This window comes from Myxine glutinosa, chromosome 1 (genome assembly GCF_964187855.1).
Source record: "Myxine glutinosa chromosome 1, kmMyxGlut1.1, whole genome shotgun sequence".
NCBI classification, from domain to species: domain Eukaryota; kingdom Metazoa; phylum Chordata; class Myxini; order Myxiniformes; family Myxinidae; genus Myxine; species Myxine glutinosa.
In genome coordinates, this window is record NC_136261.1 from 356,732,256 (window position 1) to 357,020,613 (window position 288,358).

General features: G+C 44.8%; 6 protein-coding genes across 20 annotated transcripts in view; 1 reads left to right on the forward strand and 5 right to left on the reverse strand.

Moving 5' to 3' along the window:
* The window catches only part of GTF2H4 (general transcription factor IIH subunit 4), a 52,562-nt gene extending 17,265 nt beyond the window's left edge, over nt 1-35,297 (reverse strand). The window contains exons 1-11 of one of the 2 annotated variants that reach the window (XM_068099249.2): nt 35,067-35,297; nt 32,754-32,858; nt 15,151-15,282; nt 14,825-14,921; nt 14,442-14,530; nt 13,629-13,737; nt 13,436-13,504; nt 13,255-13,338; nt 8,587-8,719; nt 7,865-7,995; nt 917-964 (exon numbers count right to left, since the gene is read on the reverse strand). In XM_068099249.2, coding sequence (XP_067955350.2) covers nt 917-964; nt 7,865-7,995; nt 8,587-8,719; nt 13,255-13,338; nt 13,436-13,504; nt 13,629-13,737; nt 14,442-14,530; nt 14,825-14,921; nt 15,151-15,282; nt 32,754-32,858; nt 35,067-35,218 — 1,149 coding nt within the window. In that variant the 5' untranslated portion in view covers nt 35,219-35,297. Of the gene's footprint in view, nt 1-916; nt 965-7,864; nt 7,996-8,586; nt 8,720-13,254; nt 13,339-13,435; nt 13,505-13,628; nt 13,738-14,441; nt 14,531-14,824; nt 14,922-15,088; nt 15,283-32,753; nt 32,859-35,066 lie in introns of both variants that reach the window. The other variant, XM_068099254.2, reaches the window with a different exon arrangement.
* A 20,065-nt stretch (nt 35,298-55,362) lies between these two features.
* POLN (DNA polymerase nu) lies at nt 55,363-149,983 on the reverse strand. The gene is made up of 24 exons (XM_068099144.2): nt 149,913-149,983; nt 120,138-120,261; nt 110,828-112,332; nt 109,419-109,567; nt 106,437-106,549; nt 105,853-105,974; nt 105,659-105,739; nt 105,375-105,435; nt 105,208-105,272; nt 105,009-105,092; nt 104,707-104,802; nt 99,915-99,971; nt 94,933-94,986; nt 88,656-88,721; nt 87,184-87,226; nt 86,895-86,972; nt 83,679-83,793; nt 83,477-83,559; nt 83,256-83,387; nt 82,995-83,105; nt 71,324-71,402; nt 69,204-69,271; nt 68,975-69,036; nt 55,363-56,205 (listed from the first exon to the last, which is right to left on the reverse strand). Exons 2-24 carry the CDS (start codon nt 120,235-120,237, stop codon nt 56,086-56,088), a joined length of 3,444 nt encoding a protein of 1,147 aa, XP_067955245.2. The 5' UTR covers nt 120,238-120,261; nt 149,913-149,983; the 3' UTR covers nt 55,363-56,085.
* On the reverse strand, nt 122,747-149,796 carry HAUS3 (HAUS augmin like complex subunit 3). Its single transcript, XM_068099165.2, has 6 exons — nt 148,660-149,796; nt 139,161-139,646; nt 138,688-138,981; nt 137,469-137,614; nt 124,645-124,879; nt 122,747-124,234 (listed from the first exon to the last, which is right to left on the reverse strand). Exons 1-6 carry the CDS (start codon nt 149,053-149,055, stop codon nt 123,956-123,958), a joined length of 1,836 nt encoding a protein of 611 aa, XP_067955266.2. The 5' UTR covers nt 149,056-149,796; the 3' UTR covers nt 122,747-123,955.
* Nucleotides 149,984-150,936: 953 nt separating the features above from the next.
* Nucleotides 150,937-178,697, forward strand: LOC144889505 (uncharacterized). The gene is made up of 2 exons (XM_078769965.1): nt 150,937-151,021; nt 176,973-178,697. The coding sequence occupies exon 2, from the start codon at nt 177,084-177,086 to the stop codon at nt 178,071-178,073; it is 990 nt and encodes a 329-aa protein (XP_078626091.1). The 5' UTR covers nt 150,937-151,021; nt 176,973-177,083; the 3' UTR covers nt 178,074-178,697.
* On the reverse strand, nt 157,208-195,865 carry LOC137413711 (proton channel OTOP2-like). Its single transcript, XM_068099150.2, has 7 exons — nt 195,790-195,865; nt 195,268-195,641; nt 188,299-188,435; nt 175,773-175,831; nt 175,555-175,673; nt 160,827-161,875; nt 157,208-157,684 (listed from the first exon to the last, which is right to left on the reverse strand). Exons 1-7 carry the CDS (start codon nt 195,813-195,815, stop codon nt 157,514-157,516), a joined length of 1,935 nt encoding a protein of 644 aa, XP_067955251.2. The 5' UTR covers nt 195,816-195,865; the 3' UTR covers nt 157,208-157,513.
* A 19,821-nt stretch (nt 195,866-215,686) lies between these two features.
* Nucleotides 215,687-288,358, reverse strand: part of ZFYVE28 (zinc finger FYVE-type containing 28) — a 129,647-nt gene continuing 56,975 nt past the window's right edge. For 7 of the 14 annotated variants that reach the window (XM_078769947.1, XM_078769948.1, XM_078769944.1 and 4 more), the window contains exons 8-16: nt 270,759-270,860; nt 268,742-269,108; nt 260,204-261,111; nt 257,430-257,585; nt 255,182-255,315; nt 238,421-238,588; nt 229,274-229,378; nt 227,185-227,288; nt 215,687-216,347 (exon numbers count right to left, since the gene is read on the reverse strand). In XM_078769947.1, the coding sequence (XP_078626073.1) occupies nt 216,216-216,347; nt 227,185-227,288; nt 229,274-229,378; nt 238,421-238,588; nt 255,182-255,315; nt 257,430-257,585; nt 260,204-261,111; nt 268,742-269,108; nt 270,759-270,860 (2,176 nt within the window). In that variant the 3' untranslated portion in view covers nt 215,687-216,215. The remainder of the gene's footprint in view (nt 216,348-227,184; nt 227,289-229,273; nt 229,379-238,420; nt 238,589-255,181; nt 255,316-257,429; nt 257,586-260,203; nt 261,112-268,741; nt 269,109-270,758; nt 270,861-288,358) is intronic. The other 7 variants (XM_078769954.1, XM_078769951.1, XM_078769955.1 and 4 more) reach the window with 1 other exon arrangement.

Below are 288,358 nucleotides of genomic sequence, written 5' to 3' on the forward strand. Positions count from 1 at the left end.
TTTTTGGTCCCCTTTTTGAAGCAATGTTTTACGGCCGGATGCCCTTCCTGCCGCCAACCCTTTTTGTCGCCTTTTACGACAAGCAGGGAATTACCAGTGAACTGGTACTCAATTAGCCGACCTCGGAAGGATGACAGGCTGAGTGAACCCCCCTGGCGTTAATTCAGCGATCGACCGGGATTCGAACCCAGGATCCTAGGATCCTAAGCTGGCACCCTAGCCGCTAGCCCAACACCAGGGTGTGTCTCGATACAATGATAAAATATAATCCTTCATTCCTCTTCTGTGAGAAACAATTGGTGAAATTAATCTAGCGATCCACGATCACTTGCAAAGTGTTAGGCTTGCCAGGTTCAGGTTGCCAAAGGACATCTCTCTTTACATAAGATTTAATGGTCAGTCGAAAACAGGCATGCAGCTGCAAATTCATCTCTGATGACTTGCACGTCTTCCTGGGAGTGGGCAACCAACCTCAGCAAACGATGGCATGGACAGGTTTCTTCAAGTCCATTAGATTTGTCATGCAGCCATACGTCTTAGGTTAAACAGCTTTCCATGAGTCCTGCATCAAATATGAATCCTGATGTCGAAGTTATGTGAAGCATTCAGCATGGATGGGAAATTGTGCATGGATGGGGATTGGGGGAGTGGTGAGGGGAGGGAGCGGGGGGAAACAAAAGAAATGAACGAGCGTACGAGTGACGCTGGCCAAACAAATGACGCATGTGATTATTCTACATCGACATGGTTAGCAAGATGAAACCCAACTGGAGAGGGTGTACAGCTGATGAGCATGTTTCTTCGGTGAACCTCGGCAGAGATTACATGGACACCAATCGACTGCTCAAAAATAATGCTCTTGGAACAAAGCATTCTGCAAGAGAGGGTGAGGAAAACGAGTAAAAATATCGCTTACCTGTTTTAACATTTCCGGGTGAGCATGTGTGCGGAGGAAGTGGATGATCTGGAATCAAAACAAAGAAGATTTTTTGAGAGGTTCCAAAATCAGCACGATGGATGAAGAACCGCACAGAAAGTAACAAGTTGCAAAAGGAAGAAAATGAAGAAAGACGATGAACAGAGGAATTCACTTATCATCACAAACATTATGTCCAATGAAACAAATTTTAAACATTTTGTTTTCAACATTGAGGTGGAGAACACGCATGTCATCGACTAAAGTTTAAACTTCCCAAAACGAAATGTTTAAACTTTTATTTGAAGGCGATACTTTAGTGACATTGGTTGATCAAAAAACTAACCATCAGCTTCATTTGAACCTATGTTGTTGATTCTGCAATGTGGAAGTGGCGGACAGTTTTCTTAGCCACTTTGTTGGGGGATACTTGACTGAAGGTGACAGGAATTTTAAAAAACAAAAAAAACATTCAGGGTGCCTGAGACAAATCGCTTACTCTTCGCAAATGACGCTGTGCAACTGTTAACGTCCAACGGTACCCACTACTGGCAGACGAGTCCTCCAGCTTAACGTCCATCCGATGAACGACGCATACACTGATAACTCGCCTTACATACAAAACACCAGGATGCAGGAATTTTTAGCTGGGTAAAGATTCACAACCAGGTAAAACAGCTCAAAGGTGAGTGTGCATACCTCTAAGTTATCCTGCCAACCAATTGCATTTGGTGCTGAAGCATTATTGCAAAATCACATGATATCAGGATCCTCTAGAATGATCCTTTAGAACCCTCTAGAATGATCCTTTAGAACCCTCTAGAATGATCCTTTAGAACCCTCTAGAATTATCCTTTAGAACCCTCTAGAATTATCCTTTAGAACCCTCTAGAATTATCCTTTAGAACCCTCTAGAATTATCCTTTAGAACCCTCTAGAATTATCCTTTAGAACCCTCTAGAATTATCCGTTAGAACCCTCTAGAATTATCCTTTAGAACCCTTTAGAATTATCCTTTAGAACCCTCTCGAATTATCCTTTAGAACCCTCTAGAATTATCCTTTAGAACCTTCTAGAATTATCCTTAAGAACCCTCGAGAATTATCCTTTAGAATTATCCTTTAGAACCCTCTAGAATTATCCTTTAGAACCCTCGAGAATTATCCTTTAGAACCCTCTAGAATTATCCTTTAGAACCCTCGAGAATTATCCTTTAGAACCCTCGAGAATTATCCTTTAGAACCCTCGAGAATTATCCTTTAGAACCCTCTAGAATTATCCTTTAGAACCCTCTAGAATTATCCTTTAGAACCCTCAATAATTATCCTTTAGAACCCTCTAGAATTATCCTTTAGAACCCTTTAGAATTATCCTTTAGAACCCTCTAGAATTATCCTTTAGAACCCTCTAGAATTATCCTTTAGAACCCACTAGAATTATCCTTTAGAACCCTCTAGAATTATCCTTTAGAACCCCCGAGAATTATCCTTTAGAACCCTCTAGAATTATCCTTTAGAACCCTCGAGAATTATCCTTTAGAACCCTCGAGAATTATCCTTTAGAACCCTCTAGAATTATCCTTTAGAACCCTCTAGAATTATCCTTTAGAACCCTCAAGAATTATCCTTTAGAACCCTCTAGAATTATCCTTTAGAACCCTTTAGAATTATCCTTTAGAACCCTCTAGAATTATCCTTTAGAACCCTCTAGAATTATCCTTTAGAACCCTTGAGAATTATCCTTTAGAACCCTCTAGAATTATCCTTTAGAACCCTCTAGAATTATCCTTTAGAACCCTCGAGAATTATCCTTTAGAACCCTCTAGAATTATCCTTTAGAACCCTCAAGAATTATCCTTTAAACACATCTAGAAATATCCTTTAGAACCCTCTAGAATTATCCTTTAGAACCCTCTAGAATTATCCTTTAGAACCCTCTAGAATTATCCTTTAGAACCCTCTAGAATTATCCTTTAGAACCCTCTAGAATTATCCTTTAGAACCCTCTAGAATTACACTTTAAAAGCCTCTAGCATTGCACTTTAAAACCCTCTAGAATTACATTTTAAAAGCCTCTAGAATTACACTTTAAAACCCTCTAGAATTACATTTTAAAAGCCTCTAGAATTACACTTTAAAAGCCTCTAGAATTACACTTTAAAAGCCTCTAGAATTGCACTTTAAAACCCTCTAGAATTACATTTTAGACCCCTGTAGAATTACCCTTTAAAAGCATCTCGAATTACACTTCAAAAGCCGCTAAAGTTACACTTTAAAACCCTCTATAATTACACTTTAAACCCCTCTATAATTACACTTTAAAAGCCTCTAGAATTGCACTTTAAAACCCTCTAGAATTACATTTTAGACCCCTGTAGAATTACCCTTTAAAAGCATCTCGAATTACACTTCAAAAGCCACTAAAATTACACTTTAAAACCCTCTAGAATTACACTTTAAACCCCTCTATAATTACATTTTTAAAGCCTCTAGCATTGCACTTTAAAACCCTCTAGAATTACACTTTAAACCCCTCTATAATTGCACTTTAAAACCCTCTAGAATTACATTTTAGACCCCTGTAGAATTACCCTTTAAAAGCATCTCGAATTACACTTCAAAAGCCACTAAAATTACACTTTAAACCCCTCTAGAATTACACTTTAAAACCCTCTAGAATTACACTTTAAACCCCTCTATAATTACATTTTAAAAGCCTCTAGCATTGCACTTTAAAACCCTCTAGAATTACACTTTAAACCCCTCTAGAATTACACTTTAAAAGCCTCTAGAATTACATTTTAGACCCCTGTAGAATTACCCTTTAAAAGCATCTCGAATTACACTTCAAAAGCCACTAAAATTACACTTTAGAACCCTCCATAATTACACTTTAAACCCCTCTAGAATTACATTTTAAAAGCCTCTAGAATTACTTTAAAAGCCTCTAGAATTACACTTTAAAACCCTCTAGAATTACACTTTAAAAGCCTCTAGCATTGCACTTTAAAACCCTCTAGAATTACATTTTAAAAGCCTCTAGAATTGCACTTTAAAACCCTCTAGAATTACATTTTAGACCCCTGTAGAATTACCCTTTAAAAGCATCTCGAATTACACTTCAAAAGCCGCTAAAGTTACACTTTAAAACCCTCTAGAATTACACTTTAAACCCCTCTATAATTACACTTTAAAAGCCTCCAGAATTACACTTTAAAAGCCTCTAGAATTACACTTTAGACTCCACTAGAATTACACTTTAGACTCCACTAGAATTACACTTTAGACTCCACTAGAATTACACTTTAGATACCTCTAGAATTACACTTCAGAACCCTCTAGAATTACACTTTAGAAACCTCTAGAATTACACTTTAAAAGCCTCTAGAATTACACTTTAGAACCCTCTATAATTACCTTTAGAACCCTCTAGAATTGCCATTAGAACCCTCTAGAATAACACTACAGTACCCTTTAGAATTCAACACTGTGGGTTAGAAAGGTTCTTCTTTTTCATTATTGATGGCTGGATGGAAGGAAGAGCATCGCCAAATATTGAAGCAGCTCCACTGATTAAAAATAACGAATTTACCAAGAGCAATTTGAAATGAAGGAAAGACTTGAGCAGTCACTTTGTACCGAGTTATCTTGAACTGGAAACTCCCATTGTGCATCAAAGTATGACCCTCAGAGAAACAACTTCAACAATAACAACAACAACAACAACAACAAAAAAGAGCAATCAGAGATTTCAGACCCTCGCCAGAACGTGTGGTTTTGTCCTTTACGCCCTCTGGGTCTTTTGGGGTCCTCTGGTTCTTCATGGTCCTCCGGGTCTTAATGGGTCTCAGATATGTAAAGATTAGGGTGAGTCTGAGGGGTCGTAAATGGTCTTAAGGTTCTGAAGTAATTGATATACGTACTGGTGTTTTGTGTGGCCAAACCAGCTGACCCAAATGCAATACCCTCTCTGGCGAAATACTCCTCTACAATACCCTCCTTTGAGCTCGGAAGCTGAAATGTGGGCACAATAGTGAGCATGTGCTTTGGCAAAAACGGTCATTTTTATTTTTTGATTAATCAATTAATTACTTGATTAATTTATCGATATAAGTAATTATTTATTTTCTTTCTCATCTGGGCAATATATCGGGCACCTTTTGAGCTAGGAAGCTGATATTTGGACATGACAATGACCAAGTGATTTGGCTGTAAAAGGATATTTTTGACATTTTTGATTTATTGATCAATCAATTATTCTATTTATTATTAAATTTTTCGATTAATCACTTAATTATTTTTGAAAAACTTAAATTCAGAAAACGGTGGTAGTTAGTTATGCTATTAGAAATTGATTAAGAAATTAATTATTTCACGATTTTTATTTATTTTAATTACACAATTAATCAATTACTGTATACCACTCCCTCTTAATTCAGCCTCCATGTGCTGCACTGCGGCATCGTCGAACGCTGAAGACGCCCAGGCAATGTCCCATCCTGGAGGACGTTATTTAAAAAAAATTTTGGCATTGAGCAGGAGTACTTTGAATGTAGCTCTACTTGTTTCTCTCTTTCTTTGTCCATCTGTCTAAGTAACTCCTGATGACTCCATCTTGCTCTTTACTTTCTCCGGATCCTTCTGATGACTCCAATGCAGTATTTGGTTTTCCGTTTGATTGCAATTGTACCACATCCTGATGCTGTGTGGACTGTGTTTCCCCACTGTGTGGACTGTTGCTGCATTTGAGACTTGGGAGTAACTGTTGAAATCTATCTATCCGGGTTCTTCCCGACATCTTTGTTCCTCTCACATTTCTTTCTACTTTTTCACACATTTCTTTATCTCTCTATAATGCAAGCAATCTCTGTGTGTGTCTGTGTGTATGTCTGTGACCGCTGTTTCTCAACAACCACTGGTCCGATCTAAGTGAAACTTTCCAGGTATATTGCTGGGGACCTGAGGATGTGCCTTTTCAAGGTTTGCTATTAATCGGACAAGTGGTTACCAAGTTATGGCCATTTATTTAGCAAACACATACGTTTTGTACGTGAACGAAGGAACCGCGAAGGACAAGAGCGAAGGAACGGCGAAGGACGAGAGCGAAGACCGAAGGAACGATGAAAGTTTTAATTTTTAATTTTTTTTGCACGTACGGTCAAGCTACAGCGAAGGAACCGCGTGTGTGTTTGTTGTTCTCTTCTCTTTGTGCTTTTCCTTGTGATGAAATTGCAAAATGGCAAAATATGTTGGCGCTAATTGAAGAATTGGCCATTACAACTAATTTGCGATTAATCGTAACTGCGATATGCGAACTTCCGGACAGTGAGGCCTTATTTTTGGTACGTACGTCAACGTACGTATGTCCACAAACTTACCTCCCCGCACATACGGGCATGCACTAGTTCATTCTAATTCTTGCTTTTTCTTCATTTCCCTCTTTCTTTATCTGTCTAAGGAGAAGAGAATTGTTGAATAATTTTTTTCTGCAAGGCTCACCTGGCTGCACCTGGATGCGTTTGAGGGTTGTGGAGAAGCGGCTGAAACCCAAATCCTATCCAGGTTCTTTCTTCTTGACGACTCCATCTTTGCTTATTCGGGTTCCTTCTGCCGACTCCAATGCAGGTCTTCCATTTGATGATGTGCATATATAATACATCGTGTTTAGAAAGCTTGGATAGATTGCAATTCTACTGGGCCATGAAGGAATGATCCTTTGGGACAGAAGGCTTGAAGCCTGGGGCCAAAACAAACTTTGGGCTGCAACCTATCGACGTTTGATGATACTTTTAACAATCGCTGTATTTTTACATTGAAGAGAAAACTTATAGGGAAGGCATGGCGATTGTTAATATGTCTTGGGCCTAACGGAGTAGGTGGAGTCAGATTCCAATTGTGGGTGGTGTCAGGCCAGCTGTCCAAACAATGGTTGTAATGAAACATACATACACATTGTGCGGTTCGGCTAATTATATATATAGATGACAATAGTGGACTAGGAATTAGGGCGAGCCATATCATCAGGATGGGGGGCATTATAATAGCAACGCCTTCTGCACAAAAGCTGTTGGCAGAGCCAGGAGAATGGATTGAAAGAAGATGGAAGAAAATTCTTCCAGCATTCAATTCTTATGTGGACATGGTTTTGGCTATTCCTCGAAAACTTCGCGAACAGCTAAGATTTCGCACCAGATCTGTCTTGTCTTCCCTTCTTGTTTTGTCTCTATGGTGTCAATCTTTTGTGTATCCAATCCCCATATCTACTCGATTCTGTTGTGTCCAATTTGTGAATTTGTCATGACGTCTGTCTAGCTCTCAGGCCTCAACGACATAGCGTCTAGGCATGAAGTCTATCATGCAATGTCTCTTTTCATCCTTCCTAACCCAACTTCTTACTTACTGGTTTCAATGTTTCCTCCCCTTCTTTCTCTCTCCCTCCCTTCTTTCCTGGTCATTTATCTCCTTGCCGATTATGCTGCCCTGCTACCCCACTGTCAATTTAACCTCGCTCTTGTAGAGTGAGAGAGTGGGAGAGTGGGGGAGTGGGAGAGTGGGAGAGTGGGGGAGTGAGAGAGTGGGGGAGTGGGAGAGTGGGGGAGTGGGGGAGTGGGAGAGTGGGAGAGTGGGAGAGTGGGGGAGTGGGGGAGTGGGAGAGTGGGAGAGTGGGGGAGTGGGGGAGTGGGAGAGTGGGGGAGTGGGGGAGTGGGGGAGTGGGGGAGTGAGAGAGAGAGAGAGAGAGAGAGACAGAGAGAGAGACAGAGAGAGAGACAGAGAGAGAGACAGAGAGAGAGACAGAGAGAGAGACAGAGAGAGAGACAGAGAGAGAGACAGAGAGAGAGACAGAGACAGAGACAGAGACAGAGACAGACAGAGACAGAGACAGAGACAGAGAGAGAGAGAGAGAGAGAGAGAGAGAGAGAAAATCATGATGCACAGAAAACAAACAAACCTGCTGAGCTGAGATGCCGCTGCTGACAGCTTGTTGAACGCTCTCTCGGGTGATCTGAGCAACCGCCATGTTCGGGAAACGATAAAGCATTTCACAGAACAGAGCAACCAACGCCAACTGCAACTCGGAGTCTGACCGGGAAATGCGGAAAGAAAAGATCGTGAGAGAACACAGGCAGGGAGAAGGATGTGGATGGAGCACAACAGGCATTTTAAGGCCATTTTCCCTGCTAGAGCGGGGGCTAGCCTTGCGGTCCCCATGACAATCTTCTTCATTTTGGGTGTAGCATAAGTGCACAAATAAATGGAAAGTGAGTGAAAGATAAATTTTAGGGTCAGAAACATTTGGATGAAGAAGAAGAACATTACAAGAGATGGACCCCACACAGAGTGGTTTCAATACCATTCGCCAATTTCTTGTCGCGGATTCACTTATGTAGCCCAGGATACATTCAGCGATTGCTTTTCATAGATCAGGGCAAGTGTGCAAAAGGTGCCGAAAAAGTTTACAGCCAAAGTATCAAGTAAACAATGGAGACCTTTGGCGTTGCAGCTGCTCGTCATCCACATTGTAAATATATTTTCTCATAAATGAAAAATGCACCGTTACAAAGTGCGATTTTGGTTAAACATAAGGTGTTTCCTCATTGGCACACGTGTTTTGTGTGCACAATGGGCCAAAAACTGAACACCCCTCGTGTGTAGTGGTTGGTTTTTATGTACCAGTGTAAGCGTATACACGGTGATTGGTTTCCACGACGATGAAACCATGGCAGCCAGATGTGCTGTTGCCATGGGCAACACCGGATGCCAGATTGATAACCAGACGAGTGGGGTAGTACCGCCGGGACTTGCGCTATAAAAAACAAACGGGCAGGAAATGAAAACTATCACATGTTCAGTTCTTTCTTTGGAAGGCAAAACAAAGGGAGTGGGGGGTGGGGGAAGGGGAAATAAAAAGAGGCTGAACATCACAATAATATGATGTTGATAAAACCAGGAAGACATTGGGATGGTAGGTGGAAAGGGGTCTAATTTGTGGCATCACTTTCTCACAAGCTTTCAAAATTTGTTGCAAAACAGGATGGAAAGAGTTCTCAGGAGACGGTTGTAAAGCCATCTACAACTCAGAGGGGAAATTCGGGAGCTGACCATGGTACTCGAGCATGTTGCCTACTTGTTATCGGCAGACACTCTGGGATGTTTATTGTGTACAATGGAGTTCACACCAGGTTATAAAAATCTTCATTTAAGGACAGCACACCTATGAAACGAGTTCCCTTACAAAGAACATTGATACAGGAGGCCGCAATTGCGGCCATCAAGCATGTGCAATGGTTGCGCGGTCCCTCGGATGTACGTTAAACTGGCGTCCCATCTGCCGACATTAGTCGGTGGATGTCAAATATCCCACGGTGTCCTTTGCAAAGCGTAGGTGAGCTATCGTCGGCACCATGAACAAATGGGGAGGGGGCACTGAATCAGCAGCACAGCCACACCTCCTAGCCATTGATGTGGCCCAGCAGCCTTGTGCTGCGTACGGAAAAAGATCTTGCCTCTAAAAGACAGAATGAGTAGATATGATGCTCTCACTAATCAAATCCAGATTCTGCCATTTTGTGCCAAGCACACATTCACAAACCTTTGTTTTTGTTCCAAATCAGGTGAAAAAAAACAAACAACCACTTGTTTAAAAGAAAGAATCAAAGCACATGCAAAATAAAAAATAAAGAACTAGAGCGGCACTCTTAAACACCGCAACGTCGACCGATATGCCTCCGCTCACATTACCACATCATTATACATACTTGTATCAAGTTTTATTTAAATCCCTTTAGCTGTTCTCAAGAATCACATTTTTACTTCACATGACCTTTGACCTCAAAATCTAATCAGTTCGTCTTTGCTTCATATGTACTTTCACCAGGTTTGGTCAAAATGCCATCACTGGTTTACAAGTTAGCGCAGTCACAGACGTTTGACCTAATGGGACCTCTGACTTTTGACCTCTTGACCCCATAATCGAATCTGTTTATCTTTACATCATTATACATACTTGTACCAAGTTTGACTTGGTTCTCTTCAGCTGTTCCAAGTTATCGCTGTCACAAAAACCTATTACAGACTTTGACCTTTGACCTCTTGACCCCAAAATCAAATCAGTTCACCTTTGCATCATAATACATACTTGTACTCAACTTTGGTCAAAATCCCATCACTGGTTCACAGGTTATCACAGTAACAGGATTTTTTACCTAACACAACCTCTGACCTTTGACCACTTGACACCAAAATCTCATCAGTTCATCTTTACATCATAGTACTGTTACGGATTCGTCACTTCCGTTGTTGTGGTTTTCATCCACTTGAAACATTTTTGGTTCCATGTACTATTATTGTTTTCAAAAGGTTTATTGTGTATGAACTGTTTTCAAAAGGTGGAAAAGTTAGTGTTAAAAAGAAACAGGAAACCGGATCGGGAACCGGACGACGACGAGGAAGAAGAGAAAAGAAGGCGGAGCGAGTGGAGTCGGACAAGAAGCATAGTTGCTTTGCGGTCTGGAGCGAACATTGGCGAGCAAGAGTCACGAGTGAACTTTTGGTTTCCCGGGAAAGGGATTCCTGCGACAGAGACGTTATCGCTGTGACAGATCAACCTGCGTGTCAGGTTTTGCGGTGGATTCTGAAGAGAATCATCGTCATCATCGTCGTGCCGTTGCGCCACGAGACCGGGCCGTCGGCCATTTTGACTCGCGCAGGACTTGCGCTTCGCTCAAGGTTTCGACTCGTTTCGACCATTTTCACCGCATTCAGACGTCGATATGGGGTGTGTGTGTGTGACGTGGCTTTTGAGTGGAAAGTCTGCGTGTCGCCGACTGTGAGCCTTGGAACGTCTATACCCGAGGGTGTGATTTCCCAGTCGCCTGGAGGGCGCCTTTGGATTTCCCAGTCGCCTGGAGGGCGCCTTTGCACAGCTTTGGCAGCCGGACTGTACCTGCAAACCCAACGGGATTCTGGTCTCGATTGGACATTGATCTGTCGATCGCTGGAGCGGATCGACTCTGGCTTGAAGCCGGGGATTAGACACATTGGGGATGTTCTTGTTTCACTCACTTGGAGCACAGCGAGTTATATATTGTTGTGGATTTGAGAATTGTTTCTTTTTGGTATTGTTGCAAGTGTAATGAATTGTTGTAAATATCACCCTCCGTAGTGTAAAAGGTCAAAGGTCGTCCTCTTAGTCCATATACATGCACGTAGCAAATCATATACCCTTCTAAATAGTTATCTCCTTATTCTATGTATACACAAAGAATTAAGTTAAGCACCCCTACACAACGAATTAAGGTAAGCACCCCCTAATATATATTCTTTGTGTATATGTATACATTGGCATATATTCTAAGGTATGTGAGATCAAATAATGATTGGTATGACATTAGCAATTATCCATTGATGAAATTGAGTGATCAAAGTGAAAAAAAGTGATTGGTTGAGTCAGTGATCCGATCACGTGGGTCCTACACACGTTATTGACGCAAAGATCGCTAGAGGTCTTCTCAGAACAACGACTGTACGTTAGAAAACATAAACGTCATCCACACTGTCCGTGATGGACCTATAGCTCCATACTTATATTGAGGTGAAAATATGCCTAAAATTCCCAAAAAATTTCACCTTAAATTATTCAGAATAAAATATTGAAACCGGCATGATTGTTATGTTTTTATGTGACCATAATATCACTTCTCCAGAAAATATAGCAATATCATGGGTATATTACACTGTTTTGACGACAACAAACTTGTAATGTGCGAGGTTGTAAAAAAACGGGGGGGGGGGGGGGTGCTTAACTTAATTCTTTGTGTATAGTTTAAGGCTGTGTTTCCCATTAGTTGACTCTGCATTGCATCAAATTTAAATAAGATAGATCCCCTTTCATATTCAAAAGCTTTCATTGCCAACTGCATTGGGCGGTTGTCTGCAATTGCCGCCATTGAGCATGTGCTCCGTCTCGGGGAAGAAGGGCGTTGCCCTCCCCTCGTCATGAGAAGGTGGAGCCCAGCGAGCCCCAACCAGCCAATCAGGGCTGGTGAGATACCATCACGGGCGTGGCGCGGCTTGATCGCGACGCGCCTTATAAAAGGGTGTGGGGAAGGATTGCGAGGAGAGATGCGTCAGAGAGAGAACCAGTCACGCAACGCCCCCACATCAGATGCGGCAGAGACAGCAGCTTGAACCAACGGAGCTTTGAATCCACCACGCAGCTTTGGAACCATCGCAGCTTTGAACGACCGCAGCTTCGGGGCTTTGATGGCAGTTTCGACCGTGGCCGCGAAGGAACGGCGGCTGCTGAACGCGCCGATCGAGAAAGGGCGGCGGCTGCTCACTCCCGGCCCGACCGTGCTCCGGTTCAAGCTGAACCTGCCTCTCCCCCCAGCCATCCACCTCCTGCCATTCCTGTCATCATCCCCCGTGTAAGTGTGCTTGTAGTCTGTTTTGTGTGTCTTGTCCTGGGTTAAGTAAGACTGTTTATAGGTAAGCTAATATTTGCACTGTGTCTCCTTACTCCTTTCTGTCTTTATTTTCGTATTCTTCCTCCTTCCTTGGTTTCTTTTGACTTGTAAATATTAGTAATAAATCATATTTGTTCTTCTTACTTTTGTCTTCTTCTTCTTCTTCTTCTTCTTCATGCTCGTCCGGTCGTCTTTGTGATTTCCCCCATTGAAAACCTGTGGCACGATTTGGCCAACGTACAAGAATCGGGTCTAGTTCTTGTTAATAGTTCGTGCCACGGTTGCTAAACCGCTCGGCAATTAACATCTGTCCGCGGACGCGAACGGGATTGCGCACCTGCCTTTCCGGAGGTAGCTGTGCAGCGTCAGGGACCACATCGGTCAGTCATAGACGAGGGGATTAATCCCTCCTCGATAAGGGGAACAGAGACCGACGTTGGGTTCCGTAACAATATTATAAAACTGATGGTACCATCATAGGATATTGATTGTACTTTTGATTCATATTATTGTTGTACTGTTATTCTTGTGTGATCTTAATACAATATTTGTTTGTGAGTAACAATTGGTGTGGCTTCCCCATTGATCTTTGACATACAGAATAACACATTTTTCTGCCGTGACTCCTCTCGGGGCTCGGAGGTATACCGTGACCAGGGGGTCGGGGAGGAGCGCGTAACAGTACATACTTTATCTAATTTTTATTTCAATTCCTTCAGCCGTTCTCAAGTTATCGCGGTAATGAAAACCTATCACGGACGGACAGCCGGATGGACAACTCGAAGACAATGCCTCTGGCGACTTCGTCGGCGGAGGCATAAAAACCAAACTCCAGAGAAGATGATGTTAAAGATAGAAACACAAAATAACATACCTTCCGCTGGAACACGAGACCAAGTTCCCGAAGATGTTGCAGGAATGCCAGGAGCGTGTCAGACATCCCTTCCACTGAGTAATCCTGCATCCAGGATCAAGGTTCACCGGGGTCAAGGTTAAAAACAGGAGCATTAGCTGCCAAGCGCGAGTGTGTAGTTCAAGTTCCATGAACTCAATACCTTGCCAAGAGTGGAGAAACTAAGCTGAAAAAGGAATGAAAGAATCTCCACCAAGTCCATCCCTCGGGCCTGATGGGAGAGCAGGAGTAAGGTGGGAGAATCAGAGATCAAAATGAAGAGAAATTAACAGTTCCCAAATATTTGAAGATTAAGATTGTGTAATGACAATTATCCAACACTGTTCCTCTCAGACCTCCGCGGAGCGCAGGTACTGGAGCATGAAGAGCCACAGCTGGGAAGATGTGTCAAGGAGCAGGAACTGGAAGCCCGCCGAGGTTATAGATGGCGGCAAACCTCCTTCCCTAGGAATAACAGTGTATACAGTACCCCTTTAACCAACCATTCGGTAGAAAGAATGACATGTTTAACAGTGTTATTTAATCATATCATGAAAGTTGAGCTGAGTTTCATCGATTATGGATTCATGGAACATTTATCCCAATGATGAAGTTTTGACTGTTTTCAACAAATTTAATGAAAGGTATTTTTAACTCGCAAAGAAAATCCTGGTAAAGTAGGAAATGAGGTATCAAAAAGAAAAAAAAAGTGTTATTTATTAAATGGTGCGATTCCCAACTTTACAAAAGATTTACTGCACATCTGTACTTGTAAAAGGAAAAAAAAAATCTCTGTGTTTGTATTGTATATGTTCTGTGCACGGCCACATCTTTTAAATTACAAACTCCAAACTAAAGATACAAATACATGAACTCTCCATGTAAATGGGTACCGTGTATCGCCACCTGGTGGTGGTAGAGGGTATTACAATTCCCTTTTTTACCTTGAGCAACGCTGAAGTTAAAGCACTCTTCACACGGGTAAATTAATTTTGGCAAACAAGATGACTAATTGGTCCATCAGCGAAGCGACGGTTAGGCTCCGCTAGTAACACGATAAAAGTAAAGCGTTCGAAACCTGGACGACGATTAATGTTTACGATAAATACTTGTTCTATAAAAGTGCAATGCAGAGATGTGAGACGTGATAAGTTGAGCGTGAGACGTGCCTGGACATGAGCCCCGCCCCCTCAAGGAGCTCTGCCACATCTGTGCTGACCTCTGACCCCGGAGACCCCACCATGAAATGCAGCACTACCTGAATGGTTGAGATATGAGGGGGTGGGGGGGGGGGGGGGTGGATTAATTACCTCGTACCAAGGCTTTAATGGCTCACACTACATTTACAATTTGCACACATGGGAGAGTTGGTAAGGGTGAGGAGGTTGGGAGTTGGTAGAAAGGAGATAGGAATAATGGGAGGAGAGGGACAGGTATGCAATGTATGATAAGTGGACTGTGGGGGTTAATAATTAGATGGCCCCTTTACCACTACAATGGTAACACATTGTAATGGGAAAATTAAAACATCAGAGTGTGTTTCTGGCCTTACTTCCCAACGCTCCATAGCATAAGTGTCCAGCGAAGTCACATCTCGGGCATGTCTATCGGGCCCAAGGTCACGCGTGTCATCCGACCAAGCTTGGCCCCTGGACAACCAGGAAATGCACGGTTTAGTAAAGCCTTATTGCAATGCTGAAATTAGGATCACAGGTGTGAAAGACAGAATTCTTCCTCTAATAAAGGGTCACCTATCATGTGAAAGGATAAAGCTGCCCACATTTCCATGTAGAGTTACGGCTTCCCCTAATATCACCTGCAACAGCTACTCCATCCGGTTGGCCCATGTAAGGTGGAGGTGTTTGGGGGTGGACAAACCCTCCGAGCAGAGCAGTTCGCAACTTCTCTCGGAACACGGGGTTGAGGATGTAGCCAGGAAGTCCTCCTGGAATGATGCTGTCTTGCCATAAACGGAGGTCACATAAAACTCGAACGGCATCAGAGTGTTCACTATAAACACACACGTGTAAAGGGAACAACACCACCAAGATAAAGTACTGTAGATTATTGAACTGGACATGGCGAGCATACAGCAAAAATGACACACCAAAGTTTCCAGGAAGTAGCAAGGCAACGTAACCCCACCTCGCAGCGAGTGAGATTAAATAATGCGATTTGATGATTTATTAAACTTCAAAATCTGGGATGAATTTCCAGTAAATATATTGTTACGGACACGGTTTTTGGATGTTATTTTACCGAGCGGTGGTGTATTTAACCGCGTCCGAACAGTTACTCCCCGATTAGAACCCGATTCCACCCGAACGTTGACTAATCGCGCTACAGATATTCAATTGGGAAACCTCTAAAGCGACCGAAAGAGAAGAAGAGAGAAGAAAGACAGAGTTTGGAGGAAGAACAGATTTATTATACACACACAAGCAATATTTTTAGAGCGACCAATATTATTTACAGCAATAGATGGAAAAGAGCAGTCACACAGTGCATTGTTAACTTATTCTATTTCATTTACTTAATCCCCAAGACAAACGAGTAGGACAGGACGTTCACACTCACACGGTGGATATTGCAGGCAGGTAATGGCTCGAGGTTGATTGCTTGAGAGGAAGGCAAGGTCGGAGGCAGCAGCTTTCAACCCCTCGCGGTTTTGGCGGGAAAACCTCCGTCGCGTATCCGCGGCCGTCACGCGCTGGCTCGGCACACCTGCTCCTCTTCCTGGGGTGGAGCCGTCTCCCTCCGTTCAGCGCGTCTCTCCAACGACAGGGGATATTGCAGGCAGGTAGGTAGGTAGGTAGGGCTTGCGGTGGATTGCGCTCCTCTTCCAGGTCATCCCCCAGCGTATCTCTCAAGGCCTCTCCTTAAAGCAGTTCCTTACATTCGCTTTTATCACCTCCGGCGGAATTAAGCCGCCGGCTCCGAGGGCACGCCTACCGGGTCACTCACCGCGGTGTTGATTGGCTGTTAGGGCCGGTTCACTCCTGCCCTCTTCTGACGAGGTGGAGACACGCCTTTCTTCTCCAACCTTACCTCGTGGCCAATGGTGGTTGAAGAGAAAAACCGACCAAAATGCGGAAGGCAAATGGAAGGGAGGTTTTGGGGAAATTGGAAGGGCCTACGCTTATTTTGTTTGATACAATGCAAAGTCAATCTAGTGGAAAACACATACTTAGCCTACATGGAATAAGGAAATACACTATTTAAAAGATATATCGTGACCTGCGTGTATGTTCTATGAAATTAATTAGGAGGACGGCTGCGACCATTATTTACATTACCAGGATGTTACCATACCAAAACCATACTCTTCACATCCGTTACCCTTCCTCCAAAATTGTTACACTCCTCAAAACCCGTTACACTTCTCAAAACCCGTTACACTTCTCAAAATCGTTACACTGCACCCTCCTTTCTTCAGGCACGTCCTCGGGCCTACTAGACTTAACTGAGTGTGACATGTAGGTGTAATTCCCTCTACAATTAACCTGACCCTGAGTGTGACAATTTTAAAACACAAATAAGTATGTCCCCCTATTGCATTGCATCCTGTCTAACAGACTCAAGCCCACAGCTAACCGAATTACGGAATTATTCTGAAACTATACATTTACGGTGGGGAGCATTATTTACAATGACGTGATTTCTTATTTACAACGCAACCCAGGACCTGTGTGTTTTTTCTTTTCTTTTTAGGGAACAAGAGAAAGAAATTCCTGTTGGGAGGGAGGAGACAGCACGCATTGCATCGATGCACCAGTACCAGTACCAATACCACCAAAGCACCCAAAAGCACCAAAAGCACCACAAGCACCACAAAGCACCACTCGGTGCGCAGTCACCATGGTTCATAATAAACACAACAAAACAACTGGTGGTGGTCTTCTCCTTGTCTGCTGGGCCGATGTTCTTCCTGACGTCTTCTGGCTTCATGCGGCCTATTTGGACATAATAAAAAGCACAACTTGTGTTCGTTTTTTATTATTATTTAGGGCCTCAGGGGCCAACTAAGGGTGGTCCACCTGTTTGGCATAGGTGCCACCTTACCGAGGTCCGCAAGCAAGATTCCCTGGCCACTATGACCGGTCTCCAACAGAGGTGCTCTGCCCCAGAACCTGGGGTCCATCAAGTGGTACTTGGCCGCCGAACAGCGGTCCATAAAGTGGTACATCAACGCAATGCGTGCTGGTTCTGGGAATCTCGGGCGCACAATGGCCACCTCACGCACGCTCCCCTCGGCACCCAATGGCGCACAGGTCATGTGGGAGACAAAAGAAAGACAATTGAGCGAGGGGTAAGGTCACAAGGGTACACGTCAAACAAGGCAATGCAAGGTGAAATGCGTACGGAGGGCGAAGTGAGAAAGCTCGTCCCTACCGTACGTCACCCCCCTGTCACCTACACTACCCTTGCTCTTACCCCATATTTACAAAATCTACCCATTTACAAATTCGTCACTACTGTCACGTCTTCCCCATATTTCCCTTATACCAAATTCGTCACCACAATCCCTCTACTTCAAAATTTGCCATCATCAAATTCATCATCAATCCTCATAAGGAGGCAGAGATGGAACATCAAAGCACAATGTCACACCCACGTCATGATGCGTCTCACAATCCAAACATTTGCATCATAAAAAATAATCAAAACATGGCATGGTGTGGAGTACCTGTCACCTCAGGTGAGTGGATGCAGATGGTGCGAGGAGATCCTTCATCCTAACTATCCTCTAAATGACTTTAACACACTTTACACTACCCGGGGTCTTTCCCTGCCAATCCATTGGCCAACTTACACTATGGGTTCTAATAACCAATTCCCATTGGCCAAACTGTGGTGCTCCTCAATTTTGGGGTCTCACTCCCCCGATTCATCTCCCGGTGCTCTAGCACAATTTCTGGGCTGCGACGTGTACCTCTCCCAACAGGTCTACCCACCTGCACACCTCCACCACTGTAGTTGCCACCCGAGCTTACCTAGCTCCTCACCCTAACCTAACTAACTGGGGACAGCCCCTCTCCTGGCTCTGTCACCCCTTGGTGCCCTCTGGCACTGGGCTACCCGGGTCCGTCCTCCGGATCCTCGGGCCCCATCCACACAACTACTACCGGCTCCCAGAGCCCACCTGCGGCCTCACCTGGCCGACATCCTTACAGTGGTGGAGTGCCCAAACCAACTACACACACTAACAGGCTACACGCCCAGCCATTTCCACAACACCAACGCACCCATCCACATACCATTCTGTCACCCGCACCACAGATGCCAATATCCAACTACAATTTACCTATACCCTCTACCTAACACTTACACTACCCGCCCCGGGTATCCGTGATGGGGGTCCACTCTTCCCCCATTCACACCTTCGCACCATCCACTCCACTCCACAATTTCCACCATACTCACTCCACGACCATCCATTCCAATACTCCATACCATTTATTCCATACACCTGTCTTTCATTCACCTGTCGTTGCACACCTGTGCAATCATACCTGGTGCCACCTGCACCCTCCTTTCTTCCTGGACCATTTGGTCAACACAACACGCAATCACCACTACTCCCTCATACACTGCTCCACACACCTGTTCAGTTGCACACCTGTGCAATCACACCTGTTCCATTCTCACCCGTTCAATCCTCACACACACGGCATCATCTCAGCTAACTTCTCCCCTCTGAAACTTGCGCTTCCCAGTCGTCCCTTTAAACTATTGCGCTCCCACGTCATTATAATCCACACTAATCTACCTGCGTCCCCACTACAGGTATCAGTCACTAACTAAACTTAACGTTACCTAATGTCATCTTCTAGATCCCTACACACCATATCCTAACCCACCCGGGCTAGTTTTCACTGCCATACACCCCATAATCTATTGCTCCTTTGCCCCCCCCTGTGAGGGATGGTGGATTTGCCATCCCACCACATCGGGGGTCTCTCACTACCAATTTCGCTCGTTCAAATCCAACAATTCAAAAATTTTCCATTTACTGCCAATTCTATTCACTTTTCTAAATTTTGTATCAAATCACTACTATCACTATCACCATCACCCGTCTACTTATTACATCCTCTCGGTGCGCCAATTCACATCTACAGCCCGGCTTCGTACAGCCGAGCAATGAATGCGGGCTCCTTTGTGTCCGCGGCTGGATACGTCCCGCACTCGGGGCAGGGACGGAGGCCCACCCGGGCCGAGACCCCACGCACCACCCCGGCGCGGAGCCATCCAATGTCCCGATCTCGACCCGCCGGCACGTCTCAATAGAAAGTGGTCGCCATGACGACCCCCCCCACCGAGCCGCCCGCTCCGCCCTGTGGAGCCCGGACGCGGCCGCCCCACGCGAGGCCCAGCGTGGATCGCGCACGGCGGTCCTTTCGAACCCGCCGTGGCTCGGATCTCCGCTGGTTCTCGCGGCACGCGAAGCCCGGCACGCACCGAGGGCCCGATCCGGCTAAAAGTCGACCTAACCTTTAACCCGGTTACCGTCGACGCTTCACCTGCAGGCCTACATGCATACGCTACCTCTTTCTTGCTCATACATGCAGCCGTTCCCATTCTCCTCGTACCTTTTCTTTCACACCTCGGTACACTCATTCCGCTCACCGACTTGGTCACACACCTGACCACCGAACACTTTGGCACACATTCGTTGCTCGCACACCTCACCAATACACCGCTTCGCGCCCCCTCCTCGGTCACCTCCTCTGTGACAATCACAGGTGTGCCCTCACCCGCACACCCAACCACGTGTCTCACTACCAATTCCAGCGTGCATTCCCACTCACGCTCTACCATTCCAGGTGTGCATCCTTCTATTCCATGTGTACATCCTCGCTCACCTGTCACAACCAGCTCACTCTCCTTGTCACTCTCACTACTCTCACCTCCACTCTCGGTCGCGCACTCACCCTTACTCTTGACAGCATGCGCTTTCCCCATGCACCCGTCCGTTACACACCTTTCTCGCGCATCCTCCCGCGCACACTTTTTCGTTACTTCCTCCGTAACACTCACCACACCGCGCTTCCCTGTGCTCCCTCGCACACGCGCTTCGACCGGCTCACTCCTGACGGCACACTCACTCCTCGGCGTGCACTTTTTCCTCACACACCCCATGGTCGGACATTCTCGCACACCTCTTTTTTCGCACACCTGTCCTGTCACACACCTCACCAACGGCCTTTCACGAACACCCGGATCCAAACCAATCCCCAAGCCGACTGAATCTCCCCTCACATCATGTACATTGCCACTCACCTCCGTACCTCGTCGCACCTCCCCTGCCACCTGCAAACTTTTTATTTGGTTAGTGAGCATCACATCATGATTTGAACACAGACCTTGTACATATTCCATTACCTCCTCCTTTATCTCCCTCTTAGTTTCTGTCCGTCCCTTCTTAATTTCACTCACCTCTTCTCCCACTTCCTCTAATTTTTGTTTAACCTCTTTTATTTCCCGGTGCGTCTCCTCAAGTTCGTCCTCTAAGGCTACCGTGACCGTTTCTACGTGCGTCCTTACCTCCCGGTCCTTCGTCTCCATTGCTTCTGTCACCTCTTCCACCCTCATTGTCAGTTCCTCCCGTACCATCTGACATTGCCTCTGCGTCGCTATTAATTCGTTTTTAATTTCTTTTTGTGTCGCCTTTAACCCTCCTAGTACCGCAGTGTTCTTTTGAACCTGCTCCACTAACTTAGTTTGTCCCTCTGTCAGCTGCTCCACCTCCTCCGTCAGATCTTCTATTCCCCCCTGTAACTTTGCCGTATTATTTCTCACCTCTTTCTCTATACGCTTTTCGCCTCGCTTTACCTCCTCGCGCAGCCCCGAGACCTCCTCACTCACCCCTCGTCGTATTTCCTCCATCTGGTTCCCCATCTGTTCGATTTCCCGGGCGGATTGTTCCCCTATTTCCCGCAATTTGTCCTCCATCCTATTTTCTAACCCCATTAACCCATTTTTCACCCCCTCTAACTGATTCTCTTGAGCGGCCATTCTGTTTTCTACCCCCATTAACCCATTTTTCACCCCTTCTATCCCATTGTCTAATCCCTCAAATTTCTTGTCTAACTCCTTAAAATTATTGTCTAATCCCTCACCGGTACCCCTCGCTTCGTCCCTCATTACCCCCATTTGGTTTCCCATTACCCCCAATTGCTCACTCTGAGCATCCATCCGGTTCCCCATTACCCCCATTTGGTTTCCCATCCTGTTTTCCATCCCTTTGAAATTATCGTCTGTTTTTACCATAAAGGCCATCATCTGTTTCATAAACAGGTTCCAATTCATTGGCATCTCGGGTTCGGCTACCGCGACCATGGGCGTGGCTAAATTTGGTGCCGCAACAACCATGTGCGCGAGGACGCCATCTTGTGCACCTGATACACCCTCAACCGCCTCCTCATTGCTCTCCTCCTCCCTTTCTTCCACATACATTTCCCCTGGTTCCTGGGTTACCCCTAACCCGTCTATCTCCCCCACCGACATCCGATCGCCTTGATTGTCCATGGCGCGATCTCAAAATTCGGGTTTTATAAAACAACACAATTTCGGCAGCTCGTAATTTTGACCAAAAATTTTTTTTTTAAACTTTGGGCCTAACAAATTTAGTCCCAGGTTCGAATCCAACTCCTCGACACCAATTGTTACGGACACGGTTTTTGGATGTTATTTTACCGAGCGGTGGTGTATTTAACCGCGTCCGAACAGTTACTCCCCGATTAGAACCCGATTCCACCCGAACGTTGACTAATCGCGCTACAGATATTCAATTGGGAAACCTCTAAAGCGACCGAAAGAGAAGAAGAGAGAAGAAAGACAGAGTTTGGAGGAAGAACAGATTTATTATACACACACAAGCAATATTTTTAGAGCGACCAATATTATTTACAGCAATAGATGGAAAAGAGCAGTCACACAGTGCATTGTTAACTTATTCTATTTCATTTACTTAATCCCCAAGACAAACGAGTAGGACAGGACGTTCACACTCACACGGTGGATATTGCAGGCAGGTAATGGCTCGAGGTTGATTGCTTGAGAGGAAGGCAAGGTCGGAGGCAGCAGCTTTCAACCCCTCGCGGTTTTGGCGGGAAAACCTCCGTCGCGTATCCGCGGCCGTCACGCGCTGGCTCGGCACACCTGCTCCTCTTCCTGGGGTGGAGCCGTCTCCCTCCGTTCAGCGCGTCTCTCCAACGACAGGGGATATTGCAGGCAGGTAGGTAGGTAGGTAGGGCTTGCGGTGGATTGCGCTCCTCTTCCAGGTCATCCCCCAGCGTATCTCTCAAGGCCTCTCCTTAAAGCAGTTCCTTACATTCGCTTTTATCACCTCCGGCGGAATTAAGCCGCCGGCTCCGAGGGCACGCCTACCGGGTCACTCACCGCGGTGTTGATTGGCTGTTAGGGCCGGTTCACTCCTGCCCTCTTCTGACGAGGTGGAGACACGCCTTTCTTCTCCAACCTTACCTCGTGGCCAATGGTGGTTGAAGAGAAAAACCGACCAAAATGCGGAAGGCAAATGGAAGGGAGGTTTTGGGGAAATTGGAAGGGCCTACGCTTATTTTGTTTGATACAATGCAAAGTCAATCTAGTGGAAAACACATACTTAGCCTACATGGAATAAGGAAATACACTATTTAAAAGATATATCGTGACCTGCGTGTATGTTCTATGAAATTAATTAGGAGGACGGCTGCGACCATTATTTACATTACCAGGATGTTACCATACCAAAACCATACTCTTCACATCCGTTACCCTTCCTCCAAAATTGTTACACTCCTCAAAACCCGTTACACTTCTCAAAACCCGTTACACTTCTCAAAATCGTTACAATATCTTGTTGACGAAGCCATATTGATTGCTATCACACATTTATCATACCCAGATTTAAATGATTATTTAACAGCACTTTCAGCACTCTTTTGAGATCATAATTTGAACAAGCCATCTGAGTTAATAAAAAAAAATAAAAAAAATAGATGCAGTTCTTTCCAAAAGATCCAGAAGAGGATTTCAGCGAATGCTAAAAAGGGAGTTGAAGGAATTTCATCAGCAGCTTCATCGACGGTCACATATCAGGTTTCCACTTGTAAAGACCTTCAATCCAAATAAAATAGTTTGCAAACAAAAGTGAACCTTTTCAACAGTGGCTCGGATTATTGAATGCTCAACCATTGTATATTTACCTCCACCACCAAAGTTGGACAGATGTTATGTTTTCACCCCATTGTCTGTTTGTTTGTCTGAGCAGGATATCTCAAAAAGTTATGGACAGATTCAGACGGAACATGGTGGACAGGTTGGGTGTGTGACAAGAACAAGCTGATTCGATTTTGTTGAAGATCCTGATACTAGAATCGAATTTTTTTTTTTTAAAGTGATTCTTCACCATTGAGAGATGAGGCCAAAAACGATATATAGCACGATATCTCAAAACGTTATGGATGGATTATGACAAACTTTGTAGAGGAGTTGGGTAGTTGACAAGAACAAGCCGATTAGATTTTGGTTCAGGTGCAGAGATATTACTTAAAATAACGAGATAAAAAGAAAAGGGACACAATCAGAATTTTTTTTGAAAAGATATGTTTTGGAGCATGAGGTCCCTGGCCCATTAACAGAAGAAAATTTTGGGGGGGTGGAGAGGCGGGGGAGAATAAGCCAGATAGTTGTGTTTTAAAACCAGACTATTTTCACTTCTGTTGTGCAAATGAGCTACTTCCATCGATTCGCATAACGTCACAGGTGCACAACTCATTAACCGACATGTACGTCTTAATTTCATCACAAGTTATTGTAGTGTTCAAGATGCCGATGTGCCAAGTTTTTAACTGTTCGAATCGTCGAGAAATTTGCCCACAGAACTCAGAAGTGTATGTTTTGCACCCCTGTCCCACAAAAAGATCGTCAACAATCGTGTGCTTTGTGATTGAAAAATCTAGGAACAACCAAATTCAACATCAAAACATGTGTTCATTTGTTATATCGTGTTATTTGCAAAGACTACTTCAAGCATCGGCGTTTGTATTTGTTCGACAGGCAATCACTAACTGGGAAACAAGCCTCGGTAATTGCTGAAACAAGATGCCGTACCGATACTTACTGGGCGAGAGTTACCTGGTGATTTAAAGCCAGGCCATGTGATCCAAGCTCAGAGCTAGTCCTCAAGTAGTTATCTATATTACTAGAATATTAGTAGGGCCTACCTGTCACTTTGCTGATGGACCAATTAGTCGTTCTGTTTGCCAAAAGTTGCTATATTGGTTCCATTGGCTGTCACCGTGCTGCTATTATTCAAGTATTATAGATAACTAGCTCTGAGCTTGGATCAAATGGGCCTGCCTTGGGTGTGCCTTCAAATAAACAAGCAAGTTTAGGTCTCGCGAGATCTCGGAGGTCTCCACGATCTCGGAGGTCTCCACGGTCCTTTGGAGGTCTCGCGAGATCTCGGAGATGGTGGGAGGGATTTTCGAAGCTCCACACGGTCTCCACGTTTTTCGAAGTTAAGTCTGTTCACAATTGTATTTTGTCGAAACTGTATTTATCTTTCGGTGTGTGAAGTTATTGTGTGCAACTTTGGTTGTTTCTCGGTGTTTATCTTTCATAAATTGATCGTCTGTCTGCCGTGTCGCGAGCAAGGCCTTTGCCGTGTCGCGAACGATTTGAAATCGAAGTTAAGTGATTGTTCCCATTTGTATTTTCGTTAAAACTGTATTTATTTATGGTGTTGTACGTATATTGTGTCCCGACGAAGATTTTTCGGTGCAAATCTTTCATACCTGTATTGAAAATCGTGTTAATTCGTGTCGTGTCTTGAGGCCTTGTACAGTGTGCACTGTACAACCTTGAGGCTTTGTTTTTCTCTCAGCGGTCCGTCGTTTGTGATCCAATAACTTTCGTTCTGTGTATTCCCAGTCTTTTCACCCATAGCCTACTTCCTTGTGTTAATCTCAACTCAAAAAAAAAAAAAAAAAAAAAAAAAAAAAAAAACATTTCCTTCTCTGTTCTCATTCGTTTATTCATTCTTATTCGTTCGTTCGTTCTTCGACCACGTGTTTCTCCCCCATTTCCCCAGATAGTTTTCACTCATTAACCTTCAATGTTTACACTTTCCCCTCAAGTTATGTATTCCGTCATATTTTATAACACCTTTTTCTTCTTCTTCTTTAAAAGGCTGCTTTCGACTTGCTCACCAAATCAATTCATCCCAAAAAAAATATCCATCTCCTATAGTGCCTTTTTTCTACATTCCCTAAACTCTCCTGCACTCCATCCTCCATCCAGCGTCCTTAAACGTATTTTTAACTCGAAGGTCACAAGAAACTCATTTTGCAATAAATGTTCGTTTCCCATAAATCGTACACTTTCAAAAATCCAATCTCACCCCTCCCCTCCAAATCTTCCCCATAACCCCTCCCCTCCAAATCTTCCCCATCACCCCTCCCCTCCAAATCTTCCCCATCACCCATCCCTTTCAAATCTCCCCCCTTGCCCCCTCCCTCCTAAACTACCCCCTCACCCCTCCCCGCCAAGACGCCCCCTCGCCCCTTCCCTCCTAGACTCCTGCCTCACCCCTCCCCTCCAAATCTCCCCCATATCCCATCCCTTTCAAATCCCTCCCCTTGTCCCTTCCCTCCCAAACTCCCCCCTCACCCCTCCCCTTCAAATCTCCCCACCCTCATTGCTTCTCAATTTCCCCCCTCTCACTCCCCCTCCTCAAAGCGTCCTCCCCGCTTCTTCCCCCTTCAAACTCTCACCTCCATCTCCCCCAACCTTCTGCCTCGCTCTTCCCCCTCCTCAAATAACACCTCATTGTGGCTCACCCAATCACCATCAAACCTTTTGTCCGCCCCATCCTTCCCTTTCTCCGAGCTATTCTGAAATCTCTGACACACCTTCAACAGCTCTCCCTACCTCTTCCACCTCTTCCACATCTTACCCTACCCCTCCTCCCCCCTGTTCTGTATCTGATGCTCCCCCTTCCTCTTCATTAACGGTATGGACCTCAAACATCCGGGGCCTTCGTTCAAACTTAACTGATCTCTCCATACAGGTTGCTTCTGTCAAACCAGACGTGATCTGCTTAACAGAAACTTTCCTCCTTTATGATGTCTCTGATTCCATAGTATCTCTCCCGGGCTACTCCCTCCTCCGGTATGATAGACCTGAGCCTCGTCCTGGAGGCGGGGTTGCTATCTTTATCAAAAACTCTCTTCCTCACTCGCCCTGCACTGCACTCTCTCCACCTCACCCCCAGGAATACCTCTGGCTACGGCTTCCCCTTCGCTCCCACCTCTTGTTCATATGTGTGTTGTACCGTCCACCAAACAGTGATGACTCCATCTACATCTCGCTGTCTGATGATATGGACCAACTTCTATCAACTCATCCCAACTCTCTCTTCCTCATATGTGGTGATTTCAACTGTCATCATGCCAGTTGGCTGGGTGTGGGTACCTCTCTCACCAGCCATGGCTCCTCAGCAAAGGACTTCTGCCACTCATTGGGACTGACACAATCTGTCAATTTCCCGACCCGGATCTCAGTCAACGGAACATCTTCTCTTCTGGACTTGGTTATGACTAACTTCCCTGAAAATGTCTGCTGCTCTTCTTCTGCTCCGATCGGATCATCTGATCATGTCCTTGTTAAAGTGGACATCTCTCTGACCATCCTCAGGAAGCCTGCTCAGCGTCGACGAGTCTGGCATTTCACTCAGGCCAACTGGCACGGTCTTCAAGCAGCCATCAATCATCTGGACTGGTCTCCCATCTCTACCACCTCTGACATCAACTCATCCTGGGAATTCTTCCAAAGTAAATTGCTCTCTCTCATGCACAGATTTATCCCATCTCGTCTTCAGTTGTCATACCCTTCCTCCCGTCCATGGTACACGGAATCTTGTGGTGAGGCTATTGCCCAGAAACAACTTGCCTTCGTCTCCTGGAAAGCAAATCCAATGGAAGGAAATCTCATTTCCTTTCACAAAGCCCGAAACAAGTGTGTGTCCACCCTCAAGAGAGCCAGGAAACAATATCTCTCCGTTCTCAAGACCGAACTCTCTTATCTGTCTCCCTCTTCCAAATCCTGGTGGCGTCTGGTCAAATCCGTTTCTGGTGTTTGTTCCCCCTCCATCCCCTCCCTTACCTCAAACGGCTACACAGCTGACTCCGCACGTGAAAAAGCTGAATGCCTCAACTCTGTGTTTGCCTCTAAATCTTGTGTTCCAAACCCATCCCTCTCTGTACCCACCATACCCAGTCGTACCCTGCTGCTCCTGGACTCCGTGTCCTTTCCTCCTGACAAGGTGGAAAAGTTTCTGTCAACCCTCGACTCTGATTCTGCAACTGGACCCGACGGCATCAGCCCACGGGTCCTAAAATCCTGCTCTGCTGCTCTATCTCACCCTCTCTTTTGCTCAAGGTCAACTGCCATCTGCTTGGAAATCAGCCAACATCACCGCTTTGCACAAAAAAGGTGCAAAAACAGATCCTAGCAACTACAGACCAATCAGCCTTCTCCCAATTATCAGCAAAGTCATGGAATCCATCATTGCTTCGGATATGAAATCTTTCCTCTTCTCCAATGGCTTGATCTCTGATCATCAATTTGGTTTCAGACCAGGTCACTCTACTCTGGACATGCTGCTTCTGCTGTCTCAACAATGGATGGAGGTCCTCAATGCCAAACAGGAAATTAGAGCTGTCTCCCTCGACATATCACGTGCCTTCGACACGGTCTGGCACCCCGCTCTGCTCACCAAACTCTCCTCCTTTGGTATCCATGGAAATCTCCACGCATGGCTGGCGGACTTCCTCTCTAGTCGTCGTCAACGTGTGGCCCTGAATGGGTTTCTCTCATCTCCTCTTCCTGTTCAGGCTGGAGTTCCCCAAGGCAGTGTTCTGGGCCCCGTGCTTTTTCTGGTCTTCATCAATGATCTCTCTGACTCTCTCGAAAATCCTCTCTATCTCTTTGCTGACGACTCCACTCTCTGCCGCTCCATTCCTCTTCCCTCAGATCGGCAGTCTGCTGCCTCCTCACTCTCTGAAGACCTGGACAAAATCACAGACTGGTCAAACAAGTGGAACATGTCTTTCAATCCTGACAAATCTCACACTCTTACTATGTCTCTCCGAAAAGATCGACTGGACAACCCTCCCATCTACTTTCTCAACAATCCTCTCCAAGAAGTTCTGTCGCTCAAGATTTTGGGTCTCACTATCTGCCATGATCTTTCTTGGGAAAACCACATTTCCAAGCTGGCCTCCAAAGCCAGTCGCCGACTGGGCATCCTCCGTCGTGCGAAGTCCTTCCTCGGCACACCTGAGCTCCTCACCACATACAAGGCTTTCATCCGCAGCTCAATGGAATACTGTTCTCCCCTATGGGCCGGTGATCCTGCCTCACACCTAGCTCGGCTTCACGCTGTTGAAACCAAAGCTTTCAGAATTATTGGAATCTCCCGCGATGAAGCTATCTCTGAGGGCCTTTCACTCACTCACCGCAGGCAGGTAGGTGGTCTTTCTGTCTTCTACCGACTCCTCTCCGGCCTTGCACCCCCAGCTCTCTCTGTGCTCTGTCCCCCAAATATTCCTACAGGTCGCACAAGATCTGCCAGCAACCCTCTGATGGTTAAACTGCCGAAATCTCGGCTCTCTGCTCACCTTCACTCTTTCATTCCTCTTTTCTCCCGCCTCTGGAACAAACTCCCTCACTCCCTTCAATCCCACTCCTCCCTCCAGGTCTTTAAAACAGCTGTTCACCACCATCTCTTATCTTCCCCCATCCAAAACCTTGATCTTTTCTACCCCCGCTAATTCACCCCAGATCCACCTTGTTTGAAATTCCAACTTCTTTCCTGGAAGTCCTGGCAGTGTCCATATGTTTTATACCTTCCCACCGCCCCCTTCCCATGCCCCCCCCCCCCCCCCAAAGCCCTCGCCCTCTCTCAGATCTCTCGATGTCTCCATGTCTCTCGGTCCCTGCTCTCAAATGTTGTGTTTGTGTCCTTCCCCCTCTCTCCCCATCTTGTCTACCGCTCCCGATGTTATATGTTTTATGTGTCGGTTTGTCTTTCTGTGTGATTAATGTTCGCTCTTTCACGAGCCTCGATCTTGTATACAAAAAAAAAAAAAAAAAAAAAAAAAAAAAAAAGTCTCGCCCGGTAAGCGTCAGTACGGCATCGTGTTTCAGCGATTTCCGAGGCTTGTTTCCCAGGCAGCGAACCTGTTGATCAGATACGAAAGCTGACGGCTTGATGTGGTCTTCGCTAACAACACAATATCTTGAATGAATATATGTTTTGATGGTGAATTTGGTTGTTCTGAGATTTTTCAACCACAAAGCACACAAAACGATCTTTTTGTGGGTCAGGGATGCACAAAACTACTTCTGAGTTCTGTGGGCAAATTTCTCGACGATTGGAACAGTTAAAAACTTGACACATCAGCATCTTGAACGCTGGAATAACTTGTGATGAAACACAGATGTACACGTCGGTCAATGATTTGTGAACCCGTGACGTCACGCGAATCGCCCGAAGTAGCTCATTTGCATAACGGCAGTGAAAATAGTCCGATTTTAAAATATGATTACCTGGCTTATTATTCTATCAAAACAAGACCGAAAGTCTAACAGCAGCATAGCCAGGCTTGTAAAATATTATAAACCACAAACACATATGATTAGCTTTTTAAGCAGTCGATAATGCCGTTTGTAACATTAAACAAAGAAATTTGGAAGAATCTAGACACCCATGAGGTAAGTTTTACTTACAGAACTGAGAGAAGATCTACTGTAATCTATATACCCCACAAGGGTTGGGTTAATAACAAGCTATCAAAAAACCAAGGCGAATTCCTTACTTCCATGGTTATTAGTACTGTACACCACTCATCATCGATTCATGAACCATACACTGCTTCAATCTTTACCTTCGCCACCAAAGGTGGATGGAGGTTATGTTTTCACCCCTGTCTGTTTGTCTGTCTGTTTGTTTGTTTGTGAACAAAATATTTCAAAAGGTTGTGGACAGATTCGGACGAAATTTGGCAGAGATGTAGCGTATGTCACAAGGACGAAATAATTAGATTTTGGTGAAGATCCGGATTCGGCTACTGGAATTTTTAAAAGTGATTCTTCATCACTGGGAGATAGGGCCAAAAACGATACATAGCAGGATATCTCAAAAAGTTGTGGATGGATATGGACAAAACTTGGTCTGACAAGGACAAATAGATTCGATTTTAGTGAAGATCTGAATATTGATTCGGATATGAGAATTTTTTTTTTTTAAAGTGATTCTTCACCATTGAGTGATATGGCCAACCAGGCGGAGGTATGCTCTCTACTGAGTGCCGTTCTAGTTACCCTCACCTGAGGATAGGGTATTGCATTTGGGTCCGTTTGTTTGTTTGTTTGTCCGCACAGAATAAATATGATTTTCTCTGCAACCGTTGGTCCGATTGACAGGAATTTTTCACCATAGGTGCAACTCCACCTGTAGAATTTTCCAATGATAATTATGACGTCATAGGTCACGTGCTTTGGCCGCCATCTTGGAGAAATCGAAAATATTTACACCTCCAAATCTATGAAAGCGCTGTATAGAAAAAATTGAAACATGGCTCATTGTAAAAAACTCTCCATCTGGAATAACATCTGTTGGTGATGTCATAGATGCCTCTATTATGATGTCATCATTTGACAAGTACAAAACTTCATCCGATAAGATGAAATTTCTTGAGCATAATCTAGGAATAAATTAGTGGAGGAAAAAAAATAATGATGTCATCGGTCATGTGGTTCGGCCGCCATATTTGTTTTAACACAAAAGCCTTAAAAACCACAGAAAATACATCCTGGTGAGGGTTTGCAACCTCCGGTTTCTTTTATTTTTTTGTATACTGAATCGAGGCTCGTGAAAGAGCTAACATTTATCAAACAAACAAATCAAACAAACAAGCAAACAAAGTATATAAAAAGGGGAGCGGTCGACAAGATGGGGAGAGAAGGGGACGAAGCACACAAACAACATTTGAGAGCAGGGACATCGGGAGATGTGTGGGAGGAAGCGTGGGCAGGGGGGGTGGGAGAAGTATAAAACACAAGGACACCAAGGACTTCCAGGACAGAAGTTGTTATTTCAAAAAAGTGGAATTGGGGTGAAATTATCGGGGGTAGAAAAGATGAAGGTTTTGGATGGGGGAAGATAAGAGATGGTGGTGAACAGCTGTTTTAAAGACCTGGAGGGTGGAGTGGATTTGAAGAGTGAGGGAGTTTGTTCCAGAGGCGGGAGAAAAGAGGAATGAAGGAGTGAAGATGAGCAGTCTTGATTTTGGATTGCTCTTTTTCATCTTGTTTAACTTTGTATTCGGGACATTGGGATTAAAGTGTTATGGTCATATTTACTATATTATTATTATTATTATTACCATTACGAAAACGATACAACTGAAACGATACACTACTGTATGAAGAAACCTGGGCTTAATTTGGCCGATGAAGCATGAAGGTGAGGCATAACGCCTAAGGCCTATACGTACCGTATTATTATTGCAAGAGCCGTAACACGGTTTTATGACATCTGGCTTTTGATATTTCACGGTCATTTTAACAATCGGTTTGTTTGTGTTTCACACTGAATGAAAAACGTGAAGGTAGAGCATGGCGATTGTGATATATGAAAGGTTTGACGATATGTTCGGCCGAAACGAAATTGGAATCAAAATGGTAGTGTGCGGAGTCAGCCGCTGTACCGCCGTAAAGACATCAGACGTAATCACATCACCCTGTCATGTGACCAGATCCTCAGCTCTGATTGGTATACATTCGAGATGAAATACATACATACATACATACATACGGATGGACAAACACTGTTCTAGACGGCTTTGCCCTGTGGGCTACGCCGTAAAAAAAATATTTTGTGCTAATGGGGCAGGGATATCATCCTCTAAAACATATCTCTTCAAAAAATTTCATGATTGTGTCCCTTTAAAAGTTCAGGTTACTTGACTGAAGACTTTAAAAAAGAAAAATCTGTTATGTTCTTCTTCTTCTTCTTTTTCCGTATGTAGCATATTACTGAGTAGCATCATTATGAAGGCGCGGCTGTGCCACCGATGTAGTGCCCCCTATAGGTTAGAGCAGGAATTTGAAATTTGTTCAGGATGTCGGCATTAGCTCACCTACTTTCACGAAGGACACTGTGGGATCTTTAACGTCCAACTAATGCTGGCAGACAGGAAGCCGAGACCAATAGGGTACGCTTGACATATTGTGCAACGGTCAGAATCTTTGCAGAAAATATTGGTGTGACACAAACGTACATGGTTCCAAAATCCAAAAGCGAACAACAAAGTCAAAAGCAAACAACTACATCTGCACAAGATAAATAGAGAGAAAAATGCTATTATCAAAAGATTAAAAGCAAACCACACTGAAATTGAACTCACCTGCGACTGTCGTTCTGCACCCACGTGGAAACCGCCGCCTGGGGGATCGGCTGTTCAAGGAACAGCAAACGCATGATGTAATTCTGGGCAAGAGGGGGCAGCTCTCTGCAAAATAAATAAATAAACACAAAATATCAGCCACAAAAACCTGCATCAACAAAAAAAAAAAAAAATTTTTGTGTACAAGATCGAGGCTCGTGAAAGAGCTACAAAGTCAAACCGACACATAAAACATATAATAAGGGGAGCAGTAGACAATATGGGGAGAGAGGGGGAAGGACACGAACACAACATTTGAGAGCAGGGACATCGGGAGATCTGTGGGAGGGAGAGGGCTTGGGGGAGGTGGGGAAGGTATAAAACACATGGACACTGCAAGGACTTCCAGGAAAGAAGTTGGAATTTCAAAAAAGTGGATCTGGGGTGAATTAGCGGGGGTAGAAAAGATCAAGGTTTTGGATGGAGGAAGATAAGAGATGGTGATTGTGAGAATGCACATGTGATTGTGATTGCGATTGTGAGGTGCACAGCTGTTTTAAAGACCTGGGGGGAGGAGTGGGATTGAAGAGAGTGAGGGAGTTTGTTCCAGAGGCGGGAGAAAAGGGGAATGAAAGAGTGAAGGTGAGCAGAGAGCCTTGATTTTGACAGTTTCACCATAAGAGGGTTGCAGGCAGATCTTGTGCGATCTGAAGGAATATTTGGGGGACAGAGCACAGAGAGAGCTGGGGGAGCAAGGCCGGAGAGGAGTCGGTAGAAGACGGAAAGACCACCAACCTGCCTGCGGTGAGTGAGTGAGAGGCCCTCGGAGTTAACTTCATCGCAGGACATCATTATTCATACTTGTACCAAATTTGATTTGAATCACTTCGGCTGTTCTCAAGGATGACATTTTTACCTGACATGACCTCTGACCTTTGACGCTGACATCTAATTAGTTCATCTTTTCATCATAATAGACATTATACAAAGGTTGGTCAAAATACCATCACTTGTTCATAAGTTAGCTCGGTTACAATTTTTTTACCGAAAGAGATCTTTGACCTATGACCCCAAAATCTAATCACTTCATCTTTGCACCTTTATATATTCCTGTACCAGGTTTGACTTGGTTCCCTTCAGCCATTGTCAAGTTGTTGCGGTAACGAAAACCCATTACAGACTCTGACCTTTGACCTATCGATGCTGAAATCTAATCATTCATCTTTACATCATAATTTATACATGCACAAAGTTTGGTCAAAATCCCATCACTGGTTCACGAGTTCGCTCGGTAACAATTTTTACTTAACGGAACCCCTGACCTTTGACTTTGTGACCCCAAAATCTAATCAGTTCATCTTTACATCATAATATATACTTATACAAAGTTTGACTTTGATCCCTTCAGCCGTTCTCAAGTTATAGTGGTAATGACGGAAAACAATTTGGTTTGCAGGTAGGTGTCTGTGCAGACTGTCCACTTGGTTTGCAGGTAGGTGTCTGTGCAGACTGTCCATTTGGTTTGCAGGTAGGCGTCTCTGCAGACTGTCCACTTGGTTTGCAGGTAGGTGTCTCTGTAGACTGTCCACTTGGTTTGCAGGTAGGTGTCTCTGCAGACTGTCCACTTGGTTTGCAGGTAGGTGTCTCTGCAGACTGTCCACTTGGTTTGCAGGTAGGTGTCTCTGCAGACTGTCCACTTGGTTTGCAGGTAGGTGTCTCTGCAGACTGTCCACCTGGTTTGCAGGTAGGTGTCTCTGTAGACTGTCCACTTGGTTTGCAGGTAGGTGTCTCTGCAGACTGTCCACTTGGTTTGCAGGTAGGTGTCTCTGCAGACTGTCCACTTGGTTTGCAGGTAGGTGTCTCTGCAGACTGTCCACCTGGTTTGCAGGTAGGTGTCTCTGCAGACTGTCCACTTGGTTTGCAGGTAGGTGTCTCTGCAGACTGTCCACTTGGTTTGCAGGTAGGTGTCTCTGCAGACTGTCCACTTGGTTTGCAAGTAGGTGTCTCTGCAGACTGTCCATTTGGTTTGCAGGTAGGTGTCTCTGCAGACTGTCCATTTGGTTTGCAGGTAGGTGTCTGTGCAGACTGTCCACTAGGTTTGCAGGTAGGTGTCTCTGCAGACAGTCCACTTCGCTTGTGGGTAGGTGTCTCTGTAGACCTGTGGCTGTAGACCGTCCACTTGGCTCTCATGTGCCAGACCATTTATGTTGGTGTGGTTTGCATAGATCTGAATCGTCTGCATGTTACACGTCGTCATTGATTAAAACATTCCCGACATTCAAACGGAAAGCGTGAAAGGAAATATTCCAACAAAACCTTCCCGACCGAAATCACCGGAAAACCGCGAGGCTTGTCGCCGGATGGCCAAACAACCGATTCAGCTGCTCGGGCTGAAGGGATTGCAAGAAACCATGCAGGTCTCGGTAGTCTAGGCCACCCTTTTGTAAGGCAGATCCACGGTTCCCCACAGCATTACTACTAGACATGCTTTACAATGGGGACAGGACAGGACCCAGGACAGCATAAATATTTTTCGTCTACTTCCTCTTCCTCTTCGTCAGTCTTGGCGTCATCCAATTCTGAATCCGGTGTTGCGATAAGATTGCTGATACTAGACGTAATATTATATATTAACTCAATATAAAAGGAAATTATAAATAGTAGAAACTATCCACGCAGAACTACAACTACTATGCACCTCAAAAAATAAAATGCAGTGCCCTCAAATCTGTTAATTTTTATGACCACAACTTCTTCTTCTTCTTTAATATGTGTTCCCCGTAACATTAATTTACTAAACATGCTTTATTGGTCGGTAAATGTTTAAAACAGCGAATGGTAATGATATCACACAATGTGCTGCCGTCATCATTTTACTAAACATGCACTGAAGCCGATCTTTGAGAAATAAATAGTACGGCAACAACCCAAAACAAACTGAACAGTCAGCATATACACCGCCCAAGACGCAAAATCAAGATTTGTGTTCAAAAAGCATGGCAGAATATTCATACACATTTTCAATTTCAGGTCATACCTTTAATGACAGAAAACTATTAAGTCGATGTGGTCGTAATTCAATTTAAACGTGGTATATTCCCCTTTTAGATTTATTTATTTTCCTCTGCAAGACCGAGGCTCATGGAACCAATGAATTGCCAGGAGGAGCTAGAGCGGGGCAGTTCTATTGGAACCAATAAGCAAGTGAATGAACGAAAAGGAAAGGAGAAGACAAGAGGGAAGGAATTAAAACTTACAAGTAAGGTGTTTGGGTTAGGAAAGGTTAACCCATAACAGAGGCCATTAACATGTCTGAATGGTAAGTAACAGACTTTGTGCTTCAGCATCATTGCGGGAGATTTCCCAGTATATTGCATTGTATTGTTGGGAGCTTTTGATTCCACAAAATCCACGAGACACATGTGATGCTGACTTCTGAGGTTCTGGCCCAATAGGGGAGAGCAGAACTCCATTAAGCTATGGATAAATGCCCTGTCTCTATATTGCGGGAGTCTGTGCATGGCTGGGTTATGTGGATGAGACGTTCAAGAGACTGGGCTGCTTTTAGTTGACCATGGAAATACATTAAAAAAAAAATCAGCGTATTCATTTTTTGGGGGTAAAAAAGGTGTGTGTGTGTGTGTGTGTGTGCGTGCGTGTGTGTGTGTGTATGTATATTTGTATGTGTGTGTGTGTGTGTGTGTGTGTGTGTGTGTGTGTGTGTGTGTGTGTGTATATATATTTATATATGTGTGTGTGTGTGTGTATTGTTGCGGCTCTCTCCGTCGGCCCTTTTTCCCCTTAAGAAGGAGGATTAATCCCCTTGTCTATGACTGACCGACGTGAGTCCTGAAGTCGCACAGCTCCCTCCAGGGAGGCAGGTGAGCAACCTCGTTCGAGACCGTGGACAAGATGTTATTTGCCGAGCGGATGGCAGCCCGCGGCTCGAACCATGAGCAGAAACTAGACCCGATTCTGAACGTTGACCAAATCGTGCCACAGGTATCCAATGGGGAAATCACTCAAACGAAACGGATGTAAAGGAAAGAAAGGCAAGGTAGGAAGAACAAATATAATTTATTACTACTATTTACACAATTAAAGGAACCAAGGAGAAGGAAAGATACGAAAATAAAGACAGAAGGATGGAAGGATCAGAAGACAGTGCAAATACTAACTTATCTAAACAGGCTTAACTTATACCCAGGGACAAGACACACAAAACAAACTCACATACACAAAAGGATGGAATGGCAGGAATGGTTTGGGACGGCAGAGGAGGGTCCAGGCAGATGGTAGGCGTCGAGGTCCGGCTCCAAGCGCGCGCTCCGATGCACGCTTTGGGGTCGAGGCGAAAACCCGGCAAACACAGCTCCGCTTCGAGCTGGCAGCGAGGAGCCGGCAGCTCCACGTATTCGGTTTCACACCGGCAGCTGTCTCACGCGTCCTCCGCCTCCTGCATCTCCGACGCTCTTTTCCTACTCCGCAGAATCTGCCTCTGGTCCAGCGCACCTCCCTCAAATCCCTCTCTCCGCTTCTCCTCAACTGGACTCTTACGCACTTCTTCAAAAAGGCTTGCACGGGCGTTTTTATAACGCGCTTTGAGATCAACCCGCGCCACGCCCGTGATGGTATCTCACCAGCCCTGATTGGCTGGTGGGGGCTCGCTGGCTCCACCTTCCGATGACGAAGGGGCGGGCAACGCCCTTGTTCGTGGGCTTGATCGCGTGCGTAATGGAGTTTGGGGTGAAGAAAACCGCCCAATGCACTGAGAGGATTGGGGGAGACTTGAAAAGGGATTCTATCTTATCTGATTCGGTGCAATGCAGAGTCAATTAATGGGAAACACAGCCTTAAACTAATACACATAATAAGGAAATAACTATTTAGAAGGGTATATGGTGGCCTGCGTGCATGTATATGGACTAACTAAGAGGACGACCTTTGACCTTTACACACAAAACGGAGATATTTACAAGAATTCATTACACTTACAGAGGGTGATATTTACAACAATTCTCAAATCCACAACACTGCACCCTCATCCTCCAAGGCACGTCCCGGGCCTATAAAACTTTACTTAGTGTGACACGTCGGTGTAATTCCCTCTACAATTAACCTAACCCTGAGTGCGACAATTTTAAAACACAAATAAGTATGTCCCTCTGCTGCATTGCACCCTATCTAACTGATTCATGCCCACAGGATAACCGAATTGCGGAATTGTCTTCAAACTAAACATGAACGGTGGGGAGCATTATTTACAAGTGACGCTGATTGTATTTACACTGTAACCCAGGACCTGCGATTGTTCCTTTTGGGGGGGGGGGGGGGGGGGGAGACAGCCTGCGCTGCATCGACGCACCAGCACCAATAAAGAGCACCATAAAGCACCAAAAAAACCACACCAGTCAGTGCACAGTCACCACAGTTCATAATAAAAATAAACAAACCCCTGTTGGTGTCTTGTTCTTCGGCTCCCTCTGCTGGCCAATGTTCTTGCAGATGTTGTCTTTCTTCGTCTTCTTGCTGGCGGCCTATTTGCAATAATAAAAAGCACAAAACGCGTCCACTTTTTATTTATGGCCCACAGGGGCCGACTAGGGGTGGTTCACCTGTGTGGCATAGGTGCCACGTCACCGAGGTCCGCAAGCAAGATCCTGGGCCATCGTGGCCGGTTCCAGCAGAGGGGCCATGCCCCAACCCGTGGGGTCCATGAGTGGTGCTCAGCCACAGACATGTGGTCCATAAATGGTGCGTCGATGCAAGCAGCTGGTTGCGGGGGTTCGGGCACACAATGGCGGACTCCCGCACGCTCCCCTCGGTGCCCAGAGAGCACGATCCATGGGTCGGGGAAGGAAGACAGAGAGGGCAGGTTAGCGAGGGGTAAGGTCACAAGGGTACACATCAATAAAGGCAATGCAAGGTGAGGTGCGTCTGGAGACTGAGCGGAGAAAAGCTCGTCCCTACCGTACGTCACCCCCCCTGTTACCTGTTCTACCCTTGCCCCTTACCCCCGTATTTACAACAATTCACACCCTTACCAATTCGTCACTACTGTCTCGTCTTCCCCATATTTCCCCTATACCAAATTCGTCACAATCCCATTAATTCAAAATTTGCCATCATCAATTCATCATCAATCCTCATAAGGAGGGAGAGATGGAACATCAACACAATGTCACACCCACGTCATGATGCGTCTCACAATCCAAACATTTGCACAAAAAACAACAACAACAAACCATGGCACGGTGTGGAGTTTTGTCACCCCAGGTGAGTGGATGTAGATGGTGCGAGGAGATTCCAATCCTATCTACCTTCTAAATGACATTAACACACTTTACACTACACGGGGTCTTTCCCTGCCAATCCATTGGCCATCTTACTCTATGCGGTTTTAAGAACCAAATTCCCATTGACCAAACTGTGGTGCTTCATCAATTTGGGGTCTCACTCCCCCGATTCAACTCCCTGTGCCTTTGCACAATTTCAGGACTGGGTCGTGTGGCTCTCCCAGCAGGTCTACCCACCTGCACACCTCCACCACTGCAGTTGCCTCCGAGCTTACCTGCTCCTTACCCTAACCTATCTAACTGGGGAAGGCCCTCTGGCGCTCTCCCCACTCGGTGCCCTCTCTGGCACTGGGCTACCCGGGTCCGTCCTTTGGATCCTCGGGCCCCGCCCCATCCACAACAACTCTACCGGCTCCCAGAGCCCACCTGCGGCCTCACCTGGCCGACATCCTAACAGTGGCAGAGTGCCCATTTAACTACACACACTAACAGGCCACACGCCCAGCCATTTCCACGTCACTAATGCACCCATCCAAACACCATTCTTCCACCACGCACCACAGATGCCAATATCCAACCACAATTTACCTACTCCCTCTACCTAACTCTTAAACTACCCTCCCCGGGTATTCGTGATAGGGGTCCACTCTCCCCCATTCACACCTTCGCACCATCGTCTCCACTCCACAGTTTCCACCATACTCACTCCACACCATCCATTCCATACTCCATATATTCCATATTCCATGTATTCCACACAACCATTCTCCATACACCTGTATTTGCACACCTGGTGCTTCCTGCACCCTCCTTCCTCCCAGGCTTCTTCAATCATTCCATACAATGCACAACCACAATTGTTCCTCATACACTGCTCCATACACTTCCACGCTCAATAGACACATCCTTCCCGAGCATTGCCCCGCAATTCCTCATTTGCTCGATATCAAGATTCACACACACACGGCATCATCTGATCTACCTGGTTTCCCTCTAACTTGGTGCTCCCCATCTTCCCTTTAAACTAAGCACATCCCACGTCAGTAACAACCATTCTAACCTCTCTATGTCCCCGACTACCTGTCCAATGTCGCTACTTAACTCTACCGTTACCTATGGTCATCTTCTCTAGATCCCTATCATTTTATCCTAACCCTCCCTCGGTGAGCTTACACTGCCATAAACCCCATAGCTAGTGCTCATGTGCCCTGCATATGTGAGGGATGGCAGAGTTGCCATCCCATCACATCGGGTATCTCCCACTATCAATTTGGCTCATCCAATTCCAACCAATGAAAAATTTTCCAATCACAAATTCCCTATCCCTACCAAATGTCCTTTAACTTGAGCCTCGGTGCGTCGTTACCTTCGCAAAGCATGCGGGTCGTTCGTTGCCGGCGGTTGGGTCCGTCCGGCATTCGGTGCAGGGAAGGAGGTTTACTCGGGCCGAGATTCCACGCACCATCTCGGCACGGAACCGTCCGATGCCCCAATTTCGGCCGGCCGGAACGCTGCAACCACAAGGGGTCGCGGTGTCGACCCTTCCTAGGTGTCCTCGAACCGGGCCGCCCGCTCCGCTTAGCGGAGCACGGATGCGACCGTGCAGAGTGAGGCCCAGTGTGGATCGCGTACGGCGGTTCTTTCGAAACCGCCGTGGTTACGATCCCCGCTGGTTCCCGCTGCACACAAAGCCCGGCACGAACCGGGGGCTCGCTTCGGATACAAGTCGATCTAACCGCTGCTCCGTTTCGCGTCGATGCTTCACTTGCATGCTCACACCACGCGTTCCGTTCCTTGCTCACACATCCAGCTGTCTCCATACTCTCCGTCATTGCACCTTCTCTTACACACCCCCCTGGTACACTCATAGACTTCGTCACACACCTGACCACCGCACACCTTGGCCCACACTCGTCGTTCGTACACCTCACCAACACACCTCTTCGTGCCCACTCCTCGGTCACACCCTCTGTGACAACCACGGGTGTGCACTCACCTGTACACCCAATCATGTGCCTCACTACCAACTCAAGTGTGCATTCCCACACACGCTCGACCATTCCAGGTGTGCATCCTTCCATTCCAGGTGTGCATCCTCTCTCACCTGCTACAACCAACCCGTGCTCCGTGTCACTCTCACTACTCTCACCACCACTCGGTCGCGCATTTACCCTTACTCTCGACAGCGCACTCTGTTATCATGCACCCGTCCGTTACACCCCTTTCTCGTGCATCCTCTTGTGCACACTCTCCCGTTACGTCCTCCGTAACACTCACCACAGGTGTGCACTCTTTCGTTACATCCCCTGTAACACTCCCCATCACGCGCTTCCATGTGCCCCCCCGCACCTGCGCCACGACCAACTCACTCTCAACAGCACACTCACTCCTCGGCGCACACTTTTTCCTCACACTCCCCATAGTCGGACATCCTCGCACACCTCCTCCTTCACACTCTGTACCTGTCGCACACCTTACCAGCGGTCTCTCACGAACACCCGGGTCTAAACCAACACCCAAGCCGACTGAATCTCCCCTCACACCATAGACATTTCCGAGTATATCGCCACTCACCTCGGCACCTCGTCGTCGCTCCTCCTCCGCCACCTGCAAACTCTTTATTTGGTTAGTAAGCACATCATCACGATTTGAGCACAGACCTTGCACCAATTCCATCACCTCCTCCTTTATCTCTCTCTTAGTTTCCCTCCGTCTCTTCTTAATTTCACTCACCTCCTCTTCCACATCCTCTAATTTTTGCTTCACCTCTTTCATTTCCCAGTGCGCCCCCTCCATTTCGTCCTCTAAGGCCACCTTGATCGTTTCTATGTGCGTCCTCACCTCCCGTTCTTTCGTCTCCATTGCCTCTGTCACCTCGTCCAAACTCTTTGTCAACCCCTCATGTACCATCTGACATTCCCTCTTCGTCGCTACCAGTTCCTTTTTTATTTCTTTCTGCGTCGCCTTCAACCCCCCGATTACCGCAGTGTTCTTTTCCACTTGCTCCACTAATTCCTTCTGTCCCACCGTCAGCTGTTCTACTCCTCTTGTCAGATCCTATATGCCCCCCTGTAACCTAGCCGTACTATTTCTCACCTTTTTCTCCATACGCTCCTCACCTCGCTTTACCTCCTCGCGTACTCCCGCGACCTCCTCGCCCACACCTCGTCTGATCTCCTCCCCCATTTCTCCCATCTCTTTGGTAGATGCTGCCCTCATCTGTTCCAAATCATTCCTCTGGGCATCCAATTTAGTTTCCAACCCGATTTTCACCTCCTCTATCTGATCTCCCATCTGTTTAATTTCCCGGGCGGATTGCTCCCCTATCTCCCTCAATTTGCCTTCCATTGTGTTTTCTAACCCCCCTAACCCATTCTTCACCCCCTCCATCTGGTTCTCCTGGGCAGCCATTCTATTTTCCAACCCTGTTAACCCCTCCTTCATTTCCCAAATTTGATTACCCATGTCCTCTAGTTGGCCCCCCAATTTACCTTCGAGCCCCCCGATTTGGCTTCCCATATCATTTCTCAATTCCCCGATTTGGTTTTCTAAACCCTCAAATTTATTGTCTAAACCCTCAAATTTGGCTTCTAGCCCCCCGATTTTGCCGTCGAGCCCCCAGATTTTGCCGTCGAACCCCCCGATTTGATTTTCTAATCGCTCCCCCATCCTTTGTTCTAGACTACCCAACCCGTCTCTCAATCCCCCGATTTGATTGCCCATATCATTCCTCAAATTGTTTAACCCATCTTCCATCTGGCCACCCATTTCTCTTCGCTCTCGGGTAGATTTATCACTTTGGGCATCCATTTTTGCCATCATTTGAATCATAAAGACTCGCATGTACTCTGGCATCTCGGGCTCGGCTGCCGCAACCACGTGCGAAGCGCCGCCATTTTGTGCACCTGATACCCCCGCAACCACATCCTCATTTCTCTCCTCCTCCATTATTACTCCCACCTCCTCCATGGGGTCCTGGGTCGCTTCTACCCCCCCCTTCTAACTCACCCACCAGCATCCGATCGCCTTGAGCATCCATGGCACGATTTTTTAAATTTGGATGTTATAAAATAAAATTTTGGGCCACTCGTAATTTGAGTGCGTTAAACGCACTTCAGGTCCGAATCCCGCTCCTGACACCAATTGTTGCGGATCTCTCCGTCGGCCCTTTTTCCCCTTAAGAAGGGGGGATTAATCCCCTTGTCTATGACTGACCGACGTGAGTCCTGAAGTCGCACAGCTCCCTCCAGGGAGGCAGGTGAGCAACCTCGTTCGAGACCATGGACAAGATGTTATTTGCCGAGCGGATGGCAGCCCGCGGCTCGAACCATTAGCAGAAACTAGACCCGATTCTGAACGTTGGCCAAATCGTGCCACAGGTATCCAATGGGGAAATCACTAAAACGAAACGGATGTAAAGGAAAGAAAGGCAAGGTAGGAAGAACAAATATAATTTATTACTACTATTTACACAATTAAAGGAACCAAGGAGAGGGAAAGATATGAAAATAAAGACAGAAGGATGGAAGGATCAGAAGACACAGTGCAAATACTAACTTATCTAAACAGGCTTAACTTATACTCAGGGACAAGACACACAAAACAAACTCACGTACACAAAAGGATGGAATGGCAGGAATGGTTTGGGACGGCAGAGGAGGGTCCAGGCAGATGGTAGGCGTCGAGGTCCGGCTCCAAGCGCGCGCTCCGATCCACGCTTTGGGGTCGAGGCGAAAACCCGGCAAACACAGCTCCGCTTCGGGCTGGCAGCGAGGAGCCGGCAGCTCCACGTATTCAGTTTCACACCGGCAGCTGTCTCACGCGTCCTCCGCCTCCTGCGTCTCTGACGCTCTTTTCCTACTCCGCAGAATCTGCCTCTGGTCCAGCGCACCTCCCTCAAATCCCTCTCTCCGCTTCTCCTCAACTGGACTCTTACGCACTTCTTCAAAAAGGCTTGCGCGGGCGCTTTTATAACGCGCTTTGAGATTAACCCGCGCCACGCCCGTGATGGTATCTCACCAGCCCTGATTGGCTGGTGGGGGCTCGCTGGCTCCACCTGACGATGACGAGGGGCGGGCAAAGCCCTTGTTCGTGGGCTTGACCGCGTGTGTAATAGAATTTGGGGTGAAGAAAACCGCCCAATGCACTGCGAGGATTGGGGGAGACTTGAAAAGGGATTCTATCTTATCTGATTCGGTGCAATGCAGAGTCAATGAATGGGAAACAGAGCCTTAAACTAATACACATAATAAGGAAATAACTATTTAGAAGGGTATATGGTGGCCTGCGTGCATGTATATGGACTAACTAAGAGGACGACCTTTGACCTTTACACACAAAACGGAGATATTTACAAGAATTCATTACACTTACAGAGGGTGATATTTACAACAATTCTCAAATCCACAACACTGCACCCTCATCCTCCAAGGCACGTCCCGGGCCTATAAAACTTTACTTAGTGTGACACGTCGGTGTAATTCCCTCTATAATTAACCTAACCCTGAGTGCGACAATTTTAAAACACAAATAAGTATGTCCCTCTGCTGCATTGCACCCTATCTAACTGATTCATGCCCACAGGATAACCGAATTGCGGAATTGTCTTCAAACTAAACATGAACGGTGGGGAGCATTATTTACAAGTGACGCTGATTGTATTTACACTGTAACCCAGGACCTGCGATTGTTCCTTTTGGGGGGGGGGGAGACAGCCTGCGCTGCATCGACGCACCAGCACCAATAAAGAGCACCATAAAAACCGCACCAGTCAGTGCACAGTCACCACAGTTCATTATAAAAATAAACAAACCCCTGTTGGTGTCTTGTTCTTCGGCTCCCTCTGCTGGCCAATGTTCTTCCAGATGTAGTCTTTCTTCGTCTTCTTGCTGGCGGCCTATTTGCAATAATAAAAAGCACAAAATGCGTCCACTTTTTATTTATGGCCCACAGGGGCCGACTAGGGGTGGTTCACCTGTGTGGCATAGGTGCCACGTCACCGAGGTCCGCAAGCAAGATCCTGGGCAAGCAAGAAATTGGGTAGTATTCTTTACAATCCAGTAATTGCTGATGATTTCATACGTGTGGCTTATGAATACGCAGAGTCCGAGGAACGACTCCTCAACCAAGTAGCTCTAATCTTGCGAAAGCAGCTGTTAAATGCTCCAAAAAAAGATGTACCAGAGAATCCAACATTGAATGATGTCAGAGACGGAGACACAATTCTACCCCAACCCGTGATGAACTTCTTCAAAGTTCTGCACACAGGCAACATATCTGACCAATGTGGAACACGGCTTAAACGTCACATTGATTCCACAAGTCAGGATGCATTGTTTGTTGTCCAAAGAGGCCGCGCAAAACCAGCAAAACATGTCACTCTGGGTATGGCTATAAGATCTATCACTGGTAGCAAGAAGCTTGTTCAAGTTCTGAATAGGTTTGGTCATTGTCTCAACTATTCTTGCTTGGAGGAACTCGAAACAGCAACCGCTGAAGCCATCCAAGAGAGAAAAGATGCTTGCCCTGAGAACACTTTGCCAGGCCTTCCAACCAGACTCGCCTTTGACAATTTTGATGAAATGACCCAAACGTTGTCGGGGAGCAACACACTTTAGGTATTTGAAGTAGTGATAAATGTAGGGATGTACTTACTTTTTCCACATGCGAAATTTGCATTCATGTTTATTTAAATTATACAATGGACTACAAAATGTAAATGTTTCATGATATTTGTTATATTATATCACCTTTATCTATCAATGTTGTTGAAATGAAGATCAAATAGCTGTATGTTGAAATATGTTGAAAAAGTCAAAACTTTACATGGGGTGTACTTACTTTTTCACATGACTGTAGAGCACAGTAGATCTTTGCTCAGTTCTGTAAGTAAAACTTCCCTCACGGATGTCGGGATTCCTCCAAATTTCTTTGTTTAGTGTTATAAACAGCATTAGCGACTGTTAAAAAAGCTAATCATATGTGTTTGTGGTTTATAATATTTTTACTTCTGGCGGAGGCCGTGGGCCGACGCTCCCATGGAAACGCCATGATAAGCTATTTATAAACGTTGATTCAATGTTTGTTCAAGGAGGAAAAAAAACCCTTGGGGAGGTGTGATATTAATATTGTTTTCTAATAACGTTAATATTATGCTATTATCGTTAGTTTTGTTATATGAAGTGGCCTTGGAAAAACGCCACGATAAGGCTAACTTAACATGGATATACACCTCAACACGCAACCCATTGACGGCAATGGCGGGGAAAACCCACTCGGGGGAGAAAATCCCCTTGGGGAGGGGGGGAAATGAATGCGCTACAACCTTCATTATGTAACCCTTCGTCATCCTGTGAAGTTTGGTTGAGATTGGATTTTTTTTTTTTTTTTTTTGTATACAAGATCGAGGCTCGTGAAAGAGCGAACATTAATCACACAGAAAGACAAACAGACACACAAAACAAATAACATCGGGAGCGGTAGACAAGATGGGGAGAGAGGGGGAAGGACACAAACACAACATTTGAGAGCAGGGACCGAGAGACATGGAGACATCGAGAGAACTGTGGGAGGGAGAGGGCTTTGGGGGGGAGGCATGGGAAGGGGGGGGGGGGGGGTGGGAGAGGTATAAAACATATGGACACTGCCAAGACTTCCAGGAAAGAAGTTGGAATTTCAAACAAGGTGGATCTGGGGTGAATTAGTGGGGGTAGAAAAGATCAAGGTTTTGGATGGGGGAAGATAAGAGATGGTGGTGAACAGCTGTTTTGAAGACCTGGAGGGAGGAGTGTGATTGAAGTGAGTGTGGGAGTTTGTTCCAGAGGCGGGAGAAAAGAGGAATGAAAGAGTGAAGGTGAGCAGAGAGCCGAGATTTCGGCAGTTTAACCATCAGAGGGTGGCTGGCAGATCTTGTGCGACCTGTAGGAATATTTGGGGGACAGAGCACAGAGAGAGCTGGGGGAGCAAGGCCGGAGAGGAGTCGGTAGAAGACAGAAAGACCACCTACCTGCCTGCGGTGAGTGAGTGAAAGGCCCTCAGAGATAGCTTCATCACAGGAGATTCCAATGATTCTGCAAGCTTTGGATTCAACAGCGTGAAGCCGAGCCAGGTGTGAGGCAGGAGCACCAGCCCATAGGGGAGAACAGTATTCCATTGAGCTGCGGATGAAAGCCTTGTATGTGGTGAGGAGCTCAGGTGTGCCTAGGAAGGACTTCGCACGACGGAGGATGCCCAGTCGGCGACTGGCTTTGGAGGCCAGCTTGGAAATGTGGTTTTCCCAAGAAAAGGACGGAATGTATTGGGGTAAAAAATTCATCAGACAGACGGACAGACACAAATGGTGTATTTTCGTGTGATAAAACGACGCAATGGATAGATCCGTCTGGAGGAATGCTATCGTTTGACGATGCCCAAGAAAAAAATGGTTGCAAAACGTTTGTTGCTTGTCATTGTTGTCATCGTCTTCGTAAATGTGCACTCTAATCTTGTCGCATCCGTGTTGTCTCACTGTTAGCGTGTCCTCCTCTCCTCTCTCCCCTCAATCTCTCACGATCTTCGACTCTATATTGAAGGCATAGTAGTGTAGGCTGCTATGTCTTAAAAATGGCTGTCGTGTTTTTTTTTTGTTAAAAGCAAAATTCCACTTGATTCCTTGTCTTTGGGGTGTCACATGTTCGAAAAAATAGGTTGTTAATTTTTTAAAACGGATTAAGGGTGTCAAATCCAAGATGGCCGCCAAAATATATAAATTCCATTAAAACTGGTATTCTGAACACAGTATGACGTCCAAATTAATGATAATACCCATAATATCAATACCAAGGAGTTCAAAAACAATTAATTTCAATATGGCAGTCAAATTCAAAATGGTGGAAAAATCCAAGATGGCCGCCACTTAAATAACCACAGTACAAAAACTTAATGTTCTTGATAACACAAATTGTGAATGATGGAAAAGGTCCATTTGGTGGTAATACCCGCACAAGCAATGCTTAGCCGTTGGGGAAATATGTTACTGATTCGTTGAAAACGGTGGATGGCAGCCATCTTGAATTTTAAAATGGCTGCCATTAGAAACACAGGCCGATCTTATTATTTGAGTGAGTGAAAACGTCTACATCCTCTACCAGTATTACAATATTGATTATAATCTTGACATTAATGTACAAAGCACTGTTTCTATTTTAGGTTACTATGCTGTCAACCATGTCCATCCCCAGATTTTGAAGTTCAGGACAGATTAGCAAGCAAAAAAGTTGTTAGCTGTACCATGGTAGGAGTCCTTACCCACTCAAGATATACCGTATCTGAACAAGCGTTTTGATAGTAGCCAGGTTAGTGAGTAGTATTGGAAAATGAACCAGAAACTTAAGCAACAAAACAAGAGAAACTGAATAGCAGAAAACAATTTGCATTGACTGGAAAGGCGGGGCAATGGTCCTTCAATGATCCTTTTTATACATCCACGGTATGTACTGATTCCTGTCATATTGTATTATATCTGTAGTGCATTAAACACTAGTTGTCCTATGTACACATTTGCTGTTATACTTGTAGGTTAGAACGCCCTAAACCCTGTTCCTCCCCTTCTCCGAAGTTTGAACAAGCATCTCGTATCAAAGTTGATAAGAAGCCACGGGTAGAAGCCCTGACGACAAGCACAAAACACAACGTAGTGGATTTATTGCCAGGTTAGTGGTGGATTGTTAAGTGTAGTTACAGTTATATGCAGCAACATTGGATACTTATTATGACGAGTTTGATTCTACATTGATAGTGTTACTGAAACAAATATCAAAAGCTGTTAATACATCAAATAGTGATATCTTTTTAAAATGGTGTCACTACAACTATCATGATGTATAACTCACTCTCCTTAATTTGAACCTATAGGTGAGGTTGATACCCATGATGGAAGCTCTTCCCCCCGACAAGAGGCCAAAATCCGTGGATTTCAAGCTGTGTTTTATTTGCCAGACTGGTGTTCGGCAAGCTGACTACAAAAGATATGTAGCAAAACCTGCATTAGATTCCATTCAGAATATCATTGACTCTGCTCAACTGCGATATGGATATGGAGACACAGACTATGCTGAACTGAATGCCCGTGTTCAGGACTTTTCTGCACAACAACTGATAAATGAGGGTGTTTCCTATCACAAGAGATGCTATGCAAATGTTACACACAAAGGTAACATTGATAAGGCAAAGACACGATTCAAAAAGGCAGCATTAGTGGGAGATGTTGCTGTCATACGACAGAAGAAGATAGGACGTCCTTCTTGTTCTGCAGCGGATTCTCCTTCGACGTCCGTGAGAGGTAGAAGAGAAAAATATACTGACAACATCAAATGTGTTCTGTGTGCTGAAGACACAAGAGTCAAGCTCCATGATGTTGCAACCAAGAATATGGGATCCCAGTTTATGGAAATTGGCCGAAACACAAATGATGTAAATCTGAAGGCAAGGCTAAGTAATGTTATTGCAGCAACTGATCCCCTAGCAGCAGTTGCTTATGATATCAGATATCATCTACCTTGCTTTGTAAAAGCAAAGAGGGACATTGCAAGAGCGAAGGAACCCAGATCAGCAAAAAATTTTGGCCAAGCCATATCTGACCTTGAGATACTTGAAGTAATAGCAAATGAACTGAAAACTAGAGAAACTGCTTTGAACATGAATGATATTCAAACAACTTACATCAACATATTAGAAGGAAACGGAGTGCCCTTAACTTCCAAACAAATGTACAAACCGTTCCTAAAGCAGCTGATTCTGGATAACATCCCTGATGTGCACTTCAACAGACCACCAGACAAGACTAAACCTGAACAAGTTCTTCCAACTAAAGTAAAAGAAGCAGCTCTGTCAACTGCCCTAGAGACAGAAGATCTCACAGGAGAATTGAAGATCCTGTTGAAAGCAGCCACAATAGTAAGACGAGATATTGCCAATTCACCCAACTGGAAGTTCCGTGGGACATTTCAAGACTATGAACCACCTCCACTGTTGTACACATTTTGCAAACATGCCATCCAGGGACCAAGACCAATTCAAACTGAAAGGAGGAGAACATCTGTAGATCAAAGTGCCTCCGTTTTAGCACAGCACTTTGTTCAAGCTTACAAATCTGACAGACAGGTGTCGTTTACACCAAAACACTTAGGGAGTGACTTCAGAAACCTCTGCGAAACTCCTCTTTCAGTGGGCTTGGCCTTAGACGTGCACAAGAATACAAGATCGAAGACCCTTGTATCAAAGTTGGAACAGCTTGACATTGGCATCAGTTATTCCAAAGTTATGGAAATTGAGACTGGCATCGCCAATACTGTCAGAAAGCAAATGGATTCAGTAGGTGGACTTTGCCTACCACCTTGGCTAGTTAAGGATACATTTGTTTGGTATGCCTTAGATAACATTGACTTTCTGGAAGCCACGCCTTGCGGTATGAACACGCTCCATGGAACAGCAATAGCTGTTTACCAGTCCACAGACCACAACAAGCCAGCAATGTTGCCCAAAGTCGAAATTGACCGTACATCAAGTTCTCAAACATTGGTTGATGCCGTAGAATGTGAGTATCTCACATGCAAGAAGCCGGAGATTATAAAGAAGAAGTTTCCGTGCAAGCTAAGCAGCTCTCATCCCATCACAGATATGAGCAAGAAGACCAATATGGCATGGATAATTGGCTGTTTAGATCTCGAGGAACATAGCGATGAAACGCAATCACAAACCACTTCGTCAGAAACACAACTCAGGGAAAGAGATGACGAACCTCAAGCACAAAACGAGACTCCAGAAACACATCTCCAGAAACATCAACTCGATACAGTTGAAGATCAAACACAAGCAACACAAGCAAAATCAAAGTCTCAAGGAACATGGGGTGCTTTTAACTCCCTGCTGTCTTCTTCAGCGAGCCGAACCAATGTCTCTTTAGTTCCACCACTGATACGATCACCACCTACAGACTACGGAACCCTTTATACTGGTCTGATGAGAGCACATAATATGACAACTCAGGTTCTTGGAAAAGACAAAATAACAGTGATGACACTTGATCTCCAACTCTATGATATGGCAATGAAACTATGGGTAGAAAGAGATGAAATGAAGAGGCAGTTCCTGTTTCGGCCTGGTGAGTTGCACGTAGTCTTCTGGGCATTGGCGGCATTAGGCAAATACGTGGAAGGAAGCGGCATTGACCAGGCTTGGGTCGAAGCTGGACTATATTCTCCAACAACCTTAACGCAAATCCTAAATGGAAAACATCTCTACAGGTCCCTAGAAGCACATACTGTAACATTGCTTGCTCGATACCATCTCTACTTTGACAGGTTCCTAACAAAAGCACCAGAAGAGAAAGTGTTCCTAAGTGAAGCGTCCATTGATTTGGAAAAAGCATATCAGAAAGATATCAGCATGAACACAGGCAACCGTCAAAACCTCAGAGATGCCGTCAGAGAAACCATGACCATGTTCGAATCTAGAGATATCCTCACAAAGTTGGGACAGTTTGAAAGCAATCCAGCACCAATTCAACACTACATCCGTAACTACTTGAGGCAGTTTGAAACTATCCTTCAGTATATTAGAGCTACCAGACAACGGGACCTACTGCTGCATATGGAAAGCACTGAAGCTCTTATCAAGTACTTCTTTGCTCACGACCACCTGAACTACGCACGTTTGCTCCCTTTGTACCTGTCAACAATGCAGCAAACAGAACAAGTTTTTCCAGATGTCTGGGCAGAACTCCTGAAAGGAAATTTCTGTGTGACGAAGGGGATTGCTGCATTCACTTCAATAGGTCCAGATCACGGAATTGAGCAGGAGAACCGCAAACTCAAGGTCATTGGAGGCATTACTGGAATAACCCAAATTGAGAGAGCTCTAGACCGTTTCTTCCTGATTGCACCTGACTTGTCTAATCTAGTAGAGGAGTTTCAAAGAGAATATGGCATGGAAGGTGCTGATACCAGAGACCAACACCACAAGATCACAGGGGGAAAGTCCACCCGAGTAATGAGAAATTCCGCTAGATTGACAGAGGTATTTGTTGTTCATGGAGACCCATTCGTAACCGATGAGAGTGACCTGTGTAACCTTCTTACCAAGAAAGTAATTGATGAAAAGGTAACAAAGGACATAGTAGACCGCGATGCCATCGGACAACAGTTGTTCCAGACATTTGTCAAAGAACGCCTTACAGAAGGAAAACTTTCAGTGTGGGATCCAATGAAGAGAAAGAACATAGGCACTTTCAAAAGTGCCAACACAGTGAAGAAAGTGAAAGCAGGTGACAAACTCATTAAAGTCAAAGAAGAACGAGGACTCCTACATAGGTTTATAGTAGCATCAAGAAGCCGTCCAGACCTTGATCTAAAGGACTGTATTGGGAAGTATGAATTTGGAATTGTTCCACGTGCCCTTTTCGCTTCGGATGGGTCACTTCTCCTAGCATATGACAAGGCTAAGGTCCTTCATCATCTTGAAGTGCTAGTTACCAAGGAGCAACCTAGCCCAACAGAAGCCACAAGCGATCCAGCTAATGCCATACCGAGTGTTTCTGGCGACCAAGTATTGAGTGAAAACTCCCAAACTGAAGTACCACCCCAAGCCGAGGCGCCTGAAGTACAAGAAGCGCAGCCTGAGCAAGAAGCTTCAACTGACATGTCCGACATGTCTGAGAAATTTAAAGTTGTAGTCATAGATGGCATGGCCCTCGTTAACTCCATCTCCAAGACAGACAAAATGAAAACATGCAGTGATTTTGCCACGTCATTTCTTGAAAAGCTTATCAGGATTGCAGCTAACTACGACGAAGTAAGACTGGTATTTGACAGAAACGTCGAAAGTTCTCTGAAAGAGCAAATGAGAAAAAAGAGAACAAAGGGAAACTCGACCTACTATCACGTCCAAGATAGTACACTGATCCAGAATATTTCCTTGAAGGACTTCCTTTCAAGTGTCAAAACCAAGGCAGAACTTGTAGAGTATTTAGCTGCAAAGACTCTGGAACACAGCAACAGCTCTGCCAACAAATTGAAGAAGTTCATGGTAACCTTCGGCACTGAGACAAAAGGCAATGTAAGTGTGCCTGATGAATTGGTAAAACACGGTCATGAAGAAGCGGATACGTTACTCTTGCTCCATGCCCTAACAGTTAACGGCGATGTAGAACTTGTAATAGACTCTCCAGATACCGATGTCTTCTTGCTGATGATCCACATGTATCCACAGCTACCTGCTGAGACATATTTCCTTACCGGAAAAGGAAAACTGAATAGGAAAATTGCAGTCAAACCTATCTTTGAAAAGTTAGGAGTTAACCGCGCCTCAGCTATTCTCGGGTTTCATTCTTTCACAGGATCAGATATGTGTGGCAGGTTCGCCGGCAGGACAAAGGACTGGTGTATGAAGGTGTTCATGTCCTGCGATGATATGATACTGGATTCACTTGCTTCACTTGGCAAATCTGCTGCTACACCCTCTCCAAACGCAATTGACCAACTGGAAAGGTTCGTTTGCTTGTTGTACAGATCCAAAACACACACCAAAGTAAATGCACTACGATGGTTCTTGTACTCAAATCGACAGGCCGAGGGAGAGAGTCTGCCTCCAACCTCTGGATCATTGACACCACACATTCTGCGAGCACATTATATTGCAATGATATGGATGCAGGCATGCGAAAGTCAACCGTCCCTTCCTTCTCCCACTGACTACGGATGGAAGTCAGAGGAAAATAGATTTCTTCCGGTGATGTGTTTGAACCCTCCAGCACCAGAGGCCGTGACTAAGCTGGTAAAATGTGGCTGCAAATCAGGATGCAAAGGAAACTCCTGTAGTTGCCGCAGCAATAAACTCCCATGCACAGAGGTCTGTAGCTGTTTGAACTACGGCTGTAACAACAATGAACAATCAGCTCAGAACATTGTGGGAGATGAACACGAGGACTTGTAAGGTAAAACGGATGATTGTGAGACAGGAATATTTAAATATGGTCAAACAGGAAATTACATTACGCTATCATTGTTATAGCAATGTGGACCTTTGTGTAAAACAGTGGTAGCCATATTGGATTTTCTCACTATTTCTCACTATGGCTGGCATCCACCGATTTCAACGAATCAGTAACATGTTTCCCCAACGGCCTAGCATTACTTATGTGGGCATTACCACCAAAATGGACCTATTTCATCATTCACAATTTGTGTTATCAAGAACATTAAGTTTTTGTACTGTGGTTATTTAAGAAGTGGCGGCCATCTTGGATTTTTCCACCATTTTGAATTTGACTGCCATAAAAAAAAATAACCACCTTTAGAGGCCATTTTTCCCCGCAAAGCGGGGGTTGGCCTTTTTCGAGAACCGTGGTTGTTGTTGTTTTTTGGTCCCCTTTTTGAAGCAATGTTTTACGGCCGGATGCCCTTCCTGACGCCAACCCTTTTTGCCGCCTTTAACGACAAACAGGGAAATGTTGAAATTGTTTCAGAATTAATGTTATGCAGAAGCCGTTATGCAGAAGCCATATTGAAATTAATTGTTTTTGAACTCCTTGGTATTGAAATTATGGGTATTATCATTAATTTGGACCTCATACTGTGTTCAGAATACCAGTTTTAATGGAATTTATATATTTTGGTGGCCATCTTGGATTTGACACCCTTAATCCGTTTTAAAAAATTAACAACCTATTTTTTCGAACATGTGACACCCCAAAGACAAGGAATCAAGTGGAATTTTGCTTTTAACAAAAAAAAAAACACGAAATGACATAACAGCCTACACTATAGGGGCAATACCCCTGGCGCTCACCTGGTAGAATAAACAGTATTCTACACTGACTAAAGGTGATGAAGGTTGTGGTGAAGTTTCATTGAAATTGTGTGTGTAGTTTCAGAGAAGAAAGCAAATATCTGTTTTGAGGGGTCAAACCTGGACCCACTTTGACCCCTCAATACCCTTTTAAACTTCGATTTTCTTTATGCCGTGAACGAACTTCGGTACATCACGGGTGATGAAGGTTGTGGTCAAGTTTCATCGAAATAGTGTGTGTAGTTTCAGAGAAAAAAAAAATCCTATTTTGGGGGGGTCAAACCTGGATCCACTTTGACCCCCGGTAGACACCTTAGACCCCGACTTTTTTAATGCCGTGAGCAAACTTAAGTCACAACATAACAAGTATAATTTGTGCTAAATTTGGTCGCAATCCCATCAGCGGTTTCGGAGTAGAAGTTTCATGTGTTTACGGACGGACGACGCACCATCGCATAAGCTCCCCTGAACTTAGTTCCAGGTGAGCTAAAAATAGTAGATTTTAATTGCAGTTCATTTTGGGTCACATGACCATATATTGTGTTTTTTTAATAATAAGCAAAACTTGGTAAAGCACAGCTATAACAATAAAGTAAAGGCAGCAACACAACGCATTCTTTGGAATCAGAAATGCAAACAGCAGCAGACAATAAAAGTTTCAAATACACAGAATATTCCAAAATCACAACGCACATTTGTGAACAAGATTTTTTTCTTTCTTTTTTTCTTTTTTTTTGTATACCATATGTAAGCTAGATAAATCAGTGAGGGATAAGGGATGGGGAAACATGCACAATCACTCCGCAATTTGAAATTGGAGCTTTCAACGAACCTTCTCATCGAAATGCATACCATACCATTCTACCGTGACACTAAACAATGGAGCAACATAAACACAAAAGGGGAGGAAAAAAAAGGAACAAAACAAATTTTCTTTAAACATGGAACAAGTAACACCAACGTACAACAATGGTACATACTTTCACAATGTTTGACAAAGCCTCTCTATTGTTTCAGGCCATCATTAAATCAATTTGAGTGGTGGAGCACACAGGTAAGTGGGTACCTTTAAATAAACCGTCCTTGTGTTATTTTCATCCATGGAGATTGAGGATTCCAGGATAAACTGTGATAATTATTGCAATTAGTATAATACTTACATCTATGGTTGGCAACATTTTTCTGCAGTCTGGCAATAGTCCATTACGGATAAAGGAATAGTTAGCCGCAACTCATTAAATGTCTGTGTTTGTCACATCCGAAGAGCTCGTTCGCTGCACCTGCAATGGTGCCTCCTCTTCACCTTCAAGGTGAGCCCAAGATTTCCCCCAGGAACTGTGAATGGGCAGTGGGACCTGTGCAGAGGAAGACAAGGAGGAAAATTTGGCTGTGGGGTCCATGCAACCTTTTACAAACCCACGTTTAACCTGGGCAGGGACGGATCCCTCCATCAATGAATATGCTCGGTCACCTGACTTTGATTACCACTTCAAAACTTGGACAGGTAAAGGTGATGCAGGGAAGAGAAGTTTTGGCTGGGCACAAAACACCGGGGGTGTTTTAATTATTTTGGGGGAGGGATGGGTGGAGAGGATTGTTGTTGATTGATGAACAAACACCAACAGCACATCATTAATTTCATTTGATGAGATGAGACCCTCTCATGGACATCACTTTGCGTGCAAATCTCCTCTTATTATAATGGAGCAAAGGTATATGGTTATGTATGCATATATATTTATGTCACCAAAACGTCTTCTTCTTCTTCAAATATATATAAAACCGAAAAACACGGTCCATGAAGCCATGAGGTGTTGAAGCCATATGACTACATATCTATTAATTACATACCATTTAAACGTCAGTTGCATCCTGTCTATTAATTACGTACACGTCTATTAATTACGTTGTTTTTTTTTTTTGTTTTTTTTTTTGTATACAGAATCGAGGCTCGTGAAAGAGCTAACATTTATTTCACAAACAAATCAAACAGACAAACAAAATATATAAAAAGAGGGAGCGGTGGACAAGATGGGGAGTAAAGGGGAAGCACACAAACACAACATTTGAGAGCAGGCACATCGGGAGATGTGTGGGAGGGAGAGGGCTTGGGGGGAGGAGGCGTGGGAAGGGGGGGGGGGGGGGGTTGCAGAAGTATAAAACACAAGGACTTCCAGGACAGAAGTTGGTATTTCAAAAAAGTGGATTTGGGGTGAAATTAGTGGGGGTAGAAAAGATCAAGGTTTTGGATGGGGGAAAAGGAGATTTTTTTTTGATTTTTTTTGTATACAAGTTCTAGGCTCGTGAAAGAGCTAACATTAATCACACAAAAAGTCAAACCGACACATAAAACACAAAATAAGGGGAGCGGTAGACAAGATGGGGAGAGAGGGGGAAGGACACAAACACAACATTTGAGAGCAGGGACATTATACAGGTATGAAAGATTAACATCGAGAATCTTCCGAGGGACACACAAGAGGTACACACACGTAAGATAAATACCGTTTCGACAAAAATACAATTGTGAACAATTACTTAACTTCGAGCGTGCGTGAAGATCGTGGACATCTTCGAAAAACCGTGACCTCCCCGACAAGATCTCGCAAGATCTCGCGAGATGTTGACGTTTTGGCCTATGTTGACCTCATAAATAGTTGGGGGTTTGAATTCAATGACCAGGTATGTAAATCCTTTTCAAATTTCAAGTTAATTGGATGAAAATTTAGGATTTTAGAAACTTGGCCTATGTTGACCTTTTGGCCTATGTTGACCTCAAAAATACTTGGTGGTTGAATTCAGTGACCAGATATGCAAATCTTCTTCACGTTTCAAGTCAATCGGATGAAAATTGAGGATTTTAAAAATTTGACAAAGTTGGTGACCTTTGGCCGATGTTGACCTATTGGGCTTTTGACCCCAAAAACAATGGTGAACAATGGAGATGGTGGTGAACAGCTGTTTTAAAGACCTGGAGGGAGGAGTGGGATTGAAGAGAGTGAGGGAGTTTGTTCCAGAGGCGGGAGAAAAGAGGAATGAAGGAGTGAAGGTGAGCAGAGAGTTGAAGGAACTGCGCTCCAACGCGAGTCGAAAGAATTGACGCGACCAAAGACGGAATTCGTCCGAGTTGCTTTATTGAAACAAAACAGCTCAGGTATTCTGACAAGCCCGTTTATCGGGCAGCAATATATATACACATTTATGTCGGGAAGTTTGCCCGGCAAAAGCTATACCGGGCATGCCCGGGTGTCAAGGGCGAGCCTTGGAAAGGCGAGTCTGGACCTGCCCGGGCGTGTTTGGCTGCGGCCTGGCAAGTCGAGGCTGGGCATGCCCGGACGCTCTGGGCGAGCCCTGGAAAGGCGATAGCGGGCATGCCCGGACGCTCTGGGCGAGCCCTGGAAAGGCGATAGCGGGCATGCCCGGACGCTCTGGGCGAGCCCTGGAAAGGCGAGAGCGGGCATGCCCGGGAAAGACGAGACTGGGCGTGCCCGGGAGGTTCGGGCATGCCCGGGAACAGTGAGTCCCGGGCATGCCCGGGAGAGGCGCGTCTGGCCGTGTTCTGGCCGGTGCAAGGCGATTGTGTGCATCCAGCGGTAACCGCTACAGAGTCTTGATTTTGGCAGTTTAACCATAAGAGGGTTGCAGGCAGATCTTGTGCGACCTGTAGGAATATTTGGGGGCCATAGCCCAGAGAGAGCTGGGGGGGCAAGGCCGGAAAGGAGTCGGTAGAAGACGAAAAGACCACCAACCTGCCTGCGGTGAGTGAGTGAAAGGCCCTTGGAGTTAGCTTCATCGCGGGAGATTCCAATGATTCTGAACGCTTTGGTTTCAACAGCGTGAAGACGAGCTAGGTGTGAGGCAGGAACACCAGTCCAGAGGGAAGAGCAGTATTCCATTGAGCTGCGGATGAAAGCCTTGCATGTGGTGAGGAGCTCAGGTGTGCCAAGGAAGGACTTCGCACGACGGAGGATGCCCAGTCGGCGACTGGCTTTGGAGGCCAGATTTGAAATGTGGTTTTCCCAGGAAAGATCATGGCAGATAGTGAGACCCAAAAGCTTGAGTGACAGAACTTCTTGGAGAGGATTATTCAGAAAGTGGATGGGAGGGTTGTCCAGTCGGTCTTTTCGGATAGACATCGTAAGAGTGTGAGATTTGTCAGGATTGAAAGACATGTTCCACTTGTTTGCCCAGTCTGTGATTTTGTCCAGGTCTGCAGAGAGTGAGGAGGCTGCAGACTGCTGATCTGAGGGATGAGGAATGGAGCGATCGAGAGTAGAGTCATCACCAAAGAGATAGAGAGGATTTTCAAGAGAGTCAGAGAGATCATTGATGAAGACCAGAAAAAGCACAGGGCCCAGAACACTGCCTTTGGGAACTCCAGCCTGAACAGGAAGAGGAGATGAGAGAAACCCATTCAGGGCCACACGTTGACTATGACTAGAGAGGAAGTCCGCCAGCCATGCGTGGAGATTTCCATGGATACCAAAGGAGGAGAGTTTGGTGAGCAGAGCGGGGTGCCAGACCGTATCGAAGGCACGTGATATGTCAATGGAGCACTATCTCTCCTCACTCAAGAATGAACTCTCAAACCTGTCTCCCTTCCTCCAAATCCTGGTGGCGTCTGGTCAAATCCGTTTCTGGTGTTTGTTCCCCTTCCATCCCCTCCCTTACCTCAAATGGCCACACAGTTGACATCGCACGTGACAAAGCCGAATGCCTCAACTCTGTGTTTGCCTCAAAATCTTTAGTCCCAAACCCATCTCTCTCTGTTCCCACCTTTCCCAGTCGAACCCAACTGCTCCTGGACTCTGTGTCCTTCTCTCCTGACAAGGTGGAGAAGTTTTTATCAAGCCTCGACTCTGATTCTGCAACTGGACCAAACGGCATCAGCCCACGGGTCCTAAAATCCTGCTCTGCCGCTCTATCTCACCCTCTCTCTGTTCTTTTCACCCTATCTTTTGCTCAAGGTCATCTGCCAGCATCCTGGAAATCAGCAAACATTACCGCTTTACACAAAAAGGTGCAAAAACAGATCCTTGCAACTACAGACCAATCAGCCTGCTCCCAATTATCAGCAAAGTCATGGAATCCATCATTGCTTCGGATATGAAATCTTTCCTCTTCTCCAATGGCTTGATCTCTGATCATAAATTTGGTTTCAGACCAGGTCACTCTACTCTGGACATGCTGCTTCTGCTGTCTCAACAATGGATGGAGGTCCTCAATGCCAAACAGGAAATCAGAGCTGTCTCCCTTGACATATCATGTGCCTTCGATACGGCCTGGCACCCAGCTCTGCTCACCAAACTCTCCTCCTATGGTATCCATGGAAATCTCCATGCATGGCTTGCGGACTTCCTCTCTGGTCGTAGTCAACGTGTGGCCCTGAATGGATTTCTCTCATCTCCCCTTCCTATTCAGGCTGGAGTTCCCCAAGGCAGTGTTCTGGGCCCTGTGCTTTTTCTGGTCTTTATCAATGATCTCTCCGACTCTCTGGAAAATCCTCTCTATCTCTTTGCCGATGACTCCACTCTCTGCCGCTCCATTCCTCTTCCCTCAGATCGGCAGTCTGCAGCCTCCTCACTCTCTGAAGACCTGGACAAAATCACAGACTGGTCAAACAAGTGGAACATGTCTTTCAATTCTGACAAATCTCACACTCTTACGATGTCTCTCCGAAAAGATCGACTGGACAACCCTCCCATCTACTTTCTCAACAATCCTCTCCAAGAAGTTCTGTCGCTCAAGCTTTTGGGTCTCTATCTGCCATGATCTTTCTTGGGAAAACCACATTTCCAAGCTGGCCTCCAAAGCCAGTCGCCGACTGGGCATCCTCCGTCGTGCGAAGTCCTTCCTAGGCACACCTGAGCTCCTCACCACATACAAGGCTTTCATCCGCAGCTCAATGGAATACTGTTCTCCCTTATGGGCCGGTGCTCCTGCCTCACACCTAGCTCGGCTTCACGCTGTTGAAACCAAAGCTTTCAGAATCATTGGAATCTCCTGCGATGAAGCTATCTCTGAGGGCCTTTCACTCACTCACCGCAGGCAGGTAGGTGGTCTTTCTGTCTTCTACCGACTCCTCTCCAGCCTTGCTCCCCCAGCTCTCTCTGTGCTCTGTCCCCCAAATATTCCTGCAGGTCGCACAAGATCTGCCAGCAACCCTCTGATGGTAAAACTGCCGAAATCTCGGCTCTCTGCTCACCTTCACTCTTTCATTCCTCTTTTCTCCCGCCTCTGGAACAAACTCCCACACTCCATTCAATCCCACTCCTCCCTCCAGGTCTTTAAAACAGCTGTTCACCACCATCTCTTATCTTCCCCCATCCAAAACCTTGATCTTTTCTACCCCCACTAATTCACCCCAGATCCACCTTGTTTGAAATTCCCACTTCTTTCCTGGAAGTCCTGGCAGTGTCCATATGTTTTATACCTCTCCCACCTCCCCTTCCCATGCCCCCCCCCCCCCCACAAAGCCCTCTCCCTCCCACAGATCTCTCGATGTCTCCATGTCTCTCGGTCCCTGCTCTCAAATGTTGTGTTTGTGTCCTTCCCCCTCTCTCCCCATCTTGTCTGCCGCTCCCGATGTTATATGTTTTATGTGTCGGTTTGTCTTTCTGTGTGATTAATGTTCGCTCTTTCACGAGCCTCGATCTTGTATACAAACAAACCAAAAAAAATAAATAATATGGAGACAGCTCTAATTTCCTGTTTGGCATTGAGGACCTCCATCCATTGTTGAGAAAGCAGAAGCAGCATGTCCAGAGTAGAGTGACCAGGTCTGAAACCAAATTGATGATCAGAGATCAAGGCATTGGAGAAGAGGAAAGATTTCATATCCGAAGCAATGATGGATTCCATGACTTTGCTGATAATTGGGAGAAGGCTGATTGGTCTGTAGTTGCTAGGATCTGTTTTTGCACCTTTTTTGTGCAAAGCGGTGATGTTGGCTGATTTCCAAGCAGATGGCAGATGACCTTGAGCAAAAGAGAGGGTGAAGAGAACAGAGAGAGGGAGTGAAAGAGCGGATGAACAGGATTTTAGGACCCATGGGCTGATGCCGTCAGGTCCAGTTGCAGAATCAGAGTCGAGGGTTGGCAGAAGCTTTTCCACCTTGTCAGGAGGAAAGGACACAGAGTCCAGGGGCAGCTGGGTACGACTGGGTACGGTGGGTACAGAGAGGGATGGGTTTGGGACACAAGATTTAGAGGCAAACACAGAGTTGAGGCATTCAGCTTTTTCACGTGCGGAGTCAGCCGTGTAGTCGTTTGAGGTGAGGGAGGGGATGGAGGGGGAACAAACACCAGAAACAGATTTGACCAGACGCCACCAGGATTTGGAAGAGGGAGACAGATAAGAGAGTTCGGTCTTGAGAACGGAGAGATATTGTTTCCTGGCTCTCTTGAGGGTGGACACACACTTGTTTCGGGCTTTGTGAAAGGAAATGAGATTTCCTTCCGTTGGATTTGCTTTCCAGGAGACGAAGGCAAGTTGTTTCTGGGCAATAGCCTCACCACAAGATTCCGTGTACCATGGACGGGAGGAAGGGTATGACAACTGAAGACGAGATGGGATAAATCTGTGCATGAGAGAGAGCAATTTACTTTGGAAGAATTCCCAGGATGAGTTGATGTCAGAGGCGGTAGAGATGGGAGACCAGTCCAGATGATTGATGGCTGCTTGAAGACCGTGCCAGTTGGCCTGAGTGAAATGCCAGACTCGTCGACGCTGAGGAGGCTCTCTGAGAATGGTCAGAGAGATGTCCACTTTAACAAGCACATGATCAGATGAGCCGATTGGAGCAGAAGAAGAGCAGCAGACATTTTCAGGGAAGTTAGTCATAACCAAGTCCAGAAGAGAAGATGCTCCGTTGACTGAGATCCGGGTCGGGAAATTGACAGATTGTGTCAGTCCCAGTGAGTCGCAGAAGTCCTTTGCTGAGGAGCCATGGCTGGTGAGAGAGGTACCCACACCCAGCCAACTGGCATGGTGACAATTGAAATCACCACATATGACGAAGAGAGAGTTGGGATGGGTAGATAGAAGTTGGTCCATATTATCAGACAGCGAGATGTAGATGGAGTCATCACTGTTTGGTGGACGGTACAACACACATATGAACAAAAGGTGGGAGCGAAGGGGAAGCCGTAGCCAAAGGTATTCCTGGGGGTGAGGTGGAGAGAGGGCAGTGCAGGGCGAGTGAGGAAGAGTTTTTTTAATAAAGATAGCAACCCCACCTCCAGGACGAGGCTCAGGTCTATCATTCCGGAGGAGAGAGTAACCTGGGAGAGATACCAAGGAATCAGAGACATCATGAAGGAGGAAAGTTTCTGTTGAGCAGATCACGTCTGGTTTGTCAGAAGCAACCTGTATGGAGAGAACAGTCAAGTTTGAGCGAAGGCCCCGGATGTTTGAGGTCTATACCGTTAATGAAGAGGAAGGGGGAGCATCGGATACAGAACAGGGGGGGGAAGGGTAGGGTAAGATGTGGAAGACGTCCCTGTTTGGTGGACGGTACAACACACATATGAACAAAAAGTGGGAGCGAAGGGGCAGCCGTAGCCAAAGGTATTCCTGGGGGTGAGGTGGAGAGAGGGCAGTGCAGGGCGAGTGAGGAAGAGTTTTTTAAATAAAGATAGCAACCCCACCTCCAGGACGAGGCTCAGGTCTGTCATACCGGAGGAGAGAGTAACCTGGGAGAGATACCAAGGAATCAGAGACATCGTGAAGGAGGAAAGTTTCTGTTAAGCAGATCACGTCTGGTTTGTCAGAAGCAACCTGTATGGAGAGATCAGTCAAGTTTGAGCAAAGGCCCCGGATGTTTGAGGTCCATACCGTTAATGAAGAGGAAGGGGGAGCATCGGATACAGAACAGGGGGGAGGAGGGGTAGGGTAAGATGTGGAAGAGGTGGAAGAGGTAGGGAGATCTGTTGAAGGTGTGTCAGAGATTTCAGAATAGCTTGGAGAAAGGGAAGAATGGGGCGGACAAAAGGTTTGATGGTGATTGGGTGAGGCACAGTGAGGTGTTTTTTGAGGAGGGGGAAGAGCGAGGCAGAAGGTTGGGGGAGATGAAGGTGAAAGTTGGAAGGGGGAAGAAGCGGGGAGGACGCTTTGAGGAGGAGGGGTGAGAGGGGATTCTAGGAGGGGGGGGGGGGGAGCGAGGAAGAGTCTCGGAGGGGAGGGGTGTGGGGGGAGTTTAGGAGGGAAGGGGCAAGGGGGGAGATTTGAAAGGGATGGGTGATGGGGAAGATTTGGAGGGGAGGGGCAAGGGCGAGGATTTGAAAGAGATGGGTGATGGGGAAGATTTGGAGGGGAGGGGCAAGGGGGTAGATTTGGAGGGGAGGGGTGATGGGGAGTTTTGGAGGGAAGGGGTGATGGGGAAGATTTGGAGGGGAGGGGCAAGGGGGAAGATTTGAAAGAGATGGGTGATGGGGAAGATTTGGAGGGGAAGGGCAAGGGTGAAGATTTGAAAGAGATGGGTGATGGGGAAGATTTGGAGGGGAGGGGCAAGGGGGTAGATTTGGAGGGGAGGGGTGATGGGGAAGTTTTGGAGGGGAGGGGTGATGGGGAAGTTTTGGAGGGAAGGGGTGATGGGGAAGATTTGGAGGGGAGGGGTGAGATTGGATTTTAGAAAGTGTACGATTAATGGGAAACGAACATTTATTGCAAAATGAGTTTCTTGTGACCTTCGAGTCAAAAATACGTTTGAGGACGCTGAAGGAGGGGTGGAGTGCAGGAGAGTTTCGGGAATGTAGAAAAGAGGAACTGTAAGAGATGGAATTTTTTTTTGGAATGAATAGATTTGGTGAGGAAGTCGAAAGCATCCTTTTATAGAAGAAGAAGAAGAAAAAGGTGTTATAATATACGACAGAATACAGTTCTTCAGGGGAAAGTTTAAACATTTTTAAATTGAGCAGTGAAAACTATCTGGGGAAATGGAAATGGGGGTGAAACACGTGATCGAAGAATGAACGAAGAAATAAGAACAACGAATAAGAACAGAGAAGGAATTTTTTTTTTTTTGAGTTGAGATTTTAAACAAAGAAGTATGGGGTGAAAGACTGGGACAAAAACAGAGAACGAAAGTAATTGCAGCACAATCGATGGACCGCTGAGAGAAAAACAAAGCCTCAAGGTCGGACACGGTAGCCTACTAGGTCTCAAAATACACGACACTAATTAACCGACGATTTTGTATACATGTATGAAAAATTAACACCGAGAATCTTACTAAAGACACAATATAGGTACACACACCGATAGATAGATACAGTTTCGACAAAAACACAATTGTGAAAAATTACTTAACTTCGAAAGCGTGGGCGCATGGACAGCTTCGAAAAGACGTGACCTCGCCGACCAATTCTGTTGGAATGATTCTGTTGGAATATACGTTTCGACCCTTTCGACTGCTGAGAGTCCTGAGTCCTTTGAAGGTCCTTTAAGTTCCCCAAGACACTTAAGACCACCAAGACCCATAGGACCCAACATAACGCGAAGACCCAAAAGACCTACTGTGATGGCTCACCAACTCTTCAAAAAAGACACCGTGGGATATTTAATGCCCACCGACTTTAACACACGATGATGCATCACCCTGCCTGTGAAACACCGGGATGACAGTTTGTAGCTCGGTCGAGATTCCAATCCAGGCTCGACGGCTTTGAGGTGAGTGTGCGTACCTCTCGGCTACCCTGTCAACCCATTTAAAGTATTGAACCTAGTGCAGTGCTGCCAATGGGTGCTGCATCCAGGAGCATGATGTCCTTCAGATGTGGCTGTAAAGACAGCTGCCCTATTTGCATTTAGGTTGTGAACGTTAAACATCTGACAGCATCTCTCATAAAAGAGTAGGCCATTGTAGGTGGTGCACTGGGTTGATGATGCTCAATTTTAATAGGATATGCATTAAATTAGGGCCTTAAGCTGAAGTGGTTGTCTGATTTCTATCAGCAGAAACAGTGTGTGGCCCTTGATGCATTGTCTCACATTTCCTTTTAGACTGGGGTTCCACAAGACAGTGTCTTATTCTTAATCTACAACAATGATCTGTCTGATTATCCTCAAACCAACTTTACTATTTTGTCGATGGCTCCACCCTGTGCAAAAGGCTCCATCACTCTTGTGAAAGCCTATAGCCTGGTGTTGGCTTAGCGGTTAGGGTGCTGGCTTGGGATCTGAGGATCCTGGGTTCGAATCCCGGCCAATCACTGAATTAACACCAGGGGGGTTGACTCAGCCTGTCATCCTTCTGAGGTCGGCAAATTGAGTACCAGTTCACTGGTAATTCCTTGTGTGTCGCAAGAGGCGACTAACAGGGTTGGCGGCAGGAAGGGCATCAGGCCATAAAACATTGCTTCTAAAAGGGAACCACAGTGCCTGAAAAAGGCCAACAAAGGCCAACCCCTGCTCTGCGGGGGGAAATGGCCTCGAAAGGTGGTTCTCTCTACTCTTGTGAAAGCCTGGAGAATGCTGAGCCTCTTTCATAAGACTTGGTTAAGATAAGCTACCAGTCAGCTAATAGGAATCTAGTAGCTCTAGTAGAGCAAGTGTTCAGCGCTGGTGGGTGAAGGGGGTTACAGTCAGCAATCAAATCCCTCACACTGTCTCTCCCCAGTGATTAACACTTCAACAGCAAAAGGAGAATTTCACAATCGGGGAAAAAAGGGAATAAATAAATGCAGATGGGCAACGAGTCTGGACTTGGAAGCATGAACAGGTGAGGATTCCTTGAGGAACTTGTGCATCGACAATCAAACAGTCCATTTTGTCTTGACTGCCACAAGAAGACATGCACTCCCAGGAATTCCTTGATCGCTTCAGCTGCTAAAACCGTTTGTGGGAGAATCATAATCCAAATTGGAATCAAAGGCTAGTGTGCAAGGCTTTCATGGAGAGTTCCATGGAGCATGGCTCCCCACTCTGGGCTGGTGCTCCTGTTCCCCTTCCTTCTTGAGGAGGTCAAAGGTGGTCACTTCTTGAGGTGGTCAAAGAGACCTGGGAACTCTGTTTCTTTTTCTGAAACCCACATATGGAGATAACACTAACACACACACACACACACACACACACACACACACACACACACACACACACACACACACACACACACACACACACACACACACACACACCAAATAAGTAAAACTCTCAAAACCCAGGCTTACTGTGCCTCTCCACTCTTTTCTCTAGTTTGTGGAGGTTTTAGAGGCTGTTCAAACCCACTCTTCCATCCAGACCTTCTCGTTGGCAGTACCCTACCATCTCATGTTATCGCTACCAGTGATTTATCCTATTCCCATTAACCCTACATAACCCAAACCCTCTTAACTTGCAGTTACTGTTTCCTCCTCTCATCTTTGTTCATTCTGTTGATTGTTGCATGCACCTGTTTCCCCACCTTCCTCGTCAGTTTATTGTCTTTTTCTCCCGTCATCTCACTCTTCCACGAGCCTCGATTTTGTATCCAATAAAAACGATACAAAGGTTTGTTCACACACTGTGGTCATCTATCTTCTATCTTCTTATCTTATCTTATGTATTTTATTTTATTTATTTATTATGTATATAAAAGAAAGTTTTTGTTTGTTTGTCTGCACGCGCTAATCTCCTGAACGGTGAAAGATAGGAGGAAACCTCCAATACAAAAAATGTCGGGACGGGCCCCGGGAAGGTTATAGGCTAGGTGGCGAGGCCGGTTGAAGCCGCTTCGGCCGGGCTGGGCCCATTTCACAATTAAAAGCTGAGCTGAATTATAGTAGTCAATCTTCTATGGCCACGAGTAAAAGCTGAATTATAGTAGTAAATTCATTCAAAAAGAACCAAAAATGTCGGGACAGGCCCCGAGAAGGTTATAGGCTAGGTGGTGAGGCTGGTCGAGGCCCACCTCGGCCGAGCTGGGCCCATTTCACAATTAAAAGCTGAGCTGAATTATAGTAGCAAATGCATTCAAAAAGAACCAAAAATGTCGGGATGGGCCCCGGGAAGGTTATAGGCTGGGTGGCGAGGCCGGTCGAGGCCGACCTCGGCCAGGCTGGGCCCATTTCGCAATTAAAAGCTGAGCTAAATTATAGTAGTCAATCTTCTACGGCCGCGAGTAAAAGCTGAATTAGCATAGTAGATTCATTCAAAAAGAACTGAAAATGACGCGACAGGCCCCGGGGAGGTTATATGCTAGGTGGCGAGGCCGGTCGACGCCGCATCGGCCGGGCTAGGCCCATTTCACAATTAAAAGCGGCGCTGAATTATAGTAGTCAATCTTCTACGGCCGCGAGTAAAAGCTGAATTATCATAGTAAATTCATTCAAAAAGAACCAAAAATGTCGGGACGGGCCCAGGGAAGGTTATAGGCTCGGTGGCGAGGCCGGTCGAGGCCGCATCGGTCGAGTTGGGCCCATTTCGCAATTAAAAACTGAGCTGAATTATAGTAGTCAATCTTCTACGGCGCGAGTAAAAGCTGAATTATAGTAGTAAATTCATTCAAAAATAACCCGGGCAACGCCGGGTGCTTTTAGCTAGTCTTACTATAATCACCAAATGTCTGTCCGTCTGTTCCCAGGTACCGCAAAAAAGGCTGAACCGATCGCAACGAAATTTTGGGTGGGTAATCCTGGGATGCCCTGCAGTAAAATAGGCTATATTATTTTTCCAACTTTCCATTTTTTCCAATTTTCCAGTTTTTCCAAACACGGTGATTAATATTTACCGATATGAACAGTGATGTGGCTTTTATTGAAATTCTACAAATACTGTTTAGATTTTGATGATTTGCGTGTGATATGATTTAACGGATGTTCATATGAATCGTTTAAAATAAAAAAAGCCTTCAATTTCTGATATTTTGCCTTTTCATTTGGGCCTCCCAATTGAAGCCCCGCCCATATGGCGGGTACTGTTGCTAGTAATGTGTAATGTTAAAATCTCTGCAGAGAAATCAAACCTGTTCAACCTGAGTTATGCGAGATAATGACTTTGTACATCGTGGAGTTTGTCAAACACAAGGAGGAATACGTTTAAGATACAACTTTTCGAAATCCCCGTTAAAATACACTTTGACGCAGTTAATCGTTCAACAAAATTTATCTTGCTGTGTAACAACACGAGTAAACGTAATAAAGGTTCAACCTTCAAACGGACGTTCCACATCTCCAGGTGTTGTAGTGATGTCATCATTGACGTCACGACTCCTGAGAAAGAATAGAGGAAGTTAGAGGACATGTGCTCCTGCTTGAGCAGTTTCTTTCCATCACAATCTCACAATTCTATATTTAGACGAGTTAAGTGAAACTGCCAAATAATAACAGTAATAAAAACAATGTATTATCTTTCCAATGATGCACATTTTTGAACACACCTTTCAGGTTTTGTATTTGAGAATCCTCCACCTCAAACAATAGTTCATCGTGTATTTGAGCAATCAGTCTGCAAAAGGACAGATTTAATCAAATAACGTTCTCGTTATATTCAGTTACATTTGTTTCAACCCTAGCTCATCATTCAGCTCAGACCATCAACCACTGTCAATCTGACTCAAAAAAACTTAACTGGAGGGACGTCGATGGTGCGCCATCGGGATAAACAAGATGGACACTACAAGGTCTTTCAGGAAAGAAAACGGAATTTGAAGGAGGTGGATTTGGGGTGGATTAACGGGGGTAGAAAAGATTTTGGTTGGGTTTTGGATGGGGGAAGATGGGGATGGTGGTGAACAGCTGTTTTGAAGACCTGGAGGGAGGAGTGGGATTGAAGAGAATGTGGGAGTTTGTTCCCCGGGTGTAGAACGGGTAACTCACCTAATGATAATAAATGTTTTCTATGGTTTGTTCTTGCTCAAAATGGATAGATGACAAAAACAGGCCGATTTAGATTTTGTAACGAAAAAGCCTGGCAGACTTATGCACTCTACCGAATGACAAGAACAAGTCTAGCAGGGTTATGCACTCTATCGAATGACAAGAGCAAGTCTAGCGGAGTTATGCACTCTATCGAATGACAAGAACAAGTCTAGCAGTGTTATGCACGCTACCGAATGAAAAGAGCAAGTCTCGCGGAGTTATGCACTCTATCGAATGACAAGAACAAGTCTAGCAGAGTTATGCGCTCTACCAAATGACAAGAACAAGTCCAGTAGACGTATGCGCTCTACCAAATGACAAGAACAAGTCTAGCAGAGTTATGCGCTCTACCGAATGACTAGAACAAGTCTAGCAGGGTTATGCACTCTACCGAATGACAAGAACAAGTCTGGCAGAGTTATGCGCTCTACCAAATGACAAGAACAAGTCTAGCAGAGTTATGCGCCCTATCGAATGACAAGAACAAGTCTAGCAGAGTTATGCGCTCTACCAAATGACAAGAACAAGTCCAGTAGAGGTATGTGCTCTATCGAATGACAAGAACAAGTCTAGCAGAGTTATGCGCTCTACCAAATGACAAGAACAAGTCCAGTAGACGTATGCGCTCTACCAAATGACAAGAACAAGTCTAGCAGAGTTATGCGCTCTACCGAATGACTAGAACAAGTCTAGCAGGGTTATGCACTCTACCGAATGACAAGAACAAGTCTGGCAGAGTTATGCGCTCTACCAAATGACAAGAACAAGTCCAGCAGAGTTATGCGCTCTCCCAAATGACAAGAACAAGTCTAGCAGAGTTATGCACTTTACCGAATGACAAGAACAAGTCCAGTAGAGGTATGTGCTCTACCGAATGACAAGAACAAGTCTAGCAGAGTTATGCGCTCTACCAAATGACAAGAACAAGTCCAGTAGAGGTATGTGCTCTACCGAATGACAAGAACAAGTCTAGCAGAGTTATGCGCTCTACCAAATGACAAGAACAAGTCCAGTAGAGGTATGCGCCCTATCGAATGACAAGAACAAGTCCAGTAGAGGTATGTGCTCTACCGAATGACAAGAACAAGTCCAGTCGAGGTATGTGCTCTACCGAATGACAAGAACAAGTCTAGCAGAGTTATGCGCTCTACCAAATGACAAGAACAAGTCCAGTAGAGGTATGCGCCCTATCGAATGACAAGAACAAGTCCAGTAGAGGTATGCGCCCTATCGAATGACAAGAACAAGTCCAGTAGAGGTATGCGCCCTACCAAATGCCGTTCTAGTTATTGCTGTTGCACTTCTTGTGTACTTCTTGCCAGTGAGAAAAAGATGCGATATTAGTTCGTACAAAACTTAATCAAAGACTTGCTTTTCTGTCATGGCTTTGGTAAATGTAATTACAGAGCAGTCTCATGTCACGACGACACGGCAGGCAATGGTAACATGCGAAATGAATCAATCACAGAAGGCCTTTTTAACAATAAATGGCAGGACAAATTAGCTCTTGGTTTAGCTGCTAGCTGTGTTGTTTTCTTGTGCACCCACAAATACAGCTGCATTGTACTCTGCTATTGATCATTGTGCCTTGTAACGCTCAAAGTGCTTGAAAGGTTTGAAAATCAGATCCGCATCCCACCTGGCGTTGAGTGAAGGGGTGACTTGGAGGGCCGAAAACACTCTCACCATCGCCAGTTTGCAAATATCAGCAGCTGATCCTGGAAGGCACAGAAATTCCAAATGCAATGTACATTTTTGGAGACAGCACAGATTCGTCAATTCAAGTGCACCCCTTTGTCTGGTCTTCCCTCTAATGAGAACAATTCACATAGTAAACTGGTAATTATAATCATGCTGTAACCATAGACCTAATCCATATGGTTTACCGATCTGCACCAACAACAACGTGATGTCAATTTAAATTGCCATTATTATCAGGTGCAGATTGTAGAGGGGACTGGCAGAATGGCCTGCCCTAGACTAGAGGTATGCACACTCAACTCTGAGGTGTCTAGCCTGGGTTTGAATCCCGACAGCTATAAACTGTCATCCCGGTGTTTCACAGGCAGGGTGATTCATCGATGTGTGTGCTGTCCATCGGATGGACGTTAAACTGGGCATCCCATCTTCCGGCATTCGTTGGTGGACATTAAAGATCTCCCACGGTGTCCTTCACAAAAAGTAGGCAAGCTATTTAGCTGTTTTAGAACAGCTGTTTAAAGACCTGGAGGGAGGAGTGGGATTGAAGAGAGTGAAGGAGTTTGTTCCAGAGGCGGGAGAAAAGAGGAATGAAGGAGTGAAGGTGAGCAGAGAGTCTTGATTTTGGCAGTTTAACCATAAGAGGGTTGCTGGCAGATCTTGTGTGTCCTGCAGGAATATTTTGGGGACAGAGCACAGACAGAGCAGGGGGAGCAAGGCCGGAGAGGAGTCGGTAGAAGACAGAAAGACCACCAACCTGCCTGCGGTGAGAGAGAGAAAACTTCAAGAATGAAACCTTCGGTGAAAGAAACCTTCAGTGTGTAGCCTTCAAGAATGTTTCTGTCTGCTTATTCAGACATGGACGACCACCGGGTTTAGACTTTGGAGGACGTCCTACTTTCTGTTTCTTCTGTGCTAAATCCTCTGGAGTTGCGTACTTCTGAGGGACAGCCTTCCCGAGGCGAAACGCCGCACTGCATTGCTGGTGATATATGGCATCAGCAGCTGGAAGGTCATGTACACGCATTAGTCTGGCACATACACGAGTAGCCCATTCATCATCTCTCACCTGACATTCGTTCTAAAAGAGTTTGTTGTGTGCGCCTTGTCACTACTGTGTGAACTTGAGTTCCATTTTTCCTTCTGTGTTCAGAAATGTGTGTTCCACAAAAGGGACAATCTGTTTTGAAGCTGAAAGGTTTTTCTGATGACTGGCGTTTACAACCAGCTGTGGTACTTGTATCACATGTGCTTCTGTTTGCTTTTGCTATACTTGAAGGATGACAATACACACGACGACATTCCTGGTGCACCGTTAACTGTTTGTCCCAGCTCTGATTCCTCTGTTGGCTGCATCTGTTAATAGCTTCTCTCTGAGAGCTCACCATTGCCGAATTGTTCACCGCAGAATACACATTTGCCATCCATCTTTAACCTCAGATCCTGTAAAGAGATATGATTGATTACACCACGAGAAATTGTGATGTGCAAAGACATTAATGGTGACATTAACGTAGATATGGACACCAAAATCTTGTTACCCTCGCCTCAGGAGAGGGTATTGCATTTGATGTCCGTTTGTTTGTTACTTGCTGGAAAAGATTCTTTGCACATCTAGCAGAGTCTTCTCTGCAACCATTGGAAAAGATTCCGGCAAGTATGTTGGTTGGTTGGTTTGTCTGTTTCTCTGTCTGTTTGTGTGTTTGTGCGCAGCACTACGTCTACACCGTTGCACATCTAATCGCCAAACTTTACACATATATTTGTCTTGCCCTGGAATAGACTGTGCCCAATTTTTAACTCTCTCGGCCCAAGGCCTCCATTATGACGTCATAATTCGAGAAGTACAAAACTTCATCCAATCAAGATGCAATTTATTTGAGCGCCGTCGGCATAAACTAGTGGAGGAAAAAAAAAATGATATCGTCATCGGTCACGTGGTTCGGCCGCCATCTTGGAAAAACCGAAAAACTTTGCACCTCTATATCTCCGAAAGTGCTGAATAGAAAAAATTGAGATGTGGCTCATTGTGAAGAACTCTCCATGGGGAATAAAATATGTTAATGATGATGTCATAGGTGCCTCCATTATGACGTCATAATTCGACAAGTACAAAACTTCATCCGATCAAGATGAAATTTCTTGAGCATAATCTAGGAATAAATTAGTTTAGAAAACGAATAATGATGACGTCATTGGTCACGTGGTTTGGCCGCCATCTTGTAAAAACCGAAAAACTTGATCCAAAATGGCCGATAAAAAAGTACATTCCGGCAAGTCCTCGGTCTCTGACCAATTTTTCATCTGTTTGTCTGTTTGTCCGCACAGAATAAATCTGATTTTCTCTGCAACCATTGGTCCGATTGACAGGAAATTTTCACCATAGGTGCAACTCCACCTGTACAATTTTTAATGATAATTATGACGTCATATGTCACGTGGTTCGGCCACCATCTTGGAAAAACCGAAAAACTTTGCACCTCTATATCTCCGAAAGCGCTGAATAGAAAAAATGGAGACATGGCACATTGTAAAGAACTCTCCATGGGGAATAAAATATGTTAATGATGATGTCATAGGTGCCTCCATTATGACGTCATAATTCGACAAGTACAAAACTTCATCCAATGAGCATGAAATTTCTTGAGCGCCATCTCGGCATAAACTGGTGGAGAAAAAAATATAATGATGACGTCATCGGTCAAGTGGTTCGGCCACAATATTTGTTTTAACACAAAAGCCTTAAAAACCACTGAAAATACATCCTGGTGAGGGTTTGCAATCTCTGATTGCTCTTTTTCTTGTTTCTCTCTGCAATAGTTAGGAAATATCATACAATTTATAATTTGATGACAAAAATGTCTTCAACATGACTTATGATAAAATCTAATCTAATGATGGACACTAAAATGAGGTTTCTATCCACACCAATGGCTGAGATGTGACCACATTATGCATTCAGCATTGGCCAATAAGGCCTCAAATGGGGGGAAAAGGAATAAAACGCATTTTTACAACTTTCCCAAGTTTCCCTGGACTGGGACTCTTTATATGTTGTTAGTGAGGCTCAACTAAGCCTGATGTTGGCTTATCGGTTAGGGTGCCAGCTTGGGATCTGAGGATCCTGGGTTCGAATCCTGGTCAATCGCTGAATTAACGCCAGGGGGGTTGACTCAGCCTGTCATCCTTCCGAGGTCGGCAAATTGAGTACCAGTTCACTGGTAATTCCCTGTGTGTCGCAAGAGGTGACTAACAGGGTTGGCGGCAGGAAGGGCATCCGGCCGAAAAACATTGCTTCAAAAAGGGGACCAGGGTGCCCAAAAAAGGCCAACCCCCACTCTGCAGGGAAAAAATGGCCTCTAAAGGTGGCTCAGTGGTGCTCAACTGCAAACAAATCAGGAAACATTTCTTCTGTACCAGTTTTGTCCCTGTGGAAATGTCAAATGCCTGGACCATAAATGTGTGGACCTCAAACATCTGAGGTCTCCGCACTGAGTTGACAGATCTCTCAATCCAGGCAGCTGCCAATAAACTGGACATCTGTTTAACAGAATCCTTCCTCCCACAGGATATTCCTGACTCTTTAGTTTCACTCCCTGGCTATTGCTCCTCAGGTTTGATTGAAATGGACCCCGTCCTGGCAGCAAAGTCGTGCTGTACATTAAGAATTCCATTTCTCACTGCGTGTACTGCTCTTACACCTCCCAAACCCCAGTAGTAAACTTGATGAAAACGACAGTTAAAAAAATTTGTACATCTTATTAATTTGTGTTCCCCATATTCTCAAAAGAGGTTTGATGAAGATTTTATGCCAAAAGCTCAAATGGTAAAAATGTTATGGCTTGGACAGACACACTGAAGCTCAATCTGTAATATAAAAGGAGCTCGGTCTCCGCGTGCCTGCGTCCAAGCATCCGTCCGTCTGCTCCTTCAACAATAGTCCAATTTATAGGGGATTTATACGCCAGACGTATGCTCGCCATCAATTATTTTATCAATCAGATGCTAGTCAATCTGCAAACAGTATGATATAATTGAGTAAGGTGGGGATAGTTTACCCGGTTTAAATTTACATTAAAACAAAAACTCTTCCTCCTAAATCTTCTTCTTCACTTGTGATAATGGTGAGTCTCAATCAATCTCATTTCTCATACTGATTAGATTCAGCAAACGCTTGCTATATTGTACATCGCACCTTTCCTATGCCATCCCCAGGCACTGCATAACGTCATTGCCGGGCACCGAAGGGGGCTCGGCAATGATGCACGCTGAAAGGGAGTACTCAGTTTTCACTTTGGTTGTTTGTTTTCTTGTTTGTTTGTTTGTTTGTTTGTTTGTCCATGCGATATTTCAGCCATCCTTTGAGCTAGGAAGCTGAAATTTCGGCACAATAGTGAGCAAGTCCTTTGTCAAAAACATTATTTTTTGTTTTTTGATTAATCAATTAATTGAGGAGTTATTTAATTATTAGCGATTAATTAAGTACTTATTTAATTAATCAAATTTCCTTTCTCTTCTGACCATTAACTCAGGCACCTTTTGAGTTAGGAAGCTGATATTTGGACATGCCAATGACCAGGTCATTTGGCTGCAAATGCTATTTTTGATTTATTAATTTATCAATTAATCGATTAATTATTTAATTATTTGATTAATGACAAAAAAAATTTTTTTTTTTAGTTACAGATTCTGATGAAATGGTGGTGGATTATGTGTTCTATGACCGAATTGATTAATAATTTAATTTTTTAATGACTATTATTTATTTATTTTCATTATTAATCATTTATTTATTTTCTTTCTCATTTGGCTAATATCTCAAGCACCTTTTGAGCTCGGAAGCTAATATTTGGACATGAGTGACCAAGTGGTGGCTATCAAGGATATTTTTGATTTATTGATTAATCAATTAATCAATTAATCGATTAATTATTTAATTATTCGATTAGTGACGAAAAAGAATTTTCTTTTTAAAGTTGCACATTCTGATGAAATGGTGGTGGTTTATGTGTTATATGACCGAATTGATTAATAATTTAATTTTTTAATGATTATTATTTATTTATTTTCATTATTAATCATTTATTTATTTTCTTTCTCATTTGGCCAATATCTCAGGCACCTTTTGAGCTGGGAAGCTAATATTTGGACATGACAGTGACCAAGTGATGTGGCTATCAAGGATATTTTTGATTTATTGATTAATCATTTAGTCAATTAATTATTTATTGATTCATCAATTAATTATTTAATTTTTTATTAATGACTTATATAATTAAATTTCTAAAAGATACATCTTCGGATGAAGCACTAGTGGTTTAGTTATGCGATTAGCCAATTGATTAAGAAAATATTTTGTGATAATCTTTTATTGATTTTAATTATACAATTAATCAATCAATTCTTGCACACCTCTCCCTCCCAATGCAGTCTATGAGCTGCACTGCGGTATTGCCAGGCACCTGAGGCGCCCTGGCAATGCCGCGCTGCAGGATATTTAATTATTTGGCATGGGGGTGGTGTACTTTGAATGTATCTGAACTTGTCTTGCTTTCTTGTTTGTTTGTTTGTTTGTCCGGGCGATATCTCAGCCATCCTTTGAGCTAGGAAGCTGAAACTTCGGCACAACAGTGAGGAAATCCTTTGTCAAACATGTTATTTTTTGTTTTTTGATTAATCAACTAATTGAGGAGTTATTTAATAATTAGCGATTAATTAAGTACTTATTTAATTAATCAAATTTCCTTTCTCTTCTGACCATTAACTCAGGCACCTTTTGAGTTAGGAAGCTGATATTTGGACATGCCAATGACCAGGTCCTTTGGCTGCAAAGGCTATTTTTGATTTATTAATTAATCAATTAATCAATTAATCGATTAATTATTTAATTATTCGATTAATCAGTGAAATTTTTTTTTTTTTAAGTTAGACATTCTGATGAATTGGTGGTGGTTTATGTGTTCTCTGACCGAATTGATTAATAATTTAATTTTTTAATGATTTTTATTTATTTATTTTCATTATTAATCATTTATTTATTTTCTTTCTCATTTGGCCAATATCTCAGGCACCTTTTGAGCTCGGAAGCTAATATTTGGACATGAGTGACCAAGTGATGTGGCTATCGAGGATATTTTTGATTTATTGATTAATCAATGAATCGATTAATTATTTAATTATTTGATTAATTACAAAAAAAAATAAAAATAAATCAGTTGCAGATTCTGATGAAATGGTGGTGGTTTATGTGTTCTGTGACCGAATTGATTAATAATTTAATTTTTTAATGATTATTATTTATTTATTTTCATTATTAATCATTTATTTATTTTCTTTCTCATTTGGCCAATATCTCAGGCACCTTTTGAGCTGGGAAGCTAATATTTGGACATGACAGTGACCAAGTGAAGTGGCTATCAAGGATATTTTTGATTTCATTAATCATTTAATCGATTAATTATTTATTGATTAATTGATTAATTATTTATTGATTAATCAATTAATTATTTAATTTATTATTAATGACTTATTTAATTACATTTCTAAAAGATACATCTTCGGATGAAGCACAAGTGGTTTAGTTATGCTATTAGCCAATTGATTAAGAAAATATTTTGTGATGATCTTTTATTGATTTTAATTATACAATTAATTGATCAATTAGCATACACCTCTCCCTCCCAATGCAGCCTCTATGAGCTGCACTGCGGTATTGCCAGGCGCCGGAGGCGCCCCGGCAATGCCGCGCTGTAGGATATTTAATTATTTGGCAAGGGGGCGGTGTACTTTGAATGTATCTATACTTGTCTTGTTTCCTTGTTTGTTTGTTTGTTTGTTTGTCCGGGCGATATCTCAGCCATCCTTTGAGCTAGGAAGCTGAAATTTCGGCACAATAGTGAGCAAGTCCTTTGTCAAAAACGTTATTTTTTGTTTTTTGATTAATCAATTAATTGAGGAGTTATTTAATTATTAGCGATTAATTAAGTACTTATTTAATTAATCAAATTTCCTTTCTCTTCTGACCATTAACTCAGGCACCTTTTGAGTGAGGAAGCTGATATTTGGACATGCCAATGACCAGGTGATTTGGCTGCAAAGGCTATTTTTGATTTATTAATTAATCAATTAATCAATTAATCGATTAATTATTTAATTATTCGATTAATGACGAATTTTTTTTTTTTTAAAGTTACAGATTCTGATGAAATGGTGGTGGTTTATGTGTTCTATGACCGAATTGATTAATAATTTAATTTTTTAATGATTATTATTTATTTATTTTCATTATTAAACATTTATTTATTTTCTTTCTCATTTGGCCAATATCTCAGGCACCTTTTGATCTCGGAGACTAATATTTGCACATGAGTGACCAAGTGATGTGGCTGTCAAGGATAATTTTGATTTATTGATTAATCAATTAATCGATTAATTATTTAATTATTCGATTAATTACTAAAAAAAATTAAAAAAACAATTACAGATTCTGATGAAAAGGATGGTGGTTTATGTGTTCTGTGACCGAATTGATTAATAATTTATTTTTTTAATGATTATTATTTATTTATTTTCATTATTAATCATTCATTTATTTTCTTTCGCATTTAACCAATATCTCAGGCACCTTTTGAGCTGGGAAGCTAATATTTGGACAGTGACCAAGTGATGTGGCTACAAAGGATATTTTTTATTTATTGATTAATCACTTAATCGATTCATTATTTATTGATTAATCAATTAATTATTTAATTTTTTGCATTAATGCCTTATTTTATTAAATTTCTAAAAGATACATCTTCGGACGAAGCACGAAGGTTTCGGACGAAGGTTTAGTTATGCTATTAGCCAATTGATTCAGAAAATATTTTATGATAATCTTTTCTTGATTTTATTTATGCAATTAATCAATCAATTATTGCGCAGCTCTCCCTCCGAATACAGTCTCTGTGAGCCGCATGGCGGTATTGCCGGGCGCCGGAGGCGCCCCGGCAATGCCATGCTGGAGGATATTTAATTATTTGGCATGGGGGCGGTGTACTTTGAATGCATCTGTACTTGTTCAATACTTTTTTTTTCCGACATTTCCATTTTATTCATATAACAGTAATATATCGCCCAATCAGACAGTATTTTTGATTATACACCGCCTTTTAAAGCATCATAAAGCAGGTTGCTCTACTTGTAACAAATGTTAGAAAGGGATCCGGAAAAAAAAAAAATCAGCTGATATTTCAATTTCTTATTCACATGCTTTTTGATGAAAATGAAATGATGAAAAATTCACATGATTTTAAGGGTGAAAGTTAATTTATTTTCTCTGAAAACCTGTCGGTAAAACACCATACCATCTATTTATTACATGAGCAAAAATGGCAGAATTTCCCTCTGCACTGTATTCTCCATACATGATGGGTGGCAGACTGATGCGATACATGCTATGACAACTCATATTATCTCGGTGTGTGTGTGTGTGTGTGTGTGTGTGTGTGTGTGTGTGTTCTGATTTACAGGCCACACCATCTGACCCACAGAGCTCTCAATTGGCATCAAGTGTGACCATTCCTCCAGGATGGTTTTGCACTTTCACTTTCCCTCACCCCAACACCTGCAAGCTTCCCACAACCCCACCCTTCCCATCCTCAACCCCAAACTCAGGTTCACCTGTGCAACCAGGTATTCCCCCACCCCCCTTCCACTTTCTACTCCCACAGACCGACCCTCCTCCTCCTCCTCCTCTCCTCCCTCTCCCACAATCCCTCCCACATCCCTCACCCCCACATACTCAGAATTTCACAGGCGTAGAACGGGTGACTCACCTAGTGATAAATAAATAAAGAAACATGGAAGCGATTAAAAAACGGTTTGTCTCGCAAATGACGTGCTGCGGTGGGGCCATTGAGGCTTTTCTCTGCAAAAGATTATTAATTATTGCTCCATATTCTCATAATATATTATTTGTCAACGACTTAAACTGATAATGTTTCCCATTTGCCAACGACGTTAAAACGATCAAATGTAAACAAGATACGACTTAAACTGACAATGTCTCCCATTTGCCAAAGACGTTAAAACGATAAAATGTAAACCGATACGACTTAAACTGATAATGTCTCCCATTTGCCAACGACGTTAAAACGATAAAATGTAAACCGATACGACTTAAACTGATAATGTCTCCCATTTGCCAACGACAATGAAACAATAAAATGTAAAACGATACGACTTAAACTGATAATGTCTCCCATTTGCCAACGACGTTAAAACGATAAAATGTAAACAAGATACGACTTAAACTGATAATGTCTCCCATTTGCCAACGACGTTAAAACGATAAAATGTAAACCGATACGACTTAAACTGATAATGTCTCCCATTTTCCAACGACGTTAAAACGATAAAATGCAAACCGATACGACTTAAACTGATAATGTCTCCCATTTGCCAACGACGTTAAAACGATAAAATGTAAACCGATACGACTTAAACTGATAATGTCTCCCATTTGCCAACGACGTTAAAACGATAAAATGTAAACCGATACGACTTAAACTGATAATGTCTCCTATTCGCCAACGACGTTAAAACGATAAAATGTAAACAAGATACGACTTAAACTGATAATGTCTCCCATTTGCCAACGACGTTAAAACGATAAAATGTAAACCAATACGACTTAAACTGATAATGTCTCCAATTTGCCAACGACATTAAAACGATAAAATGTAAACAAGATATGACTTAAACTGATAATGTCTCCCATTTGCCAACGACGTTAAAACGATAAAATGTAAACCGATACGATTTAACTGATAATGTCTCCCATTTGCCAACGACGATAAATCGATAAAATGTAAACCGATACGACTTAAACTGATAATGTCTCCCATTTGCCAACGACGATAAAACGATAAAATGTAAACAAGATACGACTTAAACTGATAATGTCTCCCATTTGCCAACGACGATAAAACGATAAAATGTAAACAAGATACGACTTAAACTGATAATGTCTCCCATTTGCCAATGACGTTAAAACGATAAAATGTAAACCGATACGACTTAAGCTGAAAATGTCTCCCATTTGCCAATGACGTTAAAACGATAAAATGTAAACCAATACGACTTAAACTGATAATGTCTCCCATTTGCCAAAGACGTTAAAACGATAAAATGTAAACTGATACGACTTAAAGTGATAATGTCTCCCATTTGCCAACGACGTTAAAACGATAAAATGTAAACCGATACGACTTAAACTGATAATGTCTCCCATTTGCCAATGACGATAAATCGATAAAATGTAAACCGATACGACTTAAACTGATAACATCTCCCATTTGCCAACGACGTTAAAACGATAAAATGTAAACCGATATGACTTAAACTGATAATGTCTCCCATTTGCCAACGATGTTAAAACGATAAAATGTAAACCAATACGACTTAAACTGGTAATGTCTCCCATTTGCCAATGAGGTTAAAACGATAAAATGTAAACCGATACGACTTAAACTGATAATGTCTCCCATTTGCCAACGACGTTAAAACGATAAAAAGGAAAACCGATACGACTTAAACTGATAATGTCTCCCATTTGCCAACGACGTTAAAACGATAAAATGTAAACCGATACGACTTAAACTGATAATGTCTCCCATTTGCCAACGACGTTAAAACGATAAAATGTAAACCGACACGACTTAAACTGATGATGTCTCCCATTTGCCAACGACGTTAAAACGATAAAATGTAAACCGATACGACTTAAACTGATCATTACTTGTACTTTGCAAATCAAGGCTCCTGCCTGCCTCACACACTCCTGCCTCACACCTTGCTCGGCTTCACGCTGTTGAGGCCAAAGCTTTCAGAATCATTGGAATCTCCTGCGATGTAGTCAACTCCGAGGGCCTTTCACTCACTCACCGCAGGCAGGTTGGTGGTCTTTCTGTCTTCTACCGACTCCTCTCCGGCCTTGCTCCCCCAGCTCTCTCTGTGCTCTGTCCCCCCAATATTCCTTCAGGTCGCACAAGATCTGCCTGCAACCCTCTTATGGTTAAACTGCCAAAGTCTAGGCTCTCTGCTCACCTTCACTCTTTCATTCCCCTTTTCTCCCGCCTCTGGAACAAACTCCCCCACTCCCTTCAATCCCACTCCTCCCTCCAGGTCTTTAAAACAGCTGTTCACCACCATCTCTTATCTTCCCCCATTGAAAACCTTGATCTTTTCTACCCCCGGTAATTCACCCCAGAGTCCTTGCAGTGTTCATATGTTTTATTCCTCTCCCACCTCCCCCCAAGTCCTCCCGATGTCCCTGCTCTCAAATGTTGTGTTTGTGTCCTACCCCCTCTCTCCCCATCTTGTCTGCCGCTCCCCTTGTTTTTTTGTGTGTGTTTGTGTGTGTGTGTTTTTTGTGTGTTTTGTGTGTCGGTTTGTCTTTTTGTGTGATTAATGTTAGCTCTTTCACGAGCCTCGATCTTGTATACAAAAAAAAAAGAAAAAAAAAAGGCACTAATATGCGGATAAAACGTTGCAGTACAAGTTTTTATAACTAAAAAGGTCACCATTTGCTGCATGTGAAAAGATTACTCATCGATACTTGGATCCCAAACCTTGCACAGTGAAGTTCACAGCCTGGCGCTCAGCCTGTGTGCGCAGCCGAAAGCTGGGGGAGTTGATTTGAGGCAGCCATCGCTTCCGCCCCAACAGAGAGATGGCGTAGCCTAAGAGCAATGTGTACAAACACCATAAGACAATCATGCAATTCGGGTCACCATTCCAGAGATTGAAGCATTATTAAATTGTATTTTTGGAGTAAACGACATTATTTCTTATCAACAGAAAAATGCTGAACAGATGTCAGCACAGGTTACCTGTGTTTCGGCAGCAATGGTTGATGCGCCGAGTGAACGCAGTAAGGCCTTGGAATCTTTTTCCGAATGCGGTCATCACATCGCAAGCTTCTTTACGTGTCACTCCCAATACTCGAGACAACCTCTCACACCCTGCCACACAAATTATATGGAATATGCAATGGGGACTGAGGGGAGAAGCAGATACAAATTGACCGAGAAAGTGAAAGGAAAACACTCACCGACCCCATATATGATTGAATAGACAATACGTTTGCCTCTTTCTCTCTCTGCCGGTGTCACTTCCAATTCCTGCTTCCCCAACCTCCATCCACACGGTAGTGAAAATACAAAGCACTACAACAACATACTCCAACCTGCATCATGGCTGGAGAGGTTAATATTTAAAAGCCGCAACGACAGAATTCTCAGACCATTTCCTACCACTTGGCTGCAAGGCTGACAAAAATATCTCCAGCGCATGAATCCTCAAAAACTCTTAAGAGTGCTGGGTCCTCAGATAGGTGAGCGAGAAGTCGAAGTTCCACATGAGAAAAGTCTGTATGCCGAAAGGAAGAGTTTGCCAAATGAAAAATTTTATCAACGAAACGGTTTTTAAACTTTGAAACAATAAGCAAGTTGAATGCCTCTTTCATATACAGTTATTGGCCAGTTATGGGCCAATTATCTATTCCAGTTTTGAACACCTGTAGTTATGTTACGAAGAAACAAAATCAAACAAAATATTTACAGGATATGTGTACATATTTCAAGGTTTTTGTGGTAAAAAATGTGGCCAATTATCTATTCCAGTTTTGAAGACCTGTAGTTATGTTACTAAGAAACAAAATCAAACAAAATATTTACAGGATATGTGTACATATTTCAAGGTTTTTGTGGTAAAAAATGTATTGAAGTCAGAAGAGTATGTACAACAAAAAAAACACAACAGGCATTTTAAGACCATTTTCCCTGCTAGAGCGGGGGTTAGCCTTGCGGTCCCCATGACAATCTTCTCCATTATGCCCAATTTTCTGCATCTCCCCTTGTTAACCCCCTTGCCCGCATTTCTTCTTCCACCATCTTTAGCCAAGTCTTTCTCGGTCTTCCCCGTCCTCTACTTCCTTCTACATTCATTTCCATCACTCTTCTCAACCAGTCACTTTCATCCTTCCTCAACACATGACCAAACCATCTCAACCTGTTTCTCTTCACAGCATCAATCACAGGCTCTATTCCCATCATCTTTCACAATTCATCATTTGTCTTCCTCTCTCTCAACGATACTCCGCACATCCGTCGAACCATTCGCATTTCCACCCTTTCCAGCCTTCGTTGCTTCTCTACGTTCATTACCCATGTCTCGCTCCCTTAAATCATAACACTTCTCACACATGCAGCATACACCTTTCCCTTCAGCTTCAACGACACTCTCCTCATCAGCACGCCACTCAGTTCCCGAAACTTCTTCCATGCACATCTCACTCCAGCAACCGTTGCCGATGAGTCTGATCCACCTTCTCCATTCAGGAGGGTGAGAGGTTTCAGGAGGGTCAGAAGTGTATGTGCATAGTTATGAATTTTGACGTGATTTTCAAACAGTGTGTGCATCCTTTTGCGATACGCCAAGACTATTTTCTGTCGCTTTACGACCATAATTTCTCCAAAGGCTGCTTTTGAATGCACTCTATCAGGTCTTGAATGCCCACTGTTTGAGTTGCATAAACCTTTCCCTTAAGAAAGCCCCACAAAAGAAATTGCACGGGGTGAGATCTGGCGAAAGAGGGGACCAGGGCATATTGGGTGAACCGCAACCTATCCACCGGTTGGGAAAAGTCTCGAGCCCAGTGGGAATGTGCGATTTCATGTAAAATTATATTTATTGGACATGATTTAGAAAGAAACACACCTTTCTGCATAAGGTCCCACAGTTGACAGTGCATGTCACAGCAGAAAATCTACCATGATGTCCAAGGATTGTCCGTAGAACTCCGAGATAGAATTGGGAAGAGGCATAGATCTGGGGAAGGGTTTAAAACCATTTCTAGAGTGTTGAAAGTTCCCAAGATCACAGTGAGCTCCATCATTAGGAAATCGAAATAATATGGAACTAACTAGACTCTTACTAGACCTGGCCATCCGACTAAACTGAGCAACCGGGCAAGAAAGGACCTTGATCAGTGAGGTGACCAAGAACCCAATGACCACTCTGACAGAATTACAGAGTTCCTTAGCTGAGATGGGAGAACCTGCCGGAAGGACAATACTCTCTGCAGCACTTTATGAATCTAGGCTTTACGGGAGAGTAACAAGATGGAAGCCACTCCTGAGGAAAAGTCATATGACAGCACGCCTGAAGTTTGTAAAAAGGCACATGAAAGACTCAGAGCATGAGGCTAAAGATTGTGTGGTTTGATGAGACAAATATTGAACTCTTTGGCCTGAATGCAAATAGCTACGTCTGGTGGAAACCGAGCACAGATCATCACCCATCTAACACCATCCCTCCCATGAAGCATGGTGATGACAGCATCATGTTATGGGGATGCCCTTTCAGCGGAAGGGACTGGGAGACTTGTAAGGACAGAGGGAACAATAAATGGAGCCAAATGCAGGCAAATCCTTGAGGAGAACCTGCTTCAGAGTGCAAAAGACCTCAGACTGCGGTGAATATTTACGTTCCAACAGGACAATGACCCAAGCATACAGCCAAAGCAACACTAGAATAGCTTCAGAATAAGAACGTGAAAGTCCTTGAATGGCCCAGCCAAAGCCCAAACTTGAATCCCATTGAGAATCTGGGGAAAGGCTTGAAGATTGCTGTTCACCGACGCTCCCCATCCAACTTGACACAGCTTGGACAAATCTGCAAGAAAGAATGGGAGAAACTCCCCAAATCCAGATGCGCAAAGCTGATACAGACACACTGCACTCAAGAAGACGCAAAGCTGTAATCGCTGCCAAAGGCGCTTCTACGAAGTATTGACTAAGGGTGCTGAATACTTGTGTAAATTAGATATTTCTGTATTTCATTTTCAAGAAATTTGTAAATATTTCTGAAAACATGTTTTCACTTTGTCATTATGGGATATTTTGTGTAGATCAGTGACAATTTTTTTTATATTTAATCCATTTATAATTTAGGCTGTAACACAACAAAATGTGAAAAAGTCAAGGGGTGTGAATACTTTCTGAAGGCGCTGTATTTATAGTCCGATGCAGAAGTCTTTGGCCCCTAAGAAAATAAACATTTTTTATTGTCACCTTGGCATATTTTGATAAATAAAGGGTGTTATAATAATCATATTTTATTAAAGAAACAGAAATTAATTTTGTTTTATAACATTAATGCAAGAAATTTCAATATATGGCATGATCACCTTTTTCATGCAAAACAACAGATATCTGTTTTGGAATGCTTTCTGCAATTTCTGGAGAAATTCCATTGGGAGGAGGTTGCTCCACGCATTCTGCAATGTTTCCCACAATCCATCTTTTGATTTTGTTTATTTTTCATTATTCTTATTTAACCAGCTTAGCATTAGCCGTGAAGAATTTGCTGTTATGGGACTCGACCTGTGCCTTGCTACCTCATTAAGTTGGAGATTCCACATATTATACATCATCCATTTGCTATACCGTCTTTCTCAATTTTCTTACCAGCACAAAGCAGAGATGATCCTGGTTTTGGAAGGAATGGAGCCCTTGCTTGTATGGTAACAACCTCACCATTTGACTCTAGAGAAAAAACAATGATGAAGAGAGATTAAAGGATAAAGCAGGGAAAGGGGAGGGATGAGGCGATGCCCAGGGTAAAGGACGAAAGAATATACAAGGTCAGAAGAGATGAGCAAAGAAAGGATAGAAAAGGAGACAAATGATGCAAACCAGCAGCCACTTGTTCCACACAAATTAATGACTGTAGCTTAATAGAACCCGAGTTACTTACCTCTTCTGAGAACCAGGGGTTGCTTTGGCACCGATTGGATGTTCTGTTTGGATTGAAGAGGAAATAATTGCGATGAATGTCGAAATCAACTGGATTGAAATCGAGTTTTCATTTATTTATTTTCTTACTACTGTGATATAATTCACGGTAGAGCTTGTACATCCATTACTTGTCAGACAAAGACATTATGAAACTTCAGTGTACTTTTACACGAATTACAAGGACATTAGTAGAAAACTGATAAATTGTTCTGGATATCATGGGTTCTGGATGTCATAGGCCGGATCTGGATATCATGGGTGATGGGTTCCGATGGGAATGTTAAACAGGCTGATGCAAACAATCTGACTGTTCGAGATCAAAGTGATACACATAAGGCCTAAAAGGAAAAGATTGAGGTCACATGTTAGGAGGATGTAAAAATAAGAATTTAACGAGAATGGCACTTGGTAGAGCGGATATCTCTGCCATGCTGAAGAGCGAACAGTTTACGTTTCGTATCCCACTGATAGGACGGATCTGGATCTGGACCAGAACCCAAATCTAATCGGCTTGCTCGTCACCGACCCAACTAATCCACCAAGTTTTGTCATAATCCGTCCACAAGTGTTTTAAATATCATGCCATATATTGTTTTTGGCCCTATTTCTCAATGGTGACGAATCACCTGAAAAATTTTAGTATCCGGATCCAGTTCTTCACCAACATCAAATCAATTAGTCATCACATACCAACCTGTCCACTCAGTTTCATCCAAATCCATCCATTACTTTTTGAGATATCCTGTTCACAGACAAACAAACAGCCAACAAACAAAGACGTTGTGCAGAGCACGATACTTACAAAGTCTCTAAAACAAATTTTAACTCAAAAATAATTGGTGGCTGAATTCAATGACCAAATATGCAAATCCTATTCAAATTTCAAGTAATTCGGATGAAAATTGAGGATTTTGTAAAGTGCACCGATGTTGTTGACCTTTGGCCTACGTTAACCTTTTACCCAATGTTGACCTCAAAAATAATTGGTAGTTGAATTCAATGACCAAATATGAAAATCCTCTTCAACTTTCAAATCAAGCGGATGAAAATTGAGGATTTTAGAAATTAGACAAATTTGTTGACCTTTGGCCGATGTTGACCTTTTGACCTCAAAATCAATAGGCTTCTTCCTTATGACCAACTCTACTTTTTGGTGAAGTTTCGTGAAGATTGGTTTGAAATTGTAACCTGTAGGCAGTTGACATACATACAAACAAGGAGACAAACAGACAGACAGATAGAATAACACACACGACCAAACAATATACTTGAACTTGAACAATGTTCGATTTTCGCAGGTAAAAAACAGACAAACTGGTGAAAACAGCCACCGTCCACCTTCAGTGACGGAGGTAAGTATCAGATCTGGTTACTCTGAGTTTTTGATATTTAACTTTTTGTGTCTTTGGGGCATACGTTTGAGTCACTCACTGGCTGTCTGGATGACAAACGTCCACTCACTGCCCCCATCTGTTCCCAGCTCGTAGAGAGGGAACCCTGGTAAACAACAAACCAAAAAAATACAATCATAAATGGACTATAACTTATGCACACGCAATTATCACTTATAAAGTGGGATGCAGGTGTTACAAACAACAATTTTGATCACGTGACTTTGATGTACTACATATAGATCACTTGGTACCAGCAAATATAGTGTTCTAAATTATTTAATGGTAGACCTATTCAATCTTCAATCCCATCAAGGACAACAGGACAGATGGCAGATTCAGAACGTCAATGACAATGCCTGACGAGTTTGGGTTCTTTGAAAGATACATCAGTTACTGCAACAAGCATAACTGCATATATATATATATATATATATATATATATATATATATATATATATATATATATATATATATATATATATATATATATATATATATATATATATGTATATCAACCTGATAAGAAACAGGAAAGACAATGATGTGGTAATGGATAGATTTGAAATCGTGGAGGAAAGATCTCAAGACAGCAGACTCAGGAAGACAGTTCCACCGGAAAGAGAAAATGGAAGGAATCAATGAAGGTTATTATTAGGTTTAGAAATTGGGAGTGTAACAAGGAAAAGGTTTCTGGTAGAACATGTGTGACCTTGGAGGGACAGGTGCTGAGCAGAAAGTTGAGAGGTCATGAGGAGTAAGACCTTCATCAGGTCAGTGTGCAAGGTCACCAATCAACCTACAGTGAGCAAAAACCTACACCTGAGAAGGTTTCCAATTATACGAATAGCCTTTGATTCCACATCTTCAATGGGGGAAAGATGGGAAACAGGAGCACCAGCCCTTCAATAGAATACGGTTATTGAAGACTTTCACAAAGGCCACACTGTACCTGCGTGACCGATCAATATGAATGGACCTATTTACTACCCAGGAATGGAGAAAGAAACATGAACGAGCACGGTGGGATAATTATAAGAAATAGTCATTTAGAGGTTTTGAAATTTCACTTGCGTTTTATTGCAACACTTGTAGAAAAGCCAATCAAAATCACAGGCGACACTTCTGTATTTTCACATTATTCAGCCTTGAAAACTCGGGGTAAAACCAATATTATATACAAAAACGTTCATTTATTACACAAATTTCTCATCCCTTTATTTGGGCAGTGCATAGGCCACAGACCGCTACCACAATCGCTCCCGAAAACTAGAACGGCACTCAGTAGAGAGAATACCTCCTCCTGGTGAACAGTTTACGTTTTCTATCTCAGAGTAGATCAGAAAATCACAATACAGAATCACATTTAATCAAAATCAATCACAGGAATATATACTGAAACGCAAAAGAAACTTACCACCTTTGAAACCTTTAAATATCAACAATAACACTGCGTGTAGTAAATGTGTGAACTTATTTGTGGACAATAGTGTCCTCACTGTCAGACAAAACGGTCACGGATGGTCACTTGAACCTTCAATGGTCACTTCATAGCACAGCTGTTGAACAGCCGTTTTGACTGTCAGTGATTAGCCAAGGGGTACGGGATAATTTTAATGAGCTGCACGTGATGTCTTGATATTGGCTTTAAAAAGGCCAGTGCAAAATGGGCATTTTGACCAAAAAATTTGACCATTTTGACCAACTTCAAAAAGACCGAAAACGCAAAAGAAACTTACCACCTTTGAAACCTTTAAATATCAACAATAACACTGCATGTAGTAAATGTGTGAACTTATTTGTGGACAATAGTGTCCTCACTGTCAGACAAAACGGTCACGGATGGTCACTTGAAACTTCAATGGTCACTTCATAGCACAGCTTTTGAACAGCCGTTTTGACTGTCAGTGATTAGCCAAGGGGTACGGGATGATTTTAATGAGCTGCACGTGATGTCTTGATATTGGCTTTAAAAGCCAGTGCAAAATGGGCATTTCAATCAACATGCCACGATTGTCAAGGGATCAACGGCAGCGTGCCCTGGGTATGCTGCAAGGCGGACTGAGCTACCGTGAGGTGGCACGTCGCCATGGCTGTTCACACCAGACGATATCGGCCCTGGTGGACAGAGACACCCTCCACAACTCTGCAGATGACAGACCTCGATCAGGGAGGCCAAGAGTCACCACTGCAAGGCAGGACAGGCAGATGCTCCGAAGTCACCTGCGGGATCGATTCCGTCCAGCATCCCGCACTGCGACAGAAACTCCGGGGCGTGCAAACCCACGGATCTCCAATGACACTGCACGAAGACGACTGCATGACTATGGCCTGACTGCCAGAAGACCATACAGAGGCCCCGTGATGACGGCTGCCCATCGCCGCAACCGACAGAGATGGTGCCAGCAGCATCAGCGGTGGACCTTGGCGCAGTGGAACGAGGTCGCTTTCAGCGATGAGTCAAGGTTCTGTGTGGACAGTCCTGATGGGCGTGAGCGTGTCTGGAGAAGAACTGGCGAGCGATATGCCGATTGTTGCGTGCGTCAAGCCAACAGGTGGGGTGGCCCAAGTGTGATGGTGTGGGCCGCCATATCAGGCCGGTACAGGACGCCACTGGTGGTTGTGGATGGGAATCTCAACGCCCAGCGGTATGTGGATAACATCCCGCGACCTCATCTGCTGCCATTCCTGCTAGACCACCCAGAACTGAGAACCTTTCAGCATGACAACGCTCGTCCCCATGCTGCTCGCTTTACCACTGCATTTCTCCAAGGCGAGAACATCAACACCATGCAGTGGCCTGCGCTCTCCCCTGACCTGAATCCCATAGAGCACCTGTGGGATGAGCTTGGGAGACGCGTAGTTGGCAGGGCCAGGACAAGGGCAGAGCTTCTTCAGACATTGAGGACTGAGTGGGACAGAATCCAGCAGCAATCCATCCAAAGACTGGTAGGCAGTATACGCCGATGATGCACTGCCTGTATCCAAAACAATGGTGGCCACACACGCTATTGAAAGGGGACTGACATTGCACCCTGTGCTGTTCTGTACTGTAGAACAAACTGATGAGATGGTGTATCTTGGTCAAAAACTTGACATGTCATCAATAAAATGCCAATGTTTCAATTAGCAATTGTTGGTTTGTTTTATTTTGAACTGTTACAATTTTATTACATTTCAAACAAGTGGTAAGTTTATTTTGCGTTTTCGGTCTTTTTGAAGTTGGTCAAAATGGTCAAAATGGTCAAATTTTTCGGTCAAAATGCCCATTTTGCACTGGCCTTTTTAAAGCCAATATCAAGACATCACGTGCAGCTCATTAAAATCATCCCGTACCCCTTGGCTAATCACTGACAGTCAAAACGGCTGTTCAACAGCTGTGCTATGAAGTGACCATTGAAGGTTCAAGTGACCATCCGTGACCGTTTTGTCTGACAACGAGGACACTATTGTCCACAAATAAGTTCACACATTTACTACACGCAGTGTTATTGTTGATATTTAAAGGTTTCAAAGGTGGTAAGTTTCTTTTGCGTTTTCGGTCTTTTGAAGTTGGTCAAAATGGTCAAATTTTTCGGTCAAAATGCCCATTTTGCACTGGCCTTTTTAAAGCCAATATCAAGACATCACGTGCAGCTCAGTAAAATCATCCCGTACCCCTTGGCTAATCACTGACAGTCAAAACGGCTGTTCAACAGCTGTGCTATGAAGTGACCATTGAAGGTTCAAGTGACCATCCGTGACCGTTTTGTCTGACAGTGAGGACACTATTGTCCACAAATAAGTTCACACATTTACTACACGCAGTGTTATTGTTGATATTTAAAGGTTTCAAAGGTGGTAAGTTTCTTTTGCGTTTCAGTATACATAGGTCCAGTCTTTCATACCCTGATCTACCCCCTCGTTTTTGGCCATATCACTCAATGGTGAAGAATCACTTAAAAATTCTACTAGCTGGATCCGGGTCTTCACCAAAATTGAATCAATTCGTCCTTGTCAGACACCCAACCGGTCCACCAAGTTTCGTCCAAATCCCTCCACAACTTTTTGAGATATCCTGCTATGTATCGTTTTTGGCCCGATCTCCCATTGGTGAAGAATCACTTCAAAATTCTACTAGCTGGATCCGGCTCCGGATCTTCACCAAAATCTAATCATTTCGTCGGCGTCACATACATACGTCAAAATACAGAATCATTTCTCTGCCAAATTTCGTCCGAATCCGTCCACAACTTTTTGAGATATTTTGTTCACAAACGGACAGACAGGGGTAAAAACATCACCTCCACCTTTGGTGGCGGAGGTAATAATAATAAAAATTCGTATTACATACATGTAGCAAAAACATGCCTACTGCTTATACAGTCACGTGAAAAAGTAAGTACACCCCATGTAAAGTTTTGACTTTTTCAACATATTTCAACATAGAGCTATTTGATCTTCATTTCAACAATATTGATAGATAAAGGTGATATAATATAACAAATATCATGAAACATTTACATTTTGTAGTCCATTGTATAATTCAAATAAACATAAATGCAAATTTAGCATGTGTAAAAAGTAAGTACACCCCTACATTTATCACTACTTCAAATACCTACAATTAGAATCACATGCACCAGCTCAGGTGCAAATGATTAGAACATTGTGAGAGAGGATCTTGGAGGAACATGTCTTATTTAAACCTCAGATATTTAGTTTGGTTTGCTCTTTGTTGTTGAAGTGTGTGGCATCACCATGCCTAGATCAAAAGAGCTCTCTGAGGCCTTCAGAAAGAAGGTTATAGATGCCTACAAGTCTGGGAAGGGATTTTAAAAGATCTCCAAACAATTTGAAATCAATCATTCGACTGTCCGGAAGATCATCTACAAGTGGAGAAGATTCCAAACAACTGCCAACTTGTTCAGGCCAGGCCGCCCCAGCAAGTTCAGCCCAAGCGCAGACCGCAATATACTGAAAGAAGTCTCGAAGAACCCCAGAATGTCATCACGGGACCAACAGGTAGCTCTTGCCACTGTTGATGTCAAAGTGCACGATTCTACCATGAGAAAGAGGCTGCACAAATTTGATCTACATGGGAGGTGTGCCAGGAGGAAACCTTTGTTGTCCAGAAAGAACATCAGGACAAGACTAAAATTTGCCAATGAACACCGAGGCAAAAACCAGCACTTCTGCAACAATGTGCTTTGGACAGATGAGTCAAAGGTAGAGCTATTTGGCCACAGTACCAGAAGACATGTTTGGTGAAAACCAAAGACAGCATTTGACCTCAAGAACCTGATACCAACTGTAAAGCATGGTGGTGGAAACAGTATGGTTTGGGGCAGCTTTGCTGCATCAGGGCCTGGGCAGCTCACCATCATAGAATCCACTATGAATTCTTCATTGTACCAGAGGGTGCTTGAGGATAATGTGAGGCCATCTGTCAGAAAGTTGAAGCTCAACCGAAGGTGGACCTTGCAACATGACAATGACCCTAAACATACCAGTAAATCCACCAAGGAATGGCTGAAAAGAAAGAAATGGAGGGTTCTGGAATGGCCAAGTCAAAGCCTGGATCTAAATCCCATCAAGATGTTGTGGGGGGATTTGAAACAAGCTGTGCATGCAAGAAACCCCTCAAACATCGCACAGCTGAAATAATTCTGCATGGAGGAGTGGGCGAAAATTTCTCCCAGTCGATGTCAGAGACCAGTAGACAGTTATAAGAAACGCCTACTTGAAGTTATTTCTGCCAAAGGGGGGCAATACCACCTATTAGAGCCAAGGGTGTACTTACTTTTTCCACATGCGAAATTTGCATTTATGTTTATTTAAATTATACAATGGATTACAAAATGTAAATTTTTCATATTTGTTACTGTATATTATATCACCTTTATCTGTCAATATTGTTGAAATGAAGATAAAATAGCTGTATGTTGAAATATGTTGAAAAAGTCAAAACTTTACATGGGGTGTACTTACTTTTTCACGTGACTGTATGTGCATACTGTATATAATACATTGTGGTAATATAGATCGGATCATTCCAATTTCACTGTGCCACGGGTTGACAGCAGAAGCCTGAGGTTACAATAAATGCCTTCACAAAATGGTGGACGCATGATTATTTTTCAGGTTACAATAAGTAGGTGGAGTCGAGCCTGCTGTCCAACCAATGGACAAAGGAAGTCCATCCACACATCCTTGGATACATAGTCCAAAACCGAACTGGCTTTTATCCATATTAGATTTCTATAAACGAGGCAAACAACAACAAACAAAAAATCATTCATTGCCAATTTAATAATAAATGTCGTACAGATTCTTACATTTTTCTCGTAAGCCAATATACCATCCACGTATGTAGATTTCATCTTCTGAGTCTAAAAATAAAAAGTACAATAAAATGTCACAGCAATGCGAGTGCGGATAATTTGTTCACAATGAAAAGCCATGAAAACGCGCTCGCGGCTCGTGGTAGAAATGTTTTTTGCGTATGTCCAGTTGCTTTGTGTGTGGCTGGTGGAAGATATGTTTTAGAACCGTCATGCTAGCGGCTCGTGGAAAAAAAAATTTGCGCCCGCGAAAAACCACAAAATGCGGTACCTGCGAATGTCGGGGTCCGACTGTATATGCATATATAAATTTTAGTTGTTTGCTTCAAGTTTAGTTCAAGTACAAAGCGGACACGGATGGGCGTTTCATTTTGAGATGCGTTCTATCTTGTATTGTTGTTACCCTGCGCTCGCGAAGCGAAAATCAGGGTTAAGCATTCAGGTGCGTACGTGTGCTGTATGCCGTACGTGTCTGCATTTTAAAAATTCATTTTCTCGGCAACCGTTAGTCCGATTGACATGAAATTTTCACCATAGGAGGGCCTCCTCCTGTGGAATATGTTAATGATTATTATGATGTCATAGGTCACGTGGTACAGGCGCCATCTTGGAAAAACTTTGCACCTCTATCTCTGAAACCACTCCATGGAAAAAATTCAGACGTGACTCATTGTCAACTACTCCCCATGGGGAATAAGATATGTTAATGATGATGTCATCGGTGCTTTCGTTATGACGTCATAATTCGACAAATACAACACATCCATCCGATCATTATTTTTAAAAAATTCAGCAACTGTTGGTCTGATGGACGCGAAATTTTCACCATAGGAGCGCCTCCTCCTTTAGAATATTTTAATGATAATCATGACGACATAGGTCATGTGGTACAGGCGCCATCTTGGAAAAACCAAAACAATGTTGCACCTCTGTATCTCCAAAACCGCTGCATGGAAAAAATTGAAACATGGCTCATTGTAAAGAACTCCATTGGGGAATAGGTGTTGTTAACGATGACGTCATTGGTGCCATAATTATGACGTCATAATTTGACAGTGATAACGCTTAGTCTGATCAGTTTTAAATGTATTGAGCATGATCTATGCAACAATTAGAGAATAAAAACTTATGATGTCATCGCTCACGTGGTCTGGCAGCCATATTGGGTCAAAGAAAAAAAAATGTTCAAAAACAGAAGAGTTGGCTCGCAACAAGTTGGTGCGCAGGGTAAGTATTCTATTAAAACCATGTAGTTTTATTCATGTGGGGGGGGGGGGGGGGGTGAGGGGGGAGGAGATTATCTTCGAATTTTTTGACTAGCATCTGACGAAGAAAATTTACAATGGCATGGATATCGAAGAAAGAAGGAAGAGTTAGCTACATTTTAAGCAGTTGAACATCACATTCTTTAATCATGATTTGGTATCTCTAGATCTGCTCTCAAATGTTGTAAACCGTATCCTACAGATCTTACATCTACTGCAAACATTGCTGACGATTCATTGGACCCAATACGTTGGTGATTGCTGGGGATCTGTTCTTGGTCCACTTTGATTTTTTTTCTTAAATTGCATCATCCTGGTACAACCTTACGGAATTTAAATACTGTATTAACTTTCACTCTTTACATGGATGAGACTCAGATCGACCTGTTCATTGAACCTAATGATGTGCTTTCTTCGGCAACTCCTGAATTCCTGTCTCATTGCAATTCAAACATGTCTCAGAACATTATCAAACCCAATACTGCTAAGACCGACATGGTGATCCTTTGCTTTTTATCCATTGTTAAAAAGATCCATCCTCGGACTGAAATACTTGGGAATCACCATCTGATGTCTGCTTCATTGAGTTTAAATGTATGTGTCACAATGTATCCAACATTTGCCTGTATTCCACGCCAAAACACAATCTGTAATGCTATTTTCTTCCGTCTTCACAATATTGCCCAAATTCACTCGACTAAATTCGAGAATTACTGAAACTCTGGTACCTGCTCTCACAATGCCATGCTTGGAATATTACATCTCAACTCTTCACAGTCTCAGCTGCTTCTCCTCTCAAGCCCTTACGACTCATTCAGCATATGGCTGCCAGGCTCGTAAACTATCACATCACCTAAGTTCTCCAAATACCCCCATCATCCTCAGTACAACAATGGACAAATTTTAAAATATTGGTGATAACTTTTAGAGCCAAAAGATAAATTGCTTCCTGCCTGCATCTCTGAGCTAATCACACCTTACACCCCTGCAAAAAAGCTGAGATCAAACACCCAGAAACTCCTGGTGTTCGTCGCAGGAAGAAGACTTTTGACGACCGAGTAATCTTCAATCCTCAACACTCTGTTTACTGCAAGATATTGTGTCCCTACCCCATCTCTCTCTGTACCCACCTTACCCAGGTGCTCCTGGACTCCATCATTCTCTCCCAACAGGTGAGGAGTTACTGTCAAACCTCGACTACGATTCTGCAACTGGACAAGACGGCATCAGCCCACAGGGCCTAAAATCCTGCTCTGCTGTTCTATCACACCCTCCCTCTGTTCTCTTCACCCTCTCTTTTGCTTTGCTGAAGGTCATCTGCAATTTGCTTGGAAATCAGCCAACATTACCGCTTTACACAAAAAAGGTGTAAAAACAGATCCTTGCAACTACAGACTAATCGCCCTGCTTCCAATTATCAGCAAAGTAATTGAATCCATCATTGCTTTGTATATCAAATCCTTCCTCTTCTCCAATGACTTGATCTCAGATCATCAATTTGGATTCAGACTAGGCCACTACTCTGGACAGACTACTTCTGCTGCCTCAACAATGGATGGAGGTCCTCAACGCCAGACAGGAAATCGGAGCCGTCTCCCTTGACATATCTCGTGCCTTCCATACGGTCTGGCACCCCGGTCTGCTCACCAAACTCTCCTCTTATGGTATCCATGGAAATCTCCACGCATGGCTCGTGGACTTCCTCTCTTGTTGTCGTCAACGTGTTGCTCCAAATGGAATTCTCTCACGTCCTCTTATTGTCCAGGGTGGAGTTCCTCAAGGCAGTGTTCTTGGCCCTGTGCTTTTTCTAATCTTCACCAATGATCTCTCCGACTCTCTCGAAAATCCTCTATATTTTTGCTGATGACTCCACCCTCCACATATCTCACTGTCTCTCCGAAAAGACCGCATGTAAAACCCTCCCATCTACTTTATCAATAATCCTCTTGAAGAAGTTCTGTCGCTCAAGCTTTTGAGTCTCACTATCTGCCATGATCTTTCCTGGGAAAGCCACATTTCCAAGCTGGCCTCCAAAGCCAGTCGGTGACTTAGGCATTCCCGGTTGTGCGAAGTCCTTCCTTGGCACAACTTAGCTAATTACCACTTGCAACGGTTTCATACACAGGTTTATGGAGTGCTGCTCTCCCCTTTGGGCTGGAGCTCCTCCCTCACACCAAACTCGGCTTCACGCTGTAGAAACCAACGCTTTCAGAATCATTGGTATCTCCCGTGATGAAGCCGATTCTGAGGGTCTTTCACTCCCTCACCGCAGGCAGGTTGGTGGTCTTTCTATCTTCTACCGACCCCTCTCCGGCACTGAACCCCCTGCTCTGTCTGTGCTCTGTCCCTCAAATATTCCTGCAGGACACACAAGATCTGCCAGCAACCCTCTTCTGGTGAAACTGCCAAAATCAAGACTCTGCTCACCTTCACTCTTTCTCTCCTCTTTTCTCCCGCCTCTGGAACAAACTCCCACACTCTCTTCAATGCCACTCCTCCCTCCAGGTCTTCAAAACGGCTGTTCACCACCATCTATCTTCTGGTAGAACATGACCCCCATACAAAACCTTGATCTTTTCTACCCGTGTTAATCCACCCCAAATCCACATCCTACAAATTCCATGTTTTCTTTCCTGAAATCCCAAGTAGTTTCCATCTTGTTTATCCTGTGTACGCCGCTCCCACCCTTTCTCTTCCACAGATCTCCTGATGTCCCTGTTCCCTTCTGTTGCTGTGCTTCCCTCACTCTCCCCTCCCTCTATGTTATATGTGTTAGCTCTTATATGATCCTTGACCAAGTATACAAAATAAAAGTATGCTCCTCAACCATGGAGCTCGCCCCCTTGCAAAATTCACAGGACCTCACCTATTACGGGATTTAAATATCTCTTAAAACCTCATCTAATTACAGTTGCTTTTTCTTAATTCATATTCTTCTTGAACCTTTTCTTTCTCTGTAAAGTGCTTTGACATTTCACTTCTTGTGGAAGGACCCGTGACCACATCACCCCCGTCCTTTACAAGCTTCACTGGCTCCCCATCCCCCAGAGAATCCAGTACAAAATCCTCCTCTTGACATACAAAGCCCTCCATAACCTGGCCCCATCCTACCTGGCTGACCTCCTCTCCAGACACACTCCCACCCGCAACCTCCGCTCTGCTGGTACAAACCTCCTGACCCCCTCCATCCGGACCAAATTCAGATCCTGGGGGGACAGGGCCTTCTCCATCGCTGCGCCCACCCTCTGGAACTCACTACCTCACACCATCAGAGACTCCTCCTCACTCACCACATTCAAAACATCACTAAAGACCCACCTGTTCAACACTGCATTCAACATTCAACCCACAGCATTTAACCCCTGACTATCTCTTCTCCTTCTCCCTCCTTTTGCTTTAAATATTTCCCTATTGATTCTTGTCTTTTTTGAAATTGTTGTTTTCATGTATTGTTATGCATTATGTTTGCCACTCTGTCAAAGCGCCTTTGGGCTTCTGGAAAAGCGCTATACAAAATAAATGAATTATTATTATTATTATTACTTCTAAATAAAATGCGCTGTACTGTATAAGTTGAGTGAGCGTGTGTGTGTGTGTGTGTGTGTGTGTGTGTGTGTGTGTGTGTGTGTGTGTGTGAGCGTGTGTGTGAGCGTGTGTGTGTGTGTGTGTGTGTGAGCGTGTGTGTGTGTGTGTGTGTGTGTGTGCTCGTACCTGTCTATACTGCAGAATGATTCCAGGTAAGGGATGTAAGTTCTGGAGCTGCAAAAGCTGCCATGACAACACTCACATCAATAACATTCAGGCAAAACCAAAGTCATAATTCATAACTTAACACTGAGCCTTGGAACCTTGGAATGAATGCCAAAGAAGCAACAAATACTTAATCAGTCGAAAATGATTCATGACTGGTTCTGCTTCATGATGCAATAGAAACTAGAATTCCATTCAGTAGAGAGAATACCTCCACCAGGCTGAACAGTTTACGTTTTGTATCCCATTGATGCGTCATATCTGCATCGTTACCTGAACCAAAATCTAATCGGAATGTTTGTCACTTAACCAACTCATCCACCAAGTTCATTCATAACTCGTTCATAACTTTTAAAAATATCATGTGAAATATCACTTTTCGCCCGATCTCCCAATGGTGAAGAATCACTTAAAAAATTAAACAATTCTCGTATCCGAATCCATATTCAGATCTTCACCAAAATCAAAGGGATGATTTTTTTTATTTTTTTTTGTATACAGAGCCAAGGCTCGTGTGAGATTTTTTTTTTTTTTTTTTTGTATACAGGGTCGAGGCTCGTGAAAGAGCTAACATTTATCAAACAAACAAATCAAACAAACAAGCAAACAAAGTATATAAAAAGGGGAGCGGTCGACAAGATGGGGAGAGAAGGGGACGAAGCACACAAACAACATTTGAGAGCAGGGACATCGGGAGATGTGTGGGAGGGAGAGGGCCTGGGGGGAGGCAGAATAGGTATAAAACGCAAGGACACCAAGGACTTCCAGGAAAAAAGTCAAAAGTCACCTCAAAAAAGTGGATTTGGGGTGAAATTAGCGGGGGTAGAAAAGATCAAGGTTTTGGATTGGGGAAGATAAGAGATGGTGGTGAACAGCCGTTTTAAAGACCTGGAGGGAGGAGTGGGATTGAAGAGTGAGGGAGTTTGTTCCAGAGGCAGGAGAAAAGAGGAATGAAGGAGTGAAGGTGAGCAGAGTCTTGATTTTGGCAGTTTAACCATAAGAGGGTTGCAGGCAGATCTTGTGCGACCTGTAGGAATATTTGGTGGACAGAGCCCAGAGAGAGCTGGGGGAGCAAGGCCGGAGAGGAGTTGGTAGAAGACGGAAAGACCACCAACCTGCCTGCGGTGAGTAAGTGAAAGGCCCTCGGAGATAGCGTCATCGCGGGAGATTCCAATGATTCTGAACGCTTTGGTTTCAACAGCGTGAAGACGAGCTAGGTGCGAGGCAGGAGCACCAGCCCAGAGGGGAGAGCAGTACTCCATTGAGCTGCGGATGAAAGCCTTGTATGTGGTGAGGAGCTCAGGTGTGCCAAGGAAGGACTTCGCACGATGGAGGATGCCCAGTCGGCGACTGGCTTTGGAGGCCAGCTTGGAAATGTTGTTTTCCCAGGAAAGATCATGGCAGATAGTGAGACCCATTGAACACATTAAACATGTGTTTAATGATATGATAACACATTAAACATTAATGATATGATATTGATATGAATTGATATGATATTGATATGAATATTGATTTGATATGAATGAATGATAACACATTAAACATGAAAACATGCACGGACACATAAAACATACAATTAGGGGAGTGGGACACAAGAGGGGGAGGGAGAGGAAAGCATACAAGCACAACAACAGTTGTGAACAAGGACGTCGGTAGATCTGTGGATGGGGGAGGGCTGAGTGGAGGCTGTGTGGGCCGAGGGGAGGGGCGAGGGCCGAAGGGAGGGCCGAGGGGAGGAGGTAAGGGTACACGGTATTAAACAAATGATTTTGGTTTTGATTTTGGTCTTATTTGGTCTTGTAACACACCCAACCTGTCCACCAAGTTTCGTCCAAATCCGTCCATAAATATTTCATGCCTCCGCCCCCGAAGGTGGCCGGAGGCATTCTATTATGTTTTGGGGTGATCCGTCTGCCCGAACGGGCTTAACCTCGTTTTTCTCAGCAACCACATGTCCAATTGAGACAAAACTTTCAGGGTAGGATTGGCACCCACGCAGAATGTTTTTATGATCATTGTGATGTCATAGGTCACGTGGCATGGCAGCCATCTTGGATTAAAAGCAAATAATTCAAAAATTACTCGGAAACCGCTCAATGGAAAAATTTGTAACTTGGCACATTGTCAAGTACTCCCAATGGGGAACACAATCATGATAATGATGACATCATAGGTGAAGTGGTATACCAGCCAAAAATGTTTTCATCTAATTCCTTATCCTAAAAATCTGAAATTGCATGCACATGATCTATGGCACATTTGTATTTAAATATTAGATTAATGACATCATCGGTCACATGGTTTGGCAGCCATATTGGATTTAACCTAAAACCTTAAAAAAACATCTTCTCCCAAACCACCAAATTGATTGACTTGAAACTATGTGTGTCATTGACTAGGCATGGCGATTAAAAGATGATCACGGAAACATCATTGGTCACATGGTGTGGCAGCCATATTGGATTGAAGGAAAATATTAAATAATTATATCTCTGAAACCGCTTACCCAATCGATGCGAAATTTAACAAACTAGGGCATGCCCGTACTATATCTATATCTAAAATTATATCCCCCCCCTCTATATACATGAAATGGTTTGGTCCAAAGCGAACGGCTTGCGAGTGGTGACAATCCCCCCCCTCTATTTACATGCAATGGTTTGGTCCAAAGCGAACGGCTTCCGGAGTTTGGTAAAGAAATCGCCATCGCGTGCACAAACGCGCAGGAAAGCGAATGAATCGCAAATTCGTTTTTATTAGTTGTAAAACATAGTTTAACGCCAACATAGTTTGCAAACGTGAAATAAATGAATACGCTCTCAAATGTGCCATCCGAGGCAGAGTGTGCCCGCCACGTTCGGCACACGCGATCGTTCGCTGCTCTCTGATTGGTTGAATCGTTTTTTGGACATAGCTCGGTAAGTAATTGTCCGATTAATATGAAACCTTGAAAAGGCACATCCTCGGGTCCCCAGCAATATACCTGGCAAGTGAAAAGTATATCGGACCCGTGGTTGTCGAGAAACAGCGGTCACAGACAGACAAACGTACAAACGTACAAACGTACAGAGATTACTGGAATTATAGATAGATAACATCCAACACGATTGTTGCTTATAGTTTGAAAATGATGATGTCGTAGGTCACGTGGTTTAGCAGCCACCTTGGATAGAAAAACGAACCTTACCCAAGCAACACGAAACTTCACGAATGTGATCCCGTACCCATACATATGCAGAGTATACATTTTTTGAGGTCATATGTCACGTGGTATGGCAGTCATATTAGCTTGAAAGCCGATGTTTAAATAAATCCCTTCTCTGACACCGCTTCAGCGGTCGATGTGAAACCTGTCATGGCTGGTGAAAATGTGACACTTGAAAACAGCTGAAGGGGTTTAAATCAAACTTGTTTATTTTTAGGACAACGAACGAGGGCATCCACCCGTTGTGGGACTATGCTGAGGCATATTGGCAACACAGTCGCATTGCTCTAGTTTTGAAATATCGTGCTATGTCAGTTTTAGACCCATCTCCCAATGTTTAACAATCACTTATAAATTAAATAATTCTCCTATACGAATCCATATTCAGATTTTCACCAAAATCACATATATTCATCCTTGTCACACACCCAACCTGTCCACCAAGTTTCATCCAAATCCAGCCATAACCTTTTTGAGATATCATGCTATGTGTCGGTTTTACCCCTATCTCCAAATGGTGAATTACTTAGAAAATTCTAATAGCCGTATCGATATCCGGATCTTCACCAAAATCGAATCATTTCGTCCTTGTTACATACACGACCTCTCCGCCAAATTTCGTCCAAATCCGTCCACAACCTTTTGAGATATCATGTTCACAAACAGACAGACAAACAGACAAATGAAAAATCGGTCAGAGACCGAGGAATTGCCGGAATGTATTTTTTTATCGGCCATTTTGGATCAAGTTTTTCGGTTTTTCCAAGATGGTGGCCAAACCACGTGATCGATGACGTCATCATTATTTGTTTTCTAAACTAATTTATTCCTAGATTATGCTCAAGAAATTTCATTTTCATCGGATGAACTTTTGTACTTGTCGAATTATGACGTCATAATGGAGGCACCTATGACAGTATGACATCATCATTAACATATTTTATTCCCCATGGAGAGTTATTTACAATGATCCATGTCTCAATGTTTTCTATTCAGCACTTTCGGAGATATAGAGTTGCAAAGTTTTTCGGTTTTTACAAGATGGCGGCCGAACCACGTGACTGATGACGTCATCATTATTTTTTTCTCCACCAGTTTATGCCGACATGGCGCTCAAGAAATTGCATCTTGATTGGATGAAGTTTTGTACTTGTCGAATTATCGAATTATGACGTCATAATGGAGGCGTTGGGCCGAGAGAGTTAAAAATTGGGCACAGTCTATTCCAGGGCAAGACAAGTATGTGTGTAAAGTATGGCGATTCTATATGCAATGGTGTAGACATAGTACTGTGCACAGACAGACAGACAGACAAACAGACAGGGATGAAAACATAACCTCCGCCACCGAAATGGATCCTGATAATCACCAAAATCGAACCAATTAGTCCTGTCACACACCCAACCTGTCCACCAAGTTTCAGCCTAATCCGTCCATAACGTTTTGAGATATCCTGCTCACAAACAGACAGACGACAAGCGGTGGATAAATAACCTCCATCCACCTTTGGTGGCATAGGTTAAAAAAAGAGACAATTTAATTCACCACAGCCTCCGATGTAGACTGCTGCTTGGTTATCCCAGTCTTTTGCAATTTTTTATTGGGACAGCGATCCTTCAGCTTAAGCTTGTTGAAAAGGATCTGTGTTGGGGATACAAAATGGATAAAGTAGATTCAAGGATAATGCATTGGAAATAAACTTTTTTCAAAAGACATATAGCATTTCAAAAACAAAACCTGTAGGTGGTAATAGCAGTGATGTGAATATCGAGGAATTATTTGAGAATTTTAAAATTCAAAATGGGACAGGAATCCTATGAATATGGAAAAGGTTGACAACTCCCTACCTCTCTGAGCTGTGCATTGCTCGTAAGAAGGAAGGGTTCACCTGCAGCCTGGTGGGCCTCACACTCCAGCTTATGCAAATTGAGCTACAAACAAAAGGGCAATTACATACATTTCATGAAGTTCATTTCAGCTCGATGATAAGAGCGCACAAAATTGCCAAAACTACTAGAAAGCAAACATCAAGCAGACTAAGCTTACGGAAAGGGCTCGAGAAGAATTGTTGAGACATTCTGTGTCCAAATGGAACCGGTATGTTTCCATTGCTACAAAGTAAAGCAAACAAACAAACATTTAATCAATAAATGATCGTAATTTGCTCAAAAGTTCTTTTTTTTTTTAAAGAAAAGGTATTTGTAAGAATTCACCAGCAAGGACCGGCGTAAGCTTCATCTCCATTTCACGAAACACAATCCACTGATTCTCCTTCTGCCATGACAGAGCAATCACTATGGAAACGGATGCTACTGAGAAAGAGCTCAACACACTTAATTTCATGGTTTGACGATCAGAATCTTATCTGGACCAATGATCAAGAAATGAAAGTGTGTACAGGTTGGGTGTATGACGAGGACAAATTGATTTGATTTTGATAAATATGTCGTTCAAAGAGATAATCTTGTTATCCGGTCATGAAACAACTTCCATTAACCTTCAACTTGTCAAGCAGGACTTGGCTCAACTGAGGCAAGTAGCTCAGGGCAGTGCAAGACCTCTTGGCTTGAGATAATCTCTGAAGAAGTAAAACGTAAAGGATAAACTCAAGTAATTAATATGTTGATGTTATTTCCAGTGATCAAGCGATGACAATTCAAAAAAAAAAAAAAGAATCCAAGTTTCCAACACCTTCAGGTCTGGCAAGACCTGTTCCAGATGGATGTTCAATAAGATCTCCAGTGTAGGTGCATGCAGGTTTGGGTCCAGAAGCAAAGAAGCCACCTCCGGATCCATGACTTCCCATCCTCGAGCTGCAATGAAATGTTATATAGAAGGCTGATAATATTTAAAGTTATTGCACAATTTGGGTGTCGTAATATCTGAAGAGAGCACTCAGGTGATTCCAGGAAACTAAATGGAGATGAAAAATTACTAGTTTTCAAAAAAAGATTTAGTAATTTAAATGGAGAAATTTTTTTTTTCAAAGAAACAGGAAAATAGTGACATCTTAATTACTGTAAAACCCCAACATTCGCGGTTTCAATATTCATGGATTCCGCATATTCACGGTTCATAAAATGTGACCTGCTTCTCCATTTTCAGCCCTGTGCTTCATGTATTCGCGGGCGCAAAAGTATCCCTCACTAGCCGCGCACATGACAGTTATAAAACCATCTTCCTGCCAGCCCAACATTCACGAATTCGACATTTTCCAGGAACATATCCCCCACGAATTGTTGGGGTTCTACAATATCTGGTGTTTTTGACCTCACCATCCCTCCAGGTGAGTGACAACTGAGGACATTGAAGGATAGTCCTCATGAGCTCCTGGGCATGGAAACATGAGACGCAGCCATCGTGGTGAAGGGTTTTAAGAAGCACCAGCCTGGAGGAGTAATAACAGGAGATGAAAAAGCAAATATATTTAAAATCAGTGTCGCACCTTGCCTCCCATGACAATTATCATACTCCCAGATACAGGTACCGAGGCTCAAGGAAGAGCAGAATGGTGGGAGGGAACCATGTATCAACAGACAAAAAGGAACAAGAGGAAAACAGTGGGATGACAAAACATGGATACATCATGCCACAAAGACAGGAATTGTAGAAAGCTGAGAACAGAGGATGTAGTATGTAGTCATCGAGGATGTAGTAAAGATCAGGAATACAAATAGGAAATGGCAGGGACTAAAAGGTGGTGGCAAGCAGGAAACTCTTATTGGCTTTCAGTTGATAAAATCCATTATTTAAAATCAGATCAACCTGGCAAATATTCTCTCCCACAAGTCATCGTTAATCTTTCATGTTGCACTAAAAACAAATCGGAAATTGGCTTTTATTTAACTGCGACATCTTCCATGTGCCTAATCCCACAAGAACTTACAACTAATTAAAGCTGAACTAGGTTAGATAGTCATGGCCAAAAATATTGGCACCCTTGCACTTTTTTCAAATAACTCACAATTTTCTCTAAAAAATAAGTTGAAATTGACAAACGTATTTTCTCTCCACAATTCTTTATTTCACTGTTAATATTACAGAACCTTTCTTTTTGATTGAGAACTTAATATATCCTTTTAAATAAGAAAATAAGAAAACATGGCATTGACAAAATTATGGACACCCTAGACTTAATATTTGGTAGCACAGTCTTTGGACAAAATAACTGCAGTCAAGCGCTTCCTAAAGCCATGAATGACCTTCCTACACCTCTCTACTGGCAGTTTGGCCCAATCTTCTCGTGCAAACTGCTCCAGTTCTCCCAGATTTGAAGGGTGCCTTTTCCAAACTGCTGTTTTCAGATCTCTCCACAGGTGTTCAGTGGGATTTAGATCTGGACTCATTGCTGGCCACTTCAGATCAGTCCAGCGTTTTTCCTTGAACCATTCCTGGGTGCTTTTTGAAGTGTGTTTGGAGTCATCGTCCTGCTGCAAGACCCATGACCTTCGACGGACACCCAGCTTTCTGACACTGTGTTGAACATTGCGCTCCAAAATGCCGTGGTAATCTCCTGATTTCATGATGCTGTGCACACATTCAAGGCACCCAGTGCCAGAGGCAGCATAGCAACCCCAAAACATCACTGAACCTCCTCCATGTTTGACTGTAGGGAAGGTGTTATTTTCTTTGAAGGCTTCATTTTGTTTTGTGTAAGCATAGAGATGATGTGCTTCACCAAAAGCTCTAATTTGGTCTCATCTGTCCACAGGACATTCTCCCAGAGAAGAACGTGTGTTTTGAAGAAATTTTGAAGAAGGAAGAAGGTGTGTTCACCTTGTTCAGGTGTGTTTTGGCAAACTCCAGTCGGGCATTCTTGTGTCTCTCTCTCAGCAGTGGGGCCTCCTGGGTCTCCTACCATAGAACCCCCTTTCACCGAGTTGGCGACGGATGGTGCAAGTTGAAACTGTCGTACCTTGTGTGTGAAAGTCAGCTTGAATCTGTTTGGCAGTTGATCGAGGTGCTTTCTCCACCATTCAAACGATCCTTCGCTGCAATCTTCAATCAAGTTTTCTCGTGCGGCCACGTCCAGGGAGGTTGGCTACTGTGTCATGGTCCATAAACTTCCTGATAACATTACGTACGGTGGACACAGGAACATCAATGTCTCTTTAGATGGACTTGTAGTAGTCCGTGGGCTGAGTAGGGTTTACATGCTCCCCCCCACAACTTAACTTCCCGGGTATGTCCATGTACCCCCCACCCTAGGGGTTAGGAAAAACCATGTTAACAGAAAAAAAAACTCATTCCCTCATAGTTTGACCTCTGGTGACCTCATTAGTGACCTCATTTGCATATAACACATATCATTGTAAAGTGTGTCCCAGGACAAACATTTTGAGGGGTCATATGCAACCATAGGATGACGAGGTAAAAAGTTATGGCCATTTGAATTTCGCCTACCCCTAATTTTCGGAAATCACTGACACAGGGGGGGTAACATCAAAATATGCGTGGGAGGTACCTTGGGAATGAGTTTTTTTCTGTTAACATGGTTTTTCCTAGCCCCTAGGGTGGGGGGTACATGGCAATACCCGGGAAGTTAAGTTGTGGGGGGGGGGGGGGGGAGGGTGCATGTAAACCCTACTCAGCCCACGGACTATAGCTTTGAGATTGCCGTGCTTGGCTACAATCTTGTGTCTGACCTCCTCAGACAATTCTCTGGTTTTCTTTCTTTTCTCCATGCTCATTTCGGTGACGCACAGTGACACAAAACAGCAGAATGACCCCTTTTCTCTATTCAAACTGGTTGAATGCGTGATTTTTTTTTATATTGCAGGCACCTGCAACTCACCATAGGTGAGTTCATTTCCAAAATAAAGGAGACTCGACTGCTAGAAATCTAATTATTTCTAACAACTTCTAAAAGGTGCCAATAATATTGTTGGGGCCATTTTATGATTTCTGTGTCGAATAAGCTAAGATTTTACAATTTTTTCAGCTTTTTTTGTTTTGTTCCACTGCAAACCAAAGAAATACATATGTGGATACCAAAATATTTTTTAATTTCAACAATTCTCTGGAAGAAATGGTGCATTATTTGAAAAAGGTGCATGGGTGCCAATATTTTTGGCCACGACTGTATGTGGATGGAAAACTTCCATGTAACGCAAGGAAACAAACTACAAGGATATCACACTGCATTGGAAAATAACTAGCAAAGAAAATAGAAACAATCTTGAGTTATACACACCATCCGAATCGCTAGCATTTGAGATTAGACAATGTTAACATAAATCAGAGGAAGAAGATTATACTTAGCAAATTCCAAGTCATCGTCATTTGTCTCGGCTTCTTTGGAAGGGTTTGGAAAGGGCAGGAAGTAAAAGCCAGATTGAGGTGTTGCAGTGGTGGTGAACTTCATCTGGATCAGCAGCATCACTCCAGAGAACGTCAGAGAGTTCCCCTGTATAAAATCGTGTACAATTTAGTGTTATTCTTTTTGAACTTTGACATTAACTTGTTGGTCATTTATGCTGTTTTACTTGACATCATTTTTGGTACTGCCAGATGGGATGACTTTAGATACTCATGACTGTCATTTCCCCAGACATAGTCACGAGTATTCAAAGTCCCACCATTTCAAGGTGTGTTTTTTGCCAAAAAAATTCCATGAAGGATTATTTTGATTGGTGGTATCAAATAGATTAGGGTTAAGTGTCACATTAACATGATGACCATTTTCATTCATGTGGAGAGCTTGTTTATACTGCATATTGCATATTGAAGTTATCCATAAGTGCTGAACTATTCCCTCCAATCAAAAAGTAACATCCACAGGTAGTAACTTCAGTACTGTACATCAATTCATCCTGTGGATTGGAAATGAGACACCTTTGTCCAAATAGTTTACATATGCTCATATTCTGTGTCATAGGTTCCTCATGTATTATGTAATCATGTAAGTCCGACCAGGATTCGAACCCAGGATCCGAGGATCCCAACACCGACCTCAAAAGGACGACAGGCTGAGTCGACCCCCTAGCATGAATTCAGCGATCGACCGGGATTTGAACGCAGGAACCTAGAATCCCAAGTCGGCACCCTAACCGCTAAGCCAACACCAGGTCTTAAAACGGCTGTCCACCACCATCTATTATCCTTCCCCATCCAAAACCTTGATCTTTTCTACCCCCGTTAATTCACCCCAGATCCACTTTTTTGAAATACCGACTTCTTTCCTGGAAGTCCTAGCAGTGTCCACGTGTTGTTTTTTTTAAACTCCACCACTCTCGCAAACCCACCTCCACCCCCTTCCCATGCCTCCTCCCCCCAAGCCCTTTCCCTCCCACAGATCTCCCGATGTCCCTGCTCTCCATCTTGTTCTCCCGTTCCCTTTATCATATGTTTTATGTCAGTTTGTCTTTTTTGTGATCAATGTTAGCTCTTACACAAGCCTCGACCTTGTATACAAAAAAAAAAGAAAAAAAAAAGTGTGTGTCTTAATTTAACCATCCACCTGCAACATCTTTTAAAAGCTCATCATTTGAGCTTCAATTGGGATGTTCCAGAATATCCCAGATTTTTATTATTTTCATTTAAATCAGCTGTCCAAAAATTCTGGTTGACTTACTCAACATACTTTGCAAAGCACAAGTGAATCATTGAATAGCAGATTATCATGAGGGTAGTTTGTGTGATTTTTGCTGTTGTCTTTCAACCACACCTGCTTGAATATGTTGTAGCAGGCCTCACTCTCCACCAGCGTTAGGCCCACAAATTCGGCTTTCTCCATCGTTGACAGCAGCACCAATCGCTCCGACGGATGCAAGGTGAAGACACTCTGATATTCCAAGCCACAGTTGGCATCTGAGAGTGGTCTGGATGTCTGCCCTACCCTGCCATCCTTGATGATCTGACAAGATCTTTCCTCAACTCGGCCTTCAGGTCTTGAATTGGCTGAATTTATCATTGGTCTGGTTTGCTGCCCTACCCTAACATCCTTTATAATCTGGCAGGGTCTTTCCTCAACTCTGCCTTCGGGTCTTGAATTGGCTGAATTTATCATTGGTCTGGTTTGCTGCCCCACCCTGCCATCCTTGATGGTCTGATAAGATCTTTCCTCAACTCGGCCTTTAGGTCTTGAATTGGCTGAATTTATCAGTGTTCCAGATAGCTGCCCTACCCTAACATCCTTTATAATCTGGCAGGGTCTTTTCTCAACTAGGCCTTCAGGTCTTGAATTGTCTGAATTCATCAGTGGTCCAGATAGATGCCCCACCCTGACATCCTCTATAATCTGGCAGGGTCTTTTCTCAACTAGGCCTTGAGGTCTTGAATTGGCTGAATTAATCAATGGTCCAGATAGATGCCCCACCCTGACATCCTCTATAATCTGGCAGGGTCTTTTCTCAACTAGGCCTTGAGATCTTGAATTGGCTGAATTAATCAGTGGTCCAGATAGATGCCCCACCCTGACATCCTCTATAATCTGGCAGGGTCTTTTCTCAACTAGGCCTTCAGGTCTTGAATTGTCTGAATTCATCAGTGGTCCAGATAGATGCCCCACCCTGACATCCTCTATAATCTGGCAGGGTCTTTTCTCAACTAGGCATTGAGGTCTTGAATTGGCTGAATTCATCAGTGGTCCAGATAGATGCCCCACCCTGACATCCTCTATAATCTGGCAGGGTCTTTTCTCAACTAAGCCTTGAGGTCTTGAATTGGCTGAATTTGTCAGTGCTATAGATGGCTGCCCTACCCTGACATCCTTGATGATCTGACAGTGTATTTTCTCAACTAAGCCTTGAGATCTTGCAATGGCTGAATTGATCAGTTTACTGGTTGTGGGCGTTGCTGCCCTGTGGTCCATCGATTTGGAAAATGGAAACCCTCTTGGTGTTGTGACAACAAAATTTGTAGGTCCAATAAAACTACAGCATGGTGATCCAAAATGGGGAAGTGCTTTGGCTTTATATGGTTCGGGTTGTACTGGTATTTTGTATGTAGGGTTCATGGTCAGAGGTTCCTTTAGTTGATGATCAGCAATAATGTGTATAGGATTATTTGGAGTCCTTTGAAAAGATTCATCTGAGATGTGGTCTATGTTGATGTTTTCCACAGTTTCATGTGGAGTGAATAACATTGGGACAATTGGAGAAAATTCTGCAGGCCCGGAAAGGAAAGGATCTCTAGGTCGAGTGATTTTAGGCTTTTTGGGTTGAGTTGGTCCTGGGGAGAGGGATAAAATGAAATAAAATTGCCATTTATTCATTAAATTAAATGAGGTTGCATTCAAATGAAGAACAAACAAGGTGAGAATATTTTTCATCCTTTTCCCCCTCCTTCAGACATTTTTTGTTACAACTTTGTACTTAGGATACCTGAGCATAAAGCTCATAATTCTAGGACCACAGGTACAAAATACGTCGATTTTCCCATGACGTTTTGGGGGTTAAGTCTTCGTCTGAGCAAAAGAACTCCGAAAACCCTCTTTTACTCCGACGAAGGGTTAATAGCCAAAACATCAGCTTCTTGCTTCCCAAGGCAGTTAGCATAACTCAATCAACAGTCTGTCCATTGTTGTACCTGTCAGCCAATGCAGATCGACACTAGCCTTCATGAGCAAGAATAATTATTCAGTGGTAAATGTTCTTCTGCAAGAGAAGCTTCTAGCAAAGCTAGTCATTTCCACAAATCCATCAATTTTGATATAATTGCATGACATCCAACCTGAAGATGGTTCATATTAAATAGCCATTCACATTGTAAAATAACTAGCTGTGCATTGACATAAATCTTACTATAATTCACCAAAAGTCTGTCTGTCCGTCTGTTCCCAGGTACCGCAAAAACGGCTGCACCAATCACAACGATAATTTGGGTGGGTAATCCTGGGACCCCCTGGAGTAAAATAGGCTATATTGTTTTTCCAATTTATCCAATTTTCCAAACACGATGGAATAATATTTACCGATATGAACAGTGATGTGGCTTTTATTGAAATTCTACAAATACTGTTTAGATTTTGATGATTTGCATGTGATATGATTTAACGGATGTTCATATAAATCGTTTAAAATTTTAAAAAAGCCTTCAATTTCTGATATTTTGCCTTTTCATTTGGGCCTCCCAATTGAAGCTCCACCCGTAGGGCGGGTACCGTTGCTTGTATAGAAAATAATGATTCCGCATTTGGCCAAAATAGCAAAATATTACTTAAACTAGAACGACACTCCGGAGAGCACATCGTCTCGGCTCGCACACTCATTCTGAACAAAAATACCATCGTTACCTGAACACGCTACCATTATGACCCACTGTTATTATAGCCCATATACCCGTGTCATCCATGCACCCAATTATGTCACATACAGTGGTGAGAAAAAGTGGGAACCCTTTATAATTTTCTGTATTTCTGCATAAATTTGACCTAAAATGTGATCAGATCTTCATCTATGTCCTAATAATAGATAGAGAACCTTATTAACCAAATAGCACACAAAATAATGTACTTTTTCATTTATTTATTGAGCAAAATGATCCAACATTCAATTTCTTTGTCGGAAAAAGTATGTGAACCTTTACATTCAGTAACTGGTGGCAACCCCCTTGAAGCAGCAGTAACATCAACCAAACGTTTCCTGTAACTCTTGATCAGTCCTGCACATCGGCTTGGAGGAATTTTGGCCCATTCCTCCTTCCAGAACTGCTGCTTCAACTCAGGTATATGTGGGCTTTCTTGCATAAACTTCTCGCTTCAGGTTTTGCCACATTTCAATTGGGTTAAGGTCTGGATTTTGACTTGGCCATTCCAAAGTGCAAAATAGCTTCTGCTTCAGCCATTCTGTTGTAGATTTAGTTGTGAGTTTAGGATCGTTGTCTTGCTGCATGACCCACTTTCTGTTAAGCTTCAGCTTGTGGATCGATTCCCTGACATTCTCCGAAAGAATTTGCTGGTACAATCCAGAATTCATGGTTCCATCAATGACGGCAGGCCGTCTGGGTCCTGAGGCAGCAAAGCAGCCCCAAACCATGACATTCCCACCACCTTGGTTCACAGTTGGGATGAGGTTCTTATATTGGAATGCAGCGTTTGGTTTTCGCCAAAAAGTTCCACTTTCGTCTCATATGTCCACAGAACATTCTTCCAATGACCTTCTAGATCATCCAGGTGGTCTTTCGCAAACTTTAGATGGGTGGCAATGTTCTTCTTGGAGAGCAGTGATGTGCTCCTTGCTATCCTCCCATGCACACTATTCCTGTTCAGTGTTTTCCTGATGGTGGACTCATGAACACTGACATTAGTCAATGCAAGAGAGGCCTGCAGATCCTAAAGACGTTACCTTGGGTTTTTTTGTGACCTCCTGGATTATTGTACACCTTGCTCTTGGAGCGATTTTCGTTGGACGACCGCTCCTGGAAAGAGTAACAATGGTGTTGAATTTTCTCCATTTATACACTATCTGCCTGACAGTGGATTGTTGGAGCGCAACACCTTTAGAAATAGTTTTGTAACCCTTTCCAGACCGATGAGCAACGACAACTCTTTTGTTCTGAGGTCTTCAGAAATCTCTGACATGAAATGCATGACATGAAAATGAAAAGCATGACACGCATCCACAATCTTGTGTGATGAAGACCAGACTCTGATGGTGACTGCCAAAGTTTATGTTCTTCATATAAAGCAGGGCCACCCAAACTCACTCCTGATGGTCATCCCATTGATTGAAACACCTAACTGTAATTACCCCCTTAATTGAGCTGATTCACCTGGAAGTTCACATACTTTTTCTGAACAAAGACATTTAAGGTTGGATCATTTTGCTCAATAAACAAATGAAAAAGTAGATTCTTTTTTGTGCGCTATTTGTTTAATCAGATGCTATTTATCTACTATTGGGAATTAGATGAAGATTTGATCACATTTAGGCAGAAATATAGAAATTTCTTAAGGGTTCACAATTTTTTTTTCTCACCACTGTACACCACTGTCGCTCCTTTATATGAACCTTTCCAGAGCATTATTTGGTTCCTCTTAAGAACACTAGGGTAGTGCAGCATGTACACAAGATTTTTTGAATGTTCCTTATTTTCAATTGTCTGGCATTTTCCAAAAGCCATTGAATGTACCTTCTTTTCTATTGTTTGGAATTTTCTTCAAGCTATGGAATGTCCCTTCTTTTCTATTGTTTGGCATTTTCTTCAAGCTATGGAATGTCCCTTCTTTTCTATTGTTTGGCATTTTCTTCAAGCTATGGAATGTCCCTTCTTTTCTGTAGTTTGCCACATAGCACATACCATATAAAGGAGCCTTTTATATGCCCCTGGCATTTCCCCCAAGAATGTCCTTCATTTTCTATGGTCACTGTAAGTGAACATAGAAAGTGGCCATCAGATGCCACAGATGAAAAAAAAATACAGACATACATCATTTTGTTTCACATCGTTTCACATACATCATTTAAATTACACTAATTAAAAACCAAGCTATTTCCCACAGGCTGTATGGGGGCCCTGCCCGATACGGAAAACCATCTCACATTGCTCATCATAAAATACGGTACCAATCAAATCCTATACAAATAAAAAAAATTGCTGCCATTCTTTTTGTGGCTCTTTCATTCTCTCGTCACGCACATTCATTCTATATTGATTACTACCGGAGTCTAAGTTTTTCTATGTCCAACTTTATGGGGTTTGCCCCTATGAGCCAAGCAAAAACTATGGCACTTAGGTGGAATTTGTTTTGAAAGCCAATAATTAGATGCACTGGCCGATGTATATTCCAAGTTTCAGCTAGTTTCAATGCATAGCCTTTGAGATATGAGCACCAACACATTTTGGGCGGATGGACGGACGAATAGAGACAGACAGACACAAACGTTGATTTGAGGGTTTTCTTCATAAAACTCAAGAATGCGGAAATGGACTTTGTTGAAATTTCGAACATATTACCTCGACGTACAAAGCATTTACTTCTGTAATTACCTCCGCCATCAAAGGTGGATGGAGGTTACGTTTTCACCCCTGTCTGTCCGTTTGTCTGTCTGTCCGTTTGTGAACAAAATATCTCAAAAGAGTTGTGGACGGATTCGGACGAAATTTAGCAGAGATGTAGCGTATTTCACAAGGACGAAATTATTAGATTTTGGTGAAGATTCGGATTCGGATCCGGCTATTAGAATTTTTTAAGCGATTCTTCACCATTGGGAGATCGGGCCAAAAACGATATAGCAGGATATCTCAAAAGGTTATGGATGGATTTGGACGAAACTTGTTGGACCAGTTGGGTGTCTGACAAGGACGATTCGATTTTGGTGAAGATCTGAATATGGATTCGGATATGATAATTATTTAATTTATTAAGTGATTCTTCACCATTGGGAGATGGGGCCAAAAACGATACATAGCAGGATATCTCAAAACGTTATGGATGGGTTTGGACGAAACTTGGTGGACAGGTTGTGTATGTGACAAGGAAGAATCGATTCAATTTTGGTGAATATCTGAATATGGATTCGGATATGATAATTTTTTAATTTATTAAGTGATTCTTCACCATTGGGAGATGGGGCCAAAAACGATACATAGCAGGATATCTCAAAAAGTTATGGATGGGTTTGGACGAAACTTGGTGGACAGGTTGTGTATGTGACAAGGAAGAATCGATTCAATTTTGGTGAAGATCCAGATCCGGATCCAGGTCGTAGAATTTTAAAAGTAATTCTTCACCATTGAGTGATATGGCCAACCAGGTGGAGGTATGCTCTCTACTGAGTGCCGTTATAGTTTGCAGCCGATTTCTTCCAGTAGAAAGCGAGAAGCGAATTTTCAGTCCCCGTGTTGAAGTTGCATACAGAGAAACCGTTCCATATAAAGGGAGGGACGCTTCGCGCTGCCCTTGATTTATCCGCAACTTTGATTATCCATTAATTGTTAGGATATTTAACGACCATATTTGTGCACAGCTAAATTCCGTCAATGAAGGTAAACTATATTTCTTATGGCTCGTCAATCATATGTATAGCCTGGTATTGGGTTCACAGTTAAGGTGGCTGACTTAAGATCTTAGCGTCTTTTGAGTTTGAGTCCTTGTTGTGCCGTTGAAATAACACCAAATGAGTTAATTCAGCCTGTCATCCTTCTGAGGTCAACAAAATTGATATCAACTTACTGATAACGGGCGCTGCATCAGTCTCACAGCCGCGCTTCCAGAAAATGATGCAACCAGCAGCCACGAGTTGCATACGAAACAACAACAATCATATGTATGAAGTTTCGCATTGATCTGTTAGGCGATTTCAGAGAAGAACAGTTGTGTTTTTCATTCAATCTAAGCTGACTGCCAAATCACGTGACCAATAGTTTGAGTTACCACCCTTGTATTCCCATCGGTCATTGGTGTTACACTTAATGTTTAGGATCCATTTGTTCAGCATTTTGAGAGATGATGTTTCTTAACGGTTTTATAAAGGTTTTACCTTCAATCCATAATGACTGCTAGACCATGTGACCTATGATGTTTAAATTTTCAAACTATATTCCCCATCGCTAGTTTAACATATGCATGCAGTTTCACATCGATCTGTTAAGCGGTTCTAGAGAAGAATTTTTTATGTTTTTATTTTCAATCCAATATGGCCAACAAACCACATGACCAATGTTATACATTTAATTCTTCTATCAAACCGGGTCGTAGCTCAGATATATGAAGTTTCAGATATTTCAGACAAGGATTTTGATTCAAACAATTATGGTTGCAATACCACTTCACCAATATGTCACAGTTATCACACAAAATACCACATGGGGAGTTTATGACATATGTTGGGTTTCGATTTTTTATGTTGAGCTGTTTCAGCGATGTCAATTTTTTTCCCTTTAATCCAATATGGTGTTTAATAATCCTTCAATCCAAGCCTGGTGTTGACTTAGCGGTTAGGGTGCCGGCTTGGGATCCTAGGATCCTGGGTTCGAATCCCAGTCGATCGCTGAATCAATGCCAGGGGGGTTAACTCAGCCTGTCATCCTTCTGAGGTCGGCAAATTGAATACCAGTTCACTGGTAATACCCTGTGTGTCGCAAGAGGTGACTAACAGGGTTGGCGGCAGGAAGAGCATCCGGCCATAAAACATCGCTTCAAAAAGGGCACCAAGGTGCCCAAAAAAAGGCCAACCCCTGCTCTGTGGGAAAAATGGCCTCTAAAGGTGGTTCTTTCTTCTTCTTCTAATCCAATATGGCTACCAAACCATGTGACCAATGGCATCAGACTCATCAATAAAATGCTCTCCATGGCGAGTCCCTCTTATGTTTAAAGTCGTGCGCATCAATTGGACAAGTGGTTGCAGAGAGAAAAAAAAATTAAAAGCAAAAATCTAAAGTCATGGACGCACAGATGCACGCGCACATTTCAATACTCTCGCAACATCTTCAGGGCAAGACTAATAAATGCATTATTCCCATATATTTTAACTTGTTCTCAAAGTAAAGTTTAATAACCGCACTTATTATCGAAGCATTTTTAAGGCCCAAATTGAAAGTGAAAATTTCGAAATGTCAAATTAAAGACCACTGCCTGTACTGTCTGTCACCTTATACAAGTGTTATGGGTGAGCAGCCTGGTTGAAAATGTGAAATGTGATTTGAATATTTGGTTTTCTGGAAGTTAAATGGGATGGAGTACTGTGCCAGCTGCAAATTAAGTGTAGAGTATTGGGATAGTTATAGGTTTATGGTAAACATGTGCAGAAAGAATAGCAAACCTAATTGGGGCTCAGAATAATACCTCTGCCACCCGGGAAAAAAAAAACATTTAAAAACATTTTGTCTGAAAATTTTTTTATAAGAAAGAAGAATAAAGAAAAAAACATTTAGGGATGGAATCCCCCCCCCAAAAAACAACTAAACAAGGTAGGAAGAAATGACAAGGAAGCAACGACACCACAATAAAACACCACAATCCTTTTACAGATTGCCATCACAACACCTTTTGACATTTTGTCATAGGTGGCAATAGTAACAATATGAAGATGTCTGTTAGAGGTCGTTTTTGACTTGTAGTGTGGGTTGGTGTAATTGTGTATTTCATTAGCTCCCGTTGGACTCCCGTTATTAGCTCCCATCTGCATCTGGGTTCAGGATATCAAAAGAGCAGCTATGTCTGCTCCTCTGTGTGATGCCACTGGGTCAGATAGGTTGAAAGTTATTTTAATAAAGGCCAGATGTCTCCAATTCTTTCAAATCTCTTAATTATGGTACCACTTGCCTTTCAGGTAGCGATACCTGTTGTTTCTGTTCAGATTATTAGCCCCTGTTGGACTGTCCAAAACGGGGGCTTATGGATTGGGTCTCATCCGGCCATCCGCAAACATATCTCAGAGATGTATGGACCGATTTTGTTCGTATTTGGCACAGACAACACATAATGGTATACATATGCGCATCATTTTGTTTTGCGATGCAATCAAAGATGGCCGACTGGTAGGCTGGTGGCCATTTTAGTTGTTAAAAAAAACAACCCAAAACCCCCCCAATATTGACAATGGCCTCAAACATCTCTCGGACACGCATTTACCGATCTTGTTCAAACTTGGCACAAAGACAACACATGAGAGTATACATATGCAGAATATTTTGTTTTGTAATCCGACCAAAGATGGCCGACTGACGGCCTTTAACTCCATCTGGCAAAATTACTAAAACCACAACTATAACATTTTATGTCTTTTTCTTCTTGTTTTTAGGGGAGATCGAGATGAGAAAAAAATTCTAGTATCCGGATCCAGATCTTTACCAAAATCTAATAAATTTGTCCTCGTCACACACCGAACCTGCCCACTAAGTTTTGTCCAAATCCGTCCTTAACCTTTTGAGATATCCTGCTCACAGACAGACAAAGAAGGATGAAAACACATCCTCTGACCACCTTCAGTGGTGGATGTAATAAGCATTTTCATCATCCACCGAAGTGTGGCTGCCAATGCATACATATTTCATTGAGACCACATTAATCTCATTCACATGTAGCTGCATACCACTTTGCTCTTCTTGAGCCTGCAACTTGTGCATGATCGAAAGGACTTGACGCCCTGCAGCTGAGAGTGGAGGAACAGAGAGCTGCTGCCAGGTTTCCATGGTCACTCAACACATTTACTAGGGCTGTGGGATTGGTTGGGAGGAGTGAAAGAAGAAGTGTTTGGCCGTAGTTGTTATAAAGACATTGTCCAGCGATATATAGTCTGAAAATTTAAGGGAAAAAAATAATTATAACCATAGTATATCACTTATAACATAGTATATAATTATAACCATAGTATAGACATAGTATCACATAGTATATCATCGTACATAGTATATAACCATAGTGTGCGCTGAGTGGGTTCATCAAAAATGTAGTGGTCTGAGAGGGTCATTAACCAGTGTGCCAGCTACATTCAAATGTAAGGTGTGCACAGAGGGAGCTGCAGATGGAGGAAATGTTGAGTTGGATCTTGGAGACGGCGTGAAGCTGGAAGGTGTGAAAACATTTTGCTACCTCGGAGACATGCTGAATGGAGAAGGTGGATCAGACTCGGCAACGGTTGCTCGAGTGAGATGTGCATGGAAGAAGTTTCGGGAACTGGGTGGCGTGCTGATGATGAGGAGAGTGTCGTTGAAGCTGAAGGGAAAGGTGTATGCTGCATGTGTGAGAAGTGTTATGATTTATGGGAGCGAGACATGGGTAATGAACGTAGAGCAGCAACGAAGGTTGAGAAGGGTGGAAATGCGAATGGTTCGGTGGATGTGTGGAGTATCGTTGAGAGAGAGGAAGACAAATGATGAATTGTGAAAGATGATGGGAATAGAGCCTGTGATTGATGCTGTGAAGAGAAACAGGTTGAGATGGTTTGGTCATGTGTTGAGGAAGGATGAAAGTGACTGGTTGAGAAGAGTGATGGAAATGAATGTAGAAGGAAGCAGAGGACGGGGAAGACCGAAAAAGACTTGGCTAAAGATGGTGGAAGAAGAAATGCGGGCAAGGGGGTTAACAAGGAGAGATGCAGAAAATAGGGCAAAACGGAGAAGATCGTCATGGGGACCGCAAGGCTAACCCCCGCTCTAGCAGGGAAAATGGCCTTTAAAATGCATGTTGTTGTTGTTGTATAGTATATCACTTAGGTGTTCACTGGTATTTTTGCAAAAAAAAAACCTTCAAACAAGTACAGACACATTCAAAGTACACCGCCCCCATGCCAAATAAATAAATATCCTCCAGCGTGGCATTGCCGGAGCGCCTTAGAGCGCCCGGTGATACCGCCGTGCAGCTCATAAGACTGTATTGGGACATCACTTGGTCACTGTCATGTCCAAATATCAGCTTCCTCGCTCAAAAGGTGCCTGAGATATTGTCCAGACAAGAAAGAAAAATAAATAAATGCTTAATAATGAAAAGAAATAAATAATAATCGTAAAATAATTAATCAATTGGCTAATAGAATACCTAAACCACCACTCATCCGCATCTGAACTTAGAAAAATTAAGTAACTCATTAATCGAATCATTAAATAATTGATTAATCAATAAATAAAAAATAGCCTTTGCAGCCAAATCACCTGGTCATTGGCTTGTCCAAATATCAGCTTCCTAACTCAAAAGGTGCCTGAGATAATGGCCAGAAGAGAAAGGAAATGTATAAGTACTTAATTAATCGCTAATAATTAAATAACTAATCAATTAATTGATTAATCAAAAAACAAAAAATACCGTTTTTGAGAAAGTACTTGCTCACTATTGTACCGAAATTTCGCCCGGACAAACAAACAAGAAAACAAACAACCAGAGTGAAAACTGAGTACTCCCTTTCAGCGTGCGTCACTGCCGAGCCCCCTTCGGTGCCCGGCAATGACGATTTGCAATGCCTGGAGATGGCATAGGAAAGGAGCGGTGTACAACAAACAACCAGAGTGAAAACAGAGTACTCCCTTTCAGCGCGAGTCATTGCTGGGCCCCCTTCGGTGCCCGGCGATGACGTCATGCAGCGGTGTACAATTATAAATGACAATGGCACTATTTCGTATGCAAGTGAAGTAGCCACGTCTCTGCTGCTGGTTCTTCATTAATCAGTCATGTTATAATCACACAACACATTAGAGCTGGACAAGAAGACTGTTCCATTAGTGTCTACAGTATTAAATTGACGTTTATCCTTTAACCGGATAAGCAGTCTACCCTCACAAATGGAAGAGTGTAGTCATGTAATATCTTGTGCTCACTAGTTTATTGCAATTAATATTATGTATCTTAATTTGTAGTGTGGGTTGGTGGGTTGGTGGGTGGGGAAGCGAGTTCTCATAGCAGGCATGATGCTAAAGGTTGAACTCTGAAAAACGCCTTGCAAATAATTTCATCAATTTCCATTTCGTTTGTGATATTACTGACATAGTTTGGAGATAAGAAAGCTAAATAAGTCAGGGATATTTGTCCAATAATAATGTAAAACGAAATCATCAAAATCAGTACAAACACAGACCAAATTGTTGTGCATTGGAAGTGATAATGGATTAAAGGAGAATTTTATTTAAAGTTTTTAAGGTTGGCAGTTACCGGTACTGTTTTTAGGAAGCTCAGCATAAGTACAAAAGTCAATTGTAGCAATGATACAAATGTATGTTGTAAAATATTTAATTCTGACGTTTGCCCGAGAGGGAAAAGACATAAACCTGTTCCACATGAAGACCATTTAAAACGACGAGGTAAAGATCAATGCATCTCATTGAACGGTACTGAGGGATGAGAACACTTTTTTTTTTCTTTTTTTTTGTATACAAAGTCAAGGCTCGTGTAAGAGCTAAATTCAGAAGCTAAAACCACTTATTAAAAGGTTATTGCTTTCAGTGTTTACAAAGTGTTCATAATACAATTTCATCATCGACAAAATGTGAGATGGCACAAGCATTCATCACGCACATTTCAAAAGGAACGCCAGAAGTTTTACTGTCGATAATTTCCAATTTCCATCAGGAAATAAAGCATTGTCCATTTTCTTGAAACTACTGGAAAAAGACAAAACTCCAACGCTCGGGATCCACTCAACCAATGCTCGGGATCCACTCAACCAATGCTCGGGATCCAATTATTACAATGATTTGATGGTCCAGTATCTCAACCAGAGATAAAAATCAATGCGGCACCTACTAAAAGTAAAACTCAAACTCCAAAGGGACAAGTTGTGGACAGCTCAAGCTAGGCCTGCCACCTTCCCTGTCCGATATTCATCGACAATCATCCAGTACTGTACATTGCGCCATTCAGGCTAGGTGCGTATTCGCAGGCTGGATCGGCGCGCCGGTGCGGACCAGCACACTCAGAGTTGCAGATCCATGGGAGAGGCCAATGACAACAGTTCACAGTCTTCATCTCCTTCGAAATATATTTCTCGTATAGAAGCACAACTCAACAACAAAAATACAATCAACTACTGTTTATATGAGTAATTTTATTTCGAACACAATTTCGGTTACATAAATAAATGCATTATTATTATTAATGTCCTGGATTGTCCCTGGAAAACAGGGAGTTTGAGGAATCCAGTGAATGTCACAAAGACCTGTCACTGCAAAATTCGATTTTCTTCTTTCTTCCACACCATGGGAGGGTGTCGCAGGCCAACAATACCATGATGCAAAGCAGGTAGAAACAGCAGAGCAGGGGAAACGAGTCTTAAAAAACCAAAACAGTACTTCAAACTTCAAACGCTCAACTCAAACTGGGTCTTCAAGACACCAGACTGCAGATGTACCCCTCCATGCCAACAATGGCGACATAACGTTTATAAAATATCATGAAACCTGTAAGACTCAAAACAACTGTTTGTCACACGTTTTTCCAAGCTTTTCCAGATGATCCAGCCACCTTGAATGGGAATGGAACACCAGCTTGTTGAACCACCTTTCCCTGTTCCAAGTCGCCCACAATGCGTGGAAGAAGGTCTGGCTGCAGGAGGAAGTGAACGTAGAGCTCACGTCTGGTACGGAGGTGCGGAGAGGCTGCTAGTCTTTGTTGCTGCGTCTTTATTTGACGGAACAGTTCAGAAACATGGGGAGCGAGCAATTGGAGCTTCTCTTCCAAATCCTGGATGGCATCATGTACAGTCTGGGGACAGTGGAATGCGATACAAGGTAAACCAGTGCAGAAAATAAATTGTAAAAAGTTTTTTCAACATGCAAAAATCCTTTAAAACATTGATCTAGCTTGTACAGAGATTACTTGCAATACATGGACATTTGGAGACATCAGCGTACATTTGCATAAATTGGCAGACAAACTAGAATGTCATTCGGAAAACCGCATTACCTCTGCCAGGCTAAACAATCCATGTTTTGTACCCACTGATAGGCCAAATCTACATCCGGACCTGAACCAAAAACTAATCGGATTGTCTTTGTCACCTGCCCAAATTATCCACAACTTTAAGATATCGTGCTATATATCGTTTCCCCCACCTCACCACACCAACCCCTTTTCACATAAGACTTTTGAGCAGAAGAGCAATTTCTACATACCTTTGGCGTAAGCAATGGAGGGCCATACTGAAAGCCTGCTGGTGTTGGGTACACAACTTTCTGAAGGGAATCACATGCTCCCACAACTTCAGAGAGCCTGTGCTGAGTACGACTCCTAATGTCTGCCAGCCGCAGTTCCAGTGAAACATTCTCCTCAAAGGTCTCCTCCACAAGCTTTTCCAGGCCACTGTAAGTAGGCACGAGCTCTTGAGCATTTCCAAGGAGTTGGTATAGTCTGTAAAACAGAAGACAGAACACAAAAGGAAGAAAGGTTGTTGGCATACAAATTGAGAAAGTGAAGGCAAAAAAGGGATAGTTAAGTGAAAAGGAATATATAAAACAGTATTAACTAGAAGGGGACTTGGTAGAGCACATACAGTTTACGCATAAAGTAGAGCCATGCAGCTCGTCAGAGTGCATACAGTAGAACCAGGTTTGGTAGAGCACATACAGTAGAGCCAGGCTCAACAGTTTACGTTTTGCATCCCACTGATAGGCCGGCTCTGCATCAGTACTTCAACCAAAATGTAATTAGCTTGTTCTTGTCATGGCAGATTTGTCATAATCCATCCACAACTTTTAGTATTGTTTTTGACCACATCTCTCAATGGTTAAGAACCACTTAACAAAAAAAATTAAAAAAACTAACGAGAACAGCACTCCGGAGAGAGCATCTTCTCGCCTCACCTTAAGCAGTTCTGGAGAAAAAGGTTTTTTTACGTTTTTATTTTCAAACCAATATGGCTGCCAGACCACGTGACCAATGATGTCATAAATTTTATTTTTCACACACACCGGGTTGTAGCTCAGATATACAGTCGTGGCCAAAATATTGGCACCCTTGTACTTTTTTCAAATAATGCACCATTTCTTCCAGAAAATTGTTGAAATGAAAAAATATTTTGGTATCCACATACGCATTTCTTTCGTTTGCAGTGGAACAAAAGAAAAAAAGCTGAAAAAATGAATAAATCCTAGCTTATTCCACACAGAAATCTTAAAATGGCCTAGACAATATTATTGGCACCTTTTAGAAGTTGTTAGAAATAATTAGATTTCAAGCAGGTTATTCTCCTTTACTTTGGAATTGAAATCACCTGTGGTCAGTTGCAGGTGTCTGCAATATAAAAATCACTCATTCAACCAGTTTGAATAGAGAAAAGGAGTCATTCTGCTGTTTTGTGTCACTGTGTGTACCACAATGAGCATGGAGAAAAGAAAGAAAACCAGAGAATTGTCTGAGGAGGTCAGACACAAGATTGTAGCCAAGCACGGACAATCTCAAAGCTACAAGTCCATCTCCAGAGACATTGATGTTCTTGTGTCCACCGTGCACAATGTTAACAGGAAGTTTAAGGCCCATGGCACTGTAGCCAACCTCCCTGGACGTGGCTGCAAGAGAAAACCTGCTCTAAGATTGCAGCGAAGGATTGTTCGAATGGTGGACAAAGCACCTCGATAAACTGCCAAACAGATTCAAGCTGACCTTCAGACACAAGGTATGACAGTTTCAACTTGCACCATCCGTCACCAACTCAATGAAAGGGGGTTCTATGTAGGAGACCCAGGAGGACCCCACTGCTGAGAAAGCGCGACTGGACTTTGCCAAAACACACCTGAACAAGCCAAAATCCTTCTGGGAGAATGTCTCGTGGACAGATGAGGCCAAATTAGAGCTTTTTGGTAAAGCACATCAACTCTTTGTTTACAGAAAACAAAATGAAGCCTTCAAAGAAAAGAACACCTTCCCGACAGTCAAACATGGAGGAGGTTCAGTGATGTTTTGGGGTTGCTGTGTTGCCTCTGGCACTGGGTACCTTGAATGTGTGCATGGCATCATGAAATCAGGAGATTACCAAGGCATTTTGGAGCGCAATGTTCAACCCAGTGTCAGAAGGCTGGGTCTCCGTCGAAGGTCATGGGTCTTGGAGCAGGACAATGACCTCAAACGCACTTCCAAAAGCACCCAGGAATGGTTCAAAACAAAACGCTGGACTGTTCTGAAGTGGCCAGCAATGAGTCCAGATCTAAATCCCATTGAACACCTGTGGAGAGATCTAAAAACAGCAGTTTGGAAAAGGCACCCTTCAAATCTGGGAGAACTGGAGCAGTTTGCACAAGAAGTGTGGGCCAAACTGCCAGTAGAGAGGTGGAGGAAGCTCATTCATGACTTTGGGAAGCGCTTGACTGCAGTTATTTTGTCCAAACGCTGCGCTACCAAATATTAAGTCGAGGGTGTCAATAATTTTGTCAATGCCATTTCTTTTTATTTCCCGATTTAAAAGGATATGTTAAGTTCTGAATCAAAAACAAAGGTTCTGTGATATTAACAGTGAAATAAAGAACTGTGGAGACTTATTTTTAGAGAATATTGTGTTATTTGAAAAAAGTGCATGGGTGCCAATATTTTTGGCCACGACTATGAATTTTCACATTTTTCGGATAAGGATTTTGATTATGGCTGGAATACCACTTTACCAATGATATCATCATTAACTATATACCCCAAGGGTAGTTGATGTACACCAAGTTTAATATTTTTTTTTGCTGAGTGGCTTTAGAGAAGGGGATGTCAAAATATTTTCGTTTAATCCAATATCGCTGCCATACCATGTGACCTATGACGTCAGAGTTAGCAATAAAATATTCTCCATGGAAAGTCCCTCCTACCTTTTAAAGTTTTGCATCGATCGGACAAGCAGTTGCAGAGAAAAAATAATTTTCAACTGAAAATATAGATGTGGACACGCATGCTACACACGTTACAATAGTCTCGCAACTCCTTCAGGATGGGACCAATTTAAAAAAAAAAAATCACATCTGGATCGGGATCTTCACCAAAATAAAAGCAATTCTTCCGTGTCACACACCCAACCTGTCCACCAAGTTTCGTCCAAATCCAGCCATAACGTTTTGAGATATTGTGCTATATATCGTTTTTGGCCTGATCTCTCAATGATGAAGAATCACTTCTAGTATCCGGATGTTCACCAAAATCTAATCTACTTGTCCTTGGTCACACACCTTTAGTAGTAATTATGGAAACAGAGGAAAATCTGGGTGTAAAATGCAAACAACATGCAATCGAATTGCATCTCTTGCGTACAAATCAAATATTCCATAGTACAGTCATGGAAACAGAGGAAAATCTGGGTGTAAAATGCAAACAACATGCAATCGAATTGCATCTCTTGCGTACAAATCAAATATTCCATAGTACAGTCATGTGTCGATATGGTAAACTATGAACGGTTGTCATGTAAGCAATCAGAAAGTGCCACACCTGAATAAGAACTAATAAAATATAGGTTTATATATCATTGTGTTGTGAATGTTCGGTAAATACTATGGCTCCGAGGAAGAAAATATCATAGGAAAAGCATATACTAATGAAGGCTACTCCGTGCAGCAGATTGTAGCTCGACTTCATGTTTCAGCAACGGCCGTATGGAAGACCCTGAGCAGGATACCCAAAACTGCAACTGTTGAAAAAAGAAGCGGTTGAGGAAAAAAGCCGAATCTCTCCAAAAGTGATGTTAAGTATTTTAGGGTATGTTCTCTACATGATAGACGACGATACAGTCGAGATATTGCGAACTACCGAGCTGAAAAGTATAGGCGTTGACATTTCTTCAAAAACAGTAAGATATACATTCGCACCAGATGGTCTCGGTGGATGTGTAGCTACCCGAAAAGCCTTGGTGAGGAGAGGCATCCAAACAAAAAGGATGAAATGGACAGCGAAAATTAAGCAGTGGAATGACAAACCATGGAAGAAGGTGATGTTTGAACTATTTAGAAATAGTCAACAGCAGTGCGTTTGAAAGTGGACCTGAGAACGGGATAACAATGTACAACAACTGCAGTGAAGCATGGGGGTGGATCAATACGAGTGTGGGGGCTCCATCTCAGCCAAGCATTTCAGAGATTTACATCAAATTTAAGGTAAACAGACTGCCAACAGGTACAGCCAGGTTCTGATCCATTCTCTCAGGAACACAACACATTAGATGGGGATTCGTCTTCCCCACATAACAATGACCCTAAACAGACAGCCGATGTGGTGAAAAACTATCTGGAATGTAAAACGTTTGATGGAACACTCCAAAATATGACTTCACCTGCACAAAGTCCTGATATGAACATAATTGAGGCGATATGGGGTTATATGGATAACTAGCAGAGTTACCCGGCGTTGCCTGGAAAATAAAAAGTCACGCAATTTAGTTTTGATATTCTGTTTATTATACCCTTCTGTTAACACCATATTCTTTGTGGGTTTTTTATAGTCAGAGGAAGCCACGCCCCTTGGGCACGCCCTGCTGCCACACCCCTAATCTAAATCTATTGCGCCCATGTTTTTTGTCGTGAAAAGCTACCCCCCATGCACCCCCTCCCTCTGTAAGTCACTTCCTTCGGCTGTCCATGAGGCACAACAGAGCAAACAGACGTTCACAAATAGGGTTATATAGATGAGAAAGTCAAAGATCAGTCAAACACATCGGATGATTTGTGAAAGTGCTACAGGATATTTTGACTGCCATTCCACAATGGCGAACCATATGGGACCATGAAAACAAGGTTTTGTGCTCCACATAAAGCAAAGAGCTCACAACCAAAGTACTTATGCATTTGTACAACGTATCCATTTCATTTTTGCATACCTTCTGTAATAATGCATTGTGTATATATTGTTGCGGTTTTGAGAGTGTACATATAACATCATTAAAGGTTAAAGGTTAAAGGTTTGCCCCCAGTTAGTCCACAAGCAACACGTAGGCCCATTTAGGATATTAGTTATGTCATAGTCTATGTGAGTATAAGGCCATTTCCCTAGTATCATCTGCGTTGCATAAAAGAAATAAGATAGGCCACGTTCATTTTGCCTCCACCCTCCGAATCTACCTCGTTGGGCAGAATCCATACCGCGCCCCATTTTGGCTATTGCACCACGCATTAGGATGCTCCCTGGTCAAATGACACGAGGTAGGCCTGAGAGAGGGAGGAGCACGGCGTCGAGGTTGAAGCGGGGGAGACAGCAGCGGTAAGAGCCATAACCAATCAGGACTCGTGGGGAAAGGGCGTGCTAGGAGGACTTGTTGGGAGAGCGCACTGTGAAAGGACTTGTTGGGAGAGCGCACTGTGAAAGGACTTGTTGGGAGAGCGCACTGTGAAAGGACTTGTTGGGAGAGCGCACTGTGAAAGGACTTGTTGGGAGAGCGCACTGTGAAAGGACTTGTTGGGAGAGTGCACTGTAAGAGGACCTGCACGATTCGTGCGTGAAGGAGGACTTACGCAACCGCGCTGGTATCAAGAGGACTGTGCTGAGAGGACTGGTTGAAGCAAAGGGCTGTGAGGACTTGCACGGTTTGCACTTTGTAAAGGACTTGTATTGGGAGCGCATACTAATTCGTATTGGGAGCGCATATAGCGCCGGTCCAGTTATTACGTACGCAGCCACGCCAGCGTAACCGCCAAGCCCAGCTTACCGTTCGCCCCGTAATTGTCCGATCCGCGCCAACGACCCGCGGGGAGTTTCTGCCGTCCTGACCATCTTCTTCGCGGTGCGATTCGGGGGCCCGGAGAACGAACTGCCTGGACGCCATCCCTGACCATCAACCTGACCATCTGCAATCCCCGTGTGAGTGTGAGTGTGAACGGGCCCGTGTCCTGGGATAAGTATAAGACTGTATAAGGCTGCACTGTGTGTTCTTCTTCTTCTCATTGTACATAGTGTAATAAACCAATCTGTTCTTCCTATCTTTCCTAATTCGACCGTATCAGTGTTTTCCTCCATTGGGTAAGCGTGGCACGATCAGAACCGCTCGGATCGGGTTTAGTCATTGTTAACGGCTCGGATCACGGTTCGCTACCACTCGGCGTTTCCACCTATAACCGCGATTCGAGCAAGGCTTATTTCCTTGCTTCCTGGGCAGCGTTGGTAATTAGGTATTAGTGATCAGTCCTATGACCCTACTCAACGCTGTCCGGAAGCGACGTCATAGCCCCGGATCCCGTCGGCGAGTCAAAGACAAGGGGACTAACCCCCCCCCCCCCCCCTTGGTAAGGGGAAAGGCCGACGCTGAGATCCGCAATAATTGGTGTCAGGAGTGGGATTGGACCCGAAGTTCGCCTAACGCATTCCAAATTACGAGCGGCTGAAATTTAATTAATAAAACCAAATTTAAATTCGTGCCATGGATAACCAAGATGGTCGGATGCCGGTGGGGGTACATGAGGAGGATGAGGAATTAGAACTAACCCAGGACCCCCGGAAAGGACAGTTGGCAATGGAGGAGAGAATTGATGAGGGTGCAGCAGTAGGGGTGGCAGGCGAGGAAAATGGTGGCGCCGCGCACATGGCTGCGGTAGCCGAGCCCGCGGTGCCAATGGACATGAACCTCTTTATGGCGCAAATGAGGGCCTTTATTGTCAGGTCGGGTGAAGCCACGGAAGAACTAAGTAACCAATTGAAAGTAGATGGGGACAAATCAAGCGCAGAAATGAAAGAATTGGAAAACAAAATGGGGGGCCAAATGAAGGAAATGGGGGGCCAAATGAAGGAAATTGGTGGACAGATGAAAGACGGGTTAAATAATTTGGAACATAAAATGGGGGGGCAATTGAGGGAAATGGGGGACAAATCTGCCCGGGAAATAAAACAGATGGGGGATAAATTAGAGGAGGTAAAAAACGGGCTGGAAAGCAAAATGGACGCCCAAAAGAACGAATTGGAACAAATGAGGGTGGCATCTAAGAGGGAAATAGAAGAAATGGGGGAGGACATAAGGCGCGGGTTGAGCGAAGAGGTCGCGGGGGTACGCGACGAGGTAAAGCAGTGCGAGGAGCGCGTGGAGAAGGAGGTGAGGAAGAGTACGGCTAGGTAACAGGGGGGTATAGAGGAGTTGACGTGGGAAGTAGAGAAGCTGACAGTGGGACAAAAAGAGTTAAAGGAACAAGTGGGTAAGAACACAGACATGATAGGGGGACTGAAATCAGCACAAAAAGAAATAAAAAAAGAACTGATAGCGACGAAGAAAGAATGTCAGATGGTACACGAGGGGCTGACAAAGAGGTTGGATGAGGTGGTAGAGACGTTGGGGGCGAGGGAACGAGAAGTCAGGACCCATAAAGAGACGACCAAGGTGGCCTGAGAAGAAGACATTGTGGGGGCGCACCGGGAAATAGAAGAGGTGAAACAAAAATTAGAGGAGGTAGAAGAAGGTGAGTGAAATTAAAAAGAGACGGCGGGAGACTAAAAATGAAATAAAGGAGGAGGTGATGGAATTTGTACAGGGTCTGTGTTCACATCGTGACGACGTGCTTGCTAACCAAATAAAGAGTTTGCAGGTGGCGGGGGAGAGGCGAAGAGGAAGAAGCGCCGAGGTGAGTGGCGATGATGTCGGAAATGTATATGGTGTGAGGGGAGGTTCGATGAGCTTGGGAGTGGGCATAGACCCGGGTGTTCATGAGAGGCCAATGGTAAGGTGTGCGACTGGTCCGGAGTGCGTGGAGAGAGAGTGTGCGCAGGGATGTCCGACCATGGGGAGTGCGAGAGGTGTTGGTGAGCCAGGGTGTGCGAGTATGGAGTGGGTAGCGGGTTGCGAAGAGGCAACCCAGGCATCGACACCGACAGGGGCAGTATTTAGAGGGACGAGGGACGCACGCGAGCCCCCAGGGAATAGTGTAGTATGGGGGCCCGAACGGTTCGGCCCCGCGTTAATTCCGCAGGGAGCGACGCACGGGGTCCGGCCTTCGGGCGGCCATAAGGTTCCACTCGCGCCGTATGATGGCAAGAGTGATTTGAGGGCGTACCTGGTGCAATTCGACCACGTGTGTAGGGGGAACGGTTGGAATCCGGACGAAGGTGGAGTACACCTTGTGGAGGCGCTGCGTGGCGGCGGAGGTTCTGACGGCCTTACCACCGGGTGCTATCACCCTGCCAGACCTCCGTGCGGCCTTAATTAATCGTTTTGGCATTGAACAGCAGAGTGAGCTTGTTAAAGCTCAGCTCGCAGTGCAAAAAAGAAAGCCCCAGGAGACCATCGGGGAGCTTGCGTATGACATTCGCCGCGCAGTAGGGATCGCACACGCAGACATGGCAGCGACCTCCCAGGAAAGCTTGGCGCTGGATCATTTCATTCAGGCCTTCCCGGACCCCGAGCTGCGGCAACAGCTCGCCATGTGGCGCCCGCGGACTTTGAGCCAGGCAGCCGACGCTGCGGCCCGTTGGGAAGCAGCGAGGCCCATGGCCCGGGGAAGCGACCGCCACGCAGTGGCGGTGCGACAGGTAGGGCCCATGAATGGTGGCGGCCCCCTGAGAGGGTCCGCCCCCGAAAGGGGCCCTGACCTGGAAAGCATGGTCCGAAGGCTGGTGGACCAGCGCCTGGCGGGATTTGGACCATGGCAGGCGGCTCCGGAGGTGGCACACAGTAGGCCACGGACAAATGCCCCAATAGGACTTACGGGGAGGTGGGGGGGCAATTGGAATTCCGGAGGCAGGCACCTTACCAGGTGAGGTGTTTTAATTGTAGCCGGCTGGGTCACCGTGCGTGGGAGTGTCGAGCCCCGTGCCGGTACAGACCCCGGCAGCCGGGACCATCAACTCCGCCTGGTACGAGTCGGACAAGCCGACCCCAGACACGGCCCGGGAAACTAATATGTGCCGAACATGCAGGGCCGTGTTCGGTAGTAGGGGTTTGGGAAGAGCCCTCATTGACGCGACAGGTCATCTATTGTGGCCAAATTGGTACTGGTAGTTTGACAATTCGGTGCAAAATTGCTGGCGTGGGGATCCCGTCGGCTCGTCAAAGACAAGGGGACTAACCCCCCCCCCCCCCCCCTTGGTAAGGGGAAAGGCTGACGCTGAGATCCGCATCAATATTATATACATCTCAGTTGCAATTACATCTTATTTAGACATTTTTGTGTTATGTTTTTTCCATAATGACTTCCAATACTGTATATATACACAAAGAATTAAGTTAAGCACCCCCCCCCGTTTTTGTACAACCTCGCACATTACAAGTTTGTTGTCGTCAAAACAGTGTAATATACCCATGATATTGCTATATTTTCTGGAGAAGTGATATTATGGTCACATAAAAACATAACAATCATGCCGTTTTCAATATTTTATTCTGAATAATTTAAGGTGAAATTTTTTGGGAATTTTAGGCATATTTTCACCTCAATTTAAGTATGGAGCTATAGGTCCATCACGGACAGTGTGGATGACGTTTATGTTTTCTAACGTACAGTCATTGTTCTGAGAAGACCTCTAGCGATCTTTGCGTCAATAACGTGTGTAGGACCCACGTGATCGGATCACTGACTCAACCCTACGTCTCATAGACCCTGTAAGCCGTCGTATGCGTTGCTGTGGCAGGTTGTTCCATTCCCGATGTAATGCACGTTCCAATTCATCCAGATTGGCTATTGGAGGGACCATCTTCGCAATTTGTCGTCCCAACATGTCCCAAACGTGCTCGAGGGGGTTCAACCTGCCACAGCAACGCATACGACGGCTTACAGGGTCTATGAGACGTAGGGTTGAGTCAGTGATCCGATCACGTGGGTCCTACACACGTTATTGACGCAAAGATCGCTAGAGGTCTTCTCAGAACAATGACTGTACGTTAGAAAACATAAACGTCATCCACACTGTCCGTGATGGACCTATAGCTCCATACTTAAATTGAGGTGAAAATATGCCTAAAATTCCCAAAAATTTTCACCTTAAATTATTCAGAATAAAATATTGAAAACGGCATGATTGTTATGTTTTTATGTGACCATAATATCACTTCTCCAGAAAATATAGCAATATCATGGGTATATTACACTGTTTTGACGACAACAAACTTGTAATGTGCGAGGTTGTAAAAAAACGGGGGGGGGTGCTTAACTTAATTCTTTGTGTATACATGGGCATGTTGAAAAGTAATGCTTCCGATTCTTTTTCTCCACAACAGGTAGATATTCAAATGAAACAAGGACAGATACTGAGATAATTCCTAATTCTACCATGGTGCATATTTATGTCAATAAAATCACCAATGCAGTCCACACATTCCTGCCAACGTTCATTAGGTTTTGCGATGCCGTCATGATAGAGCTGCGCGTCTTGCGAAGTTAACCAGCGCTTCACAGTACGGCCTCGACATCTTCATTTCTCCACGAAGGTTTCCTTAAGTTTGGGGAAAAGATGAAAATCTGATGGAGCCAAAGTCTTCGCTGATGATCCTTTGTGGCGATACTCCACTGACCATCCCTTATTCTTAGCATCATAATGATGCACCCAGCTCCCATCTCCAGTCTCCAGTCAGTCATCCCGACTCCCATCTCCAGTCAGTCATCCCGACTCCCATCTCCAGTCAGTCATCCCGACTCCCATCTCCAGTCAGTCATCCCGACTCCCATCTCCAGTCAGTCATCCCGACTCCCATCTCCAGTCAGTCATCCCGACTCCCATCTCCAGTCAGTCATCCCGACTCCCATCTCCAGTCAGTCATCCCGACTCCCATCTCCAGTCAGTCATCCCGACTCCCATCTCCAGTCAGTCATCCCGACTCCCATCTCCAGTCAGTCATCCCGACTCCCATCTCCAGTCAGTCATCCCGACTCCCATCTCCAGTCAGTCATCCCGACTCCCATCTCCAGTCAGTCATCCCGACTCCCATCTCCAGTCAGTCATCCCGACTCCCATCTCCAGTCAGTCATCCCGACTCCCATCTCCAGTCAGTCATCCCGACTCCCATCTCCAGTCAGTCATCCCGACTCCCATCTCCAGTCAGTCATCCCGACTCCCATCTCCAGTCAGTCATCCCGACTCCCATCTCCAGTCAGTCATCCCGACTCCCATCTCCAGTCAGTCATCCCGACTCCCATCTCCAGTCAGTCATCCCGACTCCCATCTCCAGTCAGTCATCCCGACTCCCATCTCCAGTCAGTCATCCCGACTCCCATCTCCAGTCAGTCATCCCGACTCCCATCTCCAGTCAGTCATCCCGACTCCCATCTCCAGTCAGTCATCCCGACTCCCATCTCCAGTCAGTCATCCCGACTCCCATCTCCAGTCAGTCATCCCGACTCCCATCTCCAGTCAGTCATCCCGACTCCCATCTCCAGTCAGTCATCCCGACTCCCATCTCCAGTCAGTCATCCCGACTCCCATCTCCAGTCAGTCATCCCGACTCCCATCTCCAGTCAGTCATCCCGACTCCCATCTCCAGTCAGTCATCCCGACTCCCATCTCCAGTCAGTCATCCCGACTCCCATCTCCAGTCAGTCATCCCGACTCCCATCTCCAGTCAGTCATCCCGACTCCCATCTCCAGTCAGTCATCCCGACTCCCATCTCCAGTCAGTCATCCCGACTCCCATCTCCAGTCAGTCATCCCGACTCCCATCTCCAGTCAGTCATCCCGACTCCCATCTCCAGTCAGTCATCCCGACTCCCATCTCCAGTCAGTCATCCCGACTCCCATCTCCAGTCAGTCATCCCGACTCCCATCTCCAGTCAGTCATCCCGACTCCCATCTCCAGTCAGTCATCCCGACTCCCATCTCCAGTCAGTCATCCCGACTCCCATCTCCAGTCAGTCATCCCGACTCCCATCTCCAGTCAGTCATCCCGACTCCCATCTCCAGTCAGTCATCCCGACTCCCATCTCCAGTCAGTCATCCCGACTCCCATCTCCAGTCAGTCATCCCGACTCCCATCTCCAGTCAGTCATCCCGACTCCCATCTCCAGTCAGTCATCCCGACTCCCATCTCCAGTCAGTCATCCCGACTCCCATCTCCAGTCAGTCATCCCGACTCCCATCTCCAGTCAGTCATCCCGACTCCCATCTCCAGTCAGTCATCCCGACTCCCATCTCCAGTCAGTCATCCCGACTCCCATCTCCAGTCAGTCATCCCGACTCCCATCTCCAGTCAGTCATCCCGACTCCCATCTCCAGTCAGTCATCCCGACTCCCATCTCCAGTCAGTCATCCCGACTCCCATCTCCAGTCAGTCATCCCGACTCCCATCTCCAGTCAGTCATCCCGACTCCCATCTCCAGTCAGTCATCCCGACTCCCATCTCCAGTCAGTCATCCCGACTCCCATCTCCAGTCAGTCATCCCGACTCCCATCTCCAGTCAGTCATCCCGACTCCCATCTCCAGTCAGTCATCCCGACTCCCATCTCCAGTCAGTCATCCCGACTCCCATCTCCAGTCAGTCATCCCGACTCCCATCTCCAGTCAGTCATCCCGACTCCCATCTCCAGTCAGTCATCCCGACTCCCATCTCCAGTCAGTCATCCCGACTCCCATCTCCAGTCAGTCATCCCGACTCCCATCTCCAGTCAGTCATCCCGACTCCCATCTCCAGTCAGTCATCCCGACTCCCATCTCCAGTCAGTCATCCCGACTCCCATCTCCAGTCAGTCATCCCGACTCCCATCTCCAGCGATTTACACTTCATATCACTAACGTCGTGCTGCCCTATGCCATCTTGACTATTGTAGCACTGAAGCATTTCATGTCAGAATCACAAAACTTTGCACCCAGTGGTGGGAAGAAGTAATATGTGGGATGACCTTAGTTTCATTCGAATATCTTTGCCCATTTTGGATAAAAAGAAAAGGAAGCATCACTTTTCAACGCACCCACGTATAATGAAGTCAGCAGAAAAATGTGAAACCCGAGAGGGGAAAACAAAAAGCAGGGAAAGAAGGAATCTGAAGTGGTGTGGGGGTAGGAGTGTGAGGGAATTGAAAGCCAAGCAAGAGTTATATGAAATACCAGGCTGAGGAAAAACCTACATTAACCTCTCACCGAGTCATGGTCGAGTCACTTGGTCCAATGAGATCGCTTTTGTCGTGATCACGCCATGCTGCCGAGCTGAACAGCGTTTGCAGTTGGGTGGAAAGAGTCTTCAGTACATGCAAAGAGTGTCCAACATTCTTCACGATCTGAACCAACTGGAAATATGGTAAAGATGAAAACTTTATGACTCTGGCACTTCGTGCTGGAGAGTATATTTTTGTGTTCAAAGTTCACAGAGTAAACACATTAGGAGGCGCCGGTGTACTTTTACATACCGCAAGACGAGGTGGTGCAACCGTTTCCATCTAGCTAGTTTCTGCTTAATTCTTTCCAAGAAACCCTCCCAATTTTTTTGTTCATATGCTTGCAATCCTAGAAATAACCCTAAATATTTAAACCCCTTTTTATTCCACTGCATTCCTCCTGGTAACACAGGCAGAGCTGAGGAAGGTGGACTGGGGCCCACCCATAAGGCAACACTTTTGTTCCAATTTACTTTTGCCGTGGAAGTGAGCTCAAACTGGGACAGACATCGAGAGACCTCACCCCCATCATTTTGGCTGGAAACAGCAACACAAATGTCATCCGCATAAGCTGAAATGACCATTTTGTAGTTTTTTGTTAAGGAGACTCCTTCCACTGAGTTGCGGAGCAAAGCTAGTAAAGGTTCGACCGAGTTAGTAAACCTGGTGTTGGCTTCGCGCGTTGGCACCAGTCGGGATGGTGCACTGACGCAACCTGGTGCGACTGTTGGCACATCAGCAGTCGGGATGGGAGTTAGGGTGCTGGCTTGGGATCCTAGGATCCTGGGTTCGAATCCCGGTCGATCGCTGAATTAACGCCAGGGGGGTCGACTCAGCCTGTCATCCTTCTGAGGTCGGCAAATTGAGTACCAGCTTGCTGGGATGAATGATCCCAGTGCGTACCCCGATTTAGAATAGGTACACCGTATCCCTGCGCAGGGTAAGAGCGTGACCAAGGGTTGGCGTCAGGAAGGACATCCGGCCATAAAAACATTGCCTCAAACAGGGAACCATGATTGTCATGGGGCCCGCAAGGCGAACCCTAGCTCGAGCGGGGAAAATGGCCTTAAAACGATCATTCATTCATTTTTTTTCAAGACGAGGCCCGGACGTCCAGGGGAAAAAAAAGTATCGACTTGTACAAAGAAAAATCGGTAAATCAGAAGGAGGTTAATAGAAACATTCCAAAAGCTCTGTTGCAATACCTGCTGATGGTGCTTTAGCTCTCCTTCAAATGCAGTCCTCAAATAGTCAAATCTTTCACTCTGCTCAGTAAGGTTATGGATGAGCCAATCATGATGATTGGACAATGCAGCCTGCCTGGAGAGCCTTCCCTCAAGCTCTTCACAAACAACCGGTGCGCAAACAGCTGGAGTAATGTCTTGGAACAACAGGGGCAAAGTGGACTCGCGCAACACATAAACCTCCGCTTTTGTCAAATCCAGGTCCTTCTGAACAGTTCCGAGCCGGGCACAAAGATCGCACAGGGGTCTCTTGTTCTGATGGTGCCAACGAGAACGTTCATATTTAATATCAGGTAATAACGTAAATAAAAGAGCAAAGACAATACATTTCAAAGTCATCATTGTCAATTGCAACCGAAATTGTGATTCGAGTTATCGGTCGCTCACCATCAAACCAATTGCGAATCGACAACCGCACGTTGTCAAAGACCTACCAGTATGCAAGCTTGCCGATTTGGACGTTTCTCTGCCCATGCCAATGCTGCCTTCAGTCCTTTCTCTCGGGAACGATTGACAGCCAGTTGCCAGCGAATGAGTGCAAACTCGGTGCCCAGTTGCACGCATTGTCGATGCCACTCCTTGCGATCTCGGGTCTCTACTGCTTCGTCGTCCTTCACTTCTGCCTTCAGCACGTACACGGCCAAGTCGCTCAACAAGCGTTCCTCTGCTGCAAGGTAACTCGTCAGATCCTGCCCAGAAAGGAATGGCCGTGCTCCGATAGAACCGCCTGCACCCTGGATGCCATCATGACAATAGAATTTTGATATGTCCGAAATGTGAGCAACAAGGTCGTCCAATGTCACATTGATTTCCCCATTCTCCGTTTCCAGGGCCTTGCGTGAAGCATTTAGCTGCTGGGTAACTATGACCTCCTGGTGCTGTAGGTTGGACAGTCGACGTGACATACTCCTGGTTCGATCCTTCGTAGAGGTAAACGGAAATTTGGAAGTTAAGCACCGGAATAGACAAGGTGAAAAACGAAAGTATCAGAAAACATAAAAGTCATACAGAGTAACATTTCCTCAACCACAGGTGAATGTAACACAAATCTCAGGCTTTGGCCTACAGTACCTTGTCCACAGGTTTACTGTGCTGTCCATAATAAACGGCTTAGCGTGACGTACATCATTATTTGCTATTTCACAATAAACCTCGTTGCTTTGCAAGTCATAGCAGGGCGCATTGGGAACAGGAAGGGCGATGAATCGAAGAAGAAGCTCGGTCAGGAAGAAAAGGTTTCGTATGAAAAAAGAATTCTGAAGTGGTATTTGTAGGTGGAGATGGAGTTGGTTCAGTGGAAAGGTGTTATCACGGTTGGGCAGAAAGAGAGAGGACATACAAGGATGTGAGTTAGCGAGGGTTGGAGTGGGGAGGCAGTAGGGGGAAGGGGAGGAGGGGCAATGAAGCATGCAGTCAGTTGGGTGAGGAGATGGTAGGGTGGCAGGGGGGGCAGCAGTGTTGAGAATTTTGAAAGCTGTGGATGTGAGAGCACAAATTGGGTGAAGAAAAGTGATGGAGAGATGTGGTAAAGGAGGAGGTCTAGGGATCATCACAGAGGGGAATTTTGACTCGACTGTATGGGGTTATGGCATTGCAACCAACCATCAAATTTGATAATCAATAGGCAACTGTGATAAAAAAAAAACCCAATGGCAAAGATGATAAAAAGATAAATTTTTACCCTAGCCGCCCGAATGCCAAATCTCAATCACGACAAATGATTTGCTACAATAACAAGGGGATGACGTGAGGGGAGGGGTGAGGGCGATGCAGTAACATTTCACCCCCTTTATACCCGTTTCACACTTGAAAACCTCGGAGGTATCTCGAAGGTAAATCTGATTCTACCCACCGCTAACTCCCAAAATTCGGAGCTTTCACACTAAAAGGAATTCATAGGGCCAATATCATGGGGTATTTTAACCCTGCTCAGGACCAGAGTTATTGTGGAGTTAACACTAGTACCACAGGGTATTAGAAGTCATGTGAACGAGTGGGTTTATTTAATTGCTGGGCAAGGGTTTATTTAATAGGGTGTGGTCAAAGGTCAAAAGTATTGTTTACTGGTGCTCGGTCGACATGTAGAATGTTGCTCGCCAAAGCCACGGACAATACAAGCGCAAAAACAATCGATAAACCTGAAATATCGCTCTAAATATTCTTAATCTTCGAAGCTGTCAACAGCGTCACCCACTCTGGTAGGTTCGCGTACTACTTCGTTGCAATATATGAAAATGAAAAAAAAAAAAAAAAAAAAAAAAAATTGGGAATGAGCACCATTTTTTATGTTGTGATTCATGCGGCCACTGTATAGCAAAGCATTGTGGGTCCAATTCGATTCATGTGAGGGTAATCACAAATGAAGTGTGAAAAGGCACTGAAATACCCCGCGGAAGCTCGTCCTGGATTAAGCAAACGACGGGTTAGCGAAACCGGTGTAAATAACCATGGGGTAAGAATTTCTTTACCCCGGGGTAAGTGCATCCCGGCCTGGGTAAGCAGTGTGTAGTGCAAAATGGGTATCAATTATCCATGGGAAGTCATTTGATCAAACAGATGACATTGGAAGTTGAGCAAACAAAGCAGATCTAGTTGATCTGTTTGTGGATTGCGAATCACTTGAAATCATGAATAGTGTGAAAAGCATCGAGTGTGTTTACTTTTTGAAATTTTACTTTTTTACTTTGGTTTGGGGGAAGTGAGGGAGTGAGATGAGTGGGGGAGAGGAGTCGAGTATCGAGGGTGAAAATGAGAACAAGAGGGGGAGGGGAGGAGGTGAGCGGTTATAGAGGTGAGTTGTGTGTGCGCACACAGGATGGAGACAGCAAGCTAGTGTAGTTGGTCCAACAAGTCAGCCAGGGCAGCGCTGCCGATTGATAACCTGAATGTCCCAAATTATTCAAGATGGTACTCGCTGTGCCAGGCGAGCAGCGGTTCAGAAGTGAGGTCAGGTTAAGTAGTTTGAATGTGGGATTAATGGGGGGGGGGGGGCAGAGAGGATAGGGGTCGAGGTGGTGAAGATTATGCAGAGGAGTAGGTTAGAAGTGTTGCATGTGCAACATGGAACGGAGAAAGTGCGAGGAGGATGGTAGGAGGATACAGGATGCAAGTGGGGATGGAAGAGGAGGAAAAGAAGAAGCTAATTGGCTTACACTATTAGGCAAGATGGCCTCGAGGTAAGCCCTCCAACCTGTGTTCTAATCCAGACCCAGCTAGAAGCAGTCATCATGGTATTTCACAAGCAGGGTGATTCATCAATGTGTGCCGTCCCTCGGATAGATGTTAAACTGGGGTCCAGTCTGCCAGCATTAGTTGGTGGACGTTAACGACCCCACGTTATCCGATGCGAAGAGTAGGCCAAATTACAAATTCCTGCCCTCAGTACTGCTGGGAAGGCAATGGCAAGCTACTCTATAACCCTTGCTCTGGAAACTCCTTTGGCAGCACCGATGCTCTGTTAAGGGTTCGGGTTAGGGTACATCGGAGAGCGAGACATTTGGCTAAGTTAGAAATATTAAAAAACAATTAAAGGAACATGGTGTTTCATTCTTATGACACTCAACCATCCCAATCCTCGATCCTCCTTTACCCCATTTAGCCCCATCCCAACCTCCTGACTTATAAATCTCAGCATTTCCTCGAGCCCTCCCATCGCACCTCTTTTCCTGTCCGTTCATTCCATTACTGGTTGTGTCCAAAAGCACAAAAGGTTTGTTCACTGAACCTCGTCTGTCTGACAGAGTTTGATATTTCATGTGCTTTTTCCTAATCTCCAACACCTTGACTTGTGCAGTACGTTGAAATATATGTAAATTCAAACCACTCCGATGAATACGAAACAAAAGGAGATTTTATCATTATTCATCTTCATCGATGCTTCTTCAACGGCCCCAATTATCCCCACCTTCTGGTGGGGTCAAGCGGGGAAGTCATTCACAGCCCAACTAGCCAGGCCGGACATTTTACTGAAGGTGAATTAGGCAGAGGTTTGTAAATTGTTCAACGCGTCGGAGATACTCCTCAAAGATAACTACCCTTCATCTTCAATGAGATACTCCTCAAAGATAACTAGCCTACTCTTCAATGAGATACTCCTCAAACATAACTAGCCTACTCTTCAATGAGATACTCCTCAAAGATAACTAGCCTACTCTTCAATGAGATACTCTTCAAAGATAACTCATCTACTCTTCAAAGATAACTCGACCACTCTGAGATACCCCTCAAAGATAACTAGCCTACTCTTCAATGAGATACTCTTCAAAGATAACTCGACCAATCTGAGATACTCTTCAAAGATAACTCGACCACTCTAACTGAGATACTCTTCAAAGATAACTCTACCACTCTAACTGAGATACTCCTCAAAGATAACTAGCCTACGCTTCAATGAGATACTTTTCAAAGATAACTCGACCACTCTAACTGAGATACTCTTCAAAGATAACTCGACCACTCCAACTGAGATACTCTTCAAAGATAACTCGACCACTCCAACTGAGATATTCTTCAAAGATAACTCGACCACTCTAACAGATACTCTTCAAAGATAACTAGCCTACTCTTCAATAAGATAATCTTCAAAGATAACTCGACCACTCTAACCGAGATACTCTTCAAAGATAACTCGACCACTCCAACTGAGATACACTTCAAAGATAACTCGACCACTCTAACTGAGATACTCTTCAAAGATAACTAGCCTACTCTTCAATGACATAATATTCAAAGATAACTCGACCACTCTAACTGAGATACTCTTCAAAGATGACTCGCCTACTTTTCAATGAGATAATCTTCAAAGATAACTCGCCTACTCTTCAAAGATAACTCGCCTACTATTCAACGATAACTCACCTACTCTTCAACGATAACTCGCCTACTCTTCAACGATAACTCGCCTACTCTTCAAAGATAACTCATCTATTCTTCAAAGATAACTCATCTACTATTCAAAGATAACTTACCTACTCTTCAAAGATAACTCGTCTACTCTTCAACAGATACTCTTCAAAGGTAACTCGTCTACTCTTCAAAAATAACTCATCTGCTCTTCAACTGAGATACTCTTCAAAGATAACTCATCTACTCTTCAACTGAGATACTCTTCAAAGCTAACTCGCCTACTCTTCAAAGATAACTCACCTACTCTTCAAAGAGAACTCGCCTACTCTTCAAAGATAACGTTTCTGGGATATTTAATACCCAACGCTCCCAATGCTGGCAGACAGCTACTCCAACCCAACGTCCTTACAACAAACGGCACACACCAATGTATCACCCTGCATATGAATCACCAGGATGGAAGTTTATACCTGGGTTGAGATTCAAACCCAAGCTAGACAGGTCAGAGGTGTGGGCACATACTGTACCTCTAATAGTATAATGTATCCTGCTAGCCAATCGGCCATAATCATAATAATTTATTAATAAAAGATGTTCGTGTGTGTATGTGTGTGTATGTGTGTGTAGTGTGTGTAGTGTGTGTAGTGTGTGTAGTGTGTGTAGTGTGTGTAGTGTGTGTAGTGTGTGTAGTGTGTGTAGTGTGTGTAGTGTGTGTAGTGTGTGTAGTGTTGCGGTTTTGAGAACCCCTCAGTTTGTAAATACTTGTAAATAATATTCCATCATTTAAAAGGTTAAAGGTCGCACCCATAGTTAGTCCATATGCAACACGTAGGACACCATAGGAACTTTAGTTATTTCCTTATGTGTTTCAGGTAAGGCCGTGTTCCCGATAGTTGAATCTGCGTTGCATCAATGAAATAAGAATAGGTCTCAATCCATTCTGGCCATTTTGCCAACCTCTCTCCCAATTCTATTACGCGCCTTCGCTTGCCAGCAGCGTTCGCTGCGTTGAGCTGAAGTTTGCTCAAACAAACGCCATTAACCACGCGGTCAAGCTCGAGGAAGAAGGGGGCGGAGCGCCGGGAACGAGGCGTAGCCCTGTCAACTCACCGTCAAGGGCTGAGCTGGTGAGCCCTCGCCAACCAACCAGGGCTGAGGTAAGCTCACTGGCGGGCGTGGTTTCGAAGTGCGCGCATTGATCTCAAAGCGCATTATATAAGCGCGTGCACAAAACCCTTTTACGGACTCGTTGGGAAAGGCGCTTGATGAACTTATTGATCGGGAGGCGCGCTTGTTTCAACGGACTGCGCCGGGGATTGCATTGTACTGACTGCGTGCAAGAAGAACTGCGTGAGGGTGCCCTTTGATACGAACTGCCTTGTTGAGACGAACATTACTAGAGAGAGAGAGAGAGAGAGAGAGAGAGAGAGAGAGAGAGAGAGAGAGCGCATTGGCATGCTATACGTCTATCCCGTGCGTAGCCTTCCAGTCACCCCCCCACCCCCCCCCCCCCGAGATACGTAAGGTCCGCTCGCGTCCGACGATACGCGCAAAGCTGCCTGCCGGGTTTTGCCCGCGGCACCGGAGCCTGGACTGGAGTGGACCGGCGCCAGATCCCATCGCCTGGACCATCTGCTTGGACCTTCCTCCCCTACCACTACAATCCCGTGAGGGTGTCTGTTCGTCCTGGGGTCGTAATAAGTTAAGACTGTATAGGTAAGCCTGCCCTGTGTCCTGCTTTTTCTTCTTCTCCTTGTACATCCTTTTGTTTCCTCTTAGTCAGGGCCCTTAGGGATATTTTGGTTCAAATTCTTCCAAAAGCATCAAATTTGGCGCAGATGTTGCCCATGCCATACTCTTTCGATTTTTGACGGGCGCCAAGGGCGGTATGATCCGGGGACCATACCGGTCCATCCCGCCATGTCACCTGACCTATGATGTCATAATTAGGATATGCATCCAATCACATGGCGTACTATAAGTGGTCAAAGTTCAAAATGAATCGATCAAAAAATGAAGGCAGGGATCCATTTTTAAGGTTTTCATAAAATCCAATATGGCCGCCAGATCACATGACCTATGACGTCATATTTATGACATGTATACAATCATGTATACATGAACCCGGTTCATGATCACATAAAAATTAAACACAAGGATATGGCATACAGTTCATAAAACATCAAAATCCGTACCTTTGTAATTAGACTGATGAACTGCATATGCCTGAAAATTAGGAAATAGACATGTAAATATTTCCTCTTATAACTTGTCAAAAATAAGGTCAGAGTTCGATTACCCAACCCAGAAACATAAAATGGTGAACCTCGCGTAAATCTTGACAAAAAACTCAAAAACCGACATGTTTGACTCAAAAATGACCTTTAAGATGACCTTGAGGGTTGACCTTGACCTCGAATCATGAAAATAACATCATAATTGGATTCCTCGACCTCTAAAACCCCTGAAAAGTGGTTTCATACATGATTCCAACCCTTTTGGTTATTTAACTGATTTTCCTCTAATCCGGGTGGCGGCCATTTAGTATTTCGCCAATATGGGCCCCCCGTGGGGGGGGGGGGCGCCCGTCTTGGCGCCCGTCAAAAATCGAAAGAGTATGGCATGGGCAACATCTGGGCCAAATTTGGTGCTTTTGGAAGAATTTGAACCAAACGGCCCCAAAATATCCCTAAGGGCCCTGACTATCTTTTCTTGTACATTTGTAATAAACCCACTCTTTGTTCTTCCCCTACTCTGGTTTCCTCTTATCCGATCGTTTCGGTCTTTTCTCGATTGAGTACCTGTGGCACGATTTGGAAACCGCTCAGGATCGGGTTAGTCTTTGTTAATGGCTCGGGCCGCGGATTGCTAACCGCTCGGCAATTTCCATCTTATCCGTGGTTCGAGCGGGAGTTATTTACCTGCTTTACGGTCGGTTTAGTAAGTAGGTATTTGGGACTTCATTGACCAATCACCCAAGCTAATTCCGACCGGAAGGAGCGTTATAGCTTCCAGGATTGTGGGACGGCCAGCTTAAAAGACAAGGGGACTTAACCCCCCCTTGATAAGGGGAGAGCCGACCCCCGAATCCGCAACAATATATCTGTATGTATATATGTATGTATATGTATATATGTATGTATATACAGTATATATATATATATATATACGTATATATATTTATATATATATATAATTATATATATATATATATATGTTAGTGAAGAAGAAGCATGACCTCGAGCTTTAGCAGTTCCTACTGTCATAGAATCATAAACCGTTATCCTTGGAAAGTTAATAGATTTACTCAAATTGAAAGAAAAATGCGTCTGTTTGAGCATAAAGATACCTGTTTGAAACAACACAACAGTAACCGAACAGTAAAAACACAATGTTGTAAAATATCCTTTTTATGTCCGTCGACCAAGTCGCCGGAGGCATTACGTTTTCGGGTTGTCTGTCCGACTGTCCATCCGTCCGTGATAAGTTATCGCGGCAACGAAAACCTAACGGCTGAAGGGATCTTAGTCAAACTTGGTACATCTATCTATAATTCCAGTAATCTCTGTCTGTACGTTTGTACGTTTGTACGTTTGTCTGTTTGTCTGTGACCGCTGTTTCTCGACAACTACCGGTCCGATATACTTGAAACTTGCCAGGTATATTGCTGGGGACCCGAGGATGTGCCTTTTCAAGGTTTGAAATTAATCGGACAAGTACTTACCGAGCTATGGCGATTTAGCCGTTCGCCGTTCGCTTTGCCGTTGCGAATGGACCAAACCATTCATGTAAATAGAGGGGGGGGGGGGGGTTCTGTGGTCGTTCGCTTTGGCTTTGCGAATGGACCAAACCATTCATGTAAATAGAGGGGGGGGGTTCTGTGGTCGTTCGCTTTGGCTTTGCGAATGGACCAAACCATTCATGTAAATAGAGGGGGGGGGGTTCTGTGGTCGTTGCGAATGGACCAAACCATTCACATCGAATCATCGAATCACATCGAATGGACCAAACCGTTCGCTTTGGACCAAACCATTGCATGTAAATAGAGGGGGGGGGGGTTCTGTGGTCGTTGCGAATGGACCAAACCATTCATGTAAATAGAGGGGGGGGGGGGGTTCTGTGGTCGTTACTGCCACGTGGTTTCAAAGTTTTTTTTTGTTGTTGTTGTTTGCACGCATGTTTTTTTGCACCCACGTATGGGCACGCCCTAGGATGTTTACACACACACACCCCTACACAAATTTTTTTTTTTTTTTTTTTTTGGCAAGGAACGGGCACCCACGTACGGGCACGTCCTAGCTTATATATAGTACGGGCATGCCCTAGTGTATGTATAATGAGGGAAAGATCAACCGATTAGATTTTGGGGTCACACGGTCAAAGTAATCTCGACAAGAGGTCATCTTAAATAAAAATGATGTTGCCACACCAACTCGTGAACCAGTGATAGGATTTTGAACAAACTTGGTATAAGTATTATGATGCAAAGATGAACCCATTAAATGTTGGCATCAAGAGGTCAAAGGTTAGAGATCATGTCAGGTGAAATTGTGACAAAGTGGGACCAGCTGAATAGATTTAAATCAAACTTTGCACAGGTGTGTATGACGATGTAAACATGAACTGATTAAATTTTGGGGTCAAGGTCAAAGGTCATGTGAAAATGTGGTAACGTGAGAACAGCTGAATGGATTTAAATCAAACTTGGTAGAAGTATTATAATGATGTAATAATGTGGGCGGAGGCATAGCAGTCGACGTCGTGACGTCAGAGTGTCGTTCTAATTTTCACTTATTTCACTTAATTTTACATCCTGATTGAGATTCACAGATAGACATGCAATATGTTTGTGACGTACAACATGCCGACTTTTGATTAGACCGAAGCAATGAGTAATAAATGGGCACGGCGAGTAATAATAATTCCATTATTCACATTAACATTTCTGATATTGAGACAAAATAAGCAAATATCCACCAATCGACGGAAGTCTGCCACATGTACACAAATCGTTTAAAAGGCTTCACTTCACCCATGGCATGATCAATGAGAAACATGTTTTTATGACGACAGAACACGCAAACCAACCTGCAGCATCTTCCGGCGGTGCACGTGCGATGCTCTTACATTCTCCAACCTTCTAATCTCCATCTCCAGATCGCGTAGCTCACGATCTGCTGCGTCGTCGTCGTCCACATCTCGCTCTTCGCGTACGCCCAGCGGACCGCTCGATAAAGCCTGGACGGCAATCTCCAGGACGGAACGTTCCAGCAGAGGCTTCCCGGAGCTCAAAAGCTTCTCCGTTTCTCGAAGCTCTTTCTCCGAGACGACGTTTTGCGGACCGAGATTGTCACAGAGCCACGAGAGAAACGCAGCGACAGAGGGTGAGTTAAACATCCAATCGAGATCCGATCCGCGGAGGCAATCCGCTTCGGGATAACCGATCCGGCAGAGCATCTGGACAAGCTGCTCTCCTGCGTTCATGGTTTTCCCAACTTCTGTCCTCTGAACAATGATCTGAAATCAGTTACTTGGGCGGAAATCAAAAATTTATCAGATACATTCCACTGAAATGGATAGGATATTGAAATGGGAAGTTGTCACACAGATTAGGACTCAAGGTCCTCAGGTCAGGATCCATTAATTAGCATAATTCTTACGTCATCGATGATATTGAGTTTTTCTTTGAGAAATAAATTTGAAGTTGAAAATTTGAAATTTTCAAACAAAATTGAAAATTTGAAGATTTTCTCATCGAGATAACATTTCGTCTTCTTCTTAATTGCCACCTTATTCCTAATTTCCTGTAGGTTGGACAGGGAAGGCTTGACCCAAGTCTTTCACGAACAGGCTGCCAAGGCCTGACGTCCGACAAAGGTTAGGGAAGGAATTTTGTAATTTCTTCAGGGTGCCGGCGATAGCTCGCCTACTCTTCACGAAGGACACCGTCACCGTGGGTTCTTTAACGTTCACCAATACTGGCAGACAGGACACCCAGCTTAACGTCCATCTGAGGGACGGCACACACATCGACGAATCGCTCAGCCCGTGATAGGCTACACCAGGACGGAGGTTTATTGCTGGGTCGAGATTAAAAACGTTTAACCTTACAATTACATAACGACAAATAACATGTCGGACGGGGTGTCAAGCCAGCTGTCCTGTATACATACAGTAACAGTACACAACAATGATGATTGATGACGTAAAATATATTTATATATTACGGGTTTGTTTTTGTTTTTTTGCAAGAACGTCTTTGATACATCTCCAACGTTTCATAAACATGGAAGAATGTGTCACTGAACGTCAACTCTCAAGCGATAACTATTCATACTCACACGGACACGTTGATCCCACAGCAAACGTTTCAAAATCAGCTCCCGCCTTGTCCTTGAGGTAGCGAATGACGTCATCGATCACGTCCGCAATATGTGAACGTCAAATGGAAATCATTCTTTATTTGAAGTTAAACATCCTGTCATAAAGATTATTCAAAGCGAATATAAAACACGAATGGATAATTTTAAATGAAAAAGAAGAGGAGACAATGAACCAGCATCTGAACAAACATACACCACTTAATGTATCCTTTCACTCACTATTTTTATCTCAGGGCGAGGTGGGTATTAACCACAGAGAAGTCTTCAAATTAAAATAAACACAATTATATTCGCTTGTATTTATATGAGGAATTAGATGCAAAAGAAAATTATAAAGAGTTCAAATCGATTCCGAAAACGGAAGTGAAATTTTTATATACAATCTTTTTATATTCATTTGGTCAATGAAAAAAAATCTTTGATCGTAGTGAATATATTAGTGCTTCAATTGTTTTCAACGAACAAAGAAATAAGAAAGAGGGAAAGAAAGAAAGCTTATGAAGGAAGCTTGGAAAGAAAGTAATAAATACGGAAAGAAGAAGAAGATGATAACACGGATGGGTAAGAAGAGGAAGAAGAAGGAAATGAAAAAATGTGCAACGATGGGCAGAAAAAACATGCACATAGAGAGGACAAGAATAAAATAAAAAAATGTTTTAAATCTTATACTCCCACCCTTTCCCAATTCCCTCCCATTACACCGCCAAAGCAGTAGGAAGAAATGAGAGAACAGGGGATTTCCTCCCCCCCCCCCCCCCCCCCCCCCCTGTAACGGAGGTTACCAAGTTTCTTGTGGAGCGCTCACCAAATGAGAAGTGACTCGCACTCAAGTAAAGCACTCCATTCGAAACCGTTGATAAAGAACGGCCGGGTTGGCTTTGCTACTTGGTAAATCACCACAGCCCTGAGTCCTCTAACATCTCAATATTGTGGTAGCGGTTGCACTCTCAGTCTCTCATGGACGCATGTACTGCGCTTCACACGTCTTCCTCCATCGATTACAGACAGATAGCAGCTGATCAGGAGATTTGTGAGCTAAGAGATTCATCTTGGTCATTGTCGTTTCGGTAAGTACCACTCTGTGGCGGTTACCTTTTGTGCAGGTAACCGCATGTGGCGGTTACCTTATGTGATTACCTTATTTGGGCATAATACACGTGCACGGGCCTGTTGGACTTGTGGTTGTGCGGCCGTGACGCACGCGCGGTCGCCGGAGCCACGCCCTCCGAAGAGGGCTTTTGGCTTTATATAAGCATGCTGACTTCCGTTCGAGTTTAGTGTGCTGGATCTTGCTGTTGTGTTACAATAAACCATCTTCGAACCCTACGAATGGCCTCGTTCTCTCGCCTTCCGCGACTCCTAAACTGGTGACCTCCGACTGCCCCCGAACGGATTCGGGGGCTGCGAACGAACACGGCAAGCGCGCCCTAGCCAGGGAAGCCACCTAAGCTGGTGACGCCGGCTTCTCGCGCACGGCTTCGGGCGCAGTTTCGAACGCGGTTTCGAAATGCCGGAGTTTCGGTAACGACGACGGCCATGACTATGCGGTTCGCGCACCGCGCTCGGCTCCTCCTCTACGACCAGAGGGGCGAACCTATTCCAAGACCCTCCGAAGGCACGGCTGCTTCGTCACCTTCGCGCGCACTGACGTTGGCGGAACGGCTGCTTCGTCACCTTCGCGCGCACTGACGTTGGCGGAACGGCTGCTTCGTCACCTTCGCGTGCACTGACGTTAGCGGCACGGCCGCTTCGTCACCTTCACGCGCACTGACGTTGGCGGAACGGCTGCTTCGTCACCTTCACGCGCATTGACGTTAGCGGCACGGCCGCTTCGTCACCTTCGCGCGCACTGACGCTGGCGGAACAGCTGCTTCGTCACCTTCGCGCGCACTGACGTTAGCGGCACGGCCGCTTCGTCACCTTCGCGCGCATTGACGTTAGCGGAACGGCTGCTTCGTCACCTTCGCACGCACTGACGTTGGCGGAACGGCTGCTTCGTCACCTTCGCGCGCACTGACGTTAGCGGCACGGCCGCTTCGTCACCTTCGCGCACACTGACGTTGGCGGAACGGCTGCTTCGTCACCTTCGCGCGCATTGACGTTGGCGGAACGGCTGCTTCGTCACCTTCGCGCGCACTGACGTTGGCGGAACGGCTGCTTCGTCACCTTCGCGCGCACTGACATTGGCGGAACGGCTGCTTCGTCACCTTCGCGCGCGCTGATGTTAGCGGAACGGCCGCTTCGTCACCCTCGCACACTGACGTTGGCGGAACGGCTGCTTCGTCACCTTCGTGCACTGACGTTAGCGGCACGGCCGCTTCGTCACCCTCGCGCAACTACACCTACAACCGCAACTACTTCTCCGACCCTGCATCCTCGGGAGGCCCGCGAGGGACCTCGGCAGCCTCCTCCGAGGCCTTGACCAGCCCCTCGGTTGGCTCACCCGCTTTTCGCGTGCACCGCTCGAGCCTTCTCGGCACTGCACCCGTGACCTGCAACCTCGGGAGGCCCGCGAGGAACCTCGGCAGCCTCCCCCGAGGACTTGCCCAGCCCCTCGGTCGCCTTGGCCTACGCATAGGCCCGTGGAGTGCATTCTGGGGGGACGTATGTGGCGGTTACCTTATGTGCAGGTAACCGCATGTGGCGGTTACCTTATGTGATTACCTTATTTGGGCATAATACACGTGCACGGGCCTGTTGGACTTGTGGTTGTGCGGACGTGACGCACGCGCGGTTGCCGGAGCCACGCCCTCCGAAGAGGGCTTTTGGCTTTATATAAGCATGCTGACTTCCGTTCGAGTTTAGTGTGCTGGATCTTGCTGTTACAATAAACCATCTTCGAACCCTACGAATGGCCTCGTTCTCTCGCCTTCCGCGACTCCTAAACCGGCATGGAATCTTCGATGCACGTTTCCTTTGGCCAGGTGTTAACAAGGATACCTTTTAGTAGTGGTCCATGCTAACGATTTCAGATTGAAGTTATGAGCAGAGTATGACAGGACAGATCCATTATTACTTACTTACAAAATCGAACATTTTTCAAGTATATTGGACGGTTGTGTTTGTTATTCTGTCTGTTTGTCACTCGCCTACAGATCATAATTCCAAACCGATTGTCATGAAACTTCACCAAGTTGTGGAGTTCATCACAATTGAGAAGCCTATTGATTTTGAGGTCATCTGTGTCATCTGGAGGTCAAATTTCTAAAATCGCTATTTTCATCCGATTGCCTTGAAAATTGAACAGCATTTTCACATTGAGTCACTAAATTGGGAAACCAACTATTTTTGAGGTCAAAGGTCAACTCAAGGTCAAACTTCCAAAATCATCCATTTTCATCCGATCGACTTGAAAATTCAATGGCAATTGCATAATGCCTCACTGAATTGGGAAACTAACTATATTTAAGGTCAAAAGGTCAAAGGTCAACTCAAGGTCAAACTTCCAAAATCATCAATTTTCATCTGAAAAATCATCGATTTTAATTTGATTGACCCGAGCTTTCATTAAGATAGTTAATTATAATCTTAATGAAATGGACAATTTGATGTATCCATGGCAACTTTTTATTTTGGGGAGGGGTGGATTTTGTAAGTATTGTGCTCTGCATGACGTCTTATTTATTTATTTATTTGCATGTTGAGTTGTTCATTGAGAGTTGCTTCCATATGTGGAATGTTTTGGGTGTTGAGTGTTAACATTCCAGTAAAGAGGAATTTCCCATTGCCTCAATTATTCAAGCACATTAACAATGATAATCCCACTATGAATTAGCAATATTGGTCACTGACTGACACCAATACAAAATTTTATTGTGGGCCTTCTAGCCTTCAGAGAGCTACAAACAGAACATCTCGTCGCCATTAGAGCATTTAAATTTCATCAATTGTAGTAATAAATGAATTGTCGCTCCCAGCTTGCCGGCTCGATGACAGAAGACACCATTTGCATTTTTGCCGTCAACACCCTACCCCGCTTCGAATCCCGTGCGGGCACGGGCAACTTGCTAGTTCATGAAATTCCAGTCTTGTGCTCATGGCTTTTGTGTGAGAACTTACCTTCAACAGGACATGTTAATAACACCAATCCATTGTTTTATTGCCAACTTCAGGTAGAACAATTTGAACCACTTAACTCCAATCTAAATGTGAATTGGCAAATGTGCTTTCAGCAAAGATTTTGCAATGTGCCAGTGTGAGGGAAGGAGTGACACACCAGGTCCCCAAGACATGGGGGTATGTAACGGGTGAGCCCGTGGTGAAGCAGTGAAAGCGAGTCAGAACCGGAACTAGGAAGTCAGCATGAGGGTATGGACGGATTTATGAAAGATTATATGCAGGAGTACAGAGAACAGAGAAAGAGAAAGAGAAACAACAACACAACAACAACATGCATTTTAAAGCCATTTTCCCTGCTAGAGCGGGGGTTAGCCTTGCGGTCCCCATGACAATCTTCTCCATTTTGCCCTATTTTCTGCATCTCTCCTTGTTAACCCCCTTGCCCGCATTTCTTCTTCCACCATCTTTAGCCAAGTCTTTCTCGGTCTTCCCCGTCCTCTACTTTCTTCTACATTCATTTCCATCATTCTTCTCAACCAGTCACTTTCATCCTTCCTCAACACATGACCAAACCATCTCAACCTCTTCCTCTTCACAGCATCAATCACAGGCAATATTCCCATCATCTTTCACAATTCATCATTTGTCTTCCTCTCTCTCAACGATACTCCGCACATCCGTCGAACCATTCGCATTTCCACCCTTTCCAGCCTTCGTTGCTTCTCTACATTCATTACCCATGTCTCGCTCCCTTAAATCATAACACTTCTCACACATGCAGCATACACCTTTCCCTTCAGCTTCAGCGACACTCTCCTCCTCATCAGCACGCCACTCAGTTCCCGAAACTTCTTCCATGCACATCTCACTCGAGCAACCGTTGCCGAGTCTGATCCACCTTCTCCATTCAGCATGTCTCCGAGGTAGCAAAATGTTTTCACACCTTCCAGCTTCACGCCGTCTCCAAGATCCAACTCAACATTTCCTCCATCTGCAGCTCCCTCTGTGCACACCTTACATTTGAATGTAGCTGCCACACTGGTAAATGACCCTCTCAGACCACTACATTTTTGATGAACCCACTCAGCGCACATTGTACATTGAATGGAGTTCACTCCGACACCCTTCCTGCACACAGCACACGGCCACTTCCCAGTTCTTTCCACCTCACCACATGCTTTACCACTTGCCATCACCTTCGTCTTTCCGATATTCACCTTCAGACCTTTTGTCTCCATACATTCCTTCCACTTGTTCATCTTTTCCTTCAGTCCATCCATACTTTCCGCAAAGAAAGAGAAAGAGAAAGAGAGAGAGAGAGAGGATAGGGGAATGAGGAAAGACCAGAGAGTGACATCAAAAGCGAGGAGAAGATGGGGAGGAAGGCAAAGGCTGGGAACCAGGAACCAGGATAGCAAGCTCAAGGCCTGACAGCAGCCAAGGCCAAGATGATTCGGGATTCAAACTCAGGCTAGACAGCTTGGAGGCTTAGTGTAGGGCCTAGGCTATCCTGCCTGGTATTTTAAAACCATGACAAGTCAGGAGACGACGAGGGTTCACGAGCGAGCGGTACCGTATTCAATGACAAAGGACGGACTATAACCGAAACAGCCCCGGACAGACCAGGCCCGGAAATATCAAAACGAAGGTTACTGACCTTGAAATGAGATATGTATTAGTATTAATATGTATCAGAAAATAATGTATAATCAGTTATGAGGTTAGTTAGCTACACAATACCGAAAATTCGGTGAAAATTGAAAAAAAATGAAAAAATGAAACATCGAGCTCCGTGGGGCTAGACACATGACATTGGCCTAACCAAATATCGAAACCCCTTTCAGATTCCACCAAACCCCTCGGAGAAGATGTAGCTTGAACTCGATTACCCCATAAAAAGACATCTTTTTGGGCGTGGCTCCGCCCACAATGGGCGCGATACGCCCACTCTAGGCAGGACACAACTAGATCATGATATCAACCTCCCACACAAGTTTCATCAAGATCGGATGATATCATCGGGTAGTTGTGCTGCAGACAGACAGACACACACACACACACACAGAGACAGACAGACACACACACATGACGAATATAGTGGTCACTTGATAACTCGTGAACCAAAAAGTCGTTTTACAATACATACTAGTAAACCCGCAACTTAAGACAGTGGCAGGAAGGGTCATGTTGTTATCCTCTCTGGGGTATATAGATTACTGTAGATCTAGGCTCGGGTCAGTTCGTCTGTGGGGGACATGATAAGCATATAATGCCTCAAGAACGTCAGGCTTCCTCCCTTTCAGTTTAGTATTAAACAGCAGTCGTGGCTTTTAAAAAAAGGAATCATACGCGTTTGTGGTTTATAATGTTTTGTTTTGTTTACTTCCGGCAGGGGTGCTCCCAAGAAACGGCACAATAAGGTATTTGCTCACATCAACACGGCGTTTGACGAAGGAGGATAAACCCCTTGGGGAGGGGGTATATTATTAGTATTAATATTGTTTTGCCTGGTGTTGGCTTAGCGGTTAGGGTGCCGGCTTGGGATCCTAGGATCCTGGGTTCGAATCCCGGTCGATCGCTGAATTAACGCCAGGGGGGTTGACAGCCTGTCATCCTTCTGAGGTCGGCAAATTGAGTACCAGCTTGCTGGGATGAATGATCATGGTGTGTACCCCGATTTAGAATAGGTACACCGTATCCCTGCGCATCATAAGAGGTGATTAAGGGTTGGCGTCAGGAAGGGCATCCGGCCATAAAAACATTGCCTCAAACAGGGAACCATGATTGTCATGGGGCCCGCAAGGCTAACCCCTGCTCTAGCGGGGAAAATGGCCTTAAAACGATCATTCATTCATTCATTCATTCAATAACATTAATATTATGGTATGATCATTCGTGTTGTTATTACTTTTGTTATTATAAACGGGCTTGGAAAAATGCCATGATAATCTCTTTTATATACCTTAACACCAATTTCGCAGAAGGTGGAAAACACCCATGTGGATAGGGGGGGGGGGGGGGGGGGAATTAAGTCACTACAACCTCCATCTTGTAACCCTCAGTCCTCCTGTGAAGTTTGGTTGAGACTGGATAATATAAGTAACTACAGAAAGTATCGTGGTCAGACAGACAGATATCAAATTGTGTATTTTTGTATGAATGAAATACAAATAATAACTCGTGCACACACAGACAACTTTTGCATTTATAACAACTTTAATCCTATACATCAGCATGGCGGGCCTGCGAGTCTAGTGCAGCAAGACTCCCAAAGGAAAACGACCTTCTTGCGGACAGTGTTGTCAGTACAGTACAGCGTCAAAAAAAATTATGGTATAAAAGGTCCCATAATAAAACAGCATAATATATAGGTAACTTAAAAAGTACTGCCAGTGTCTTGGAAAACAAAGGTGCGTTCAGGTAATACACATCATCATCATTATTATCATGCCAGTTGAAGTTAATTTGTACTCTGGCTCTTCTGACGAGCTTATTTGCATCTAAGATTTGCATAAAACTTCAAAAAACGCAGCGACTGAGTGCATCCGATAGAAGATGGAGAGAGGTACGGACAGGTTGCTCACAACCAGCCAAGTGGTGATGCCGTAAAAGAAAGCACCGTAACTGAAGATAAGGTGGAATGGCTCTCCAAACGCCAGCATGGTCCAGATCTAGGATCGGTAGAAATGACAGGGAAATAAAGAAATAAAAGAAAGGATGAACTTTTCACACCTCAAAAGACATCACACCAACTTATATACTGCATTACATATACATTACATTATATATTGTCGTGTGTCTGCCCTGTAGTGAACACCACAGGGCGACACAGATGACCAAACGAGCTTTAACTCCAAGGCGTTCAATCCAAAAATGACGGTATTCTTTACACGCGAGAGAAAGGAGGATGCCGAGCTTACCTGGATGGCTTCCCCCGACTTATTCGCACCTGGATAATTAATCAACTCAAACGACACAAAATTTACTGTACAAAAATACCGGCTTTATAAACGAAATGCTGGTAACAAAATAATGCACGGAAAAATAAAGTCCGGACTGGAGCGCCCCCATACAGACTCAAACGCAAACAAAGGGAAATAGAAAAGAACGAAAATAAATATGTGTTATTTATTGTGTGCACTTAGCTCCAAGTTGCTCTTAAACCTCGTAAGGAATTGCCAAAGATCGTCACAGGCCTCTACGTCCTTGCCCGCGAAACTGCTGGCTGCACTCCCCGTGGGCACGAAGTAGGCCTCGCCGCGCGGTTCGCTCACTCCTGGTTCCATGCGCGAAGCAAACAGGCCGCGTCCGCTCGGTCGCTCCAGCCGCGCTTGTCCTCACGATCTCGTTCACCAACACCAACACCAAAGCCAGAGGATGCGAGCCAGCCATGAGAAGACGAAGAAGAGCGATGTCGGGACACGACCATCTGTCGTCAAAGCCAGGACTCGATAGAGTGAGGGAAAGTCAAGAGGAAGGAACAGCCAAGAGGAGAAAATGTCGGGTAGAGCGTTCCTTTATACTCAAGGCTCTGACGTCATCTGTGCCTACTCCACCAATCCAATAATCCCATCTTAGCAGTCTTTGCGCCAATCAATCCCGGACCAATCACTGCTCTTCGGGCATGGGCCCACGGCCTGCCTGATTGATGTGTGCTCACCAGGTCGGTGTTATCCGCGGTAGTGCTCAATGTCCTGCTTCCCGTTGGTTTTTATTTAGGGTTATTAATGCACGATTTCCTGGCTAGGTGTGTGTGCTACATGTGTCATAAGGAACATAAAAAAAAATAACAGAGGCCATTACATACAGGGGATTTATTACCCATAATCCCTAACTAATTAACATAACCCCACCTCTCGTGATGGGAACGAATATACGAGCTTGCACGACATACGGTCTACCAGATCCCTACTTATGATACATGAGGTTATCTTCTTCTCCACGACAGTCGGAGCACACTACTTATGCAATTCTACCTGGACTAAGATAATCACTGCCTACCCCCCTACAAACGTAACAATATATACTTACCCTTAAGCCCGTAAAAGGGTAAAATGATATGGCGCCCGACTCGCTGAGTTTGCTTCTTTGTCATAGCTTCATGGAGAGGGCTAGACTCTATGCCAGGTTTGTTTGTTTATTTATTTATTACCTCTGCCACCAAAGGTGGATGGAGATTATGATTTCACCCCTGTCTGTCCGTTTGTCCTTTTGTCCGTTTGTTTGTTTGTTTGTGAACAAGATATCTGAAAAGGTTGTTGACAGATTCGGACGAAATTTGGCAGAGAAGTAGCATATGTGACAAGGACGAAATGCTTAGATTTTGGTGAAGATCCGGATCCGGATCCGGCTACTAGAATTTTTAAAAGTAATTCTTCACCATTGGGAGTTGGGGCCAAAAACAATACGTAGCAGGATATCTCAAAAAGTTATGGACGGATTTGGACGAAACTTTGTGGACTGGTTGTGTGTGTGACAAGGAAGAATCGATTCGATTTTGGTGAAGATCAGAATATGGATTCGGATATGAGAATTATTTAATTTTTACGTGATTCTTCACCATTGAGTGATATTGCCAACCAGGCGCAGGTGTGCTCTCTACTGAGTGCCGTTGTAGTTTTATACAAGAGGTTTGTGGAAGAGCTAGAACAAAGGACAGATCAGGACACAATATAACAAAGGGAACAGCAGGAGAAAGGGGAAACACCAATAGCATAGCGGAGGGAGAAGGTAGACGGAAACAGACAAACAAGCGATGTAGGTAAAGATCAGGGTTAGAGGAGAACGCAAGGGGTGGAAAAGGTGGATACGGGTGTCAGGGATGGTGGTTGTTTGGTGGTTGTTTAACGGGTGTCGAAAAGATCATGGTTTTGGATGGGGGACCTGTGATGATGATGTGCCGGTTTTGGATGGGGGCTTTTGGACCTGTGATGGTTTGTTGCAAAATAATCTTACGCGGCAATGGCGAGGTTTGTCTGTACGTGTCGCCTGTCGATGCATATAGGGGCCTCCTCCTGCCTCACTTATGGATGTAGAAGTTCCTTGTAATCTTGCTAGTCGACTGGTATAACACTTCAAGCGACTTCATTCATCGTTAAATGTGATATATTGCCGAACATATTGGACTTATTTGAGTTTTCAAAATGTGCGGTGGCCATCTTTGATTTCCCCAAAAATTACGAGCTTCAGGGGAAATATTCAGCTTGGCACTCAATGTGAAATCATTGAACACATATCAAACACGACTTGTGCCCAGTTTGGTGCTTCTACCACAAAACCCACAATTCTTTCACAAATCTGCCCCACTATTGTCCCCAGCATGGAATTTCTCCAAAGACAATTAATTGATTACTCGACTTGCTCAATTATAAATCCCAAATGCCTTATTCTTTATTATTTACAGGAGCGAGGCTCATGGAAAAGCAGGGTAGAACTAGCAGTGGGCCAAACATCAAGGGAGTGAGATCGCTGGCTTAGTGAAGGTTAATGGGAGTAATAAAGGGTCAGATGGGTCAGAGTTGGGGATGAGTCAGAGTTGGGGATGATCATGTTGAGAAGAGATGTTGTTGAGAAACACATGTTGAGAAATCATGGGTCAGGATTGGGGATGAGAAGAGATGGCGGTGCAAATCTTGCTTGAAGTCATGGAGGGAAGAGAGACAGAACAACCTCTGGAAAGTGGTTCCATAGACAGGAGAAGTGAGGAATAAAGAGGTGAGATGTGCATTGATCATTGAGGTGTGCATTCATATGTATTGATGGTTGATATGTGCGTCAATGTGTATTGATGGTTGAGGTGTGCAGACCACGCACCGACATGTTGCAGAAGAGCAGCAATGTGCAGATGTTCTTGAGAAGGCATCGAGCAGTACAAAGGGGATGGTTCTCGGAACTCGGACTGGACACCGCTTCTGGCGGCCGGGGAGGACTGACTATAGAGCAAGTCGCATCCAGATATCGCTTCGAGTTGTGCAAAACTTGGCTTGGGCCCATTCTTATGGTCGCTCCTTCTTGCAAGTTCATATCCGAGAAAGAATAGGATGCGTAGCTTCTTATACGTTCCTCATCAAAAAATCCATCATTCACCTTGCCCATGATTGTTGCTTCAATTACAGAAACAGAAACAGCCGGAACTTTGCTAACGATGTTGTTGTCTTCTCTACTACTGCCTGCACTACCGGCAGAAAACGACAGTGCCCAGTCTTGCTCGTCATTAGGCTGATAGGCTGAGATAAACCTCAAGGCCTGAACCAAAAAGACATTTTGGAAGATGTGCTGGAGTAAGTTGAAGAAGGCATACGCAAACTGGAGGTCGTGCAAGCGACGAGGTTCACCGGGTACTGGCAAGAGAATTGCCGCCACAGAGAGGAAGACCGAGAAGAAGAAGGAGCCCATCGAAGAACCGATAAGAACATCAATATCCACTCTTTGTGCGTTGTTTTTCTTTGGTACTAAACGTTGGCCTTTCGTTTGGAGATGTAGAAGAGAGATCCCAACAACGCAACAAGCACACATGAGCACAAGGAGAGCAATCTTGAAAGAGAAACCAAGCAAAATGGCCTGCTCCTTGTTCCCGCCTTTGCCAGCCTGAACTCGTGTCACCACCAAAATCAAAATGTTGGCGGTGAAGACTAAGGACCCTATCACAGAGCCGGTGATGACCCTACCGCCATTGCGTCTTACCCCAGATTCATGCGGTAATACATCATCATGGCAAGGTCGTTTTCCCACGTTCTTCCACATAACAAAAAGCATGACAGAACATATGAGGTTAAACTCGATGTTGAGTGGATGGAGATATTTCATTCCATCCTGGAAAACCGAGCAAAGGGTCGTCTTACAAGCACATGCTCCGCCAGGTTCTGAAAGAAAAATGGGATCAGGAGGACATTCAATCAAAACACCTGCACTCCCGGAAGCAAGTGGTTTTTAGCGGATTGATAATGTACAGGGTGATATGGACGAACGATTTACATCTATCTATAATAGAGCAGATGCGTATACACAAACACATACAGTGTATTAAGAAAGTATTCACACCCCTCGACTATTTTCACATTTTGTTGTGTTACAGCCTGAATTTAAAATGGATTAAACTGAGATTTTTTGGTCACTGATCTACACATAGTACAACAACAACAACAACAACAACAACAGGCATTTTAAGGCCATTTTCCCTGCTAGAGCGGGGGTTATCCTTGCGGGCCCCATGACAATCTTCTCCATTTTGCCCTATTTTCTGCATCTCCCCTTGTTAACCCCCTTGCCCGCATTTCTTCTTCGACCATCTTTAGCCAAGTCTTTCTCGGTCTTCCCCATCCTCTACTTCCTTCTACATTCATTTCCATCATTCTTCTCAACCAGTCACTTTCATCCTTCCTCAACACATGACCAAACCATCTCAACCTGTTCCTCTTCACAGCATAAATCACAGACTCTATTCCCATCGTCTTTCGCAATTCATCATTTGTCTTCCTCTCTCTCAACGATACTCCGCACATCCATCGAATCATTCGCATTTCCACCCTTTCCAGCCTTTGTTTTTGCTCTACGTTCATTACCCATGTCTCGCTCCCATAAATCATAACACTTCTCACACACGTAGCATACACCTTTCCCTTCAGCTTCAACAACAGTCCCCTCCTCATCAGCACGCCACTCAGTTCCCGAAACATCTTCCATGCACATCTCACTATAGCAACCGTTGCCGAGTCTGATCCACCTTCTCCATTCAGCATGTCTCCGAGGTAGCAAAATGTTTTCACACCTTCCAGCTTCATGCCGTCTCCAAGATCCAACTCAACATTTCCTCCATCTGCAGCTCCCTCTGTGCACACCTTACATTTGAATGTAGCTGCCACACTGGTTAATGACCCTCTCAGACCACTACAATACCCCATAATGGGGCAATAATAATACCCCATAATGACAAAGCAAAAACATGATTTTAGAAATTCTTACAATTTTATTGAAAATTAAATCCAGAAATATATAATGGACATAAGTATTCATCCCACTGAGTCAATACTTCATAAAAGAGCCTTTGGCAGCGATTACAGCTTCGTGTATGTCTGTATCAGCTTTGCACATCTGGATTTGGAGAGTTTCTCCCATTCTTCCTTGCAGATTTGCTCAAGCTCCGTCAAATTGGATGGGGAGTGTCGGTGAACAGCAATCTTCAAGTCTTTCCACAGATTCTCAATGGGATTCAAGTCTGGGCTTTGGCTGGGCCACTCAAGGACTTTAACCTTCTTGTTCTGAAGTCATCCAGTGTTGCTTTGGCTGTATGCTTGGGGTCATTGTCCTGTTGGAAAGTAAATCTTTGCCACAGTCTAAGGTCTTTTGCACTCTGAAGCAGGTTCTCCTCAACGATTTGCCTGTATTTGGCTGCAATCATTGTTCCCTCTATCCTTACAAGTCTCCCACTCCTTGCCACTGAAAAGCATCCCCATTGCATGATGCTGCCACCACAGTAACAAACTCAACCGCTTCATGATAGAGATGGTGTTAGATGGATGACTCTCAGTCTCAGATGACTTTCAGATGACTCTCATGGAGACTCTTAGTCTTTTACGTGCCTTTTTACAAACTCCAGGCGTGCTGTCTTGTGCCTTTTTCTCAGGAGTGGCTTCCGTCTGGCCACTTCCCCATAAAGCCTAGACTTGTGAAGTGCTGCAGAGACTGTTGCTCTTCTGGCAAGTTCTCCCATCTCAGCCAAGGAACTCTGTAGTTCTGTCAGTGGTCATTGTGTTCTTGGTCACCTCCCTGACCAAGGTCCTTCTTGCCCTGTTGCTCATTTTGGTCGGACGGCCAGCTCTAGTAAGAGTCTGGGTAGTTCCATATTCTAGCCATTTCCTAATGATGGAGCTCACTGTGCTCTTGGGAAATTACAACACTCTACAAATTGTTTTGTAACCTTCCTCAGATCTATGCCTCCTCACAATTCTATCTCAAAGAGTTTTACGGACAGTTCCTAGGACTTCATTGTGGAGTTTCTTCTCTGACATGCACTATCAACTATGGGACCTTATATGGAAAGGTGTGTTTCTTCCTATGTCATGTCCAATCAATTGAGTCCACAGGTGGACTCTATTCAAGTTGTAGAGATATCACAAGGATGCAAGATGATCAAAGGAAATTGGATGCACCTGAGCTCAATTTGGAATGTCATAGCAAAGGGGTTGAATACTTATTGACTCAAGACATTTCAGCTTTTCATTTTTAATTATTTTGCTAAAATTTCTAAAAAAGGAATTTCCACTTTGACATTATGGGCTATTATGTGTAGATCAGTGACAAAAAAATCTCAGTTTAATCAATTTTAAATTCAGGCTGTAATACAACAAAATGTGAAAAAAGTCAAGTGGTGTGAATACTTTCTGAAGGCACTTTGTACTGTATATATGGCAGAAATAGCACTACATTTGGTGGTAGCCGGTATTACAAATCATCTTCATTAATCCTCATAATTCAATGGAAACTTCTCAAAATTATATGTTGTGGTCAATAAATTTTCTTTCAAAAATGACAATATATATATCGTGTATTTCCAAGACTGTGTGTGCTGCAGCACATTGCCCACTGCAGGTGGGATGAGAAGGGGAGTGCCCACTAGTTTTAGTTAAATATTTTATTTAAGTGCTCGCTAGTTTTAAATAATTTAGCAAATAAAATTCCAATTTCAATAAAAACTTTTTTTAAACTTATCGTGGATTACTCTTCATGAAGGCCAGTACGGTTCTGCATTGGTGGAGAGGCATTAACTCCAGGTTTTTTCAACCAAAAGGCGGTACGAGTATGTAAACCACTGTGAGGTGTGAGGTGTGCTTGACGTTTCGAGCATTAGCCTTCCATCAGAAAGGACCATAGTGCAGGCAAGAATGTGCAGAAATGCAAAATTAAACTATTTATTGACTTCAGAATGAAACCTCTGCTTGCGTTTCTCATTCTTGCTCGTTTTTACTTATGTATTATTTTTTTCCAGCAGGTGGTGCACCAACATCTCGTGTTATCCCCCATTCTTCTTTCCTTCAATCTTTATTATCCCCCCATTAACCCTTTCTAACCCAACCTCTTTAATTGCAGGTTGCAGTGTTACCTTCCCTCCTCTACTCTCCTCTTTTCGCTCTCTATTCATTCCCTTGCTTAGTGTGTGTAGGAGTTGCCCTGCTGCCCTACTATCGATTCATGCCCTCCATCACTGTGTCCTTCCATGAGCCTCGATCTTCTAGACCAAATAATGAAATCATGATCAATTATTTTGTGTGCAATTTGTAATACTAGGGCATGCCCGTACTATATATATATCTAAAATTATATCCCCCCCCTCTATTTACATGAAATGGTTTGGTCCAAAGCGAACGGCTTGCGAGTACGGTGACAATCCCCCCCCTCTATTTACATGAAATGGTTTGGTCCAAAGCGAACGGCTTGCGGAGTTTGGTAAAGAAAAGAAATCGCCATAGCGTGCCCAAACGCGCAGGAAAGCGAAAGAATCGCAAATTTAAGGAAATGCCCGTACTTCCGTAAGGAAGAGAAAAAAAATGAAAAGGAAAAACATTCCAAACCGCGAGGGAAAACAACACGGCACGTCGACACAACAACGTGTCCTGTGATTGGCCGTACGTGGCTGCCAGTAGCTGCCCCCAAAAAAAAGCTTTCACCGTCCGGCGACTGAATTTAAGGGGAAAAATAAAACGCTCTTCGCTTAAAACAACGCCCTTCGCTCTGACTGAATTGGGACAATGTTTTTATGTTTTTAATTGAATTACTATCCGTAATGGCGCACGCTCTCACAGGAGCTCCGGAAGGTCGTATATCGCAGGAAAGCGAAATAATCGCAAATTAGTTTTAAAACATAGTTTAACGCCAACATAGCGCCAACATAGTTTGCCGACGGGAAATAAATGAATACGCTGTTACATATTTATGTGAATGTATGTGAATTACCATGCAGGTGTTTGCTTCCGTGTGTAGTATATTAAGTTGTTGTGTAGTTGTGGTGGTTGGAGGGTCAGGAGCCCTTCTGAAAGAGTGGCAGGAAACGGAAGCGGAAGTGACGGAAAGGGGGGAGAAAAGACACGAGTGAAAGGAAGGTTTCTTCTTCCTCGCCCCGCTCCGACAAAAGGTGGAAGCGACCTTGCGCTGCGTGGAAAACGCGCCGTTTCGAAACGTCTGGCGAGAGGAGTTACCTGGGCGGTAAATACCTTTTGACACGTCCAGTCACCGTGAGTTCGTGCACGAAACCAAGCGTCCGGGACAGTTTGCCCCGTCTACAAAGACGCGTACGGGTCCGCACGTTGGGCCTCGCTCGCGTCGGAAGCCGCGCTGGGTTTTGCCCCGTCTACAAAGACGCGTACGGGTCCGCACGTTGGGCCTCGCTCGCGTCGGAAGCCGCGCTGGGTTTTTGCCCATCTACAAGGACGCGTAAGGGTCGCACTTGGGGCCTCGCGCACGTTGGACGCCGCGCTGGGTTTGCCCCGTGGCTTGGCAAGGAGGTGCGCTGCAGCCGCGGCCCCAGTCCGAGACGGCACGTTTAGAGCACGTCCGCCCGGGGCTCGGGCAACCGCCCGTGTGCGGAGAGGAGAGACATTGACCACGGAGGGAGTCAGGAGTGGGGCTCACGTGAGGAATGTATTAGTATAAGATGGCCATCTTAGAGTTTGTGTAGATGAGTTCACATGGTTGTAATATTGATTGTGCCTGGTTGTGTATTGTTGAGTGCTCGGGGAAAATCTCCGTGGTTGTGTCTTTGAAAGTGTTTGGTATCATTACCATTGGAAATATATACTTGCACATCAGTTGTCTCCTGGGTGAAATTCCTATGGATTGCGTGGCGAATGCGCCTATATGATACTATTTGCTGGCGAAGGTCCTCTCACGGTCCGGGGGTCACCGAGACCTGGTATGCACTGAGGGGACCACGTAACAGAATTGGGGGCTCGTCCAAATTACGATTTGCGGTTTCGCAATTGGGTCTACGTCCGGGATCTAAAAGTGTATAAATAATAAAATAATAATATTTTTGGTAATTAAAATTTATTAATTAATTATTAATTGGTAATATTTTTTTTTGAGAAATTGGGGAAAGTCTTGGGGTGAAGGTTAACAGGTGTTAACGATAGGCACCATGGCGTTTGTGGCACAGAACTTTGGGGTAACCCCGAGTGAGGCACAGTTCCGAGCGTTGCTAAAGTCGGATCTCTTGAAATTGGCCAAACATTTTAACTTGGAGGTCCGAACTAATTTGAGGAAGGCAGAGTTGCAGGCCACGGTGATACAATCTATGGTGGGATTAGGAACATGGGACGAGTTAGCCTGGGAGTGGCTACCCGAAGAACCAGAAGACGTGGAGCTCCGGAAACTGGAGTTGCAATTACGGAGCCAGGAACGGATCAAAGAAGAAGAAAGGAAAGCAGAAAAGGAAAGAGCAGAAGAAGAAAGGAAAGCAGAAAAGGAAAGAGCAGAAGAAGAAAGGAAAGCAGAAAAGGAAAGAGCAGAAGAAGAAAGGAAAGCAGAAAAGGAAAGAGCAGAAGAAGAAAGGAAAGCAGAAAAGGAAAGAGCAGAAGAAGAAAGGAAAGCAGAGGAGAGGAGAGAAGAGAAACAAGCAGAAGAAAGGATGAAAACAAGGGAACTCGAAGCAGAGGAGAGAAAAGCGGAAAGGGAATTAAAGGAACGTGACATGGAGCTTCAGCGGGAAATCAAGTTCAAGGAGCTGGAGTTAATGAGAGAACGGGGAGAGGCACCACCCTTGCTGACGGGGTCGACACCTAACCAGAAAACCTGGGATGTGGGCAGACATGTGAGGCTGGTTCCACCGTTCAGTGAAAAGGAAGTCGCGAAATTCTTCCCACACTTTGAGAAAGTGGCTCGACAATTAAACTGGCCGGAGGAGGCCTGGACCATACTCGTACAAAGTGTGCTGGTGGGGAAAGCTCAGGAAATTTATTCGGCATTACCAATGGACCAATGTGCAGATTATGAGGTACTGAAGAAGCACATCCTCAAGGCCTATGAGTTGGTTCCGGAAGCTTACAGGCAAAAATTCAGGAATGCCAGGAAGAGGGAGAGTGAGACCCATGTGGAGTTTGCCAGAGTGAAAGAAAACATGTTTGATCGGTGGTGTGAGTCAAAAGGAGTCGGGAAAGACTTCGAGACATTGCGGGACTTGATCCTGGTGGAGGAATTCCAGCAGTGTGTCCACGAGGACATCAAAGTGTACCTGCAGGAAAAGAAGGTACCAAAGTTGTGGGACGCAGCCACCATGGCAGATGATTATGCCTTAACCCACCGAATAGGGGTCCACGAACCTAACTCCTCGCCTAGATCTCCGCAGGGGAGGTGGGGAACAGCAGGTGCGGAGAACGACCATACATGGCGGCGGCCTCGAGATGATTATGGGGACAACTATGATACCCCACCGGTTCGAAATCAGAGGGATGCGGGCCCAAGACAAACTTATAGTTCGGGGGGCCCGAGGCAGACCCCGAGTTTTTCCTCCGGGCCTACTTGCGCGTTTTGCAAAAAACCTGGACACTTGATGTCCAGTTGTTACCTCATGAAAAGGGACAACCCAGAGCGGAGTCCGACTATTACAACTCCGAATGCGATGGCTAGCGTAAGAAATCGCCATCAAGAGGGTTACCAACCATTTGTTTCCGAGGGGTTTGTGTCACTGGATGGAGCCTCGACTAACCGGAGACCGGTTAGGATATTGAGAGACACAGGGGCCCATCAATCTTTAATGCTTGAAGGCATTTTGCCATGGTCCGAGGAGACGGCAACGGGGGATAGTGTTCGTTTACAGGGGATCGGAGGCGGTGTTAGTGCTCCCCTTCAGGTCATCCAGTTGGAGTCCGATTTGGTGTCAGGACCGGTCACCGTCGGTTTACAAGCCACGTTTCCTGTAGAGGGTGTATCTGTGGTTCTCGGGAATGATTTGGCCGGGGGTCAAGTTTATGGTAACCTGAGGGTTGATAAAGAGCCCAGCAGGGAAAATAACACCACACCAGCTCGGGATGGTGACAAAAGTGCCAAGTTATTTGTAGGGGGACTGAACTTCAAAACAGAGGAAGAAGTTCTGACCTCTGTCTTCAACAGATATGGGCCGCTGGTGGAAGTGCGGTTGGTAAGAGACTGGGAAACGCAACAGTCAAGAGGGTTCGGCTTTGTCACGTTTGCCAGCACAAAAGACGCCAGAGAGGCAGAGAAGAATTGGAATGGCAAGGATTTGGAGGGTCGGACCATAACAGTAGGGAAGGCATTTCGTAGGCGTCGAGAGGTCTACAGGAGAGGACAACTGGGCGGTAGTTTTGGTGGTGGCCGCAGTCAATATTATTATGGAGGCTCCCTGAGTTACGGCCGCTCCCGAAGGAAGAATTGGCAAAGTAGTGGCCGAGAAGAAGACCGGTATTCAGGGGACTACAGGGACCAGTGGTCCCACCCTAATTATTAGGGACGTTCTGAGAAGTTGAAGCACTGAAGGCGGCGGAGCCGCCGAGCCAAGATTCCTACACGAATTAACCGTGAACGCCGTTCCTAAAGGCGTCCATGTAGTGAACTTTCCTGCACGGACTAACCGTGAACTCCACGTTCCTCAAGGCGCCCATGTAGAGAACTTTCCTGCACGGACTAACCGTGAACTCCGCGTTCCTAAAGGCATCCATGTAGTGAATACTCGGCTTGGCCTCCCGGAAAAGTACTATCGAGTGGCTTAACTGGCTTTATTTTTAAGTGATAACTGTGCCCGGGGGGAACTGATAATGTGGGGGGGTTGAGTTATCTGGTTTGTTTCTCCAAATTGGCCGGCAAAGAAAGTTTTCGCTGGGTTCAAACTTTCTTTCTTGAAGGGGGGGAGTGTTACATATTTATGTGAATGTATGTGAATTACCATGCAGGTGTTTGCTTCCGTGTGTAGTATATTAAGTTGTTGTGTAGTTGTTGTGGTTGGAGGGTCAGGAGCCCTTCTGAAAGAGTGGCAGGAAACGGAAGCGGAAGTGACGGAAAGGGGGGAGAAAAGACACGAGTGAAAGGAAGGTTTCTTCTTCCTCGCCCCGCTCCGACAAAAGGTGGAAGCGACCTTGCGCTGCGTGGAAAACGCGCCGTTTCGAAACGTCTGGCGAGAGGAGTTACCTGGGCGGTAAATACCTTTTGACACGTCCAGTCACCGTGAGTTCGTGCACGAAACCAAGCGTCCGGGACAGTTTGCCCCGTCTACAAAGACGCGTACGGGTCCGCACGTTGGGCCTCGCTCGCGTCGGAAGCCGCGCTGGGTTTTGCCCCGTCTACAAAGACGCGTACGGGTCCGCACGTTGGGCCTCGCTCGCGTCGGAAGCCGCGCTGGGTTTTTGCCCATCTACAAGGACGCGTAAGGGTCGCACTTGGGGCCTCGCGCACGTTGGACGCCGCGCTGGGTTTGCCCCGTGGCTTGGCAAGGAGGTGCGCTGCAGCCGCGGCCCCAGTCCGAGACGGCACGTTTAGAGCACGTCCGCCCGGGGCTCGGGCAACCGCCCGTGTGCGGAGAGGAGAGACATTGACCACGGAGGGAGTCAGGAGTGGGGCTCACGTGAGGAATGTATTAGTATAAGATGGCCATCTTAGAGTTTGTGTAGATGAGTTCACATGGTTGTAATATTGATTGTGCCTGGTTGTGTATTGTTGAGTGCTCGGGGAAAATCTCCGTGGTTGTGTCTTTGAAAGTGTTTGGTATCATTACCATTGGAAATATATACTTGCACATCAGTTGTCTCCTGGGTGAAATTCCTATGGATTGCGTGGCGAATGCGCCTATATGATACTATTTGCTGGCGAAGGTCCTCTCACGGTCCGGGGGTCACCGAGACCTGGTATGCACTGAGGGGACCACGTAACAACGCTCTCAAATGTGCCATCCGAGGCAGAGTGTGTTCGCCACGTTCGGCACACGTGATAGCTCGCTGCTCTCTGATTGGTTGAATCGTTTTTTGGACATAGCTCGGTAACTACTTCTGCGATTAATTTAAAACCTTGAAAAGGCACATCCTCGGGTCCCCAGCAATATACCTGGCAAGTTTAAAGTATATCGGACCCGTGGTTGTCGAGAAACAGCGGTCACAGACAAACACACACACAGACACACACACACACACACACACACAGAGATTGCTGGAATTATAGATAGACTAGGGCATGCCCGTACTATATATATGCCCGTACTATATATATATCTAAAATTATATCCCCCCCCTCTATTTACATGAAATGGTTTGGTCCATGAAATGTTTTGGTTCATTCGCATTTCGCAACGCCAAAGCGAACGGCGAACGCTTTACATGAAATGGTTTGGTCCATGAAATGTTTTGGTCCATTCGCAACGCCAAAGCGAACGGCGAACGGCTTGCGAGTACAGAACTGCTACCATCATCAAGTAGAAAGAGAAGAGAAAAAAAATGAAAAGGAAAAACATTCCAAACCGCGAGGGAAAACAACACGGCACGTCGACACAACAACGTGTCCTGTGATTGGCCGTACGTGGCTGCCAGTAGCTGCCCCCAAAAAAAAGCTTTCACCGTCCGGCGACTGAATTTAAGGGGAAAAATAAAACGCTCTTCGCTTAAAACAACGCCCTTCGCTCTGACTGAATTGGGACAATGTTTTTATGTTTTTAATTGAATTACTATCCGTAATGGCGCACGCTCTCACGGGAGCTCCGGAAGGTCGTATATCGCAGTTACGATGAATCGCAAATTAGTTTTTATTAGTTTTATAATTAGTTTTAAAACATAGTTTAACGGCAACATAGTTTGCCGACGGGAAATAAATGAATACGCTCTCAAATGTGCCATCCGAGGCAGAGTGTGTCCGCCACGTTCGGCACACGCGATAGCTCGCTGCTCTCTGATTGGTTGAATCGTTTTTTGGACATAGCTCGGTAAGTAATTGTCCGATTAATATGAAACCTTGAAAAGGCACATCCTCGGGTCCCCAGCAATATACCTGGCAAGTTTCAAGTATATCGGACCGGTAGTTGTCGAGAAACAGCGGTCACAGACATACAAACAAACAAACAAACGTACAAACAAACATACACACAGAGATTACTGGAATTATAGATAGATAGCTTGCTTATTATTTCAACAGTGTAAGCTTCGGGCAAAAACATCGCACCGAGGACTCGGTTGCAACCACATTCAATGAAATCACAATGAGTTTTGTAAAATATTGCTGTTGGTGCTGACTTTTGTTGGTTCTGACTTTTGTTGGTGCTGACTTTTGTTGGTGCTGACTTTTGTTGGTTCCTACTTTTGTTGGTGCTGATTTTTGTTGGTTCTGACCTTTGTTGGTTTGGACTTTTGTTGGTTTGCATTTTTGTTGGTGCCTACTTTTGTTGGTGCTGACCTTTGTTGGTTCTGAATTTTGTTGGGTCCTACTTTTGTTGGTGCTGACTTTTATTGGTTCTGACTTTTGTTGGTTCCTACTTTTGTTGGTGCTGACTTTTATTGGTTCTGACTTTTGTTGGTTCCTACTTTTGTTGGTGCTGACTTTTGTTGGTTCTGACCTTTGTTAGTTTGGACTTGTGTTGGTTCTGACTTTTGTTGGTTCCTACTTTTGTTGGTGCTGACCTTTGTTGGTTCTGAATTTTGTTGGGTCCTACTTTTGTTGGTTCTGACTTTTGTTGGTGCTGACCTTTGTTGATTCTGAATTTTGTTGGGTCCTACTTTTGTTGGTTCTGACTTTTGTTGGTTATGACTTGTTGGTGCTGACTTTTGTTGGTTCCTACTTTTGTTGGTGCTGACGTTTGTTGGTTCTGACTGTTGTTGGTTCTGACTTTTGTTGGTTTGGACTTTTGTTGGTTTGGATTTTTGTTGGTTCCTACTTTTGTTGGTGCTGACCTTTGTTGGTTCTAACTTTTGTTGGTTCCTACTTTTGTTGGTGCTGACCTTTGTTGGTTCTGACTTTAGTTGGTTCCTAATTTTGTTGGTTCTGACTTTTGTTGGTTCTGACTTTTGTTGGTTCTAACCTTTTTTGGTACCTAATTTTGTTGATGCTGACCCATTTCTGCAATATTCCTGCAGAAATGAAAACCACTACAGGGTGAATCTTGACAAACCACTTGCTACCATTTCACATGGTGTTTGTGCCCATCATCTTCCTACTACAACATCTTTAATGCTCCAATCATTCCCACTTTGTTGTGGTGTCAGCCAGAGAAAGGCTTTGGTTCAGGTTTTGTCACGAACTGGCTGACCAGTCCCTGAATGTGATTTTGGGCAGGAATTTGTAATTTGTTCAGGATGCTGGTGATAACTCACCCCTCTTTGTGAAACACATACCTGATAGACCAGATCTGGATATTTACCAAAATTGAATCAATTCGTCCCTTTCACACACCCAATCTGTCCACCAAGTTTCATCTGAATCTGTCCACACGTTTTTGAAATATCATTCTATATACTGTTTTAGGCTCTTCCTCTTAAAAGTTATACTAGCCGAATCCAAATCCTCTTCAAATTGAACCAATTTGGCATCGTCACGCACCCAACCTGTCGCCCAAATTTTGTCCGAATCCTTCCATGCTCACAGACAGACACACAAACAGGGGTGAAAACATAATTCCGTACAAAGATGGATGCAGGTAATGAAATGCTATTGTTTAGACTCATAGAGTTTAAAATCATCAGAGTTTAATTTAATTTTTAGCCGCGTCGCAAGACGCTGGTCATAGAGTGCCCTCTGCTGTTGTTCTTGTTCTTGTTCTTCTTCTTGTTCTCCTTGTTGTTCTTGCAGAGAAGACAAAACCTCAAAGCTCCACCCATTCTGGGAACCATAGCTCCACCCATTGTGGGAGAGGCTTCATATAAACAAATATCCACCATTTTATTAACTCGCATAGCTTTGAGGCCTGTTTTGTAGGCCCGTGGTGTCTTCCTCTCTCACACAGTTTTCTTTCAAATCAAATTCGATATATCATTTCATTTTTCACAGTCGCTAACATAGTTTTAGACTCGGTTGAAAAAAAACGGGAAGAAAATCCGATGAAAGTTGCCCTTTATAGAACGAAATGAATTCTCAAAGGCCTGTAACTTCAAGTCCATTGAGATATATTTTTTTTAAATCGCGGCATGGTCAGTCATACACCGCCCGAAATAAGAGACGGGAAAATGCCGAGATATATATATTTTGTTTAAATCGCGGCATGGTCAGTCATACACCGCCCGAAATAACAGACTGGAATATGCCGAGATATCTATCTATAATGCCAGTAATCTCTGTGTGTCTGTCTGTGACCGCTGTTTCTCGACAACCACGGGTCCGATATACTTGAAACTTGCCAGGTATATTGCTGGGGACCCGAGGATGTGCCTTTTCAAGGTTTCATATTAATCAGACAAGTAGTTAGCGAGCTATGTCCAAAAAACGATTCAACCAATCAGAGAGCAGCGAGCTATCACGTGTGCCGAACGTGGCGAACAGACTCTGCCTCGGACGGCACATTTGAGAGCGTATTCATTTATTTCACGTTGGCAAACTATGTTGGCGTTAAACTATGTTTTAAAACTAATTAAAACTAATTTGCGATTCTTTCGCTTTCCTGCGCGTTTGTGCACGCTATGGCGATTTCTTTACCAAACTCTGCAAGCCGTTCGCTTTGGACCAAACCATTTCATGTAAATAGAGGGGGGGGGATTGTCACCGTACTCGCAAGCCGTTCGCTTTGGACCAAACCATTTCATGTAAATAGAGGGGGGGGATTGTCACCGTACTCGCAAGCCGTTCGCTTTGGACCAAACCATTTCATGTAAATAGAGGGGGGGGATATAATTTTAGATATATATATAGTACGGGCATGCCCTAGTATTAAAAATTCGTCCATTTGATGACAATCGTCACGATGAAATATTTAATTTATACGTCGTCACAATAATGTGGAGAGAGGAGCATAGCTTCGTTCACGTGTCGCCACACATGGGAAATTGCCGAGATATATATTTTTTTTAATCGCGGCATGGTCAGTCATACACCGCCTGAAATAACAGACGGGAAAATGCCGAGATATATTAAAAATTCGTCCATTTGATGACAATCGTCACGATGAAATATTTAATTTATACATCGTCACAATAATGTGGAGAGAGGAGCATAGCTTCGTTCCCGTGTCGCCACACACGGGAAATTGCCGAGATATATATTTTTTTAAATCGCGGCATGGTCAGTCATACACCGCCTGGAATAACAGACGGGAAAATGCCGAGATATATTAAAAATTCGTCGCCACACACGGGAAATTGCCGAGATATATTTTCACTTTGCACAAAAATAATATCAAGTAATCGAATCAATAGGATTGTCCTGTGCCTATAACATCGACGTTATAGGCACAGCTGCATCTAGGCATTGTGTAACATCGACGCTGCTTTTGTTTTAATTAAAACTTTTTGTACTTGTTTTTGTTATGAGTAATTAAATGTAAATGGTTCAGTCTTGTTGGTGATACCCAATTGCGCTAGGTGCTGTATGATGCAATTAGTGCCTAAAAGATGGATTTTGCAAGTTGTGTATGTACCTGGACTTCGACGTTGCCGTAGCGGTGCAGCAACCTCATTTGCAGTGTGAAGAGACTCAGTCATAATGACATTCAGCCACAGCAAGATGCACGTCGCTAGCATGTGTGCAAGTCCAAATCTGTACATTCATACGGACACGATGCATACAAAGGCACAATGAGAATCATTCGGACCGTGTTCCAAGCATCGTGGTTGTCCCATCGTTTGGCATGCGCACCTGTGGATAATTTGATTGTTCTGGATGCAGGCTTTCCCATTTATGCAAAGGAAGATGACCTGCCAAAAGAAAATGCATTAAACGTATTTAATTCTTACATAAGCATGATGGAGGCATAAAGTAGTTATACAGTACCGTGAAACCCCGATATTCGCGGTTCCGACATTCGCTGTTCATACATTGTGGCCTGCTTCTACATTCACGGCCCTGTGCCCTGCCTATTCACGGTTTTTCGCGGGTGCAAAAAACGTATTTTCCATAAGCCGCCCGCATAACACAGTTCGAAAACAATCTTTCACCTCCCGCACAAATCATTTGACACCAGCTGTGGAAACCATTTGCACGAAATGCTCTCCTTACAGTTCTAATCTTTCACCACCCACGCATACTGGTTGGCTAGCAGTATGCGTGGTGTGGGAGTTGGCTACCAGTGTGGGAGTGCGGCATCTGTGAGCAGGCATTATGGCGTGAACAAGTCAACTCTGCAGTACATAAACAAGAAAAAGAGCAATCGGAGATTGCAAACCCTCGCCAGGATGTATTTTCAGTGGTTTTTAAGGCTTTTGTGTTAAAACAAATATGGCGGCAGAACCACGTGAGCGATGACGTCATCATTATTATTTTTTTCTCCACTGATTTATTCCTCGATTATGCTCAATAAATTTCATCTTGACCGGATGACGTTTTGTACTTGTCAAATTATGACGTCATAATGGAGGCACCGATGACATCATTATTCACAGATGTTATTCCACATGGAGAATGTAGTGAAATTGTATACAAGTTATAACCCAGATGTTATTACAACTACTGTCCACTATATGGCCACTATAAGATCTTGGTCCCAAAGTGCGGAGGGCAGTCCTGAGACATTTATCGTGTGCTATTCACGTGTATGCTTAGAATGGTAAGGGGAACTACATTGCATATTGCTTGCTTGTTTGCTTGGATGTCATACTCACTCTTGCTCGTATGATTGCAGAGTACTGATACTATGCTTGCTAATTTCCTTTCAGATACTGTTAGAGATTGATTCTGATTAAACTCAGCTTGGAGACACTGTTGTATATTCTGTTTACTTTGCAACACTTAATCAGAATCATCAGTAATCAGTTCGGCTTTTCTAATTTGCAGCTGCTCACTTTTGGAGGAGATCCTCAAGATTAATAACTTAATCAGTCTGGCTTTTCTCTCTTGCAGCTGCCCACTTTCGGAGGAGATCCTCAAGCTGCGGACGCTCCGAGTCAGCTCAGGCATTGGTTGAGTTTGCTGAATAGCTACCTACAAGCTCATGCCGACATCACGGATGAGATGAAGCGCGCTGTGCTCAATTCACATGTGATGCACATCATTCACGATTACATATCCCATTGTGCAACATTCGACGATGCAGTAAAGGAGCTGCGCACTATCTACATCTACACTCGATACCAGCTCGCTATGAGGAAACAGGATGCATCGGAATCTCTCAATCATTTCGTCCAAGAGCTACGTCGCCTGGGCAAGGAATGCGCTCACGAGATCCGAACGCACGAGGAGATGTGTGACGATCTCACGCGAGATGCGTTCATTTCTGGTATTTACTCCCCATCAATATGGCAGCGTTTGCTGGAATTGCCGACCCTGACGCTGAAAGGAGCTCACGATCTGGCCCTCATACTCCACCAAGCCCAAACTCAATCGGAAGCGTACGGACGCCCTTATGTTACAGCTGGTCTCACTGAGGAGAGACGCTTGGAGAACGACGCTGCTGTGGAGCGCCCTGCTGCTGATATTCCGTTGGAGTCGACGGAAGCCCTCGGAGCCGAAGGTACGAGTCTGGCGGCGACTGCCTTGGTCGGGGGTAACGCTAAGTGCTTCTTCTGTGGGAACAGGAATCATCCTCGCTCTGCATGCCCGGCACGAGAAGCGACATGCCATACATGTGCCCGGAGAGGACATTTTGCAAAAGTATGCCGCTCTTCACGAGGGCGGCGTTCCTTACCTATGCTGGCCGGCATTTCCTCAACGCGCGAGGCTCGCCCGGCACCCCTGGAGGTCCCGACGCAGCCCGGACCGCACGGCTTGTCCAGCGCCGTTGTTCCAGTACTGATTGAAGGACAGTCTGCGAACGTCCTTGTCGACACGGGATCGACTGAGAGCTACGTTGATATGAGCCTCGTCCGACGGCACGGATGGCCGATTCTGGGGACATCGCGCAGGATCTTCATGGCTTCACAAGCACTTTGGATGCGCACTAAGGGGGAATGTCATGTATCTTCCATAAAACCTTCTCAAAGTCAACGATATGGAAACCGGTGAAGCAGTTCAGAGAAACAGGCTGCGGGAAAGATAAAAAGCACATCCGCCAGCCAAGTGTTGTTACACCGGAGAAAGTGAATGAAGTGTGGGAAAGAATGGAGCAAACCTGAAGAAATCTCAGAGACATTTAGCACAACAAGCTCACAATTCATGTCACGTCTTTCTGTAACATTAGGCTACATTTACGCAAAATATTAGGTTTCTAACTGATATCGTTTTTAGTGTATGGGAATTACTTATGGGTCTCGAATGAAAAAAAAATCCACCTGTATAACCTGGACAGGTGGCAAAGCCATCGCAGGACAATGCCAAAGCAACCCTTATCCAGGAAATCCCAGAATTGGCCAGAATGGCCGATTTCTTTCAAAATATTTTACCTCCACCACTGCTATTACACAGGACAGCAGAGTTCAACATTCTCTCTGAAGGAAGGTGTCCTCATTGATTCAATCCTCTGCCTGTGAGCACCAGGGTGACAGTTTATAGTCGGGCCGGAAACGGAACCCAAACTAGACTGCTCGAAGGTGAGTACAGAATGTCTGACCTGCCCCTGCCTACTACTACGAGTATTACTACCTCCAATTATTGCTATACCTTCTTCACTTCTTGTGGGGTCAGTCAGAGAATGTTTTTGTGTATATCGTTATTTTGAAGTATGTACTACATGTAGGGTTATGAGTAAAAGAAGGAACAAATAAGGACAAGGGGAAACCGAATTGAGCGAGGATATATATATATATAATCGTTAGATTAAATAAGACGCGGACGTAGCTTCAGGACGTCGATCTTTAATTGTCGACAAGCTTTCGACCAACAAAGGTCTTCTTCTGAGTCAGCCCCAAGTTCAACGGAAGTTGTTGTAGCTTCTTCAGTTGAACTTCAACAGCAACTTCCGTTGAACTTGGGGCTGACTCAGAAGAAGACCTTTGTTGGTCGAAAGCTTGTCGACAATTAAAGATCGACGTCCTGAAGCTACGTCCGCGTCTTATTTAATCTAACGATTATATATTCAATACAAATGAGACGCCCTGCTCGTACTTTGGAGTTTCTACTATTTCTTACAGTTATATATATATATATATATATATATATATATATATATATATATATATATATATAGTTACGGATATCAGGGGTCGGCGCTCCCCTTATCAAGGGGGGGTTAATCCCCTTGTCTTGTTATCTGGCCGACCCGAGTCCTGGGGATTATACGCTCCTTCCGGTCGGTATTAGGTAGGGTGATTGGTCAATTTAGTCCCAAATACCTAATTACTAACCCGACCGTAAAGCAGGGAAATAACTCCCGCTCGAACCACGGATAAGATGGAAAATGCCGAGTGGAAAGCAATCCGCGATCCGAGCCGTTAACAATGAGACTAAACCCGATTCTGAGCGGTTCCTACTCGTGCCACGTTTAAACAATGATAGAAAGGACGGATGCGATCGGATGGAGAGGAAACCAGAAGGTAGGAAGAACAAAGATGGGTTTATTAACAAATATACAGAAAGAAGAGGAAACGAAAGGAATATACAAGATAGGAAGAGGAAGAAGCAGCACACAGGGCAGTCTTATAAAAGTCTTATCCTTAATACCCCAGACAAACATACACACTCACACGGGGACTGTAGCTGGTGGATGGTCAGGTAGAGGGTCCGGTGATGGGGTGCAGGCTCCAGTCGGCTCCAGTCCAGCGGGCGAAACCCGGCAGGCAGCTCCGCGCGCAGTTGGGCGCGAGCGGACAGTTTATATAACGGGGGAGGCTGGGACGCTGCGTACGAAATTCGTGCACACCTGTGCCAAACGCTCTCTCTCTCAAGTCCTCCTTTGATAAGGTGCGCTCTCCCAATTAGTTCTGTGATCAATGCAGTGCGCACGCAAGTCCCGTGGTGAAGGTGAGCTCTCTCCCGCAGTAAGTCCGAGTCCTCTCTCAAGAGCGCCGCTGAATAAGTCCCGTCAAAGGGCTTTGCGTTCGCGCTTATATATCTCGACCAGCAAAACGCTCCGCGAGCCAAACTGCCACGCCTGCCAGCGATGTTCCTTCAGCCCTGGTTGGCTGGTGAGGGCTTACCGGCCACGCCTTTGATGACGTGGCTACACCTTCTTCTCGGCGTTCCGCCCCCTTTCTCGGGCCTAACCGCATGGTTTATGGCGGCGCTTGAGCGAGCGCTAAGGCAGCGAACGCTGCTGGCAGAGGCGCGTAATGGCGTCGCTTGGAGAGGCAGGTTGGCAAAAATGGATGGAATGGGCCTACTCTTATTTAATTGACGCAACGCAGATTCAACTATTGGAAACACGGCCTTATCTAAAACACATACTAATGAAATAACTGAAGTCCTATGGTGGCCTACGTGTTGCTTGTGGACTAACTAGGGGTGCTACCTTTAACCTTTTAATAATGGGATATTTACAAGAGTTTATATACAAGTGTGGGTTCTCAAAACCGCAACACTGCACCCCCCCCCCCCTTTTTCTAGGCTCGTCCCGAGCCGAAGCAAAAGGGCTATCTTTTAAATTAATGTGACACTTAGGTGTGGTTACCCTCTACTTTTAACCTCACCCTGAGTGCGACAGTTTTAACACTAAATATGTCCCACCTGCTGCGTTGCATCCTACCTAACTGACTCATGCCCACGATTAACCAAATTACGGAATGGTCTTCGAACTAAACATTTAGCCGGTGGGGAGCATTATTTACAAGGCTCTACTAATTATTTACAAAACTGGCACCCAGGACCTGTCTTTTGTGGGAAAAGAGAAGATGTTTTGAGAAGAGGAAAATGCCATTGCAATGCACTGCTCCGATACACCATACCCGTATGCACCCATAAAATGCACCATAAAGCACCATAAAATGCACAAAAAGCACCATCCATGAAAATGCACAAAAAGCAGACATTTCAGAAATAATAAATGATGAATGATGTCTTCCTCTTGCGCTTGCTCTGCTGGGCCGATGTTTCTGGCTGTCTTCTTGCTTGATATTATTTCAATTAAAAGGGCACACACCGCGTCCGCTTTTTATTATTTATATGGCCAGCAGGGCCAACTCAGGTGGTCCACTGCTGGGCATAGATACCACTTTAAAACACAGTGGTCCGCAAGCCAGATACCGCTGGCAACAATGGTCGGTCCGAGCAGAGGGGCCAGGCCACAGAACGTGTGGTCCATAAGTGGTGCCAGGCCACAGAACGTGTGGTCCATAAGTGGTGCCAGGCCACAGAACGTGTGGTCCATAAGTGGTGCCAGGCCACAGAACGTGTGGTCCATATGGTGCATCAGTGCAGGCAGGAGGCAGCAAGGGTGCGGGCGCACAACTGCGGACACCTGCACACACCCCCTCGGGCACAAAAGAACATGGTCCATGAGTGGGGAAGGAAGACAAGGCAGATTAGCGGGGCAAGGGCGCAAGGGTACACATAACAACAAGGCAATGCAATATGAGGGGCGCGGGAGAGCGAGCCGAGAAAGCTCGTCCCTAGCCGTACGTCACCCCCCATATCACCTACTCTACCCTAGCCCCTACCCCGTATTTACACCATTTACAAATTCGTCGCTATCGTCTTGTCTCCCATATCTCCCCTAAACCGAATTCGTCCCCAATCCCTCCCAAGAAGGAAGGGATGGAATAACCTCAATGTCTCCCCCACGTCAAGATGCGTCTTTCATTCCAAACATTTGCAAAAACTGGTGTGGAGTTCTATCACCTTGGTGAGTGGATGCGGATGGTGCGAAGAGACTTTCATCCTAGCTATACTTCTAAATGATATTAACTCTTTACTCTACCCGGAGTCTTGCCCTGCCAATCCATTGGCCACTTTACACTATGTGGTTCTAGAAACCAATTCCCATTGCACATACTGTGGTGCGCTCCCAATTTTGGGGTCTGACTCCCCCGATTTTTCAATCTGTGCCCTCGCACAATTTCGGGGCTGGGTCGTGTGACTCTCCCAGCAGGTCCTACTTACCTGCGCATCTCCGCCACTGAACGTCGCCATCCGAGCTTGCCTAGCTCCTTCACCCTAACCTACCTGGGGAAGGCCCTCCCTGGCGCTTACCCCCTCCATGCCCTCTCTGGCATTGGGCTACCCGGGTCCTTCTTCTGGATCCTCGGGCCCCACGGAACTCTACTGAACTCTACCTGGCTCCCAGAGCCTACCTGCAGCCTCACCTGGCCGACAGACTACCAGTGGCGGAGTGCTCAACCAACTATATGCACTAACAGGCCACACGCCCAGCCATTCCACTTTACTCATGCACCCAATCAAACACTTCTTTCCACTACCTGCACCACAGATGTCAATATCCAACCAAATTTTCCTACTCCCTCTACCTACTTTTAAACTACCCACCCCGGGTACTCGTGAAGGGGTCCATCCTTCCCCCATCCACTCCTTCGCACCATGCACTCCACTCATTCCACACTCCATTTACTCCACACCATTTATTCCACACAACCATTCATTGTTCTCACTTGCACACCATGCAAGTAAATCACTCAATACAATGACACACATCCTCAATACTCCATTCATACACTTTTACACACACACACATCTTTCACGAGCATAGCCTCATTTGCTAACCAGCACTATAAGGACTTCCATACGCAATACCTCATTTCATCCGAAACTTAAAGCTCATACACACAGCATCATTTAAACTAACTACTCCCTTCTAATACTAGTGCTCCCCGTCATCCCTTATACTACGCACATCCCACGTCATTATCAACCAACTACTCTACTCTACGTCCCCACTACCTGAACAAAAGTCACTACTTACCTTAAATCTCAAGTCACCTATGGTCATCTCTAGAGCCCCAACGATTATCCTAACCCTCCCGGGCTAGTTTGCACCGCCAAACCCCATAAATCTATAGCTCATGTGTCCAAAGAGTAATGTGAATGGTACAACTACCATCCATCACTACTGCTATCATTACTTGTCCACTATCTCAAGCCTCTCGGGGGTGGAAATGCATTTTCACAGCTCGGCTTCGAAAAGCCGGCTGTGCGTGCGGATGGTCAGTCTCCTGTAGGTTGGGTCTGTCCGGCATTTTCGACTCTGGGGAGGAGGCATACTTGGTCCGAGGTTCAATGGTCCATCTGGGCGCGGAGCCTTTCGGTCTCCGGCCCGATGACCCAACCTCCCCCGGTCCGAGCACCACCCCCGACAGGGGGCGAAGGTCCGACCTGGCCTTTCTCCCCCGGAATCGTGCTGCTCGCCGCTACGACGCGGCACTGACCATACAGGGCGGAGCCCGGCCCGAATCGTGCATGGCGCTCCTTGCAGGAGCGATGCGGCAACGATTCCGGCCGGCCCCCGCAGCACACAAAGCGCACCACACCCCGAGAGCTCGCATCGGCTATACGTCGGCTTAACCGCTGCCCCGGTCAGCGTCGATGCTCCACTCGCATGCTCACACCATGCGTTCCGTTTCTTACTCGCACATCCAGGCGTCTCCATACACTCCATGCATTCCTCTCGCGCACTCTCCCCCGTTACGTACTCCGTAACCACCACGGGTGTGCATTCTGTGGCACACCCACTCAGCACACACCTACCCACGGGTGTGCAATCCCCTGTCGCACACCCAATCACGCGCTCCACTGTGCATCCCCGCACATTCACCACAATCAACTCAGGTGTGCATCATCGCACACGATTCTCATCCATCTCACTCTCCGTATCACTCTTCGTTCCACACTCTGTTTCACACTCCTCCCACTCACATTCCATCATACACTCACGCTTCGGCGCCATTCGCACACGCGCACCATTTCCATTCACACAGCACACCACGGACCTCCTACGAGCACCCGGGTTACGCCGGGATCCCAAGCGCGTGAAAAATCCTCTCGCGCCAAACCTTTTCGCGCCATACACCACCCTACTCACCTTTGGGATTCTTCTCTCCACACGCAGCTGCAAATCTTTATTTGGGTTAGGAAGTACAGCATCATGATGTAACCACAGACTTTGTACATATTCCATTTCTTCCTTCCGCGAATGCTTTTCTAAGTCCGCTGTCTCTTCCGCCCCAATTTCCACTATTGCTTCGCTTTTATTTCCTTTATTCAGCTCGGCGACCGCTGGCACTAATAAAATAAAATCTTTTAATTCGGCGGTCGTCGGCTTCTCTATACCCCGGGTCGCGATTTCTATACCCGTCCACGTAACCATGCCTTGCTCAGCCTCGCTTTCCCCGCGCTTCTCAAGCCGCGCTACCTCGTCGCGTACAAATACGACCTCCTCGCTCAACCTGCGGTCAATGTCTTTCTCCATCCGCTTTATCTCATACCTGGCTTCTCCCCTCGCTAACCCCTCATTAATTTCTCGGGCTTGGCCATTTACGTCCTCCAACTGGCCCCCTAATTTGCTTTCTAATCCTCCCAATTTGTTTTCTAATCCCCCAAATTCATTTTCTAACCCCCCAAATTTATTTTCTAACCCCCCAATTTTGCTGTCTAATCCCCCAATGTGACTTCCCAACTGCTCCCTCATTCTATTTTCCATTCCCTCACTATTGGCCCTCATTTCTCCCATCTCCTTACTCAATCCCCAAATTTGGCTTCCCATGTCATTTCTCAATCCGCCAATTTGGTTTCCCATTCGTTCCAATTGTTCTCCCACCTTGTCCATACTGTCGTTCTTTTTCTGCATTTCTGCCATGAATTGGGCCATGAAGGCTTGCATTTCGACCACCCCCATTTGCGCAGCGGGCGCGGCCCTCGTTGCCATGTGCGAGGCGCCGCCATTTTGTGCGCCTGCAACCCCCACTACCGCACCTTCATACCTTTCCTCCTCCATCTCCCACTTCTTCCCTGGGGTCCTGGGTTGCCTCTAACTCCTCTTCTATTTCCCCCACCGGCATCCGATCGCCTTGGTTATCCATGGCACGATTTAATTTAGATGTTGTAATAAAATTTCGGCCTCTCGAAATTTGGACCAAATTTTTTCAGATATATATAATTTGGTTCAGGTCCAAAGCCCACTCCCCGACACCAATTGTTACGGATCTCAGGGGTCGGCGCTCCGCTTATCAAGGGGGGGTTAATCCCCTTGTCTTGTTATCTGGCCGACCCGAGTCCTGGGGGTTATACACTCCTTCCGGTCGGTATTAGGTAGGGTGATTGGTCAATTTAGTCCCAAATACCTAATTACTAACCCGACCGTAAAGCAGGGAAATAACTCCCGCTCGAACCACGGATAAGATGGAAAATGCCGAGCGGATAGCGATCCGCGATCCGAGCCGTTAACAATGAGACTAAACCCGATTCTGAGCGGTTCCTACTTGTGCCACATTTAACCAATGATAGAAAGGACGGATGCGATCGGATGGAGAGGAAACCAGAAGGTAGGAAGAACAAAGATGGGTTTATTAACAAATATACAGAAAGAAGAGGAAACGAAAGGAACATACAAGATAGGAAGAGGAAGAAGCAGCAAACAGGGCAGTCTTATAACAGTCTTATCCTTAATACCCCAGACAAACATACACACTCACACGGGGATTGTAGCTGGTGGATGGTCAGGTAGAGGGTCCGGTGATGGGGTCCAGGCTCCAGTCGGCTCCAGTCCAGCGGGCGAAACCCGGCAGGCAGCCCCGCGTGCAGTTGGACGCGAGCGGACAGTTTATATAACGGGGGAGGCTGGGACGCTGTGTACGTAATTCGTGCACACTTGTGCCAAACGCTCTCTCTCTCAAGTCCTCCTTTGATAAGGTGTGCTCTCCCAATTAGTTCTGTGAATGCCGTGCGCACGCAAGTCCCGTGGTGAAGGTGAGCTCTCTCCCGCAGTAAGTCCGAGTCCTCTCTCAAGAGCGCCGCTGAATAAGTCCTGTCAAAGGGCTTTGCATTCGCGCTTATATATCTCGACCAGCAAAACGCTCCGCGAGCCAAACTGCCACGCCTGCCAGCGATGTTCCTTCAGCCCTGGTTGGCTGGTGAGGGCTTACCGGCCACGCCTTTGATAACTGGATGGCGTGGCCACACCTTCTTCTCGGCGTTCCGCCCCCTTTCTCGGGTCTAACCGCATGGTTTATGGCGGCGCTTGAGCGAGCGCTAAGGCAGCGAACGCTGTTGGCAGAGGCGTGTTATGGCGTCGCTTGGAGAGGCAGGTTGGCAAAAATGGATGGAATGGGCCTACTCTTATTTAATTGACGCAACGCAGATTCAACTATTGGAAACACGGCCTTATCTAAAACACATACTAATGAAATAACTGAAGTCCTATGGTGGCCTACGTGTTGCTTGTGGACTAACTAGGGGTGCTACCTTTAAACTTTTAATAATGGGATATTTACAAGAGTTTATATACAAGTGTGGGTTCTCAAAACCGCAACAATATATACACTACCAGTCAAAAGTTTTAGAACACCTCAAATTTTCCGGTTTTTATTGAAATTTACGCAGTTTACTGTCCAGTGATAACCTGAAATGGTACAAAGGTAAGCACTAAATTGCTCGAGGTTAAAAAAAGTTTAGATTAGCAAAAACAGGAAAATAATGTAAATTGCAGAGTTATATTGTAAAAAAAAAAAAAGGCCTTCTTCAGGGAACAAGTAATGGGTTAACAACTTTCAGCTGTTCTGCAGCAATGTAAGTAAATTAAGCCTTGACAGTTGATACAAACAATTCCTACAGGTGTCCCAACCTCTGCTGATTACTTGATTACAAACCCCCTGTCTGTATAAAAGCAGTATTGGAACAGACCTTTATTACACCCTCTGAAGCATTATTTGGACAATATTGCACTGCAGGAAGTAGTATATTGGAAACTGGAGGAAACTCTGACAGGAAGAGGTCTGGCAGACCCAAAGCCACAACAGAATCAGAAGACAAGTTTCTGAGAGTCAACAGCTTGTGTGATAGGCGGCTCACAGGACAACAGCTTCAAGCTCAGCTTAACACTGGTCGAAGTAAGCAAGTTTCAGTTTCAACTGTGAAGAGAAGACTTCGAGCTGCAGGTTTGACAGGTTGAGTGGCAGTAAGAAAGCCTTTCCTGAGATGGCAAAATAAGAAAAAGAGGCTTGCCTGGGCCAAGAAGCATCGCCAGTGGACTATTGAAGACTGGAAGAAGGTCTTATGGGCCGATAAATCAAAATTTGAAATCTTTGGTTCATCATGCAGGGTTTTTGTACGCCGTCGAGTAGGCGAAAGGATGGTTCCTCAGTGTGTGACACCAACTGTCAAACATGGAAGAAGAAGCGTGATGGTCTGGGGCTCTTTTGCTGGATCCAGAGTCGGCGAATTGCACAGAGTGACTGGCACCCTGAACCAAAAGGGCTACCACAGCATTTTGCAGCACAATGCAATACCCTCTGGTATGCGCCTGGTTGGTCAGGGGTTAATCCTACAGCAAGATAATGACCCTAAACACACCTCCAGGCTATGTCAAAACTACCTTCGAGGAAAAGAACAAGACGGTCGGCTTCAAATCATGGAATGATCAGCACTGTCTCCAGACTTAAACCCCATCGAGCTGGTTTGGGATGAACTTGACAGAAGGGTGAAAGCAAAGCAACCTACAAGTGCAACACATTTGTGGGAACTTCTGCAAGTGTTGGGAAAAACTTCCCGAACAATATTTGATTTCCATAGTAGAAAGAATGCCACGAGTGTGTTCGGCAGTTATATCTGCAAAAGGTGGCTACTTTGCTGAGTCAAAAATTTAAATTAAATTTTGTTAAACAAAATGATTCTATGATTTCTTTTTTTTTAGCTCCAATTGTTTATTTGTTCTATGCTTAATTTCAGAGTACATTGAGACATGAAACTGCGTAAATTTCAATAAAAACTGGAAAATTGAGGTTGAAGGAGCTGCGCTCCTGCTTGAGACGGACGAAGTGACGGACAAGACACAAACTCGTCCGAGAAGATGTTTATTGTATAATCAACTCGGGAACTCTGAAAACCCGTTTATCGGGTTCGCATACATATAATCCAAACCAAAAAGCATACGTCAGAACCAAAGCCACGCCTCTCAGGCGAGGCACGCTTTGGTGGTCATGTGACCGACAGGTGCAAGCAATTATAACCTCGGCGCCGCGGTTTGTCCGCCGGTTACGTCACCGGCTTGGGCAAGGAGATTATGTTGCTGGTCTCGAGCTTTGGGGGACCCATGGGTCGCTACAAGGTGTTCTAAAACTTTGACCGTTAGTGTATATATATATATATATATATATATATATATATATATATACATATGTATTTAGGGACTGACCAGCACAATGGTGAACGTCATCTGGACGAGGGCAAAGAGCAGACTGTGAGGCTTCAAGCAAGGCTGCCCAGAGGCGAACAATCCGGCAGTGAAAGCATCCAGAAGGACTGTAGCTGCCGCAAACAAGGCGATACTTCCTGTAAAGGAACAATGCATGGTCAGTTCACGTGTAAACACTGTTCCTTGGTTTCATTGATTAAATGAGCTATCAATTGAATGAAGGAATAAAGTGAAGCATGTATTGGTAAAGTAATTAATTATTTTTGTTTTCAGTACTAGTGATGTATAAGGCTTAGAACATTTCTACAGCTGGTAATCTACTCTCCCTACAAAAAAATGTTCTATAAAAATTCATTAGAAAATTTCGACACGACGTTCTATTGAACCTGTCCATTGAAATTCTATCGTACTTTAGGACCAAAGTTTATATATAGAACTGCTCCACAGAAAATTTCTATAGAAATTCTGTAAAAATTATATCGAAATAGAATCGAAAGTAAAAGTCGATAGTTCTACAGAATTTTATATACAATTTCGATGGAACGGTTCTATTGATCTTGGTCCTAAAGTACTATAGAATTTCTATACACAGGTTCCATAGAACATCTATAGAAATTTTCTAAAGGATTTCTATGGAACAGTTCTGTATAATTTGGTCCTAAAGTACTATATATAATTTGGTCCTAAAGTACGACATATAATTTCTATAGACAGGAACTGTAGAACATCTAACGAACATCTAACGAAAGGCTTTCATCCGCAGCTCTATGGAATACTGCTCTCCCCTCTGGTCTGGTGCTCCTGCCTCACACCGAGCTCGTCTTCACGCTGTTGAAACCAAAGCGTTCAGAATCATTGGAATCTCCCGCGATGAAGCTAACTCCAAGGGCCTTTCACTCACTCACCGCAGGCAGGTTGGTGGTCTTTCCGTCTTCTACCGACTCCTCTCTGGCCTTGCCCCCCCACCCTCCCCCCCAGCTCTCTCTGGGCTCTGTCCCCCAAATATTCCTACAGGTCGCACAAGATCTGCCTGCAACCCTCTTATGGTTAAACTGCCAAAATCAAGACTTTCTGCTCACCTTCACTCCTTCAATCCTCTTTTCTCCCGCCTCTGGAACAAACTCCCTCACTCTCTTCAATCCCACTCCACCCTCCAGGTCTTTAAAACAGCTGTTCACCACCATCTCTTATCCTCCCCCATCCAAAACCTTGATCTCTTCTACCCCCGCTAATTTCGGTCCCCTTGTGTTTTATACCTCTCCCCCCCCCCCCCCCCTTCCCACGCCTCCTCCCCCCAAGCCCTGTCCCTCCCACACTTCTCCCTGCTCTCAAATGTTGTGTTTGTGTGCTTCCCCTTCTCTCCCCATCTTGTCTTCCGCTCCCTCTTTTTATATATTTTGTTTGTCTGGTTGATTTGTTTATGAAATAAATGTTAGCTCTTTCACGAGCCTCGATTCAGTATACAAACAAACAAACAAACAAAAAAAACAAAAAAACTATATGGAACAACTGACCTCTCCTCAGAGCTCCATAGAATTCATTCGGTTCCATAAAAAATTATATTGAGTATTCAAACATCCCAGTATCGCCAAACCAACCAGCATAACCAAACCAACTAACATAACCAAACCAACGAGCATAACCAAACCAACTAACATAACCAAACCAACCATCATAACCAAGCCAACGAGCAAAACCAAACCAACATAACCAAACCAACCAGTATAACCAAACCAACTAGCATAACCAAACCAACCAGCATAACCAAACCAACCATCAAAACCAAACCAACTAGCATAACCAAACCAACTAACATAACCAAACCAACAAACATAACCAAACCAACCATCATATCCAAGCCAACGAGCATAACCAAACCAACTAACATAACCAAACCAACCAGTATAACCAAACCAACTAACATAACCAAACCCACCAGTAAAGCCAAACTAACTAGCATAACCAAGCCAAATAACATAACCAGACCAACCAGCATAACCAAACCAACCAGCATAACCAAACCAACTAACATAACCAAACCAACGAACATAACCAAACCAAGCAGTATAACCAAACCAACTAGCATAACCAAACCAACTAACATAACCAAACCAACTAACAGAACCAAACTAACGAGCATAACCAAACCAACGAACATAACCAAACCAACCAGCATAACCAAACCAACTAACATAACCAAACCAACGAGCATAACCAAACCAACTAACATAACCAAACCAACCATCATAACCAAGCCAACGAGCATAACCAAACCAACTAACATAACCAAGCCAACGAGCACAACCAAACCAACGAACATAACCAAACCAACGAGCATAACCAAAACCAACTAACATAACCAAAACAACGAGCATAACCAAACCAACTAACATAATCAAACCAACCATCATAACCAAGCCAACTAGCATAACCAAACCAACTAACATAACCAAACCAACTAACAGAACCAAACTAACGAGCATAACCAAACCAACGAACATAACCAAACCAACCAGCATAACCAAACCAACTAACATAACCAAACCAACGAGCATAACCAAACCAACTAACATAACCAAACCAACCATCATAACCAAGCCAACGAGCAAAACCAAACCAACATAACCAAACCAACCAGTATAACCAAACCAACTAGCATAACCAAACCAACCAGCATAACCAAACCAATCATCAAAACCAAACCAACTAGCATAACCAAACCAACTAACATAACCAAACCAACAAACATAACCAAACCAACCATCATATCCAAGCCAACGAGCATAACCAAACCAACTAACATAACCAAACCAACCAGTATAACCAAACCAACTAACATAACCAAACCCACCAGTAAAGCCAAACTAACTAGCATAACCAAGCCAAATAACATAACCAGACCAACCAGCATAACCAAACCAACCAGCATAACCAAACCAACTAACATAACCAAACCAACGAACATAACCAAACCAAGCAGTATAACCAAACCAACTAGCATAACCAAACCAACTAACATAACCAAACCAACTAACAGAACCAAACTAACGAGCATATCCAAACCAACGAACATAACCAAACCAACCAGCATAACCAAACCAACTAACATAACCAAACCAACGAGCATAACCAAACCAACTAACATAACCAAACCAACCATCATAACCAAGCCAACGAGCATAACCAAACCAACTAACATAACCAAGCCAACGAGCACAACCAAACCAACGAACATAACCAAACCAACGAGCATAACCAAAACCAACTAACATAACCAAAACAACGAGCATAACCAAACCAACTAACATAATCAAACCAACCATCATAACCAAGCCAACGAGCATAACCAAACCAACTAACATAACCAAACCAACCATCATAACCAAGCCAACGAGCATAACCAAACCAACTAACATAACCAAACCAACCAGTATAACCAAACCAACTAGCATAACCAAACCAACCAGCATAACCAAACCAACCATCATAACCAAACCAACGAGCATAACCAAACCAACTAACATAACCAAACCAACCATCATAACCAAGCCAACGAGCATAACCAAACCAACTAACATAACCAAACCAACCAGTATAACCAAACCAACTAGCATAACCAAACCAACCAGCATAACCAAACCAACCATCATAACCAAACCAACGAGCATAACCAAACCAACTAACATAACCAAACCAACAAACATAACCAAACCAACCATCATATCCAAGCCAACGAGCATAACCAAACCAACTAACATAACCAAACCAACCAGTATAACCAAACCAACTAGCATAACCAAACCAACCAGTATAACCAAACCAACTAACATAACCAAACCCACCAGTATAGCCAAACTAACTAGCATAACCAAACCAACGAACATAACCAAACCAACCAGCATAACCAAACCAACCAGCATAACCAAACCAACTAACATAACCAAACCAACGAACATAACCAAACCAAGCAGTATAACCAAACCAACGAGCATAACCAAACCAACTAACATAACCAAACCAACTAACAGAACCAAACTAACGAGCATAACCAAACCAACTAACATAACCAAATCAACCAGCATAACCAAACCAACTAACACAACCAAACCAACCAGCATAACCAAACCAACTAACATAACCAAACCAACCAGCATAACCAAACCAATTAACACAACCAAACCAATTAGCATAACCAAACCAACTAACATAACCAAACCAACTAACATAACCAAACCAAATAACATAACCAAACCAACTAACATAACCAAACCAACTAACATAACCAAACCAACCATCATAACCAAGCCAACGAGCATAACCAAACCAACTAACATAACCAAGCCAACGAGCATAACCAAACCAACGAACATAACCAAACCAACGAGCATAACCAAAACCAACTAACATAACCAAAACAACGAGCATAACCAAACCAACTAACATAACCAAACCAACCATCATAACCAAGCCAACGAGCATAACCAAACCAACCATCATAACCAAACCAACGAGCATAACCAAACCAACTAACATAACCAAACCAACCATCATAACCAAGCCAACGAGCATAACCAAACCAACGAACATAACCAAACCAACCAGTATAACCAAACCAACTGGCATAACCAAACCAACCAGCATAACCAAACCAACCATCATAACCAAACCAACGAGCATAACCAAACCAACTAACATAACCAAACCAAAAAACATAACCAATCCAACCATCATATCCAAGCCAACGAGCATAACCAAACCAACTAATATAACCAAACCAACCAGTATAACCAAACCAACTAGCATAACCAAACCAACCAGTATAACCAAACCAACGAACATAACCAAACCCACCAGTATAGCCAAACTAACTAGCATAACCAAACCAACGAACACAACCAAACCAACCAGCATAACCAAACCAACCAGCATAACCAAACCAACTAACATAACCAAACCAACGAACATAACCAAACCAAGCAATATAACCAAACCAACGAGCATAACCAAACCAACTAACATAACCAAACCAACTAACAGAACCAAACTAACGAGCATAACCAAACCAACGAACATAACCAAACCAACCAGCAAAACCAAACCAACTAACACAACCAAACCAACCAGCATAACCAAACCAACTAACACAACCAAACCAACCAGCATAACCAAACCAACTAACATAACCAAACCAACTAACATAACCAAACCAACCAGCAAAACCAAACCAACTAACACAACCAAACCAACCAGCATAACCAAACCAACTAACACAACCAAACCAACCAGCATAACCAAACCAACTAACATAACCAAACCAACTAACATAACCAAACCAACCAGCAAAACCAAACCAATCAACACAACCAAACCAATTAGCATAACCAAACCAACTAACATAACCAAACCAACGAGTGTAACCAAACCAACTAACATAACCAAATAACATAACCAAACCAACTAACAAAACCAAACCAACTAACATAACCAAACCAACCAGCATAACCAAACCAACTAACACAACCAAACCAACCAGCATAACCAAACCAACTAACATAACCAAACCAATCATCATAACCAAACCAACGAGCATATCCAAACCAATTAACATAACCAAACCAACCAGCATAACCAAACCAATTAACATAACCAAACCAATTAGCATAACCAAACCAACCAGAATAACCAAACCAACTAACAAAACAAACCAATCATCATAACCAAACCAACTATCATAACCAAACCAACCATCATAACCAAACCAACCATCATAAACAAACCAACCATCATAACCAAACCAACCATCATAACCAAACCAACTAACATAACCAACCCACCAGCATAACCAAACCAACCAGCATAACCAAACCAACCAGCATAACCAAATCAACCAGCATAACCAAACCAACTAACATAACCAAACCAACCAGCATAACCAAACCAATTAACATAACCAAACCAATTAGCATAACCAAACCAACCAGAATAACCAAACCAACTAACAAAACAAACCAATCATCATAACCAAACCAACCAGCATAACCAAACCAACCAGCATAACCAAACCAACTAGCATAACCAAACCAACCAGCATAACCAAACCAACTAACATAACCAAACCAACCAGCATAACCAAACCAACTAACATAACCAAACCAACTAACATAACCAAACCAAGCAGTATAACCAAACCAACTAGCATAACTAAACCAATTAACATCACCAAACCAATTAACATAACCAAACCAACCAGCATAACCAAACCAACTAACATAACCAAACCAAATAACATAACCAAACCAACTCACATAACCAAACCAACTAACATAACAAAACCAACCAGCATAACCAAACCAACTAACACAAGCAAACCACCCAGCATAACCAAACCAACTAACAACCAAACCAACCAGCGTCACCCTTGCAAATAATTGTTTGACAGCTCTGACCCTTCCTTTCTCAAGAGTATGAAACATTGATGACGAGGATGACGACCATGATGATGACAATCATGACGATGACGATCATGATGATGACAATGATAATCATGATGATGACGATGATGATGACGATCATGATGATGACAATGATAATAATCACGATGATGGTGATGACGATGACAATCGTGACGATGATGATGATGATGACGATCATGATGATGACAATCATGATGATGACAATGATAATCATGATGATGACGATGCCAATCGTGACGATGATGATGATGATGACGATCATGATGAAGACAATCATGATGATGACGACAATGATGACGATGATCGTCCGCATGTACAAGTACTGTGTGCATTGTGGTCCCAAAAAATTCGATATCAGTTGCTTTGTGCAAAACCCGTTAAAATTCATTTTTAAAACGTGAAATTGTACATGAACTCAGAAAACCTTCAATCTTTGACTCCAAAATGGCTTAGAGTCCCTTACCTTGTGAACCCAATGCCGCCCGAACCCACAAACCTTTGAGCCATTTGGCACCCGAATGCGCATCTCGCACTTCCTCGGCCCTCGTCCTTGTGACAATCGTGTATCCACCGACCCAAACGAGAGACACGACCATCGCAACGGTCAGAAAGACATTGACGAAGCCCGGCTCCATGGCGCGCCTCGAACCAAGACCCGGCTCAGCTGCGGTCATGAAAGCGCAACCAAGAAGGGTCAGGTTCATGAGGTAGAGCACCGACAGTAGCTGGCTGGCCCATGCAGAATCATGCCGAGAAGGTGCTCCACGGTTCGTCAACACCTGATCCCAGGTCCCCTCTTGTCGGTCATCTGCCATTTTCTCTCTCCACGCCGAACTCTTCTGAACCACTCGCAGTGACCCTTGGAGTGGCCTAATAATGGGAGCAAGGTCTTCAAATGTCACTAAAAGAGGAACTGACAGGTCAGGTCAGATTTTTGTCCAAGTTTAATAAGGAATAAAACGTTTATCTTCAGCATCAGGTGCCCTGACTCACCATCAGGACCAAACTGCGGACCTACCCATCTCTGTTGGTATGGAGGTCCATCTTCAAACTGCCATTTATATCCTCAAGCCAAGCAAGTAGGAGGAGGATTGGAAGGGCTGTGATAGGGAGGGTGTTTTAATGGAGAACATACAGCATGTCACGTTCGTCTGAACGCAGGATGTCAGGTGAAATTATTGTTCCGTAAACATAATTACAATATAATAGTTATTATTGCAAAGGTTGGGCGTGCCATCCTTCTTAGTTACACTATATTTGAGATGATTAATCAAATTGTTCTTGCTAGGGTCACTTTGTAACGAACAAAGGAAAAGGGACTTCAACTTAAAGGTCAACCATGATTTGTTGATTTCTCCGTTGTCTAGTCATTCCCTTGTCCTTGCTACAGATGTCATATCTCATGCCCAACCTTCTAATAGAATCCGTTCTAGGTATTCCTATACTCCATTAGGCCACCAATTAGACTCCATTGTGGTCTGGCAGGATAAGCTTAGTGATACGTGCATTTGAGGCGTCATAGTCTGCGCTTGAATGTCGACCAGCTGTAAAATGCCGTCCTGGTGGTTCCTAAAGTACAGGGGGCAAGTGACCTGGTATTTTTGGGTATACCTGCACAGCAGGTTGCACACCCCAATTTGCTAGCTCAGCATGTGGTTCCTGTCTGGTTAATGCAACCATGATGATGTCCAACATGATTTGTATAAAATGCAAGTATTTTCAATATATAAACAGACTTGGCATTTAATATGGAATATTTTTTTTGTGGGGGTGAGCTTACATTTCAAGATGACTTAGAACCAAAAGTTCATTGGAATTATGTTGAAATTATTCTAGATTTTGATAATGTGACCTTTAAAAGAAACAAAAACCACATTTGACATTTCGAAGCAAATAAATTGATCCTTGAAAGTGATGTAAACTGATATCGAACTCAATTCACGGACAGCACTGTGTTAAACTTCTGTACGTTTTCCAGAAGTATCTCTTTATTTTGCACATTAGCCAAATTTTTTTTCAACAAAACCAAAAGTTAAATTATGACTGGGATTACGGAGAGTTAAATTACAGTTCAGTACTTCGTGTAACCCCCACGAGCATTCAGGAGAGCATGTACACGTCGAGGCATGCTGTTCACGAGATTTGCCAAGGTTTGGACAGGAATCGCTTGCCATGCAGTGACAATAGCCTGCTGCAATTCACACACAGTGGTCGGCTGCTGGTCCAAGTTGTCGATTTGACGCGTTAATTCTGCCCACAAGTTCTCTATCGGATTCATATCCGGGGACATGGCAGGCCACTCCATATGCTCTACACCATGGTCAGCAAGAAAGTGTTGGATCATGCGAGCACGATGAGGCCGTGCATTGTCATCTTGGAAGACAAAGTTTCCTCGAAAGGCTGCATGAGCAAATGGGAGCAATGTTTCTTCCAGAATGGCCCTGTACTTGAACTGGTTCAGGTTTCCATTCAGAACAACCAGGTCAGTTTTGCCCCCTGCATGAAAAGCAGCCCAAACGGTCACCCCACCACCTCCAGCTTGAATTCTTGGCACTATACAATCTTCGTTGTGGGCTTCATGCACTTGTCTGCGCACTCGGACGCGGCCATCTTGACGATAGACCAGAAATCTAGACTCATCACTGAAGGGCACGTGATTCCAGTGTCCTGGCTGCCATTGACGGTGCTCTCTGGCCCACTGCAATCGGCGCTGGCTGTGTTTTCTGGTCAGGCGTGGCTTTCTCAGGGGAGGCCTGGCACGATAGCCTGCTTGAACCAGTCGTTGGTTGACTAGCCTTCTGGGTACAGGCACATTGGTCAGTTGCTGCCACTCAGCCCCGAGCCGATTAGCTGACTTGGTACGGCCATTGCAGACTAACCGGTGCAGCTGGCGATCATCTCTCCTCGTGGTTCTGTGTGGACGTCCTGGCCTCGGTATTGGAGTAGGGACACCCCTCTGAGCATTTCGTTTCAGGATCTTTGACACCTGACCTTGAGTGATGCCATACTGCCGAGCAATAGCACGCTGTTTCATGCCAGAATTTCGTAAAGCCACCACTCCATGACAAACAGCATTGTCAAGTTGACGGACCATCTCCAGAGGAGGCGGCAATAACTTTTGTAGACGTGCAGCAGTTGTTTTCCACTAATACAGAACGCAACAACCCTGATATACCCGATTGTGAAGCCATTCGTCAAATGTACCTGTCCCTACATTTTGTCACGCCACCTGCGATATAATCCTGATATTGACTTCTTGCTGCGAAAGACAATCAGTGACATGTTTCTTTCAACAAAGACATCACCGAAGGGTAAAAGAAACTCATGAGATATATATATTGAGTTCAGAAAGTAAACCCAAGTCAAGAAAAAAAAATATTCCATATTAAATGCCAAGTCTGTATATACAGTCACGTGAAAAAGTAAATACACCCCATGTGAAGTTTTGACTTTTTCAACATATTTTCAACATACAGCTATTTGATCTTCATTTCAACAATATTCATAGATAAAGGTGATATAATATAACAAATATCATGAAACATATACATTTTGTAGTCCATTGTATAATTTAAATAAACATAAATGCAAATTTCGCATGTGGAAAAAGTAAGTACACCCCTACATTTATCACTACTTCGAATACCTAAAATTAGAATCAGGTGCACCAGCTCAGGTGCAAATGATCAGAACATCGTCAGAGAGGATCTTGGAGAAACCTGTCTTATTTAAACCTCAGACATTTAGTTTGGTTGGCTCTTTGTTGTTGAAGTGTGCGGCATCACCATGCCGATATCAAAAGAGCTCTCTGAGGCCTTCAGAAAGAAGGTTATAGATGCCTACAAGTCTGGGAAGGGATTTAAAAAGATCTCCAAACAATTTGAAATCAATCATTCGGCTGTCTACAAGTGGAGATCATCTACAAGTGGAGAAGATTCCAAACAACTGCCAACTTGTTCAGGACAGGCCAACCCAGCAGGTTCAGCCCGAGAGCAGACCGCAAGATGCTGAAAGAAGTCTCTAAGAACCCCAGAATGTCATCACGGGACCTACAGGTAGCTCTTGCCACTGTTGATGTCAAAGTGCACGAGTCTACCATTAGAAAGAGGATGCACAAATTTGATCGACATGGGAGGTGTTCCAGGAGGAAACCGTTGCTGTCCAGAAAGAACGTCAGGGCAAGACTAAAGTTTGCCAATGAACACGTGGGCAAAGACCAGCACTTCTGGAACAATGTGGACCAGCACTTCTGGAACAATGTGGACCAGCACTTCTGGAACAATGTGCTCTGGACAGATGAGTCAAAGGTAGAGCTATTTGGCCACAGTACCAGAAGACATGTTTGGCGAAAACCAAAGACAGCATTTGACCACAAGAACCTGAAACCAACTGTAAAGCATGGTCGTGGAAATATTATGGTTTGGGGCAGCTTTGCTGCATCAGGGCCTGGGCAGCTCACCATCATAGAATCCACTATCAATTCTTCATTGTACCAGAGGGTGCTTGAGGATAATGTGAGGTCTCAGGATAATGTGAGGATAATGTGATGGCCATCTGTCGGAAAGTTGACGCTCAACCGAAGGTGGACCTTGCAACATGACAATGACCCTAAACATACCAGTAAATCCACCAAGGAATGGCTGAAAAGAAAGAAATGGAGGGTTCTGGAATGGCCAAGTCAAAGCCCGGATCTAAATCTCATCGAGATGTTGTGGGGGGATTTGAAACGAGCTGTGCATGCAAGAAACCCCTCAAACATCGCACAGCTGAAAGAATGCGGCATGGAGGAGTGGGCAAAAAATTTTCCCAGTCAATGTCAGAGACTGGTAGACAGTTATAAGAAACGCCGACTTGAGGTTGTTTCTGCCAAAGGGGGCAATACCACCTATTAGTAATTAGGGCCAAGGGTGTACTTACTTTTTCCACATGCGAAATTTGCATTTATGTTTATTTAAATTATACAATGGACAACAAAATGTAAATGTTTCATGATATTTGTTATATTATATCACCTTTATCTATCAATATTGTTGAAATGAAGATCAAATAGCTGTATGTTGAAAAAGTCAAAACTTTACATGGGGTGTACTTACTTTTTCACCTGACTGTATATACACTCCATGGCCAAAAGTATGCAGACATGCCTAATTAGTGGATTTGGCTGTTTCAGCTACACCCATTGGTGACAGGTGTATATATAATCAAGCACACAGCCATGCAATCTCCAAAGACAAACATTGGCAGTAGAATGGGCCGTACTGAAGAGCTCAGTGACTTTCAACGTGGCACTGTCATGGGATGCCACCTTTCCACCAAGGCAGTTCGTCAAATTTCTGCCCTGCTAGAGCTGCCCAGGTCAATTGTAAGTGCTGTTATTGTGAAGTGGAAACGTCTAGGAGCAACAACAGCTCAGCCGAGAAGTGGTACGCCACACAAGATCACAGAACGGGATCCCTGAGTGCTGAAGCGCGTAGTGCGTAAAAATCGTCTGTCCTTGGTTGCAACACTCACCACCGAGTTTCAAACTGCCTCTGAAAGCAATGTCAGCACAACAACTGTTCGTCGGGAGCTTCATGAAATGGGTTTCCATGGCCAAGCAGCCACACACAAGCCTAAGATCACCATGCGCAATGCCAAGCGTCGGCTGGAGTGGTGCAAAGCTTGCCGCCATTGGACTCAGGAACAGTGGAAACGTGTTCTCTGGAATGATGAATCACACTTCACCATCTGGCAGTCCGACGGACAAATTTGGGTTTGGTTGATGCCAGGAGAACGCGACCTGTCCGAATGCATAGTGCCAACTGGAAAGTTTGGTGGAGGAGGAATGATGGTCTGGGGCTGTTTTTCATGGTTCAGGCTAGGCCCTTTAGTTCCAGTGAAGGGAAATCTTAATGCTACAGCATACAATGACATTCTAGACGATCGTGTGCTTCCAACTTTGTGGCAACAGTTTGGGGAAGGCCCTTTCCTGTTTCAGCATGACAATGCCCCCGTGCACAAAGCGAAGTCCATACAGAAATGGTTTGTCGAGATCGGTGTGGAAGAACTTGATTGGCCTGCACAGAGCCCTGACCTCAACCCCATCGAGCACCTTTGGGATGAATTGGAATGCCGACTGCGAGCCAGGCCTAATCGCCCAACATCAGTGCCTGACCTCACGAATGCTCTTTTGGCTGAATGGAAGCAAATCCCGGCAGCAATGTTCGAACATCTAGTGGAAAGCTTTCCCAGAAGAGTAGAGGCTGTTATAGCAGCAAAGGGGGAGGGGGGGGGACCAACTCCATACTAATGCCCATGATTTTGGAATGAGATGTTCGATGAGCACATACGGTGTGATGCTCCGGTGTCCACATACTTTTGGCCATGTAGTATATATATTATACATACAGTATATATACATATATAAAGTAATTAAAATATTATTTAAAAATTAACTTTGTGTTTTATTTCATTCACGATTTCTAATAAAAAATCTTTGGGTAAATGCCTGGGGGGAGATAAAGTTAGTTTTTGTACACCTTAAGAAACCAGCGGGATTTGGACTCCGATTGGGGTAAAACACACCAACCGCTGGAGCATGATTGCTTTTTCACCTTTGGCCATTCACGAAACACCACGTCAGCACGAGAGGAGGTGTGAGGGAGGGTCCCTGTTAGTAGATATGTCCCTGTATGTCCCTGTTCGTTTGTGAGACCGTCGGAGATATATGGCTCCATCAAGGTAAATATGCTTGAAAGTTTTCACATATGAATTTGTTTTTCAGTGACAATAAATGGCGGATGATTGTTCAGTGAGCTAGCAGGATAGTTCAGAAGTACGCGCACTCACCTCCGAGCTCTCGAGCCTGGGTTTGAATCCCGACCGAGCTATATAAACTGTGATTCTGGTGTTTCACAGCACGCAGAGCGAGGCATCCATATGTGTCGTCCCTCGGATGGACGTTAAGTGGGCGTCCCATCTGCTGGCATTAGTTGGTGGATGTTAAACATCCCACCTGAGCAAGTTACAAATTTCTGCCTGGAAGGCAATGGCAAACCACCCGGCATAACTTACCACGAGACTGCCTGGATAGCACCAATGCTCTGTCAACAGTCTGGGATATTGATGATGATAACCTTTCACCTTCACATTTTAAATATCATACATTGAGGTTCAGGATCCTTTGGTTAGGAATAAGACTGGTGTGTGGTTTGGTTGAGGATTGATGATGATTATTATTATTATGTACACATTTGATGGGGCAGCCAGTTTTTAGGTTATTTCTCAGAAATAACCTCATAGACTGGGTCCGGTGTTCGGTCGGCCATCCATACACATTTAACTAAAACATCTTCTCCTCTCAAACTGCCCGACCGATATGGACCAAATTTGGTACGATGCATCAGGACAGGAATGCCTCATTGAGTTGACGAGTTGTGCTCCCCATCCAGATACGCCCCATATAAAGGTAAAAGGGTGATTTGTCCCAAATATTGGTATTTCATTAAAAAAAAATCTTCTTCTCAGAAACGACCAGACAGATCCAGACAGATTTTAGCTCTTTCAAGAGCCTCGATCTTGTATACAAAAAAAACAAATAAAAAAAAACTCCCCGAGGCATCGGGACCATAAGTTGTGCTCCCCATCCAGATACGCCCCATATAACGGAGGTAAAGGGATGATTTGTCCCAAATATTGGTATTTCTTTTTTTTTTATCTCAGAAAACGCCAGACAAATCCAGACCAAACTCTCCCCGAGGCATCGGGACCATACTCTAACCGTAAGTTGTGCTCGGCGTGGCCGTATCTCCCCTGGAAAGTGTTTGTTTGATTCTTATTCAATTTCATGGTCGATCCTGCTATCACTTGCTTGTTTAGCCTCAGGTTTCATAAGAAAAACATATTCCGTTTGTGCACCTGTCTGCTCGACGAGTCCTTCCTTGGACATTAATTGTGTGATTGCACTAATTGTGTTCGAGTATGGTTACATTGTATTTGATATACTTTTTATATTGAGAGTTTGCCTGTGCGAGTCGGATTTGAATGCAAGGAGCGCAGGATCGAAAATGTAAAAAGTGCAAGTGTGTTTTCAAATTATTTGTTATTTTAATTAAAAAAAAAAATTAGAACTCCGAGGCTTCCAAACAGTCCGAATCTTCTACCCACATGGCCCGATTCGTATGTTTTTCTGGGAAAATAGAGCCCAAATCCATCGTCACCAAGGAAAACAAGCGTTACGCCGAGGTCCCCCGTCGGTGAAGTGATGTGAGTTGACAAAGTGGAAGATCCAGGAAACATGGAAGAGTCGATAATATTTGCGAGTGCGTTGGAGACACACCCACACACCAGATTAGAACTTAGTAGTTCGTTTATTTTTCAAGATATTTCGCTCACATGGTTCAAACATATATGGTGGCGGCCATATTGGATTTTGACGTGGCGACCCAATTTTCAATAGCGTTCTCCCTTATGCCGAGATACACCCACACACCGGATTAGAAGTTAGTAGTTCATTTATTTTTCAAGATATTCCGCTCACAAAGTTCAGACATACATGGCGGCGGCCATCTTGGATTTTGACGTGTCGACCCAATTTTCAATAGCGTTCTTCCTTATCGTGCGGTGGCTTAGCAACTTTATTGTTACCAGCCGGACAAAAGTCCCAAATTTGGTATGGAGCTTCGTTTGGACCTATCAATTGATTTTAGCCTAGGAGCCATCCTGACCGTTTCAGATTTTCCAAGATGGCGGCCAAAATTCAAAATGCTGCCAGCAAAACTGAAATATCATATATCTCTGGCTGTAGAAGTCACAGATAGACAAATGAGGTATCAAATCAGGGGTTTTTGAGGTCAGTGAAACTGATTCAGGTAAAGGTACATTGCATATGTCACTTAATTTCAAGATGGCGTCCAAAATCCAACATGGCCGCCAAAAAAATTAAAATAATGATATGATATTCGTTCAAATGTGGCATCAGACCAGTATTTTTGCTGTGACTGACCTTATGATCTGGTAGAACATTTACACCGGCAAAGAGATATACAAAGGAGATTAGCCTTGCTACATTTGCACACTGTACAATCTCTTTTGCAGCCGCATTTGATAAATTCTCTGCAAGCACGAGAAGCTTCGGGAATTGTTGTCCAGACAGGTTCCCAAGATTCGGCGACTTTTTTCCAAGCATATCCAGCTGGACTTGGAAGTTTTTGTTGTGCTAACATGCTGGTAACCCAGATGCCAGCCTGGTGCACTGCCCTCTTTGTGTGCTGCAGAAGTGCATTCTGAGTAGGTGGAATTTTGTCTACAGCTTGACTCTTCTGGGAGAAGAGCTCCATACTTGCACTGTTTACATTGGTCAAATTGCTTGTTTTGTCATACACTATGATAACTAGTCGCTCGATCTTCTTAAATGTTTCAGATTCCAAATCAACATGCTCAAATGGATGTGTGGCCAGGTGTACGAAAACATTTGTGATTGCATCATATACATGCCATGCTTGCCAGAATGATTTCTTTCCCTTCCCTAGAAATGCTGACGTGGTATCACATTCTGAGAAGGCATGGAACATGGGTAGGGACCTTGATTTAGGTTCACCGAGGCATGCACAGATGGCATTGATACTTCAATGTGTGTAGTTCTTTCCCACACCGTAGGCTACCCATAGGTCTACATCTGAGTTAATATGTGAAAGATCATGAAACATGCCAGTAAGAACAACAACAATGTCTGTGTCCACGGTGCGCACTTGGACAATTATTGAACCATTCTCCAATGCATGCTTCACGTGAACCACGATCCTCGTGTCGGCCTCCTCCTGATTGCACATGGACATTTCGATCTCAGTTCCAATGCATATAACATTCTCTCCAGCTGTGATGTATACCGAACTGCCTGCGGGACAGTTGAACTCTGCCACCTTTGAGGAAAGAAATTCAAACAGTTCTTTCTTGTTGATAGGATCACGGAGGAAGTCATTCCAGTTTGTTGGCAGCTTGGTGTCACCAGATACCTTTCTGCGCATTCCTTTCCCTCGTTTTTCCCTGGTTGACTGCTTCAAACTGTTCGGTATGTATGTATCCCACACAAGGTCCAGTCGTTTGGTGGTCTTTAGCTGTCGTTCCAGGTAGGGAATGAACACATTGTCTGCATATTCGTGGAATGTTCTGACATGTGTTACAGGCAAGCAGTGCACAATCACAGCACCGTCCAGGACTTTGCAGTCAAATGATGCAGGTGGCTCTGTCTGGTTCGGCTCCTCGATGCATTGCAACAATTGAGATTTTGTACCTGGCAGGTTCAGCTTGCCAAAGTCAGACAGGGAAGGAGGATATGACTGAACCTCATGTGCGAAGAAGTCATTGATATCACCATCCCTATTTTCAAAGGAGATGTATAACTGTCCGAAGAGTGCCATATTGTTCTCAAGCACTTTTACTTTCTTGCCGTCCTTGGATTTAGCTTCGACTTTTGTCGAGAATAAGGGTAGCGAATTCTTTGACATCGGATTGTGTATGGAGCGAGTGCGATCCACAAGGACTGTTGTCACATAGTCCTGATACTTTTTTGTACCAATGTCTTCCAGTGTACGGATTGTATTCACTACGGTCTCACTCGTGCAGTTACGACTGTCAAGAGTTACTAACTCGGGAAAATCATCCAGGAAAGGATTGCCCATCTTTTGGATGACTTTAGATAGGCTATCAACCTGTTGCTGGAACGCTTTCTGTGCGGCGAGTCCCTGTTCATGGTGCTCGAAATTCGTAGGGTTTTCCGGGTCATCATCAAGAATATATTCATTCTCGAACTGCTTCATGAGTCTGGCGAGTTCTGGTCCAGAGGTCATCCAACGTTTGAAGGCGACTGGATTTTCAGTTAGTCCTACTGCACCACCGGAACCCTTCACAACTTTGTTTTCCTGCTCGTGCGCTTGATCAACGGGTATAGCAGAATATCTGTGGGTTTACTTCGAGATTACCCAGTGATGGCGAGCCTCAAATTCATCTCTGATTGGTTTCGGCAGAGATTTCATGTCTCTGATATGGACGGACAGCCACCTAGCATAGTTCACATGATCTAATGTGAAAAACAAAGGTACGAGCTCCTCCAGAACGCTAATGTACAGTGTGAAGTTCCTCTCCCGGTGGGCTCTTACAAATATGAGAATGAGGATCTCATATTGCGTAATCAAATCCCAGAACTTGAACGTGGGACAGTTTTTACACATTCTCTCATGCCAGTTATTAAAACTGTCGTTATCATTCGCACCGCTGGGATCCTGGTTGAATGCCTCGACGATAAGGTTCTTAAGGGTCAAAAGTGTAACTTGGTGAGCGTGTCTAGTTCTGGTCAGGTGAGCTGTTTTCAGGAATGAATCAGCAATTCCAGATGAGGCTACCTCAGCTTCAGTAAGGGCTGCTGTCCACCCGGAACCCTGTAACAAATCTCCAACAGTGTTCCATAAAGCCATCTCAATGTGCAATCCTCCCATCATAACCACATGCACTTTCTCTCCATACGTATCTGGCCATTTCCATTGTACGTACTTGGCGAGCGTAAACAACGGCTGATCAAATGTTGTGACTGGGATTTGTCCTGGGTTAAGGTACTCTGTTGTTTGCCTTTGGACATCCATGCCATGTTTAATCATTGCAGGTGTGGCTGACTTTTCATAAAACAGAGGAAGTAGTGCACATACAGCTGACGGCTCGGCTCTACTGTCACCTCTTGCTTAGAGGCATGATAGGCAGACCATGTAAGCGAATTATCCTTGCTCAGTTCCGTATCATTGACAAGTTGAAGACCATGTTCTATCCAGCCATATTCGTCACGTCTTGCATCTGGTAAAACAGATTTGATGGGTTGAACATTATTCTGTGGAACAGCAACATCAGTGGTCTTCAGCGAAACAGCAGGAACAGAGGCATAACTGTCTGGAAGCGAATGAGTCTGTGACCCAGATGGTGGTATAGCAACAGGCTGTCTAGTCACACCAGGTTCCCTCTCACTTGGGAATTGGAAAAGACTTATTCCCGTGCCGTGGAAAGATGTCTTTGACGTGGTTGAGCTCGGATTATGGTCGAGATTGTCAAGAGCTCCTACAGTGAAGAGACCTTTCCGAAGAATAGTCGGAGCTACTGCACCATCATCTTCAAACCTCTCGCATACAGCTGTGGCGAGCCAGTCTTCAAGCTGCATCACCCTGTCGTAGGAAACACTGATACCCATTGTATGTAACTGTTGGATGATTTTCTTGCTCCTAGTCAGCGCATGTATATTGAGGCCAATATAAATTGTTAGCGGAGGTTCACGGTCAAGAGTGTGCCGGACTTTCACAGGCGAATTAGGTTTCCTTTTCTTGACGTTGTAGATGATGTTTTGCCCAATAGTTAGGCACACTTGTGACTCATTACTCTCTTGGTCTTTCAGATTAGGACCATTGAGAATCATGGAGACGAGAAATTTCAGACGAGGGTAATGAGTTCTCCTGACAACCTGGTGGAAACTGGCCAGTGAATTTGAATCCTTCATGATGGAAGATATCTTTTCTAACGATGTTTGCCGCGCGTGCCAGAATCAGGGCATCTTCTGAAAAGTCACGCTTTTTCATAGCATCTTTTATCATGTCTTTCATTCCCTCTTTGAATATTAGAACGATGCCCCCGCATGAGCCCCGATGCCCCGCACGATGCCCCACATGAGCCCCGATGCCCCGCACGATGCCCCACATGAGCCCCATCATGTTGCACTTGTGCATCAGAAAATCGTTCAAGTAACTGTTCCTTCAATCTGGTTTTGTTGATAGTCCTTTTGATGCCCAACGCCTCAAGCCGATTCACGTACAGCGAGTGTAACTCGGATAATTTGAAGATGAAAGTCCCGGCATTAACAGACATTTCAATGTAACTGGTGAGTTCAACAAATGCTCTAGACTCATTCATTACGTCATCAATGTTTACTGTTGCATGGTGTAACTGTCTCATGTGATGCGATACCGATTTCTAAGGTTAGTCAAACATTTTAGATGATACTTCGCATCCATAGCTATGAGATCTCCACCAACAATCCTCGCAAGTAGTTGGGTATCTTGCAGTTCGTTGATCATAGCTCTTAGACTGGCATCCATATCATATGTTGAAACCAGATGGAGGTCACCTTCATCTGCGCCTTTCTCGCAAAACAAACATTGTCTAATCATGGTTATTGTCCGGCGCTTAATTTGTTGTCTACCATCGGGATTGGATTTCTTTCGCTTTCTTGCTCTTGCCAGTTTCTCATTGTTGAATTTTAAATGACACGATTTATGCCACAATGCAGAATTGTTCACAAGTTCGTCAACACTTTGATCACTCTCAAACTTCAGTTCAGTTGGGAGCTGATCAATCTCGCGGAAATGTTCGACATTACTCAAGAATGACTGGTAGGCAGATGTCTTATTATCAGCGTTTGGTCCTGGACTGAGAAGTGGACATTTTAACTGTTCATCTGTTTCTTGTTGGCAGATAATGCAGCGACTAAAGTCTACAGGTAGCTCCATGTTGATTTATCTGAAAAGACACAAATAGATAATTTCTGTTAATACTCTCATATCATCATTTTAACTAGCAATAGTACCCGTCTACGACGGATAGTACCCGTCATGCGTCATCAAAGCATGGTGTTTGTAAATAAACCATATGACCTGAGGGTGTGACGCGTATCCGGATCACCGAACCCCCGCAAAGTAACGTTACTTTCCCCGTACCCCCCGAATTAGGATAGAAATCGAAAAAAACGGCCCACATTGACACGGTCAAAAACGATATCTATAGGTGTGCAAAGTGTCAAGTTAATCCATCCTTCGATGCCTGAGCCTTAGGCGAACAAACTTTTGAAGTCCTTGCATTATAGTATGATTTTCCTTGGTGGCCATATTGGATTTTGGACGCCATCTTGAAAATAAGTGACATATGAAATGTACCTTTCCCTGAATCAGTTTCACTGACCTAAAAAACCCCTGATTTGATACCTCATTTGTCTATCTGTGACTTCTACAGCCAGAGATATATGATATTTCAGTTTTGCTGGCGGCATTTTGAATTTTGGCCGTCATCTTGGAAAATCTGAAACGGTCAGGATGGCTCCTAGGCTAAAATCAATTGATAGGTCCAAACGAAGCTCCATACCAAATTTGGGACTTTTGTCCGGCTTGTAACATTATGCCTAAAAATTGTTGCTAAGTCGTGTTGATAACTCGTGAACCAATAAAGAATTGTGGAGACCAAATACTTTTGTCAATTTCAACTTATTTTTAGAGAAAATTGTAAGTTATTTGAAAAAAGTGCAAGGGTGCCAATATTTTTGACCACGACTGTATTGTCCTGTATTGGTGACCATCTTTGATTTTGTCCTAAACATAAAAAGATATTCTCCAGTATTATTAAACCGATCGCCATGAAATTTGGCACAGCTTTAGCCAAACCATCAACAAACAAACCATTCAGCAACTGCAGTGTGATCGTGAAGTTTCTTCTCGAAAAATTTTGGAGGCTCGCTGCTAGTCTATGTTACATAATCAATAAAACACTAAAATCTGATAAAAAATAAGTTGCGAACTATATGTAGTTTGGCCTGCATTGCTGAATGGACCAGAAAAAGTAACATTACTTTTTTTTTTGTCCCCCGTCGCACCACGGAGCGAAAGGGGGACTATGGTTTTCCCCTCCGTCTGTGTGTGCGTCCGTGCGTGCGTGCATGCGTAAGCGAAGGACCGAATTCTAATCTGGTGTGTGGGTGTATCTAGGCACAAGCAAGAACGCTGTTTAAAATTGGGTCGCCACGTCAAAATCCAAGATGGTCGCCGCCATGTATGCCTGAATCTTGTGAGCAGAATATATTGAAAAATAAGCGAAGTACCAACTTCTAATCTGGTGTGTGGGTGTATCTCGGCATAAGGAAGAACGCTATTGAAAATTGGGTCGCCACGTCAAAATCCAAGATGGCCGCCACCATATATATGTCTGAACTTTGTGAGCGGAATATCTTGAAAAATAAACGAACTACTAACTTCTAATCTGGTGTGTGGGTGTATCTACGCATAAGGAAGAACGCTATTGAAAATTGGGTCGCCACGTCAAAATCCAACATGGCCGCCGCCATGTATGCCTGAACCTTGTGAGCGGAATATCTTGAAAAATAAGCGAAGTACCAACTTCTAATCTGGTGTGGGTGTATCAAGGCAGAAGGAAGAACGCTATTGAAAATTGGGTCGCCACGTCAAAATCCAAGATGGCCGCCACCATATATATGTCTGAACTTTGCGAGCGGAATATCTTGAAAAATAAACGAACTACTAACTTCTAATCTGGTGTGTGGGTGTATCTACGCATAAGGAAGAACGCTATTGAAAATTGGGTCGACACGTGAAAATCCAAGATGGCCGCCACCATATATATGTCTGAACTTTGTGAGCGGAATATCTTGAAAAATAAACGAACTACTAACTTCTAATCTGGTGTGTGGGTGTATCTACGCATAATATATGTTCGTCATGTGTGTGCGTCTGTCTGTGTGTGTGTCTGTCTGTCCACAGCATAACTACCCGATGATATCATCCAGTCTTGATGAAACTTGGGTGGGAGGTTGATATCATGATCTAGTTGTGTCCTGCGTAGAGTGGGCGTATTGCGCCCATTGTGGGCGGAGCCACGCCCGAAAAAGATGCATTTTTAGTGGGTAATCGATTTCAAGCTACATCTTCTCTGAGGGGTTTGGTGGAATCTGAAAACTCGGTATTTGGATAGGCCAATGTCATGTGTCTGGCCCCACAGAGCTCGATTTTTCATTTTCGCCCCAAGGTCAAGGTCACAAGGTCACAAAATTAAAAAAAAAAGTCGATTTTTGATGGTTTTATTACATTGTTCGCTTCCTGATAGGGTGAAATGTCGTACATGATCTTATATTATCACATACATCATGAAATACAAGTTTTCCAACAAATTTCAGAATCCTCGACCTTTGACCTTTGAAGGTCACAAAGGTCAAAGTTTCAAAGTTGTCAGAATCGAACCGAATTTTCGGTATTGTGTAGCTAACTAGTCTCATAACTGATTATACATTATTTTCTATCTCATTTAAAGGTCAGTATCCTTCGTTTTGACATTTCAAGGTCACAAAGGTCAAATTTTCAAAGTTGTCGGGATCGAACCGAATTTTCGGTATTGTGTAGCTAACTAACCTCATAACTGATTATACATTACTAGCTGAGGTATCCGGCTTCGCCCGGGTTGAATAAGAATAAGACAAATATATGATGAAAAGAACATGTATATTTTAGAGCAATATCACAGTACATTTCCTACATGATGTTTTTTCAATTTTCAATTTCTCAAAACCTCTGGGTATACAACATTTCTGGTTTTCTTACTTGGTGCCAAGACAAAGATTACTTGGTTTTCCAAACCCTCGCGCAGCCCAAGTACAGCTGGCCATGGGCAAACACTTGTTCTGTGAAGTTCAGGCCTACAACCTTCATTGATTGCCCCTGCGCCTTGTTGATGGACATAGCAAAACATAGACTGATGGGGAACCGAATCCTCTTGAAGGAGAATGGAAGGTCAGGTGGAATAAGTGGTATCCTTGGAATGAATACTTTCTCTCCTCTATTGTCCTGAGAGGACGGTTGCCTCTAGGTCTTAGGACATGCGGCATCATTTGCTGGATTGTCAATCGTGTTCCATTACACAGCTTTGGTGGATCAAGATTCCTTAGAAGCATGAATGGTGCTCCCACCTTGAGAATCAACCTGTGTGTTGGGAGTCCTTGAGGCTGACGACTGTTGAGAAACTCAGTTGGGAAGTTTACTGCTTGATCTTCATCTGTCACTTTGTCAAGAGAATCATAATTTCTTTCATGACCGGGCAGCGAATGTCATTATGTGCGGCTTTACGTCACTCCTACGGACGTGAAAAAATTTTTTTTCCTTAAAAATATATTTAAAATAAATAAAATAGTACATAAATTAACAATAAAAGAAGCTAAAAAACAATTTAAAAGTGTACGTACGCGCAACTGCTGGTTCTCATTCAAAACAGAGGCGACGTACAGTATTCCTTTACTGTGTCTGTGTTAGCCATGGGTCCGAAGAAGGATAATGCTAGTTTCGAAGCGTAATGTGGTTACGATGGAAGATAAGTTCAATCTGATTAAAAGGTATGAAAAAGGTGGAAAAGTGTCGGTGATAGCGAATAGACCTTATCGTGAATCGGAACCGCAATGCGTCATGGGATCGGAAAGGGGCAATAGCGCCGCCACAAACTACACCATGGAAGAGCTGACCACATTTGTAGAGCATAATGTCCCAAGAATGGTTGAGGACCAACAGCAAGCCTTTAATTCTATCCTGAAGAGTGTTGATGATGATGCTGGCAAGATATTCTTCCTCGATGCTCCTGGCGGGAGAGGAAAAACATTCCTCATTAATATCATCCTGGCCAAGGTTCATCAAAAGTCAGAAATTGCTCTGGCTGTGGCCTCAAGTGGAATTGCAGCTGGCCCGGTTTTTTTAACCATTGATATTAAAATAAAAAGTAGCCTATAACCACCGGGATTTTATGCTGATTCCGAATCTGTGTCTAAAACTTTTCTCCGATGTGTAGTTCTTGGGTTATAAGCGGACATCCAGACAGACAGACAGACAGACAGACACACACACACACACACACACACACACACACACACACACACACACACACACACACACACACACACACACACACACACACACAGACACACACAGACACTCCTCCTTTATTTATATAGATTTTCTATCTCATTTCAAGGTCAGTAACCTTCGTTTTGACATTTCCGGGCCTGGCCTATCCGGGCCTGTTTCGGTTACAGTCCGTCCTTTGTCATTGAATATCGCTTGCTCGTGAACCATCGTCGTCTCCTGACTTGTAACCTTTTAAATTTGAAAAAAAAAAAAAAGGCATTGCAAGAAGACAGGTTGCAAGAAGTCGTTGACAGGTTGCAAGATGTCGACGGGTTGCAAGATGTCGTCGACAGGCTGCAGATGCCGGGCCAGTGATGGAGCGGTACCTCCGCTTCAAGAGCAGGTTGGATGATGTTTTGCTCCAATACAAGGAGCTACACAGAAACCTGCAGCACTCAGCAAAACATCATTCTCCCCTCAAGGTCTTCAAGACAGCTGTTCACCACCATGTCAGTTCATCCCTCATTCAAAACCATAATCTTCTCCATACCCATTAAACCATCCCCACATCTAAAATATCCTGAGAATTTGCTTGGTCTTGTTTGTGAGACCCAATGGACCCCAAAATACCCCAAATACCCTTAAAGACACTGAAGACCAAAACACCCAAAAGACCAAAAAAAAACCCGAAGACAGAAAATGACCCCAAATACCAAACACCCTGAAAAATGAAAAGACCCAAAAGACCCTTAAAGGGGAACCCAAATGGGAAAAAGAAATTCTGAAAACCATTGACAATCATTAATCATAGTCTAATTTGAAGGGAATTTTTTTATTTTTGAATCACAAAGTGCCAAAAAAAAAGCCCTAGAGTGTCGATTTTTTCCAGATTGCCAGTGACATCACATTGTGAACTCACTGTGATCCTACCGGCGACAGTAAATAGAGACAGTGCATTCTGAGCTGCTCGGATTCCGATAATGATTGGGGATGTTGAGGGGACGTGTGGGTCAGTCGTGGCTATTGTTAGCTCGGGTGATGGTTGATGGGGGATTGTTGAGGGATGGTGTGGGGTGGTCGTGAGTATTGTTGCCGAGGGTGACGGTTGTAGGGGGATTGTGAGGGGATGGTGGAGGGTGGTCGTGAGTATTGTTAGTTAGGGTGATCGTTGATGGGGGATTGTGTGTGGATGATGTGGGGTGGTCGTGAGTATTGTTGGCTTGGGTGATGGTTGATGGTTTCTTTGTTTTGTTTTTTGGAAAATTTGAGATGCCTCAAAAACCAAGGCTACCTAAGTTGAACAGAGAGATGGTGCAGGGTGCTCGTGAGTATTGTTAGTTAGGGTAATAGTTGATGGGGGATTGTATGGCGATGGTGTGAGGTGGTCGTGAGTATTGTTGGCTCGGGTGATGGTTGATGATTACTTTGTTTTTTTTGGAAAATTGAGATGCCTCAAAAACCAAGGCCACCGAAGTTGAACAGAGAGATGGTGTGGGATGGTCGTGAGTATTGTTAGCTCGGGTGATGGTTGATAGGGGATTGTGAGAGGATGGTGGAGGGGAGTGTGGGGGGAAGGTGTGGGGTTCGCGTGGGTATTGCTATCTAGGGTGACCGTTGAAGGGGGATTTTGAGGAGATGGTGGAGGGAAGAGGGGCGAGGGTAGGTGTGGGGTTGTCATGGGTATTGTTAGCTAGGGTGACGGTTGAAGGGGGATTGTGGGGGGATGGTGTGGGGTGGTCGTGGGTATGGTTAGCTAGGGTGACGTTTGAAGGGGGGTTGTGAAGGGATGGTGGAAGGGGGATTGTGAAAGGATGGTGGAAGGGGGTGAAGAGGTGGGTGTGGGTTGGTCGTGGGTATTGTTAGCTAGGGTGATGGTTGATGTTTTTGTTTCTGGAAAATTTAGATGCCTCAAAAACTAAGGCCACCTAAGTTGAACAGAGAGCCAGCAATATTACCAAAGGAAAATCGGCAAGAAATCCAAGTCATAGCAGTTGTATCAGCAGGAAATATCCTCAATAAGAGATGGCAGAAAATGTGTTGTACGCTTGGAACAAGATCGCCCAAAGGGTCGCCCGTAGGGCGGGTACTCTGATAGTAATAATAATAATAATAATAATAATAATAATACTAATAATAAAAGTTCCCTTGCAAGGAACTTAAATGGAGGAGGAGGAGGAGGTCATTAGGCCTATCAAGCTTGCGCTATGATTTCCAAGCTATGGTTCTTTGTCTGTGCTCTATCCTTTATAAATGCTGAGCATCAAGCAAGGAAGCAGCAAATACCATAAATAAACATAGGGGCAATACCCCTGGGTGCTCACCTGGTAGAATAAAGCAGTATACTACACTGAATAAAGGTATTTTAAACTGTATCATGGCATTTTTAACCAAATTCAATGGTTTCTAAAAGACGGAGCAGCATGTACAATCATACTAACGTAATCATAAGACTTTAAACAAACAAACAAACAAAAAACTATTTTGGAGGGCAAACCCCTCACCCCCTCCCCCCCACCCCCCCAATAGACTATCTTAGAGTCTGATTTTTTTTAATGCCATGAACAAACTTTGGTACATGATGGGTGGTGAAGGTTGCAGTCAAGTTTCATAGTAATTATTTGTGTAGTTTCAGAGAAGAAAGCAAATAGTTATTTTGGGGGGGTCAAGTGTGGAACCACTTTGACCCTCACCCCCCCCCCCCCCCCCACCCATATTAACCCCCTTAGACTTCGATTTTAATAGTGCTGTGAACAAACTTTGGTACATCACGGGTGGTGAAGGTTGAGGTCAGGTTTAATCAAAAGTGTCTGTAGTTTCAGGGGAAAAAGCTCATTCCTATTTTGGGGGGTCAAACGTGGATCCACATTGACCCCCGGTCGACTGCCTTAGACCCAGATTTTCTTAGTGCCGTGAACAAACTTTAGTCACAACATAACAAATATAATTTGTGCCAAGTTTGGTCACAATCCCATCAGCGGTTTCGAGAAGTTGCAAGTGTTTACGGACTGACGACGCGCCATCGCATAAGCTCCCCTGAACGTCATTCTAGGTGAGCTAAAAAAAACGAAGTCTTTCTTATGACTCGACTCAAACAGCCGACCTCCTCGACTCCGAGAGGATGATCAAACGATTACACCACCAATAATATCAGGTCTTTCGAAGTGTGAACCATTCCTTTCTTATCACTGGGCGATTTGGTCCGATGTAAATTGAAGAAACACGAAAGGGCGTGTAAAAAATAAATAAAAAGGAAGTCGTATTTATTGTTTCATTCCAGAACCAACAGAATTATCAATTGCACCAAATATACAGTAAACAACCAGCCACATTATTTATTACATCGAGCCTTTCTTTCCGATGGCGTTTCAGTTGCATGTTCATCATCATAAGCAAATGAAGTCCGTCTCAGAAAAGAAAGGTGCAGGAGAAGAGGGTTTACCTTCGTCGCTTGTTTGCAACTTCCGATACTTTGTTAGTACAAAAGTTGATTTGCGAAATAAAAGTTTTAAGTTCAGTAGAGTTTTTGTACAATATCGGGTTGGGTCAAGACCCGTACACAGTGTTACAGCTCATAATAATTAAGGATATGGAGTACTTGAGGGAGCTGCTGGAATACTTGGCAGGAAATATGGCATGACGGGTTCTTGGCCTGCCGGCAAGCCAGCTCTACCGCCAGTACAATGTAGAATTAAAAGGAATCCAAATCCAGAAGATGAGGTGCATCTCACACTCTCCTCATCCACCCAAGAGCCCTCCCAACCGACTTCCTATCTCACGTAGTAGACTGCTCACTGCAGAACGGGGTGACGTGAAAGAGGAAGCAATGCGTACAGACACGCACTGGGCGGCTTTGCCCATAGCGAGGTAGAGGAGCGGAGTGCGGAGAACAGCGGGAGCAGAAAATCTGGAAGGATAAGGAGAGGGGTATGGGGAAGTCAGGTCTCTGTTGTGTGTAGTGTAAATGGCACATGCATAAAGTACATTTTGCTTTGTCCATTGTACAAGAAATAATGTAACATAATAATCTATATAATAATGCACTTGTTTGTCCATCCGTCCATGTGTAATGCTCCTTTCCAACCATTGGTTGAACAGCTAGCTGACTCCACTCACAATTGTAACATGCAAAATTATACAGCCGCCATATTAGTGCTATAGAAAACTACATACACTACATGGCCAAAAGTATGCGGACACCCCTTATAATTAATGGATTCGGCTGTTTCAGCCACACCCATTGCTGACAGGTGTTTCAAGAGAATCAAGCACAGCCATGCAATCTCCATAAGCAAACATTGGCAGTAGAATGGGCCGTACTGAAGAGCTCAGTGACTTTCAACGTGGCACCGTCATAGGATGCCACCTTTCCGACAAGTCAGTTGGTCAAATTTCTGCCCTGCTGGAGCTGCCCCGGTCTACTGTAAGTGCTGTTATTATGAAGTGGAAACGTCTTGGAGCAACAACAGCTCAGCCGCGAAGTGGTAGGCCACACAAGCTCACAGAACAGAACTGCCGAGTGCTGAAGCGCATAGCACGTAAAAATCGCCTGTCCTCGGTTGCAATAATCACTACCGAGTTCCAAACTGCCTCTGGAAGCAACGTCAGCACAACAACTGTTCGTCGGGAGCTTCATGAAATGGGTTTCCATGGCCGAGCAGCCGCACACAAGCCTAACATCACCATGCACAATGCCAAGCGTCGGCTGGAGTGGTGTAAAGCTCGCCACCATTGGACTCTGGAGAAGTGGAAACACGTTCTCTGGAGTGATGGATCATGCTTCACAATTTGTCAGTCCGACGGACAAATCTGGGTTTGGCGGAAGCCAGGGGAACGCTACCTGCCCGAATGCAGAGTGCCAACTGTAAAGTTTGGTGGAGGAGGAATAATGGTCTGGGGCTGTTTTTCATGGTTCGGACTAGGCCCCTCAGTTACAGTGAAGGGGATCTAAGCTAAGCTGGATCTAAGCTGAATTGAATTCGGGGAGGTCACGGTTTTTCGAAGCTGTCCACGATCTTCACGCACGCTCGAAGTTAAGTAATTGTTCACAATTGTATTTTTGTCGAAACTGTATTTATCTTACGTGTGTGTACCTATAGTGTGTCCCTCGGAGGATTCTCGATGTTAATCTTTCATACCTGTATAAAATAGTCGTGTATTTCGTGCTGCGTTATTTGCAGCCTAGTTCTTGAAGCTTCCTACCTCGAGGCTTTCTTTTCTCTCAGCGGTCGATTGTGGTCCTTCTACTCTCGTTCTATCAGTTTTTTCCCCAGTCTTTTCACCTCATACTTCCTCATTTAAAATCTTAACTCAAAAAAACCCCCAAAAAACAAAAACATTTCCTTCTTTGTTCTTTTCGTTTGTTCGTTCTTCGACCACATGTTTCACCGCCATTTCACCCCCATTTTCACCCCATTCCCCAGATAGTTTTCACTGTTCAATTTTAAAATGTTTAAGCTTCCCCGTGAACTTTTCCTTTTTGCCCTGTTCAAGTGACTCGTGGTTGTTCCTCTAAGGCCCTCTCCCCGTTGGTATTTTTGTGAATACAAGATTGTTCTTCACGGTTCTGTTTAAATATGTTTAAACTTTCCCCTGCAGTTTTATTCAGTGGTATATTACAACAAGCTGTTTTTCTTCCTATTTAAAAGGCTCTTTTCAATTTCCACTTCAAAAAAAAATTCAATCTCTTATAATTCTTCCTCACTACATGCTCTAAATTCACATTCATTCCACCCCTCCTGTATCGTTCTTAAACGGATCGCTAACTTGAAAATCACAATACACCCAATTTGTTATAAATGTTCGTCGTTCATTAATCATCCACTTTCTAAACTCCCCCTTGCCCCTCACCTCCAAATCTCCCCCCTTGCCCCTCCCCTCCGAAACTCCCCCCTCACCTCTCCCCTTCAAAACACCCCCCCCAACCCAACCCCTTCAAATCCCCCCCCAGTACCATCCCTCTCCAATTCCCCTCCCCCCTCCTCCTCAAAGCTGCCTCCTCCCCACTTCGTCTCCCTTCTATCTCATACCTCCACCTCCCGCAACCTTCTACTTTCCTCTGCCCCTCCCCTCAAACAACCCCTCACCCCATCACCATCAAACCTTTCGTCCTCCTCATCCTTCCCTTTCCTGTAACTCTTCTGTAATCTCTGACCCACTATCAACAGCTCTCCCTACCTCCCCCTCTCATCCTTCATCTGACCCTACCCCTCCCCTCCCCTGCACCCGATGCTCCCCCTCTCTCCTCATTAACGGTATGGGAATCAAACATCCGGGGCCTTCGCTCAAGCCTGATTGATCTCTCCATTCAGGTTGCTTCTGACAATCCAGACTTGTTCTGCTTAACAGAACCTTTCCTTCTTCAAGAGGTCTCCGATTCCTTAATATCTCTTCCTGGTTACTCCCTCCTCCGGTATGATAGACCTGAGCCTCGTCCTGGTGGTGGGGTTGCTATCTTTATCAAAAACTCTCTTCCTCACTCTCCTTGCACTGCCCTCTCTCCACCCCACCCCCAGGAGTACTTCTGGCTACGGCTTCCTCTCCGCTCCCACCTTTTGTTCATATGTGTTCTGTGCCGTCCTCCAAATAGTGATGACTCCATTTACATTTGGCTGTCTGACAACATGGATCAAATTCTATCAACTCATCCCAACTCTCTTCCTCATATGTGGCGACTTCAACTGTCATCATGCCAGCTGGATGGGTGTGGGTTCCTCTCTCACCAGCCATGGCACCTCAGCAAAGGACTTCTGCGACTCATTGGGACTGACACAATTTGTCAATTTCCCGACCTGGATCTCAGTCAATGGAGTACCTTCTCTTCTAGACTTGCTTGTGACAAACTTCCCTGCAAATGTCTGTTGCTGCTCTTCTTCTGCTCCAATCGGTTCTTCTAATCATGTGCTTGTTAAAGTGGACATCTCTCTGGCCATTCTCAGAGAGACTCCTCAGCGCCGACGAGTCTGGCATTTCACTCAGGCTGACTGGCACTGTCTGCAAGCAGCCATCAATCATCTGGACTGGTCTCCCATCTCTACTGCCTCTGACATAAATTCTTCCTGGGAATTCTTCCAAAGCAAACTGCTCTCTCTCATGCACAGATTTATCCCATCTCGTCTTCAGTTGTATTACCCTTCCTCCCGTCCATGGTACACTGAATCTGGTGGTGAGGCAGTTGCCCTGAAACAACTTGCCTTTGCCTCTTGGAAGGCAAGTCCAACTGAAGGCAATCTCAGTTCCTTCCACCAAGCTCGGAACAAGTGTGTGTCTACCCTCAGGAGTGCCAGGAAGCACTATCTCTCCACACTCAAGAATGAACTCCTAAACCTGTCTCCTTCCTCCAAATCCTGGTGGGGTCTGGTCAAACCCGTGTCTGGTGTTTGTTCCCCCTCCATCCCCTCTCTTACCTCAAATGGCTACACAGTTGACACCGCACGTGACAAAGCTGAATGCCTCAACTCTGTGTTTGCCTCAAAATATTGTGTCCCAAACCCATCTCTCTCTGTTCCCACCTTACCCAGTCGAAACCAACTGCTCCTGGACTCTGTGTCCTTCTCTCCTGACAAGGTGGAGAAGTTTTTGTCAAACCTTGACTCTGATTCTGCAACTGGACCAGACGGCATCAGCCCACGGGTCCTAAAATCCTGGTCTGCCACTCTATCTCACCCTCTCTCAGTGCTTTTCACCCTCTCTTTTGCTCAAGGTCATCTGCCAGCATCTTGGAAATCAGCAAACATTACCGCTTTACACAAAAAATGTGCAAAAACAGATCCTGACAACTACAGACCAATCAGCCTGCTCCCAATTATCAGCAAAGTCATGGAATCCATCATTGCTTCGGATATCAAATCCTTCCTCTTCTCTAATGGCTTGATCTCCGATCATCAATTTGAATTCAGACCAGGTCATTCTACTCTGAACATGGTCCTTCTGCTGTCTCAACAATGGATGGAGGTCTTCAATGCCAAACAGGAAATCAGAGCTGTCTCCCTTGACATATCACGTGCCTTCGATACGGTCTGGCACCAAGCTCTGCTCACCAAACTCTCCTCCTAAGATATCCATGGAAATCTCCACGCATGGCTTGCGGACTTCCTCTCTGGTCGTAGTCAACGTGTGGCCCTGAATGGATTTCTCTCATCTCCCCTTCCTCTTCTGGCTGGAGTTCCCCAAGGTAGTGTTCTGGGCCCTGTGTTTTTTCTGGTCTTCATCAATGATCTCTCCGACTCTCTGGAAAATCCTCTCTATCTCTTTGCTGATGACTCCACTCTCTGCCGCTCCATTCCTCATCCCTCAGATTGGTAGTCTGCAGCCTCCTCACTCTCTGCAGACCTCGACAAATATCACAGACTGGTCAAACAAGTGGAACATGTCTTTCAATCGTGACAAATCTCACACTCTTACTATGTCTCTCCGAAAAAACCGACTGGAAAACCCTCCCATCTACTTTCTCAACAATCCTCTCCAAGAACTTCTGTCGCTCAAGCTTTTGGGTCTCACTATCTGCCATGATCTTTCTTGGGAAAACCACATTTCCAAGCTGGCCTCCAAAGCCAGTCGCCGACTGGGCATCATCCATCGTGCGAAGTCCTTTCTGGGCACTTCTGAGCTCCTCACCACATACAAGGCTTTCATCCGCAGCTCAATGGAATACTGTTCCCCCCTCTGGGCCGGTGCTCCTGCCTCACACCTAGCTCGGCTTCATGCTGTTGAAACCAAAGCTTTCAGAATCATTGGAATCTCCTGCGATGTAGCTAACTCCGAGGGCCTTTCACTCACTCACCGCAGGCAGGTTGGTGGTCCTTCTGTCTTCTATTGACTCCTCTCCAACCTTGCTCCCCCAACTCTCTCTGTGCTCTGTCCCCCAAATATTCCTATAGGTCGCACAAGATCTGCCAGCAACCCTCTTATGGTTAAACTGCCAAAATCTAGGCTCTCTGCTCACCTTCACTCTTTCATTCCCCTTTTCTCCCGCCTCTGGAACAAACTCCCCCACTCCCTTCAATCCCACTCCTCCCCCCAGGTCTTTAAAACACCTGTTCACCACCATCTCTTGTCTTCCCCCATCCAAAACCTTGATCTTTTCGACCCCCGCTAATTCACCCCAGATACATATTTTTGAAATTCCAACTTCTTTCCTGGAAGTCCTTGCAGTGTCCATATGTTTTATACCTCTCCCACCTCCCCCAAAGCCCTCTCCCTCCCACATTTCTCTCGATGTCCCTGCTCTCAAATGTTGCGTTTGTGTCCTCTTCACCCTCTCTCCCCATCTTGTCTACGCCTCCCCTTATTTTGTGTTTTATGTGGCGGTTTGACTTTTTGTGTGATCAATGTTAGCTCTTTCACGAGCCTCAATCTTGTACACAAAAAAAAGAAAAAAAAGAAAAAAGAAATAACGCTACAGCATACAATGACATTCTAGACCATTGTGCGTTTCCAACTTTGTGGCAACAATTTGGGGAAGGCCCTTTCCTGTTTCGGCATTACAATGCCCCCGTGCACAAAGCGAAGTCCATACAGAAATGGTTTGTTGAGATCGGTGTGGAAAAACTTGACTGGCCTGCACAGACCCCTAACCTCAACCCCATCGAACACTTTTGGGATGAATTGGAATGGCGACTACGAGCCAGGCCTATTCGCCCAACATCAGTGCCTGGCCTCACTAATGCTCTTGTGGCTGAATGGAAGCAAATCCCCACAGCAATGTAAAATAACCAAAGTGACTGTTAAAAGGATCAGCACATATCAAAAGGTTGGAGCTAATAGGCGTCACGGGCTTTGTGCAAGCCATAAGACGTATAGACCTCAGGCTTCAGGCCTCTCGTGTCAACCTATGGGCAATTTGGAATTTGGAATATTGGAATTTGGAATATTGGAATTTATCTGAGCTATTTAACCATGATGTATTATATACCAACGGAAAAAAGTTCCTGTGCATCATTTACACCTATGTGAAATGAGAAATCAATATCAATATTTTGTGTTTGATAAACGTGAAATCGACATGAGAATGTCAACACATGTGCAAGATATGTCTCCAGAGGCTCGAAGACGGGTGCAGTCAAAATTCAGCTGACAGCTTAATATCTGGTGTGACCACCATTGCATTGACACGCGCTTGGCAACGGCGCCTCATTGAGGACACAAGATGGTCGAAGAAGGCTTGAGGGATGTCATTCTAGATCTAAATTAAGGCCTGCCGCAGTTGGGCCAACGTAGACAGCTGGTTTTGAAGACTGCACAATCGTCGTTCCATTTCATCCCACACATTTTCGATGGGAGAAAGATTAAGTGAAACAAGTGGCCAGGGGAGTATGGGAAAGTTCTGTTGTGCAATCAGCAACCGCCCGTGCGACGTGAGGGCACGATTTATCCTGTCGAAGTGTGATGCGACATCCATGAACCTGCATGAACAGGAGGACGTAAGGACAGAGAACTTCGTCATGGTACCAAATACCTGTCAAATTGCCGTTAATGATCTCCGTGCACAAAGCACGGATTAGGTGATGTGCGGTGATGCCACCTTAAACCATCAATCTTCCACCACTGAACAACGAACGTTGCACAACACATGCGTCAGCGTAACGTTCCCGTTGATAAACGCAACAACGTTCATCACGACTGTCGAAATGGAACCTTGACTCACCTGTAAAGGGTATAGTAGCCCATTCTAGTCTCCTGAACCTCAAACGTTGTCTATACCAAACTAGGCAGGTATGTTATGTTGATGCAGTGGCAACAAAATCAGACTCACTGCTGGTCGTCGTGGTCGGATGTCATGCTCGCGTAACCGATTCATGACAGTTCTGGCACCGATTGGTCACAAGACAGATGCTGTGAGCTGTCAAACTTGCTGTCTGGAACAAATTCCTAAGATGCACCAACCAGATATGGTTATCCTGCCAACGTGACGTCACACATGGTCACCAAGAATGTGGACGGTCTCTGATGTTGCCAGTTTGTTGATAATGTCTCCAGAGTGAATGTATGGAGTTCCAATGAACACCAAAACACCTAGCCACAATGTTTTGTGGCATTTCTGTCTCAAGGTGGAGAAGTTTCTGTCAAACCTCGACTCTGATTCTGCAACTGGACCAGAGGGAATCAGCCCACGGGTCCTAAAATCCTGCTCTGCCGTTCTTTCACACCCTCTCTCTATTCTCTTCACCCTCTCTTTTGCTCAAGGTCATCTGCCATCTGCTTGGAAATCAGCCAACATTACCGCTTTACACAAAAAAGGTGCAAAAACAGATCCTTGCAACTACAGACCAATCAGCCTGCTCCCAATTATCAGCAAAGTCATGGAATCCATCATTGCTTCGGATATCAAATTCTTCGTCTTCTCCAATGGCTTGATCTCTGATCATCAATTTGGTTTCAGACCAGGTCACTCTACTCTAGACATGCTGCTTCTGCTGTCTCAACAATGGATGGAGGTCCTCAATGCCAAACAGGAAATCAGAGCTGTCTCCCTTGACATATCACGTGCCTTCGATACAGTCTGGCACCCCGCTCTGCTCACCAAACTCTCCTCCTATAGTATCCATGGAAATCTCCTCACATGGCTTGCGGACTTCCTCTCTGGTCATATTAAACGTGTGGCCCTGAATGGATTTCTCTCATCTCCCCTTCCTGTTCAGGATGGAGTTCCCCAAGGCAGTGGTCTGGGCCCTGTGCTTTTTCTGGTCTTCATCAATGATCTCTCCGACTCGCTGGAAAATCCTCTCTATCTCTTTGCTGATGACTCCACTCTCTGCCGCACCATTCCTCATCCCTCAGATCGGCAGTCTGCAGCCTCCTCACTCTCTGCAGACCTGGACAAAATCACAGACTGGTCAAACAAGTGGAACATGTCTTTCAATCCTGACAAATCTCACACTCTTACGTTGTCTCTCCGAAAAGACCGCTGGACAACCCTCCCATCTACTTTCACAGCAATCCTCTCCAAGAAGTTCTGTCAATCTCTTGGGTCTCACAGTCTGCCATGATCTTTCCTGGGAAAAACACATTTCCAAGCTGGCCTCCAATGCCAGTCGCCGACTGGGCATTCTCCATCGAGTGAAGTCCTTTCTTGGCACACCGAGCTCCTCACCACAAACAAGGCTTTCATCCGCAGCTCAATGGAATACTGTTCTCCCCTCTGGGCCAGTGCTCCTGCCTCACACCTAGCCCAGCTTCACGCTGTTGAAACCAAAGCTTTCAGAATCATTGGAATCTCCCGCGATGAAGCCAAGTGCGAGGGCCTTTCACTCACTCAACGCAGGCAGGTAGGTGGTCTTTCTGTCTTCTACCGACTTCTGTCCAGCCTAGCTCCCCCCAGCTCCATCTGTGCTCTGTCCCCCAAATATTCCTACAGGTCGAGCAAGATCTGCCAGCAACCTTCTTCTGGTGAAATTTCCAAAATAAAGACTCTCTGCTCACCTTCACTCTTTCGTTCCTCTTTTCTCCTGCCTCTGGAACAAACTCCCTCACTCTCTTCAATCCCACTCCTCCCTCCAGGTCTTTAAAACAGCTGTTCAGCACCATCTCTTATCTTCCCCCATCCAAAACCTTGATCTTTTCTACCCCCGTTAATTCACCCCAGATCCACTTTTTTGAAATACCAACGTCTTTCCTGGAAGTCCTAGCAGTGTCCATGTGTTTTATACCTCTCCCACCTCCCCCCCCCCTTCCCATGCCTCTTCTTCGCAAGCCCTCTGCCTCCCACAGATCTCCCAATGTCCCTGTTCTCTGCTGTTGTACTTGTGTGCTTCCCTCTCTCTCCCCATCTTGTCTCCTGCTCCCTTTATTGTATGACGTCATAGAACATTAACGGCAAACGATTGCAGAGCAGTATGTTTTGTGTGTCAGTTTTTTTTGGTGATTAATGTTAGCTCTTACACGAGCCTCAATCTTGTATACAAAAAAAAAAAAGCATGCCAATATAACTTTTCGACGGTCATTTTCGGTAAGGTGTGGCATCACGTTTACGACGTTTGGACCTCAATAAAAATGTTTTTAAAACTGGGATGGTTCACCAAATCGTGCTGCATTGCAATTTGCTCAGTACAACGTGTAGCACTGTCACGTGACTCAGTACACTTGTCAGGCAATTTGTGCGTGGAGATTCAGATATTCACGGGCAAACTGGGGAACGTGTTAAGACAGGTTGATTGACCAATATATTGCTTGGGTACATGTCAGTATCATTTTGTGGAATTTTTACAGTGCACAGAACTCTTTTCCGTTAGTGTATATGCACATAAGCTGAGGGCATGTTTTTGCTTCAACCTCGGATTGTTTTTTTTTTTTTCATGAGCGATTGAGGCAGCGGTCTGTTGCCGATACTCCACCCAAATAACTGTGTGGCATTCTCTCAAGCAAGGACCTTTACCGTGGAGGTTCCGCATGTCCCTGTTAATCTTAATAATAATACGCTTGTCCATGTGTCTGTCTGGCTCTTTGTACCATTCTGTTCCACCCATTGGTTGGACAGTTCACCTGACTCCACCCACAATTTACACTTGGAAAAAAAAAAATCATACGGTCGCCATGTTGTTGCTTACTGCTATACGAAGTCAAAGACATCTTCGGAACTGTCATATTCACAATCAACATGCCGTCCCTACAAGTTTTCTCTACACTGTAAAACGACCAAAGCAACAGTTAAAAGGATGCTGGGCCTTGTGAAGATAGGCCTCAACAATCGAGGCAGTGGTCTGTTGCCTTATACACTACCCAAATAACTATGTAGCATTCTCTCAAGCAGGGCTGAAACTCAGGCCATGACATTATAAAGGGCTTTGTCCGAGGTCATTATTTACTTTTGACATTATGTATATATATGCATCAGGAAGAAGATAATCGGTTTTGGGTCGTGTATTGGCACAATTAACCTGCTCATGGTCACATGTCTTTTCTGCATATCTTGCGGGATTGTGAGTTGGACAGGCAAAAGTGACGGGTTGGGAGGTCATTTGAAGACTTTTAGTGAGGAGGGGGTTGACGCTTTAAGGTTGGGAGGTGGCGGGAGAGGACTTTGGGTTGGAAGGCGGGAGATCAGGACTTGGGGTTTGTGAGGAGGGGGAAGGGGAAGAGTCGAGGACTTGAAGTCGCATTTTACATTGTGCAGATTTTCCGCAGGTCCCTGCTAGTATAATATTATACAAGTTGCTGTTACAAGGAACTTCAAGACGAGAGGCTATTCGGCTCATCAAACCTGCACAGTGGTGGCAAACATATGGTTGTTTGTCCTTGCTCAAACCTTTATAAATGCTAGGCCACAAGCAAGGAAGCAGCATATACCATTTGTAGGTCTTTGGTATTATTCGGTCTGGGTTTGAACCGCTGACCTCACAGACTCAGAGCAAATGCTCCAACCATTACACCACTGAGTGTGATGAAGACTAATTATTGAGGTCTCACGTGAGGTGCAATGGGAATGGAGGCAACAATGCCAAACCAGTATTAAACCATCATGATATTTTCAAAGGTGTGCCAAGATGGCAAAGGTTTAGCGATCTTGATGGAAATTGGAGATGTGACAATACGCAAGGCCCACAGATGCTATGCCAGGAACATAAAGCTGACTGATAAAGAGCTTTGGTCAAGCTTATAGCCTTTTCCAATAAGCAGTGAGAAAAAGTCACTTGGAATTATACAGAGGTTAGGGAAAATTAAATAATTTGAGAAAAACCATAAGTATGTAAAACATAAAAAGGAATATTGTAATTGTCAGGGAATGAAAGCCAGGAAGCAAATGGTACCTTTCCACAGTTCCTGCAGTGGTGTTTACGCCTGATGACCGTGAATGGAGAACAGCAAGCTGCACACTCGTTGCACTCCTCGTCTGGAACCCACTCGGGTGGTACTGTGCACATAGCATAATGCATAGTCCTTTATTTCGGGTGAAACTTCACACAGACTTTGTTTTGTTTTGTACGTGATTAGCTGGTTTGATGGATCACTACACCAATAAGATTTGCAGAGGATTATACAAACTGGAAGAAAGACCCCACAGACCTCCTGGACCTCCCCAAGAAAGACCTCCTGGACAGAACACGATATAGATAGGAAGGCACGGATATAGGACCCGCAGTGGCCACGTCACTACCTGCATGGGTTAATCCCTGAACCCCACATAATCATCACGCAGAGCACTGTGCAGTAGCACAGTCAGGTTTTCATTATTGTATTGTCGCGTGATTCCCCTCGGTCAATACCGGAAAATCACGGATAGCAATCGAGCTTAATGAGGCGACGATCAATGGCGGATTTGACTGGGCAAGAACGGGGCAATATGCGCGGGGCAAGAACGAAAGAAGAAGAAGCAGCGAGATTTACCTCACGGTCCGCGCGCGCCAGCGTCTTCACCCTGTGGAAATTAACTCACGAACGAAAACGGAATTATGTACAAAATGAATATTTATTACACGGAAACCGATAACAAGGAACGTGTCGGTAAAAACTGAACCCCTCTAATGGAGCGCTCCCATACTGAATTCGACTACAGGACAAATGGAAAGGATAAATAAAGCAATCGTCGTGGTGCATGTGTGGTGCATGTGTGGTGCATCTTATCTTTCTGGTGGTGTAGCGTCCGTCAGGAATTGTCGGGCTTGAGCACCATCGTCCGACGCAGGCCTTCCCGTGCCTCTGTTCACCAGGCCTCGATGCGTCCTCGCTCGTGCTTCCCTAGGCCCACGTACGCCGCTGCCGGCAGGCCTTGCGTCCCTGTGCGATCGCCCGCGAGGTCACGTGCGTAAACGCCGGGCAAGAGGATCGTCGGCGCTCCAACGTCTCTCCAACGTCAACAAGCAAGGCAATCTCCGGATCGCAAGGGAAGAGGTCCAAACGGAGAGAAAGGAAAGGGTAGAAAGGGGGTCCAGGCAGGAAGGAAGCCAAAACGAGAAGAACGAAATGCCGGCGAGCGAGTCGTTTTATCGCTAGTCGTCTGATGTCAGCTCTCTCTCCCTGCCAATCAGTGCGTCGCTTCTTTGTGGTCTTTCGTGCCTTCCTCACGTCCCGGCGCTTCTCCTCCAATGAGTGCGTCGCTTGTTGGTAGTGTTTCGCACCCTCTGCACTGATTGGCCGAGCATCTCGCACCTTTGGTGTCCGTGTCATCGTTCGGGGGCCAATCAGTGTGGCACGTCCATCACCTTCCTTCCTCTCCAATCAGCGACCTGCTTCCCACTCGCCCCTCCCCGTTGTCAATCAGGAGTCCTTGAGGCGTGGCTATTGCCTGCCTGTTCAATGTTTGCTCATCATGCCGGCATTGTGCGCGGCCGCTTCCGGTCTGTTCGTCCGTAAGTCATTGTGGCGGCGGAGGAATTTAATTAATGTGGTGCTCTATTGGGCCTAGCTAATGTATGTGATATGTTGCCATAAGGGACACTGGAATGATCACAGAGGGGACGACACACCGGGGAATTAGCATAAACCCTAGAATTACTTAACATGCCCCATTCCTCGTAATGGGGATGAAGATACACCTTAATCCGACAAACCGGGCTAGACAGGTCCCTGACTTATGTACATCGAGACGATTCTTCTTCTTCGTGACATCGGAGCACCTACCTATGCAGATCTACCTAAATCTATATATCACCCTACCCCACCGACATAAGAGTATAGATGAATCAGTAGATGTAGGTTTGAGGCAAATTGTTAAATCCTTAATAATGTAACAAGAATACTGTACAACATAAAATTATACGACACAGACATTATCAAAATTGATAATGATTGTATAACTTTGTAAAGATGCGGGTAAGAAATATACGTATTGACTTCTAGGTTGTGGGATGACTTGGGCGGAACCATCCGAAAAAAGCTGGTTGTGCTATTCTACCGTACCTTCAAACTCTCCTGGTCGTTTCTTCGACACGGCATCAGTTGTAGAGATCAAGTCGTGGCACAGCGCACAGTCCTCAAGATAAATATCTTGCAATACTTCGTTGGCTGTATGCACACACAAACAGAACCGAGCAAAACAAATAAACAATAATGACAAATGAAAAAGTTCTCTTTTTTTGTCTCAAGTTTATCCAATTCATCAACTCCAAGGTAGATGCAACTATACTGACATCATGACTCTACTCAAACATGCTTTCTCTCCTTATTTTGAAATTTTCTCAGACTTGAACAGCAAGATCTTGGGATCCAAGCATAATGGAGGACGTTACTTTGCAGTAAGTAGATTGTGTAGTACCAGGGTTGGCTAACACCGATATCTTGTTTGCACATAGGCTACTGTCACAAGCGTGGGAAATTGGGGGGGGTAACCATGTGCAGAAATAAAATATCAAAGCTGATGACAAGATGTACAAAAGTTCAGTTGTATCTTCTACAGGTTCCGGAATGGCTATTCCAGCCGAACCTCAAAGCCTTAATCGAGCTCTCTCTCTCTCCTCAAACACACCGTTTCATGGCGCCATGGCGTACATTATACTCTGCAAACAAAAATGAAAATTTTAATAATAATGGCAGAAATTGAATAAAATGAAAATATTTTATTGGGATGCTTGATTCAGTTACCAACACCTTAGTGTGGTGCTGTAGTTTGCATATTACAATGACTCAAAGAGCGATACTAGCGATACCCATGCTGGGAGGGTCAAATAGTAGGAATAAACTAGAGCAATGCGACTGTGTCACCAATATGCCTCTGCATAGTCCCACAACGGGTAGATGCCCTCATTCATTTTCCTAAAAATAAACAAGTTTGATTTAAATCCCTTCAGCTGTTTTCGAGTACCACATTTTCACCAGCCACGACAGGTTTCACATCGATCGGTGAAGCAGTTTCTTTTAAATATCGGCTTTCAAGCTAATATATCTGCCATACCACATGACATAAGACCTTTAAAATGTACACTCTGCATATGTATGGGTAGGGGATCACGTTTGTGAAGTTTCGTGTTGATCGGATAAGGTTCGTTTTTCTATCCAAGATGGCTGCCAAATCACGTGACCCTACGACGTCATCATTTAAAAACTATATACAACAATGGTGTTAGATGATATTTGTAAAATGTTGTATTGATAGGGTAAGCGGTTTCAAAGATATAATTATTTAATATTTTCTTTCAATCTAATATGGCTGCCACACCATGTAACCAATGATGTTTTCGTGATCATCTTTTAATCGCTATGCCTAGTCAATGACACACGTAAAGTTTCGAGTCAATTGATTTTGTGGTTTGGGAGAAAATGTTTTTTCAAGGTTTTAGATTAAATCCAATATGGCTGCCAAACCATGTGACCAATGATGTCATAAATTTAATATTTCAATACAAATGGGTCAAAGATCATGTGCATGCAATTTCAGATTTTTAGGATAAGGAATTCGATTAAAACATTTTTGGCAGGTATACAACTTCACCTATGTCATCATTATCATGCTTTTGTTCCCCATTGGGAGTACTTCACAATGTGCCAAGTTTCAAATTTTTCCATTCAGTGGTTTCCGAGGAATATATTTTTAATTATTTGCGTTTAATCAATTATTTGCGTTTTTTGGCTGCTGATGAAATGATTTGCGTTTAATTTTGCGTTTAATTATTCACAGATGGCTGCCATATCACGTGACCTATGATGTCACAATTATCATAAAAACATTCTACATGGGTGTCACTCCTACCCTGAAAGTTTCATCTCAATTGGACATATGGTTGCTGAGAAAAACGAGGTTTAGCCCGTATGGACAACCCGAAAACATAATGCCTCCGGCCGGCCACCTTCGGGGACGGAGACATAAAAAAAAGAAAAGGGTTCTCTCGCCAACCTGCATTTGAAAGCGTGGAAAGCATGTCAAACCCCCTCAATATTTTTATTTTTCCATGAAAAAAATCGAAGCTCATGAAAGAGCGAGGTGACAGAGGGCAAAAAGGCAATGACAGGACTGGCACTGACACAAATGGACAGAACAAGAAAGTAACTAGAACGGTACTCGGTAGAGCGCTTACCTCCGCCAGGCTGAAAAGTTTACGTTTTGTATCCCACTGATAGGCTTGATCTGGATTCGGACCTGAACCAAAATCGAATCGGCTGGTTATTGTCACCGAACCAACTCGTCCACCAAGTTTAGTTATAACTTGTCCATAACTTTTTTTAAATATCATGTTATATATCGCTTTTCATCCGATCAATGGTGAAGAATCACTTAGAAATTAAATTACTCTCGTATCCGAATCCACATTCAGATCTTTACCAAAATCGAATCGATTAGTCTTTGTCAGACACCCAACCTGTCCATCAAGTTTAGTCCAAATCCGTCCACAACTTTTTGAGATATCCTGCTATGTATAGTTTTTGGCCCTATCTCCCAATGGCGAAGAATCACTTTAAAAATTCTAGTAGCCGGATCCGAATCTTCACCAAAATCTAATAATTTCGTCCTGGTCACATACGCTACCTCTCCGCCAAATTTCGTTCAAATCCGTCGACAACTTTGTTGAGACATCTTGTTCATAAACAAACAGACAAACATATTTTGAACCACCTTCAGTGGCGGACGTAACAAACAGACAGGGGTGAAAACATAACCTCCAGCCACCTTCGGTGGCGAAGGTAATAAACAAGCAGAAAAAAGAGGGGTGGGGACATAGTAATCTGCAAGTAACAGGGTGGGGTAAGTAGGGTTAGTAGAGGGAGAAAACATCGAAGGTTGAGAAGGGGAATAAAAGAGATTGTGGTGCACAGCTTGCTTGAAGCCCTAGAAGGACGAGTGCGATTGAACCACCTCCAAGAACATGTGAGGACAGTTCAAAAAACCGTAAAAAAGAACAAAAGATTTGAGGTGTGTAGCAAGCCTGGATTTTGGAAGTTTAACCTGGAAGGCTTTACTGGAAGAACGCATGCATCCTCGAGTTTTTGGATTGAGGATCGGAGGGCTGATAGAGCAGAAGGAGCTAGACAGGAGGTAAATATCAATGACCACTGATCTGTCTGTGCTGAAAACACAACAAGCCTTGTCCATCGGTCTCATCACAAGAGATGTCAATAATGTTTATAGCTTTGATTCCACAGAATTCAGGAGACCGATTTTATGCTGGTAAACCACCCCATAAGGGAGAACAGTACACCACTGAGCTACGGATAAAGGTTTTTCAGTGAATGACTGGGAATGCCGTTGGACATCAAGTCTGAGACTGGCTTTGGAGACCAGCTTTGCTACATGGTCAGCCCAGAAGAGGTCGTGGCTTACAGTGAGCTGGAGAAGTTTAAAAGAATGAACTGACCATGGATATAGATAGGTAGATTAGTTTGATGGTCCTTCTGGAGTGATAGGATGAGAATGTGAGATTTCACCATGACTGAAAGACTTGTTACATGTATCAGACTGGCATATAAACTATTCTAGTAGAGATGGATGCAGCTGCTGTCCGGCTGTGATAGGGGCACTACAGTGCCTTCAGAAAGTGTGCACACCCCTCGACTTTTTCACATTTTGTTGTGCTACAGCCTGAATTTGAAATGGATTAAATTTAATTTTTTTTTGTCACCGATCTACACAAAATACCCCATACTAAAGTGAAACCATGTTTTCATAAATTTCTACAAATTTATTGAAAATTAAGTACACAAATATCTAGTTTACAAAAGTATTCAGCCTTGCCTCCCTCCCCAAAAAAATCCCCCTCCCTCCCCGAGTCAATATGTAGAAGTGCCTTTGGCAGTGATTACAGAATCGAGTCTTCTTGGGTATGTCTGCATCAGCTTTACAAATCTGCATTTGGGGAGTTTCTCCCATTCTCCCTTGCAGATTTGCTCAAGCTCTGTCGAGTTGGATGGGGAGCGTCGGTGAACACCAACCTTCTAGTCTTTCCACAGATGCTCAATAGGATTCATGTCTGGGCTTTGGCTGAGCCACTCATTGACTTTCACGTTCTTGTTCTGAAGCCATTCCATTGCTGTTTTGTCTATATGCTTGGGGTCATTGTCCTGTTGGAAACGTAAATCCCTGCCACAGGTCTTTTGCACTCTGAAGCAGGTTCCCCTCAAGGATTTTCCTGTTTTTGGCTCCAATCATTGTTCCCTCTATCCTTACAAGTCTTCCAGTCCCTGCTGCTGAAAAGCATCCACATAAGATGATGCTGCCACCACCATGCTTCACGGTAGGGATAGTATTAGATGGATGATGAGCTGTGCTCGGTTTCTACCAGACGTAGCGCTTTGCATTCAGGACAGAGTTCAATTTTCATCTCATCATGCCACATAATATTTTGCCTCATGCTCTCAGAGTCTTTCATGTGCCTTTTAAAAACTCCAGGCGTACCGTCATGTGACATGTGCTGTCACCTTCCGTATTCTTTCCATTTCCGAATGATGGAGCCCACTGCACTATTGGGAACATTCAACACTCCATGAATTACTTCCCCGGATCTACACTACCGGTTAAAACTTTTAGAACACCTCAATTTTTCCAATTTTTATTGAAATTTAAGCAATTCAAGTCCAGTGAATAACCTGAAATGGTACAAAGGTAAGCAGTCTGCTCGAGGTTTAAAAAAAAGTTTAGGTTAGCAAAAACGGGAAAATAATGTAAATTGCACAGTTATATTGTAAAAAGGCCTTCTTCAGAGAACAAGTAATGGGTTAACAACTTACAACAGTTCTGCAGCAATGTAAGTAAATTAAGCCTTGAAAGTTGATGCAAACAATTCCTACAGGTGTCCCAACCTCTGCTGATTACTTGATTACAAACCCCCTGTCTGCATAAAAGCAGTATTGGAACAGACTGTTATAACACCCTCTGAAGCATTATTTTAACAATATTGCACTGCAGGAAGTAGTATATTGCTATTATAATGGCGAGAAAAAGGCAATTAACAAAGGAAGACAGACAGACCATTATAACCCTGAAAAGTGTCGGTCTTTCCTTTAGAGAAATTGCAAAGAAAGCCAAGGTGTCAGTGAGTACAGTTTCCTACACCATCAAAAGGCACTTGGAAACTGGAGGAAACTCTGACAGGAAGAGGTCTGGCAGACCCAAAGCCACAACAGAATCAGAAGACAAGTTTCTGAGAGTCAACAGCTTGTGTGATAGGTGGCTCACAGGACAACAGCTTCAAGCACAGCTTAACACTGGTCGAAGTAAGCAAGTCTCAGTTTCAACTGTGAAGAGAAGACTTCGAGCTGCAGGTTCGACAGGTCGAGTGGCAGTAAGAAAGCCATTGCTAAGATGGCAAAATAAGAAAAAGAGGCTTCCCTGGGCCATGAAGCACCGCCAGTGGACTACTGAAGACTGGAAGTAGGTCTTATGGACCGATGAATCAAAATTTGAAATCTTTGGTTCATCACGCAGGGTTTTTGTACGCCGTCGAGTAGGCGAAAGGATGGTTCCTCAGTGTGCGACACCAACTGTCAAACATGGAGGAGGAAGCATGATGGTCTGGGGCTCTTTTGCTGGATCCAGAGTCGGCGACTTGCACAGAGTGACTGGCACCCTGAACCAAAAGGGCTACCACAGCATTTTGCAGCACAATGCAATACCCTCTGGTATATGCCTAGTTGGTCAGGGGTTCATCCTACAGCAAGATAATGACCCTAAACACACCTCCAGGCTATGTCAAAACTACCTTCGAGGAAAAGAACAAGACGGTAGGCTTCAAATCATGGAATGACCAGCACAGTCTCCAGACTTAAACCCCATCGAGCTGGTTTGGGATGAACTGGACAGAAGGGTGAAAGCAAAGAAACCTACAAGTGCAACACATTTGTGGGAACTTCTGCAAGTGTTGGGAGGAACTTCCCGAACAATATTTGATTTCCATTGTAGAAAGAATGCCACGAGTGTGTTCAGCGGTTATATCTGCAAAAGGTGGCTACTTTGCTGAGTAAAAAAAAAAAAAAAAAACCTTTAGAGGCCATTTTTCCCCGCAAAGCGGGGGTTGGCCTTTTTCGGGGACTGTGGTTGTTGTTGTTTTTTGGTCCCCTTTTTGAAGCAATGTTTTACGGCCGGATGCCCTTCCTGCCGCCAACCCTTTTTGTCGCCTTTTTACGACAAGCAGGGAATTACCAGTGAACTGGTACTCAATTAGCCGACCTCGGAAGGATGACAGGCTGAGTCAACCCCCCTGGCGTTAATTCAGCGATCGACCGGGATTCGAACCCAGGATCCTTGGATCCTAAGCTGGCACCAGAGCCGCTAGCCCAACACCAGGCTGAGTGTCAAAAACTCAAGACTGAGTCAAAAATTTAAATTAAATTTTGTTAAACAAAATGATTCTATGATTTTTTTATTATCTCCAATTGTTTATTTGTTCTATGCTTAATTTCAGAGTACATTGAGACAATAAACTGCGTAAATTTCAATAAAAACTGGAAAAACTGAGGTGTTCTAAAACTTTTGACCGGTAGTGTGTGCTTTCTCACAATTCTATCTTGGAGTTCTTTGGACAGTTCATTGGACTTCATGGAGGAGTTTCTGCTCTAACATTCACTGTCAACTGTGGGACCTCATATACAGAGGTGTGTTTCTTTCTAAATCATGTCCAATCAATTGAATTGGCCACACGTGGACTCCAAGCAAGTTGCAGAGGCATCTCATGGATGATCACAGGAAATTGCATGCACATCAGCACAATTTGGAGTGTCACAGCAAAGGGGTTTAATAATTATTGACTCAAAACATTTCAGCTTTTCATTTTTAATTAATTTGTCAAAAATACTTTTTAAAAATCCACTTTGACGTTGTGGGTGGGGTATTATGTGTAGATCAGTGACAAAAATGTCAATTTATTCCATTTTAAATTCAGTAACGCAACAAAATGTGTTAAGTCAAGGGGTGTGAATACCTTTTGACAGGGAAAAGTCTGCAAAAAGGAAGGGGGTTTTCGACAGGTCGTTTATATTGATGAGGAACAAGACTGAGCCCAACTTACTGCCATGGGACACTCTAGCTTCCACTGGGAGAGAAAACAGGATTCCATCGATAGCAATGCTGGGAGAGAAGAGAGGATTCCATCGATAGCAATGCATGAACTGCACGAGTAGAGGAAATCAGAAAGCCAGGTGTGAAGATGGCCTTGTATGCCGCAGACAGTGAGCTTCGCATGCAGAGCAGAATGTCAGACTAGGTCACATGCCTGAGATATGTCCAGCGACATAGTCCTGACATCCTGTTTGAGATTCCAGGCCTCAATTTAGTTTGAGCTTGGACATGTCCCATTCTGAAAGATAGCCCTCAGTTCACAGGAGCTTTCAAATTGCTGGCCAAGAATCATTCAGGATACGAAGACAGCAGATGGTGGCAAGGTGCTAAGAGTTTCTGGCTTAGACTCATCTCCCAATGGACACTGGACCTAGGCATACTAAGTTGATCCAGCCTTTTCAGTGAAGAATACCTTGGAAGAACACACCATTATATGCAACGTTATTGTAGTTGGTGAAGGTCGACAAAAAAGGAGACCAGGGAAACAACGGAGACCAAATGAAGGAGATCAAAAGGAGGAGGCCAATGGGAGGATACCAAAGGGAGGATACCAAAGGGAGGAGACCAAAAGGAGGAGACCATTAATTGCATTTTCAAAATAAAACCTAAAATAAGGGGCACCTGCTCTACACAAGGGACAAAGAAAAAGAAAGTAACAGGAGTAGAGTCAGAATCCTGATAATAACTGAGAAGGCTTGAAATGAAGTTACTAACAGTAGCACATTGATCTAAGGCTCCAAGAAGAGCTTGTGCACTAATCACATGCACGACAGACATTAGTCGACATCAGTGTACTCTAATGTGAAATGCAAGGTCTTTCGTTAAAAAAACAAAAAACATAGGGGCAATACCCCTGGCGCTCACCTGGTGGAATAAACAGTATACTCCACTGACTAAAGGTATTTTAAAGCAATTAATTTTGTTGCTAGAAGACAGGGCAGCATGTAGAATCATACGAACATAATCATAAGACTTTAAACAAACAAAAACTATTTTGGGGGGCAACCCCCATAGACCCCTAAAGGGGCAGATTGTTTTTAATGCCGTGAACAAACTTTGGGACATCAAGGGTGATGAAGGTTGTGGTGAAGTTTCATCGAAATCATGTGTGTACTTTCAAAGAAGAAAGCAAATATCTATTTTGGGAGGTCAAACCTGGACCCACCTTGACCCGGATAGACCTAGACCCCCTATAAACCTGGACTTCGATTCGACCCCTTATACTTCGATGTTCTTAGTGCCGTGAACAAACTTCGGTACATCATGGGCGATGAAGGTTGTGGTCAAGTTTCATCGAAATAGTGTTTGTAGTTTCAGAGGAAAAAGCAAATATCTATTTTGGGGGAAGGGGGGGGGGGGGAAACCTATATCCACTTTGACCCCCAGTAGACCCCCTTAGACCCAGATGTTTTTAGTGCCGTGAACAAACTTTAGTCACAACATAACAAATATCATTTGTGCCAAATTTGGTCACAATCCCATCAGCAGTTTCGGAGAAGAAGTTGCAAGTGTTTACGGACTGATGGACGGATGACGAGCCGTCGCATAAGCTCCTCTGAACTTCATTCCAGGTGAGCTAAAATAAGGGGTGTGGGGAGGGGGCGGGCGGGGATTCCATGGTGTATAGGATTTGAACCTGGGTTCGGAGCATCATGAGAAAAAACTAAGATCCTGCATACTATGTATTTTTCCCACCATTTACCAACGTCCCTGTAATTCACATGTCAATACGGGACTTTTGAAATGAGGTATGACTGCCAATGAGGCCTTTCACGCATGCGCTGTGTGTACATTTTCAGCGACATGCTTCCGCTGGCACGGCACTTTTAGCCTGCCGTGTTTAGCACAAAATCTGTAAATTTCAACATTTAAACGAAAGAATGGCAATTTTAAGATGGTTAACTATAGTTGTTGTGTTCCTAGATGCAAATCGGACTCGTGAAAATACGAGAAAAATCTGTGGATGGGACAAGTCGAGTTCCTATCATTTCCTGTTAATAGAAATATGTTGACAAATTATGGTCTAAAAGCTTTAGTGGTTCCGTGCATCTTCTGGGTACAGATACCTTCAAACTGCTGAGCTCCAATGTTCCCTGAATGATGGCTGCTCCCTGCATCTTGCTCCTGCAGGTTATCAGGTACAGGTTCAGACTTGGTTGCAACAACCTCAAAAACAACCTTCAAGATGGTGCGAAGGTCACTGGCGTAGTTAGTCTGTAGCTGGTCTGCCACTCCTGGGGGTAGAAATGTGGTAATTGAACGAGAATGAGCGACACAAAATAAACAGTGAGGGCAGGGCATATGTTATGAGAACATCAAACAAGCTGGAGAGGATGTACAAGTGAAGACAGTAGGCTGAAAGAATGGCCAAGAGGTATGCATACTTCCTCCGAAGATGTCTAACCTGGGTTCTAATCTTGACCCAGCTGTCATCCCTGCAGAATGATTCATCAATGTCCCTCAGATTTATGTTAAACAGGCACCCCCTCTGACAGCATTCATTGGTGGACGTTAAAGATCAGAGTGGTCTTCGCGAAGAGTAGGCAAGCTACGGCTGGCACCATGGACAAATTCTAAATTCCTTCCCTAACCAGCAGAGGGCTTTGCATCAGAGGCACAGCCATGCCATCAGCCAATGATCCTACCCTGCAGCCTTGTGCTGCATACAAACGAAGAAGAAGAAGAAGTGAATATGGCATGTGAGGAGTACTCATAGTAGAGCATCCAAATGTGTGTCTAGAGGGAGGAGACAAGCTGGCGGAGATTGAGACAAAAAAAACCCCCCAATATAAAATAGATAAATAAAACATTTCATGTACACACAAGGGGGAAATAAATGGATTATAAAATACACCAACAATAAAATTAATAGTACATTATAATTATTATTGTTAAAAGGGGGGTCATGGTGGAAGTGTTTGCATCGCGGTCCCTGTAAGGTGGAGAAAAAAATTTTAACTTGCAAATTAAACGACTCACTCTGTGCTAAGATCATGCGGTCAGAAGTGGCAGCCAAGTAGAGACACAAAAAGGAAGAAGATTACGTTTGAAAAAGTTTTCTATTGATAATCTCCAAACATTTATGGATGTTCCAGCCGATCACAAGTCATATTATTATTGGGTTTTTTTCTTTTCTTTTTTTCTTTATGGGAGTGAGGATCATGGAAAAGCAAGGTATATCTGACAATTGGACAAACATAGAGGGAGTAAATGAACAGGAAAAGAGGAGAGCAGGAAACAAAGTAGCAAATAACATCATGGTTAGGTTAGGAAAGGGTAATAATAAAGGGTAATAATTTTACAGACCAATCAGCCTTCTCCCAATTATCAGCAAAGTCATGGAATCCATCATTGCTTCGGATATGAAATCTTTCCTCTTCTCCAATGGCTTGATCTCTGATCATCAATTTGGTTTCAGACCAGGTCACTCTACTCTGGACATGCTGCTTCTGCTGTCTCAACAATGGATGGAGGTCCTCAATGCCAAACAGTAAATTAGAGCTGTCTCCCTCGACATATCACGTGCCTTCGACACGGTCTGGCACCCCGCTCTGCTCACCAAACTCTCCTCCTTTGGTATCCATGGAAATCTCCACGCATGGCTGGCGGACTTCCTCTCTAGTCGTCGTCAACGTGTGGCCCTGAATGGGTTTCTCTCATCTCCTCTTCCTGTTCAGGCTGGAGTTCCCCAAGGCAGTGTTCTGGGCCCCGTGCTTTTTCTGGTCTTCATCAATGATCTCTCTGACTCTCTCGAAAATCCTCTCTATCTCTTTGCTGATGACTCCACTCTCTGCCGCTCCATTCCTCTTCCCTCAGATCGGCAGTCTGCTGCCTCCTCACTCTCTGAAGACCTGGACAAAATCACAGACTGGTCAAACAAGTGGAACATGTCTTTCAATCCTGACAAATCTCACACTCTTACTATGTCTCTCCGAAAAGATCGACTGGACAACCCTCCCATCTACTTTCTCAACAATCCTCTCCAAGAAGTTCTGTCGCTCAAGATTTTGGGTCTCACTATCTGCCATGATCTTTCTTGGGAAAACCACATTTCCAAGCTGGCCTCCAAAGCCAGTCGCCGACTGGGCATCCTCCGTTGTGCGAAGTCCTTCCTCGGCACACCTGAGCTCCTCACCACATACAAGGCTTTCATCCGCAGCTCAATGGAATACTGTTCTCCCCTATGGGCCGGTGCTCCTGCCTCACACCTAGCTCGGCTTCACACTGTTGAAACCAAAGCTTTCAGAATTATTGGAATCTCCCGCGATGAAGCTATCTCTGAGGGCCTTTCACTCACTCACCGCAGGCAGGTAGGTGGTCTTTCTGTCTTCTACCGACTCCTCTCCGGCCTTGCACCCCCAGCTCTCTCTGTGCTCTGTCCCCCAAATATTCCTACAGGTCGCACAAGATCTGCCAGCAACCCTCTGATGGTTAAACTGCCGAAATCTCGGCTCTCTGCTCACCTTCACTCTTTCATTCCTCTTTTCTCCCGCCTCTGGAACAAACTCCCTCACTCCCTTCAATCCCACTCCTCCCTCCAGGTCTTTAAAACAGCTGTTCACCACCATCTCTTATCTTCCCCCATCCAAAACCTTGATCTTTTCTACCCCCGCTAATTCACCCCAGATCCACCTTGTTTGAAATTCCAACTTCTTTCCTGGAAGTCCTGGCAGTGTCCATATGTTTTATACCTCTCCCACCGCCCCCTTCCCATGCCCCCCCCCCCAAAGCCCTCGCCCTCTCTCAGATCTCTCGATGTCTCCATGTCTCTCGGTCCCTGCTCTCAAATGTTGTGTTTGTGTCCTTCCCCCTCTCTCCCCATCTTGTCTACCGCTCCCGATGTTATATGTTTTATGTGTCGGTTTGTCTTTCTGTGTGATTAATGTTCGCTCTTTCACGAGCCTCGATCTTGTATACCAAAAAAAAAAAAAAAAAAAAAAAAACAATAAAAAAAAAAAAATAATAATAATAATGATGATGATGGGTCATAATTGGGGATGACAAGAGATGATGATGCACTGCTTGCTTGAAGCCCTGGAGGAAAGAGCGAGAAAGTCTCTGGAAGGTGGTTGCATAGACTGGAGAACAACAGGCATTTTAAGGCCATTTTCCCTGCAAGAGCGGGGGTTAGCCTTGCGGTCCCCATGACAAACTTCTCCATTTTGCCCTATTTTCTGCATCTCCCCTTGTTAACCCCCTTGCCCGCATTTCTTCTTCGACCATCTTTAGCCAAGTCTTTCTCGGTCTTCCCCGTCCTCTACTTCCTTCCACATTCATTTCCATCACTCTTCTCAACCAGTCACTTTCATCCTTCCTCAACACATGACCAAACCATCTCAAACTGTTTCTCTTCACAGCATCCATCACAGGCTCTATTCCCATCATCTTTCACAATTCATCATTTGGCTTCCTCTCTCTCAATGATACTCCACACATCCACCGAACCATTCGCATTTCCACCCTTTCCAGCCTTCGTTGCTGCTCTACATTCATTACCCATGTCTCGCTCCCATAAATCATAACACTTCTCACACATGCAGCATACACCTTTCCCTTCAGCTTCAACGATACTCCCATCCTCGTCAAAACGCCACTCAGTTCCCGAAACTTCTTCCATGCACATCTCACTCGAGCAACCGTTGCCGAGTCTGATCCACCTTCTCCATTCAGCATGTCTCCTAGGTAACAAAATGTTTTCACACCTTCCAGCTTCATGCCATCTCCAAGATCCAACTCAACATTTCCACCATCTGCAGCTCCTCTGTGCACACATTACACTTGAATGTAGCTGCCACACTGGTTAATGACGCTCTCAAACCATTACATTTTTGATGAACCCACTCAGCGCACATTGTACATTTAATGGAGTTCACTCCGACACCCTTCCTGCACATAGCACATGGCCACTTCCCAGTTCTTTCCACCTCACCACATGCTTTACCACTTGCCATCACCTTTGTTTTTCCGATATTCACCTTCAGACCTTGCGTCTCCATACATTCCTTCCACTTGTTCATCTTCTCCTTCAGTCCATCCATACTTTCTGCAATCCACACCAGATCATCTGCATACAACTCCCACGGTAAACCCTCCTTTACGTTCCGAGCCAGTACCTCCATCACAGCTACAAATAGTAGTGGACTTAGTACAGACCCCTGATGCACTCCCACCTTCACCTCAAACTCACCACTGTTCCCGTCCTTCGTCCTTACAGCTGTGCGTGCTCTTTTGTACATTGCCATCACTACTCTGATCAACCATACCTCCACTCCTAACTTCCTCAATGCCCATGTCACTACTTCACGTGGAACCCTATGGAATGCTTTCTCCAGATCAACAAACCCAAGAAACAACTTCTTCCTCTTCTCCATGTACTTCTCCTGCAACTGCCTCACAATAAAAAGCACGTCTGTCGTTCCTCTTCCTGGCATACATCCAAACTGCATTTCGACAATCTTCACTTTCTTCCTTATCCTCCTCTCCAACACCCTTTCAAATACCTTCATTCCATGCTCCAATAACTTTATCGCTCGATACGAGCCACAGTCCAGAGGGGTCACCTTTCCCCTTGTATAGAGGGTCGAGGGTAATCAGTTCCCAAACCACTGGAATGCGGCCTTCTTTCACCACCAGATTGCAGATCTCTGTCATTCTCTTCACACCCCAATTTCCCGCTGCCTTCAACATATCTCCCACAACTCCCGTCGGCCCTCCCACTTTTCTACTCTTCATTGCTTTTATCGCTTCCTCAACTTCCTTCTCGGTTATCTTCTCTGCCGGTCATAAAACTGGGTTACTCTCTATGTTGCCATCCCATTCATTCTCTGCATTCAACAGTATTTCCATATATCTCTTCCATCTTCCTTTAATTCCATCTGGGTCCACAACGATTTGTCCCACTTCATCCTTCAAGCAACTCATCCCCATCACATCACACCTCTCTTTCGCTATCTGCTTTGCAATCCTGAATACCGCTCTCTGACCCTCTTCCAAATCCAAGCGTTCTCCGAACATTTTCCTGCATGCCTCCTGCGCCTTTGCTACCTCTTTCTTTGCAGCCTTATAATTTTCATGCTCTTCCTTTTCTGCCCCCGTACCCTTCACCTTCTGCCATTCCTTGAACTTCTTCCTCTTCTCGTCAATCTTCTTTCCAACTTCATCATCCCACCACCATGTTTCCGAGTGCCTCGGTGGTCCTTTTGTCCATCCACATACCTCACCAACGGCTCCCAACAGACTATCTTTCATTGACATCCAACCACTTTCAAGCTGAAGCACATCATACTCTACCATACTCAGCCTCTCTTTTAATGCCTCCCTCACTATCTCCTCTTTCAACCTCCACACCTTCATTCTCGGTTGGTACTTCACCCGCCGAGCTCTCCTCGCACCTTTCAACCTTATGTCGCAGACAACCAAGTGGTGCTGTGAAACAGCCTCCTCCCCCGGGATCACCTTTGTGTCCCGGAGGTGCCCCCTATCTCGCCTACGCACCATCAGGTTGTCAACGGCTGTCGTCGACCCACCTGACGTGTATGTAACAAGCTTATTATCCTCTTTCTGGAACTGAGTATTACAAATCAACAAATCAGTTCCATCAGCAAAGTCCAAAATCCTTTCACCTTCTCCATTTCTCACACCATATCTGTAACCCCCATGAACTCCCTCAAAACCGTCCATACTCCCTCCCACATGTCCATTTAGGTCTCCTCCTACCACAACAACTTCCTTATCTTTCACGTTTTCCATCAGCTTCTCTATTGTACACCAGAACTTATCCTTCTCTTCATCGCTCCGACCAAACTGTGGAGCATATTCCAAGATGACGTTCACCAAGAGCTTTCCAATCATCATTTTCACCATCATCAACCTTTCACTCTCTCTCATCACACTCACCACACTGTCTACAAACTCCTCAGAAAACAGGACACCAACACCATTCACGCCCTCCGGGCACCCTTGCCACACCAACTTGTATTTCTGTCCCTGCCTACCCTTCACCATTCTCACACCACTTCCCTTCCATCTCGTCTCCTGCACACAACATATGTCCACTCTTCTTCTGACCAATACTTCCACCACTTCTCCTGATCTCCCTGTCATTGTCCCTACGTTCCATGTCCCAAACCTCAGAAACCGATCTCCACGTCGGGCATCAGACTTTTCGTCGTCATAAATGGAGTGATTTCCACCCTTGCTTCGATCGGGTTTCCCACCTTGAGTTTTGACGAGAGGGAGTGGGGTCCCCCACGGGGTACTCCGGGCTGTACCCTGCCCATATGTAGTTGTAATTGTCATCGTTCTCTTTTTGAGGCAATGTTTTTATGGCCGGATGCCCTTCCTGACGTCAACCCTTTTAGTCGCCTCTTACGACACGCAGGGATACGGTGTACCTATTCTAAACCGGGGTACACACCGGAAGAAGGAGACCACCGGAGAAGTGAGGAATAAAAGACGAGTTGTGCCTTCAGCCTGGATTTTGGAAGTTTAACCGGGAGGTGGTTCCTGGAAGAACGCGTGCCTCCTGGAGTTGCAGGAGAGGGTCAGAGGATTGAGAGAGAGCAGAAGGAGGAATATAAGAGAAGCGGCGGTCATAATAATAATAATGATAATTATTTAAGTAAATGGAAGTATTACATTTCAATGTAGATCCATTTTGAAGCAGAAGAGTAGAAATCTGCCTACTGGTTAATCTAGGGTGAGCAGAAACGGGGGAGGGCAGCAGATCGAGTGAAAGCGGGAAAGGTCCAATGAGAATTGAGATTGGGAGGAAGAGTTGTACAAGGAGACAGAGAGAGAGACAGAGAGAGACAGAGAGAGACAGAGACAGAGAGAGACAGAGACAGAGACAGAGACAGAGAGAGACAGAGACAGAGAGAGACAGAGACAGAGACAGAGAGAGACAGAGACAGAGAGAGACAGAGAGAGACAGAGACAGAGAGAGACAGAGACAGAGAGAGACAGAGACAGAGAGAGACAGAGACAGAGAGAGACAGAGACAGAGAGAGACAGAGAGAGAGAGAGAGACAGAGACAGAGAGAGAGACAGAGAGAGAGAGACAGAGAGAGAGACAGAGAGAGAGACAGAGAGAGAGACAGAGAGAGAGACAGAGAGAGAGAGACAGAGAGAGAGAGAGACAGAGAGAGAGAGAGACAGAGAGAGAGAGACAGAGAGAGAGACAGAGAGAGAAATATATATATTGTTGCGGATGTCGGCACCGGCCTTCTCCCCTTACCAAGGGGGGATTAGTCCCCTTGTCTTTGACTGACCGACGGGACCCAGGACCTATGACGTCCTTCCCGGACAGTGCGAAATAGGGTTTTAGGACTAAGAATTCGCTATTACCTAATTACTCGTGCTGCCCAGAAACGAGGAAATAAGCCCCTCATGAATCACGGGTGTTGGTGGATACGCCGAGCGGTAGCGAACCCGTGACCCGAGCCGTTATCAATGACTAGACCCCGATCCAAGCGGTTCTTAATCGTGCCACGCTTACCCAATGATGGAAATCACAGAGGCGGTCGAATTGGAAGAAAAGGAATAACAAGATTTATTTACATGATGTACAATGATCAGAACAAGAAGACACAGTGCAGCCTTAATCACAGTCTTAACTTATTTCCTGGACAAACGGGCCCGTTCACACTCACACACACTCACACGGGGTTTGCAGACGAACAGGTCAGCACGTCAAGGGATGGCGTCCGGGCAGCTTCTTACCTTCTTTTAAGTCGAGTCCTCTCCCTTCTCATAACTCCTCGTATGCATGCGAGTCCTCTCCCTTCTCATAACTCCTCGTATGCATGCGAGTCCGCTCCCTTCTCATAACTCCTCGTATGCATGCGAGACCTCTCCCTTCTCATAACTCCTCGTATGCATGCGAGTCCTCTCCCTTCTCATAACTCAGGTGGGGGCATCGCGCAAAGGGTTTTATTGCCACGCCCTTAGAACCCTCTGGAACTCACCAGACGTTCTTCACCACGCCCTATCACGCCATTCCCTTCGAGCCCTGGTTGGCTGGTGGCCCTTACCGCCATCGCCTCTGACGTGCTCCTTGACGCCGCCCCTCCTTGACCCCCGTGCTCCTCCCTCTTCTTCGGCCTACCTCGTGTTACCCGACTAGTTTCGAGCAAACAAAGGGCAGCGAATGCTGCTGGCAGCCAAAGCGTAACACACAGAGGGATCAGCCAAAATGGGGCGCGGGATCGATTATGCCCATCGGTGGAATTGGAGGGTGGCCGCAAAATGAAAGGACCTAAGCTCATTTATTTACACAACGCAGATGTTACTAGGGAAATGGCCTACTCTTACACATACTATAAACCACCTTTAGAGGCCATTTTTCCCCGCAAGCGGGGGTTGGCCTTTTTCGGGAACTGTGGTTGTTGTTGTTTTTCGGTCCCCTTTTTGAAGCAATGTTTTACGGCCGGATGCCCTTCCTGACGCCAACCCTTTTTGCCGCCTTTAACACAAGCAGGGAATTACCAGTGAACTGGTACTCAAATTTGCCGACCTCGGAAGGATGACAGGCTGAGTCAACCCCCCCTGGCGTTAATTCAGCGATTGACCGGGATTCGAACCCAGGATCCTAGGATCCTAAGCCGGCACCCTAGCCGCTAGCCCAACACCAGGGATCTTACACATACTATGACATAACTAATACTCTAAGTGGGCCTACGTGTTGCTTGTGGACTAACTATGGGGGGCAAACCTTTAGCCTTTAATGATGTCATATGTACAAATCTCAAAACCGTATCAATGCCCCCCTCCTTCGCCAGGCTCGTCCCAGAGCCGAACCCACACATGTGAGAACGACCGGTTTTGAGCAAGGTTCAGGACTACTTTTTAAATTCCGTATGACACTTAGGTGTGGTTCCCCTCTACATTTAATCTAACACCCTGTGTTTTACAACACTAGATATGTCCCACCTACTGCGTTGTGTACTAACTAACAGACTCACACCCACAGTTAACCGAATTGCGGAAATAATTCTCAAACTATACATAAAGCTGGTGGGGAGCATGTTATTTACAAGACTAACTAATTATTTACATCTCTATAACCCAGGACCTGTTCTTTTGTGGGAAAGAAATTTGGGAGGAGAGAAACACAATGCAATGCACCAATACACCAAAGAAAATGCACAAAAATGCACAATCACCATTAATGCACAAAATAAATGTTGGCTTTTGCTGCTTGGCTGCTGCTGGGCTGATGCTTCTTGCGTCTTCCTGCTTCGTCTTCGGTGTGCCATAATAAAACTTGAAGTCTTCTTTCCTGACACACCGGAATAAAAAATGCACAAACCGTGTCCGTTTTTATTTGCAGGGCCAATCTTATGTGGTCCATCTGCGTGACATTGACGCCACTTAAAGCCAGTGGTCCGTAGGGGCAAGGTAACGTTTGCAGCAAATGTCTGCTCAGCCAAGATGCCAGGCCACAGAACGTGTGGTCCATAAGGTGTATTCGTGCAGCAAAAGGCAGTAGGGTGCAGCTGCACATGTGTAGCAAAGTGCAGCCGCACAGCTCAGTGTTCCTGCACACTCCCCTAAAAAAAAAAGGGTCCTTGGTTGGGGAGGAAGAAAAGCAGAGTTAGCGGAGGAAAGGGCGCAAAAGTACACATAAACACAAGGCAATGCAACATGAGGGGCGCGGGTGAGCGAGCAGAGAAAGCTCGTCCCTAGCCGTCCCCCCATGTCAGCCTACACTACTCTTGCCCTTCCCTGTATTTACACTTTACAAATTCGTCACTATGTCTTGTCTCCCATATCCCCTCTAAACCAAATTCGCGGTCCAATCCCTCCCAAGAAGGAAGAGATGGAATAAACACAATGTCACTTTCCGTCGAGATGCGTCTCACCCACCGAAATCGTTTGCAAAACCTGGTGTGGAGTTCCGTCTCCCTTGTTGAGTCGATGCGGATGGTGTGAAGAGATTCGCATCCTAACTATACTCTAATAACATTAACTCTTAAACTACCCGGGGTCTTGCCCTGCCAATCAATTGGCCATCGTTACACTATAAACCACTGTTTAGAGGCCATTTTTCCCCGCAAAGCGGGGGTTGGCCTTTTCAGGGACCGTGGTAGTTGTTGTTTTTTGGTCCCCTCTTTGAAGCAATGTTTTACACTATGCGGTGTAAAATGTATGCGGTGTAAAATGTAAAATGTATGTTTTACTAAATGTATGCGGTCTTTTACCCTCGGTCCCCATCGTTACACTATGCGGTTCTAAAAACCAATTCCCATTGACCATCCTGTGGTGCCCTCCAAATTTGGGTCTCACTCCCCAATTTTTCAATACTGTGCCTTCGCACAATTTCGGGGCTGAGTCGTGTGGCTCCACTAGCAGGTCCAACTACCTGCGCACCTCCGCCACTGAAGTCGCCACCCGAGCTTACCTTGCTCCTTGCAACTACCCTAAATCGGGGAAGGCCCCCCCTTGCTCTCTCACCCCTCTGATGCCCTCTCTGGCATTGGGCTACCCGGGTCCTCTCCTCGGATCCTCGGGCCCCACTGAACACTACTCTGAACTCTAACTGGCTCCCAGAGCCTACCTGCGGCCTCACCTGGCCGACAGACTACCAGTGGTGGAGTGCCCAAATAACCATACGCACCAACAAAGCCCACACGCACACGCACCAACAAAGCCCACCCAGCCATTCCACAGACTCATGCACCCATCAAAGCACTTCACTGCTACTACCTGCACCACAGGTGTCAATATCCAACAATTTACCTAAACCCTCTACCTAACTTTAAACTACCCTCCCCGGGTATTCGTGAAGGGGTCCATCTTCCCCCATCCACTCCATCGCACCATGCACTCCACACCACTCATTCTACACAACTTACTCCCACCAAGCATTCCACACCAAATATTCCCCACTTGCACACCATGCAAGTCCATTCACTCAACACAAATTCCACTTATCCTCAATACACCACTTATACACTTTTACACACACACAGCATCATCTAACTAACTACTTCCCTCTAAAACTCGTGCTTTCCCGTCTTACCTTACACTAAGCACTTCCCTCGTCATTATCATCCATCTAATCTCTCTACGTCCCCTCTACCTGTACAGAAGTCACTACTTAAATCTCATGTCCCTATGGTTATTTACTAAATCCCTAACAATATCCTAGCCCGCCCTCGGCTAGTTTCGACTGCCACCCCATAATCTAGAGCTCATGTGCCCCCAGATGAATGGTAAAGGTACCATTCGCCAACACTATGGCTATTTGTCCACTAACTATGAGCCTCTCCGTGCGGCAATACATTTCCATCACAGCTCGGCTTCGAAAAGCCGAGCAATGCATGCGGGTGGTTGGTCTCCTGTTGGTTGGGTCCGTCCGGCATTTTCAATTCAGGGGAGGAGGCATGCTCGGGCCAAGGTTCCAGGCGCCATCTCTGCACGGAGACTTTCGGTCTCCAGCACGATGGCCCAACCTCCCCCGGTCGGAGCACCGTGCCCGCTAGGGGGCGAAGGTCCGACCTCTCCTACCCCCCCTCGAACCGTGCCGTTTGCCTCTTTCGCCACGGCCCGGCACCGACCATACAGGGCGGGGCCCGGCATGAATCGTGCACGGCGCTCCTTGCGAGACCGCCACGGCAACGATCCCCACCGGTCCCCGCAGCACACAAAGCAACCCGCGCACCGAGGGCTCGCGTCGGCTATTCGTCACGCTAAATGCTCCCCCAGTCCGCGTCGATGCCCGATTCGCATTCTCACACCGAGGCGCTCCAGCGCCTCCCATACACCCCCTGCATTCCGTTATTGCACTTTCTCTTGCATTCTCTTTTCTTGCACACTCAGGTGCAGACCACTCAGGCGCACTCACGCCGCTCGCATCCTCCATTTTCACACACTCCTCTGTTACACACTCCGTAACACACTTGGCCATCGCACACCCTCGCGTACACTCTCCCGTTACAACCACGGGTGTGCACTCTTTTGCTGCACACCCAATCACGTGCTCTGGTGTGCACTCCCGCACACTCTTCGGCCATCGCACACTCTGTGTCACACTCCGTTCCACACTCCATTTCACACTCTTCCCACATACACTCCGTCTTACACTCGCGCTCCGGCGCCGTTCGCACACGCGCGCCATTCACCTTCACACAGAGCACCACGGACCTTCCACGAGCGCCCGGGTGATGTCGCGATCCCAAGCGCGCGAAAAATCTTTTCGCGCCAAACACTTTCGCGCCACACACGCTCCTACTCACCTTTGGGATTCTCTTCTCCTGCAACCGCACCTGCAAACTTTCATGTGGGTTAGGCAGCACAACATCACGATGCGAACACGGACTTTGAGTACATTCCATTTCTTTTTCTGGCGCCTCAATTTCTAACTCTGCCGTCTCTTCAACCCCAATTTCAATTATGCTTATTTCTTTTTCTTTTTCCTCGTCAACCGCCGGTGCACATAAAATAAATTTTCCAATTCGGCAGCCGTCGGCCTTTTCATACCCCGTGTCGCGATTTCTACCCCAGTCAACTTGGCTGTGCTCTGCTCAAACTCGCTTTTCCCGCGTTTCTCACACCGCGCTACCCCGTCGCGTACCAATGCGACCTTCCCGCTCGACCTGCGCTCAATGTCCTCTCCCATTTTTTAAATTTGGCCACCCATTTTGTTTTCCAACCCTGTTAACCCGTCTTTCATTTCTTTCATTTCCCTGGTGGATTTGTCGCTCTGGGCGTCCAATTTGCTTTGCAATCGCTCACCGTGAGCTTTCATCTCGTCCTTTTGGGTGTCTATTCTTGCCATTCTTTGAATTAGGTACAATTCAATGTTGCACCCGGGTCGCACAGCGGGCTCGGCTGCCGCGGCCACGTGCGAGGCGCCGCCATTTTCTTCCCCTGATACCCCTACTGCTGCACCCTCATCAATGTTCTCCTCTTCTTCCCATTCTTCCCGGGGGTCCTGGGTTATCGATTCTAACTCCTCATCTATCTCCTCTCCTACCCCCACCGGCATCCGACCGTCTTGGCTATCCATGGCACGAATTAAATTTGGATTTTAATAATTACATTTCGGCCGCTCGTGATTTTGAGTGCATTAAGCGCACTTCGGGTCCAATCCCACTCCCCGACAACAATTGTTGCGGATCTCGGCGCCGGCCTTCTCCCCTTACCAAGGGGGGATTAGTCCCCTTGTCTTTGACTGACCGACGGGACCCGGGACCTATGACGTCCTTCCCGGACAGCGCGGAATAGGGTTTTAGGACTAAGAATTCGCTATTACATAATTACTTGTGCTGCCCAGAAACGAGGAAATAAGCCCCGCACGAATCACGGGTGTTGGTGGATACGCCGAGCGGTAGCGAACCCGTGACCCGAGCCGTTATCAATGACTAGAACCTGATCCAAGCGGTTCTTAATCGTGCCACGCTTACCCAATGATGGAAATCACAGAGGCGGTCGAATTGGAAGAAAAGGAATAACAAGATTTATTTACACGATGTACAATGATCAGAAGAAGAAGACAGTGCAGCCTTAATCACAGTCTTAACTTATTCCCTGGACAAATGGGCCCGTTCACACTCAGACACACTCACACGGGGTTTGCAGACGAACAGGTCAGCACGTCCAGGGATGGTGTCCGGGCAGCTCTCCCTCAGGTCCTCAGCTCGCACCACGAAGATGAATAGTAGAGACGGCAGAAGCTCTCCGCTTGTCGTTGGCGCACACGGGATAACACGGGGCGAACGGTAGGGGCTGGGCTCTGGCGGTTAATCACTCGCGTGGCTGCGTACGTAATAGTTCAATACAATCAAGGGCTTTCTCTCGTGCAAGTGCTCGCTGCAGTCCTTATAAAGCCTTCTTGTAAGTCGAGTCCTCTCACTTCTCATAACTCCTCGTATGCATGCGAGTCCTCTCCCTTCTCATAACTCCTCGTATGCATGCGAGTCCTCTCCCTTCTCATAACTCAGGTGGGGGCCTCGTGCAAAGGGTTTTATTGCCACGCCCTGAGAACCCTCTGGAACAGGGGTTCCCTAACTGGGGTGCATGAACCCCCAGGGGGTGCGTGAGTTCATCCCAGGGGGTTCGTGAGACGTTTCTGAAAGTCGAAACTAGAGTACTTTTTGTTGAAATAAAATCTGATATATCATATAATTTATATCAACATCATATATATATATATTTTTTTCACAGATTCAGACCGCAATCCGCAATTCGCAAATCCGCAATTCGCAAATCCGCAATTCGCAATCACAGATTCAGACCGCAATCCGCAATTCAGACCGCAATGTCTAAGAAGCGCAAATACGGTGATTTGTACATCAAGTGGGGGTTCATGAAGTTTGTGGAGAAGGATGGGACTGAACGTCCGCAATGCGTTCTGTGTTACAAAGTGCTGGCGGAGGCGTCGATGAAGCCATCGAAGCTAAAAGCCCACCTTTCCAGCACCCATCCGACTCATCAGAACGACTCTGAAGACGTGTTCCGAAGCAAGAAAGCTCGCTTCATGGCGAAGGGTAGCTTGACTCGGCACGGGTTCCAACCGTCGACGAAGCCTATCCTTGAAGCCTCCTACAAAGTAGCGCTCCTCATTGCAAAAGACAAAAAGGCTCATACGATTGGCGAAACGCTTGTAAAGCCCTGCGCCGTGGTGATGGCGAACTTGGTTTGCGGACCCGAGGAGGCCAAGAAACTCAAGAGTGTTCCCCTGTGCAACAACACCATCAAGCGCAGAATTGAAGACATGTCAAAGGATATTGTGGCTCAGGTCACACAAGAACTCCGGGAATCGAGCTGCCGTTTCAGCTTGCAACTCGACGAATCCACCGACGTAGCGAGCTGCAGTCAATTGCTGGTTTTTGCACGCTACTTGGCGGGATTTGCTGTGAAGGAAGAGTTCCTGTTCTGTTCTCCTCTCAAAACAACAACCAAATCGGTGGACATTATGAATATCATGAACCATTTCATGGAAGAAAACGGCATCAAGTGGACGAAGCTCGGATCGTTGTGTATGGATGGGGCCCCGGCGATGATGGGAAAGCGATCCGGGTTCGTTGCGCTGGTGAAAGACAAGTGCCCCGACGTCATCGTGACACACTGTGTGCTCCATCGCCATGCCCTTGCAACCAAGACGCTCCCCAAGGAGCTCGGTGATGTAATGGCTATCGTTGTCACAGCAGTGAACTTCATCCGTGCTCGGGCTCTCAACCACCGCCTCTTCCAGGTCTTCTGTGAAGACATCGGTGCTGCATACACTCATCTTCTGTACTACACCGAGGTGCGTTGGCTATCCCGGGGCCAAATCCTGAACCGCGTCCTCCAGCTGCGTCAGGAGATTGAAATTTTCCTGCGTGAGAAAGGCAACGACTTGGCGGACTACTTCGGCGACCCTGTCTTCGTCACGAGGCTTGCGTACATCAGTGACATTTTCGGGCACCTTAACGCTCTCAACATATCACTTCAAGGGAGCAGCCTCACGATCGTCGAAGCAGCGGAATGGATCAACTCGCTTCGATAAAAGCTGCGGCTTTGGAGCAACCGCGTGGAGAAGCGGTCATTCGTCAACTTCCCGGGGCTCGCTCAAATCCTCGCGGATGACGACGCTCAGAATGATTTCTGCTCCACGCTTGTCGTCGACATCAAGGGTCATCTGAAGTCTCTGTCTGACAGTTTTGATGGATACTTTCCGAATCTGTCGGTCGATCCGTGGATACAGGATCCTTTCACGATTCTAATTGACGACATCGACGACGACAACGAGCTCAAGGATGATCTGATCGAGCTGAAGGCCTCTGGCCGCCTGAAGATGCAGTTCTCCACCGTCACCAGTCCCTCGGAGTTTTGGGCAAGCAACTACGAGGCCTTCCCCAATCTAGCGGCGAAAGCGCTCCGAATGACACTGCCTTTCGTCACGACCTACCTCTGCGAAGCCGGGTTCTCCGCGTTGGTCGTCATGAAAACAAAGCTGCGGGCACGCCTTGACGTCGGCCCCGACATGAGGGTGGCCCTCTCCAAGACAGCTCCGAGGATCAAACGCCTCGGGGAGGAAAAACAGGAGCATCCGTCTCATCGCGTGTGATGGGTGATCGATGCGTGATACAATTCGTGATCTGATCTTGAAGTTTCCGAATAAATATTTGTTCATCTCTTGTTTTTTTTCATTACAATATTACACTATGAACTTGATCTTTTACGAAGCACTGTTATGCGTATTATAGTATAATAATAACTCAGATCGTGTCTCGAAAAGTTGGGGGTTCGTGGACACCTCTGACATCCACAAGGGGTTCGTGGGGGGATAAAGTTAGGGAAACACTGCTCTGGAACTCACCAGACGTTCTTCACCGCGCCCTATCATGCCATGCCCTTCGAGCCATGGTTGGCTGGTGGCCCTTACCGTCATCGCCTCTGACGTGCTCCTTGACGCCGCCCCTCCTTGACCCCCGCGCTCATCCCTCTTCTTAGGCCTACCTCATGTTACCAGACTAGTTTCGAGCAAACAAAGGGCAGCGAATGCTGCTGGCAGCCAAAGCGTAACACACGGAGGGATCAGCCAAAATGGGGCGCGGAATCGATTATGCCCATCGGTGGAATTGGAGGGTGGCCGCAAAATGAAAGGACCTAAGCTCATTTCTTTACACAACGCAGATGTTACTAGGGAAATGGCCAACTCTTACACATACTATGACATAACTAATACTCTAAACTGTGGGCCTACGTGTTGCTTGTGGACTAACTATGGGGGGCAAACCTTTAGCCTTTAATGATGTCATATGTACAAATCTCAAAACCGTATCAATATATATATATATATATATATATATATATATATATATATATTTATATCAAAGGACCTGAGATGCAGACGAAGAGGCGATGGATGAGGTCGCCGCTGCCTTTGAAACGTGCCCGCAGCCTTCTTTTCGTAGCTTGCAACTCCAATTCCTCTTCATAATCTCTCTCCTCCTCAATGCTGTCTCCACCATCGCTGCACCACAACAACGTTCAGTAATTACAGTATTAACACTGATCAGCATGCTCATAAATGATCAATCCTGCAAACAATTATATATTAATATAATTAATTGATACACTGATACAGTAACCTATTTTAATTCATGAAGCTACACACCAACCCCAAATGCGACTTGTCTTTTCTAGCCCAAGAATCAAGTTGGTAACAAGCCCTGATGGTAAGAATTGCCCTCGAGCCACGTGCAGTGCTTGTGGTTGTTGTACATATATGCAATGGAACCTCAGCTAGACAGATCAATTTTGGTGGTGGTACTTACTGCCTAAGTGTTTTTTTTTTTCCAATAGGCCGATAGAAGAGTCGCCTGTTGTAGAACGGATATACGACGTCACAAATGTACAAATAAAATACAATTATCTACGTCTACGGGACCATTGCGAATATAACCTGGCAAAAGTGTATTTCATCGGGATTCAATTACTAATAATCTCTGCTGGTTACATCATGATTGAAGTGTGGCAATGCTGCTGTGCAGTGACTGTTTATGAGAGCAGTAATTTGGAATTTACGAGTACGAGTAACAACGGCCTATTCTTTATAAAAAGGCGTGGTAAAATCGTTGGGAGTCTATTAACAGATGTTAGCTGATAGGACAGCCGGCTTAAATTGCCCTCTGAAGAAAAGTGCTCTCAGTAATGTAACATCACTCATGTGAAGGATGATGGTGCAGTTCGAATGGAAATTGAACCCAAACTAGCTAGCTCCAAGGCAAGTAGAGCAACTCTGAGCTGTCCTATCGGCCGCAGCAGTAAGAGTGCCCACCAGTGATTTAGCAGAGACATTTTGCAACTAAAGCCTCGACTTCGTACATCGTCAATGGGACCTGAAAGAGGGTTATGAGGGTCATCCCAAAAGTTTGTCACCCAGCTTGCAACCTTATCCAGGAAAAGGTCTTTTTTGAAGTATCATGCTGTAGATAGTTTTTTTTTAGCCCGATCACTCAATGGTGAAAAATCACTTTAAAAAATTCTCGGATCTTGATTCGGATCTTCACCAAAACAATTCATTAGTCAATTAGTCCTCACCACATGCCCAACCTGTACACAAAATTTCGTCTGAATCCGTCAACTTTGAGATATCCTGCTCACAGACAGACAGACGGAGGTGAAAACAACCCAGGTCTACCTTCGGTGACGGAGGTAAAAATCCGCAAGGTTTTGGGGAAAACGTTCTGCATGTGTCAAATTTGGTTAACACAGCCAAATCCTCACAGTGTTAAGAACACTTCTGGAGGAAGGCTTCCATGATGGTATCAAAAAAGTTAGTTTACTGCTGGACGATGTGCATTAATTAAAAAGGATGGAGATTGGGTTGAACATTGTGACACTAATAAAGCCCGTCAATGTTAATATGCCTGTCATGTAGGTCGAGTGACAACTTTTGGGGCGACCATAGTAGGTGTTTGTTAGACTTTTTTGAATGGAGAATAACTTGAATGCAACCAAAGGCAGGCCAAGTTTGTTTCCTGGATTATTAGAAGTGGATGTTTTACTGTAAAATGGTTGGCTCTGAACTCGATGGACAATTTATGCTAAAACTTTGTCAATTGGAGTACAAAGGAGGTGAACAAAATCCTCTTAAAATCCTCAAAATCCAATGTCTCATTCATCCTCTCAAAGGACGATGCAAGACAAAAACGTTTCCATTGTACTCATACGTGTACATGAATCACTTGCAGGACAAACAAATTAGTTGACGATAGTGTACTTTAACATGAATTACAAAGACTTCCGTAGACGTCGAAAAAATATGCAACGGTAGTACATGTGATTTGAACCTGGATTCCCAGCACCACGAGCCAGCATTTCAGATGGGAAGACCAAACAGGCCAACGCGGCCTGTGTAGAGCTATTAAGATTTGGGTCGAATGCAAGTAAAATTCACTTCATTCATCACTTATTTTGATACAAAATCTGCTTCGACCAGTCAATGAATTTCACATCTTCTTGCTTTGTGGATCCACTATTTTAGTCTATTGCCTCAACAACTTTCAATATACAGAGAAAGGTTAACAATGAATAGGGAAACTGCTTGAGGTAATGGTGTGACCCCACAAAACTAGCGCCAACCTGGCATCGGTCTTGTTAACAAATGGAGACTTAGATAAGCTTTGACTGCTGAGTGACAGGATGTCGGACTCGCTGCTCGACTCTATCGTGCTTGAGTACCGCCGGGGGCTCACATCAGGGCTGTGTTCACACCCGGCACCACAGGAACACTCAAAACTGTAGGAGCAACCAATGTACCGCACCGCACAAGCATTAGGACCTCTAGGTGAGCCACTCGGGCTCAACGGTAGAGAGTCAATCAGGATATTATGTGTCAATTTCATTTGAATAGATTTCTTAAGAGCAGAGCCATCCAAAGCCAGCCATACATTTCACAAAACGTTCCTTGCAAGCAAGCTGCAGGTGAATTAATTTTTACGTTAGTGCATTGCTTGACATCCATTTTCGATGTCGCTTAGCAAATTACTTTATTTGGGCTAAGAATAAATAACCCGAATACCCTGGAGCAAAACTCGAATAACCTGGGATAAGTCACACTTTAACTTGCCTCTGGACACATCATGTTCTTTTGCCGAGTAAGTTACCAATGAAAAGCAAGGCCACCAAGTCAGTTAGAACAGTGAAGCCTTTGAAGTGAAGTGAAGCCACTACCTATGGTCAATGTTTCTTTTAACTACACTGACAACTTTGAACAACATTAACAACAACTTCCTCATCTCAACATTTAACAGCATGGACACAAACCCGATCCAAGATTATGAAACCCCTTTCAAGCCATCAAAGTTAAATAATACTAGGGCATGCCCGTACTATATCTATATCTAAAATTATATCCCCCCCCTCTATTTACATGAAATGGTTTGGTCCATGAAATGTTTTGGTCCATTCGCAACGCCAAAGCGAACGGCGAACGCTTTACATGAAATGGTTTGGTCCATGAAATGTTTTGGTCCATTCGCAACGCCAAAGCGAACGGCGAACGGCTTGCGAGTACAGTGACAATCCCCCCCCCCCCCCCCCCTCTATTTACATGAAATGGTTTTAATTAGTTTTAAAACATAGTTTAACGCCAACATAGCGGCAACATAGTTTGCCAACGTGAAATAAATGAATACGCTCTCAAATGTGCCGTCCGAGGCAGAGTGTGTTCGCCACGTTCGGCACACGCGATAGCTCGCTGCTCTCTGATTGGTTGAATCGTTTTTTGGACATAGCTCGGTAAGTAATTGTCCGATTAATATGAAACCTTGAAAAGGCACATCCTCGGGTCCCCAGCAATATACCTGGCAAGTTTCAAGTATATCGGACCGGTAGTTGTCGAGAAACAGCGGTCGCATACACATACACAGAGATTACTGGAATTATAGATAGATGAACGTACTGTATTAGCATTGTGAAGAGTGTGAAAATAATCTGATCTAAAAGTCTTCAAAGAATCTTATCTAAAATAATCTGAAGTCTTGAAAGAAGCCGATCTAAAAATCTGATCTAAAAGTCTTCAAAGAATCTGAATCTAACAGAATCAATCTAAAAGAATCTGAAGAATCTTAAAAGAAGCTGATCTAAAAGTCTTCAAAGAATCTTATGTAAAATAATCTGAAGTCTTAAAAGAATCAGATCTAAAAATCTGATCGAAAAGTCTTAAAATAATCTGCTCTAAAAGTATTCAAAGAATCTGAATCTAAAATAATCTGAAGAGTCTTAAAATAATATGATCTAAAAGTCTTAAAAGAATTTGAATCTAAAATAATCTGAAGTCTTAAAAGAATCTGATCTAAAAATCTTCAAAAAAATATTATCTAAAAGAATCTGAAGTCTTAAAAGACTCTGATCTGAAAATCTGATCTAAAAGTCTTCAAAGAATCTTATCTAAAAGAATCTCGTCTTAAAAAGAAGCTGATCGAAATTTATTATCTAAGGCTTCAAAGAATCTGAATCTAAAATAATCTGAAGTGTCTTAAAAGAATCTGAATGTAAAATAATCTGAAGAGTCTTAAAATAATCTTATCTAAAAATCTGATCTAAAAGTCTGAAAATAATCTGAATCTAAAAGAATCTGAAGAATCTTAAAATAATCTTATCTAAAAATCTGATCTAAAAGTCTTAAAATAATCTGAATCTAAAAGAATTTGAATCGTCTTAAAAGTCAGACAACAATGGCACAATAAGGAAAGAGATGAACGAATATGGAGGAGAGAGAAGACAGAAGGAAATATAGCAATTTGCAAGTGAATGGGAATGGTTAATGAAGCAAAAAAACAAAAAGATCACGGGTAGGAATGATGGAGGATAGTGCTTGGAAGGAAGTGTAGAATCTTGCCGTGATGTATGCAGTGAACACCATCACGATATGTAAATGTGCACAATAAATCCTCCTATTGTCATGAAGTGGATTTGTAAAAATATGTGGCCAGATTTAGAAATACACCATTACCTGTCTAGCACTCTCATCCTAAGGAAGAGAGAATGTTACTGATCAATTCTGGGGTCATCAACAGAAAATAATTCAAACAATGTGCAGCGGCCATTTCATTACAACAATACAGCCTTGGAGATGCAATTCAGATGCAAATCTTACCAGTGCTCTGAAGAACCCCATAAGACCGAAACCACAGCCAGTCACAAGAGTAATACAGTATTGATATTCAGAGATCTATCTGCATGAAAATTTAAACAGGTTATATAGCCCATCTGTCTAATGTTCATTTCTCCTCCAATTTGACTGGCCAGTATCCATTGGGGGAGAAAAATGAGAAAGTCACTAAAACAACAAGCTTCGTTTTTTTTTCTGATGGCTGACCTATCAGCAGGTCCACTGAACAAGCCCATCTTACCTTTGGCAACCAGATGAGAGGGCCTCCGGAGTTGTGGTGCCGCGTGCCACACTCGTTTCATTAGAGACTGCTGCTTCCACTATGATTTCCGCGCAATCGAGCCGAGAATCTCGAACTGCACCAGATGTCGCATTGCAATTGAGAGCTGAACGATTCAGTGGAGTAGACTTAGAACAACCTGAGTTTGTTTGCATTGCATCGTCTCGAGGCCTAAAGATGACCGTAGCAGATAGGCACATTCCACCTGTCCTATTTGCTATCTCTTTTGCTGCCCCAACCCTTCTTGAAAACTCATCACATTCTCCGTTGTTCTCGCCGCTTTCTTGCACGCCATTTCCACCATCCCACATGATCCTATCATTTTCCTCCACTCTAATCTCATGCTCGACAAAGGCCACCTCATTATTCTCAAGTTCATCCTCACTCTTCCTCAAGTCAACTCCATTTTGTTGCAATGCAAGCTCATTCTTCTCCAGCTCTAGCTCATTCTCCTCTGCAGTCAATATGCTTTTTCGTTTTTTGTGCTCATTCTTTCTGTGTTTTCTTTCACTTCCTAATACCCTGCAGTTACTCTCTCCATTTGTGCCACGACTTACAAGTAATCCATAATTATTATCAAAATTATTTCTGGCATCCTCATTGGTTGCTTCTTTCACGTTGTTATTCTCCAACACTGCACGCTCATTTGTATATACTCTGCCTTCAAATTTTCCCCTCTCCTCATCTTCAGTCACAATTCCCCCACTTTTCCAGCATCCATCAATTAAGTTTCCTCCTTCCAGCATCACTGTTAATCGGCCGTGGGCCCCAGTTTCATCCCGGAATTCTCGTGGTCTTTCACCGAGCAAACGCTCTCCCCCATCCACATCTTCCATAACAAAAAGTCTCTCATCCTCATCAGGCGGGAGCTGTAGGGGTAGGGTTAAGAGTGGAGAAATTAATTGAATTCTCAACAAGGAAAAAACAATAACAGTCATGAAGAAGAAGAAGAAGAAGATGGCGATAAGAACATATGCGATACGAGGAAAGGTGGAACAGAAAATAATGATGACAAGTCAGGAGACGACGATGGTTCACGAGCGAGCGGTATTCAATGACAAAGGACGGACTATAACAGAAACAGGCCCGGAAATGTCAAAACGAAGGTTACTGACCTTGAAATGAAATAGAAAATAATGTATAATCAGTTATGAGGTTAGTTAGCTACACAATACCGAAAATTCGGTGAAAAATGAAATGAAAAAAAAAAAAGAGAAAAAAAGAAAAAAGAAAAAAATAGGAACAATGAAAAATCGAGCTCCGTGGGGCGAGACACATGACATTGGCCTAACCAAATACTGAAACCCATGTCAGATTCCAACAAACCCATTGGAGAAGATGTAGCTTGAAATTGATTACCCCCTAAAAAGGCATCTTTTTCAGGCGTGGCTCTGCCCACAATGGGCGCAATACGCCCACTCTAGGCAGGACACAACTAGATCATGATATCAACCTCCCACCCAAGTTTCATCAAGATCGGATGATATCATCGGGTAGTTATGCTGCGGACAGACAGACACACACACAGACAGACGCACACACATGACGAATATAGTGGTCACTTGATAACTCGTGAACCAAAATTTCTGGTCAATGGAAACAAAATGTTTTGTAATTTAGATGATTGACTGCAAACCATGGTGACGATTGTCTCTCAAGGACATCTTCCATTACTAAAAGGAGCAGCGCCCGTCCAAATGTCACACTATATTCTAAAGGGTTCCTGCTGTTGCAGAATGATAAAAATGGTACCATTGCAAAGCTTACGAGAACGGCACTTGGGTGAGTGCATATCTCCACCAGGCTGAACAGTTTATGTTTTGTATCCCACAGATAGGCCGGATCTGGATTCAGACCTGAACCAAATTCTAATCGGCTTGTTAGTGTCATAATCCATCCACACATTTTTGTCATGCTATCATATAATTTTTGGCCCCATCTCTCAATGAAGAATCACTTAAAATTTTCTCATATCTGGATCTTCACCAATATCTAATCAATTCGTCCTTGTCACACACAAAATCTGTCCACCAAGTTTCGTCCGAATCCATCCATAACATTTCAGATATCATGCTATATATAGTTTTTGGCCCCATCTCTCAATGGCGAAGAATCACTTAAAAATTCCAGTATCCGGGTTCGGATCTTCACCAAAATCGAATCAATTAGTCCTTGTTAACTGGAGTAATGGATAGCTAAGTCCGTGTCACACACCCAACGTCTCCACCAAATTTCATCCAAATACATCCATAACTTGAGCTATCCTGCTCACAGCCAGACAGGGATGAAAACATAATCTCCCCCCACCTACGGTGACAGATAATAATTTTTTATTCTATGATAGCAGGAACTGTTTATGTACAGTCACGTGAAAAAGTAAGTACACCCCATGTAAAGTTTTGACTTTTTCAACATATTTCAACATACAGCGATTTGATCTTCATTTCAACAATATTGAGAGATAAAGGTGATATAATATAACAAATATCATGAAACATTTACATTTTGTAGTCCATTGCATAATTTAAATAAACATAAATGCAAATTTCGCATGTGGAAAAAGTAAGTACACCCTTGGCTCTAATAGGTGGTATTGCCCCCTTTGGCAGAAACAACCTCAAGTAGGCATTTCTTATAACTGTCTACCAGTCTCTGACATCGAATGGGAGAAATTTTTGCCCACTCCTTCCTCCATGCAGAATTATTTTAGCTGTGCGATGTTTGAGGGGTTTCTTGCATGCACAACAACAACAACAACATGCATTTTAAAGGCCATTTTCCCTGCTAGAGCGGGGGTTAGCCTTGCGGTCCCCATGACAATCTTCTCCATTTTGCCCTATTTTCTGCATCTCTCCTTGTTAACCCCCTTGCCCGCATTTCTTCTTCCACCATCTTTAGCCAAGTCTTTCTCGGTCTTCCCCGTCTTCTACTTCTTTCTACATTCATTTCCATCACTCTTCTCAACCAGTCACTTTCATCCTTCCTCAACACATGACCAAACCATCTCAACCTGTTCCTCTTCACAGCATCAATCACAGGCTCTATTCCCATCATCTTTCGCAATTCATCATTTGTCTTCCTCTCTCTCAACGATACTCCGCACATCCGTCGAACCATTCGCATTTCCACCCTTTCCAACCTTCGTTGCTGCTCTACGTTCATTACCCATGTCTCGCTCCCATAAATCATAACACTTCTCACACATGCAGCATACACCTTTCCCTTCAGCTTCAACGACACTCCCCTCATCATCAGCACGCCACTCAATTCCCGAAACTTCTTCCATGCACATCTCACTCGAGCAACCGTTGCCGAGTCTGATCCACCTTCTCCATTCAGCATGTCTCCGAGGTAGCAAAATGTTTTCACACCTTCCAGCTTCACGCCGTCTCCAAGATCCAACTCAACATTTCCTCCATCTGCAGCTCCCTCTGTGCACACCTTACATTTGAATGTAGCTGCCACACTGGTTAATGACCCTCTCAGACCACTACATTTTTGATGAACCCACTCAGCGCACATTGTACACTGAATGGAGTTCACTCCGACACCCTTCCTACACACAGCACAGGGCCACTTCCCAGTTCTTTCCACCTCACCACATGCTTTACCACTTGCCATCACCTTCGTCTTTCCGGTATTCACCTTCAGACCTTTTGTCTCCATACATTCCTTCCACGTGTTCATCTTTTCCTTCAGTCCATCCATACTTTCCGCAATCAACACCAGATCATCTGCATACAACAACTCCCACGGTAAACCCTCCTTTACGTTCTGAGCCAGCACCTCCATCACAGCTACAAATAGTAGTGGACTTAGTACCGACCCCTGATGCACTCCCACCTTCACCTCAAACTCACCACTGTTCCCGTCCTTCGTCCTTACAGCTGTGCGCGCTCTTTTGTGCATTGCCATCACTACTCTGATCAACCATTCCTCCACTCCTAACTTCCTCAATGCCCATGTCAATACTTTGCGTGGAACCCGATCGAATGCTTTCTCCAGATCAACAAACCCAAGAAACAACTTCTTCCTCTTCTCCATGTACTTCTCCTGCAACTGCCTTACAATGAAAAGCGCGTCTGTCGTTCTTCTTCCTGGCATAAATCCAAACTGCATTTCGTCGATCTTCACTTTCTTCCTTATCCTCCTCTCCAACACCCTTTCCAATACCTTCATTCCATGCTCCAATAACTTTATCGCTCGGTACGAGCCACACTCCAGAGGGTCACCTTTCCCCTTGTATAGAGGGACGAGGGTACTCAGTTCCCAATCCACTGGAATGCGGCCTTCTTTCACCACCAGATTACAGATCTCTGTCATTCTCTTCACACCCCAACTTCCTGCTGCCTTCAACATATCTCCCACAACTCCCGTCGGCCCTCCCGCTTTTCTACCCTTCATTGCTTTTATCGCTTCCTCAACTTCCTTCTCAGTTATCTTCTCTGCCGGTCCTAAAACTGGGTTACTCTCTATGTTGCCATCCCATTCATTCTCTGTATTCAACAGCATTTCCATATATCTTTTCCATCTTCCTTTAATTCCATCTGGGTCGAAAACGATTTGTCCCACTTCATCCTTCAAGCAGCTCACCCCCATCACATCACACCTCTCTTTCGCTATCTGCTTTGCAATCCTGAATACTGCTTTCTGACCCTCTTCCGAATCCAAGCGTTCTCCAAACATTTTCCTACATGCCTCCTGGGCCTTTGCTACCTCTTTCTTTGCAGCCTTCCTGGCTGCCTTATAACTTTCATGCTCTGCTGTTTCTGCTCCCGTACCCTTCACCTTCTGCCACTCCTTGAACTTCTTCCTCTTCTCGTCAATCCTCTTTCCAACTTCATCATCCCACCACCATGTTTCCGAGTGCCTCGGTGGTCCTTTTGTCCATCCACATACCTCACCAACGGCTCCCAACAGACAAGCTTTCATTGACATCCAACCACTTTCAAGCTCAACCACATCATCCTCGACCCTACTCAGCCTCTCTTTTAATGCCTCCCTTACTGTCACCTCTTTCAACCTCCACACCTTCATTCTCGGTTGGTACTTCACCCGCCGAGCTCTCCTCGCACCTTTCACCCTTACGTCGCAGAAAACCAAGTGGTGCTGTGAAACAGCCTCCTCCCCCGGGATCACCTTTGTGTCTCGGAGGTGCCCCCTATCTCGCCTACGCACCATCAGGTAGTCAACGGTTGTCGTCGACCCACCTGACGTGTATGTAACAAGCTTATTATCCTCTTTCTGGAACTGAGTATTACAAATCAACAAATCAGCTCCATCAGCAAACTCCAAAATCCTTTCACCTTCTCCATTTCTCACACCATATCCGTAACCCCCATGAACTCCGTCAAAACCATCCATACTCCTTCCTAAATGTCCATTTAGGTCTCCTCCTACCACAACAACTTCCTCATCCTTCACGTTTTCCATCAGCTTCTCTATCGCACACCAGAACTTGTCCTTCTCTTCATCGCTCCGACCAACCTGTGGAGCATATCCCGAGATGACGTTCACCAAGAGCTTTCCAATCATCATTTTTACCATCATCAACCTATCACTCACTCTAGTCACACTCACCACACTGTCTACAAACTCCTCAGAAAACAGGACACCAACACCATTCACGCCCTCCAAGCACCCTTGCCACACAAACTTGTATTTCTGTCCCTGCCTACCCTTCACCATTCTCACACCACTTCCCTTCCATCTCGTCTCTTGCACACAACATATGTCCACTCTTCTTCTGACCAATACTTCCACCACTTCTCCTGATCTCCCTGTCATTGTCCCTACATTCCATGTCCCAAACCTCAGAAACCGATCTCCACTTCGGGCTGTACCCTGCCGACATGTATTTGTAATTGTCATGGTTCTCTTTTTGAGGCAATGTTTTTTTTAATGTTCTTGCATGCACAGCTCGTTTCAAATCCCCCCACAACATCTCGATGGGATTTAGATCCGGGCTTTAACTTGGCCATTCCAGAACCCTCCATTTCTTTCTATTCAGCCATTCCTTGGTAGATTTACTGGTATGTTTAGGGTCATTGTCATGTTGCAAGGTCCACCTTCGGTTGAGCTTCAACTTTCCGACAGATGGCCTCACATTATCCTCAAGCACCCTCTGGTACAATGAAGAATTCATAGTGGATTCTATGTTGTTGAGCTGCCCAGGCCCTGATGCAGCAAAGCTGCCCCAAACCATAATTTTTCCACCACCATGCTTTACAGTTGGTATCAGGTTCTTGTGGTCAAATGCTGTCTTTGGTTTTCGCCAAACATGTCTTCTGGTACTGTGGCCAAATAGCTCTACCTTTGACTCATCTGTCCAGAGCACATTGTTCCAGAAGTGCTGGTCTTTGCCTCAGTGTTCAATGGCAAACTTTAGTCTTGCCCTGATGTTCTTTCTGGACAGCAAAGGTTTCCTCTTGGCACACCTCCCATGTAGATCAAATTTGTGCAGCCTCTTTCTAATTGTAGACTCGTGCACTTTGACATCAACAGTGGCAAGAGCTACCTGTAGGTCCCGTGATGACATTCTGTGGTTCTTCGAGACTTCTTTCAGCATCTTGCGGTCTGCTCTCGGGCTGAACTTGCTGGGGCGGCCTGGCCTGAACAAGTTGGCAGTTGTTTGGAATCTTCTCCACTTGTAGATGATCTTCCGGACAGTCGAATTATTGATTTCAAATTGTTTGGAGATCGTTTTTCAATCCCTTCCCAGACTCGTAGGAATCTATAACCTTCTTTCTGAAGGCCTCGGAGAGCTATTTTGATCTAGGCATGGTGACGCCGCACACTTCAACAACAAAGAGCAAACCAAACTAAATGTCTGAGGTTTAAATGATTGCACCTGATTCTAATTTGAGGTATTTGAAGTAGTGATAAATGTAGGGGTGTACTTACTTTTTCCACATGCGAAATTTGCATTTATGTTTATTTAAATTATACAATGGATTACACAATGTAAATGTTTCATGATATTTGTTATATTATATCACCTTTATCTATCAATATTGTTGAAATGAAGATCAAATAGCTGTATGTTGAAATATGTTGAAAAAGTCAAAACTTTACATGGGGTGTACTTACTTTTTCACATGACTGTATCGAAAGATACTTCTCAAAGCAATAGAAAAACATATAAAAAGTACATGAAAGGAGCACACAAACAACAAGAACATTTTTTTTTTTTTGCAATTACGCAAATATTAGTATTCCAGTCAGCGAAGCGACGGGTCTTATGTGCCAGTATGTATTAAAGAGCTCCTTGGGACTCCTGCACTGGTTACACTGATGTATTTAGGTGACAGTTGCCAGTGTTTTTACTTGCCAGGTTTTCAAATTAAACTGGTAACTTTTAAATGAAAATAACAAAATCTGACGAAAAAACAAAAATACAATGCAGAAGTGATCCAGTTACATGATATACTTGAAAGCCTCATCAAAATGTAGGCAATCCATATCTTCCCTTTTCCCAATGGTCCGTCTCCGCCGGCCCATTTTGGTATTATTGTGAAAAGTCCCAAAGGTCAATTGTCCAATTACAAACCTTTTCAAGTCAGCCGGGACATTCCAGGAATCGTCAGAATTTCCCATTCAGTCATCAAGTAAAAGATACGCACGATGAAACGATCCCGTCAAATCAGCCTCATGGAGGTTTTTGTCTTACAGGTGAACCGTGATAGACACGTGTGTTTTTACTGTTATATTTAAATACTAGCAGAGTACCCGATCTAGGCGATCTTGTTCCAAGCATGCAACACGTTCTTCTGACAATACCTTTATTTGGGTGGTGTATAAGCAACTGACAGCTGCCTCAATCGCTCCCAGAAAAAAAATAATCCGGGTTACATGCATGAAGCAAAAACATGCCTACTGCTTATAATTGAAAACACCTCACTGCACTGGAAAACGTGGAGACAGGAATACTGTCCTGTAAAGGCCGGAACTTGTAATACCCTCTTCCACCTGGAGGGGGCGATACACAATACACATTTACATTGATAATTTTCTTCCTCAAGACCACCCGCACACCCCGGCCACCAAGACCTCCCCACACTCTGGCTCCCCAAGACCACCAGAAAAGATAGGAACACCCATATGCGCTAATTGGGGTCATGCTCAAAACCTTGATCTTTTCTACCCCCGCTAATTTCACCCCAGATTCACTTTTTTGAAATACCAACTTCCTTCCTGGAAGTCCTTGCAGTGTCCATGTGTTTTATACTTCTCCCACCCCTCACCCCCTTCCCACACCTCCTCCCCTCATACCCCCCCCCCACAGATCTCCCGATGTCCCTGCTCTCAAATGTTGTGTTTGTGTGCTTCCCCTTCTCTCCCCATCTTGTCTACCGCTACCCTTATTATATGTTTTGTGTGTCTGTTTGATTTTTTGTGGAATAAATGTTAGCTTACACGAGCCTCGATCCTGTATACAAAAAAAACAAAAAAAAAAACAATCAAATAAATGTAATCTTTGCAATCTTGGTTACTTCCTACCTGTTCGAAGGGACTCACGACATGCCGGGCCGGTGAAGGATTGCTGCTGGGTGGGGAGAGAAGGCAGTGCATCACACTCCCCGCCCGGTGCACCAGGGCCGAGATCTCAGCCTGCTCGTGCGCGTCAAACTGCAGGGAGCATGCGAGGTCTGCTTGGTATCCAGGTAAAGGCACGGAGGGCTCAGGGGATGACACTAAAGAGTCTGTGATCTCAGGGAGAGTAGGAAGAGGAACATGGTTGTTTGAGGATGAGGGAGAAGAACTTTGAGGATGACTTGTTCCTGGGAGACTTGGATGATCCAGCGAGGCACACAAGCTGCGTTCCAGTGTATCCTGCTCCTCCAGAGTCAAAGTTCGGAGAAGGTCCCTGTGTGATACAATAAAAACAGTTATAATTTCCAATAATGAATAAAACTTGAAATGTAATAATACTTCATAATACTCAACCTCACCTCATGAGAACTGTGAACGGTAAAGCACCTGCTTCTTAGAATGGTGACCAAGTTTGGTGTAATGAGGTTAGTCCAGTTGGTATTTGAGCTGCCATCTTGATCATAGTTACCAAATTTATGGGTACTTTCGGGCTTCAGTATCCAGACCGTTATTGCCATGCTTAGCATGCACCGAGTAGTTAACTCTGCCGCCGAGCTGTGTAGAGGTCATGTTTTCACCTGTCTGTTTGTTTGTCGGTTTGTGAACTGGGGAGGTATCTCAAGACGTTGTGGATGGACTCTTGTGACCCTAAGTTCCCACCCACCCCTGGGACATCAATCAATTGGAGGTCAAATCCAAAAAATCTTTACATATTTAATGTGTCCCACAATGTTTTTTTTTGTATACTGAATCGAGGCTCGTGAAAGAGCTAACATTTATTTCACAAACAAATCAACCAGACAAACAAAATATACAAAAAGAGGGAGTGGAAGACAAGATGGGGAGAGAAGGGGAAGCACACAACCACAACATTTGAGAGCAGGGAGAAGTGTGGGAGTAATTTGTTAGTAATACTCATGTTGATTGCATATACAAAGTTTCTTTAAAAACAAGTTTTAAAATGTTCCCATAATTGCATTTTTTGGTATTTGACATTTAGCCCTGGAAGTAAACGCCGGTAGTCCATTGCTGCTGGAACATTTTTGCCCACTCCTCCATGCAGAATGGAGGTATGCCTACTGCTTATAACTCTGTGTGATACAATAACAGGTCCAGGGGGCCGGACCCAAAAATGATACTGCTCTTGCACCTTCGTGCCATGGGTTGATCATAACGACCAAGTTTGGTTAATTTCTGCACAACCCTTTAGGAGGAGATAGGACGACAGATAAACAGAGCCAAATACAAGAGCCAGAAAGTCGGTCTCGGTCTCTCTTTCTCTCTCAGTGACACAGCCTCTCTCGGAGACACAAAGTCATGAATCTATTTCTCTCATATAACCAGAACCATAAAAGCTCACCATTCCATAAAACCATAAAAGCTCATCTCTAAGGTTCTCAGCCTGGGAGTCACACAGCCCAGAGAGCACAGCCATTAAGCATACCCCCCCTACCCCACCCCTCCTCCATAGCCATCAGTGCCTCAACGATAGCCAAGAGCGAGACCAGACCAGGGGAGGTGACCGAGAGCGTGCCTGCATTATACCCCTCAGAACTCCACGAAAGCCACACGCGTCACACTTACCCACACTGACTTCGGTTCGTCTTGTGTTTCCCAACTGAGTCTGCGTGTGATACTTAGCATTAAGGAAACCGTGCTACTGTTACCGTCCATTTAACCAAGCTGTCTGGTTATCTCTGTATTTGTAAATTGCATTTTCACTTCCCGTGCCTCCATCCCCAGTATTTATTAATTAAACCTGTTTGTTTTTAAATGAGTGCTGTATACTTGAGTCGCGATGTAGTCATCCTGCATAACGAAATCCCCTGGTTAAGCCAACCACGTGTGCCGAAACCAAGTGCAAGTTTACAATCATATTGTTATTTAGCTGTACATCATACATACATTGTCTTGAACTACTGACCTGACTTTGCGCAGTAGGGTGTGAAAGGGACGAAACAGCTCAGACATGTCGTCTGGGATGCGTCCTGGGTCCAAGGGCCCTTCAGGGTATACAACCAAACCACTACAACAAAAAGGGGCAAAATGGATTAAAAAGGGAAGAAAATAATGAAAACTTGTAACAATGTCTTTCAATAATTATCAGTTCCATTTACATCCATGCTCTTTCCAGTGTGCTGGTGGTGCTGCTGAAGATGTCACCAAAGAGAGAATGACTGCCTTGTCAATGCTCTTTACTTACCAATTGTTCCGTTAGAAATAATAAATTAGAAATAATGGAAAATGAGCTCCTGCATTATGAAGGTTCGCATAACGAAGGGATACAAGAATACCTAACCCCTTTGTTAAGTGGGGGATACCTGTATATAGAGATCAGACCCCATTACTGTAGTAGGTACCAGGAAGAAAGTGCCATACAACAGCTATTGCTGCATGCACCATGACCAACAGGAAATTCCTGCCACACATAAATCTGTCTGTGGTACACAAAAAAGTTCTGGGAGCAGCCAGGAAATTTAAATTATAGAAAAACTTCCGGTCTAAACATTTGCATTGACTCCGCCTATTAGGCACGAGCTTAGCAGAGCTACAGCCCCCTACATCTTCGTAGGATTGTACTGCAGCCAATACCGGGAAGATAATTTAATTCTCAATTTCATAGGCAAGTCCACCCCAGAGAGGAAACATCTACGGACATGCGTTTTAGGCTAGTTGGCCCTCATCAGTATAGAGCAGAAGCTCTGGGGATTCTCTTCCCGGTATTGGCTACAGTACAATCCTACGGAGATGTAGGGATCCATAACTTTGCTAAGCTCGTGCTTAACAGGCAGAGCCTATTAAACTGTTTAGCCAGCAGAGCCTTTAAAATATTGTTGCGGATATGGGACTTGGCCTCAATATCCGCTTGTAAATACTCCCCTATTTCCCCAATACTCCCCAACTATCCCCAATCCCCCATTCCCTAGTCCCATTGCCTGTAAATAACACTCTGTAGAACCGACCTTCCCCTTTTTCCCCCATTAAATGTCGTGCCCAGGTCCACCGCATCTCACGTAGACAACTTTCGGACATCTTGCTAGTTATTCTTAGTCTATGTCAGTTAAGGACTCGTTTCCATTAATTCTGACTCTTCGTTGCACCAGAATGTGATTATATGGCACCAGTAGTGAGTTTAGGACCTTCCCATACCTCCTCCCATCTTCTTCCCCAAACAACAACTACAACAACAACTACAACAACGGCGCGCGCGGGGAGTGTGCGTCCTCACTCCGGCTCGGTTAGCCGCCATTACCCATGCGCTCCACGGGGTTACCACGAAGGGGCTGGCTGTCAGCTCCTCGTCAAGGGCGGAGCCTGGTAACCCCCCCGCACCCAATAAGAAGGGCGGACCGATTCCATCTGGGGCGGAGCTAACGAGCCGAGGGCGTGTCACTCCCCGCCGGATATACGCAGCGACTTACCGGATGTGAGGAGAGATGCGCCCCCAGCTTGGAGAAAGAGAAGTCACTACCTCCAAGCGCTGAGAGACCTCCTGCATCTTTTGGGCCGCGCTATCCTGTCCCTGAGCACAAGGTGCACCTTGTGCTGGCCATCGAATACCCGCTTTCCTTGCCATCAATCCCCGTGTGAGTCAGTTTTTGTCCTGTTTATCTGTGGTCTGTCGGGAATAAGATAAGTGTGTCTAAGTGCCTGCCTTTCTATGCTGTCCCTCTTGTAGTTGTAATCTGACCTTCCGCCCTAATATAACCTCCTCCGGAGGTCTTGAGAACTGAACCCTTGATGTCGTGTCATTTGAATCCCAGCCGTTGTGTCCTTTTCCTTCATTGACCTAGCATAGCGCGACTCGGACAAGGTTCGAGTATAATCGGGTAACTTGTGCGGACACGGCGGCCATTCCGCTCGGCCCACCATAACATCAAAGTCGTGTCTGTAACAATTGGTGTCAGGAGTGTCGGATTCGGACCTGGGACTAAATTTGTTAGGCCCAAACTTTGGGAGGTAGAATTCGATCCGGAGCGCGTTTTTTCCGCGCTCGAAATTATAACGGCGAAATTTGATTTGTTTTACGGAAATAAAAACCCGAATTTTGAAAATCGCGCTATGGCAGACCAAGACAGCTGGGGTCCGGTAGAGGAGAGTGAGGCAGGGTCGGTCCAGGACCAAATTGAGGGACGCGAGGAGAGCGAAGCAGCGAGGGTAGCAGACGCACAAATTAGCGTCGTTGCGCCCGACATTGCGGGTGCGCAAAATGGCGCCTTGCTGGTCGCGGCGCCCGCGACCATGGCAGCGCCCCTGGTGGATTCGAACCTTTTCCTCCTGCAAATGAGGGCCTTTATGGAACAAATGGGAGACCAAATTGGAGGTTTGGGGAGCCGGATGGATGCTCAGAGTGAGCAAATGAGGGCTGATAGTGAGCGATTGGAGGGCCAAATGGGGTTAATGAGGGACGAAGCGAGGGGTACCGGTGAGGGGTTAGACAATAATTTTAAGGGATTAGACGAGAAATTTGGGAAATTAGACAGTAGATTAGGGGAAATACAGGAGGGGTTAATGGGGGTAGAAAACAGAATGGCCGCTCAAGAGAATCAAATGGAAGGGATGCAAAAAGGGTTAGAGGGGTTAGAAAACAGGATGGAAGGCAAATTGAGGGACATGAGGGACCAAGCGGAAAGGGAAGTTAAACAAATGGGGCAGCAGATAGAGGGGGTCAGAATGGGGGTAGAAACCAAACTGGATGCTCACAGGGAGGAAATGGAGCAGATGAGGGTGGCATCTGGGCAGGAGATGCAAGTGATGGGAGAGGAGATCAGAAGAGGAGTGAGTGAGGAGGTCGGAGGAGTGCGCGAGGAGGTGAGGCACTGTAAGGAGCACATGGAGAAGGAGGTGAGAAAGGGGACTGTAAAGTTACAAGGGGGCATAGAGGACCTGACGCAGGAGGTGGAGCAGCTGACGGTGGGACAGACGGAGTTAGTGGAGCAGGTTCAAAGGAACACTGCGGTATTAGGAGGTTTAAAAGCGACACAGAAAGAACTAAAAGATGACTTGGTAGCGACGAAGAGGGAATGTCAGATGGTACGTGAGGGACTGACAACGAGGCTGGACGAGGTGATAGAGGTAATGGAGACGAAGGACCGGCAGGTGAGGACGCACATGGAAACGGTCAAGGTAGCCTTGGAGGACGAGCTTGAGGAGACATACCGGGGAATAAAAGAGGTGAAGCAGAAATTAGAAGAAGTGGAAGAAGGGATGAGCGAAATTAAGAAGCGACGGAGAGGGGATAAGAAAGAGATAAAAGAGGAGATAAAAGAATTGGTCCAAAGTCTGTGTTTGGATCGTGATGATGTGCTCATTAACCGGATGAGGGATTCGCAGGTGATGGAGGAGAAGCGAAGAGGAAGAGGACCTGGTGTAAGTGGTGACCAATATGGTCGTGCGTATGATGCGCCAGGTGATTTAATGAGCTTGGGGGTCGAGATGGACCCGGGTGTTCGTGAGAGGCCACTGGTGAAGTGTGCGACAGGTCTGGTGTGCGAAAAAGGAGGTGTGCGAGGAAGTCCGACTCTGGGGTGTGTGAGGAAAAAGTGCGTGCCAAGGAGTGAGGGTGCTGGCGAGAGTGAGTCGGTCGTAGCGTGTGTGCGAGGGAGCACATGGAAGCGCGGTGTGGTAAGTGTTACAGAGGGTGTGACGGGAGAGTGTGCGCGAGAAAGGTGTGTGACGGACAGGTGCATGGGGAAAGAGTGCGCTGTCAAAAGTAAGGAAGAATGCACACCTGTGGTGAGTGTTACAGAGGGTGTAACGGGAGAGTGTGCGCGAGAAAGGTGTGTAACGGACAGGTGCATGGGGAAAGAGTGCGCTGTCAAGAGTAAGGGTGAGTGCGCTGTCAAGAATGGAGGTGAGAGTAGTGAGAGTGACAAGGAGCGTGAGTTGGTTGTGACAGGTGAGAAAGGATGCACACCTGGAATGGTAGAGCGTGAGTGGGAATGCACGCTGGAGTTGGTGGTGAGGCACGTAGTTGGGTGTGCGAAGGAGAGCACACCTGTGATTGTCACAGAGGAGGTGACCGAGGAGGGGGTGCGAAGAGGTGTGTTGGTGAGGTGTGCGACCAACGAATGTGTGCCAAGGTGTTCGGTGGTCAGGTGTGTGACCAAGTCTGTGAGTGGAATGAGAGTACCTGGGTGTGTAAGGAAAGGTACGACGAGGAGCATGGAGACGGCTGGATGTGTGAGCAAGGAACGGGCTGCGGGGTGTAAGAATCCAGGTGAAGCATCGACGGTAACCAGGTTAGAGGTTAGGTCGACTTTTAGCCGAAGCGGGCCCTCGGTGCGTGCTGGGCCTCGCGTGGAACGGCCGCGTCCGTGCTCCACTAGGCGGAGCGGGCAGCCCGATAGAAAGGGTCGTCATGGCGACCACTTTTTGTTGAGGCATTCCGGCAGGTCGAGATCGAGCCATGGGATGGCTCCGTGCCGAGATGGTGCGTGGGATCTCGGCCCGGGTAAACCTCCTTCCCTGCACCGAATGCGGGACGTATCCAGCCGCTGGCACAGAACAACCCGCATTCATGGCTTGGCTTTACGAAGCCGGGCTTTGGACGGGAATTGGCGCACCGAGAGGCATTAGTGAGTAGACTGGGTGATGAGGTTAGTGTTTTGGCCCCGAAATTAGAGAAAAACAAAATTTGATGATTGGCAAGGGATTGGCAGTAGTGATTGGCAGATGATGGGTAGTGATTGGCAAATTTTTGATTTGTTGAAATTTGATGTGCAAAATTGGTAGTGAGCGATGGGCCCGGTGGGTAAGGGTGGCATCCTTGCCACCCTTCCCATATAGTGGGGGCAAATGCGCAATAGCTTATGGGGTGTATGGCAGTGAAAACTAGCCCGGGTGGGTTAGGTTATATTGATAGGGCCCTAGAAGATGACATTAGGTGACGTTAAGTTTAGTTAGTGACTGATACCTGTAGTGGGGACGCAGGTAGATTAGTATGGATGATAATGACGAGGGAGCGCAATAGTTTAAAGGGACGACTGGGAAGCGCAAGTTTCAGAAGGGAGTAGTTAGCTGAGATGATGCTGTGTGTGTGTGTGAGGATTGAACAGGTGTGATTGCACAAGTGTACAACTGGACAGGTGTGTGGAGCAATGGATGAGTAGTGAGTGTGGTGGATCAGCGCGAAGGCGCTTGGGGAGAGAAGGGTGCAGGTGGCACCAGGTGTGAGAGCACAGGTGTGCAAGTACAGGTGTGTGGAGAGAGTTGGAGTAAGTGGTACGGAGTGGTGTGCATGGTGCGAAGGTGTGAATGGGGGAAGAGTGGACCCCCATCACGGATACCCGGGGCGGGTAGTGTAAGTGTTAGGTAGAGGGTACAGGTAAATTGTGGTTGGATATTGGCATCTGTGGTGCGGGTGACAGAATGGTATTGTGGATGGGTGCATTAGTGTCGTGGAAATGGCTGGGCGTGTAGCCTGTTAGTGTGTGTAGTTGGTTGGGCACTCCACCACTGTGAGGATGTCGGCCAGGTGAGGCCGCAGGTGGGCTCTGGGAGCCGGTACAGTTGTGGATGGGGCCCGAGGATCCGGAGGACGGACCCGGGTAGCCCAGGACCAAGAGAGGGCACCGAGTGGGGAGAGCGCCAGAGGGCCTTCCCCAGGTAGTTAGGTTAGGGCAGGGAGCAGGTAAGCTCGGAGGCAACTGCAGTGGTGGGGGTGTGCAGGTGGGTAGACCCGCTGGGAGAGGTACACGTCGCAGCCCCGAAATTGTGCGAGGGCACCGAGAGATGAATCGGGGGAGTGAGACCCCAAATTGAAAAGCACCACAGTTTGGCCAATGGGAATTGGTTTTTAGAACCCATAGTGTAAGAGGGCCAATGGTTTGGCCGGAGAAAGACCCCGGGTAATGTAAAGTTGTTAAAGTCATTTAGGAAATAGTTAGGATTGATGAACCTGTCGCACCATACGCAGCCACTTACCTGTGGTGATGATGATGACTCCACACCTGTGTTTTCTTTGTTCTGTGTTGCAGAAATGAGAATTGCTGTGAGGATTTGTGAGACGCATCACGACGTGGATGAGACATTGGGGTGATTCCATCTCTCCCTCCCTAGGAGGGACTGATGATGAATTGGTAATGGCAAATTATGATGTTGAGTTGGAGATGGCAAATTTTGATGAAAGTTGAAAATGGCAAATTTGATTGGTTAGGAGGGAGAGAAGACGAATTTGGTTTATGGGAGGAACGGGGAAGACAGTAGGGATGTTTGTTGATTTGTAAAGTAGATGTTTATGGGTAGTGTTGTGTTTTGTGGATACAGTAAGGGGTAAGGGAGGGGCCATGTAGGTTACCTGGTGGGGGGGGGGGCGTACGGTAGGAACGTACCTGTCTCACCTGGTTCCCATGTGCCCCCAGTGTGCATTACCTTACATTGCGTGCACTTTTGCGCCCTTACCACCTTACTCACTTGTCTTTTCTTTTGTCTCCCACCTCCGAGGATCTGGCTTTGGGGCAGAGAGAGAGGAGAGAGAGGTGCTGGCTCCGCAGTTGTGGGCCTGCACTTTCGCTGCTTGCTGCCTGGATCGATACACCATATGGACCGCAATTTTGGTGGCCACCCACAATGGACCGCAGTTCGTTTGCGGCCAAGCACCACCCGGGGATGGACCTATGGGTCAAGGTGGCACCTATGCCAAACAGGTGAACCACTTATAGTTGGCCCCCTGACGGCCACAATACAGAAATGGACGCGGTTGGCGCCTTTCTTTATTATTGAAGGAAGTAAGAAGGCCAAGTGCACCACAGGAAGGCAAGACCAGCGGCAGAACATCGGCCGGCTGCGACACCACACCATGATTACTAAACATTTTATTGGTGCACCGATTGGTGCTGGGGTGGTGCTTTTGGTGCTTGGATGGGGTGCTCTGCACATTATTAAAGGCCGTAAGGCCACAGAGCACTCGTGGGTTGGTGTATCGATGCTGGCATGCGTGCTCTTCTATGCATAACATCTGCATGTGTTCCTCCAAAAACAGGTCCTGGATCGTAGTGTAAATATCAGCGTAGTCTTGTGTAAATAATGCTCCCTACCGGCTGTATGTTTAGTTTGCGAATTCTTTCCGCGATTCGGTTATCCTGTGGGTGTGTTTCTGAGAGGAGAAGGGTGCAACGTCGCAGGGGGACATATTTACTCATTTGTGAATATCTGTAAAACTGTCGCACTCAGGGTAGAGTTAATAGTAGAGGGAACTACATCTGAGTGCCACACTAAAATAGGTAAAAATTTATCGGGTCGGGACGCCCCGAGGGTAGAGAAGGGTGCAATGTTGCGGATATGGGACTTGGCCTCAATATCCGCTTGTAAATACTCCCCTATTTCCCCAATACTCCCCAACTATCCCCAATCCCCCATTCCCTAGTCCCATTGCCTGTAAATAACACTCTGTAGAACCGACCTTCCCCTTTTTCCCCCATTAAATGTCGTGCCCAGGTCCACCGCATCTCACGTAGACAACTTTCGGACATCTTGCTAGTTATTCTTAGTCTATGTCAGTTAAGGACTCGTTTCCATTAATTCTGACTCTTCGTTGCACCAGAATGTGATTATATGGCACCAGTAGTGAGTTTAGGACCTTCCCATACCTCCTCCCATCTTCTTCCCCAAACAACAACTACAACAACAACTACAACAACAACTACAACAACTACAACAACGGCGCGCGCGGGGAGTGTGCGTCCTCACTCCGGCTCGGTTAGCCGCCATTACCCATGCGCTCCACGGGGTTACCACGAAGGGGCTGGCTGTCAGCTCCTCGTCAAGGGCGGAGCCTGGTAACCCCCCCGCACCCAATAAGAAGGGCGGACCGATTCCATCTGGGGCGGAGCTAACGAGCCGAGGGCGTGTCACTCCCCGCCGGATATACGCAGCGACTTACCGGATGTGAGGAGAGATGCGCCCCCAGCTTGGAGAAAGAGAAGTCACTACCTCCGAGCGCTGAGAGACCTCCTGCATCTTTTGGGCCGCGCTATCCTGTCCCTGAGCACAAGGTGCACCTTGTGCTGGCCATCGAATACCCGCTTTCCTTGCCATCAATCCCCGTGTGAGTCAGTTTTTGTCCTGTTTATCTGTGGTCTGTCGGGAATAAGATAAGTGTGTCTAAGTGCCTGCCTTTCTATGCTGTCCCTCTTGTAGTTGTAATCTGACCTTCCGCCCTAATATAACCTCCTCCGGAGGTCTTGAGAACTGAACCCTTGGTGTCGTGTCATTTGAATCCCAGCCGTTGTGTCCTTTTCCTTCATTGACCTAGCATAGCGCGACTCGGACAAGGTTCGAGTATAATCGGGTAACTTGTGCGGACACGGCGGCCATTCCGCTCGGCCCACCATAACATCAAAGTCGTGTCTGTAACAATATATTGTTACGGTTTTCCGCCGCCCTTCCTGCCCTTACCAAGGGGAGATTAAGCCCCTTGTTCTTTCTGGGTCGGCGCAACCTAGAGACTTGAAGCGCCCCTCCCGAGGAAACGCAAGGTAGGGTTTCGGGACAAGTCTCGCACATACCTAAATACCTGCGCCACCGCGGAAGCGGGGAATCAAGCCTCGCACGAGCCACGTGTAATTTGAGTACACCGAGCGGATTGCGTACCACGTGGTCCGTGCAGTTTTCTAGGTATTGGAACCCGATTAGAGCGGCTGTATTCGTACCACGCTTAGTCAATGATGGAAGAGACGAGACGGTCGAATAAAGGAAGAACACAATTTAATTATTATTTACACAAGTATGTACAATGATCGGTAGAAGTACAGAGACACAGAGCAGCCTTAATCAGTCTTATATTAACCCCAGACATGGGCCCGATCACATTCACAAAGGGGAAGTGAAGGTAGGATGATGTTCCTCGCTGGACAGTCGTCCAGGAACGGCCCCGCCCGGCGTGGCTCTCCCCGGTCACAGCACGTCCCGCGATGAAGGCAAGCAGGCGGTGGAAGGGATCCTTGTAGCGCGTCTCTCGAACAACGGGCACAGCAGGCAGGCGGGAGGGAAATGTACGCGTCTCTCGCCGGCTTGGCGGTTTTCCACAGCGCGTTTAGTTACCGGCGTGCTATCACTCGCGTAACCCAATAGAGGCTCGGCCTCAAGCTCAACCGAGCGTCCAATTTGGTAAGAGCACTTATAGCTGGGTTCACGCGCGTCTTCTCTCAGAACTCGTCAACTCTCATCAAGCGCCTCTCTCATAACTGCACACCCCGAGCTCATAACTTAGTGCAGCTCCCCTCTCGCAGAACTGCTCACCCCGAGCTCATAACTGAGGTCGGGGGCTTCGCGCAACGGGTTATATGGCCAACCCCCTTAGCCCTCTCAAATGTTCCAACCACACCCTGTGACGCAGTGCCGCAGCCACTCCCTTCGAGCCCTGATTGGCGGCTCGCGCTTACCGTCAGCTTCTCCTCCGCCCTGCCTTCGGTCTTGCCTCGATTTGCCAGGCCTGCCTCGTGTTAATTCGCGCCAAAAAGCCAAAGGCGGCATAAGGAGGCATAAGGCGGCATAAGGCAATAAAGGTGGCATAAGGCAAGAAAGGACCTAACTCTCATTATTCTACTCAACGCAAAACTAACACAGGAAAAGGACTATGCTCACACATACTAAGAAATAACTGAACTATCGCGAGGCTACGTGTTGTAGTGTGACTAAACTATGAGGGGGAAATTTAACCTTTATTGTACAAAACTCAAAACCGCAACAATATATTCAGTGTATATATATCTGTATATCTATGTTATAAAACAGGAATGTCTGTCTGTCTGTCTGTCCCCAAACTACTCCCTCAGTTTTGGGGCTAGCCCCGCCAAACCTCCTGTGGAACGTTTTGGGGTCCCCAGCAGATGTTGTAAGGCAGGAAGGAGGTTTCAAAAATTCCTCAATAAAATTATGATTTTGAAATTAACTCGATACGAACCTGCCGCAAATCCGGAAGTGGACAGATGACGGCAATGAGCTGGTTTCATAATATCCTAATACAACCGTCATATAAAACTATTTTGTTAAAAGTATCAATTTATGATTGGAATGACATTTGGAATCGAGTGAATACAATTACGATTTTGAATTCGTAATTGTATTCACCCAACTGTACGGAACTACATATCCGGATTTAAATATTTGTTTTTGTCACAAATGTTGGTAAAAGTTAATTTTTTATATTAATGCTATTTAATTTCTGATTGGAGTTATGCTGTTTGGAATGAAAATAGAGATATTGAGTTCAAGTGAATGACGAAATGCCGTGAGGGTGTCTACTTTCTAAGCGTGACATTCGCGGATCACCATTTGCAGATTCGCACTTGACTGGGTATGGAACCATTCAAACAGGTACGTTTTTCGTGGAAGTCCTTCATAAATCTGCTGCCCATGCTTGATGTTCGACTATAGGTGGCACTGGAATGTGGAATTTATTGGTACCATGGTTTCCCTTTTGGCGTTTGTTTTTTTTTACCTAAGTCTTTGGCGAACCTGCTGTCCATGTCTAACGTGTGACTGAAGGTGCTACAGGAATGTGGAATTTATTGGTTTCATGCTTTAGCATTCACCGCTCCCGAATTGTCTGTTCGTATTGGGCCTCCCACCCGTGCGTAGCACGGGTACCTCGCTAGTACATATATATATATATATATATATATATATATATATATATATATATATATATATATATATATATATATATAGTTGTGGTTTTTAGAACCCTGCACTTTGTAAATATCTGTAATATTCCCTTATAAATAATCCCCTGTAAATATTCCCATTTTTGGTGTAAAGGTCAAAGGTCGCACCCTAGTTAGGCCACGAGCAACACGTAGCACACCATCGGCTTCTTCTTTAGTTATTTCATTAGTATGTGTTTCAGGTAAGGATCTGTTTCCATTAGTTGAATCTGCGTTGTATTAATCAAATAACCTAGGCCCCTTCTCAAATTCCCATTCCATTCATTTTGCGGCGTAATCTACCCTCCAAATCATATTGCGCTACTCTACCAGCCGCAGCCGCCTCAGCGTTCGCTGCCTTTTGGTTTGTTCCTGCCCGCCGCCATAAGCCACGTGGCAGAGTGGGAGAAGAAGGGAGGAGCGGCCAGGAACATAGGCGTGGCCCCATCAACGCGTCACGAAGGGAGGTACTGATGAACCCTCGCGACAAATCCGGGCCGAGGCGTGTTCACCGGTAGGCGGAGCGAAGCGGACGCGGCTTGATACGTGAGGCTTGTAATAAAAGCGCCGCCACGGACTACTTCGGGAGATGCGGGGAAGATTGGCAGATGAGCAGATGCGGGGGAGATGAGCGAATGATCGGCAGACACCAAGAGAACTGCGCGAGGGAAGCCCTTTGATGAGGAACTGCGCAGAGGATCGTTTGATACGAACTGCCGTTTGGTTTTGAGAGCGTTCGGCACGCTATACGTACGCCGGCATTCCAGCCCCTCGCATATGTAAGGTCCGGTCGCGCGCCGACGATACGCGAAGCTGCCTGCCGTTCTTCGCCCGCGGACCCGGAGCCTGGACGGATCCCATCGCCTGGAACCATCTGCCTGGACCTTCCTCCCCTACCAGCTACCATTCAATGTGAGTTTGTCTGGTTGTCCTGGGGTCGTGATAAGTTAAGACTGTTTAGATAAGCTTGCCCTATGTCCTTTTATTTCCTTCTTCTTGTATATTCCCTTCTTTCATTTCCTCTTTTAGTGTAGTTAATAAATCATATTTGTTCTTCCTTCACCCTTCTTATTCTTTGGTTCCTCTCATCCGATCGCTTGCGTCCTGTCCCCAATTGAGTACCCGTGGCACGACTTGGCCAACCGCTTTTAATCGGGGTTAGTCTTTTTGTTAACGGCTCGGATCGTGGCTTGCTAAACCACTCGGCAATTACCATCACATCCGCGGTTCGAGCAGGGACTCATCTCCCTGCTTTGCAGAGAGATTGGTGAAGGTATTTGGGAAACCGTTGACCAACCACCCTGGCCAATCTCACCCCGCAAAGGAGCAGGATAGTTCCAGGACCGGAGACGGCCAGCTTAACAAGACAGGGGGATTAACCCCCCCTTGCTAACGGGAGTGCCGTACTCTGAGATCCGTAATATATATATATATATATATATATATATATATATATATATATATATATATATATATACATATATATATACATATATATATATATATATACATATATATATATATATATATATATATATATATATATATATATATATATATATATATATATATATATATATATATACACACTGTAACCCCGATATAACGAACTGCTCGGGAGACATAAAAAAAAGTTCGTTATTTTGAAGTGTTCGTAATACTGAATAACATACGAATCACCATACTATCACACCTATTCCAATGCAAAACAACAAACTCTTTGTATTGTTCATTCATGTACATTTTATTGTTCGATTGTATGAATAAAAAACTTTAAAAAGCATTGCCGTTGTGTCATTGTTTAAAAGTTCATGTATAAACAAGTGAATCCTCTTGGATTGCGCTGAGGCCGTAGACGTAGTTAGCGCAGGCCGGCAGAAGCACATGTTGACCAACTTCATGGCGAGCAGGAACAGAACCTTGGGCCGAATCTCGCGCTTCACCAGTGCGCGTGCGCGAATTTACGTCACGTCGGCAGCGAGAAGGGGTTCCCCAACACGAACCAATCAGGAACTGCCACGTCACACTTATATGATCTCAGAATTCCTGTGACAGGAATTCGCGTTACACTGGCTGGAAGTCATTCGCTAGAGGCGCTTCCTCAGCGCTAATAAAATGTTCAAGTACATGTAATATTCACCGAATGTTCAATTTACTGGTGAAGAAACTGGTAATCTTGGATTGTTTACTCTTGGAGGTGGCGTTTTCTTTGCGTGCATAAGATAATAGCTGACGGAGCTGTAAAACTTTAATGCTGTCGACTGGTTGCCCTTCAAACCGACTGTCGGTTGCTGTCGACTGGATGGTTCATTGGTGTCATCAGAGTCACTTTCGATGTCACACTGCAGTGTTGTTTCACGAACGGAGGCGATAATTTCTTCATCGGTCATCGAACTGGTCACGGGAACGTCTTCATCGACGTCCACCCATAATCTTACGTGGACAAATTCCCGCAACTCCTTTTCCTTTCCTTTGAACGTTGATATGCTGCTCTTAGGAATTCCGTATTCTCTGGAAAGGTTTGCTGCTTTCTCACCAAGACTGAGACGATCAATGATACGGAGCTTGTCTTTAACTGACAAGATCTTGCGTTTACGGGACGGTGTAGCCATATTGATTTGCCTTACGTTAAACAATAGAATCTCATTAAATATGCAGGGCGACAGGAAGTTCGTTCGTTATATCCGGAAGTTCGTAATACTGGTGTTCGTTAGTGGGGTTCCAGTGTATATATATATATATATATATGGACCAAATCGCAGAAGTAGTTACCGAGCTATGTCCAAAAAACGATTCAACCAATCAGAGAGCAGCGAGCTATCACGTGTGCCGAACGTGGCGAACAGACTCTGCCTCGGATGGCACATTTGAGAGCGTATTCATTTATTTCCCGTCGGCAAACTATGTTGCCGTTAAACTATGTTTTAAAACTAATTAAAACTAATTTGCGATTCTTTCGCTTTGCGATGCGATTTGCGATTGCGTTAAACTCGCTCGGGCGTTAAACTATGTTTTAAAACTAATTAAAACTAATTTGCGATTCATTCGCTTTCCTGCGCATTTGTGCACGCGATGGCGATTTCTTTTCTTTACCAAACTCCGCAAGCGCCAAGCCGTTAGCTTTGGACCAAACCATTTCATGTAAATAGAGGGGGGGGATTGTCACCGTACTCGCAAGCCGTTCGCTTTGGACCAAACCATTTCATGTAAATAGAGGGGGGGGATTGTCACCGTACTCGCAAGCCGTTCGCTTTGGACCAAACCATTTCATGTAAATAGAGGGGGGGGGATTGTCACCGTACTCGCAAGCCGTTCGCTTTGGACCAAACCATTGCATGTAAATAGAGGGGGGGGATATACTTTTAGATATATATATAGTACGGGCATGCCCTAGTATATATAAAAAGCAGTAAAGTATGTTTGTTTGTCCTCTTATAACTCGAGAACTACTCATCGCAGAGAAAAACCAAAGGCATATTCGGAATCAGTACGTCTCAGAGCAACTACAGCACACCTTAAATTTTAAAAAACTTCGGGTTTTAAAATTAGCGTATTAGCGCAGAAACGCTAGCAGAAGAGGAAGGGAATCGAAGGGAGGGAGCGCAGCGCTCCCTCTAGCGCTTCGCAGCGCCAGCGCTTCTGTTAGCGTAATTAGCGTATTTCGGAACGTTAATTTTTCAACTTCATTATTCGGAATCAGTACGTCCCAGAGAAACTTCGTAATGTTAATTTTTCAACTTCATCCGATTGACATGGGACCAACGGCATGTGACAGAGAGTGAAACATACATGCTACATTTATTTGACGACAATGAGTTCCGACTTCCGGGTTCGTGCCGCCAACCCTGTTAGGCGCCTCTTGCGGCACACAGGGAATTACCAGTGAACTGGTACTCAATTTGCCGACCTCGGTAGGATGACAGGCTGAGTCAACCCCCCTGGTGTTAAGGGGGAGGAGGAGGGGAGGGGGAAGAGGAGGGGAGGGGGAAGAGGAGGGGAGGGGGAAGAGGAGGGGAGGGGGAAGAGGAGGGGAGGGGAACGGGGGGGAGGGGAACGGGGGAGAGTTCCAGAGATCCTGTGTGGAGATGGGAGAAACTTCCAGATGGACACCAACTTAAATTGCTTATAAAAATGGAATATCACATATTAGATACATTTGTGGAAAATAAATGCTTTCATTATGATTGGTGTAAATCCTGACAACGCAGCAACTCACGTCCAGTCATTATCCTCAGTTAAAAACAAGCCTGCCTCTGTTGTGACATGTCGTGAGGTGTTTTGAATTGCTCAGCGGGAGTTGGTAATTACCTGGAGTTGAGGTAATTTCAATAACGTGGCAGAGGCGTTTTTGATAATGTGGCTTGTATGTATGTGGTGGTGGTGTTTTGAATTACGTGGTGTTTGCATCTGGTGATTAGGTGTTTTGAATTATGGTGTCGTGTATGCGGTGTTGATGTGTTTTGAATAATATGTGGTGAGGTCATGTATTTAATATATGGTACGCATATCTGTGTGGTGTCTGTCACGTCCCATCACGTCACTGAACTACTCGCTCAAACATTTGTGTAATCGTCCCAAATGCCCAGTCTGCACCTACCCCTCCCATGTGTATGTGCTATGGGGTTAAAATTTGAATTTTATTTATTTCTTCAACTTAAATTTTAAACTTAAATTGATTATAAAATGTAATATCATGAATATTTCAAATATATTTGTGCAAAATAAATGTTTGTATTATGATTGGTGTAAATAATGACAACACAGGAACTCGTGTAGTCATTATCCTCGGTTAAAACAAGCCCGTTCCTCTGTAGCAACCCTATCTGGGATCAAACCCAGAGGAGACATCTCAATGGCAAGCATACTATCAACAGAGTGACCCAGCCACCCCCAAATTATTTGATTTGTCATATTTGTAAAAGTTAAAGTTGTTTTCTTTTTGCCAATTTGTTCAATGCAAGCTATACTGGCAGAATCAAATGAACACTCCAAACTAGTTATGGCAGGTTTCATACGATTTGTTAATGACAGTCGAGAGTTGGACACTATGGTTTTAAGAAGACTTGCTACTTAAACCTTGACAACCAATGCTCCAAAAGCTTGACTTGTACAAGTGTGGACAGCCAGAACATCCTTGCACAAGAGGATAAATACTGCTTTGCAAGAAACAAAGTGAGTAAGACAGGTGACAAAAATATATTATTTTTGTCCCAATTTGCAAGGAAGTTCCTCCTCCATTCACAAGCACTCGAGGCAAGCCATAAATTGTAATACAAGTACTGGATAAACATTTTAATTCTTTCTGGGATTATAAAAAGTATTTTTTTCAATTTAAAGTGAACTTCTGACTGGAAAATCCTGTTTATCTATTTCCTGATGACTCCACCCTCTGCAGTCACATCCCTCATCTTTCAGACAGGCAGGCTACAGCCTCTTCCTTTTCTTCAGACCTTGAAAGAAAATCACTAGCTGGTCAAACATTTGGAATATGTCTTTCAATCCTCACAAATCTCACACTCTCACTCTCCAAAAGGATCGTCTGACAACCCTTCCTTCCTCCTCCCCCCTCCATCTACTTTCTCAACAAACCTCTTGAGAAAATTCAGTCACTCAAACTCCTGGGGTTCACAATCAGCCATGATCTTTCTTGGCAAACCACATCTCAAAGTTAATCCTCCAAATCCAGCTGCCAACTGGGCATCCTCCATCAGACATGATCCTTCCTTGGCACACCTGCACTTCTATCCACCTACAAGGCTTTCATCTGTATCTTGATGGAACACTGTTCTGCCCTCTGTGCTGGCTCCCCTGCCTCACACCTTCCTTAAATTGATGCCGATGAAACCAAGACCTGCAAGATTATTGGAATCTCCCGCAATAAAGCTGAGTCTTTGGGGCCTATCACTTTGCCATTGCAGACAGGTCGGTGGTCTCTCTGTTTTCCACCGCCTCCTTTCTTGTCTTGCACCCCTTTGCCCTTTCTGTGGTCAGTGGTCAGTGGTCAGTGGACCCCCCCCCCCCCCCCCCCCGGCCTCATCCTTCTCCCACTTCCTCTGCCCCAGGCTTCTGCAGGGCGCATGCGGATCAACAGCAACCCGCTTTTGGTGAAACTCCAAAATTCAAGGCTCACTGCTCACCTCCACTCACTCATTCCTTTTTATCCCACATGTGGAAGCAACTTCTTCTTCAGTCTATTCAATTTCATTCTTCCCTCCAGTGCATCAAGACAGCTTTTCACTACCATCTAAGGTCATCCCCTACCCATACCCATGATATTTTCTACCCTCATTAACCCTGCACAAGCCCACCTCCTTCCAGGTTATCAAATTCCTTCGCCTCCCCCTCCCCCCCCCCCTTCACCCCCAGGCAAACACCCTTCCACATTGGATAACAAGAAAGAGCAGTCAGAGATTGCAGACCCTCGCCAGGACTTGTTTTCAGTGGTTTTGAAGGCTTTTGTGTTAAAACAAATATGGCGGCCGAACAACGTGACTGATGACATCTTTATTTCTCCCCCAATTTATCCCTAGATGATGCTCAAGAAATTTCATCTTGATCGGATGAAGTTTTGTACTTGTCGAATTATGACGTCATAATGGAGGCACATGGAGTTCTTTACAATGAGCCATATCTCAATTTTCTCTATGCAGCGCTTTCGGAGAAATAGAGGCGCAAAAGTTTTCGGTTTTTCCAAGATCGCACCCATACCACGCGACCTATGACGTTATAATTATCATAAAAAATTATACAGGTGGAGTTGCACCAATGGTGAAAATTTCCTGTCAATCGGACCAACGGTTTCAGAGAAAATCATATTTATTCTGTGCGGACAAACAGACAGACAAAGAAACAGACAAATGGACTCAAATGCAATACC

Excerpts from the sequence above, each read along its gene's own strand:
- POLN (XM_068099144.2), bottom strand. The coding sequence starts at position 120,237 with ATGGAAACCTGGCAGCAGCTCTCTGTTCCTCCACTCTCAGCTGCAGGG. Across the intron at positions 86,973-87,183 it reads ACCCCTGGTTCTCAGAAGAG|AGTCAAATGGTGAGGTTGTT; the intron begins GTAAGTAACTCG and ends TTTTTTCTCTAG. Across the intron at positions 83,388-83,476 it reads TTCAATCATATATGGGGTCG|GGTGTGAGAGGTTGTCTCGA; the intron begins GTGAGTGTTTTC and ends TTTGTGTGGCAG.
- HAUS3 (XM_068099165.2), bottom strand. The coding sequence starts at position 149,055 with ATGAACGCAGGAGAGCAGCTTGTCCAGATGCTCTGCCGGATCGGTTAT. Across the intron at positions 137,615-138,687 it reads AGCTAAAGCACCATCAGCAG|TTGGTTCAGATCGTGAAGAA; the intron begins GTATTGCAACAG and ends CCATATTTCCAG. Across the intron at positions 124,235-124,644 it reads CTCCATTGCTTACGCCAAAG|ACTGTACATGATGCCATCCA; the intron begins GTATGTAGAAAT and ends CACTGTCCCCAG.
- LOC144889505 (XM_078769965.1), top strand. The coding sequence starts at position 177,084 with ATGAAGCGCGCTGTGCTCAATTCACATGTGATGCACATCATTCACGAT.
- LOC137413711 (XM_068099150.2), bottom strand. The coding sequence starts at position 195,815 with ATGGACCTCCATACCAACAGAGATGG. Across the intron at positions 188,436-195,267 it reads GGGTGCCAAATGGCTCAAAG|GAAGTATCGCCTTGTTTGCG; the intron begins GTTTGTGGGTTC and ends GTTCCTTTACAG. Across the intron at positions 157,685-160,826 it reads TGCTCTTCTGCAACATGTCG|ATCTGGACCATGCTGGCGTT; the intron begins GTGCGTGGTCTG and ends TACCGATCCTAG.